Genomic DNA, 288358 nt, shown 5'->3' with positions numbered 1-288358 from the left:
CTCCATTGTGATGATATTGGGATATTTTTATTAGGATATTAGTCTACCATATTATGACAGAAAAGACATCGGGTTTTGCAATGAAATTGACCATCACTTGACCACAGGCAAAGTAACTGAGCAGGAGATTTTGACAGAGGTGTCAAGAGTACCTGAAAACCATACTTGAGTAAAAGTACTGATACCTTACAGCGAAAATGACTCCATTACAAGTTGCAAGTCACCAATTCCAAAACAACTTGAGTAAAAGTCTTCAGAGTATCTGATTTTAACAGTACTGAAGTATTTTACTCGTACTGAATGTAGGCTCAAAGATGCACTGGTCCTCAACAGAGACATGCCGGTGAAAATAAGAAAATTGATTTGTAAGATCAGAAATCATGTTTATTTTCTAAAATCAAAATAAAACTCAATATTGCAATAAATTAAGGGTCGACAGAACAGCCTCTTAAACGTCTACAAACTCTCAAGTCTCAGTTAAGCTCAAGTGCACAAAAAGGCCACAAGTAAACCAATATTCTTCAAAAAGGTCTTGTCAATATAGCGGATAAATAAAATAATGTTAAGTAAAATTAAATAGTCAAAGCCTACTTGCACTGGATGTGCTGGTTCCGGCCTCATCATGTCATCATCTCATAAATCAAACACCTGCGATTCAGCAACTACCTGCTAATGCACTCGCATTCACGTAAGGTAGCCTTGTTGGCATGTATGGGTGAGTAAAGGCAAAACGCACAAGATATAGTACCTTCAATGCCCTTAGATGGCAGTATCGCTTCTTTATAACATAAACTGCTGCAGAAAAAGTTAGGTGCCATGCAAAATGTAATGTGTAATTGCATTACTCATCACAAATGTATTGGAGTAAAAAGTACATTTACTTGTTCAAAAATGTAGTCATGGGGAGAGTAAAAGTTGCCAATATCTTTGATATTCAGTACAGCTACAAAGTAGCCAAAAAGATATTTAAGTACAGTAACTAATTACATTTACTCAAGTACTTTACACCTCTGGATTGGAACCCCATCAATACCCACAGAGCGTGTACTTTTTGTAGAAACTGGACTCTCAGACATTAAACCAGAAATTGATGAGCAGCTGGCACCAGTATCAAAGCACTCTGTTTGGTATTTGTTACTGTAACAAAGTTCGTGGATAAGGAAGGAAGAGGACAGGGTCGGCGTGACTGCTGACGGTGGTTTTTATTATGAAATTCACACTCAAACAAAACGTTGTGCTCACAGCACACAACACAAGCAACTTTCCGTAATAAACTGTATATCTCTAGACATGTATTCATTCAGGTGTCCACTAGTCAGCAGTCCATCTCTCTCTCTCCCACTTCTGTTTCTCCTGGTGTTATATAGGTCTCTCCACGCCAATCACTGTAACAAGACACAGGTGTTCGTTATTTGAGCTTAACCCACTCACTCACCACTCGTCTCCCAACTCTCTCTCCGCTTACCAGTCTCTTAATTGGAGTTGGAATTCTCCTTTTTGTCTGTCTCTCCGTTTGCGTCTTCGCTCATCATATTTTCGTTTTCTGCACTCTTGTGCCCAATGACCAGGTTTGCCACAATAATGACATTTCCCTCACCTTCATGGGCTTCTTCCCCTGTTGTCTGCAAAAATGCAGGTTCAGTTTTAACTGTCAATGCACTATTACCCAGCATCTAACTCTCTTACTCGTGCACAAAATTCCTCTACATTCGACTCAGTAATTCGTGATGTGGTTACTCTTACCAGCTGGGCCTGTTTTGGATTCATATTGTTCAAACATGTGTTAAAGAACAGTATGCTATGATCTCGTGTGGAATCCCAAGTCTGAAAAAAATAAAAAAAATAAATTATTACAAATAAATAAATAAATACATAAATAAATATACAAAGAAATGTAAAAAAGCAAAAATAAATAAATAAATATGTAAATAAATATACATGGAAAAGCAAAAAATAAATAATTATTTATACATAAATTTATTTATTTATATATAAATAAATGTGGATAAAATAAATATATACATAAGTAAGGAAATAAATGTTTTTTTTTTTTTTTTGCTTTTCTTTGTATATTTATTTATATATTTATTTATTTATTTTTGCTGTTTTACATTTCTTTGTATATTTATTTATGTATTTATTTTTCATTTTTAATTTTGGCAGACTTGGGATTCCATAGTAGGCTATACATGTACATTACATTTTCACCAGTGAAATATACCACAGGTTCTAGGAGTTGAAGGTTGACTTCCTGAGTAGTCATCATTAAGAGTGAGCATCTTAATGATTTGTTCCAGCAAGTGAGTGACTATGAAGTGAGTGACTATCTGAATAGTTGCTCACTTCACAGACACATCACAATCACAGTGTTAAGAGATCAATGATAAAGGCCAAAAAGAACTATCGTTCTTAAATGTTTAATAACTTTTGAACCGCTAATCCAATCTGTATGCTTTAAAATGTATTCGTCAAGGCAATGCATGTGGTTTGTTCCTCTAAGCCAAACAGGAACGTTTGTTGATGCCTAGCCCCGCCTCCTATGCCCAGATTGGTTCAAACCATCATCATCTCAACCAATAAACATAGGTTTTGGTCATTTGAACCAGAGATCGTATTATTATAGGGAGATGAGAGGGTCTGTATCTCTTACCATTGGAGAAAGCGTAACGGCTAACTTAATCACGTGCGGCTCCTCTCAGCCTATCATGTGATGGCAGTGACATCAGTCGCAACATTCGCTAGTCTGCCTTCTCTTGAAAAAATACATTTTTATCAAGCTAAAATCTATATATAGTTCCTAAAGAAAGTATTGTTTAGTGTAAAACATGCTGAAGATTAGCAAACAGACTGTCCATTAATTACATGATTAGCTATTTCCCCACAAAAGCTGTTTAATCAGCATGGTGAAGCCTCTCATCCATTGACATCCATTCAAAAAACGGCCTCTGGTCTCCTTCCCTGTGTACCGCCAGGGCCGGGGCGTTAGCATTAGCTGTTAAGCTTTTTTGGCTAAATGTTGCAGGCTTACCTTCCAGTGGCTTTGTTTAAACCATGATATTCGATGCATTCTAAATGGGATATATCGCCCTCCGAAGGGCACTTCGGAGTGAAAACAATCATGGCCGCCATATTGAAGGGTCGTTCCAAACCGAAGTGCTCAAAACTGGCCACTTCAAAGGGCCCTTCGGAATGAAGGATTTCGAAGGCTGATGGACACTTCGGGCCCCCATGATTCTTTGCACAGGGAAGTTGTTTGACGTCACAGAATGGGCAGAGATCGTATTATTATAGGGAGATAAGAGGGTCTGTATCTCTTACCATTGGAGAAAGGCAGTGACATCAGTTGCAACATTCCCTAGTCTGCCTTCTCTTGAAAAAATACATTTTTATCAAGCTAAAATCTACATATAGTTCCCAACAAAAGTATTGTTTAGTGTAAAACATGCTGAAGATTAGCAAAATTAGAAGATTAGATGTTATTTGTTTATTTTAAAAATATTAACTTTAGGTAAGTCATTTGCTCAGTGTCCTCATGCTGTTAGCATGTACGCCATGTGGCAATTTGCCTCAATTCCTAGTTTATATCTCACAATTCTGCATAGAATTGGTTCTTCCTTTCACCCCGCACCTTCACGAAATGCGTGGATACAGCTCTGGCTCCTCTGAGACTCCAGGGCATCCGCGTGTTGAACTATATCGACTATTGGTTGATTCTAGCTCAGTTCGAGCAACTGGCAGTCCAACATCGAGATTGTTGGGTCTGATAGCAGCTGCGTCCAATGTGATACCTTTTGGCCTGCTGCACATGAGACCCTTACAGTGGTGGCTCAGGACCAAGGGGTTTTCTCTGAGGGGAAATCTTAAGAAGGCAAGGCTTCTCTCAGCCAAAGGATGATTTTTGGTGCAGTATAAAATGTGTAAATAGTACAAAAACACAATAAACAATACACAAACAAACACAACATTCTGACATCTTACAAGTTTAAAAGCCAAATCACACCAGAAGGAAACGAGTATAGGGCCTCTGACCTTGCTGTTGCACAGGAAACTGCAATAAACAATAAACTGCAAAGGATTTCTATCAGAAAACGGCAAAGGATTTCTTTCAGAAAACTCCCAGGAAATGAGGATGCTGAATGGGTCTGTTGCAAACAGAGATCTGGTATAAGCAAAGTGCATTATAAAATCAAGAGATCTGCTTACACAGTGGATGATTTAAAAGAGTCTTCTCAATGACCGACATGGATGGGTTAGTAACAAGATTAGTACTTTTAAAAATATAATCCCTAATTTGGAGAAATCTGAAAAAATTGGATCTAGGAAGTTTGTATTTTATAACCAAGTCTTCAAAAGATAATAGGGAACCTTCATTAAACAAATCACTAAGTCTACATATCCCATGAGTATACCAAAGTTTAAAACCAAAATCTAGGCATGAACTCTGGGTTATTGTAAATGTCTACCAATAGGGCAAACAACTGGTCCAACAAAGAAGTAAAAGAGCTTCTTTTACAAAGAGCAGAGGAAGAAACAGGGGCGGATCTAGAAAATTATTTATAGGGTGGCAAAGGGGTGGCAACACCAAAGCAAGCGCCCATGCATAGTTTTTGGAGATTTATGGCCTGACATACACAATTGTGTTCACAAATATTGCATTACCACAAAGTAATCTATACTGTTTAAAATTAAAAATAAATAACAAGATTTCAATATCCATCATGGCACCAAGCAAAGACACTTTCTGAAAAACATCAACAGATTCAAAATGAGTCTGTGCTTGTATCACTAAAGGAGATGAGCAGTTTTATTAATATTACATAGGCTACTTCGATGGTATAAATCACATGTTTTAGTGCAACAAAAACATTTGAATTTCCACAGTTTTGCAAATAATTTTGGAGTTTATGTTATTAACAGGTGGGAATGTCTGTGTGTTCACCCAGAATACCCTATCAACCAGATACTCTAGCAACACCCCAGCAACAGCAACTTTAAATCTGGTTATTGTTTTTCTTGATTCATAATTCATAACACAATTCAACCTTTTTTCACAACTATAAACACAATCTCAAATACAAACTTGCACAAACCTCAAACTTCCAAAATAAAAGGTTCTAGTCAAAAACTTCTGACAAAATCAAAATTTGGCCTCAGATGACACACAAAACCTAACAAATACACAGACTACTGCACTGCCCAGTGAACACTAGTGAGATCGATTCATTTAACACTGCAACAAAAATCTGTGAAATGTACCACAGAGTATAGATTCCAGGAGTAACAAGTAACAGGAAGTTGATTCCTGTTACTCCTGGAGAAGTGTCAGCTTCTCTGACTGAGCTTCTTAATTATTTGTTCAAGCTCACACACATCACAGACACATCACGGTCAACACTGTTAAGAGATCAATGATGAGGTAAGAATTTTTACTTTTTCTATATCTCTCTGTGTGTGTGTGTGTGTGTATAGAAAGAAATTAGTACTTTTATTCAGCAAGGATGCATTAAATTGATCAAAACTTACAGTAAAGACAATTGTAATGATACAAAACATTCTATTTCAAATAAAGCTGCTGACCTTTCTCTTCATCAAAGAATCCTGAAAAAGTGTATCATGATTTCCACAAAAATAATAGATGTAGTTATGCAGTAAGATGCTCACTGAATATGTTCTAGTGTCTCCTGGTTCAATGCAGAGAAGCATGACCATCTGAATCTCTTTGCTGGAAAGTTTAGACAGACTTTGTTAAACTGCAAAATAAATAAATATCTTATGTTCCACACAAGAAAGTCATACAGGTTTGAAAATAACATGGAGGTTTGTGGGCTGAGCACATGTATAGTCCAAGTTCAGTCTGTTAGTTTTAAAAAGTTACACTTCTCTGCTTTTAAGGGATCAAATTATTGTCTACATGGGCACTTTAAATGTTAAACATAAAAACATACAGAACCAAAGCCCTGATTCATCTTTGAGAAGTCAGTCATGAGCAGCTCATCTGCATCTCATCTTTGAGAAGTCAGTCATGAGCAGCTTTGCTCTGGTAAACGAATATACCCACTTTAATGTAACTCTCAGCCTATCATGTAATGGCAGTGACATCAGTCGCAACATTCCCTAGTCTGCCTTCTCTTGAAAAAATACATTTTTATCAAGCTAAAATCTATATATAGTTCCTAAAGAAAGTATAGTTTAGTGTAAAACATGCTGAAGATTAGCAAACAGGCTGTCCATTATTTAAATGATTAGCTATTTTCCCACAAAAGCTGTTTAATCAGCATAGTGAAGCCTCTCATCCATTGACATCCATTCAAAAAACAGCCTCTGGTCTCCTTCCCTGGGGCGGGGCGTTAGCATTAGCCGTTACGCTTTCTTGGCTAAAGGTTGCAGGCTTGCCTTCCAGTGGCTTTGGAATAGATACAGGAGGCAAAGAATATACACTAACAAGAAGCGACACTCAATAGAACGTTCCATTGCAACACCGGCGCCCAACAGCAGCCCTGCGTTTCCGCCATTTTGGGGTGAAAGCGACTCGGCAGCCCACTAGTTTCTATTGCAATATCAGCTGCTTTGTTAAAAACAACGTACATTAAAGCTGAAATCCAACCTGAATGATGACAACACAGAATAAAATACTATCGCTAGTGATCATCAAACCCTTTTTACAGTTTATTTTACACACTTTGTGTTTAAGTCTTCCACTTTTTTCACAAAACCTTTGCTCTCTAGAAACCCAGTCAGTTTGGGTTAAAATTCTTATAAACACTGAATTATTACCAACATATGAAATTAAATTAAGGACATGCATCAGAAAAATTGGGAATGTTGGACAATAAATATAAGAATATAACAGCTTGATTTTGCAGTGTTGTCTAATGTCCATTGAAGTAAAAGTGTCCAAAAGTGTGAATTATGCGATAACGGACACGGCAATGCATCATGTATTATAAGATCATTATGTTTGTAGCGTGATCCATTAAAACGTACAATATAACCTATTTCAATTCAGACCTAGATACTATTACTATTACTCCACTAGGTCTAAAATATATTGTTCGCTGCAAACATGATGATCTTAAATTTATTAATTATTAATTTACTATTAATAAATGTGTAATGTTGCATAAAATGGAAATACTCAATAAAGTAGGCTAACTACGTTACCTCAGATGGTTGAATGGTTGGATTCCACAACTGGTAAAATAAAACATATATAAGACAATACAACATTTACTGTAGGAGCCATACAATTTACTGGTGACTTAATTTACTGGTGACAATTTTCATAATTGTTTTCATTACTTGCAACACTATTTGTTTTATTCATGTTCAGATTGAAAATATATTTCTCTAATAAGTCACTTTTGCTTTAGTGTTCTGTTGTATAACATTTTTTTTTGTATTAATTTTACTCCCTGGTCTTTTTGGACACACTTTATAGAATACACCTGTTTATCCCTATAGAGTAATATTGTAGTTTTATCTTAATATTGTAACAAATGGCTATAACTTGCTTAGAGATTATTAAATTTAGACAAAATGTCATATGAAAGTTTAAAACATCCAAATATAACTTTTTAAAAGAAAAAATCCAAACTTCAGGAGGTTTTGTGCGAGTTTACAGTGAAAAACACTAGATTTTTGATGCTGACTGCTAGAATGGGTTAGAAAACCAGAGAAAAGTGCAGGCGAGTCAGGTGCCCCAAAAATGCTCTAGGTCTTTAAGGGTTAAACTCTACAGGAACGCACTGCTAAATCAAAGAAATACACAGCAAAATCTCCAGAGTTAAATCACCTCTGCTCAGAGTATATATGGTCCCTCTCTAAATAGTGTTAAAATAACACTGAAGCAGAGTTAAAGTTAATGAGATAATTAAACAATTAATTAAGCGATGATTGTGCATTAGTGATGAACACCTGCTGTTAACAAGCAGAATCACTGAAGAAAAGAGAAACACAAGAACTACAACTGACTTCAGTCACAGCCTTATTAATTGCTTAATTATCTCATTAATTTTAACTCTGCTTCAGTGTTACTTTAACACTATTTAGAGAGGGACCATATGTACTCTGAGCAGAGTTGATTTTACTGTGTATGGAATAACTACTGTGAGGTCACAGTATATAGTCATTTCACAATTACTGCAAAAATGACACAGTAACCTACTGTGAGAGCAATGCAAATAGTAGCCAGTAATTTACAGTGAATGTATGGTCAAATATTTTGATTGATTCATAGTTTAGACCTTTTAGTGTGATTGTACAAACGTTCTTCAGCTCATGCTTCAGTGTCTTTCTGCTGTCAAATCAAGTAAACATTTAAATAACATTGATAACGTTAGTAATATTTCAAGATGAACTCTTACTGGACTGAAACAACTCAGATTTACTCGATTATCCAGACATCATTTTGAAGGTTTATTTATTCATCTGTCAATCATCATTGATTTGCATTATATGAACCTTAAAAGCCTGATATATCAAATATGATTCTTAACAGAAAACACATATAATTTTTTGTTAATATCACTTAACACTGATTCCCTACTTGACGAGTTGGTACTAAAGTTTGGTTTCATCTGATAATAGTATCATGGGCCAACAATTCCTGCTCATAAATGACAGCAGGTCAGTCTGAAGAGTTGTTGGACCGTCACAAACAAATGTGTTCATCTCCAGATTCTGTCCTGTTTAATACTATCATACTTGATCATTAAAACAGAATCTGTGTTTACAGCTGCAGATCAGCCATGGCGAAGACATTGATTGAGGTCTATAAATCAGACATGATTGATGAGATGCAGGACGAGGCTCTTCAGGTCGCTCTTCTGGCTGTGAATATGTACACAGATGAAAATGATATTGCTGTCTACATGGTGAAGGTTTGTTCTAGAGTTTTACTGAGAGAATAGAATATCTTAGTGAAATGCAGTTGATTCAGTATTGTGAATATTTTATTTTCATTTATTTTTTTGTCATGAGCTTGATGGTGCATTAATACCATGTCTTTCCTTACAGGAGTTTGACAGAAGGCATGAGGGCACCTGGCACTGCATTATGGGAAACTCTGGTTACTTCGTGCAACATCAAGGGAACAGTTTTATCCTCTTCTCTGTTGCTGGCAAAGGAATTACACTTTTCAGAACTGCCTGAGATTCAGCAATTAATCAGCATTAATAAAACTTCCTCCTTCAGCTCATGGCTCATGTGTCTTTCTGCTGTGAAATCTTTACTGATTTTTATAAAGTAAACATAAGAATAATTTTTATATTTTTAGTCATAATTCAAGATGACCACTTAGTTTATCTAAGGAGACGGCTAAAACAATCGGCCGTTCTATGGCAGCCCTGGTGGCCACGGAGAGGCATTTGTGGTTAAATCTGTCAGATATCAAAGAGAAAGATAAAAACATCCTTATGGATGCGCCGCTGTCTCCCCTGGGCCTCTTCGGCGACTCAATAACATCGGTCGTCGAGAGGTTCCAGGAAGCCAGAAAGCGGTCAGCGTCCTTCCAGAGATTCCTTCCCCCCCGCTTTCTACCCACAGAGGCTGCTGAGCGGGAGCAGCCTTGGCCGTCAGCCAGCCCCTCAGCGCATAGAGCGCAACAAAAACAAAGTATCACCACCCGTGCTCCCCCGCAAAGAGCTTGGGGACAGGGACGGGTGACACAATTGAAGCCTTCAAAGGGTAAGACAGATCTGAGGAGTCATTATCGCGAAGAAGGCTTCGAAGAAGCTGTCAGGGCAGCCCCCTCCGGAGAGGGTCCTGTATCACACTATATGGTATCCGTCCCTCTTCGGTGCCCTCAGGGAGCCGTTCTGCCAACCCTGCCACCTCGTGTACTTCAGGGCGCAGCGGTCTCCACCGACCCTCTGAGGAGGGCCGGTCAGCGTTTGATTCGGTTGTACCCTGCCGGTTCGCCGCTTCAGGGCGCCGGGTCGAATGCTCAAAAAACACCAGAGGCCAGTCTCGAGAGACTGGTTCCCTTAGTAGAATTTTTGGCAGAATGGAAACTTCTCCCCAATATTTTTCAATTGGTGCTGCTCACAATAGAAAAGGGTTACAGAATTCGGTTTGGGTTTCGCCCGCCCCCGTTTAGCGGGGTCCTCCCTACAGTGGTCGACCCCGAGCAGTCTCTGGTAATTGAACAAGAGGTTCTGACGCTCTTGCAAAAAGGAACTATAGAAAGGGTTTATCCTCCCAACAAGCTGTCAGGGTTTTACAGCCGATACTTCATTGTTCCAAATAAGGATGGAGGGTTGCGTCCTATTCTAGATTTACGCATGTTAAATCTACAGATCATTCCACAGATCAGATCCGAGGACTGGTTTGTGACAATAAATCTGAAAGATGCTTACTTTCATGTATCCATCCAGCCTTAGCACAGGAAGTTCCTCAGATTTGCTTTCAGGGGCGAAACTTATCAGTACAGAGTTCTTCCTTTCGGCCTAGCACTTTCACCCCGCACCTTCACGAAATGCGTGGATACAGCTCTGGCTCCTCTGAGACTTCAGGGCATCCGCGTGTTGAACTATATCGACTACTGGTTGATTCTAGCTCAATCCGAGCAACTGGCAATCCAACATCGAGATTGTTGGGTCTGATAGCAGCTGCGTCCAACGTGATACCTTTTGGTCTGCTGCACATGAGACCCTTACAGTGGTGGCTCAGGACCAAGGGGTTTTCTCTGAGGGGAAATCCTTTTTGCGTGATCAAGGTCACGCGGCGATGCCTTCGTACCTTAGTCATGTGGAAGAAGCCTTGGTTTCCTCTCCCAAGGACCTGTGTTGGGGGCTCCTTGTCGTCGCGGAATGCTAACAACGGATTTCCCTCACAGGTTGGGGGGCGATCATGAATGGTCGCTCAGCTCAGGGTCTTTGGGAGGACCATCTACTTTCCTGGCACATAAATCGGCTGGAAATGATGGCGGTATTTCGAGCTCTCAAATACTTCCTGCCAGACCTAAGGGGCCATCACGTGTTGGTCCGCACGGACAACGTGTCAGTGGTCCCTATATCAACCACCAGGGGGGTCTGAGGTCTCGCCAGTTGTGCAAGTTAGCTCATCGGATCCTCCTGTGGGCCCAGGGGAAGCTCCTCTCCCTGAGAGCAGCTTATATCCTAGGGCATCAAAATGTGGGGGCAGACATCCTGTCGAGGCAGGGGCCGAGGCCCGGGGAATAGAGACTCCACCCCGAGGTGGTGGAGCTCATTTGGAAAAATTTCGGTCGTGCAGAAGTCGACCTGTTTGCTTCGAAAGAAACATCTCATTGCCCGCTGTGGTTCTCTCTGACTCATCCAGACCCTCTGGGGCTGGATGCCATGGTGCAGACGTAGCCTCGGCTACGCATTTCCCCCAATTGCTCTGCTCCCAGGAGTTCTGGAGAGGGTTCGCCAGGACAGGGGCCATCTCATATTGATATGTTCTGGCCGACCCGGCTCCCCCATGGAGATCACTACAAACAGCCTTCAAAGAGCATTCAAATTGAACGTTTCATTTGTGCTCGGACAGACTAATTCCTTTATTTGCAGACTACCTTCATGGAGCACCTTCGTCGAACTTGAACTTGACTCCTGTGCTGTGCATGGAAAATCTAATTTCAGACCGCTTAACTGGATCTCATCTGAGCTCTTGCGAGTGAGTGGAGGCGGGGCTAATTATCATATTCATAGATCCGTGTATATTAAATGAGGCAAGGGTGTAGAGTTACAATCAAGATATTTTAAGGCATTAAGAATTTTTTTCACAGGAAAAAACGTTTAAATATGTAATTTTGGTGATCAAAGATGAGTTTTAAGGGATGAAATTATTGACTACTTATAAAGGCGATTCCTGATGGATTAATATGTCTGATGAAAGCTTCCCTTACCCACGAGTCATGCTCAAAACAACTTTCACAGTTATGTTTGGGAGGTGTTTCGCTTTTAAGTAAAGAATGTAATAATAAATTTATTCGTCAGCTTTCTCAATCTCGAAACTCAATTTCTCCAAAAGGGAAAATTTTGGGGGGTTCTAAAATAGATAACATTAAATGGAGGAAAACATATTACCATATAAATACTGTATACCCAATAAAGTGAAAGAAGTGCATTTTAAAATTTTGCTTAATATATACCCTTGTAATGCTTTTGTGTCAAAATTTTGTGATGTAGCTGATGCACCTTCTCTAAAAAAAGAAAGTGAAGATATTTATCATTTATTTTTCTCATGTAATGTTTCATCACAAATGCAGCTACTTCCAATCACAGTAATCTAGACAACGAGCTACAACAACCCAATTTTCCTCAAATGTGCTTTATAATATAAATTGGTCTCTATGAGCAGGCGGCGGAGAGACAAGTCGAAAGGGACCGTCTGAAAAGTGCAAAACCCAAAACCCTTTTGCTCATTTTATATTATGAAAAATACTTCACTGTAACACACTGTACTATCACCAAATTCAGTTCATACCTCACTACTCTCCTGCTGGTTGTACTGGAACACTTAGTTTGATAAAAAAAAAAAGCATAACTTTTATGATTATTAATTATTAAACAAAATCAATAACTTCACTGTTATTAGAAAATATTAAATAAATTGTAATACCATCAAATTCAGTAAGCAATTATCATGCAAAAGCTGTTGTAAGTATGTAAGCTGTGTACCAACATCATTTGTGTAAAGAAGGCCTTTTACAAACTGCGAATTCAGAAAGATGAAGACAACCTGGGTGAGTGTGTGTGTGTGTGTTCTTTAAGAAATGCTCATTCTCATTTGTACTGGGTCATTATTTTGTAGTTAAGTAATCAAAGACTTGAGTGAGTAATCAAATACTGGAAAATTAGTTACATTTTTATTTTAGTTTTAATGTATATGGCACCTGTATGAAGTTATATTGTGATTTATTCACCTTATTGTTTCTATAACTTCAAAAATATGTAAATATATATAGTACGGTATATATAATATTACTTTTTAAGGAAAGCATGGGTTTTGATGAAGTACTAAAATTGTTATAATTGTTAAATTGAATAACTAAAATAAAAATAAATTAAAGCTAAATAGAAATATTTAAAGAAAATAATAATAAAATTGACAAAAGCACATAACAGACATAACAGACTTAAATGAATAACAAAGTACTGGAAAATTTAAAGTTACATTTTTAATTTTTTAATGTAAATGGTGCCTGTATGAAGTTATTTCTATAATGTAATATAGAATATATTATTTGAGATTAGATTATTATATATAGAATATATTTTATTTCTATAACTTCAACTTGTATAAGTACTAAAATAAAAATAAATTAAAGCTAAATAGAAATATTTAAAATAATAATAATAATAAAATTTACAAAAGCACATAACAGACTTACAAATTTAAATGAGTAGTCAAGTACTGGAAAATTAAATTTTATATTTTTAATTTTATATAGAATATATTATATATAGAATATATATTATTTCTGTAACCCCCCCCCCCCCCCCCCCCCCCTCTCTCTCTCTATATATATATATATATATGTGCGACTTGCCAAACTAAGTGTTGTAGTACCTAACCAGCAGAAGAGCAGTGATGTATGAACTGAAATTGGTGACAGTACAGTGTGTTACAGTCAAGTTATTGAGTATTTTTCATAATATAAAATGAAAAATATTTCCTCCCTTCCCATTTTTCCCCCACCACCACCATGTCCCTTTAGGGGCTCCGTAGCATTTACAAGTGCACATAAGTGGGTTTTGCAACAGGAATATCGCGAAAGGAATAGCAAAAGTCAAAGTGTGTAGACTTGAGGTTGTACTACTAGAACTGAAGTACAGTGCAAAAGTAAATTCGTCGTACACATTTGTGTCTGTCATTTTTAATGCGAATGACATTTTACACATTTGCAACTATTTATCTGCAACTTCGAATTTAAAACACGAGTGTTTTGATTATTGTCTGCGTGCAAATCGAAAGATTCAGCTTTTCACGTGAATGTAAATTTCAAATTACAAATACGAATATCACTATCTATCACAAATTCAACAAGCTCTCGAGTTTTGCCTGATTTACCTTCATACAAATCTGACACGGGAGGGCTGCCGCTTTTCATAGTTTCTTGCTGTTTAATAATCATTTGAAACTTAGCAAACTGGCTGCTCCAGTAGGCCTAGTAGGCTAATGAAAAAAAACCTTGATTAAACAATTTAACAATTAAGTAAAAATTAATTTATACCTGTATGATATTGTGCTGTAGCCACATTGGGAAGTTGATGGATTGATGATTCAGCTGCTGGCGCCATCCTCTGGTAAGATGCGAGAATTCATTCAGCGAGCATTATGGGTATTCTCTAGCCGTTCAGTGTACATCGGTTGTACACTTGTTATTGAGGTGTGTTGTAGGATTGAAGGAGTGCACTCGGTAACGTCCACTATGGTATCGGACACCACTACACATGGCTGATCCCTGAAATAGTGCCCTATTTAAGGGTATGGGGGGTGATTTCAGACACAGAGAGTGAGAGTGACTGTACCTGATGTCACATGACCGCTCTGTTTCACACAGGTGTGGCTGGAGAGCCTCTGCTGGTGGACAGTGAGAAGGACATCTTTGACTACATCCAGTGGAAATACAGGGAACCAAAGGACCGCTGTGTGTGTGTGTGTGTGTGTGTGTGTGTGTGTGTGTGTGTTGCTCATTTAGGTCATAATAGTGTCATTTAATAGTAAAAGAGACAGTTAGGGAGAGATGTGAGTGTGTTTAAAGTTTTAAAGCTGCGAAGCCTGCTACACAATAGTAGCTGATGGTGCTTTTAAATAATAATAGTCATGCATAATATTTTGTTTTAAATTCAAGTTTGAAGTGAGAGAGAGAAATGACGTCACATGCATGTCAATACTGAGATGATTCATTCTGTTACAGTATTGTCATTCTCTCAAAAGTATAGCAGCAAACATTTGTTTCTTAGAAATGTTTGTTTGTACAAAAGTAAACTGAAGAGAAAAAAAGTTGTGAATGGTGATTTTGTGTTAAATTTTAGATAATTGCATTGGGATAATATGGTGATGAAACCATACAATAGAACAGGAAATATGAACTGAAACACTGTCATTCACAAACCAAATGTCGACTTTTGTTTTAGTTTTGGGTCAATTTGTATTTTCTCTGTCCATTAATGTCCAAAAATTATACTGTGTTGTATATTATATCAAGGAAATGCAATTACCCTGCCTCCTTATTTTAGATTTTAGATGCCTGTTGCTACACATTTGGCCAATGTATTAAATATTAGGCATTGCTTACAATATTATTGTTATTTATTTATTTATTTTTGTTTGTTTCTAAGAAATGCCTTATAATGTATGGGCAGAGATGTAGAGTTATTGTTAGTAGTGTGTGTGTGTGTGTGTGTGTGTGTGTGTGTGTGTGTGTGTGTGTGTGTGTGTCTGTCCATGAGAAGGAGGAGCAATGTGTGTGCTCAAGGATATCTGAAATTATATTGATATCAGAAATACATTTTCAGACATTTTTAGTAGTAGCAATTCAATTGTTGATATCAAGAACTGACATTTCAACTAGTGCCAAATTAATTTTTGATATCAAAAATTCACATTTTTTACTAATAACAATGTAATTATTGACATAAAAAATGATGATTTTTTTACTAGTAAGAATTGTATTTCTGATATGTGAAATTCGAAATTTCAACTAGTAAGAAATCAATTCTTGATATCAACAATTGAATTTGAATTGCAGCCTATGGAGACATTTCACTAGTGGAAATGCAATTCCTGATATCAAGAATTGAATTGTTGATATCAAGAATTCATATCCTGAGAATGAATAAAAGTCAAAACGGCTTGCCAAGGACATGAGAAGGCGGACCGCTTGCACCTGCGAGGCCTGGGAATCTGGGAAACTTTGGGAAAGTTACAACTTACATCAATCAAGCAGATAACCTAATGTCTGTGATAAACAGCAGGAGTGTAAAAGTCTGATGAGTTGATTGCCTCTTCACTAAACCCACGACGCCCCGAAGCCCAGAGCTGAGGACAAGAAACCTCAAGCTGAAGAGAAGCTGAATACACCTTTCACTCAAAGTGTGATTATTGTATTTTATACTTTAATGATGAAGTTTTATTTGCATTTACATTTGTTTATTATAAAAGAAAAGTAACAGTAACAATAAAAAAAAAATTGAATTGATTACAAATGCTGCTACTGAGGCTTGATTTATAGTGTTTTAAGACTTTGAACAAGAACACAGAGAAGTCATCTGACCAAACTGTAAGTCATTTAAAATGCTTATAATTTAGACCAGACTCGACTTACTTTACCTAACCTGAGAATGTTAAAGGTGTTAAGATCAAAATACACGCCGCAAAACAACTGTTAAATCATTAGTTTCTATTTGGCATTGAGAGATTCAACAGAATGAATCATAATAAACACAACATAAAACTTTTTGTTGTGATTCATGTGTCTGTAATGTGTGAAGCTGGTTTAAAGCACAGATGTCCTGATGAGACAGTAGTGTTTGTCAGATGTTCAGAACTGATCTGTGTCATGGGTTTGTGAGATCCTGTCATTCATCTGTTTTATTCTGAGTGTTACAAAAATCTAGCCCTACTTGTTCTTCAATTCACACAAATAGTTTTGGTTTTAGTTTCAGTTCAAAATGTGTCTTTACACAGATAATAAGTGAAAATCATAATGAGCTGATTATTTCACATAATTTAATGAATGTAAACCTGCAATAAATAGTTTGTTTCACGTTTGTCTGTAGGCTGTAATGATGTTGATCTGCTGAGGTGACAGTATTACTTCAATTTGTATCATTTAAATGCAATAAATAGTAACAAAAAAAAAAGTGTCCCACATACATTGGTTTGATTTTCTGTATGTTTAGAAATGGCCATTATTTTTGCAGTTCAGTTTTGTAATGTTGGAAATGTCAAGTGAGATCTGTTCAGGTTGTGATGCAGGAACAGGTGGAGTCAGATACACTTACATTAGATCTGGTCAAACACGTCTGAAGCGTCACAGACACTGAGAGAATCATATAATCACCACATAAATAAGGTAAGACACCATGTAAAAATTTTCCTTATATATATATATATATATATATATATGAATATATCAATATGATCAAATCTTTGCTGATAAACCCGTCACACACAATATACTTCATGCCTTCTGTCGTCTGATTGATAGTTTAGACTCTTTTATCAAATTAAATCACCTTCAGCTCGTGATTCAGTGTTTCTGCTGTCAAATCTGCACTGATTTATATCAAGTAAATGTAAGAATAACTTTGATATTTTTAGTAATATTTCAAGATTTCTTGTATGAAAACTACCAGTTGCATACTTGATCCCTTGCTATCTAGTTTATTTAAAACCTGTTTCAGCTTTTTGTGTCCTATTGTTCTTTCAATTATAAATGACTCTTTGTCAACTGGTGTTATGCCTGCAGCACTTAAAGGGAACCCCTGGTGTTAAGACTTGTATGGCTTAATATAACGTAATTGATGTCTCTTGCTGAAATATGTAGTAGAAAACCCATGAAAGATTTACGTTATTTAAAAAATCCATGACATATTTGGACCGATTTGGCGGCATCATTTTGTTTAGGTGCACAGTGCGTTCTATGTCGATGACGTCAAATGGATGCACTCACTGAGTTACTGACACTGTCCTATTGCTATTTTTAAAGCAACACAACTCTGAATATAATATACGATGCCACATTGTACAGCTTTTGGTTGTAATTTTCAGTCGACGAGCCACAAGAGAAGTGATGTAAGTCTTTACTGCTTTACTAGCAATAAGAGGAGAAAAGAATGGGAAGTTGTGAAGAATGTGGACGAATAAAACTTCCTAAAGATCTGCGTCTTTGTTCTCTTCACTTTAGCCCTGAACAACATTAACATTTCAGCTACACTTCAATGGTACATCAACAAATTTCTGACCATTTAAAAGTTTTGGGAAAACCTTTTAAACATAAATGACACCTTTCCAGCAATTGAGTCAGGTTTTTTTTATTTTTTTTTTATTTGACAGTTTAACACAATCAATGACAAAGAGATTCTTTAAAGGCCCACTGAAGAGTGTTGGAACGCGCAGCATTATTCAATGTGTTGACGTAATTTCAACTGAAACAGGAAGACAGGGCTATATATCGAACAGCCCCGCCCCTTTTTCAAAATATCCAATAGCGTTTCGTTTATGTTACAGCTCGGCCAGAGCCGTTAGACTCTGTAAAACCTCAGTTTCCTTCTAATCTCTAACTGTTTCTCCTCCTAATGTCTTCAGCCAGAGATTGTATATTATAGTGAGATGAGAGGGTCTGTATCTCTTACCATTGGAGATAAACTCTCCCTGCATACCGCCCATGCGTACCGCCAGAGCCGGAGCGTTAGCATTAGCCGTTACGCTTTTTTGGCTAAAGGTTGCAGGCTTGCCTTCCAGTGGCTTTGCCACATAAATAAATATGAAATTAAACGCATTTACAAAGCAGGAATAAACACTGATGCAGTGAAAGTTTGAGAAGGCAGCTGAAAGAAAATATCTGACTATATCAATGCATGTGAATCAAACAAATAGACCAAATAATTAATATAGTTTCACAAAGAGCCCGAAAGAATACATGTAAGCTTAATCTGTTTAAAAGCTTTATATATTATGCATGTATTATATATTTATTTTAATTTAAAAGCAAAGTTTAATATTGTTAATTAATATAATAGGCCTAATTATATGAATATGTCATGAATTATTCATAATTTTAATTTATTTAATATAAATATAATGAATAATTAACAGCAAATGCTGAGCAATTTTGTCTCTTAAATGTTTTCACTATGAACTGATTTAATTTGGAGCGAGAGATACAGGGGGAGTGGCTTTATTGCATCAGATACATGTCACTTTACTCACAGCTGATTGGTCAGTTTGGGTTTGTGATCTCTAACTCAGGTTAGCTGTGAAGCGTAAGTTACCATAGCAATGAAACCCGCTAAAAACCAATCCACCTTCATAAGCCCGAAAAAACAGAGTTTGCTCAAACTAATCTTGAACTTACCTGGGTAGCAACTGAAACCGGCTTTGTGCAACAGGCCACAGGTGGTTCAACAAACAACACACCTGTATAGGATGCACCTGTGTTTTCTCTCGAATGAGGAAGCATCAATTAGACTACTGAGAAGTGCACGTGCAAAACCAAAATGGGCGTTTACCAATCAGTGGCCAATTTCAAACTACACTGGATGTTTTTCAACCATTTTTCAACAGACTTGCTAAAATCATGAAGGCCCACCCCTAAACCAAGTCCGCAGTGGATTACAGCAAATCAGGTAAAAGCCCATTGTGGTTTGAAAACGCCCCACTGATTGGGAAACACCCACTAGTGTTCTGCAGAAACACATGCCTGCATGATCTTATGCTCATCAACTACAAATACCTGTTAGTTCAATATCACTGTCTCCACCCATGTGTGCTGTCGGTGTAGGAAACTTTTTCCTCGTCGAAGCAGAGACCAGGAGACGTTGGGATATCTTTCAAGCAAAAGTTACTCTTTATTGAGAAACGCGCTGTGCGTCGCTGTAGTCATCCAAGTCCAACTAAGGCAGTGTACTTGGTAGTTCATATACATTCAAGGGGGAGGGATACATAGAGTAGAGGTGGAGACAATCTAAACAAAGCATGCAAATGCAGTGCAGGAATCAGCCCATTCCCTACATTTCCCAGCCATGATCTAATCAACATAGCAGTGTCATTCAAATGCATAGGTGCTAATCCAATCAGTCTGACAGTATCGCCCATACCTTTACATTATCATAGAGACAAAGGCACCGCTGTATCTTGAGCTTGTCCTGCCAAATGGTTAGGAAGTGCATGAAGACAAAAGGTTAATGTTACAGACACCTGGGCTGCCTGCCTTGATCTCCTTAAATTGTCATTATCTTTACCTCAAAATGTTAAATACAATATACTTCACCTTAGTATTTCATGTGAGGTTATGTCAGGATGTAGGATCTTAAACAGATCCTTAAATTTGTAATCCCACATCGGCTTTCATCAAAATTTCAATGTTGATCCAACATACATTAAACATTGAAATGTCAATCTCAACCAAAATGATGGTTTGGATCAAAACTCACCATGCTATCTGAGTATGGATGTCTAGGAACTTCCTGTGCTTGAATAGTTCCAAAACTGAAGTCTATTGATGGTGGTTCCAAAGTAAATTAAAAAATCTTGGAGTTATTTTTGATGCCGGTTTGTCGTTTGAGCCTTTTGTGCAGAACACTGTTAAGACCTCGTTCTTTCATCTCAGAAATATTGCACGTCTACGTCCCATGCTGTCTTTTTCTATTGCTGAAAGGTTGATTAATTCATGTGTTTTCTCATGGCTAGACTATTGTAATGCCCTTCTTGTTGGAGTTTCCAAAACCTGCATTAACAATCTACAATATTTGCAAAATTCGGCAGCTAGAATTTTGTCTGCGGTTAGGACTGTTGACCATATAACCTCTGTTTTGGCATCGTTGCGTTGGCTACCGGTAAGATTCCACGATGATTTTAAAATTCTTCTGTTAACATTTAAGGCCTTACATGGTCTGGCTCTTCAGTACTTGGCAGAGCTTTTAACCCCTTACACACCTAGTCGCAATTTGCGTTCTTCTCAGAGTGGGCTATTAGTCGTTCCTAAAACACGACTTCGCTCTAGGGGTGGCAGGACTTTCTCATTTTACGCCCCCAAATTGTGGAATTCTCTACCATCTGACATCAGGGAAGCAAATTCATTAGTCGTCTTTAAATCACTTTTAAAAAAACGTTTTATTTCAGGATTGCTTTAACTGATTTTAATTTTATTGAGTGTTATTTTTTGTTTTCTTTTCTGTGTTGCTCTGTACTTTGTGTTTTACATTGTGCTTGCTTGTGTTGTAAAGTGTATAATGTATTAATATTATTAAGATGTATTAATATAATGTATTAATTAATTAGTAAAATGTATTAATATTATTAAGATAAACTCTTACTGAACTGAAGAGACTTTTGTTTACTTGATTATCCATACATGATTTTTTAGAAAAATTATGAGTCTTAAATATGATCATCAGGCTTTTGATGAAGATTTATTTGTTCATCTCTCAATCATCATTGTATTGCATTATATGAAAAGCCTGATGCATCAAATATGATACTTAACAAAAACACATATGCCTTTTTAAAAGATTTATTTTAAATATTTTGTCTAAAGATTCAATGAACTGTTTTTAAGAAAAATTCAGTTTTCTAACTATTATTTCAGGTCTGGCTTTACAGAGTTAACTTTTGTTAATACTACTCCACACTTACAGCTTGTGGTATTAAAGTTTGGTTGCATCTGATAATAGTATCATGGGTCAACAATTCCTGCTCATAAACGCAGCAGCTGGACTTCATGATGAAGAGTTGGACATTTAAATAAATGAATCTCCAGATTCTGTCCTGTTTAATACTATTATACTTGCTCATTAAAACAGAATCTGTGTTTACAGCTGCAGATCAACCATGGCGAAGACATCGTTGGAGATCCGTAGATCAAACATGAGTGAAGAGATGCAGCGTGAGGTTCTTCAGGTCGCTCTTCTGGCTGTGAATATGTACACAGGGGATAATGACATTGCTACCAACATCAGGACGGTCAGTTCTAGAGTTTTACTGAGAGACTGGAATGTCTTATTGAAATGCAATCGTTTCAGTTTTGTGAAAATGTGCTCTGATTTTTTTTTTTTTTTTGTCAGGAGTTTGATGGTGGAGATTGAGTGTTTTTGTTGATGTGAGTTTGTGTAACATTAATACTGTGTCTTTCCTTACAGGAATTTGAGAGAAGGTACAGGGGCAACTGGCACTGCATTGTGGGGAGCTCTGGTTACAGCGTGCGACCACAAGCGAACACTTATATCAACTTCTCTGTTGGCAACAAAAAATTTGCTCTCTTCAAAACCGGCTGAGGTTCAGCAACAGTTTAAATACGATTTATTTTATCCACATAATTAATAAAACATCCTCCTTCAGCTCGTGCTTCATGTGTCTTTGCTGTGAAATCTGTGCTGATTTTTATAAAGTAAATGAATAACTTTGATATTGTTAGTAATATTTCAAGATGAACATTAACTAGAATTAAGCAAATTAGTTTATTTGATTATCCAAGTTCAAGTTCAAAGTTTATTATAAGGCCAAAGGATGATTTTTGGTGTAGCATAAAATTTGTAAACATGTAGTACAAAAAACACACAACAAACACAACATTCTGACATCTTACAAGTTTAAATTATCTGCTTTACTGATAATCATTATTACAAGATCAATTTCAGCTTACATTTTGTCCATATAAATATCAGCATCTGCACCAAATTGCATAGTTTTGCTCAGTTTGAGTCTCTGAATAAAACTGAGGTGTTTTTACCTCTTCGAGTATGAGCTCAATATTCTCATATATCATACATAGTGCTCATATATGAGCCATCAAAGAATTATGTATAATATATGATACTTAACAAAAGACATATATACAAACTTTTTTATTTTATATTTCTATACTTTGTCTAAAGGTTTGATAAACTGTTATATTTAAACAGTTCTGACGATTGTTTAATATATCAGGCTTTACAGGGTTAAATGTCATCATGTCAGCATTAGTTTCACAGACTTGATGTCTACAACATATTTTTGCAGTTTCATTTGTCTGCTGCGAATAATTTGTCACCTAATTTTTTTTTTTTTTTTTTACATTTATATATTTATGAAAAAAAAAAAAACATCTAAACGATCACATTTCAACATTTCTCCTGCCCTTGTAAGGTTGAAAATATCCAAAGATATTTTAAAGTGAACAAAGACATTTGCTTTACAGTTTCAACCCCCTCTCTCTTGCTACAAGGGCCATTTGGAAGGCACAAATAGTATATCAAGCCCTATAGGCCAAGATGTGTGTACATCGGGGGTCTACGAATTGTCACACCTTTAGTACAGTGGGGGAAGTTTTAATCTTCTGATTGCTCAGTTTGAATGTCTCATATTTGGGTTTCAGTCACATGGTCAAGGAAGGCGATTAATGGTTTATGATGTTATCATCTCATACATCTATTTTGTAACTATTTTGTAACTTTGCTCCCTATTGCAATACAAAATCGTCACACTATAGCAACACTCTCCCACATATTTTGCTATCGCAACTGCGCTTATTTCCGTCGTTGGTATAAGTAGCAGTGGGTGGTAATAGACAAGAAATATACAGTTTTCTACCATCTTGCTGATAACGTTTCTTTAGTCATTCAGCGACCCTACAGCCTGAACCCCTGTAGGCGGTCCACCCTTACACACTTAAGGCCTTTAAGCACATAAAAAGGTATTATATTTTATTTAGCAAGCATGTAAACACTTGGATCATAGATGGAAAAGACCGTTTACAGCCAATAGAGGCCATTTAGTAAGAAAAAATATGTTTTTTAAAGGCGTTTTGACAGTTATAGCGCCACCTATAGCCCGATCTCCACCACTTTTTTGGGGTGTCCTCAGAGTGTGCCCATACATATGTGTGTTAATTTTGGTAAAAATATCTTGTTTCGTTTTGAAGTTATAGATACTTCTATATATGAGAGCATAAAAAAATGACCCAAGAACGTGTTTCCTACGCTGGTTTCGTCTTGATCGGACTAACGGTTTCGAAGATATTCGCAAAAGTTTTTTTAGTGCTAAATCACAACGTAGCACAAACTATAAGGCGAAACCTAGCATGTTTGGTATTGTTGGACTCGGCAAGGATTCAGGAGTCTAAAGACATGACTCCCGTGAAAATAAGTCGACCACAAACCATTAAAAACATGTTTTTTAAAGCTTTTTATCAGTTATAGTGCCACCTATGGTCCGATCTCCATAAAAGTTGGCATGCTTCTTTAGAGTCATATGCTGCATATGCTCACTCAATTCTGTGAAGTTCTGAGTTTTCGTTTAGGATTTATAGGCTTTTGAGTATATTTTACCATGTTCCTTTTCTAAATGACCCTGTTACAGCAACCCAAATGGTAAAGTTCAACTTTTTTTTGATAATTATTGATCTAGAGAGTCCAGAGAATTGTCCTGTACTGGTTTTGGTCCGATCGGGCGAGTTTTTCAGGTAGGTTTTTCAGATATTCCTGAATAATTAATGAACGACTTGATTGACAGCATTGGTTCTTGAGGCAAAGTTGTTTAGCATTAGGAGATCTATCAAATGATATGCATATTGTGTGAATCTGTGAAACACAACGTGATTACAGAAGCGTAAAAGTCGTTAGCGCCAACTAGTGGCTGATTTGTTTCAAAATTCTTACAGACCTCTAGGACCATGGGTCAAACATGCCCACTGAGTTTCGTTCCGATCAGCCTCCTTTAACCTTGTCTAATAGGTGCTCAAATTTCATTGGCCAATGGTGGTCAGGTTTTTGAGATACGCCAATGTCCTCATAGACCATCATGCCCCCTTGGACCAAGACCATGCCAAATTTCATGTCGACTAATGGTTACATGGTTACAGCTGTTTTCATGTTTTTTTTCAAGTTATAGCACCACCTAGTATCCAAAACATTGAGCCCCTACACATGTGTACCGAGTTTGCTGCAAATATCTCATTTCGTTCTCGAGTTATAGCCATTTTAGTAAAAGTGGCTCCGCCCTCGCCATTCGTTTTGGCGCCCCTTAGCGACCGTGAATCAAAATTTCAACTTTTTTTTGATAATTATTGATATTCAGACTCCAGAGAACATTTCTGCACTGGTTTGGTTCCGATCAGGTGAAAAACCCAGGACTAGTTCGCAAAAGTAGGTTTTTGAAAAAACCCAAAATACCCGAAAATTTCGCCAGGGTGATGAGCGAAACTGAGACATGCATCTTGTCCGCCTTGAGCCAAGGATTCCTAATGGTTTAGAAGTTATGAGCCATTTCGTACTTTTGACCGCTGTAGTGCAGTGAGTGATTTTCTCTTTGTCTTTTGTTCTTTGATTAACATTAATGACAGACAGCAGCAGGTTTATTAGGCTGCTGTCACTTTAAGAGCTAATATACTGTTACACAACATGTGTTTTATTTCTGTTTACGTTCCAAAACTGACTGTGTTTACCTGAATACTCATCAAGACGGGCATTTTGACATAATTTTTTGTGTATTTGACCATTTAAGCAAGCTGTTTGAGAGGCGGCTTTATGTGTGCGCTGCTTATATTAGCATTTGTGAGCTTGAAACCTGTGGAAATTAGTAAAATTATGCCCAATACAAGCATTATTGAACTGGAGCAAATGAGACGAGTGAGTGAGAGGAGAAGGTGTGTGTCTGAACTGCACAGTGACAATTAGATGAAATGAACTAATTTAATAACTGATGATCTTTACAACAGAACTGAATCAACACTGAACTGACTTCAGCTGAACAACAGTTTCTTTGAGTTTCTGTCCATTCAAAAGTCTAGTTCAGTTGCTGCTGATTTACTGTCTATCCAGTGACAGTTCTTCTTTAAAAGTGTTCATATAAACCCCGGCAGCTTGACAACACAACTTTGATTCTAGCGTCTGAGAGTTTTGAGTCATTTCCTCAGGGTGTGTGTCAGCTGCAGAGAGAAGAGGAGGATGAGGAGGAGTATCTTCACCGCCGTATTGACATCAGGTACATACTCATTTTTTAGGATGTTCCTGACACAAATGAGTTTTTCCGGTATATTCCTCATGTCTTTCTCTCTCTCCGGTTCTTCAGGCTCATTCCTAAGGATCAGTATTTCTGCGGTGTGCTGTACTTCACCGGCAGTGACATCTTCAACAAGAACATGAGGACTCACGCGCTGGAGAAGGGCTTCACTCTCAACGAGTACACCATCCGTCCACTCAAACTGTGTGTGTGTGTGATGGTCAAATATGTAATAGTAGTGTATTTTAATACTAGAAGAGACATTTAGGGAGAGATGTGTGTGTGTTTAAAGTTGTTTTAATCCAGGTCTGGCTTGCAGAAATATGTTTGAGTGAACTGAGATTGATTAATGCTGTGACAACGGCTATCAGATTGTCATCCTTTCAAAAACACGTCTTTATTTCAACATACTTCACTGGTACGAAAGAAAGCTAACTGAAAATATATGAATGATGATTGTGTGGTGGTTGTGTTATTTAAAGTCTTTATGATCCATTGTGATGTTATTGGGATATTTTTATTAGGATATTAGTCTACCATATTATGACAGAAAAGAATGTGAAAAAAGTTGGGGTTTGCATTACAATTTCTACACATCAGTTCAGGTCTGGTTTCTAATTTTTTTTTCTCCAAATGAATACATCTGAATAATCAATTGTTCTTATATTATGATATAGCTACAGACTTTTTGCTGAGAATACAGTGAACAGAATTGTCTGTCTAACATCGTGTCCTAACCAGACGTGACACAACGCGATAAAAGCTATCTAATAATAATCAGATTTTTTGTCTTCAGTAACCGCGACGTCGACAACAACACCAATATGATAATCTCAGATGTTGTTTATGTGCTTTATTTAATGTTAAAAGCGTCTAATGTGAGTTTGAATATAAAAAAAAACACAGGAAATATGAACTGAAATGCTGTCACTTAAACCCTTCACAAAACCTTTGTTCTCTAGAAACCCAGTCAGTTTGGGTTACAATTCTTTGAAGTTCAAGCATTAGCATTATAAACACTGAATTAATACCAACTTATGAAATTAAATTAAAGACATGCATCAGAAAAACTGAGAATGTTGGATAAATATATAACCGAATATAACAGCTTGACAGTAAACTGTTTTTGCAGTGTTGTCTTATATTAATGTCTGTTAAAGCAAGACTATGTAAACGAAAAAAAACACAGCCACTGTGTCCAAAAGTGGGAATTATGGGATAAGACACAACAATGTATCATGTTCTATAAGATTATGTTTGTAGCGTGATCCAGGGGATTAAAACGTATATATTTCAGACCTAGTGGAGTAATTTACAATTACTATGATAAATAATCTGTGCTGTTTTGCCTGATTGATTACAGACACAGCATACAATCAGCGAATAACCCATGCTCGTCTAGGCTAGTACAGATTATTACTATTTGATGTCTATATCTTTTATTTTTTTATTTCATTTGTGAGATTTTCGATTTGCCAAGGCAATCTGAGGTGAATGAGCCAGTTTCACATGCCATGAGCACACACACACACACACACACAGTGTTGCCACGAACCAAACAGCATATCTGCTTCTCCTTTGTTTTATATTTAAGCAATTTATTTTGAGCGTTTTGATATCCATTCTTCTCGTGTGCTCACTTATCTATTACTCACTATCACAGAGCTTTAGTTCATCCAGTTCTCTGAATTCAGATAATTTACATATAAAATGTAGTCATTCACTATATATCATAGCCTACTTGTTCTGTTGTCTGACAAAAAATATAGGAACTGAACTGAGAACAGCTTTATTGGACATTTGGCTGCATTATATTGCACGGATTAGGAGAGAAAACACATTAGGCGGATGGAACGCAACCGACGTGATGACACCACGAATATGCTAATTGACGCATGATGTCAATAGCGTCATTTGGCTTTTTGGGCAGTTAGGTACTTTCCTTTGAAAATAGTGGGCAACTGTCACGATCACCAGTGAGAGTGCCCGTCATTGCCACCAGAGGGCACTCCATCCTGAACTACACACATCATTTGGACTCCATTTCCCATCTATCCACATACCTTGGACTGATCACCCTGCACCTGCTACCCATTATACAATCACTCACTCACACATAAAGGACACTTGCACCCACACCTCCATGCGAAGTCTTGTTTAGCACCGTCTGACATTTCTTGGACTCTTTTCTGATTCTCTGCTGCCTGCCCTGACCCTTGCCTGTTCCAGGATTGTGTTTTTCTGCTGCCTGCCTAGATCACTGCCTGTCACTGTTTCTGCCACTTGCTCATCCTTGCTGTTATTTTGTCAATAAACTTTAATAAATTTTAATAAAAGCTTTACTCCGTTGACTCAATCCTTACAGCAACATTGCTCGCATCTGCATTTACAAGTGCACATAAGTGGGTTTTGCAACAGGAATATCACGAAAGGAGTAGAAAAAGTCAAAGTGTGTAGACTTGAGGTTGTAAAGTGCAAAAGTAAATGTCGTAGACACATTCACATCTATCACTTTGTTTATGCGAATGACATTTTACACATTTGCAACTACTTATCTGCAACTTCGAAATTAAAACGCAGGTATTTTGATTATTGTCTGCGTGCAAATCCAAAGATTCAGCTTTTCATAATGTAAATTTCAAATTATAAATACGATTATTACTATCACAAATTCAACAAGCTCTCGAGTTTTACTGATTTACCTTTAAAAAAAAATCTGACAAGGAAGGGCTGCCGCTTTTGTGTTTGCTGTTTAATAATCATTTGAAACTTATCAAACTGGCAGCTCCAGTAGTAATGAGAAAACTAGCGTGTATAAACCTTAAACAATTTAATAATAAAGTAAAAATGAATTTATACCTGTATGATATTGTGCTGTAGCCACATTGGGAAGTTGATGGATTGATGATTCAGCTGCTGGCGCCATCCTCTGGTCAGATGCGGGAATTCATTCAGCGAGCATTATGGGTATTCTCTAGCCGTTCAGTGTACATCGGTTGTACACTTGTTATTGAGGTGTGTTGTAGGATTGAAGGAGTGCACTCGGTAACGTCCACTATGGTATCGGACACCACTACACATGGCTGATCCCTGAAATAGTGCCCTATTTAAGGGTATGGGGGGTGATTTCAGACACAGAGAGTGAGAGTGACTGTACCTGATGTCACATGACCGCTCTGTTTCACACAGGTGTGGCTGGAGAGCCTCTGCTGGTGGACAGTGAGAAGGACATCTTTGACTACATCCAGTGGAAATACAGGGAACCAAAGGACCGCTGTGTGTGTGTGTGTGTGTGTGTGTGTGTGTGTGTGTGTTGCTCATTTAGGTCATAATAGTGTCATTTAATAGTAAAAGAGACATTTAGGGAGAGATGTGAGCGGGTTTAAAGTTTTAAAGCTGCGAAACCTGCTACACAATAGTAGCTGATGGTGCTTTTAAATAATAATAGTCATGCATAATATTTTGTTTTAAATTCAAGTTTGAAGTGAGAGAGAGAAATGACGTCACATGCATGTCAATACTGAGATGATTCATTCTGTTACAGGATTGTCATTCTCTCAAAAGTATAGCAGCAAACATTTGTTTCTTAGAAATGTTTGTTTGTACAAAAGTAAACTGAAGAGAAAAAAAGTTGTGAATGGTGATTTTGTGTTAAATTTTAGATAATTGTATTGGGATAATATCGTGATGAAACCATACAATAGAACAGGAAATATGAACTAAAACACTGTCATTCACAAACCAAATGTCGACTTTTGTTTTAGTTTTGGGTCAATTTGTATTTTCTCTGTCCATTAATGTCCAGAAATTATACTGTGTTGTATATTATATCAAGGAAATGCAATTACCCTGCCTCCTTATTTTAGATTTTAGATGCCTGTTGCTACACATTTGGCCAATGTATTAAATATTAGGCATTGCTTACAATATTATTGTTATTTATTTATTTTTGTTTGTTTCTAAGAAATGCCTTATACTGTATGGGCAGAGATGTAGAGTTATTGTTAGTTGTGTGTCATGGGTTTGTGAGATCCTGTCATTCATCTGTTTTATTTTGAGTGTTACAAAAATCTAGTCCTACTTGTTCTTCAATTCACACAAATAGTTTTGGTTTTAGTTTCAGTTCAAAACCTTCATATTTACACAGTCTTTACACAGAATATAAGTGACAATCATAATAAGGTGCTAATTTCACATAATTTAATGAATGTAAAATTGCAATAAATAGTTTCATGTTTGTCTGTAGGTTTTGATGGCTGTAATGATGTTGCTGCTTCATGTGTCTGATGAGATGACAGTATTACCTCAATTTTTATCATTAATTAATGCAATAATTAGTAAAAAAAAAAAAAAAAAAAAAAAAAAAACATGTTCTTAAGAAGTGTCCCACATACTTTGGTGTGATTTTCTGTATGTTTACAACTGGTCATTATTTTTGCAGTTCAGTTTTGTAATGTTGGAAATGTCAAGTGAGATCTGTTCAGGTTGTGATGCAGGAACAGGTGGAGTCAGATACACTTACATTAGATCTGGTCAAACACGTCTGAAGCGTCACAGACACTGAGAGAATCATATAATCACCACATAAATAAGGTAAGACACCATGTAAAAATTTTCCTTATATATATATATATATATATATACTGTATATATCAATATGATCAAATCTTTGCTGATAAACCCGTCACACACAATATACTTCATGCCTTCTGTCGTCTGATTGATAGTTTAGACTCTTTTATCAAATTAAATCTCCTTCAGCTCGTGATTCAGTGTCTTTCTGCTGTCAAATCTGCACTGATTTATATCAAGTAAACATAAGAATAACTTTGATATTGTTAGTAATATTTCAAGATGAACATTTACTGGACTGAAGAGACTTTTGTTTACTTGATTATCCATACATGATTTTTTTAGAAAGATTATGAGTCTTAAATATGATCATCAGGCTTTTGATGAAGATTTATTTGTTCATCTCTCAATCATCATTGTATTACATTATATGAAAAGCCTGATGCATCAAATATGATACTTAACAAAAACACATATGCCTTTTTAAAATATTTATTTTAAATATTTTGTCTAAAGATTCAATAAACTGTTTTTAAGAAAAATTCAGTTTTCTGACTATTATTTCAGGTCAGGCTTTACAGAGTTAACATTTGTTAATACTACTCCACACTTACAGCTTGTGGTATTAAAGTTTGGTTGCATCTGATAATAGTATCATGGGTCAACAATTCCTGCTCATAAGACTTCATGATGAAGAGTTGTTGGACCGTCACAAAAAATGTGTTAATTTTCAGATTCTGTCGTGTTTATTTCACACTTGCTCATTAAAACAGAATCTGTGTTTACAGCTGCAGATCAGCCATGGCGAAGACATCGTTGGAGATCCGTAGATCAAACATGAGTGATGAGATGCAGCGTGAGGTTCTTCAGGTCGCTCTTCTGGCTGTGAATATGTACACAGGGGATAATGACATTGCTCGCTACATCAAGACGGTCAGTTCTAGAGTTTTACTGAGAGACTGGAATGTCTTAGTGAAATGCAGTTGATTCAGTATTGTGAAAAAGTGCTCTGATTTTTTTTTTTTTTTTTTTTTGTCAGGAGCTTGATGGAGGAGATTGAGTGTTTTTGTTGATGTGAGTTTGTGGAACATTAATACTGTCTTTCCTTACAGGAGTTTGACAGAAGGCATGGGGGCTCCTGGCACTGCATTATAGGGAACTTTAGTGCCTGTGTGTCCTCTAACACAGACAGTTATATCAGCTTCTCTGTTGCAGGCAAAAGAATTGTGCTCTTCAAAACCGGCTGAGGTTCAGCAACAGTTCAAACACAATTTATTTTATCCACATAATTAATAAAACATCCTCCTTCAGCTCATGGGTCATGTGTCTTTGCTGTGAAACCTTTACTATTTTTTATGAAGTAAATGTACGAATAACTTTGATATTGTTAGTAATATTTAGAGATGAACACTTACTAGAATTAAGCAACTTAGTTTATTTGATTCAGTTGCTGCTGATTTACTGTCTATCCAGTGACAGTTCTTCTTTAAAAGTGTTCATATAAACCCCGGCAGCTTGACAACACAACTTTGATTCTGGTGTCTGAGAGTTTTGACTGCAGTACACATCAGACGGTGAGACTGACTGTACCTGATGTCACATGACCGCTCTGATGTCACACAGGTGTGGCTGGAGAGCCTCTGCTGGTGGACAGTAAGAAGGACATCTTTGACTACATCCAGTGGAAATACAGGGAACCAAAGGACCGCAGCATGTGTGTGTGTGTGTGTGTGCGCGCACATTTTTTGTGATTTATAAGGACACAAATTTGTATAATGACATGGGTATTACACTGGTATTACTACGTAAATATGAAATATGAGGACATTTCATGAGTTCTCATATTTAAAATAGCTTTAAAAACATACTGTGGCGTGGTTCAGCGGAGTCAGCAGCGGGAGAGAGAGTCAGGAGACGAACGGTGAGTGAGTGGGTTAAATGCAAATGACGAACACCTGTCTCTTGTTTCAGTAATTGGTGTGGAGAGAGTATATAACACCAGGAGAAACAGGAGTGGAGGAGAGAGAGAAGGACTACTGACTGCTGCCCCGCTGGATATGTCTTTTTGAGAGAGAATTGTGAATGATTTATGACCGCTTTGTGCCTGTCTGCACCCCTTTGTTTTTTGTATATGGTGAATTAGTTCAAATAAAGCAGTCAGTAGTCAAGCCGACCCTGTCCTCTTCCTTCCTGAATCCTGAACCTTGCTACACATACTAAACAATGTTTTATTAAAAATGTAAAAATGCTGAATGTTTTCTGTGATGGGTAGGTTTAGGAGTAGTGTAGGTGGAGAAAATATACAGTTTGTACAGTATAAAAACCATTAGGCCTATGGAGAGTCCTCACTTTGATAGAAAAACAAACCTGTGTGTGTGTGTGTGTGTATGTGTGTGTGCTGGTCATTGAGGTCATAATAGTGTATTTTAACACTAAGAGACATTTAGGGAGAGATGTATGTGTGTTTAAACCTGCACAATAGTGGTTGATGGTGCTTTTTAATAATAATAGTCATGCATAATATTTTGTTTTAAATTCAAGAGAAAACTGAAGTCACAGGCATGTCTTATCAATCCTGAGAAAATAAATATTGCATTACGAGATTCTCTCTAAAACATAGCAGCAAGCTTTTATTACAAATGTTTGTAGGGAAGTAAACTGAAGAGAAAAAAGTTATAAATGTTTATGACTGTTATTTAATGTCTTTATGGCCTGTTGTGTTATAGTCGAGATTATTGCATTGGGATAATATGGTGATGAAACCATAAAACAGATCAGGAAATATGAACTGAAACACTGTCATTCAAAAGCCATGACATTTTTGTGAAAATATTGACTTTTTCGGTTTTAGGTCAGATTGTATTTTCTGTCCATTAATGTTCACTGGAATTATGATTTTTGAAGGAATTATACTGTTAAATCATTACTTTCTATTTGGCTGTTCAATGACTGAATCATAAAACACAAAATGTACTGTGTCACGACTCGTCTGTCTGTGAAGTTTGAACTTTGAAGCTGGTTTAAAGCACAGATGTCCTGAGACAGTAGTGTTTATCAAATGTTCAGAACTGATCTTTGTCATGGGTGTGTTTGATCCTGTCATTCACCTACAGTATTTTGATTTGAGAGTTAATAATCTACTACTAATGCACACAAATAGTTTTGGTTTTACTTTCAAACTTTTTTTTAGTTTTGGTAAAACCTTTGTGTGTCTTTACACAGAAAATATGTCAAAATCATAACGAGGTGCTAATTTCACATAATTTAATGAATTATAAATAGTTAGTTTGATGTTTGTCTGTAGGTTTTGATGGCTGTTATAATGTTTCTGCTTCACGTGTCTGCTGAGGTGACAGTATTACCTCTATTTGTATCATTTATTTATGCAACTAAAAAAAAAAAAAGTTTTTATGCAGTGTCCCGCATGCTTTGATTTGATATTCTGTATGTTTACAACTGGTCATTATTTTTGCAGTTCAGTTTTGTAATGTTGGAAATGTCAAGTGAGATCTGTTCAGGTTGTGATGCAGGAACAGGTGGAGTCAGATACACTTACATTAGATCTGGTCAAACACGTCTGAAGCGTCACAGACACTGAGAGAATCATCATATAATCACCACAGTTAAGGTAAGACGCCATGTAAGAATTTTCCTTTTTAATATATACAAAATATATTTTAAAAAAAAGTGGGGTCAGTACATTTTTTGAAAGAATTTAACAGATTAATTTAGCAAGAGTGCATTAAATTGAAGTGACAGTGAAGACATTTATAATGTTACAAAAGATTATATCTCTAATAAATGTTCTTTTAAACTTTCTATTCATCATAGAATCCTGAAAATTTGCATCAGTTTCCAAAAACATATTAAACTTACAGTATCACATTTGTTATACTGTATATATCAACATGATCAAATCTTTGCTGATAAACCCGTCGCACACAATCTGCTACAGTCCTTCTGTCGTCTGATTGATAGTTTAGACTCTCTTATCAAGTTAAATCTCCTTCAGTGTCTTTCTGCTGTCAAATCTGCACTGATTTATATCAAGTAAACGTATATGCGTATAGGAAGACGTTTTAGTTTATCTGCACGTCGTGCACGAGGTAGTTTTGCAGCTCTGCTGATTATTGTTTTATTTGTAAAGTACCTTTTGAAAATTACATTAAATATAGTGATTTAAATCAGATGAAGCGACCATGCATTTTAATCGGCAAGAAACCACAGGAGCACGAGCCCATTGTACAGACTGTCATCACATCACACACAAACCGGTAAGAAAATTTTATCCAACCTGAACATTTTCCTAATCTATATCTGAGTAAAAGATTAGTGTGGAATGTTGTTGTTTTTTTCTTGTGTGGCTACAGTTTTAGCATGAGATTCAAACTGTCCACTATCTGCTGCTGTTATTTACTATTTTTCTGTAAGTTACCAAGTAGGCTACTTTAAAATATTAACATACATTATTAAGAGCAAGCGAAGTGTAAAGATGACAGATAGCATGTTTTAATCAGCATTGTTAGCTTGTTAGCATACACTCAGACTGCATTTGATTTATTTACTACCATCACATGGTTTGCAACGGACACATGTTCCAATTAGGCATGTGACGGTATCAAATTTTCATGTTGCGATTAATTGCTGAAGCTTATATCACGGTATACGGTATTATCACGATATTGAAATAAGATGCAAAAAAAGTGTTGTCGTAGTATAACAGGTTTAAGAACTCTATTTGTAATAACAAAAAGAACTCTGAATGATACACATACACAAAAAATATATAAAGTAAAATTTTCAAACAGATTAAAGTGCAAAAGAATTCGCCTATAAAGAACAACACTTTACAATAAGGTCTCATTATTTAATGCATTAACTAAGATTGAGCAATAGCAAAAATTATTATTTTTTGTTAATGTTAGTTAAGAAATACAACTGATCATTGTTAGTTTTATCTCAGGTCCATTAAATAAGTTCTTTTGATTTTAGTAATGTTAGAAATTACCATTAACTAAGAATAATTAATGCTTTATAAGTATTTTTCATTGTCAGTTTGGTAATAATGAATTAACATGTTAACTAATGAAGCTGTATGTCTCTGAACAATAACAAATAATCAGAACATTTCTAATCATTAGGGCATGTTGTAGTCCAGATTAAAATATAAAAATGTTTAAGTTTGAAAACAAATAGCCTAAGTTTTTAAGTATTAGGTGCTGTGATGAACAACATAAATGTATATATGTGTAAAATAAATGGCTGTTTGAAGCATTTTAAAAACTTCACTAGCGCAGTTGCTTTGTTTGCGGGGTTTCCGGGGTAACCGCTGCATTTCTGTAATTATTTAACTAGAAAAGCTATCCATTCTTTACATTATGTTTTCCTTGTCCTTGTAGTTCAACTACTGAACTGGCTGACTTTGTAGAGAAGCAAAGGTCTCATTCCTTAAAAAAAATGTAAGTTTGCCTATCGTTTGTTCCTGCATAGTAATCATTCACCTAAAAATGGTAACGTTAGTTATCTCATCTTTTTCTCAACTTTATGCTGTCTCAAACCCGTAGGACTTTGGAGGACAAATGAAGATATTGTAATGGAGAAATGATGTCTGTTTGCCCATACAATGGAAGACCAACGGGGACCAAACCTTCGAGCTCCAAAAGGAACATAAAGGTACGATTAAAGATCAATTTTGTCTGATGTCAAAATATCAGACCAAAGGAGACTGCAACTGCAAGATGTTACTTGTAAAAAATGCGTTTTCACCAAAAAAATCACTTCAGAAAACTGGCTAAACCATGTGATTAATTACCTCCATTTACTGTATGTCTATTGGTATTTGAAAGTTTGATCCCCATTTTCTTTTGCATTGTAGAGGCAAACAGACATTTCATCTCCATTAAATAATCATTTATTGAATCATCGCAGTTCAAATCAGCATAAGGGTGAGTAAATGATAAGAAAATTATAATTTTTGAATTTCTGTTCTGCTTATTGTCTCTGTAAATAATAGTAAATAAAAGTAGCACATTGAGTAATTTTTATTTTATTTATTTATTTATTTTGTCATTTGCAGCCATCTTAAATTGTTTTCTTTACTAATAGATGTCTGCCACTCCTTTGACTTGACTGGTAAGTTTATCATATTAGATATGTCTGCTTTTCTTTTCACTAAAACAAAGCTCATACTCCAGACTGACACTAGTTTCAATTGTCAGTAAAAGATCCACCTTAAAGGGTTAGTTCACCCAAAAATGAAAATTCTGTCATTTATTACTCACCCTCATGCCGTTCCAGACCCATAAGACCTTCGTTGATCTTCGGAAAGCAAATTGAGATATTTTTGTTGAAATCCGATGGCTCCGTGAGGCCTACATAGGGAGCAATGACATTTCCTCTCTCAAGATCCATTAATGTACTAAAAACATATTTAAATCAGTTCATGTGAGTACAGTGGTTCAATATTAATATTATAAAGCGACGAGAATATTTTTGGTGCGCCAAAAAAACAAAATAACGACTTATATAGTGATGGCCGATTTCAAAACGCTGCTTCATGAAGCTTCGGAGCGTTATGAATCAGGAGCGTTATCCATCGATGGCGCACCAAAAATATTCTTGTCACTTTATAATATTAATACTGAACCACTGTACTCACATGAACTGATTTAAATATGTTTTTAGTACCTTTATGGATCTTGAGAGAGGAAATGTCATTGCTGCCTATGGAGGCCTCATTGAGCCATCGGATTTCAACAAAAATATCTTGATTTGTGTTCCGAAGATCAACGAAGGTCTTACGGGTGTAAAACGGCACAAGGGTGAGTAATTAATGACATTATTTTCATTTTTGGGTGAACTAACCCTTTAATGTGCCTCAGACTAGAATCCACTTATCATGAATGCAGCATGTATGGCCTGTGCAGTCTATTCCAAGTCTTCAATTAATTATCCACTAGTTTTTGGTTAGACATTTTTAGATTATCAAATTTATACCTTGCAAAAAATGTTTAATTGAAACTTTTCTCCTCTTATTTTTCAGATACTTTATTGGAATAAATCCAGAAAAGAGGATAAAAGCTGCATGGAGAAAAGAGGTGTCTAAAACAACTGGAAAAACTGCAGAAGAAGACCAAGATGAAAAAGAAGTCCAAAAGTATCTCATCATTTACTCAACCTTATGCTGTCTCAAACTCCTAGGACTTTCTCTTGGAAGACAAATGAAGATATTGTAATTGAGAAATGTTTGCCCACACAATGGAAGACCAATGGGGACCAAACCTTCAAGCTCCAAAAGGAACATAAAGGTACAATTAATCAAAGTCACCAGTCAATTCGTCTGGTATTAAAATATCAGACCAAACTGAATCACTTCAGAAAATTGTCTAAACCACGTGATTAATTGCCTTTTTCCTCCATTTACTCTATGTCTATTGGTATTTGAAACTTTGATCCCCATTTTCTTTTGCATTGTATAGAGGCAAACAGACATTTCAACTCCATTAAATTATTAACAATTTATTCATCGCAGTTTAAATGCTGATTTGTATTTTATAAATCATTTGTTTAGAAAAAAATGGACTGGTGTTCACTGAAGCCTGATTTGAGAGTATATTTGTATTTTATGAACAGAGAAAGACTTCATGTATGTATGTATGCATGTATGCCTGATGTAGGGCATATTTTAAAAATGTATGTAATGTTGTATCAGAATAAAAAAAAAAGACAACTTTTAAAAAGACACGCAGCTTCTAGCAGTGTTACAATGTAAAAAAAAAAATCTATCACATTCTAGAGTACTTTAATACTAGTAATAAATAGTTTTTGGAGATTACAGCAGGAACACTAAAATAACAGTATAATGGCAGCCAAACACCTGACAGTATTATACCGTGCAGCCTATATTTTTACTGCACAGTACTGTAATATTATTCACATTAATGAAGTGTTGTTGCAGATTACAGTAGGTAGACTGTAAAATTACAGCATTATGCTGGCAAATCTAGCTGCCAGTATTACTACTGTAGTAAATTAACAAGGACATTTTTTACAATGTAAGAATAACTTTGATATTGTTAGTAATATTTCAAGATGAACTCTTACTGCACTGAAACAACTCAGGTTTACTTGATTATCCAATCATCATTTATCAAATATGATCATCAGGCTTTTGAAGGTTTATTCATTCATCTGTCAATCATCATTGTATTGTATTATATGAGCCATGAATGCCTGATGCATCAAATAAAACACATATGCCTTTTTTAAAGATTTATTTTAATATTTTGTCTAATGATATTCAATAAACTGTTTTTTGTTTTTTATCAGGTTTCTGACTATTATTTCAGTTCAGGTTTTACATCAGTGTTTTGGATGAGACAAATGCAGCCTTGTTGAGCAGAAGAGACTCTTTCAAAATCATGATAAAATCTTACCGACCCCAGACTATTGTTAATACTACTCCACACTTACGGCTTGTGGTATTAAAGTTCGGTTGCATCTGATAATAGTGTCATGGACCAACAATTCCTGCTCATAAACGCAGCAGCTGGACTATATGATGAAGAGTTGTTGGACCATCACAAAAGATGTTAATCTCCAGATTCTGTCCTGTTTATTTCACACTTGCTCATTAAAACAGAATCTGTGCTTATGAATGCAGATCAGCCATGTCAAAGACATCGATGGATATCCATAAATCAGACATGTGTGATAAGATGCAGAGCGAGGTTCTTCAGGTCGCTCTTCTGGCTGCGAATATGTATGAAGATAGCACGGACATTGCTGTCTACATCAGGACGGTCAGTTCTAGAGTTTTACTGAGAGACTGGAATGTCTTATTGAAATGCAATCGTTTCAGTTTTGTGAAAATGTGCTCTGATTTTTTTATTTTTTTTTGTCAGGAGTTTGATGGTGGAGATTGAGTGTTTTTGTTGATGTGAGTTTGTGGAACATTAATACTGTGTCTTTCCTTACAGGAATTTGAGAGAAAGCATGGAGGCACCTGGAGCTGCATTGTGGGGAACTGTGGTGTCAGTGTGACATATAAACTGAACAGTTATATCAGCTTCTCTGTTGCTGGCAAAAGAATTTTGCTCTTCAGAACTGACTGAGGTTCAGCAACAGTTTATTTTATCCACATAATTAATAAAACATCCACCTTCAGCTTGTGCTTCATGTGTCTTTTTGCTGTGAAATCTTTACTGATATTTATAAAGTAAATGTACGAATAACTTTGATATTGTTGTCGTAATATTTCAAGATGAACACTTACTAGAATTTATTGGCTTCACGTTTCATCAGTCAATACGTTTCTGCATTTTATTCAGCTGCTGCTACAGCGAATAGCTGAATTACTTCTACGAAACCGTTTTGAACATTCTGCGAGAGAGCGCCCTCTGGCTTCCAGTATGAATGAAACATATATTACATGAGAGTGAGCACTCTATAATGTTTAGAACTGCCTAATTTAGTTAAAAATAAAATGACAGGTCATGCATAGATTATATTGAATTTAAATCAAGATTTATTCACAATGGCCTCAACGTGAAGTGCAGGGGACGAATTTAGTTTTGATTAAAAGTGCGGGGAACACGTCCCCCCCATCCCCCGCGTATTCTATGCCCATGAGCTGCCCACTGATCCGGGTGTGTGTGTGTGTGCCCAAGGATGGGTGAAATGCAGAGCACAAATTCAGAGTATGGGACACCATACTTTGCCACACATCACTTTCACTTTCAGGTTCGATAAACTGTTTCATTTAAACAGTTCTGACTATTATTTGATATATCAGGCTTTGCAGAGATAAAGGTGCAATATGTAATATTTTCTGTCCGCTAGAGGCCTATTCAAAACAAAGGCGTAGCTTGATGATGGCAAGTTTGAGCATGGAACGGCTGGTGGAAAAGAATTGGGATAGGACTCGGGAAGAAATCATGTTCATGGATGCGATTATTAACGTTGCTGTAGTATGAAGCAGAGCAGGACCGAGTGTTGTGGGAGCTGAACGAGCCCGCTAGAGCGATTGCGTAACACACGCCGTGAGCAGTGGAGCTTTTATTATGTCACAGTCGCCGGCGCCGCTTCCGCTTTTCCGGTCATGAGTATGAGGTAACACAGCTCTGTTTATCATATTAGATACATTTAAGCGTTTTGAAAATGATGTTATAACATTACTCTGTGCGTTCGCTCGGCGGCTGCTGTGAGACTCTTGTTGCATTTTAGATTATCATATTAAATGCTGGATGGCTTGTGTTGATAAATGACATGCAATTAATTTTAAAATGGAGAAGATGCTGTATTTCTGTTACTAAAAATAAAGCTGCATCTGATTATGCTATGTTAGCTACTTGACAAAATAGTGGGGCGACTCCTCACACGTCCCGGAGCCTTGGTTAAAATTGCAATTTTCTCACGATTTACAAATAGTTGCAAACATTTGGGATATTGTAAGTACTCAAGTGAACAAAATATATAACACTGGCCTAGTGGTTTTTGGATATTTTACTGCAAAATTCTTACATATTGCACCTTTAAATGTCATCATGTTAGCATTAGTTTCGTACACTTAATGTCTACAACATTTTTTGCAGTTTCAGTTGCTGCGAATAACTCCAGTCTCTATATGATCTTTGATCCGCATTGTAAAAGTTGTTAAACTCATCGTGGTGTTCTGTTCTTTGAATTCTGTGCTGTAATGCGATCTCATGAGTAATACTGCGCAGTGATTGGGTTACAAGAGTTTATTCTCATGAATAAATTCAGAGAAGTGCTCAGAACCGGATGATGTAGAATTGTTCCTCTCCAGCTCCAGCAGCCAATCACACAATCACGCTTCTACATCAGATTCAGTGACGTTGCTTCGACTTTGCTTTTCAACCTGGAAGAACGAATTTGCTCAGAAAAACACAAAAATAACCAACTTGTTGATTAAATTTATGAGTGCTTTAGTGTTTTCATCTAAAAAAAAAAATGTGTTTTTTCGGGTTTCATGACCCTTTAAAGTTACAAAAGTTATTTAGTCAAGAGCAGTGAGAGATTTTCTCTTTGTCTTTTGTTCTTTGATTAACATTAATGACAGACAGCAGCAGGTTTATTAGGCTGCTGTCACTTTAAGAGCTTATGCGCAAATCCAATATACTGTTACACAACTATTTACGTTCCAAAACTGACTGTGTTTACCTGAATACATGCCAAGACGGGCATTTTGACATAATTTAGTGTGTATTTGACTGTTTAAGTGAAATACAAGACCCTGAAACCGTGATGTATGGAACATCACGGAGCTGGTGGATGTTAGAGACCTTGCGCTCCTCCACCTTCCATTTGAGAATGGCCCACAGATGCTCAATAGGGTTTAGGTCTGGAGACATTCTTTAGCAAGGCAGTGGTCGTCTTGGAGGTGTGTTTGGGGTCGTTATCATGTTGGAATACTGCCCTGTGGCCCAGTCTCTGAAGGGAGGGGATCATGCTCTACTCATTCATGGTTCTCTCAATGAACTGTAGCTCCCCAGTGCCGGCAGCACTCATGCAGCCCCAGACCATGACACTCCCACCACCATGCTTGACTGTAGGCAAGACACACTTGTCTTTGTACTCCTCACCTGGTTGCCGCCACACACGCTTGACACCATCTGAACCAAATAAGTTTATCTTGGTCTCATCAGACCACAGGACATGGTTCCAGTAATCCATGTCCTTAGTCTGCTTGTCTTCAGCAAACTGTTTGCAGGCTTTCTTGTGCATCATCTTCAGAAGAGGCTTCCTTCTGGGACGACAGCCATGCAGACCAGTTTGATGCAGTGTGCGGCGTATGGTCTGAGCACTGACAGGCTGACCCCCCACCCCTTCAACCTCTGCAGCAATGCTGGCAGCACTCATACATCTATTTCCCAAACACAATCTCTGGATATGACGTTGAGCACGTGCACTTGGTCTTCACTTCTTTGGTCGACCGAGGCCTGTTCTGAGTGGAACCTGTCCTGTTAAACCGCTGTATGGTCTTGGCCACCGTGCTGCAGCTCAGTTTCAGGGTCTTGGCAATCTTCTTATAGCCTACGCCATCTTTATGTAGAGCAACAATTCTTTTTTTCAGATCCTCAGAGTGTTCTTTGCCATGAGGTGCCATGTTGAACTTCCAGTGACCAGTATGAGAGAGTGAGAGCGATAACACCAAATTTAACACACCTGCTCCCCATTCACACCTGAGACCTTGTAACACTAACGAGTCACATGACACCGGGGAGAGAAAATGGCTAATTGGGCCCAATTTTCACTTAGGGGTGTACTCACTTTTGTGGCCAGCAGTTTAGACATTAATAGCTGTATGTTGAGTTATTTTGAGGGGACAGCAAATTTACACTGTTATACAAGCTGTACACTCACTACTTTACATTGTAGCAAAGTGTCATTTCTCCAGTGTTGTCACATGAAAAGATATAATAAAATATTTACAAAAACGTGAGGGGTGTACTCACTTCTGTGAGATACTGTATACTGAGTGATTTATAATCAAATTATAAATCAACATTTATCTTTCTAAATATTAAATTATTTGAATGACTTCTTGAACTTATGTTAAAGCATTTCTTTTCCTTTTCACTAAAGAATAATGATGTATATCGTCTTTACCTCTCACTGAGAGAAAAGTACAACTTATCAGTATGTTTTGGGAATCTTTCCTGTTATAGTTCAAGCCTGGGCCAACTTCAGCCTTGAAGAAGCCGTGAATCCTGTGTATCTTTGTAAGTGTTCTGTGCAGACCCTTTATGGGTACTGGTGAACAACTGGCACTCTGCTGGAGACCTGCAGACACCTTTTGAGCGTCAGCATCGTGATGGATGGAGATATGCTTCTGACTATCTGTCCATGTGTGGAAGATTACTAATTCTGTCTATTTTTCTTAGCCAATCAGAATCATTCAACCTGACGTAGTTAGTGGACTCTGTTAGAGTATAATTGTTGTGGAAATATGAATATACGCAGAGCGGCCTACAAACTTCTTGTGAGACTTGAGGCTGGCTTCTGCTGATGAAACTGCAAACTATTCTTCAGTAAAATTTTCTTCAATTTATTATTTCAAACTCTGACTCCGGGTCTTCATTCATCATATCTGGTCTTTTGGGTCTTTAACAGAAATATTCCCCTACAGCAGAAAATGAGTACTGGAACAGTTTCAGATATGTCAGTATCGATAAATATTGATATATTGACACTGGTTGGACTGAACATTTTATGGGCGTCCATCGTCTCTGTCATTTAAATTTCAACAATATTATTGATCTGACTTTGCTGGCGCTGCTGTATGAACAGCTGCACAGTGACAATTAGATGAAGAGATGTGTGTGTTTAAAGTTTTAAAGTTTGAGAAACCTGCTACATAATAGTGGTTGATGGTGCTTTTTAATAATAATAGTCATGCATAATATTTTCTTTTAAATTCAAGAGTGAAGAGAGTGAGAAATTACGTCACAGACATGTCAATACTGAGACGATTGATTCTACGTTATGAGAGTTTAGAAATGTTTGTTTGCAAGGAAGTAAACTGAAGAGAGTGATGTTTATGATTGTTATTTAATGTCTTTATGGCCTATTGTGTTATAATCGAGATAATTGTATTGGGATAATATGGTGATGAAACCATACAATAGAACAGGAAATATGGTGTTGAAAGATTAAACAACGACTGAATCATAATAAACAAAATGCAAAATTGTCATGATTCATTCTCTATTTTTAAAATTCATTTGGCAATTTATAGCAACTTTTGAAAAGTGACTCAAACAATAAAAAAGGCACATATTTTCATCTAAATCACACAAAAAAGGAAACCATTGAACAGCTAACCAGCCAATCAGCACAGGAAATATGAAAATGTAATTGTTCAAAAATGTGTAACTGTATTTAAAAATAAAAATATCTGATCATAAAGATGTTTATAATACTTTTTCAAATAAAATATGTTTATATTATTTTTTTATGAACAAATCTAAATTAACATTTTAAATCATATTTTTGCTGTATTCTACGCAATAACGCAGTTGATGGGAGAAACGAAGCTTTTCAAAGCTTCGAATCAATTGAACCAATTGCTTTCGCAAAATGATTCACTGTTCTGAAGCGTTCTAAACGCCACACGCTGGTGACCCCTGCTGGTCAAAACTGTGTAAATGCAACAAAAACTCATGCCAAACATGCATGAAAACAGCTTTTACAAACCCATTGCAAATGTTTTATTGAAAGTATAGGACTATCAGATGCAATTAACTAATCATCTAATTATCTAATTAAATATTAAGTGTCTAATATGTATTCTTTTATCAATTTTCAGGGCTTATCAAATCTCAGGGTATTCCTTTTAATTATACTAATACCTCATTAAAACGTCTACAAATGTATAAAACTCATCAGAGATCAGGTCATAGACAGCTCAGTGTCTTTTTGCTGTGAAATCTTTACTGATTTTTATAAAGTAAGCATAATAACTTTTATATTTGTAGTCATATTTCAAGATGATAATTTAGTTTATTTAGTTTTGATATAAAATGCAGCATAAAATTTGTAAATATGTAATGCAAAACACAATAAACAACACACAAACAGCAAACACAACATTCTGACATCTTACAAGTGTAAAAGCCTTACTGCAGTGGGAATAAAAGGATGCCTGTACCGACTGATTTCGAGTAGGGATACTATAATTCATACCAGAAGAAATCATGTTAAATTCATGGAACAGTGGATGAGATGAAGAGTAGCTCTAGCTTTCTGTAAAACAAACCATTGATGACCCGATCTGCTTAATGACAATAATCTTACATTGGTTGACAATGTTTAACATTTACCATACTGTTAATATTTTCTTATTTCTTGGGCTTCACTTTTATGTCTTTGTGCAATATTGTCTTGGGCAACTTTTTCTGTTATGTTATCTGCACATCATGGACACACCTAGACAAAAGAAGAAATAGTTCTTGGACACACAACCAGAAGTTGAAGATACACACACACATTTCTTACTTGTTATTATATTTCTTGAAATGCCATATATGGTAAGGTTTGATTCTTAAGTAGTTTGATTGGATGCTCAAGACATCCTGGAGATGTTGTTTGACCTATGCCTATAAACATGGGCGACACTGACTCTCGAGTTAGGGGGGCAAGAAACAAAATGACATGATACACATTGATGATGTTGCAGGATATTGGTCGAGTGAAGTTGTTCATGCTGAAGGTTGTGATGTAAAGAACAGGTGGAGTCAGTCACACATCTACTTCAGTTTTGGTCAAACACATCTGGAGCATCAGAGTCGTTCAGACACTGAGAGAGAATCATCACATAATCATTCTGTTCAGAGATCACCACTAAGGTAAGACAATGAAGAATTTCATATATAAGTTGCAAGAAAAAGTATATGAACCACTTGCAGAAGCTGTAAATAATTTTAACAAAAAAAGAGAGGTCATACAAAATGCATGTTATTTTTTATTAATTACTGTCCTGAGTAAGATATTTTACATAAAAGATGTTTACATATAATCCACAAGACAAAAAAAATAGATGATTTTTATTATTAAAATTATTATTTATAATTATTAAATAATAATAATTATAATTATTATTTATAATTATTAAAATAACCCAGTTCAAAAGTTTGGGAACCATTAGTTCTTATTGTGTGTGGTTACCTGGATGAACCACGACTGTTTTTATGTTTTGTGATGGTTGTTCATGTGTGTATATGGCAGTGTACATGTATGTATTTTTAAAAGAAAATTGATTCAGAAAGCATGTATTAAATTGATCAAGTGACAGCAAAGACATTTATAATGTTACAAATTATTTCTATTTCAAGTAAATGCTTTTCTTTTCAACATTCTATTAATAACATAGTCCCGAAAAATGAGCAGCAAATCAGAGACTCAATTCAAAAAAAATTTTTACCGACCCCAAAGTTTTGTTAATAACAATTAACAGTTTTCTTGTTGGTATTAAAGTATGATTGCAGTATTTTTTTTTTTCGTTACAGATCGGCAGCATGCGTTCCACAGTTGGTTGTTTGATACTGGCCATTCTACTTGGGTAAGTAACATTAACTATTGCATTGCATTACACACAGCTTTATACATTATTTTTTGTTTATATATATATATATATATATATATTTATATTTCTCAGTTGCATCATACCATCATATAAGGAGTGTTTTCACTCAGTTTGATGTTGTGTACTGATACCTGCTACTTCTATCAACAGTGAGCTGAGGCATTTGCACTAGTCGTGCTGTTAAAAAAAATATTTTTCTTGTTCTTCCGGTCATATACCGTTGTAGGATTAGTGCACCCAGAGTGTTCTCGCTCGGGCTTCAGTACTGTTGTGTCAGTGTGGAACAACTTAGCTTGACAGGGACGGTGTTCAGGGACACTTTACACGAGGATGATGGACACGACTGCTGTCCTGTCCTGCTTAGGCTTGGAACATTTGAAGCAGGGCCTCACTGAAGACGCCTGCAGAGTTTGTCCAGATTCTAACCTTATGTTTAAACAGGTAATCGTTTGTTTTACTCACGTTTTCACAATTTCCCCTGTTAAATCCATACATTCAGCAGGCTCTTTTGCCACTTAGTCCGACTGAGGGAGTGACGTCAGTGCATACCCTCTATACTGAGCCATTAAATTTGCACTTCCCTGGCCCTGAGCTAGTTAAATAGCCTGATGCTTGTCACAGATTCATCATGCAGGGCTGCCTGTGATCACAATCCATCCGCTCACGCTGCTTTTTTTCCTGCCTTCTTACCAATCAGTAGTGCTGTATCGTTCTGGCTTTGGGAGCACATGAAGGCCAATTTTTGTAATAGCACCATTCTACTCTAACAAAATTTAGTTGAATTCAAGCACTTTCAAAGACCTATGTTTGTTTTCACACATTTTCCAGGCCTTGAATCCATTCAGGTACTTTAAAGAAGCGTAGGAACCCTCACTTCTTCCAAAAAAAATCTTACCAACACCAAACTTTTTTTTAATACCATGGACTGTAAAAAAAATATGGACGCAGTGTTCGTGACATCACCCATAGGTTTCTGAAGAGATCTTTGAAGCCTAAAGTGGGCCGTCGCCATCTTGGCAGTCACCGTGCATCACTCCCGGATAACTGAAAGTGGGCAAAGAGGCGGGACGTGGCTGGAGCTGAGGTGCTGAAACCACACCCACCTAGCTCAACCTGACCAAGTTAGCTCAGGCTAAGGAGCTATCTATCTATCTTAGATACTATCTAAAATATTAATAAAGTTATATCATTAGAAATTTCTAAGGGTTTACTGTCAATCTACGGTGTCTGTTTTACGATATAGATGCTCCAGCACCAGTAATTAATTTGTGTCGGGTGTGCAAATGACAACACGCAAAATCAAGACAGGACTTCATACCTTTATAATGAAATAGCGATCACGAGATGAATCCAATCCATCGCACATTGAAAAACATCCAACACAACAGCACTTTTTGTCCACAAAAGCATTATATCCATGAAATATTGATATATTGCCTATTGTTTGAGTCATATTTCTTCTGAACGATCTGCTCTCCATCATCGTTCTTCAAGAAATTATGCAATCTGAGCAGCGTTTATGTTGTAAAACTGTACACGATTGTTGAACTCTCACAAACAAATGAGCCCGTGTCCAAAGTATATAGTGCAGCAGTTTTAGTTATAATTTCCAAGCAGTGCCGTCGGATTTTGTGGTGTCTTGAGAGGGATATTCTCCAGCCATTGCCATTGTAGTAAATATGGTGGACAAAACTTTTAGCCAATGCCAAGACGATCCAACAACGTGTGTTCTGTTTACCTTCCGCATGTGTGCACATCTACACAGACGTACATCTGTCTCGACCATTAACCACACAGCAAGCCATATTATTTGATAATTGTATGAAATAATCCCGAAAAAAGCACAAACACGGCAGAGATGCCAAGTTCAGCGGCTGGAATTAGCTGAGGTGACAGACAGCAGCGGCTATCCACCTGTCACTCAAGTGAACACGCCCTTAATTATGCAGAACTTTAAGGCTTAATATAATTTAAACGAATAAGTTATAAAAATATTCATCCCCCTCAGAGTTGTCATGAAGGGCAAAATTAGCAGTATAGACCAAAACCACAATTTGTACCAGCTGTAAACATGTTTTTTTCTGCTGTAAAGTTGGGCATTTTAACATGGGATTCTGCTCTCTTTTGGAGCCTTGTCCCTAGCAGCCCGTCGATGAATTGCAGTTTAAGTCACTTCTGTATTGTCTTCAAAAGAAACTGGAGGAGGTTGCCGCTTGGTTAATACTACTCCACACTTCCAGCTTGTGGTATTAAAGATTGGTTGCATCTGATGATAGTATCATGGGTCAACAATTCCTTCTCACAAATGGCAGCAGCTGGACTTCATGCTGAGGAGCTGTTGGACCATCACAAAAATGATCATCTTCTGTCCTGTTTAATTATAAACTTGCTCATTATAATAAATTTTTTGTTTGCGGCTACAGAGCATCCGTGTCGAAGGCATCGGTTGAGGTCAGATTTGCAAAGATGAGTGATGATATGCAGAAGGACGCTCAACACTCCCTGCTTGTGGCTCAGCTTATATACACCAACTACAACGACATTGCTAACTACATCGTGAAGGTTGATATTAGAGTTCCTTGAATTACTGAATGAATGTGATGTCTCGATAAGCTGCAGTTTATTTTAGTATTGAGAAAATGTGCTCTGGATTTTATCAGGAGTTTGATGGTGGAGATTGAGTGTTTTTGTTGATGTGAGTTTATGGAACGTTAATACTGTGTCTTTCCTTACAGGAATTTGAGAGAAAGCATGGGGGCACCTGGTACTGCTTTGTGGGGAGCTTTGGTTGCCACTGGAAAAGCAGTTCTAATGTCTGCTTCTATGATGGCAACAAATATACTCTGCTCTTCAAGCCCTAACTGAGGAACAGTAACAGATCAAATGCATTTTATGATAAAGTGCTGGAGGTTGTAATAAACTTCAGAGATGTGAATTTCTGCTGTGAAATCTGCTGTTTTTTATGAAGTAAATGTAAGAATAACCTTAATATTGTTAGTAATATTTCAAGATGAACGCTTACTAAAAATCTTTTTTTTTTATATAAAAATCATGTTCGAATATGATCATCAGGCTTTTGGGGAAGGTTTATTTGTTCATCTCTCAATCATCATTATATGTTTAAAACTACAGAGCTTTGATCATAAAACTAAGCATTTAAATATCTTACTAAGACATATTATTGGCACATTTTATGTATATTATAAAAGATCTCACTGATTTACATTACAAGCATCAGAATTTAATCTTACTTTTTGTCCATATAAAAATCAGCATCTGCACCAAATTTCATATTTTTGATGTTTGTGCCTCTGAATAAAATTGAGTTGTTTCTTTAACTCTTCGAGTATGAGCTCAATATTCTCAGTATATATAGTGCTCATATAATAATTGAGCCATAAAATTATTTGTATAGAAATATATAAAATATGACACACACACACACACACACACACAAAAAAAAACATATACAAACTTTTTTAATTTTATATTTCTATACTTTGTTTAAAGTTTCAATAAACTGTTATATTTAAACTGTTCTAACTATTATTATATATCAGGCTTTACAGGGTTAAATGTCATCATGTCAGCATTAGTTTCACAGACTTGATGTCTACAACATATTTTTGCAGTTTCATTTGTCTGCTGCGAATAACTTTTCACCTCAGTTTTTTTTTTTTTATTTTTTTTTTTTTACATTTATATATTTATAAAAATAAATAATTTCAAACTTTGGTTAAGAATAAACATCTAAACGATCACATTTCCACATTTCTCCCACCGTTCTTCCGGAGAATTCCGTCTCTGTTGCTGTGGAGATCAATGACAAATGAAATAAACAGAGCTTTAAGTTTTTCAGATGGTCTAACAGTATTCAAGAAAGAAATACTACAGAAAATAACCAGTATGATTACATAGTAATCAGATTTAAAAGTAGATATTCTTCATTGTAAATATTAAATACAGATTAATGCTTATAATTAAAGTTACAAAAGTTATTCAGTCAAGATCAGAGAGTGATTTTCTCTTTGTCTTTTGTTCTTTGATTATCATTAATGACAGACAGCAGCAGGTTTATTAGGCTGCTGTCACTTTAAGAGCTAATATACTGTTACACAACATGTGTTTTATTTCTGTTTACGTTCCAAAACTGTTTACCTGAATACTCAAGACGGGCATTTTGACATAATTTTGTGTGTATTTGACCATTTAAGTGCAAAAGCCACGAAAAAGAACTCAATTTGCACACATATATATCAGTGGCGGGCACTTTTGTGAGCACAAAAACCTGCGAGAATTACTCAAATTATGTGCAATACGAGCACTATTGAACCAGAGCAAATGAGACGAGTGAGTGAGAGGAGAAGGGGTGTGTGTGTGTGTGTGTGTGTGTGTGTGTGTGTGTCAGTTCACTGTCAGAGAAAAGAGAGCAAGAACACACAGCTGGTATTAGTGTATGGATACTGCAGAAAATGAGCACTGGAGCAATGGAACAATATTATTGATCTGACTTTACTGACGCTGCTGTATGAGATCTGAACTGAACTGCAGGTTTTTGTGCAGAACTGCTTTATAGATGAAATGAACTAATTTAATAATTCATTATATTTATAACAGAACTGAATCAACACTGAACTGACTTCAGCTGAACAATAGTTTCTTTGAGTCTGAGTTTTTATGAACAAATATAAAATAACATTTTAAATCATATTTTTGTGTATTCTACGCAATAACGCAGTTTTGCGTCATGTAGTGATGGAGAAACGAAGCTTTTCAAAGCTTCGAATCAATTGAACCAATTGTTTTGCAAAATGATTCACTGTTTTGAAGCGTTCTAAACGCCACACGCTGGTGACCCCTGCTGGTCAAAACAGTGTAAATGCAACAAAAACTCATGCCAAACATGCATGAAAACAGCTTTTACAAACCCATTGCAAATGTTTTATTGAAAGTATAGGACTATCAGATGCAATTAACTAATCATCTAATTAAATATTAAGTGTCTGTATAACATGTATTCTTGTATTAATTTGCAGGGCTTGTTTTGTTTGTTCTATGGATGGTCAGCTAAACAGAGACTATTAAAAACTAGTATTCCTTTCAATTATACTAATACCTCATTAAAACGTCTACAAATGTATAAAACTCATCAGAGATCAGGTCATAGACAGCTCAGTGTCTTTTTGCTGTGAAATCTTTACTGATTTTTATAAAGTAAACATAAAAATAACTTTTATATTGTTAGTCATTTTTCAAGATGAACACATTTTATTTTTGATATAAAATGCAGCATAAAAATTTGTAAATATGTGCAAAGACACACAATAAACAACACACAAACAGCAAACACAACATTCTGACATCTCACAAGTGTAAAAGCCTTACTGCAGTGGGAATAAAAGGATGCCTGTACCGACTGATTTCCAGTAGGGATACTATAATTCATACCAGAAGAAATCATGTTAAATTCATGGAACAGTGGATGAGATGAAGAGTAGCTCTAGCTTTCTGTAAAACAAACCATTGATTACCCGATCTGCTTAATGACAGTAATCTTACATTGGTTGACAATGTTTCAATGTTTAACATTTACTGTTACATATACTGTTATTATTTTCTTTCTTTGTGCAATATTGTCTTGGGCAACTTTTTCTGTTATGTTATCTGTACATCATGGACACACCTAGACAAAAGAAGAAATAGTCCTACAACACACAACCAGAAGTTGAAGATACACACACACATTTCTTACTTGTAATTATATTTCTTGAAATACCATATATGGTAAGTGCTGATTCTTAAGTAGTATGATTAGATGTTCAAGACATCCTAGAGATGTTGTTTGACCTATGCCTATAAACATGGGTGACTTTGACTTTCAAGTTACGGGGGGCATCAGCAAATTATTTGCAGAAATTTTAAGCAAACAAGTTTAAGTTTGCTTGTTACTTGTTTATTTACTCATTTATTTAATAATTTACTTAATTTTATCATCACGGGAAATGACACATGATGTGTGAATCATTGTCCATCATTTTGCGAGCAACTGATAAAGAAAAATGCCATGTCGCAATAATGAAAGTATTTCCATTTTAAACCATGAACCCAGCAGACACCTTAATGTTGAAAAGACTTCAAACTGACATCAAACATTGATGTCAAAAAACAGGTCAAAAATGCAAATCAATCTGATGTCAAAAACTTGGTGTTCCTTTGATATCCACACACTGATGACGAAGTTTAATTCAGCAAATCTGAAATCAATAATACAAATGTAAATAATTGATCGTTTTCAGTTTGTATTGGAAGTTTGCGTTCTACATCATCTAATTTACACAGTGGTGTGCCACAGGGTTCTATACTTGGGCCTATTTTATTTTCGTTGCACATGTGCCCTTTAGGCTCAATTTTTCGCAAATACAATATTATGTATCATCTGTACGCAGATGACAGTTATATATTCCAATAGATCCGAAAGGCTCCCAATCTTTTGATGCACTTGTACAGTGCTTAGGCGAGATTAAAGTTTGGTTGGCGAGAAATTTTCTTCATCTTAATATTAATAAGACTGAGTGTGTTGTCTTTGGACCCTCTTCTGTCTCTAAGGATATTATAAGTAGGTTGGCCTCTATGTCGATAAGTGTTTCAGATCATGTTAAGAATTTGGGTGTTTTGGTTTTAGATAAACAGGTTTAGGGCTGGTTTTTATCAACTTAGAATTATTTCTAAACTGAAATCTATTCTCTCCTTTAAGGACCTAGAGACTGTTATTCATGCATTTGTATCATCACGCATTGACTACTGTAATTCTTTATATATAGGCATTGCACAGGGTCAATTATCTCGCCTTTAATTAGTACAAAATGCTGCGGCCAGACTTTTGACTTGTACAAAGAATTCGAAAGAATTACCCCAGTTCTGGTTTCTTTACACTGGTTGCCTGTAAAATTCAGAATTGAGTTTAAGGTTGTCACAGACACGCCAGGCTCTACACTCACCCAATCACTACGCACTCCCTCTCCTGAGTATTGACAAGCCACACCTGACACTCATTCAGCACTCATCACCACAGCCACATAAAAGACACGCCAGATCACACAGTCACTGTCCGGTCTCGTTAACGCATACCAGTGTTATACTTACCTCCAGGACTCCCGAAAAACGACTACTTACCTGTCTCCAGCGTCTCCTGTGATCCCTTGTGTCTCCACGTCTCCTGTGATCTCCAGTGTGTTCGTCTGTTCCACGCCTCTCTGCATCCTCGCTTCCTAATACAACACAGACAAGTATCAGTTCCAGTACCATGTCTCGTCAACGCTATCATCTGCTACAACTCACCTGCACTCTGCTTGCACGCTCTGTTTCACCTCAAATAAACCTGATTACCCTTACCTGTGTCTCCGCTCCCTTCTGTACGTAACAGAAGACCGGACCCACACCACCCAGGTAACAACATGAGCACCCCGGATCCCATTCAAGATTTGGTTGATGCACTTCGTCGCACTTTCACCGGCACTTCCACGGCAACAACACCAGCGAGCACTTCCGCATTCACCGCTGCAGCTCCTTCACCACCTGCGGTCGCCAGTCCCATGGCCAAACCGGCGCCCTTCTCTGGTCTGGCGGAGGATTGCAACGGTTTCCTTCTGCAGTGTTCGCTGGTCCTGGAGATGCAACCGCACTTATACCCTGACGATCGATCTAAGGTGGCTTTCATAATCTCTCAGCTTCACGGAAAAGCGCTGCGATGGGCTGAACCTCTCTGGAACTTAAATAACCCAGTTGTATCATCCTTGTCAAGTTTTACAACCCACTTCAAGGAAGTTTTTGGAAAACCCGCTTGGGATTCGTCTATTGGTGAGAGATTATGCAATTTAAAACAAGGTGCACTAACTGTGTCTGATTATGCCCTCCAGTTTCATACCCTCGCTGCTGCAAGTGGCTGGAATGAGCAGGCTTTGATCACCACCTATCGTCAAGGCCTCGATCCACGTGTGCGGTTGCATCTCGCTGCATACGAGGATTCCATCGGGCTCGAAAAATTCATTCAGTTATCCATCAGATTCACCACTCGTATGCAGCTGTGCCTAGAAGAGCACCAGGGCCAGCTGCTATTCCCCTCCACTCTCCGCCAGCCAGAATCCGTCAGCTCCCCAGAACCAGCTAATGACAACATGCAGATTGAACACTCACGTCTTTCATCAGCTGAGCGACAGAGGAGGCTGGCCCAGAATCTCTGCTTGTATTGTGGTGGTGCCGGGCATTACATCTCGGAATGCCCCCTTCGTCCTGCCCGGCCATTGGTGAGTGCCATTCTGCCCACAATGAATAAAATGAAACCACTCTCAATTGTAGTAAAACTTACTGCCGCTGATTTCTGTCTTCCAGTCAGTGCGCTCCTCGATTCTGGGTCAGTTGGAAACTTCATCTCCGGAGCCCTCTGTCGCCAGCTGCATCTCAAAACCACCCCCAGGCCGAAGATCTACCAGATCCACGCGGTAACAGGAAAACCGTTGCAGAAAGTACGTTACAGCGTGGGACCCCTCCGTCTCCAAGTTGGAGTGCTCCACATTGAGGAGATCCAGTTGCTGGTTCTGGAGGAGTCAACATCTGACGTGATTCTAGGGCGCCCATGGCTAGAGCAGCACAACCCCACCATCTCCTGGAGGACAGGAGAGATCCTGAAGTGGGGTAACCAATGTTTCTGTGGCTGTTTTCCCGAATTCCCCGTATTCAGTTCTCCAAGTTCCCAAGGAATCCAAGTCTGTGCTACTACAGTGGAAAGCCCACTCGAAAGACGTTCGACTGACATCCCAGCCTGTTACTCCCACTTCAGAGATGTCTTCTGTCCCAAACAAGCCTCCAAGCTGCCTCCCCACCGGCCATGGGACTGCGCCATCGACCTCATCCCAGGTGAGCCAGTGCCCAGAGGGAAGATATATTCCCTATCCGTTCCGGAGGAGAAAGCCATGGAGGAGTACATCGACGAGGCTCTTAAGCAAGGCTACATCCGACCGTCCACTTCCCCTGCTGCTTCAAGCTTTTTCTTCGTGGCAAAAAAGGACGGAGGCTTGCGGCCCTGCATCGATTACAGAGCACTCAACCAGATCACCGTAAAGTTCCGTTACCCCCTTCCTCTCGTCCCAGCAGCCCTGGAACATATTCCAGGGCTGGAATATGTATATTCCTCCGTATTCCAAGACTTCATGCATGAGGTGCTCCGGGAGTTCCTGCACCGGTCTGTCCTGGTCTACATAGACGACATTTTAATCTACTCCCGGAGCCTGGCCGAACATCGCCAACACATTGCGGAGGTCCTCCAACGCCTGAGGGACTACCACCTTTTCCTAAAGGCCGAAAAGTGCACCTTTCATCAGCCCTCAGTGCAATTCCTGGGCTATAACATCGACCACAGTGGCGTCCGCATGGACAAGAGGAAGGTCACCGCAGTAAAAGAATGGCCCATTCCCGCATCCATCAAAGAGTTACAAAGATTCCTAGGATTTGCAAACTTCTATCGACGATTCATCCAGAACTATAGTTCCATCACCGGTCCACTCACCAACCTCCTCCGTGGTAAGCCCAAGTCTCTGTCCTGGTCCCCAGCCGCCACCCAAGCTTTTGAGGCCCTCAAGGCCGCATTCATGACCGCTCCCCTCCTGGCTCACCCTGACCCAGAGCTCCCCTTCGTCGTCGAGGTAGACGCCTCAACCACCGGAGTGGGAGCGGTATTGTCCCAGCAGCAGGGGAATCCCAGCAGACTCCATCCATGTGCTTTCTTCTCCAGGAAACTCAACCCGGCGGAAGGAAATTATGACATCGGCAACCGCGAACTCCTCGCCATCAAACTCGCCCTGGAAGAATGGAGGCATTGGCTTGAGGGAGCTAAACACCCCTTCGTGGTTTTAACTGACCACAAAAACCTGGGATATTTGCGAGATGCCAAGAGACTGAATCCCCGCCAAGCCAGATGGGCTCTGTTCTTTATGAGGTTTGACTTCACCATCTCCTATCGTCCTGGATCGAAGAATGTGAAAGCCGACGCCCTGTCTCGTATCCACAGCCTAGAAGAGAGCAACGAAGATCCAGAGCCCATCATCCCCGAGAAACTCTTCGTGAGTCCCATTTCCTGGTCTGAAGAGACGCTCCCCGAGTCCAATGCCTCCACCAGCGTTCCGCCGGGTTGCCCCCCCGGATTGAAGTATGTACCACGGACACGACGCACCCCACTCATCCACTCTGCACATGCTTCACTGGGCACTGGCCACCCCGGGGTCAACAAAACCCTCTCGCTGTTAAAACAGCGCTTCTGGTGGCCCAACATGACATCCGACGTCAGGAGGTACGTGCAAGGGTGCAGGGAATGTGCCGTCTCCAAGAGTCCACGCCATCTTCCCTCCGGAAAGCTCCAACCTCTGCCCGTTCCCACTCGCCCCTGGTCACACCTAGGAGTGGACTTCATTACCGACCTTCCCGTCTCCGATGGATGCACATGTGTGCTGGTGATCGTCGACCGATTCTCCAAGTCCTGTCGTTTAATTCCCCTGCCTGGACTCCCCACTGCCATGGAAACGGCAGAGTTACTGTTCAACCATGTGTTTTGTTATTTTGGATTACCAGAAGACATAGTATCTGACCGTGGATCTCAATTCACCTCCCGAGTCTGGAAGGCATTCTTCAAACTCCTAGGTGTGACCATAAGTCTCTCCTCCGGTTACCATCCACAGACGAACGGGCAGACGGAGAGGAAGATACAGGATATCGGCCGTTTCCTGCGTACCTTCTGCCACGGCCACCAGGACTCCTGGAACCAGTTCCTGGGCTGGGCCGAGTACGCCCAGAACTCTCTCCATCAGCCCACTACAGGTCTTACTCCTTTCCAGTGCGTACTCGGCTATCAGCCCCCACTGTTCCCCTGGGATGGGGAACCATCAGACGTCCCGGCGGTGGATTACTGGTTCCGGGAGAGCGAGAGGGTCTGGGACTCAGCACATCTGCAACTCCAACGAGCCCTACGCAGGCGCAGGTTGACAGCCGACCTTCGACGCTCCCACGCACCCAACTACCAGCCAGGACAGAAGGTATGGCTGTCAACCCGGGCATCAGGATGCGCCTTCCCTGTAGGAAGCTGAGTCCTAGATTCGTTGGCCCCTTCACCATCATCCGGCAAGTCAACCCCGTCACCTATCACCTGCAACTCCCTCCTGAGTATCGCATTCACCCAGTTTTCCATGTGTCACTCCTTAAACCTCACCATCCCTCTGTCCTTCCCTCCACAGAGCCTGGTGACACCGAGGATCCCCCTCCTCCACTCATCGCAGAAGACGGGGTAGCCTACCAGGTAAAAGACATCCTGGACTCCCGGCATCGTGGTGGGTCCCTAGAGTACCTAGTTGACTGGGAAGGATACGGTCCCGAAGAACGTTCATGGGTCCCGAGGAATGATATTCTTGATCCCAGCCTCCTTGACGATTTCCATGCCAGACATCCCAACAAACGAGCTCCCCGAGGCAGAGGTCGACCACCACGACGTTGGGGTCCGCGGTCCTCAGGAGCGGACTGTGGAGGGGGGGGTAATGTCACAGACACGCCAGGCTCTACACTCACCCAATCACTACGCACTCCCTCTCCTGAGTATTGACAAGCCACACCTGACGCTCATTCAGCACTCATCACCACAGCCACATAAAAGACACACCAGATCACACAGTCACTGTCCGGTCTCGTTAACGCATACCAGTGTTATACTTACCTCCAGGACTCCCGAAAAACGACTACTTACCTGTCTTCAGCGTCTCCTGTGATCCCTTGTGTCTCCACGTCTCCTGTGATCTCCAGTGTGTTCGTCTGTTCCACGCCTTTCTGCATCCTCGCTTCCTAATACAACACAGACAAGTATCAGTTCCAGTACCACGTCTCGTCAACGCTATCATCTGCTACAACTCACCTGCACTCTGCTTGCACGCTCTGTTTCACCTCAAATAAACCTGATTACCGTTACCTGTGTCTCCGCTCCCTTCTGTACGTAACAAAGGTTTAGTAGATGGTTTCTAAATGTTGCATTGTATTGCCCCAAAATATATTATTGACCTTTTAATACCTTATCAAAATAAGAGAATTATGAGATCTTCTAGCCAGTTAATTCTTTATGTTCCTAAAACTAGATTAAAATAAAAGGGTGATAGGGCCTTCACAGCTCCATGCTTATGGAACCCTCTTCCAATGCACATTAAATCTTCTCCATCTGTGGATGCTTTTAAGTCTAGTTTGAAGTCATAACTTTTCAGTATGGCTTTTAGAACTGATTAGAGTGAACAGGTTTTATTTTTGTTTGTGTGATTGCATGTAATTGCTAGTAGGAGCAATATGTAATATTTTCTGTCCACTAGAGGTCGCTAGAGGCCTATTCAAAACAAAGGCATAGCTTTGTGAATCTTGGGACATGTGGTCTTCACCTCAACGGCCGGTGAAAAAATAATTGGGCCAGGACTCGGAAAGAAATCATGCTCTTGGATGCAATTATTAACGTTACTGTAGTATGAAGCAGAGCAGGACCGAGTGTTGTGGGAGCTGAACGAGGCCGCTGGAGCGATTGCGTGTAACACGCCTCACGAGCAGCGGAACTTTTATTATGCTACAGTCACCAGCGCCGCTTCCGCTTTTTCGGGTCATGAGTTTGAGGTTACGCAGCTCTGTTTATCATATTCGATACATTTGAGTGTGTTGAAAATGATGTTAAAACGTTACTCTGTGCGTTCGCTCGGCGGCTGCGGTGAGACTCTTGTTTCACACTGCAGTAAGATAGATCGATATTAGAATATCATATTAAATGCTGGATGGCTTGTGTTGATAAATGGCATGCAATTAATTTTAAAACTTATTGCATGATGGAGAAAATGCTGTATTACTGTTACTAAAAATAAAGCTGCATCTGATTATGCTATGTTAGCTACTTGACAAAATAGTGTTTTTCTCTGAGGCATGGTAAAGCATGGTACTCACAATAAATCAAGAAAATTAGATTTAAACAATAAGACTAAACGTGTTGAGCTATATAACAATAAATAGTTTTCTGTCTATAAATGTATCAAAACAGTTGTTCCCTTGCCTATTAAAACATGTAAATATTAAAGCGTATTGGGTGTTTCCATGGTTTCTACAAAATAAAACCGGAAACCGAGGGTAACGCGGTTATGACGCATTTGACAGGCGACTCCTCACATGTCCCGGAGCCTTGGTTAAAATTGCAATTTTCTCACGATTTACAAATAGTTGGAAACATTTTGGATGATGTACATACTCAAGTGAACAAAATATATAACACTGGCCTAGTGGTTTTTGGATATTTTACTGCAAAATTCTTACATATTGCACCTTTAATTATGCTGGAAAGCATTTTGGTCAACGGCAGTTGTTTTATATGTGCTATAGAAATAAAATTTGTATTGTATTGTAATAAAATAAATGCTCCTATTCTCATTGTGAACAAAGATCAATAGCTGTCTGGCCCTTTTCACATACCATACCCCCATATCTGTCGGGAGCAGACTGAAGATAATTCTTCATGTGTTTCTTGATGTCGGCTTCAGACGATGCTGGATTTGTCTGCTACAGCATTGTGCGCATAATTTATGTCGTTCCCTCGATTTATAAATTGTGCATGGAAAGAGAGAAATTCATATTATGCAATAAATATCAATCAACCACACAAATCATTGCTGTCAATGTGATGTCTATATGACATCAATTTGGCGTCTAAACCATGACACTGATTTGATGTAAACTGATTGTCAAACATAATGGCCTGCATATACATTAAACCAATTTCAGTGTGGGTATAACTTCCTCTCTTCACCCAATTACCACTGGAAGAAATTGCCGTCCAAACTGACCTTAAAATTATGTTTAACAGCATCTTAATCAAGTTTTGACTAACATTTGATGTCAAATTGATATTAAATGATATCAAGGTGCCCGCTGGGAAGGCGAGCCAGTGATATCACACAAACAATGTGCAAATTTTGTGTGAGAGTTATGAAGAAGAAATATACCCTGGCCTTAACTGCTCCAAACTGTAGTGGAGCTGACAGATTATTTTTGACATAAAATGCAGCATAAAATTTTTAAATATGTAGTACAAAACACAATAAACAACACACAAACAGCAAACACAACATTCTGACATCTCACAAGTGTAAAAGCCTTACTGCAGTGGGAATAAAAGGATGCCTGTACCGATTGATTTCCAGTAGGGATACTATAATTCATACCAGAAGAAATCATGTTAAATTCATGGAACAGTGGATGAGATGAAGAGTAGCTCTAGCTTTCTGTAAAACAAACCATTGATGACCCGATCTGCTTAATGACAATAATCTTACATTGGTTGACAATGTTTAACATTTACCATACTGTTAATATTTTCTTATTTCTTGGGCTTCACTTTTATGTCTTTGTCCAATATTGTCTTGGGCAACCTTTTTCTGTTATGTTATCTGCACATCATGGACACACCTAGACAAAAGAAGAAATAGTTCTTGGACACACAACCAGAAGTTGAAGATACACACACACATTTCTTATTTGTTATTATATTTCTTGAAATGCCATATATGGTAAGGTTTGATTCTTAAGTAGTTTGATTGGACACTCAAGACATCCTGGAGATGTTGTTTGACCTATGCCTATAAACATGGGCGACACTGACTCTCGAGTTGAGGGGAGCAAGAAAAAAAAAATCTTTAGCAAACATAGCAAATAATAATTTAACATTTTGACAAATGTAAAACTGCAATAAATGGTGTGTTTTACATTTGTCTGTAATGATGTTTCTGCTTCATGTGTCTGCTGAGGTGAACGCATTACCTCAGTTTGTATCATTTATTTATGCAATAAATACTAAAAAAAAAAAAAAACATGTTCTTAATAAATGTCCCACATCCTTTTTTTTTCTTCTTTTTTTGCATTTCTGTGTGTTTAGGAATGGTCATATTGCCATGTTTTGTGTTGTTAAACTGAGAAATGATACGATACACGTTAATGATGTTGCAGGATATTGGTCAAGTGAAGTTGTTCATGCTGAAGGTTGTGATGTAAAAAACAGGTGGAGTCAGTCACACATCTACTTCAGTTTAGGTCAAACACATCTGGAGCATCAGAGTCGTTCAGACACTGAGAGAGAATCATCACATAATCATTCTGTTCAGAGATCACCACTAAGGTAAGACAATGAAGAATTTTAACATAATAAGGGAGATCATACAAAATGCATGTTATTTTTTATTTAGTACTGTCCTAAGATATTTTACATAAAAGATGTTTACATAATCCACAAGACAAAAATAGCTGAATTTATTAAAATGTCGCAAAAGTTTATGAACCATTGATTCTTAATACTGTGTGTGGTTACCTGGATGAACCACGACTGTTTTTTTGTTTTGTGATGGTTGTTCATGAGTCTCTTGTTTGTTCTGATCAGTTAAACTGAGCTCTGTTCTTCAGAAAAATCCTCCAGGTCCTGCAGATTCTTCAGTTTTCCAGCATCTTCTGCATATTTGAACCCTTTCCAGCAGTGACTGTATGATTCTGAGATCCGTCTTTTCACACTGAGGACAACTGAGGGACTCAGACAAAACTATTAAAAAAGGTTCAAACATTCTCTGATGCTCCAGAAGGAAACACGATGAGTTAAGAGTCGGGGGGTGAACACTTTTGAACAGGATGAAGATGTCCAAATTTTTCTTATTTTGTTTTAATATCTTTTTTTCTTTTCTTTTTTTCATTTAGTACTGCCCTTCGGAAGCAACAGAATATACTTGAAGACAAATCAAGTACAATTTACCTTAATCTTCAAATTCAAAAGTTTTCATCCCTTAGCTCTTAATGCATTGTGTTTCCTTCTGAAGCATCAGTGAATGTTTGAATCTTTTTTAATAGTTGTGTTTGAGTCCCTCAGTTGTCCTCAGTGTGAAAAGATGGATCTCAAAATCATTCAGTCACTGCTGGAAAGGGTTCAAATATGCAAAAGATGGTGGAAAACTGAAGGATCTGCAGGACCTGGAGGATTTTCTGAAGAACAGAGCTCAGTTTAACTGCTCAGAACAAACAAGGGCCTCTTTGCTGAGTAAAAGTTTAATTTCTTTACAAAAAAAAAAAAAAAAATTCTTACTGACCCCAAACCTCTGAATGGTAGTTTATAATGTTACAAAATCTTTCTATTTCAGAAAAATGCTGTTCTTTTGAACTTTCTATTCATCAAAGAATCCTGAAAAAACACAACTGTTTTCAACATTGATAATAATCAGAAATGTTTCTTGAGCATCAAATCATCACATTAGAATGATTTCTGAAGGATCGTGTGACACTGAAGACTGGAGTAATGATGCTGAAAATTCAGCTCTGATCACAGAAATAAATTAAAGTTTAAAGTATATTAGTCTACAACAATAAACAGTTATTTTAAATTGTAATAATATTTCACAATATTACTGTTTTTACTGGATTTCTGATCAAATAAATGCAGTGTTGGTGAGCAGAAGAGACTCAAAGTTTTGTTAATAACAATTAACACTGGTTTTCTTGTTGGTACTAAAGTATGATTTCATCTGGTTATGAGCCAACAATTTTGTAAACAGAATCAGGACAGTCAATGCTAAATAATACCTGGACCTGTGTTGAGTGTCTTCGCTCCGGGAACAACCAAATAATGTTTTTTTGTTACAGATCGGCAGCATGCGTTCCACAGTTGGTTGTTTGATTCTGATCATTCTACTTGGGTAAGAGATTGCAAAGCATTACACATAGCTTTGTACATATTTTTTTGGTTTTATTATACATATTGTTTTTTATATATATGTTTCTCAGTCACATCATATAAGGAGTGTTTTCACTCAGTTTGATGTTGTGTACTGATACCTGGTACTTCTATCAGCAGTGAGCTGAGGCATTAGCACTAGTCGTTGTAGGATTAGTGCACCCAGAGTGTTCTCGCTCGGGCTTCAGTACTGTTGTGTCAGTGTGGAACAACTTAGCCTGACAGGGACGGTGTGCAGGGACACTTTACACGAGGATGATGGACACGACTGCTGTCCATCCTGCTTAAACTTGGAACATTTGAAGCAGGGCCTCACTGAAGACGCCTGCGTGAATTGTTGCACCATGTCGTCGAGCAGAGAGTTTCCAGACTAGCAGCAGTAGAGGGACTCGACCTCAGACACACTTCCTCAGCAGGGCAAACTGATGTCTAAGCGTAAAAGGGTTGAAGCAGTGAGTGCCTCCAGCAGTAAGAGAAATAAGGAGGATTTCTTAGCTAAAAAAGTAGAGATTTTTATCTCAGAGTTTGACCAGATTAAAGGGTTAGTTCACCCAAAAATGAAAATTCTGTCATTTATTACTCACCCTCATGCCATTCCACACCCGTAAGACCTTTGTTAATCTTCGGAAAGCAAATTAAGATATTTTTGTTTAAATCCGATGGCTCCGTGAGGCCTGCATAGCCAGCAATGACATTTCCTCTCTCAAGATCCATTAATGTACTAAAAACATATTTAAATCAGTTCATGTGAGTACAGTGGTTCAATATTAATATTATAAAGCGACGAGAATATTTTTGGTGCGCCAAAAAAACCAAAATAACGAATTATTTAGTGATGGCCGATTTCAAAACACTGCTTCAGGAAGCTTCGGAGCGTTATGAATCAGCGTGTCGAATCCGCAGTTCGGAGCGCCAAAGTCACGTGATTTCAGCAGTTTGGCGGTTTGACACGCGATCCTAATCATGATTCGACACGCTGATTCATAACGCGCCGAATCTTCCTGAAGCAGTAGCTCCGCCCCTGGACCAAACGTATCTTTACAGAAGTTCACAATGCTGTTGCAGGTTAAATATAATGTGGATAACATTGAATAGATATATTTTAGTCAGGTTGGATGCTGATTATTAATCACTCAGACTTTTAGTCCAGCTGAGGGGGCGTGTTCCGGCGGGAAATTGACGTCAGTGCATACCCTCCATAGAGTACCTCAGGGATGACGTGTTTTTGTATGCAAAGTTAGCATTTTAGGACTTCCGGTTCCATCGCCCTAAAGTCTTATGGGTTTTTGCTAAATCGCCTGAAATAAGGTCTGTGGTTAACAAAGCCTCTAAATATAATTTTACGTTTTGATCTATGACATAAAACACACCAGTTATAACACGCTTGTGATTTTTTAAACCTTTATTGTGTCTTAAAAATGGCGGTTGCTAACAAATTGCTAAAAGGGACTACTTCCTTTGGCGGGGACTTTAGACGTCATCATGACAAACAGGACATTTGGACAGCATTTCTCATGAAAAAGTGGATAAGTATTCATACACAGCGCAGATCATAATCAGCGAGCATGTTTTTAAATAAAGTTTGAGGAAGCTTGGTGGTGGTGACGTTGATCCGCGACCATGGCGTGCTGTAGTCCGTTACTGTTAGCTTTTTATATCTGACGACTTTATTTAGGCTTCAAAATGTATAAATGTTGTGTTAACTTGTAAAGATTATCTTGATAGACAAAACGTGTAAGTGTCATAACCCTTTGTTAAACACAGAGCTTATTTTTTGCGATTTTCCAAAAGTCTATGGGAAAAATGCATAGGCTTTCGATCGAGGGAACCCGTGCGCCGCTAATTTCCGGGTTGGCCTACAAAAACACGTCATCTCTGAGGTACTCTATACTGAGCCATTGAATTTGCACTTCCCTGGCCCTGAGCTATTTAAATGGCTTCATGCTTCTCACAGGTTCATCAGGCAGGGCTGACTCTGATCTGAAGGCGGGAAAAAAAGCGGCATGAGCAGATGGATCGTAGTCAGTAGCACTGTTACATTCTGGCTTTGGGAGCACATAAAGGACAATTTTTGTAATAGCACCATTCTACTCTAACAAAATTTAGTTGAATTCAAGCACTTTCAAAGACCTATGTTTGTTTTCACACATTTTCCAGGCCTTGAATCCATGTGTCTGAAATTCAAGTACTTTAAAGAAGCGTGGGAAGGAACTCTCACTTATGAAAAAATCTTACCAACCCCAGACTTTTGTTAATACTACTCCACACTTCCAACTTGTGGTATTAAAGTTTGGTTGCATCTGATAATAGTGTCATGGGCCAACAATTCCCATAAATGGACTTCATGCTGAATAATTGTCGGACCATCACAAAACATGTTAATCTCCAGAGTCTGTCCTGTTTAATTACTTTCACTCTTGCTCATTTAAACAGAATCTGTGCAGAATCAGCCTTGTTTAAGCCAAAGGTTAAGGTCCATCAATCAAAGATGAGTGAGGAGTTGGAGCGGGACGCTCTTCAGGTCGCTCTCGTGGCTGTGACTATCTACACAGAGGAAAATGACATGGCTAAATACATCAGGAAGGTCAGTTCTAGAGTTTTACTGAGAGACTCGAATGTCTTGGTGAAATGCAATTGTTTCAGTATTGTGATTTTTTTTTTATTTTGATTTTTTATCAGGAGCTTGATGGTGGAGATTGAGTGTTTTTGTTGATGTGAGTTTTTGGAACATTAATACTGTCTTTCCTTACAGGAATTTGAGAGAAAGCATGGGGGCACCTGGCAATGCATTATGGGGTGCGTTGGTTACCATGTGATCCACCAGAGCAATTATATCGACTTCTCTATTGACGACCACGAGATTGCGCTCTTCAAAACTGCCTGAGGGTCGGCAACGGTTCAAACACAATTTATCCACAACTAATAAAACGTCCCCCTTCAGATTGTGGTTCATGTGTTACTGTGTTTTTGCTGTGAAATCTTTACTGATTTTTATAAAGTAAACATAAGAAAAACTTTTAAAAACATGCTTATAAACATGACCGTTCTTCTGAATGAATTTGAAAATGCTTTCTATCACACTTGCTCTGTGTCTGCTTGATGACTGAGACTACAAATAATCTGCCTGAGATTGAGATTTATTCTAACACATACCAACAGCAAATAGAAAAGCAAAGTGCAGATTCAATAGAAGAAAATGTTAGTGAATCCATAAATCTTTTTTTTTTTTTTAAGAAAAGACAAATCATGTTTAAACGTGAGTATCAAATCCATCAGGGTTTTGAGGAAGGTTTATTTGTTCATCTCTCGATCATCATTGTATTGTATCATATGTTTTAAAACTACAGAGCTTTGATCATAAAACTAAGCATTTAAATATCATCTTACGAAGACATATTATTGGCAGATATTGATATTTATATGCATTTTATGTAAGTATCTGCTATACTGTTATAAAGATCTCATTGATTTACATTACAAACATCAGAAATTCATCTTATTTTTTGTCCATATAAAAATCAGCATCTGCACCAAATTTCATATTTTTGATGTTTGTGCCTCTGAATAAAATTGAGCTCTTTCTTTAACTCTTCGAGTATGAGCTCAATATTCTCAGTATATATAGTGCTCATATAATAATTGAGCCATAAAATGATTTGTATAGAAATGTCTAAAGGTTCGATAAAGGTTATCTATATCAGGCTTTACAGGGTTAAATGTCATCATGTCAGCATTAGTTTCACAGACTTTTTTTTTGCAGTTTCATTTGTCTGCTGCAAATAACTTTTCACCTCAGTTTTTTATATTATAAAAATAAATAATTTCAAACTTTGGTTAAGAATAAACATCTAAACGATCACATTTCCACATTTCTCCCACCGTTCTTCCGGAGAATTCCCAATCTGTTGCTATGGAGATCAATGACAAATGAAATAAACAGAGCTTTAAGTTTTTCAGGTGGTCTAACAGTATTCAAGAAAGAAATACTACAGAAAATAACCAGTATGATTACATAGTAATCAGATTTAAAAGTAGATATTCTTCATTGTAAATATTAAATACAGATTAATGCTTACAATTAAAGTTACAAAAGTTATTCAGTCAAGATCAGAGAGTGATTTTCTCTTTGTCTTTTGTTCTTTGATTATCATTAATGACAGACAGCAGCAGGTTTATTAGGCTGCTGTCACTTTAAGAGCTAATATACTGTTACACAACATGTGTTTATTTCTGTTTACGTTGAATACTCGTCAAAACTGTTTATCTGAATACTCGTCAAGATGGGCATTTTGACATAATTTTGTGTGTATTTGACCGTTTAATAAATCACGAAAAAGGTTTCTCGTGAGCTGTTTGAGAAGCGGCTTTATGAGAGCGGGTACTTATAGTATCAGAAGGTCCGAAACCTGCAAAAATGAGTAAAATTATGCCCAATATGAGCACTATTGAACCGGATTGAATGAGACGAGTGAGTGAGAGGAGAAGGTGTGTGTGAGAGAAGAGAGAGTGAGAACACACAGCTGATATCAGTGTATCGATACTGCAGAAAATGAGTACTGGAACAGTTTCAGATATTTCTGTATTGATATGTATCGACACAACATTATTTTTGACAACTCTAGTTGGACTGAACACTTTATGGGCGTCCACTGTTTCTGTCATTTAAATTTCAACAATATTATTGATCTGACTTTGCGGACGCTGCACAGTGACAATTAGATGAAATGAACTAATTTAATAACTGATGATCTTTACAACAGAACTGAATCAACACTGAACTGACTTCAGCTGAACAACAGTTTCTTTGAGTTTCTGTCCATTCAAAAGTCTAGTTCAGTTGCTGCTGATTTACTGTCTATCCAGTGACAGTTCTTCTTTAAAAGTGTTCATATAAACCCCGGCAGCTTGACAACACAACTTTGATTCTGGTGTCTGAGAGTTTTGACTGCAGTACACATCAGACGGTGACTGTACCTGATGTCACATGACCGCTCTGTTTCACATGACCGCTCTGTTTCACACAGGTGTGGCTGGAGAGCCTCTGCTGGTGGACAGTGAGAAGGACATCTTTGACTACATCCAGTGGAAATACAGGGAACTGAAGGACCGCAGCGTGTGTGTGTGTGTGTGTGTGTGTGTGTGTGTGTGTGTGTGTGTGTGTGTGCTGGTCATTTAGGTCATTATAGTGTATTTTAATAGTAAGAGAGACATTTAGGGAGAGATGTGAGTGTGTTTAAAGTTTGAAAGTTGTGAAACCTGCTACATAATAGCAGCTGATGGTGCTTTTTATTAATAATAGTCATGCATAATATTTAGAGTGAAGAGAGTGAGAAAAATGACATCACAGACAATATCAATAGGCTTGATTAATTCTACGTTGTGAGATCGATTAAGAGATTTATTTTTTTTTCTTGCATGTCATGTGCGGGGCTCCGTAGTTTGTTCAAAAGTATACTGAAGAGAAAAAAGTTGCGAATGGTGATGCTTATGATTATTTAATATCCTTATGGCCTACTGTGTCATAACTGAGATAAATGTATTGGGATAATATGGTAATACACTAAAACAATCCCATAGTCACTTTACAAACATAAATAAAGAGTCTCCCATTAAAGTATAGCAAAGCACACTTACATTGTTTCAGTGACTCACGAAATAAATGTCCACTTTATAGAAATTTATCATTAATGTTCAGCCTCAGAACACGTGATGCTCCTCTCTCTTTAGCGAGCGATCACTGACTAACGTCACACGGTAACAAGCGCGCTTATTGGCTGTGACTCCTTATCAGGTTAATTTAGAAGAAATCTACAGATGCAAACAGATGGAGGGTAGTAGGCTTAAAACAAACACCATCTAAATGTGTATTTTGGAAGTTTTCTTTCCATAGAGTAAATGAAGACATATGGAATCAAAAATGGACCACAATCTTAAAATTGTCCACAACATGAAAGAAGTATTCCATTAACACCAAAAGAATTAAAACAATGTATTGATTTGTGCAAAATAAACATATTATTAGTGAAACTATGTCCCTCTTCTTGGTGCAGTCATTTGTTGTAAATATATAGCTACTAGCTAAAATAGTAGAAAACATGCACACTGTGGCATAGTTTGCTTTGCTGTTGTGATAAACCTAGTGAATACTAACTGATTATTTTGTAGAAATCTGTGGAGTATGAAACAATTAAGTGAGTTGTGTTAATATATTTAACCTGTTAACTGTCACCCCCACTTTTTTTTATAGACATGAAAATGCACTATCCAAACTTAAATGGTTGTAATTCAAGAACACTTTGGAATATAGACATAAGGCTGGTCTTGTTTCAAAGACGAAATTTGGCAGATTGTAGAAGTGAAAAAACTTATGTAAGTGAAACAGGAAAAAAGTTATAGAAGTTTAAGTTTATGAAAATATAAAATGTAAAAATATAATATTTTATATAAAATACAAAACAAGTTTTACTCTAAAACTGCAAGGAAATCAAAGCCAAAAATCTGAACAAGTTGTGTTCCAAATTTCAGGTTGATATCTCAAAAAATTAGCTTTCAATAAGATTTTGTTTGGGCGCAGTACCACACTTTTTCACTAGATGACAACCAAGCTCCATTACTGACCATATAAGGGCGCCTCCATTTCCATATATGGTTTGAGTGATCTGAACCATATATTTCCATTATTTTCATACAATTTATGAAGTAGACATCCTATATAGAAGTAGTATGGGAAGTTCGGCAGAATTTGATATGAATTCAGCTTCTAATAAACATAAAAACAACATGTATGTGGGTTATAGATTGCTGCCACAATCATAAATGTATTTTTTTTTTTTTTTTTTTTCTATTAAAAACATTTTCAGACCTTTTTTTCCTCAAAAAATTGAATGGATGTTATCTTTTGAACTCTTGGCATGAAAACAAACATGTTTCAACCAATCTTTAATGATTTTTCATGTTCATCGCTATTTCAAAATAAAGGTCTGAACATGCCTTATGAGTATGAAAATATGCTTGTTGCAAATTGATAAATTACTGCTCCTCTGTAATGTTGAAAATCAGTCACCATATATGAAAACTAGAGATTCTAAGCTTTCAAATGATATATAGTTTGTCAAGATTAGTTTAGGTTTAGTATAGGATATTACTGTTTTAAATATGTAATGGCTGTGGGCCAGTTAACAGGTTAATGTTTTGTTTATTATTTTTTAAAATAAATAATTATGAGAGGTGCCCTTTTTTCCACTTGGGCCCCTGCTCTCCAAAATGCCTGTGCACGTGATGGTGAGAGAACTGATCTGTGTCATGTGTGTGTTTGATCCCGTCATTCATCCTTTTAATTTGAGCGTTAAAAATCTAGTCCTACTTGTTCTACAATTTACACAAATACTTTTGTTTTTAGTTTCAGTTCAAACCCTTCATATGTGTCTTTATATAAAATATAAGTGACAATCATAATGAGGTGCTAATTTCACATAATTTAATGAATGTAAAACTGCAATAAATAGTTTGATGTTTGTCTGTAGGTTTTGATGGCTGTAATGATGTTACTGCTTCATGTGTCTGATGAGATGACAGTATTACCTCAATTTGTATCATTTATTTATGCAATAATTAATAATGATAATTAAATAAAAAACATTCTTAAGAAGTGCTTTGGTTTGATTTTCTATATGTTTAGAAACAGTCATTATTTTTGCAGTTCAGTTTTGTAATGTTGGGAATGTTGTCAAGTGAGATCTGGTCAGGTTGTGATGCAGGAACAGGTGGAGTCAGACTACACTTTCACATTAGTTCTGGTCAAACACGTCTGAAGCGTCACAGTGACTTGAAACAGACACTTCAATGAGAGTGAATCATTACTAAATAAAACTACATAAAAGGTAAAAAGGTAAGAATTTTCCTTTTATATTAGGGCTGTCAATATTTTTTTTTAATCGCGATTAATCGCACACCTTAATCGCGATTATCGTGAAATTAAGCATACACAATTTATCTTGTTTAACACATCCATTTTGCCGTCTATATCCAGCAAAGTAAACCATCAGATTGAAGTGTTATTTTTCACAAAACTGTATTTTTCAGCTTTTTTCAAGAAAAATTTAGATGTCTTTCCAAAAAGGACACCAAGAAATAACCAAATGATATGATTTCATATAATTCATACATTTAGTTTATACAAATATGTATATACATATTTAGTTTTATTATTAGAAAAAAAAAACTACAAAAATAAAACATAAATATAAGAAGATAAATAATAAAACTGCATTTAACAATAATTTTTTAACATTATTGAATTTAATATTTTAGTTTTCAGAAGCTGTTTTTACTGTATACAGATATTACAACTGTTATAACTTAATTTTTTAACTATTATTTTGCATTTTAGTCTCGTTTTAAGCAAAAAAGTACGTGTAGTTAAGACGTGTGTGTGGAAATTGCTGCGAGTGCGGAACTTTTGTGGACGTTTAAAATTGTGCAATACAATCTCGCACCCTGTTGAGGCTCTGTTATAAAACATACAAACAGTATTACTTTAATTTAACATGAATAGTATGTTACTACCTTGAAACCGATAACGATGTTTATTTTGATATTAATGGCGCTTTGCTCTGGTCCAGATCCAGATTACGTTCCTCATGAAGTAGCAACCAAGTGTAGCTGCACAGCTCCCTCTGTTGGTGAACATGATCACTACACAATTTCTCCAGCAGGCTGCTGTATGCTCGTCGGGCTTTTGCAATTTACAGGTGCTGGTCATATAATTAGAATATCATCAAAAAGTTGATTTATTTCACTAATTCCATTCAAACAGTGAAACTTGTATATTATATTCATTCATTACACACAGACTGATATATTTCAAATGTTTATTTCTTTTAATTTTGATGATTATAACTGACAACTAAGGAAAATCCCAAATTCAGTATCTCAGAAAATTAGAATATTACTTAAGACCAATACAAAGAAAGGATTTTTAGAAATCTTGGCCAACTGAAAAGTATGAGCATGAAAAGTATGAACATGTACAGCACTCAATACTTAGTTGGGGCTCCTTTTGCCTGAATTACTACAGCAATGCGGCGTGGCATGGAGTCGATCAGTCTGTGGCACTGCTCAGGTGATATAAGAGCCCAGGTTGCTCTGATAGTGGCCTTCAGCTCTTCTGCATTGTTGGGTCTGGCATATCGCATCTTCCTCTTCACAATACCCCATAGATTTTCTATGGGGTTAAGGTCAGGCGAGTTTGCTGGCCAATTAAGAACAGGGATACCATGGTCCTTAAACCAGGTACTGGTAGCTTTGGCACTGTGTGCAGGTGCCAAGTCCTGTTGGAAAATGAAATCTGCATCTCCATAAAGTTGGTCAGCAGCAGGAAGCATGAAATGCTCTAAAACTTCCTGGTATACGGCTGCGTTGACCTTGGACCTCGGAAAACACAGTGGACCAACACCAGCAGATGACATGGCACCCCAAACCATCACTGACTGTGGAAACTTTACACTGGACCTCAAGCAACGTGGATTGTGTGCCTCTCCTCTCTTCCTCCAGACTCTGGGACCCTGATTTCCAAAGGAAATGCAAAATTTACTTTCATCAGAGAACATAACTTTGGACCACTCAGCAGCAGTCCAGCCCTTTTTGTCTTTAGCCCAGGCGAGACGCTTCTGACGCTGTCTGTTGTTCAAGAGTGGCTTGACACAAGGAATGTGACAGCTGAAACCCATGTCTTGCGTACGTCTGTGCGTAGTGGTTCTTGAAGCACTGACTCCAGCTGCAGTCCACTCTTTGTGAATCTCCCCCACATTTTTGAATGGGTTTTGTTTCACAATCCTCTCCAGGGTGCAGGTTATCCCTATTGCTTGTACACTTTTTTTCTACCACATCTTTTCCTTCCCTTTGCCTCTCTATTAATGTGCTTGGACACAGAGCTCTGTGAACAGCCAGCCTCTTTTGCAATGACCTTTTGTGTCTTGCCCTCCTTGTGCAAGGTGTCAATGGTCGTCTTTTGGACAACTGTCAAGTCAGTAGTCTTCCCCATGATTGTGTAGCCTACAGAACTAGACTACTGATATTCTAATTATATGACCAGCACCTGTATATGCGGGTTGTTTTGAACGAGCTATAAAATGGGGACAGTTCCAGGGACAACTCCAGTCGGGGACAGAACACCAAAAACCGGGACTATTCCCGGAAAATGGGGACGTCTGGTCACCCTATGTGCAAAATCAAAGAGCTTGTTTACATTTTAGACAAGTCAAGTTGCGATACTGAACAGGACCACATGGAGATGCCAAAAAAACCTAAACCAACCGCCTTGACCTGCATATACTAAAGTACACAGCAACATACACAGGACAAATCCAAACATTATCCTGAATGTGTGTGAAAACAACGTGAGTGTACTGAAATGCGTCTGTGCAGAAATACAATGTGCGATCAGTGCATCGAGAGAGAGAGCGCTCATGATTTATTTGTGCATCTATAACAGACTCACGCGTTCTTCTGCACGTCACCGCAATCGTCTTTACTTTGATTGCAATCCTCATCCATCAAAACTTTACTAGCAAGAAGCTCGTTTGCTTTATCCAGCCGAGAAACATAGTTTTCATATCATCTGGCCATACAGCGGTGGGACGTTTCGATGTTTCATTCAGACAGGAACAGCGCGATGCGAGAGGGCTCGCGCTCTTCAGATATACAATGACACGATAAAACTAATTAAACACGCCTGAACCAGCTAATCAGTGTCTTCAGGATTGCTAGAAACTTCCAGGCAGGTGTTTTAGAGCAGGACTTTGCAGGACAGTGGCCCCCCAGGAGCGGAGTTTGACACACATGCTGTGGACTGACCGTCATCTGTTTTCTTGAAGCGCTATTCTCAGCTTTTGATCCCTTGGGGTTTATCTTGAAAAGGCATCACCAAGATGCTAGTAAAATCTTTATATTGAATAATATGTGTCAAATACTGTTCTTAGTCTAATATTCTGTTGCTCCGACCCAACTCACCTTCCTTCAGGTAGCTTTAGTAATCCTGAAGACAATAAAGTGTGTTTGATCAGGGTTGTAGGAGCTGCTGCTGCACTCCAGGACCAGTGTTACTCATAGTCACTTGCGAAAACAAAGTGGCGGTGCCGTGGGTGGAAACATACAGATTAAAGGCTTAGTTCACCCAAAACTGAAAATTCTGTCATTTATTACTCACCCTCATGCCGTTCCACACTCGTAAGACCTTCGTTCATCTTCGGAACACAAATTAAGATATTTTTGTTGAAATCCGATGGCTCCGTGAGGCCTGCATAGCCAGCAATGACATTTCCTCTCTCAAGATCCATAAAGATACTAAAAACATATTTAAATCAGTTCATGTGAGTACAGTGGTTCAATATTAATATTATAAAGCGACGAGAATATTTTTGGTGCACCAAAAAAACAAAATAATGACTTATATAGTGATGGCCGATTTCAAAACACTGCTTCATGAAGCTTCGGAGCGTTATGAATCAGTGTGTCGAATCAGCGGTTCAGCGCGCCAAAGTCACGTGATTTCAGCAGTTTGGCGGTTTGACACGCAATCCGAATCATAATTCATGATTCGCTGATTCATAACGCTCCAAATCTTCCTGAAGCAGTGTTTTGAAATCGGCCATCACTAAATAATTCGTTATTTTACTTTTTTTGGCGCACCAAAAATATTCTGGTCGCTTTATGATATTAATATTGAACCACTGTACTCATATGAACTGATTTAAATATGTTTTTAGTACATTAATGGATCTTGACAGAGGAAATGTCATTGCTCCCTATGTAGGCCTCACTGAGCCATCGGATTTAAACAAAAATATCTTAATTTGTGTTCTGAAGATCAACGAAGGTCTTACGGGTGTAAAACGGCATGAGGGTGAGTAATTAATGACATTATTTTCATTTTTGGGTGAACTAACCCTTTAAGGTGCAGTAATATTATAATAAGATCCTTTTCCAACATCACAAGGGGAGCAAAAATCTGAACGGCTCATTTTTTCACATGCTTGAGAAAGACTTACCAAAACAAAGTTACTGTTGTCCTTTTTCATGTTTTCTGGGACTCGATTATAGCACCTAAACACAGGAAAAGTCAGATTGTCATGATGTTTTCTTTAACAAAAACACATATGCTTTTTTAAAATAATTATTTTGTCTAAAGATTCAATAATCTGTTTAAAAAACAATTTTCTGACTATTATTTGAGGTCAGGCTTTACAGGGATAACTCTGGACTTCATTATGAAGAGTTGTTGGACCATCACTAAAAATGTGTTCATTTTCAGATTCTGTTGTGTTTAATTACTTTCACACTTACTCATTAAACAGAATCTGTGTTTACAGCTGCAGATCAACCATGTCGAAGACATCGATTGAGATTTATGAAACAGAGATGAGTGATGAGATGCAGCGTGAGGTTCTTCAGGTCGCTCTTCTGGCTGTGAATATGTACACAAGCGGATATGACATTGCTCGCTACATCGTGAAGGTCAGTTCTAGAGTTTTACTGACAGACTGGAATGTCTGAGAGAAATGCAGTTTTAGTATTGTGAAAATGTGTATTGTGCTGTTTTTTTGTTTGTTTTGTTTTGTTTTGGGGTTTTTTTTGTCAGGAGCTTTGGTGGAGATTGAGTGTTTTTGTTGATGTGAGTTTGTGGAACATTAATACTGTGTCTTTCCTTACAGGAATTTGACAAAAAGCATGGGAACTACTGGCACTGTGTTGTCGGGAACGTTAGTTACTACGGTACATTTCAAGGGAACAATTATATCTGCTTCTCTGTTGGTGGCAAAGGAATTACACTCTTCAAATCTGCACAATAAACAACACACAAACAGCAAACACAACATTCTGACATCTCACAAGTGTAAAAGCCTTACTGCAGTGGGAATAAAAGAATGCCTGTACCGACTGATTTCAGGTAGGGATACTATAATTCATACCAGAAGAAAAAAAACCAATAATCTTACTTTGACAATGTCATTCAATGAGTTTCAGTGTTTAGCAAAGTACAGATTCAAATTTTTTTTGAGGAAAAAATCATATTCAAATGTATCAAATATGATCAGGCTTTTGAGGAAGGTTTATTTGTTCATCTGTCAGTCATAGTTCTATTGCATTATGTTTTAAACCTACAGAGATTAATAATAAAACTAAGCATTTAAATATCATCTTACTAAGACATTATTGGCAGATTTTGACATTTATATGCATTTTGTGTAAGTATCTGATTTTCTTATATAAAGATCTCATTGATTTACATTACAAGGATCGACTCCAACTCTCTAACATAATGGTTAGAGAGTCGGACTTGTAAAGTTTGCAGGTTTGAGTCTCAGTACTGCCAGGAAATGTAGGTTTGGGCAGTGAATGAACAGCGCTTTCTGAAGTATATTAAATCAAGATCTCCAAAACCCGTTTCGTGACCGAATCTTTTGAACAGATTCCATTTAAATCAACTGGTTGGTTTACAAATAACATTGATTGAATGATTCATTTGTAAATTCGACTGATAGAAGATTAAACTTGCTGTAGCTAACAACTCAATGTGATTCAGTGATAAGGACATAGCAAGTGAAGTTAACAAAGAACACCTGAATTTGTCTCTGATTCTCAGATTAAGCTCTAGACTGAGTTCAACCTATATTTAAGCTTATTTGTGTGGCATTCCTCTCTTTTACAGTTTTATAAGTGGATTGATGACATTCGCAGATGAATCCATGCACTACTTTGTATGCTTTTTAAACATGAATGAGCCAGTGTGGGGCAGGACAACACGTGCAGCCCCGCCCCGACCTGCAGGCGGCAGCCAGGTGTACTTGCCCATAGAACCGGGCCTGAAACGATAACATTTCCCGCCCTTCTTCTGGAGAATTACCTATCTGTTGCTATAGAGACCAATGACAATGACAAATGAAATAAACAGAGCTTTAAGAAATACTACAGAAATTAACCAGTATGATTACATAGTAATCAGATGTTAAATAACACTAGATATTCTTCATTGCAAATAGATAAACCAATAACTCAACTCAACCAATGAGCTCGGAGCCCTCTCCCCGGACAGCACGCCAAATACGCCTAACTTTACTCTATTTAATTATATAGATATGTGATCTCGTGAAATGCAGAGAAGCGCTGAGAACTGGATGACATAGAATCGTGCCACTCCAGCCGCAGCAGCCAATCACACACTCTGGAGGAACGCTTCTACGTCAGTTTTACGTCCTTGTGTTGTTAATATTTTTCTCTCTTTTCCCGAGTCTCTCTTTTTTACCTTCACTTTCATAGTCGCGTCCCATTGTTTCACGCCGCTCACCTGGTCCCCGTGTTCCTGTGACGTCACTGACCAGCTCTGCAATGCGGTCTGTCCTGTGGCATAAAAGGGGAGAGTAGACCATAGATATTATAATAAACACTAGACGCCCTATTAGCCGCTGGACCGTACGTCAACGGCGCCGCCATATTGTGCGGGGCAACGTTCCCATAACGCTAACTGGAATTGAGAAAAATGCCTGCTTCGTGTGCTGCTTGGGGCTGTGCAAATCGCTGCACAATTGAAAACAGGTCTTGGGGAATGACCTTTCACCTGTAAGACTGAACATTTGTTTCTGGTTGTATTTGGTTATTATATAATTATATTGATAGTAGTTGGCCACCGGAGTCAGTCAGACTAAAATAGCTAGCGATGTCGCTAGTTAGCTGTGAAAGTTGAGACATGAGTTTACATGATTTCTAATATAGTTTTAGCTTATATCTTATTTTATAAACTAAATTTCCTGAAGTTTAAATATGCATCTTTATTTTCTTAGTGCTACAAAAATACAGAAAGCAGCCTGTGTGATTTGTATTTGATGATTTTTTTTTTTTTTTTTTTTTTCATTTTATCAATGGTGGTCAATTCTAAGCTCAAGAAAAGCTAAAATTGGGTTTAAGACAGAAAATGCCTTTTCCACAATAAGAAAACTTTATTTCATTTAATGTGAAAATTAAATTGTATCTCAGTATGGGCGTTTTCATAATTCTTATGCAAGAATAAAGCAGCCAAATACATGACAAGCCTGAGCTTTGACTATTTCTTATTAAAATAAATATTTTATATGTCTAACTATAGAGATTTTAAGTAACTAGAACTTTTTGTACACCACGTACATTATGAACAACTGAAATCAATTGATAAATGTAAATGTTATTTTTGTTTTTATCCAGAAAAAACGCAGTTCGCCCGTTTACTTGCATTTGTTGACAGCGCAGTCTTGCCCCGCACAATATGGCGGACTCGTTGACATATCGCAGCAACAGTCCAAAGAGGCCAATAGGGCGTCTAGTGTTTATTATAATGTCTATGGAGTAGACACCACTCACGAGGCCCGAGATGCTGCGAAATATTGGTTTTTGTGTGATAGCCCAATTCTGTGTATAGTAGTGATGGGAGAAACAAAGCTTTTCAAAATAACGAAAGCCTCGTTTACTGAAATCACGTGACTTTGGCAGTTTGAAACACGCTCAGAACCACTGATTCGAAACAAAAGATTCGTAAAGGTTTCGAAGCTTCATGACGCAGTGTTTCGAAAGCGGCCATCACTAATGTATAGTGAATTTGTGTATCCCGTGTGTTTGGTAATTGATTTTGCTGATCCCGCCTTCACTGCAAGTTATGAATTGTGATCGGATTGTAGCTAATTTTGTGCTACGACGAGCTTGGCTACCTTTCATTTCACTGTAGGCTGAAATTATATTCAACCCGCCAAAGTGGCTAGTGGGAGTGGCTGTCTTACCCGCCACAGCTGAAATCTACCCGCATTTGGTGGGTTGGCTGGTGTTAATGTCAAGCCCTGGTTATGGTCTATAGGTGCGTTCATGCGGCCTCGTAATTCCTGTAGTTACGAGATTCTAGCTTGTAAAAAGTGTTCACGTCCTCGTAGAGCTTGTATTTATAGCTTGTAAGCTTTTCTGAAAGCTCCCAGATATACCACCTGACTGCTGTAGATTCATTAGGTGTTGATAGTGGTGCCATGGAAACGCATAATTCCCAGTCCAAGGACTTGAACAGCTCCGATTATAACGTCACGTGTTGTTATCTCAAGATCCCGGTAAATACGAGGTGGCGTGAACGCAGCATATAACTGAGATAAATGTATTGGGATAATATGGTGAGAGAACTGATTTGTGTCGTGTTAAACCTAGTGAATACTAAAGAACATAATGAACTGATTATTTTGTAGAAATCTGTGGAGTATGAAACAATTAATTGAGTTGTGTTAATATATTTAATGTTTTGTTTATTTTTTTTTTTTAAATAAATAATTATGAGAAGTGCCCTTTTATCCACTTGGGCCCCTGCTCTCCAAAATGGCTGTGCACGTGATGGTGAGAGAACTGATCTGTGTCATGTGTGTGTTTGATCCCGTCATTCATCCTTTTAATTTGAGCGTTAAAAATCTAGTTGTTCTACAATTTACACAAATACTTTTGTTTTTAGTTTCAGTTCAAACCTTTCATATATGTCTTTATATAAAATATAAGCGACAATCATGAGGTGCTAATTTCACATAATTTAATGAATGTAAAACTGCAATAAATAGTTTCATGTTTGTCTGTAGGTTTTGCCACTCAGTCCGACTAAGGGGGTGTGTTCTGGCGGGAAAGTGACATCAGTGCATACCCTCTATACTGAGCCATTAAACTTGCACTTCCCTGGCCCTGAGCTACAAACCCGATTCCAAAAAAGTTGGGACACTGTACAAATTGTGAATAAAAAAGGAATGCAATGATGTGGAAGTTTCAAATTTCAATATTTTATTCAGAATACAATATAGATGACATATCAAATGTTTAAACTGAGAAAATGTATCATTTTAAGGGAAAAATAAGTTGATTTTAAATTTCATGGCATCAACACATCTCAAAAAAGTTGGGAAAAGGCCATGTTTACCACTGTGTGGCATCCCCTCTTCTTTTTATAACAGTCTGCAAACGTCTGGGGACTGAGGAGACAAGTTGCTCAAGTTTAGGAATAGGAATGTTGTCCCATTCTTGTCTAATACAGGCTTCTAGTTGCTCAACTGTCTTAGGTCTTCTTTGTCGCATCTTCCTCTTTATGATGCGCCAAATGTTTTCTATGGGTGAAAGATCTGGACTGCAGGCTGGCCATTTCAGTACCCGGATCCTTCTTCTACGCAGCCATGATGTTGTAATTGATGCAGTATGTGGTCTGGCATTGTCATGTTGGAAAATGCAAGGTCTTCCCTGAAAGAGACGACGTCTGGATGGGAGCATATGTTGTTCTAGAACTTGGATATACCTTTCAGCATTGATGGTGCCTTTCCAGATGTGTAAGCTGCCCATGCCACACGCACTCATGCAACCCCATACCATCAGAGATGCAGGCTTCTGAACTGAGCGCTGATAACAACTTGGGCTGTCCTTGTCCTCTTTAGTCCGGATGACATGGCGTCCCAGTTTTCCAAAAAGAACTTCAAATTTTGATTCGTCTGACCACAGAACAGTTTTCCACTTTGCCACAGTCCATTTTAAATGAGCCTTGGCCCAGAGAAAACGCCTGCGCTTCTGGATCATGTTTAGATATGGCTTCTTTTTTGACCTATAGAGTTTTAGCCGGCAACGGCGAATGGCACGGTGGATTGTGTTCACCGACAATGTTTTCTGGAAGTATTCCTGAGCCCATGTTGTGATTTCCATTACAGTAGCATTCCTGTATGTGATGCAGTGGCGTCTAAGGGCCCGAAGATCACGGGCATCCAGTATGGTTTTCCGGCCTTGACCCTTACGCCCCAGATTGTTCCAGATTCTCTGAATCTTTGGATGATATTTTGCACTGTAGATGATGATAACTTCAAACTCTTTGCAATTTGTCTCTGAGAAACTCCTTTCTGATATTGCTCCACTATTTTTCGCCGCAGCATTGGGGGAATTGGTGATCCTCTGCCCATCTTGACTTCTGAGAGACACTGCCACTCTGAGAGGCTCTTTTTATACCCAATCATGTTGCCAATTGACCTAATAAGTTGCAAATTGGTCCTCCAGCTGTTCCTTATATGTACATTTAACTTTTCCGGCCTCTTATTGCTACCTATCCCAACTTTTTTGGAATGTGTAGCTCTCATGAAATCCAAAATGAGCCAGTATTTGGCATGACATTTCAAAATGTCTCACTTACAACATTTGATATGTTATCTATATTCTATTGTGAATAAAATATAAGTTTATGAGATTTGTAAATTATTGCATTCCTTTTTTATTCACAATTTGTACAGTGTCCCAACTTTTTTGGAATCGGGTTTGTAGTTAAATAGCTCCATGCTTCTCACAGGTTCATCATGCAGGGCTGCCTGTGATCACGATCCATCCACTCACACTGCTTTATTTCAGTAGTGCTGTATCGTTCTGGCTTTGGGAGCACATAAAGGCCAATTTTTGTAATAGCACCATTCTACTCTAACACAATTTAGTTTAATTCAAGCACTTTCAAAGACCTATGTTTGTTTTCACACATTTTCCAGGCCTTGAATCCATGTGTCTGAAATTCAGGTACTTTAAAGAAGCATGGGAACCCTCACTTCTTCCAAAAAAATGAAAAAATCTTACCAACCCCAAACTTTTGTTAATACTACTCCACACTTCCAACTTGTGGTATCAAAGTTTGGTTGCATCTGATAATAGTATCATGGACCAACAATTCCTGCTCATAAAAGCTGTTTTCAATCACGCGTTAATAAGCAGCATATTTATTGTGTGTGTGCGAGCTGTCGCGGAAGCGTCAGCGGAAGCGTTCAGCCGTCGTGTTCAGCCTCCTCGTGTGAAGACCGACTCGGGTAAAGACCTGCGACTCTACCTACACGACTCCACCGAACAAGGACACCGGTAAGGCACTTAAGTACCTTCCTTTCCCTTTCTTTCACACTTCGTCTTTTCCTTCATCCTCAGCATGTGCTTTCAATACATTCCTGTTGTCTCTCGGCAATGCTCCACTATCACACGTAAAAGGCAGCGCAATGCTGCTAACCTGCGTTCTATCTACTCCTCTTCTAATACTAATACTCCTCTCTCTGTCTCTGTGGGTCTATGGAATTGTCAGTCAGCAGTTAACAAAGCTGACTTCATTCCAGCCTTTGCTACTAAATCTACTCTCAATATCTGGGGCTTGACTGAGATCTGGATTCATCCAGAGGACTCAGCAACCCCTGCTGCTCTCTCTAACAACTTCACTTTCTCTCATACCCCTCGCCAGTCTGGGAGGGGTGGAGGCACAGGTCTTCTCATTTCTGACAATTGGAAATACTCAACTCACTGTTTTCTATGCAACAACAATTCATTTGAGTTTCATGTTATTACAATCTCAATTCCTGTCAAAATTCATATTGTAGTAATTTATCGCCCCCCAGGCCAACTGGGTACCTTTGTAGAGGAACTGGACATGCTGCTGTCCTCATTCCCAGAGGATGGCAGCCCACTTGTAGTTTTTGGCAATTTCAACATTCATCTAGAGAAGCCTTATGCTTCAGACTTTCTATCTCTTCTAGCCTCATTTGATTTCAATCGTCTCATCACCACAAGTACCCACAAATCTGGCAACCAACTTGACCTTATTTACATGCGCAACATTTTAGTAAAACCTCTGAACATTTCCGATCATTTCTTCATTACTTTTAATCTACAACTCCCTATTTGTTCACCACCAACCCCTCTACCAGTTACCTTCAGACGAAACCTGCAATCTCTTTCTTCTTCTCATCTTTCCTCTGCTGTATCATCCTCCCTTCCCTCACCTACTCAGTTCTCATCTCTGGATGTGAGTACAGCAACAGACACTTCCACCTTAACTTCATCTCTAGACAGTATCTGTCCTCTGTCATCTAAGCCTGCACGTGCTACTCCTCTAACCCCTGGTTATCTGATGTCCTTCGTGAACATCGGACCAAACTCAGGGCTGCAAAGAGAAAATGGCGCAAATCAAAAGACCAATCTGACCTAGGTAGCTATCAGTCTCTGCTCTCATCCTTTTCTGGTGAAGTTTATGCTGCTAAATCTTCATATTTCCACAACAAAATCAACAGCGCTTCAAACACATGCACACTTTTCAAAACATTCAACTCTCTCCTCTGTCCCCCTCCACCACCACCCACCTCCTCCCTAACAGCTGATAATTTTGCAAATTTTTTCACTAACAAAACAACTACCATCAGCAGTCAGTTCTCCGCTCCACACACACAGGAACTCAGACCAACCACACCCACAGCCGCACACCTCCTCTCTTCGTTCTCTCCCCTCGCTGAGACAAGAGTATCCAAACTTCTCCTCTCCAGTCATCCCACCACCTGCCCTCTAGATCCCATTCCCTCACACCTTCTACAAGCCATCGCTCCTACACTTTTACCAGCACTTGCACACATCATCAACACATCTCTCCACACTGGCACTTTCCCCGACACATTCAAGCAGGCTCAGGTAACCCCACTGCTTAAAAAACCCACATTAAACACCTCACTTGTAGACAGCTACAGACCTGTTTCTCTCCTACCATTCATAGCAAAAACACTTGAACAAGTTGTTTTCAACCAGGTGTCATCTTTCCTCTCACAGAGCAATTAACTGGACATCAATCAATCTGGTTTCATGAGTGTCCATTCAACTGAGACTACATTACTGTCGGTCACTGAATCCTTGCAGATTGCAAAGGCTGATTCCCAATCATCAGTTCTCATTCTGCTGGATCTATCTGCCTTTGACACGGTGAATCATCAGATCCTTCTGTCCACCCTGTCATCACTGGGCATCACAGGTACTCCACTTCTCTGGTTTGAATCCTATCTCACAGGAAGGTCTTTCAGGGTTGCCTGGAGAGGGGAGGTATCGAAAGCTCATCAACTAACCATGGGGGTTCCTCAGGGTTCAGTTCTTGGATCTCTTCTCTTCTCCATATACACTACATCACTTGGTCCCATCATTCAGGCACATGGTTTCTCCTACCATTGCTATGCTGATGACACACAACTCTTCCTTTCATTCCAACCAGATGATCCCACAGTAGCTGCACGAATCTCAGGCTGTCTGGCGGACATCTCAGCATGGATGAAAGAACATCATCTGCAGCTCAACCTGGCAAAGACTGATCTTCTCGTCTTCCCTGCCAATCCAACTCTAAAGCATCATTTCACCATCCAGCTAGGTACATCTTCAATTACCCCATCAAATTCGGCCAGAAATCTTGGAGTAATCCTTGATGACCAACTGACCTTTAAAGACCACATTGCAAAGACCCCAAAAGAGCCTTTAAAGAGCCCAAAAGAGCCCATGTCACGCCTCTCTTCATCTCTCTGCACTGGCTACCACTTGCTGCTCACATCAAATTCAAAGCATTGACGCTTGCTTACAGATCTACCACAGGCTCTGCACCCTCCTACTTCCACTCACTCTTACGAGTCTACACTCCTACCAGAAGCCTACACTCATTAAAGGAGCGAAGGCTCGTGGTACCATCACAGAGAGGTGCAAAATCACTCTCCAGAACATTCTCGTTCACTGCTCCTTGCTTGTGGAACGACCTTCCTGCCTTCATCCGGAATGCAGAATCCCTGGCAATATTCAAAAGACAGCTGAAAACTCATCTCTTTCGTGAGCACTTAACCTCATATTAAAAAAAAAAAAAAAAACTATCCTTTCATTACCTATCCTTTCACTTCCTTTAATCCCTTTCTATTATAGCATATGATACTCTGTGCAATGTCTGAAACTTGTATTGTGAGCACTTTTTGTGTCTATTTGCCTCGTCATGACGACTCGCTTGTTGTATTCCTCACTTGTAAGTCGCTTTGGATAGAAGCATCTGCCAAATGAATAAATGTAAATGTAAATGTAAAATGGACTTCATGCTGAATAGTTGTTGGACCATCACAAAAAATGTTAATCTCCAGAATCTGTCCTGTTTAATTACTTTCACTCTTGCTCATTTAAACAGAATCTGTGCAGAATCAGCCTGGTTTAAGCCAATGGTTAAGGTCCATAAATCAGTGATGAGTGAGGAGTTGGAGCGGGACGCTCTTCAGGTCGCTGTTCTGGCTGTGAATATGTACACAAAGGAAAATGACATGGCTAAATACATCAGGAAGGTCAGTTCTAGAGTTTTACTGAGAGACTGGAATGTCTTGGTGAAATGCAGTTGATTCAGTATTGTGAAAAGGTTTTTTTTTTTTTTTGTCAGGAGCTTGATGGAGGAGATTATATTATGGTTCCAAAACTCACATCAACAAAAACACTCAGTGTCTTTCCTTACAGGAATTTAAGAGAAAGCATGGGGGCACCTGGCAATGCATTATGGGGTGTGCTGGTTACCATGTGATCCACCAGAGCAATATTATCTCGACTTCTCTATTGGCGACCACGAGATTGCGCTCTTCAAAGCTGCCTAAGGGTCGGCAACGGTTCAAACACAATTTATCCACAACTAATAAAACGTCCCCCTTCAGATTGTGGTTCATGTGTTACTGTCTTTTTGCTGTGAAATCTTTACTGATTTTTATAAAGTAAACATAAGAAAAACTTTTATATTGTTAGTCATATTTTCTTATTTTCACCAAATTTCATATTTTTGCTGTTTGACTTTACTTGACTTGTTTTACAATGTTTCCTGGGGTGCATTTATAATGTTAGTATGCTTTTTACATCAAAAATGGTCATAATTTAGAAAGGCATTTTTCCTACCCTGATTTTAGACACTGGTTTGAACGCTCTGTTTAAGGGGCGTGTCTCTGTGAGACTTCAGTGTAAACGCCCACTGCTGTGATTGGCTGACATCTTTGACTATGAAATAGCTAAGTATTACTCTCTCAAAAACTTTTAGCAAGTTTTTACTATTACAGTTCTCAAGGTTAACTAAACGTGAAAAGCATTAAACTTAAATCTATGGCATTTATTTAGATCGTGGCATGAAAGGTTGCAGTGATGAACATTGTAGTCGATCACAGACACGTTGTTCAGCACATGAAAGCAGTGATCTCGTCATTGCAAGTCAATTTCTGCACACTAACGAATACTTTCATCATAACTAACAGTGCAAAAGCATTACAGAGATTTGTTGAATAAAACGGGAGTTTTGGGGCGAGTCTAGAACTCAGTCACTGATAAACTCGCTCTGTTTGATTGACAGCTCCAGCGATTGCAAAGGGAGTGTTCCTTGATTGCTTTCTATACCTAATTTAATCACCGTTTAAATAACAGATTATTTTCATCCTACTAACAAAAACAAAATGAAGTTGAGCGATAAGTCGTTCGCTGGGTCTGGTGTCAATAAAAGCTTTTATTGGACTAACAAGGAAGTTTTTAGTTCTGAAACTTACAGGATATTCTTATAGTACAATGACCTCTTATATATAAAAAGCTCAAGGAAAAGTTGATTTCTCAATTCACGACCCCTTAAATTCAAGAGGGAGGTGAGAGAGAGAACTGATGTCACAGGCATGCCAATACAGAGAAAATATAGCAGCAAACATTTGTTCAGTAGAAATGTCTGAAAAGAAGTTAATTGGAAAAAATGTTATGACTGGTAATGTTTATCATTGTTATTTAATGTTTTTATGGCCTGTTGCGTTATAACTGTATTGTGAGAACCATAAAATGGAAATATGAACAGAAATGCTGTCATTTAAAAGCCATGACATTTTTGTGAACGCTGACTTTTCTTTTTTTAGTTTTGGGTCAATTTGTATTTTCTCTGTCCATTAATGTATATTGGAATAGTGAGTTTGAAAGAATTATATTGTTAAATCATTAAACACAAAATGTACTTTGTCATGACTCGTCTGTCTGTGAAGTTTGAACTTTGAAGCTGGTTTAAAGCACAGATGTCCTGAGACAGTAGTGTTTATCAAATGTTCAGAACTGATCTTTGTCATGGGTGTGTTTGATCCTGTCATTCACCTGTTTTGATATGAGTTAAAAATTTACTACTTGTTCTTCAATTCACACAAATAGTTTTGGTTTTACTTTCAGTTCAAACCCTTCATATTTACACAGTCTTTACACAGAATATAAGTGACAATCATAATGAGGTGCTAATTTCACATAATTTAATGAATGTAAACCTGCAATAAATAGTTTGATGTTTGTCTGTAGGTTTTGATGGCTGTAATGATGTTGCTGCTTCATGTGTCTGATGAGGTGATAGTATTACATCAATTTGTATCATTTATGTATGCAATAAAAAAAACAAAACAAAACAAAAAAAAACATGTTCTTAAGGTGTCCCACATGCTTTGGTTAGATTTTCTGATGTTTAGAAACGGTCATTATTTTTGCAGTTCAGTTTTGTAATGTTGGAAATGTCAAGTGAGATCTGTTCAGGTTGTGATGCAGGAACAGGTGGAGTCAGATACACTTACATTAGATCTGGTCAAACACGTCTGAAGCGTCACACACACTGAGAGTCATCATATAATCACCACATAAATAAGGTAAGACACCATGTAAAAATTTTCCCCTCTCTCTCTCTCTCTCTCTCTATATATATATATATATATATATATACAGTGTGTGTGTGTGTATATATATATATATGTTTTAAGAAATGTGGCTTAGTACATTTTTTAAAGAATAGTTTAATTTAGCAAGAGTGCATTAAATTGATCAAAAGTCACAGTAAATACATTTATAATGTTACAAAAGATTATATTTCTAATAAATTCTGTTCTTTTGAACTTTCTATTCATCAAAGAATCATGAAAATTTGTATCACAGTTTCCAAAAACATATTAAACTTATAAACCCTACAATATCACATTTGTTATACTGTATAAATAAATATATATATATATATATATATATATATATATATATATATATGTCGTCTGAATGATAGTTTAGACTTAATCAAGTAAAAGTCTTTTAGTATAATTGTACAAATAATTGTTCAGAGTTAAATTTTGTTAATACTACTCCACACTTACAACTTGTGGCATTAAAGTTTGGTTAAATCTGTTAATAGTGTCATGGACCAACAATTCCTACTCATAAATGGCATTGTAACGCAGAGTCAGCGGAGTGAGAATCCATCTGCAGCTTTATTTTGGTCAGAGTCAAACAGTACAGGGTGGTGTGTGCGTGGTGTGCTTAAATAGTGTGTGTGTGATGACCAGCAGGTGTGTGCAATCAGTCCCAGCCTCCAGGTATGAGGGCCTATGGGAAATGGAGTCAGATATTCTACAGTCAATATGCTGGTGAGAGCTCCCTCTGATGATCCGGAGGAAGCAGAGAGGGAGCCTCACCTGTAACAGGCAGCAGCTGGACTTCAGTCTGAAGAGTTGTTGGACCGTCACAAACAAATGTGTTCATCTCCAGATTCTGTCCTGTTTAATACTATTATACTTGCTCATTAAAACAGAATCTGTGTTTACAGCTGCAGATCAACCATGCCGAAAACATCGATAAAGATCTTTAAATCAGAGATGAGTGAAGAGATGCAGCGTGAGGTTCTTCAGGTCGCTCTTCTGGCTGTGAATATGTACACAGAGGATAATGACATTGCTAACTACATCGTGAAGGTCAGTTCTAGAGTTTTACTGAGAGACTGGAATGTCTTAGTGAAATACAGTTTATTCAGTATTGTGAAAATGTGCTCTGATTTTTATCAGGAGCTTGATGGTGGAGATTGAGTGTTTTTGTTGATGTGAGCTTGTATAACATTAATACTGTGTCTTTCCTTACAGGAGTTTCAGAGAAAGCATGGACGCTCCTGGCACTGCATTATGGGGTGCTCTGGTTACTGCGTGAACAGTAAACAGAACAGTTATATCAACTTCTCTGTTGGCAAAAAAGACATTTTGCTCTTCAGAACTGACTGAGGGTCAGCAAGGGTTTATTAATGGTTTATTAACAGTTTATTTAACACAATTTATTTTAGCCACATAATTAATAAAACATCTCCTTCAGTTCATGGTTCATGTGTCTTTCTGCTGTGAAATCTTTACTGATTTTATAAAGTAAATGTAAGAATGATTTTGATATTGTTAGTCATAACTCAAGATGAACACTAAATCTATTTGATTATTAAGTTCAAAGTTCAAAGTTGATTATAAGCCAAAAGGATGATTTTTGTAAAATTTGTAAACATGTGGTACAAAACACAATAAACAATACACAAACAAACACAACATTCTGACATCTTACAAGTTTAAAAGCCAAATCACACCAGAAGGAATCATGGATGAGATGAATCTGCAAGAATATCTCTAGCTTTATGTTTAAAAGCTCTAGCCATGATGTTGTAATTGATGCAGTATGTGGTCTGGCATCATGTTGGAAAATGCAAGGTCTTCCCTGAAAGAGACAACGTCTGGATGGGATCATATGTTGTTCTAGAACTTGGATATACCTTTCAGCATTGATGGTGCCTTTCCAGATGTGTAAGCTGCCCATGCCACACGCACTCATGCAACCCCATACCATCAGAGATGCAGGCTTCTGAACTGAGCGCTGATAACAACTTGGGCTGTCCTTGTCCTCTTTAGTCCGGATGACATGGCGTCCCAGTTTTCCAAAAAGAACTTCAAATTTTGATTCGTCTGACCACAGAACAGTTTTCCACTTTGCCACAGTCCATTTTAAATGAGCCTTGGCCCAGAGAAAACGCCTGTGCTTCTGGATCATGTTTAGATATGGCTTCTTTTATGACCTATAGAGTTTTAGCCGGCAACGGCGAATGGCACGGTGGATTGTGTTCACCGACAATGTTTTCTGGAAGTATTCTTGAGCCCATGTTGTGATTTCCATTACAGTAGCATTCCTGTATGTGATGCAGTGCCGTCTAAGGGCCCGAAGATCACAGGCATCCAGTATGGTTTTCCGGCCTTGACCCTTACGCACAGAGATTGTTCCAGATTCTCTGAATCTTTGGATGATATTTTGCACTGTAGATGATGATAACTTCAAACTCTTTGCAATTTTTCTCTGAGAAACTCCTTTCTGATATTGCTCCACTATTTTTCGCCGCAGCATTGGGGGAATTGGTGATCCTCTGCCCATCTTGACTTCTGAGAGACACTGCCACTCTGAGAGGCTCTTTTTATACCCAATCATGTTGCCAATTGACCTAATAAGTTGCAAATTGGTCCTCCAGCTGTTCCTTATATGTACATTTAACTTTTCCGGCCTCTTATTGCTACCTGTCCCAACTTTTTTGGAATGTGTAGCTCTCATGAAATCCAAAATGAGCCAATATTTGGCATGACATTTCAAAATGTCTCACTTTCAACATTTGATATGTTATCTATATTCTATTGTGAATAAAATATAAGGTTATGAGATTTGTAAATTATTGCATTCCTTTTTTATTCACAATTTGTACAGTGTCCCAACTTTTTTGGAATCGGGTTTGTAATTTAATGAATGTAAAACTGCAATAAATAGTTTCACGTTTGTCTGTAGGTTTTGATGACTAATGTTGCTGCAACCGTATTACTTCAATTTGTATCTTTTATTTATGCAACAAATAGATTTCTGTATGTTTACAACTGGTCATTATTTTTGCAGTTCAGTTTTGTAATGTTGGAAATGTTGTCACGTGAGATCTGGTCAGGTTTTGATGTAGCAGGAACAGGTGGAGTCAGATACACTTTCACATTAGTTCTGGTCAAACACATCTGAAGCGTCACACACACTGAGAGAATCATCAATCACCACATAAAAAAGGTAAGAATTTTCCTTTATATATAATATATATATATATATAAATTGATCAAAAGTAACAGTAAAGATATTTAAAATGTTACAAAAGTCAAAGAATCCTGAAAATTTGTATCAGTTTCCAAAAACATATTAAATCTAAACCCTACAGTATCACGTTATACTGTATATATCAACATGATCAAAACTTTGCTGTAAAACATGTCACACACAATACACTTCAAGCCTTCTGTAGTCTGATTGATATTTCAGTTCAGGTTTTACATCAGTGTTTTCCTGTATTTTGGATGAGATAAACGCAGCCTTGTTGAGCAGAAGAGACTCTTTCAAAAACATGAAACATACCGACCCCAAACTATTGTTAATACTACTCCACAGTTACGGCTTGTGGTATTAAAGTTTGGTTGCATCTGATAATAGTGTCATGGGTCAACAATTCCTGCTCATAAGACTTCATGATGAAGAGTTGTTTACAAAAAATCTGTTTAATATTATTATACTTGCTCATTAAAACAGAATCTGTGTTTACAGCTGCAGATCAACCATGTCGAAGACATCGATGGAGATCAATAAATCAGAGATGAGTGAAGAGATGCAGCGTGAGGTTCTTCAGGTCGCTCTTCTGGCTGTGAATATGTACACAGTGGATAATGACATTGCTCGCTACATCAAGACGGTCAGTTCTAGAGTTTTACTGAGAGACTTAGTGAAATGCAGTTGTTTCAGTATTGTGAAAATGTGCTGTTTTTTTGTTTTTTGATTGAGTGTTTTTGTTGATGTGAGTTTGTGGAACATTAATACTGTGTCTTTCCTTACAGGAGTTTAACAGAAAGCATGGGAACACCTGGCACTGTATTATAGGGAGCTCTGGTTACAGCGTGACACACAGACCATACAGTTATATCAACTTCTCTGTTGGCGACAAAGACATTTTGCTCTTCAGAACTGACTGAGGTTCAGCAACAGTTCTAACACAATATATTTGATCCACATAATTAATAAAACATCCACCTTCATGTGTTTTTCTGCTGTGAAATCTTTACAGATAGTTTATAAAGTAAATGTACGAATAACTTTGATATTGTTAGTAATATTTCAAGATGAACACTATAGTTTTTTTGATTAAATTAATTATTTAATAATTACATTGGGCTTATAATACATTTTTGCAGTTTCATTTCTCTGCTGCGAATAACTTTTCACCTCAAATTTGTTTTTTTTTAATATTTATATATTTATGAAAATAAATAATTTCAAACTTTGGTTAAGAATAAACATCTCCACGATCACATTTCTACATTTCTCCCGCCCTTCTTCCGGAGAATTCCCTCTCTGTTGCTGTGGAGACCAGCGAAGCGTCTTGAACGCAAGGCATGACGGTCTGAAATAAAATGCAGGGACACATTGCAGCGAGACACTTGCAGAGCTGACCAATCACAGAGCCGGGCCTGGCAGCGACAGTCAATGGAAAAGCAGAGTGGGAGGAGCCAACGGCAGTTACACACCTACATTACTTTGGTCAAGCACACAGCGGGAGCATCACAGGCGCTGCGAGTGAGTCGATTTTCCTTCTGTGTCCGGAAATCTGCACATAAATAAGGTAAAAACTTTTACATTTATCCGTTTCTACTGCATATTAGTCTGTACAACTAAATATCTGGTGTTTTTTTTCGTTCAGAGTAAGCGATATTGTACCTAGTTGACTGCACACCTATATTTAATTCAGCTACGGACTTAAACATAAATTAAATTATAATAATAAAAAGATTTATCAGAATATAAATAAAAGGATGCAAAAGTCTTTCACCTAACATAAAAAGGTGTGAAGTCTTTATCATTTCTAAAAATAACCATGGCGCCATTCATTTATATTCTACTAATAAAAATACGCATCTCAAAAGGCATGTAATTTGATAAGTTACTATTTAAAAAAAAAAAAATAATCAATTATAATTCATCTAAAATTACATGAAAATTTTTTTCAAAATAAGTGTCATAAGTTGGGTGAAATCTGTGTTGCTGAGTACAGGCTTTAGTTCAGGTGTCCATGGCAACAGTAACCTGGCAAAATATGCCACGTGATGTTATGCAATAAAGATGGAATAATGGCTGTGGAGCATCTCATGTGCTGATATTATATAACGCCCATCATCTGCCCGGCTGGTGCGCCCCTGACTCTGATGGCTGGCCATCTTTCACCAGTTTCACCAGCAGATGCTTGAGAACTGTGGGATTGGGGCAGGGCAGAAATCATTATGGGCACTTAAGAGGGTGCGTCAGAGGGTGTTGTTCTCAGATTTAATTAATTCATTCCTTATGAAATGGCTCTCTCTCTGTTTATGGCTACAGAACAACCATGTCTGACAGAAAGGCCGTGATCAAAAATGCGGACATGTCCGAGGAGATGCAGCAGGACGCTGTGGAGTGCGCCACTCAGGCGCTGGAGAAGTACAACATCGAGAAGGACATCGCTGCCTATATCAAGAAGGTAAACGCCGGTTTGTTGGACTTGAGTGTTGTTGCGATACTGGAATTTCCAAATTCGATACGATACCTTGATAAATATCGATATTCGATACCATTTTCGATAACTGCCATACAGATATTTTTATTTATTTTTTTGATAATTTTGTTGAAATAGCTTTCATACAGCACATGTACCAATGTGAAAATTTTGGCCGATAACCGATAATTCTTTATATTTGAAAGCCGATAACCGATATATATTGGCTGATAAATCTAAATCCAGATTTTTATATCATTTTTGAGAGCCTGATTACAAAAACAAAAGTCTCAGCATTAAAAGCCATGTCCCAAGCACACAATTATAATATTATGTAGCTATATTACAGACTTAACTGTATTTTCCTTTCTGAAGTGATTTCAATAATATTTTAAGCAATTCAAAACCATAATTACGAACAGTGTGCATCTGAACAAGTGTCTCAGCTGAAGGAAATCCATCCATTATTTATCGGCTTTAATATATCAGCCAAATTTTCTTACCTGGCTGATAACGATAACATTAAAAATGAACATATGATACCGATATTGTGGCCGATATATTGTGCATCCCTAACAGGGAGGCTTTAGTCGAATCTTTGAACTAAATTTACACAAAAAAGGAAAGTAAACAAAGAACAAATAAACAAATTGCAAATGATAGCACAAATAAATACAACAGAATAAAAAGAGATAAGTGTCAAGTGTCTCTAACAGTAGTATTTAGGTAGGAAATACTAGAGTAATCGGGTGTAAAATAACTAGACATTCTTAATTGTAAATATTAAATACACTTACAATTAAGGGGCAGTTTACACAACTAAATATGTCAAACTTTTTATGTGTTTTGGCCGTTCATTTACACAAAAATGGCATTTTGGGGACTTGAAAAAGCAAACTTTTGAAAACAGGTTTCACAGTGCAAGTTTTTGAGAAGGATATGTTATCGTCTCCGTGTAAACTACAAAGTACTATTACGTCTTCAGTCTATAGGCGTGTAGCATTTCTTTACAAAGTGACATCGCCATCTACTAGCCTGGCAGCAGAATACAGCGTTTTTAGTCGTTTTAGCGGATCCGTTTTAATGATGGTGTCATCTGTACACGAAAAAAAAGGGAAAAATTTTCTATTTTTAGTACATCGTTGTGGAAATGTACCTTAAGGTAGCAGGTTTATTAGGCTGCTGTCACTTTAAGAGCTTATGCGCCGATCCAATATACTGTTACACAACGTGTTTTTTTTCTTAACTATTTATGTTCCAAAACTAATTACCTGAATACACGACAAGATGGGCATTTTGACATCATTTTGTGTCTATTTGACCGTTTAAGCGCAATAAACCATGAAAAAGAACTCAATTTGGCACTCGCGAGCTGTTTGAGAGGCAGCTTTATTTGCGCGACACATATAAATCAGTGGTGTGCGTGCGAAACCTGCGGGAAGTAAAATTATGCACAATACAAGCCTTATTTAACCAGAGCGAATGAGACGAGTGAGTGAGAGGAGAAGAGGTGCGTCACTTCACCAGTCTAAAAGAAGAGAGAGTGAGATCACACAGCTGGTATTTGTGTATTGACACTGCAGAAAATGAGTACTGGAACAGTTTCAGATATTTCAGTATCATTGCTTAACCAAATATAGATGTTTTTGACTCTAAGGCTTATTATTAGCAGTGAAGATGTGCTCATATTATCAGGTTATTGGTGATGTCAACCCAAAATCAATGTTTACTGAATATTTTTGGTCTTATTGTGCATGATTCGTTGGTTATAAATCCCAAATATTGCAATGCATCTTTGCTTTTTTTCTTTTTCAACCCCTCCCTTCCAAAGAAATTGTATAAAGTTGTGTCTTTGAGTGAATGGGTTGTGAACAGCATTTCATATTGACTTTAAATGTATTCTTTCCACGCAGGAGTTTGACAAAAAGTACAACCCCACCTGGCATTGCATCGTGGGAAGGAACTTCGGCAGTTACGTGACCCACGAGACCAAACATTTCATCTACTTCTACCTGGGTCAGGTGGCCATCCTGCTCTTCAAATCGGGCTGAGCGACGGGAACACACTTTAACAGACCATTAACGAACTGACTGTACTGACGAGGCTAACCATTCCTGTACTGGGACCTGCCTTCTCTTGGCTGCTTCTCCTTTCATTCTGATTATTGTTTAGAAAACGGCCATGTGAGAGGGAGATGCCATAAAGAAACAATTGTATTTATTTTTGTTTTCTATACACGGTTTGAGCGTTTTATGTCACCTCCGTTTTTTTAATTAAAGCAAAATGGTTTGGCTGTTCGCCTGGAGTTTCATGTCTGAAGGTTTATGGTGCAGAATCTTAAGATGGTGTCAGATGGGACTGGTGTCGAATCATTGGTTCTCAACCTTTTCGAGTCCATTGCCCAACACGAATTTAAGTTCTCAAAACAGAAATAGGAACAATTGTTACTGAGAGGGGTAAAGAGAAATATAAATTCTTGGATTTTGTTTTTAGCATGTTAATATTGATTTTTTTGCATTTATATTATATTCACTTGAATAATTTAAACATGCTAAGCTACTGTGATCACTGCACGATTGTTCTTCTAAATACAGACCTCCACTGCGGTCTAAAAATCACAAACATCTTTGTAATCTGCTGTGGATGGATTTGCTCATCAAGTCCAACACTTACATTCAACAAACTTAAGCTTAAAAGTTACATTTGATTCAAGTTGTGCATCTTATGGGACATGAACAATAAGAATTACACAAGCTAGGCATAACTCATTAGGAAAAATAGGTTGATGGAAACATTGACTTGTCAACATGCATTAATAAACAAGATTTTACCTAACAATACTGGTGTACACACCATTAAACCTAAAAATAGACACTAAAGATGAATGCTGATTTAAAAACTCAAAAGTGCCACTGCTCATAACAATTTACTAATTTTAAGCTGACTGCAATGGAACATTTGCGAAGCTATTTTTAGAATACTACATTATACAGATTTTATTTAACATATTCAAAAGCAACTTCAAACATGGCGTTCCAGCAAAGCTGCTTTCACACAAACTGACTAAAATGCAGAATGACTTGGTACAAAACAAAACACAAGGAACAAAGAGGCACAGAAAGTGATCTGGGATGAGGTTTTATTTGCATTTTAGAAAACCAGTTTGTGTGGATAGACTCCATTAGTTAGGGAGAATGTGGAGTGCAGGTATTCCCTGAGGTGAGGAACCTGCTTGATCAGAGGAAGCAGCTGAGAATCCACTGCCTTCTGGTCTGTCTTGCGCTGCTCCGTCAACTGGTACTTCTGCAAAAACCACAAAACAAATACATCAGAAAACTCAATTCTCAACCTCGGCCAAAATTCTCCATCTAGAGCCCTGCAAAAGAAGCCGGAGAGAGTGTTTTACCTCCTTCTCTGTGTCAAAGATTTCACCCTCCTGGTGCTTGGGTTTCCTCAGCTTCTTCTTCTTAAAGTAAGCATCGGTCAGCGTTCTGGGGATCTTGACGCCAGAGATGTCCACCTTGGTGTTTGTGGCAATGCAGAACTTCTGGTGAGCTCTACGCAGAGGCACTCGGTTCACAGCCAGAGGACCTGAGAGAGACAAGAGCCGGCGATCAATTATTCACGCCCTCAAACTGAAACTCGACAGAGCTGCACAACACTGGGGGGGAGGGGGGAGTGACATTGCGAGGTTTTGTTTTCTGTGATATGGAGGAAGTTACAACTTAATAACTATTAGTCATTTTAGAATGATTGGGGTGATTTTGTTAGGGAGTTCATCTGCATACAAAATGTATAAAAAAAGGGGTGTGTTCACACTTGTAGTTCGGTTCCCTTTGGTTTGCTTGATTCAGATAAAAAACAAAAAAACACTTAGTCCTGGTCCACTTGGTGTTCACATTTTAACAGTAAAGGCATAGAGACGCATTCACAACCTGATTAGTCGGATTTTATGACGTTTGTGATGGAGCTTACTTAACATCCAAACAATGCTGTGTGCTGGGATAAATGTGCTTGTTGTATGTGCGTAGCCAACATATGGTATTTTGACCAGCTGAAAACTTGTGAAGAGCTTGTGTTAAGTGACAATGACAAAAAAAAAAACCTATTTTATTACTTTTTAGGGTCGCATATTGTGACGACGTCCTGTTTTTGGTTTGTTTACATGTCTTTGGTCTGTGTTGCGTTCATATTTTAGTCGAACCGCACCAAAGCGGAATGAGACTGCTGAAAAGATGCGTCTCAGTCCGGTTTTAAACAAATTCTGGTGCGGTTCAAATGCATACCAGGGTTTGGAAGGCAGCGTTCACACTTATTCAAATGAACCACACTAACAGAGCAATCGCACCAGGGTTCATTTTAATCAAACCAAACAAGAGCGAAGAAACTTTGGATGTTAATACTAGGCCACATTCACACTTTTTGACCAATTCAAAAAAACAAAACAAAATTTTATATATATATATATATATATATATATATATATATATATATATATATATATATATATATATATATATATATATATATATATCTCTCTCTGATAAGAAATGCATTGTTATACTAATCGTACTGTAAAGTTTTACTGTAGAATACTTAAATACTAGTATTTTTACTAATTACAATACTAATAATGATATACTAGTATTTCTTCCATACTAGTGTTTTCAAACCATATAGCATCAAGATTTTATTTTGATATAAATATAAAAGTGCTGCTCAGGGTTGCCAGGTTTTCACAACAAAACCCGCCCAATTGCTACTCAAAACTAAAACGCATTCCAGGCTAAATGTTATTTGGAGTTACTTCAACTCGCGGACATGAAAAACAACCTGCAGCGACAGTGTAAAAGTAGCCCAATTCCGTGTGAAAACCGCAGACTTGGCAACACTGGTGCTGTTGTATGATCATTTACATGCGTGCAGCTCACGGCATCAATCACAGTAAATGAACAGAGATTCTGAAACACTTTTACAAACTACACGTGCATAAATGACACACTTCACTCTAAAACCTCAAAATTGCAGCCTGCATGATTTAATCACACCAAGCCATATTGATTTTATTTCACTATACGGTGCAGCTCAACCCCACATCTAGAGAAAATCAACTCCATCCATCCAGCAAACAGACGCTGCTCACTCACCGGTGACGAGGAGGAGGCCGCTGTCCAGCTGCTTGAGGAAGACCACACGCTGCAGAAGAAGAAACATTCACAGTTAAACAGCTGCTGACGTCCTCATCTGAACCTCTTTTGCAATTCAAATATCAAGTGCAACTTGTCACCCCAATTCAGCAGAGTAAAGCGAACAGGAGTGTTTGTGTGGGAGCAGAGCATCCGCGCAGGTCGCGGTGTTTTGCATGTAGGCGTTTCACCCATTGATTTGCTATACATGTATGTACGAAGAACAGCTATGTTTTGGGTATTCAATTCCGAGATTTGAAACTAAAGTGAGCTGAGATTCAAGAAAGATTTCCCTGCTTGGAGTGGGAAACAAGTGACTAGTTAAATGACGCACTTGAGCACAATATTCCCGTTTGTAGATTGAGAACCTGTACCTTTCCACGGTGGCGTCCGGTCAGCAGGATCAGGACCGTTCCAGGGGTGATGGATTTGCGCAGTTTCCTCCGGTGCTGACAGAAGGGCTTGATGCCATGACTCCGCAGCTTACGGCGCACATCTTCTGTGGGGTAGTAACGGGGCTGGACACAGAACACGGGAAAGAGATGTGAACATGAATGTGGTAAAAGCAATAGACCTTAGGCAGATTAGACGCCATATTGAATTTAATGCATTGGGGATTACGATGGCACACACTGTATAAATGTCCTAAATCACAATTTTCACAACTTTTATAGAGATTTCTACTTTTCATCAGCTGAACAATGTATATTGTCAAACAACAGTACAAGCTATTGAACACTGTATTCTCTCCCTCACAGCCTCATTTTCATTTCTGTCAAATTAAATATGGTGCTATTTCAGCTGCCATGACTGAATTGGCCAAACACTCCAAATCTGCATATTTTTGCATTAAGAAAAGGGTTTCTATAAGTAAAATGTTGTATCTGATCAATAACTTCAAGGAATGAATGCACAAGTTTCCCCACTTTGTGTTTATTAAATAAACACTTAAAATTCAAGATAAATTTTAATTGAATATCTCATATGAAATTAGAGCATATAATCTGCAAATTACTAACATCAACTCTTTAAAAATCAATGGACAGAATTAAATTTCTTTGAACTCATTACCAAACTTTGAACTTAAAACAAAATTTATGAAACATATTTCAATTTCAGCAAATATTACTCAAGTTCATACTGGCACAACTTTCATGCTGCAATAGTACATCAATGGGTGTGCATTTTCAATGCACACCCATTGAATGTGAGATTCAATGGGTGAATCTCCTAAAAGAATGTGAGATTTGTTTGTTTTTTTAACACCATGCCAGCTTCTGTGGCCATCTTTATGACGAGAAAAATTTATGATAAAACTAAAATCAAGTGTTAATTTTTTCCTAAAAACTCAAACTATATTTGGTTTAACTTTTAAAAACTTCAAAAGCATTAACTGAAAACAAGTTTCTCACAGACTTAATAAAACATGTTTCAATGATAAAGAGTTTTGACAGTAAGAACATTTTGGTGGATCTTCTAGTATTAAAAACTTGTGCCTCATTCTGGAATGGCCTATTCTGCAACAGGTATAAACAATTTGGTGTGTGAAATACAGGAAAGACTATATGGAAGCTTGTTTCCACCACAGAATGAAAATTTAAAAGGTAATTGCGACTATTGCGCAATTCTGATTTTTCTCAGAATTAAGAAACTCACAATTGCGAGTTAAAATGTCCAATTCTGAGAGGGAAGAAACACTTTTTACCCCCCTCAGAATAGTGTCATCATGGTACCAAAATTCCATTTAAACTTTACGGTTCTTGGTACCAATTTCGATACCACAGGACAATCTGTCGGAACCATTTTACTATTTTAAGTAGCCTATTTTTAAAAACATTAAATATGACGGTAGTCATACATATAAATATTTGAAGCGTGTGTGTGTGTATGTTTGTGTACATATATACCTCAATGAAATAAATCATGAAATAAACAAATGCTCAAACATCCATTTTGAAACAGACGTGCGTGTTTGAGCTATTCCGTCAGTGAAACGACACACTACAGCCTCTAAAACTATGAAATAAATATCAGTAAATAATAGTACCCTAAGATGCGTCATATAGCTGCTCTGCGTTTGAGGGATGAGGGACACGAGCAGGAAAGTGACCATCTCTTTAATAATATCTTCATGTTATCTCCTGACCTGAAAGGTCTGAAGAGCGAGTTTCATCTTCAGACATTCAGGCTATATTTGATTTAGCGCTGCCAGGGAAAGCAAAACTAAAAATCACCGGTGTGTGTGAAACGCGCTATACAAATAAACTTGACGTGCCTTATAAAGTCTAATAACAAGCACAAACTGAGTTAAATAGAAATTGACGTGCAAGCAAAAAGGTTTCTGTCCTACGGTGTTTTTCTACTTTACCACAGTAAAGAATGCAAATATAATAAGCCTAATTAAAAGCGAACGAAAGGAAGAAATGTTTATAATCCCCTGAGTGAAGATTTGGGAAAAGAAACAGAGATTCTATGTTCAGTGGAATAACTAATGGAATATTGTTAAATTCTCTGCTAATCGGGTGACCAGATCGCGATTCGCAGAACAGAATACAAAGCTTAAATTTATGGACTCACGTACCTCTCTCATTCGGCATGAACAAATGTTTCCATGGCTGCGATGTCACATTTAATTGCTAACCTATTTGCCTATTTCTTCTGTAAACAAAGCTTTGTGCTCCACTCGTGTCATATTCATGTAAAATACTGGCACAGCCCTATCAGTGGGTACCGAATATACCCGGACACTCGTTACTCCCAGTACTACAGAAATGCTAGTATCGTCACATTTTCAAAATTTCAGTACCGACTTGGTACCGAAGTACCAGTACTTTTGACAACACTACCTCAGAATTGTTTATATCTCACAATTCTGACTTTTTTCCTCAGAATTGTGTTATAAAGTCAGAATTGTGAGAAAAAGTAGCAATTACCTTTTTTATTGCAAGGAGGAAACAATCTTCCATAAGACTAAATGTAAGACAATTATAACTCTAATATAATATATATATATATAATATATATATATATAATATATATATATATATATATATATATATATATATATATATATATATATATATATATATATCCTGAACATCAGGCGTAAAGCCCTGAGGATCAAAATGGACGAATACAAAACCATTTTAAAATGGTTATGCTCATATTAAAAACAAAAAACAACCAATTCTGGCCCCAATTCTCACCATTTTGCGCAGTTTGACAACACGGTTGCCTCCATTTTTATCTCCACCGACAGTCTTGATGACGGTGCTGGGTGCCTTTTCCTTTATTTTCTTTTCAACCTGAAACATCAAGACAGATTTAGAAAACAGCTAATGATGGGGTGAGACTGATCCTGGAGCAGAGAGCAGCAAACTCTCACCTTCGTCACAGGAGCTTTAGTCTTCTTCTTGTACATGGCTCGCCGAGCGTACATGGCAGAGCGGGAATAGCGGCCGATGCCCCTGACCAGCACAGGGTTACGGCTGCAATGTTTACGGGCAACCTTCTTCTTATCGCCCTCAGCCATCTGAGAAAATAAGAGTTGTTAAAATATGCATGCATACAAAGATTTTAAAGATTAATAACATACATCAGACAATAGTTATGCTCTGAAATGATTGTCAATTTAGTTATATATATATATATATATATATATATATATATATATTATATATATATATATATATATATATATGAGGGTTCTTTATTATTGTGGTGTCCATTGATTTAACAAGTTGCATGATCAACAGTCTAACTTATATGCAGCAATTCAGATATACTTCATGTTAATTACGGTCTAATTTAGGGGCCCTACTATATTTGTGAAAAGAATTAGTAAAATAGCTGTGCTTATGTTGATGTCATGTGAAAAATTATTTATATATATATATATATATATATATATATATATATATATATAAATAATTTTTCACATGACATCAACATAAGCACAGCTATTTTACTAATTCTTTTCACAAATATAGTAGGGCCCCTAAATTAGACCGTAATTAACATGAAGTATATCTGAATTGCTGCATATAAGTTAGACTGTTGATCATGCAACTTGTTAAATCAATGGACACCACAATAATAAAGAACCCTCATATATATATATATATATATATATATATAATATATATATATATATATATATATATATATCTTGAGCTCTTCAGCATGGTGTTCCTGCAGTAACTCAACGTGACCTGTTGTAGCATTGCTAACAGGCTAAAGTACATACATAAACACATTTATAAACTAACAAGCGTCATTATAGAGTCTATTTAACGCTCTGTTCACATGACAACCCGTCACATATGACTTTACGGTCTTTAATATTAATATAAACACATAAATCCCGTTTCTGTTCACATGCACCCGGTTTCAGGCCTTAGCGCGCGCCGATCATTCATAACGTACGTTAAAACATACATCACATCCACTAATATTCGCAGCTACTAGCGCTATATGTATATTAAAACATTCATATATGGTCCAGAGTGAAATATTACGCACTGATTAATCAGATTAACGCAGATTGTGCTTGGACAAAACAGACACGAAAGCCACAATTACCTTCAGCTAGAAAAAAAGACCGACATCCGGGCATTTGACGTATTTATAGTCGTGACGTGTTACGCTCGGCGTTCTTCTTCCGTCATGCTTTGGCCTTAAAGGCACACGCGCTTCTGTGGACACGTGACGGTCGCGCGAGTGCCGCTCATCGGGCGAGGAATGTAAATACGTGAAAACCTTTGTAATATTCTTGTGTCTTTTGTGAAATAGGAGCAAATTGTACATTTGTATGTTGTAGAAGTGAATCAGAAAGTCAAGTTATATAAGTTATATATATAGGGTTGATGTTTGAGGTGTACCATAAAGCCTAAAGGATTGGAAATGTGTATGTAACTGTCCGTAATTTATTTATTTGCCAAACGACGGTAATTTTCCTTAAATCTGCAGTTATAGAGACTTCCGGGTCTACAGCAGCTTTTGCGCCTTCGCGCTTTTGTTATGGAACGTCATCATTGTCCCGCGTTCTCATTGGTTTGCTGGCCTATGGCGGATTTAATAAGCAGGATAAGCTGTGAGCGAATCGGTCGCCCAAGAGGATCACCGAAAATCACGTTGTATTTGATACAAAACTAACTAGACTTAGCCAAACGGGGGAAAAAATAATAACTAAAACTATTTTCATTTTCTCCATAGAGAATTATTTTATGAAAACTTGTTTAAGACAGTCCTGCTGTAACTAGGCCTGTCAGAGGATGTTAATCGATAGTCTGTGCGTTTGTTAAAGTCAACAGTTTGCACAATTTCAACTTCTTTTTTTAAAGAATACTGATATTTTTATTTATTATAGCCTATATTTATTACAATTACATTTTATTTTTTATTTATAATAGTCTGCTAATACTTATTATGTTATACATATTTTTAATTATTAGTTTAGTTGGCATACATTTAAATTGACACAATGGTGACACGCAAAATATATATATAATATATTACATTTTAAATCCTATGTACAATATATCACATGTAATTTTGAAAACGCGTTAGATTGTATATTTCTACATATAAGCAGTCTAAAACAAGATAAACGCTGGATTTATTAACTCAAACTGAATCAGAAAACTGATTTAGAATAAGAATATCCTTTAATCTCCTCAAAGTCAGTTATTTAAAGACTGGTTGTGCATCCAAAGGTCATCCATCCATGATCCACCTTTGTTATTGTAGTATGTATAACTCCACCTATATATTAATAAATCTGCATGCCAAGAGGGAAAAGTAAAGCTCATTCTTTATTGATAAGAACAGTCAGGGCTCAGGTGGGTGAATTTGAAAAGATTTCATCCATAACATGTTTAGTCAACATTCTATACAAAACCATCTAGTGAAGACTATAATCAAGAGTTTATTTGAAGTTGAGTGAATATATTACATTTCTGCAAAACAGCAGAAGTGCATGGAGATGGTTAATCCAGCAGGATGTTGAATTAGGCACAAAGACAAAACTCCAGCAAGGCACATTGCTTCCGGCATCACTGAACCATAACGCAACACTTAAACATTCAGAATCAGCTCCATCACTGCTTCATGTGGGCATGCCAATCATATGATCCTGGAGACATTTTACAAGAACAATAATCATATGCAAAATAAACTTTTTATTCCACATTTGTGGGCGGATTATTTTCGTTTACAGACTTTGGGACGGTGTGAATTAGGTTTTGAATTTGACTTGATTTGTTCGCAGTGAGTATCCTCAACATGTGTGTGTGATGTTCTCAGTTTGTGTTTTCCAGGACAATTGCGATTCCCTGACCGCCACCAATGCAGGCAGAGCCGATCGCATACTTTCCACCGCGTCTCCTGTGATAGAGAATAGAACACATCACGTGACTTCATGCAGTATAAATACAGCAATGCATGATCAGGATTTACATATCCCAAAAATAATATACTGAAAACCCATTTTACTGCCATGATGTGACTATTTCTGAGCTATTTCTAAACTTAAAGGGTTAGTTCACCCAAAAATGAAAATTCTGTCATTAATTACTCACCCTCATGTCGTTAAACACCCGTAAGAACACAAATTAAGATATTTTTGATGTAATCTGAGAGGTATATGTCCATAGACAGCATTATAATCAACACTTTCAAGGTCCAGAAAGATATTAAAGACATCGTTAAAACAGTCATGTGACTGCAGTGGTTCAACCTTAATGTTATGAAGAGACGAGAATACTTTTTGTGCGCAAAAACAAACAAAAATAAGGAGTTTATTCCACAATCTCTTCTGTGTCATTCTCATACGTTGTTTACGTCCAGTGCTTCCATGTTCAACGTCAGAACGACTCATTATTGGCCATCTCCTGCGTCAGCATCACACGCATGCGTCGTGCTGATCACGTGATCAGTGTCGGCCAATACTGAGCCGGCATTCGGACGTAAACACGGAAGCCTTCACTGTGCTTAGAAGAAGAGAAGAGATTGTGGAATAAAGTCGTTATTTTTGTTTTGTTTTTGCGCACAAAAAGTATTCTTATAACTTCATAACATTAAGGTTGAACCACTGCAGTCACATGACTGTTTTAATGATGTCTTTAGTACCTTTCTGGACCTTGAATGTGGTCATATACCTCTCGGATTTCATCAAAAATATCTTAATTTGTGTTCTGAAGATGAGCGAAGGTCTTACGGGTGTGGAACAACATGAGGGTGAGTAATTTCATTTTTGGGTGAACTAACCCTTTAAAACCTACGCATTTGATTTTGCTTATAAATTATAAACACTATTATTGTATTATTATTCTTTTCTTTTCTTTTGTTTGTATTATTCTGTTCATTGCATAAACATTGGCTAAAATATCTTTTTGACTCCTAGAGATGGCAGCAAAAAATGTCATTTCAGAGGCAAGTTGCATTACATTTTAAAAAGATTTCTTCATAATAACATGCATCAGTGAATGATGCACATTTAGACCGGGAATGAAAGTTCATGTTGACATTGAAAAGTGTCCATGTAAATATGTGTCACACTTGCTATGTTTCCATCCACCTATTTTTAAGTCAATTTTGAGATATTGCATAAAAAAAGGCTAAATGGAAACGGCAAGATGAAAAACCTCCTGTGACTTTGCCTTTAACAGTGGCTGTGATTGGATAACTGGACTAACCAGCGGACCAATCGCATCACAGAATCTCAAATATTAATTTGGTCATTCTGAAATGCCTGAGCCGAACGCAAGAGAACATGACAGCGTTTATTGTGTTTCATCTGCTGCTCTGAGACGCAACTCATTTATGATGGAGGAAAAAAAAGACACAGTGGCTTGCAGCATCTCCCATTTTTATTACAGATATCTTGCGCCAATTTCCCATCAAGCGACAATTTTGTTGTCTTGAACACATGGGATGGAAACATAGCTTTATTCGCAAATGTTTTATGCCATATTCCAAGTTAAATTCACCACTTTAAATTGAAACACAGCTATTGTGAGCGTCTTTACCTGAGCTCATGAACTAGATGCGCAGTGATTCTTGTCCCAGAGGCTCCGAGCGGGTGTCCAATGGCGATGGCTCCTCCGTTAACATTGGTCTTCTCAGGGTCCAATCCCAAAGCTTTAGCCACTGCCAGATACTGAGGAGCAAACGCTTCATTGACCTGACAGATACATAAAACAGATATAAGAAACCCTGGATTAAATCTGCGTGACCATCGCCAACTAAATCTACTCTTCATCATCACTCTAGATAACATTTAAGTGGCCATTATCTGGAGTTTAAAAAGACGTCAACTCATGCATAGTGTGATCAGTCCAATTAGAGCATGTTATTCTACTGTACCTCCACCAGGTCCATGTCTTTGAGTGAAAGACCAGCCTTCTTCAGGGCTTCTGTGATGGCAGGTACAGGCCCTGTTGTATTTACAAAACATACAGTTATTTATTTTTCTCCTCACTAAGTATAGTAGAATATACTGGTGGATATTGCACTCACCAATTCCCATGATGCTGGGATCACAGCCTGAGATGTGATAGGCCACAATTCTAGCCAATGGGGTGAGTTTGTGAGCTTTCAGAGCGTCCTCACTGGCTATGACCACAGCAGCTGCTCCATCAGACACGCCCTGTGGGTGGAGCCAACGACATCATAAAAGACATGCAAATACACACTGCAAAACACAAAATGACTACAGTGGCACTGCTTAGTAACCACTGTAGTCATTTGTATCACGGTTTCCACAAAAATATGAATCAGCACAACTGTATTCAGTGTTGATAATAATCCTAAATGTTTCTTGAGCAGCAGATCATCATATCAGAATGATTTCTGAAGGATCATGTGACACTGAAGACTGGAGTAATGATGCTGAAAATTCAGCTTTGATCACAGAAATAAATTACATTTTAACATATATTATAGTAACTTAAAAAAAATCTTTAGAAGCTTGTTTCCGCCACAAAATTAAAAAAATAAAAAAGCGAATAATTGCACATTTTTATCTCACAATTCTGTTTTTTTCTCGCAATTGCACGTTTTTAAATCACACAATTCTGACTATATCTCACAGTTCCAACTTCTGACTTTTTATATCTGACAATTCTGAGGAATAAAGTCAGAATTGCGAGATATAAACTTTTTTTTTCTCAGAATTGTGAGTTTATATCGCAATTCTGACTTCATAACTCACAATTGTGAGTTTACATCTCGCAATTGCAAAAAAAAAAAAAGTCAGAATTGTGAGACAAAGTCACAATTACCTTTTGTTATTTTTATTTCATGGTGGAACAAGCATATATATATATATATATATATATATAAAAAGGTTAAGATTTTTAAAAGGTTTTTTTTTTTAGTTTTGCTCATCAAGGCTGCATTTATTTGATCATAAATACAGTAAAAACATTAATATTGTGAAATATTATTACAATTTAATATAACTGTTTTCGATGGAAGCTTGTTTCCACCATGAAATAAAAATAAAAAAAGGTAATTGCAACTTTTTCTCTCATAATTCTGACTTTTTTTTGCAATTGCGAGATGTAAACTTACAATTGCGAGTTATGAAGTCAGAATTTCGTGATATAAAGTCAGAATTGCGATATAAACTCACAATTCTGAGAAAAAAAAGAGTTTAAATCTCACAATTCTGACTTTATTCCTCAGAATTGTGAGATATAAAAAGTCAGAAGTAGGAACTGTGAGATATAGTCAGAATTGTGAGATAAAAATTTGCAATTATTCGCTTTTTTTATTTTTTTTATTTAGTGGCGGAAACAAGCTTCTAAAGTTTTTTATGTTACTACAATATATGTTAAAATGTAATTTATTCCTGTGATCAAAGCTGAATTTTCAGCATCATTACTCCAGTCTTCAGTGTCACATGATCCTTCAGAAATCATTCTAATATGATGATTTGCTGCTCAAGAAACATTTATGATTATTAGCAATGTTGAAAACAGTTGTGCAGCTTCATATTTTTGTGGAAACTGTCATACACAATCATTCAAAGTTTGAGGGTAAGATTTTGAGAAAAAAAGAAAAGATAAAAAAAAATAAATAAATACTTATATTCAGCAAGGACCAAATTGATCATTAAATTGATCAAAAAGGGACATTAAACACATTTTTAATACTACAAAAATAAAATAAATGCTTTTTCTTTTAACTTTCTATTCATCAAAAAATCATGAAAAAAAAAAATCAGTTTCCACAAAAATATGAAGCAGCACAACTGTTTTCAACATTGATAATAATTACAAATGTTTCTTGAGCATTAAATCAGCATGATTCAAATTCAATTCAAATGCAGTTTAGAAGCACACTGGTGTTTTGTTCTGTTCCACCTACCGAAGCATTGGCCGCAGTGACGGTTCCTCCTTTCTTAAAGACGGTCGGCAGCTTCGCCATCTGCTCCAGTGTGGTCTGTGGACGGGGGTGTTCGTCAGTTGTCATGGCCACTTTCCCTTTCTTGGCTTTCACATCGATGGGTGCGATCTCAGCGTTGTAATAGCCAGCCTCATGAGCTGCAGCAGAGAGAGAGATGTGTGTGAGTGTGTGTGAACCGACGCAGGGCCGCTGTGAGGTCGATACACTCACCTGCTTTCCATCTCTGCTGCGTCCGATAGGCATACTGGTCACAGTCCTCGCGTGTGATCTGGTATTTCTCTGCCAGGTTTTCTGCTGTGATGCCCATGGGGAGCTTGATGTTCAGATCTGTCAGTCCTGCCCACAGCGTGTCTTCCAGCTGATTCACACACATACAGCACATGTTATTCAGAGTTTACCACTTTAAAATCTGACACTAAATATACCCTGTAAATTTGACTGTGTAAATATGCAGATGTTCTTAGTCGTGAACCATTAATACATTTATGTTTTAATTGTGAAATTATTTAGAGGTTTTGATCTAATTTATACTCTTATTTAGCTGTTGTTGCCCAGTCCTTTAATTTAAAAGATTTTTTTTGCTATTACACTAACACTACCAACGATATCTATGGAATATATCCTCAATTTCTTTATTTTGTTTCGTAATTTTTTTTTTTTTTCACTTCCTACTATCTCTTATTGAGGCAGATTTAATTCTTAAATCTCTTTAACTAGTAATAAAAATGTGACAGATTACTGAAGCAATATGGGAGATTTTTTAGTCTGCTTTCCTCTGCTTGTTAACGTCGTCTATTTGTTTCCAATTGATATATTTTTTAAAACCATTTCTATTTATAATTTTATTTTTTATTTTATTCTTTTATTTATTTATTTTTCCTGGTTGTGTATGTTTTCTTATTATTTTTACAGTTTTCTGTAGATGCTTTTTAATGTTTGTTTAAAGGTGTTTGCACAGTAAAAATAAAATTTATGATATTCAGGTTTTCAACACATTTTGACCAATGAATTTCCATGACTCCTCCTCATTTGCCAATACTAGATAATCATTTTTAAAAATCATTTTATTGCACTCACTAAGAGCCAATTTAAATTCAATATTGGAGCCTCAATATTAATGGGGTCATGACATCAAATACGTCAATCAGACTTCGACCAATAGTTATACATCATCTCACCATAGACCCGCCCACTGGCATTCAGTCACTTAATGGCTGACATTTTAAACAGCTTGTTTGCATATTTGACTTCAGAAGGATCCCAGCATCGGAAAGAAGTGGTCAGAAATTTTAATGGGCTCCCGGATCACGTCAGAGGATTATATGTTTGCTCGGAGCATTTTGTGCAATAGCAAGTGGGCTTTGATTCTGTTTCCTATGCAATGATGTTACCCAACAGTGGCTAAAGCTTTGGGCTTGGACCCTGAGAAGAACAAGCCCATCGCCATTGGACACTCGCTTGGAGCCTCTGGGACAAGAATCACTGCCCACCTCGTTCATGAGCTCAGGTGAAGGTGCTCACAATATCTGTGTTTCCATTCAAATTGGTGAATTTAAAATGGAATATCACATAAAACATTAGGGAATAAAGCACCAAATCCATCCCATGTTTTCAAAAGACAGTGGGCGTTTACTGACAAGCCTTAAAGGAGCCGTGCCTTAAAAACCAATAGTTTCAGACAGAGGGTCAGAATGAGAGTTGAAAATCATAATTTTTTTTCCCCATACATATATATATATATATATCCATGTCATGACCTCTAAATTCAGAATCTGTGAACTTCAAGTAATGATCTTTACCTTCAAATCAACTCCAAACTTGGTCCCGAAGCGGATGTTCCTGACAGCGTAAGGAGCTTGGCTCATGCTCTCTGAGCCTCCACACAGGACGACCTCTGACTCTTTAAGGCAGATCTCCTACAGCACAACACACACTGATCAGCATCTCCTGTGAGGAAATTATTGCACCGTTTCGGTTTCATTTGGGCTCGTACCTGTGCGCCATTGATTATGGACTGGAATCCAGACCCGCAGAGGCGGTTGACAGTCAGCGCCGGCACTGGGATGGGAACACCAGCCCGCAGACCCACATGACGCGCGATGTAGGCGGCGTCAGCAGAGCTCTAAATGACAGAGAGAGAGAAAATGAACTTGAGAAGACCAGACCTTCTCCACTGTGTTATCAGTCTGATATGTGCAAACGTTATCATGGATCAGTGGTGTCATAATACTGTGATTAATAATAAATCTTGATTGGCATGTTACAAAAGTATCGGTCATTCATCCCGTCACAATGTTTGATGCTCAACTTTACTTGTATGATTTGTCTATTTATATATGTATGCATGCACACACACACACACACATATATATATATATATATATTTTAATTAGATGAATGACTTTGATACTTTTGTAATAATTTTTAATATTATATATAAAATAATGTAAAAGATATGTGCAAATGAGGCATTAAATATGCACAAATTTGCATACATTTCATTTTCAGAACAGAAATCTGAACACTGGATAAAGCCAGGCTCAAAATTCATGTTTTATTTTATTGACATATTAGAGTTAAAGGTTTTTTACAGATTTTGGATCAATCTTTTTATGTCAACAGCCAGAAAAAAATAATAATTTTGACCATATTTATAGAAATAAAGTGTCGTATAAATCAGGCGAATGACATATGAACAAACACCTCTTTAAAAGCCTAAAGAATATAAATAAGAATAAAACTGTAAAGTTTGGTGTATGTAAAGCTGCTGAAAAACATTTAAAGGCACAATATGTAAGATTTTTGGATTAAAATATCCAAAAACCACTAGAACAGTGTTATATATTTTGCTGACTTGTGTACTTAGATTATCCCAAATGTTTCCAAGAATGTTTAAATCTAGAGAAATAAGCAATTTTAACCAGGACACGGACCATGTCCGTGCGTCGCCTATCAATGACATCATACCTGCGTTACCCTCGATTTCGGGTTTTATTTTGTAGAAACCATGGAAACACCAAAGACGCTTTAATATATTATGTGTTTTATTAGACAGGTGAGCAACTGTTTGGATACGTTGATCGACAGAAAACTAATCATGTTATATAGCTCAACACAGTAAGTCTTAATTGTCCTTAAGTGTCCGAATCCACTTTTGCTAGTTTAAGGACAGGAAAAATGGTCGGTGCGCACGGCGCATTGTCTGAAAGGGTTGTCCCTATCCTCTTAATGAGTCATGGGTGTGTTTTGGGTGTAACGCGCAATAAACCAACCAGAGTCTCGTCTCCCATCCCCTTTAAAAGCCAGTTGTGCTCGCGCCATGCCGTATTCGCTATTTACAAGGCGGAATTTGAAAGCGGAATAACTGAACGCGTCTATAGTGAGAAATCGGATCTGCTCATGCACAAGGTTAAAGTGCGTGAGCAGACCATCTACGGGAAAAGCCGGATTCCACCAAAGCATTTTTATCTTTATGCACACAATAATAATCTTTTACATTGTAATCATTTTATTTTTAATATTTGGCATGTTTGTGTGCTGCTGCGCGTCCCTGTGTGTGTGATAAGCAGAACGTACGTAAGTTGCGCACCCGCATATAGGCGCATATTACTAACACACTCTTTAAATAACAAAACAAATATTGCGGCATTGACTTTAGAGCAGGTTTCAGTTGGTCAATGGCGCAATCTATTTCAGTTGCCTCAAAATAGCAATACGCCAACAATGCACCTGAACACACATCGTTTTCAGACCAGCACGCCCATGGGCGAACAGATGGGCACAAATGCATTTGCTATTTGAACAACGTGGTGCAGGACGTGAAAATGATAACTGCGCCGGCCCTGAAACTAGCAAAAAAAACACTTGCGTCACGCAGGGTGTATGATATGGGCCTTATTGTTTAAATCTCGTTTTCTTGTTTTACCATGCCTAATATCGATCTAGCTTACTGCAGTGTGCAACAAGTGTCTCATAATAGCCGCCGAGTGAACGCAGAGTAGCACTATAACAACTTTCAACAAACAAATGTATCTCATATGATAAACAGAGCTCCGTTACCCCATATACGCTTTACCGAAAGAAGCGGAAGCGGCGATTGTGGCATAATAAAAGCTCCGCTGCTCTCGAGACGCATGTCGCGATCGTTTCTCATTAGCAATCGCTCCAGCGGCCTCGTTCAGCTCCCACAGCACTCGCCCCTGCTCTGCTTCACACTACAGTAACGTTAATAAAATCATCCATGAACATGATTTCTGCCCGAGTCCTGTCCCGATTCTTTTCCACCGGCTGTGAGGTGAAGATGACAGCAAAAATTTACATATTGTGCCTTTAAATGTGTATTTTGGATGTTTTCTTTCCACTAGTCTAAAAGAAGACAAGTTATTGAAGCAAAATATCCAAAATCTCAAAACTGACCAGTGCATGTAGTGTCTTAAAATTGAAACATATCATATCTCACCTGCATGACATTTCCTACGATGACACTGTTGACCAGCTCCGGAGCCACATTCCCAGCAGCCAGAGCAGCTTTTGCGGCATGTTCCGCCAGATCCGTAGCGCTGTGATCCTTCAGAACTCCTCCATACGTGCCGAACGGTGTCCTCTTGGCCGAGACTATGAACACACCTAGACAAAAACACAGAAGAGAGACATGCTTAGATCTGGTCAGTTTCCTGCAGTTAATATAAAAAAAATAAACACAAAAATGTGTTATTACCGAGATACACAGTTTATACATTAAAATACGCCATGACAAAGAGTAAACAAGACTTTTAATGTGTGTCACTGACCTCACCTTTAACCTAATTCTGTTAGTTATGACTCTTATACACAGTTTGATCTGATGTTTGACTTTCATACAGAACAGGTCACTCTTTTTACTCATACTGTTTATATTAAGTTTTGATTTATAATGATGATTCAAAACTTAAGCTTTAAATCTCTCAGTAATTAGCTGAAGAGAAAATTCATTTAAATAAACAGAAACTTAACTGCACATCTATTAATATTTCAGAGCTGGTAGGAAAAATAAAACGAGAAAATAAATTCAAACAGGAAACAGAAGTAAAGTATAACAACGAAAGTGACATTGAAGTTCAAGCGTATAAGTGCAAAAGCTGATAAAACAAACAAATCATTCGAGTAGTTTCATTACAACGCGTTAATTCAAAGTAAATGATATAAAGTTTATTTACCTCTCAGGAGAGACATATTAATGATTGCAGTCGTGACGGTGCTTTTGATCGTTATAGCGAAACACACCGCGCCGACCTTTCACCCACTAACCCTCAACATTCACTTCACAACATTCGACAAACCTGTCAAATATTACATTACGCTAAATAATGTATCGTTTTACATATAAACTTAATTAAATTGTCTATGTAATAAGTATGATATTTAATATTCCAAATATCGTCCAAGGATTTTTTTAAATGAAAAAGTAATAACGCGGAAAGTGCGTATGTAAAACGAACGTGTTTTTACCATGACCTACAGATCCACATTGGCCACCGGAAGGTGTAAAACAGTTTTAATTTCTCATCATTGTTGTTTGTAAAGTCGATATTCCTGTAAATTATGGCGGGGATTGTGTGTCGTACTGTAAGCCGGATTATATCGAGTCAAGCATCATGGTACGTATTTAACTGTAGAAATCCATGTGCACGTGATAATAATCAGTATTTCTCTCATAGAGGTCATGGTGATGATGATTATGATGATGATAAACCACTCTTTTACAGTAGCAGTTCTGTGGTTGCTGTCAGACACAGTCACTGGTTCACATCAATGCTTTCCCTGAAAACATCTGTGCCATTAAGGTCAGTGCAGGATACAAATATTAAACACTATTCCCTTATAAATCACCATATTTCTTCTAAAATATACTTACTGCAGTTCCCTTGCATATACCATGTGACTGACATATTTCATGTGTTTACTGTAGAAAATATAGCACTTTGGCCTGGAAACTATGGACTTACCATGGTAAAGCTTTGTTAGGGTGTTTAACTATGTGAAATGTTGACCTTTGTGTCTTATCCAACAGAGCAGAGCCCAAGAAGAAGAAGAAGGTGGACCCGCGCCGAGAGATAATGATGAAAGAACGTCTGAAGAAGAAGCTTAAAAGGTTGGAGAAAGTTCCACCAGAACTGATTCCCATTGAAGACTTTATTACATCAGCCAAGAGCTTCGACGAGACCAGGTAAAATACTGTAATACACATGACTACACCACCAGACAAAAGTCTGGACACACCTACTTTATTCTTTATTTTCCTGTTTTCTACATGTTTAGAGTTCTAGTGAAGTCTATGAAATGACACAAATGGAGTTCACCTTATGTTCACTGTTATTTGATCAAAAATACAGTAAAATATTGTGAAAAATTTAATGTCATCCCCCTTTTTGCGCATAGATGTGAAAATACGCTATCCAAACTTAAATAGATGAATGCTTTGGAATACAGACGAAGGTTGGTCTCTTTTTAAAGAAGACACTCTGTAGATTATTGAAGTGAAAGCACTTAAAAAAATGAAAGTGTAAAAAAAGTTATAAATTACTGTAAAGCAATACAGTTTATTTTATACAAAATGTATATTTTACAAAATAATTTGGACTCTAAAAATGCTATACAATCAAAGCTAAAACCATGACCAAGTTGCCCTCCAAATTTGAAGTTGATATCACAAAAATTGAAGTTCCTATTAGATTTTGTTTAGGCGCTGTACCAAAAATAGCCACCGGGTGACACCCATATTCCATTAATACATTTGTCACAATATCACTTCTATCACAGTCGGCAAATATGGATCTTTGAGTCTCAGATCTTTTTTCCCGCGATATCCGTTTTGTCAAGATTAGAAGAAGTTTTGATTAAAAAATTGCGCAGTAAATTGACACCGCCCACTAGGGGGAGGAGCCCGCTGAAAGGAATTAAAGCACTTTTTACATGGTAAATGGTGTCCAATTTTAAAATGGTTTCCACAAGATGAATACTGAGGGTGTAAGCTTTGAATGATACCTAATTTATGATAATAAAATATGTGATAGGAAAAAGGCTATAAAACACTGACAGTTAAAGGGTTAAAGTAACTGATTTCTATTTTAATATATTTAAAAAAGTATTTTATTCCTAATTTATGATGATAAAATGTGATAGGAAAAAAGACAATAAAACACTGACAGTTAAGGGGTTAAGTAACTGATTTCTATTTTAATATATTTAAAAATATATATTTTATTTCTAATTTATAAATTTATGAGAATAAAATTGTGATAGGAAGAAGGCAATAAATATGATAATTAAATATGTGATAAGAAAAGGCAATAAAATAACTGACAGTTAAGGGGTTAAAATAACTGATTTTCTATTTTAATATATTTGAAAATCTATTTTATTCCTAATTTATGATAATAAAATATGTGATAGGAAAAAAGGCAATAAAACACTGACAGTTAAGGGGTTAAAATAACTGATTTATATTTTAATATATATATATAATATAAAATATTTATTATTATTCCTAATTTATGATAATAAAATATGTGATAGGAAAAAAGGCAATGAAACACTGACAGTTAAGGGGTTAAAATAACTGATTTATATTTTAATATATTTGAAAATTTATGTGATAGGAAGAAGGCAATAAATATGATAATTATGTGATAAGAAAAGGCAATAAAATAACTGACAGTTAAGGGGTTAAAATAAATAATTTCTATTTTAATATATATTTCTAATTTATGATAATAAAATATGTGATAGGAAAAAAGGCAATAAAATAACTGACAGTTAAGGGGTTAAAATAAGTGATTTCTATTTTAATATATTTGAAAATGTATTTTATTCCTGTCCTAACAAAGCTGAAATTTTTCTGATTCAAAAAAATCCTGGAAAAAAGTATCACGATTTCCTCAAAATTATTAAGCAGCAAAAACTGTTTTCAACATTGATAATAATCATAAATGTTTCTTGATCATCAAATCATCATATCAGAATGATTTCTGAAGGATCATGTGACACTGAAGACTGCAGTAATGATGCTGAAAATTCAGCTTTGATCACAGAAATAAATTAGCTATTTTAAATAGTAATAATATTTCACAATATTACTGTTTTTACTGTGTTTTTAATCAAATAAATGCAGCCTCGATGAGCAAAAGAGACTTCAAAAACATTAAAAAAAATCATTATCTAAACTTTTGAACAGTAGTGTAGACACCAAAATGTTAAACAAACTTCTTATGTTACTCACTTTTTAATTTCAGATTTTTCAAGAAATAATGGGTATAAATAAAAAATAGACAGTAGAATAAAGGTTAAATACATTCTGAATCTTGTGATTTGAATGAAGCTCAAACTAATCCGATTCCCTTCACACTCCAGGATCCGTGAGGCTCCCAAACTCTCTTTTGAGGAGAGCGAGCGCAGAGCCCATCTGCTGAAGGAGTGGTCCCGATACAAGCGCACTCAGCACCAGACGGAGATGGACGTCATCCAGGAGGCTCTGGAGGCTCAGAGGCAAGCGCTGGACGAGCTGAAGCTGGAATCAGAAGAGCTTTATAAAGCAGCAGTCAGCCCAGATACGGACATGTTCCCTTTCCAGCACGAGGGTCCCTGTTACACACCTCCAATTACAAACTACGAGGCTCCAGAGGGCAAATACAACGACATTACACGAGTGTACACGCAGTGAGGCTCTGTGTCACCTGAGAAGGGGATAAAAGTTGTTTTCTGCTCTTGTGAAGAGCAGCTCTATGTCAAAAACATCAGAGAAACAGACTGTGAGAATGAAGAGCCGAACTGACTTTACTATAATGTGTTGTTCTTCATCTGCTCCATTAAATCATGTTGCAAATGAATATTTGTCAACACACCTGGAACACAAGGACAAAAAAATAAAGTTTTTGCAAGACTTGATGTGGTCTTTAAATCATTATTTATACCTTTATTGGGATATTTAGCTTTAGGCCAGTGATTTTGATGTGGTCAGTGTCACAGAACACAGATACATAATTATCTATTTACAAATTCATTTCAGGTCTACAGTGAAACAAACTCTTGTAAAAACATTTCATGTCTTCATTCATAAACACAAGTATAGAATTAAAATACTTTAAACTGCAAAATTATGGCTTTTGGACTGAAAGAGTTCATAATAAATTGGGATATAAAGCCCGTTTTTTTTTAATTACAGATAAGAGTTCAAATAATCAAAACATGTAGGACATTATCTAATATTTTTGTGCTACATTGATTCTTTCATTTTATTAATTCCATATTTAAGTGTTGCACTAACTTGATCAAGACTTTTTACGCTGCTTTGCATTTCCCAGTGAGCACTGGGAAAATCAGATCTACAACAGAACAGACACGCGTCGGTCCAGGAGAGGTAGTGTGAGGAGATTCCCAGCCGGAAGTCCATACTTGGTTCTTGCATCATAAACAGTCCCGTATGATCTGCATCAGTGCGCGGCGTGTGTGAATGTGTTTAAGAGTCCTGTGGTTTGTCCTGGTTGAGAGGGAGATGCCAGTCAGCCGGAGGGGTTTTCCGAAGCTCCCAGACCGGAGTAAACTTCCTCTGCTCGGCGACCCGTTTCCTCTCGCTCTCCTGGAGGGACTCCTAATGGTGCGTATGAGATGATGAACACAAAGAGAGAAGTGGAAGAATAAACAGCAATGTGACCCAAATGCTGGTCACTACCAGTCAAAAGTTTGGATTTCACCAAGGCTGTGTTTATTTGATCAAATCAAAAATACAGTAAAACTGTGAAATATTTTTACAATTTCAACTACAGTTGTGCTTAGAATTATTGGCACCCTTAGTAAATATGATCAAAGATGACTGTAAAAATAAATCTGCATTGTTTATCCTTTTGATCTTTAATTCATAAAATTAGCAAAAATCTAACCTTGGAAAAGAATTGAATATGGGGGAAAAATCACATTATGAAATAAATGTTTTTCTCCAAAACACATTGGCCACAATTATTGGCACCCCTAGAATTTTTTATGAGTAAAATATCTCTGAAGTATATTCCTATTTACATTTTTTTAGCACATCAGGGAACATGAAATTGTCGAGCCATGACTTCCTGTTCCACAGGAGTATAAACATGAGGAAACACAAAGGCCAAATTCCCTTAATCATTCATCACAATGAGTAAAACCAAAGAATATAGTTCTGATGTGCAGCAAAAGATTGTCGAGCTTCACAAAATAGAAAGTGGCTGTAAGAAAATAGTTAAAGCAATAAAAAATCCCCATTTCCACCATCAGGGTAATAATTAAGAATCAACTAAAGATGTTACAAATCTGCCTGGAAGAGGACGTGTGTCTAAATCGTCCTAATGCGCGGTGAGGAGGAAAGTTTGAGTGGCCAAAGACTCTCCAAGGATCACAGCTGGAGAATTGCAGAGATTAGTTGAGTCTTGAGTCTCAGAAAGCCTAAAAAAATGATCAAACAGCACCTACATCACCACAAGTTGTTCGGGAGGGTTTCAAGAAAAATCATCTGCTCTCATCCAGAAACAATCTCCAGCATATTCAGTTGTCAGACAAGACTGGAACTTCAAACTGGACCAGCTTCTATGGTCAGATGAAACTAAAAAAAAGAGCTTTTTGGCAGCAAACCCACCAGATGGGTTTGGTGCACACATGGATAAAAAGTACCCCATGCCCACGGTTAAATATGCTGCTGGATCTTTAATCTTGTGGGCCGATTTTTCTGCTGGAGGTCCTGGACATCTTGTTCATGTACATGGTATCATGGATTCTATCAAATACTAACAGATAAAAATCAAAACCTGACCGCTTCTGCTAGAAATCTTATAATGGGCAGTGATTGGATCTTCTATCAGGACAATGATCCAAAACAAACATCAAAACCAACACAAAAATGTGTCACTGAGCACAAAATGAAGCTTCTGCCATGGCCGTCCCAGACCCCTGACCTGAACCCTAAAGAAAATGAGTGGAGTGAACTGAAGAGAAGAAGCACCAACATGGAGCTGGAATCTGAAGGATCTGGAGAGATTCTGTATGAAGGAATGGTCTCTGATCTCTTGTCAGGTGTTCTCCAAACTCATCAGGCATTATAGAAGAAGACTCAGCTGTTATCTTGGCAAAAGAAGGTTGCAAAAAGTATTGAATAAAAGGGTGCCAATAATTGTGGCCAACATGTTTTGGAGAAAAACATTTATTTCATAATGTGATTTCCCCCCACTTTCAATTCTTTTCCTTCAATGAAAGGTTAGATTTCTGCTAATTTTATGAATTAAAAATCAAAAGGATGAACAATGCAGATTTATTTTTACAGTCATCTTTGATCATATTTATCAAGGGTGCCAATAATTCTGAATCAAATATGTGAATATATTGTAAAATGTAATTTATATCTTGAATTTTTAGCATCATTACTCCAGTCTTCAGTGTCACATGATCCTTCAGAAATCATTCTAATATGCTGATTTGCTGCTCAGTTATTATTGATGATCAATTTTTTGCTTCTTAATATTTTTGTGGAAACCTTGAGACATTTTTATAGTATTCTTTGATGAATGGAAAGTTCAAAAGAACAGCATTTATTTGAAATAAAAATCTTTTGTAACATTATTAATGTATTTACTGTCACTTTTGATCAATTTAATGCAGCATAAAAGCATTAATTTTTTTTTTTTTAAATCTTACCCAAACTTTTGAATGGTAGTGTATCACAGTTTCCACAACAATATGAAACATTTTCAACATTGATAATAATCATAAATGTTTCTTGAGCAGCAAATCAGCATATTAGAATGATTTCTGAAGGATCATGTGACTGAAGACTGGAGTAATGATGCTGAAAATTCAGCTTTGATCACTGGATATAAATTACAGTTTACAATATAGTCACATAGAAAACAGCTATTTTAAATTGTAATAATATTTCACAATATTACTGATTTTACTGCATTTTTCATCAAATATATTCAGCCTTGGTGAGCAGAAAAGTCTTCTTTCAAGAACATTTAAAAAATCGTAATCACTCCATAAGTGCAAGTCAAAACCATCATCTGGCTAGACTCACCTTGGCTTGTGTGCTGTGGTTTTTTTCCCACTCTTTGCAGGTGTAATAGTCTTGTTTCCACTGCTGGCAGTCTGGTGATTTGCCGTAGGTGTAGTATTCATGAAATCTGTTGAATAAACTCTTGCAGTGCTTGAATTCACTCCAGTAGACGTCACAGGAACGTGGTGGCTGTGGCCAAGAATTAAAAATACACATACAAATACAAATAGGTACATACAAATATTTTAGGTCCAAAACAAAAGTCATGGCAGAAAAACAAAAAAGTACTGTGGTTGTACCATGGTAAAATGATGGCATTAAATATTAGTATGGTAATAATAATAAAGGTACTGAGTGATTACACATACAAAATGAACTATTTAGTGGTACTGCCACAGTAAAGGTACAATATTTATGGTAATTCACACCAAAAGCATAGTAGTACCACTGTATTTTTTGTTGTTAATGACACAAACCTGCACCAATGACTTTACTAGGGTTAAGTAGTACACTTTATTATGCAAATACACTTGTGATATTATAGAATATATACTATATTTATAAAGCAAACGCAAAACGAGTTACTCAACATATAGAGGTAAATTATAGAGATAAATTGATGTTAGACTGACCCTCCACAGTGAGTGTGACCCTGCCATACTGCGCGCTCTTCTTCTTTGGTGACTTTTGTCAGCGATTTAGTTCTCCACTGCCATCTGTTGACGATGTGACATAAACTGATATTAGCCTTAAAATTAAATATTTTATTAAATAAACATTTTATCCTGGTTATGCGTCTGTATTATGTGTTTGTGCTTAAGGTGTATTGTACGTTAATTATTGATATGTTTATTTAATTTGTCATCCAGACTTTTATTTTGTAGTCATCAGGCGGAAGCTGAAATGACACCGGCGGTTTGTTTAGGCTACATCGGTGAATTAGTGAATTAGTGAGGGGTAAAAACGCTTTAATGTCCCCAAAATGCCTTCTGAAAATCTACGCTGGGAAACTTTGGAGGCCCTGAAAAACTCTCCGAAGGGAAGGCTCAAATACAGCCCAGACTGGGTGGAAAAAGGAGAGGTAAAACATGCTGACGAATTCATAATGTGTTATTTAGCTCATATTTTAGCATTCTGATGGTTTAATCACATTTAATACTAACAAAAACCAACCATGATGCTTACATTTTTTTTGTATGCTACTCTGTGAAGTACCTTTGTAATACCATAGTATAAATATGGTAATCATATGTATCAGAATACCATGGTATTATTACATGATACTATCACTTTACCATGGTACAGCCACAGTACCTTGTTGTAAAGGATCTAAATTATAGGTCTTACTCTGTTAGAGCTGAAAATACATGTCGGATTACATAATAATAATATACATAATTTATCCAGCTCCTTTCATATTGGCAGTAGATTTTATAGCACCTTACTAGAATTAAAAACCTTTACTAGAATTAAATTCACTGCTATAACATTTATGTTGAAAAGACATTTTAGCTTTTACTTATTTCCCCCACGGAATAACAAATAAAAAAGGTAATTGTGACTTTTTATCTCACAATTCTGATTTTTTTATTTTTCTAGCAAAAAAAGAAGAGATAAATTTCTATTCTGAGAAGAAAATATCTTTTTATCTTTAGCTTCCATATTGACTCAACTAAAGAGAAAAGTTTATAATAAAACCTTAAGTTGTTGTTCAAAATGTTCTTTAACAAACGTATACAATCAATCAGTAAAGTCTTGTCTTTACTTTTTTGTCCTGTAATCTCATTTCTTTTCTCATCTTGTTGTTTTTCAGGATGTTCTGGCAGGCTGTATTGAGGTGTCCAGTCTGTCTCCTCTGTCAGGACAGATCCTGAAGAGACTGAGTCCTCGGCCGCTGCTCAGGACCTGCTCTCTGACCTCATGCGTTCGTGATACGAGTCCTGGGCTTTCTGAAGATGCTGCTGCCTGCGGTTCGCTTTCCATCAGCCCTAGCTCTCCACCTCCGGTCTCCATCCACGCGGAGGAGGATGAGGAGAAGGTGACGTCCTCGCTTTCTTCTTCTAATGCATTTACATTCATCTATCAGGCTTACAGAAGTGATTTATCTTAAAGAGACAGTAACATGAGTTTGCAATACAAAGTTCCAGAATGGCTTAGGAAAGTGCAAAAGTGTTAGAACCGGGGTCCAAATTTCATTGAGAACTAAATGCAACTAATACTAGCAGTTTTTTTAGGAACTGCAACATAAATTGTATTAATTAGTGACAGATTTGGTCATCGGCCACACTTTTATCTGCCGGTGTGAAACCACATGATGGTCTGACCCTTTCTAATCTAAGATATGATTAGATTGTTTCTATTTTTTAACCATTAGAAGTTTATCTAGGATTCCTAAAGGTTTTGCTTTTTTCTCCAGAACTCCACGTGCCAATATTTCTCAAATAAACTCACCAATATGAAAATATATGGAATAAAATCATATTTTATTGTGTGACTGCTTCAAACTCATTTTTTGATCTCTTCGTCACTGCTTTACAAGGAAGAACAGCTAAATTAATTTGTTGTAGGGCTGTTTAATCCAGTTGATCCACTGCGTCCAGAATAAAAGTTTGTGTTTACATAATATATGTGTGTGTACTATGTATATTTATATGTATTTATTTTGTATTTATAAACACATACATATACATGTATATATGTAAAATCAATTATATTAATATATAATTTAAATTATACATAAATATAAATATATACACGTAAATATTTCTTAAATGTGTGTATAAATACAAAATAAATATGCAAAGTACACACACATACAGCATTATGTAAACCTTTATTTTGGATGTGAATAATTGTTAAAAAGCCCTAATTTGTTGTCACAGGGACAAAATGCATTTTGTTGCAAATAGTAACTAAATAATTAAATACACATGCAAAATGCAGATTGTAAGACCAGTAATATTTCTTTCATTGGGGAAAAAAGTTGTCCTATTATACTCATTTACAGGTTCATAATTTAGTTTATGGGGTCTACTAGAACATCATTTAATGTTCAAAAAACTCATTTTAGAATAGTTCATAAATGTTAGATCTTATTGTGAACGATTCATATGTTCAATTATTTTTTTAATCAAAATGTCATAACGGGATCTTCTGAGGAAAACAAACACACTTCTCTCTGCTGATATATGCAGAATTTCTCCAATCGTTTAGTCTGTTTAAACCCCGCCCACTCAAGCTCACACTCATCTTCCTCTGTTTTTGAGTGCCACGCCCACATCTGAACGTCCAATCAATAACCGATGCATAGAACCAAGACCCCGCCCTCTATTTTTTCTTTTTTGATAGTCCATTACATGGTAAGGCATAACACAATCCTCATACATAACTTTTGTTCTGTTTCATGCTCGAGTTAGAGAGTATTTTGTACAGTTGCTGGTCATTTTTGAGATTGTAGGACTGATTGTTCCTGCCTCTGTTTATTTTTCATGTCAGAAAGTGGAGGAAATAAAGGAGGCTCCTGTTGTGGGTCTCAGTCCAGAAGCGAGCATCAGCTCAACTCTAGCGATCTCCGTCCTGTCACCCAGAGCTACACAGATGGCCGGCTGCATCCGCATGTGTGAGCAGAAACACAAGGCCAAAGCAAAGGTACAACACACACTTGGGCTGCGTCCAAAATCGCATATTCTCTTGAGTAGGTACTTATTTTAAATAAGTAGTTACTTCACGACCGCTAAAAAGTATGTTCTATATAGTATGAATGTAATCTACTACATCTAAGTCCCTTTAAGACAAGTCATTGCACTCGGCGGCCATCTTTGAAACACCTCTCAGGCATGCAAGTGCAGCTCCTATCTCTTTGAATGGGGAAACATCAAATTCTCCAAAGTTCGCCAAACTTTCGATTAAATTTAAAGGGGTGGTTGATTATGATTTCACTTTTTTAACTTTAGTTGCTGCTTGAGCATAAACAACATCTGCAAAGTTACAGCGCTGAAAGTTCAATGCAAACAGAGATATTGTCTTTTAAAGAATTCTCTGTTTAAGGACTACAACAAATGGCTCGTAGGGACTACAACAAGCTTCTTCCCAGGTTGGTGACATCACTAACCCTAAAATTTACATAAACCCCGCCCCCGAGAACACACAACAAAGGGGGTGAGGCTATGTTACTGCATTACAGTGCGTAACACAAATGCAATAGCCAGTCATAAAAGTAAGATGACAAAATGACAAGTTATAACCGTAATTAAACTAAACTATACCTGTTCTATCTTCATACAGCATATATTCTCTGACTCTGTAGGATCTTACAACAGTTCCCACAGGAGTGATTTATAGATTATCACGACAGAATATGCTAATCAATGACTTTAAGATAGTTAACTCCACTTTAGCTACATAAATTCATCAACCGTTCAGAAGCATCCTGTTGCATTCAAAATGTTGTCACTTCTTCTTGAGTCTCTCCATCGTTGTCCGACACCGTTTCGAACATAAAAGGCATTTTCAGTGAGTCTGCGTGAGGTAATCGGTGCTGCTAACATGAGCTCCTGAAACCCCACCCCCTTTTGAGAGAGCAGCAGCTCATTTGCATTTAAAGGGACACACACAAAAACAGAGCGTTTTTGCTCACCCTCAAAAAGTGACAAATTTAACATGCTATAAAATGATCTGTAGGGTATTTTGAGCTAAAACTTCACATACACACTCTGGACACCAGAGACTTATATTACATATTGTAAAAGTAGCATTATACCACCCCTTTAATATTTGAAATCACCAATGAGATCTGACAACAACTGTCTCCTAAATTTTGTTTCTAAACGTTCAAATCATGACAAAAAAACAAACATTTTTCAGGCTGGATCAAGCTCATGCGCAGTCCTAGATGCGCGTCCCTATAGGAAGCGCGCGTCTGATTGTTTCTATAGGAACAAGAGCTTCTAACGGCTGATGCAGTGACGCGATGACTTTACCAGTTGCTGATTGGCTCTTATTTAGAAGGCGGGACTTATTCCCCCATATTGCGTGTTGCACTTTCTCCCATTTATAGTAATACGAGTGCACCTTCTTTCTATATGTAAAGTCTTTGACTACATTCATCATGTTTTCATTATCATGTGACCTACCATCATCAGTTGCGCTGCTTCACTGCCATTCACAAATCCTCTCCCGTGGCCTCATGGGATAGTAAAGTGTCCATCGTATGCACCCTTCAGAATCTCACCAAAAGTAGTAGGTCATCCGGGTACTTCGTGCCTACTCTTATATTAGTACTGTAAATTCAGACAGTATGCGATTTCGGACGAAGCCATTCTCAGCACTTGAAGATGGAAATGTTTTTAGTACGAGTAAGCTACCATATAAAAGTTCGTTTTTTTTTTTTTGTTTTTTGTTTTTAAGAAATTAATTAATTTATTCATCAAGTGCGTGAATCAAAAAGTGACAACAAAGACATTTATAATGTTCTATTTCTAATTTTTTAACTTTCTGTTCATCAAAGAATCCTGAAAAATAAAATGTATCACGGTTTCCACAAAAATATGAACTGTTTTCAACACTGATAATAATCAGAAATGTTTCTTGAGCATCAAATCCTTCAATTTCTGAAGGATCATGTGACACTGAAGACTGGAGTAATGATGCTGGAAATTCAGCTTTGATCACAGAAATAAATTAGTTTACAATATATTCACATGGAAAATGGCTATAATAATATTTCACTGTGTTTTGATCAAATAAATATAGTCTTGCTGAACAGAAGAGACTTCTTTCAAAAACACTTACTAAATTTTTGAACAGTAGTATATATGTAGGAATAACTATAACCATTAAACATAATCTTGCAGTAACTTAAGGAGCCACTGATGGAGGTGTGTGTGTGTGTGTGTTTTCTCTCACAGACGGAGCTGAGCCTCAGACAGGAGCAGCAGGAGCGGCTGGTGGCCACAGTTACCAACCAGGAGTCTGAGCAGCTCAAACGCTTCGAGGAGTTAATGGAGCTCAAACAGAGAAAGGAATACCAGAGTATGAGGGACATGATGGAGAAAGAGTATGTGACCCCTGATCTGATGTGTTCAGTGTTTGTTAGAGTGAATGTGTTTGAATCATGTACAGAATTAGTTAAAATAGTTTTAATTGTGTTTTGTGTTTGAAGGACGCAGGAGAGTCTCGGCCGGCAAGAGAAGCTGCGAGAGGAACACAGACACAGAACGAAAGTGAGATTATTAGGATTTGATTAGGGCTGTCGATTTAACGCTTTAATTTGATTAATTAGTTATTGGGAAAAATAACGCATTAACATTTTAATGCACCCGCACCGTGCCAGACCTATGCAGTTCATCTGACATTTCATTCAGTTGATTGATGAAGCCTATAGAATTCAGTTCAAATGTCCTTAAAATTCAAGATATCAGGGCAAAAATGCCCCTGCATTTTTTGTCTCATATTTATATCATGATATAGTTAAGCAATATCACACTAGTGCTGTTTTTGTCCTGAATAGCATGAGTGCAAATGTGACACTGATTTTATACAACAGTTCAATAAATAAGAAGTTAATATTGTGTTATATTTAACACAATATTGTCTGCTTTTGCTCAATTTTGCCAGAAAGCCAGAGCAACTGTTGTGCGTCTCTAAACAACATTTATTGTCACTGCAAAATTAGTTTCTGAATTGATCCATGTTTTGAGCGAATCAATCGGGTGAATCAATGATTCAATGACCCATTCATGAAGAGAGCTGTTTAAGGCTGATTTATACTTCTGCGTCGAGTGTACGGCGTAGGCTGTTTGTACCACGCGTAGCCTACGACATAGCATGACGTGCACCTCTTCAAAAATGTAACAACGCGTCAATTCTACGCGGACCTGCAAGCGCTGTGATTGGTCTGCTAGAGCCCCTCCCTCGGGTCAAAAAACTGGCGCGGATCAATAGGAGAAGAGCGGTCGTTTTCAACTTCCATAGGAATGAAAAACGCTGTTTCAGGGGACACATGCAGTCAAACTGCAACAAAAATCATTACCTATTTGTAAGCCTTTCTGACAACGTACATGACAAGCTGCTGCTTCTTCGGCTTTTGCCTTGATACTCAACATGACTGCGGACACTGCCTACTAGTGGTCTGCATGCACGTCGACGCGGACAACGACGCAGAAGTATAAATGAAAACAGACGCATAGCCTACGGCGCCGAGGCTCCGCCGTAGGTCAGACGCAGAAGTATAAATCAGCCTTTACTTCATTCCTGAATGAATCAGCCGTTTGAGCGAATCAAATGAATAAATGACTCAATGACTCACTCATTTAGACATTTACCGCCACCTACTGGCAGTTTTAATTTCTCATTTAGAGTATCATTTCATTAAAAAAAAAGAATTCATATCTCCATATTAATAAAAAACCCATTACAGGTGTAGTTTACCCAAAACTGAAAACACACATAAACTTTTATGCCGTTGAAGCCTAAAAGTTTGTCTAATAAATTCTATGTTGAATCAAATAAAAAAATTTTTCCTAAAGCTACTTTTTATAATGTCTATGTGATGCTTTTGTCATTTAACGCAATAATGACTTTAAATCATCTTTTGGGGGTAATTTCTGAGCTAAATTTGATATGCGATTAATTAATCGCCACATCATGTAATTAATTTGATTAAAATTTTTAATCACTTGACAGCCCTAGATTTGATAATTCAGAAATCAAATTCAGTTCAAGTTCAGCTCCGTCGTCAGCATCTGTGACAAAAAGTCAATTACCACAGAAAATAATTTAGACTTCATTTTTCAAATAAACAAAAAGTGTGATTAAAAGTTCAAACCTGTCTAAAATCAGAAATATGCAAATAGTACTTTTGCCAAAGCAAAAATGATTTTAATCAACATTGTAAAACACTGATACAATCAGTAAGTCATAGCAACATATATTTTTCCATTACTTTAACTTAATTTTTTTAATACATTTCAACTTTATAAGATATTCAACTACAAAATGTTTTTAAAAAATGAGTTGAAATGACTTATACAACCAGTTTGATTATAGTCAAACATTTTAATGCAGCATCTCAAGTTGAACTGAGTTGAGATTATTCTGAATTTAGAAACAGCAGCTATAATATATAGTGTATAATCTACATATCACAGCTTTCCCAGCAGCATCAACCCCTTATGTTTTACTGTACGTCCATTTGATTTATTCTGTGATCTCTGTAAAATTTTACAACAAGTAGGTTTGGCTGCAGGTTTCACAGTAAAAAAAATCTTGGTTTATATGGTGAATAAAGACATGTAAATAGCAACACCTGGAATATGACACCTATGTCGGGCTAAAAACCTTGTTTTTTGTGTTACAGATCCTGAATCTGCGGCTGCGCGAGATGGAGCAGCAGCGTCTGCGGGAGGCGGAGCTTGAGCGTCAGCGGCAGGTGGAGGGCAGAGAGCGGCATAGAGCTATTAATGCAATACAGGAGGAAGTGCTACAGCTCAACCAGCTCTTACAGCCACGCCCATCCACACATACAGACCTTGACCACGCCCCCTACATCACCCGCGGCAACCAGCTTTGCTCGCAGGTGTCAGAGGTGGTGCCGGCCTCCGCAGACGTGAGTCGACATATACTTCTTATATATATATTTCAAGTCGCTTTGGATAAAAGTGTCTGCCAAATGCATAAATGTAACATGTAAATTGTTCTCAGGGTCAGTTTCCCAGCGTGGAGGATTTGACTGTGGCAGAGCGAGCGCTACAGGAAATGAGGTCATTGGTCAGAGGCCTGCAGGACGAGGTGGCACAGGCTGCTGAGAGGAAGAAGAGGGAACAGGAGGAAGAGGAGGAGGAGAAGAAGAGGCAGGCTGAGCTGAAAGCCCAGCAAGAGGAGCAAAAGAAAAATGTAGCGCTGTCCACTAAAGAGAAAACCAAAAAAGAAGGTGAGGGAGCAAGTGAACATGCATGAAAAAGCTCAACCAAAAATGAAAGTTCATGCTCATGTCATTCCAAACCTGTATGAATTTCTTTCTTCTGTGGAGCACATTAGATGTTTTGGTAAAACTTTACAATAAGGTCTCATTGTAAATGATTTAAGTTAACTAACATGAACTAAAAGATGTTGTAAAGAATGTCCTTTTGAATGCAGTGGCCGCAGGTTTGACGTCATGATGTTTGGATATGTAACACTGTAGAAGAAATTATGCTTTTGACGTACAATAAGCATGTGATTGGAGAGCTGCAGTGGATTATTTTGATTTGGTGACTTCAGAAGACTTGAAATATAGTGCACAAAGTGTAACGTTATCACGACATGAATTTGCTTTTCATCTCCTCTGCAGGTTTGCAGACAGGAGCAGATGACAGCACTTTAAAATGGTACAACGCGCTGCAGGATTCGGCCAATCAGTGCGCTCAGGCTTTTGAAGACCTCGGCAAAGCCAAAGACACGCAGGTCAGATGCCCCGTCAGCTCTGAGGAGCATTTTACTGGATATTGTATGCTGTTGTACTGAACAATTATCTTCCCCTTCTGTTTATATATTATGAATGTGTGCAGACGAAGAAATTAAAAATGGAGCTCCAAAAGGCTGCAAGCACACCTGTAAGCCAGATCGCAAACAGCTCAGGTGAGAAACACACACAAACACCAAAACCGAAATTCAAGTTTTTTTCAAGTTAGCTGATAATAATGTTTGTTTATTAATCAACACTCAAATAAAAATCTGACTTGTATACAAACATTTAAATTGCAGATAAGGCCGTTTTTTATATTTTGAATGATATGTTATGTTTCTATTGGATGGCAGGTGCAATACAAATAATGTTTAGTGAAGTTTTGTTCATACATCAACTGAAAACATTACATAATAAGATCGATACTGAGATTTAACTCTTTCCCTGCCAGCGTTTTTTAAAAAAGTTTCCAGCCACCGCCAGCATTTTTGATCATTTTCACAATTTCATGTCCCCATAATATTTTGTTGTATGAATATCTGAACATGCAATTTATCGAAAGAAAGAACAGTTTTATTCTAGCTTCATGTATTATTTCTTTTAATCAGCACTTGAATGTAGGTAAGTTTCATTTAAAAAAAAGCAACATTTTAAACAAAAAGCTTTTTTTTTTTAATCACTTGTTTCTGCTCCTGTTTTGATCCAGAGCTTTGGTACTCTTTTAGAAGATGTGTAATAGCGCCACCTACTGTATAACAGTGAAAACACGGAAAGCAAAAAATGGCAGGGAAAGAATTAAAGGATTTGTCCACTTCAGAATTAAAGGACAATGTTGACACCAGAATAAAAATATTCATGAATCTGAAACTGAAAATACAGAATTATTTTAGATAAATATATATTTGCACTCTGTTACTGACTAGATATATTTAAAATATCGTAGGCCACTTTTTACTGGTAACATAAGACATCTGTCATTATCAGGAACCACAAATATTCCCCCATTGCATTATTATACATTATATTCAACATTATATATAGTATTTTAATGTAATACTGACACTAAAACTCTGTAAACTTGACATTTTTCTTCAGTCAAGAAAGAGATGTTAATCACAGCATTGTTTCAGAATTCAAATTTCCTGATAATTTACTCACCCCCATGTCATCCAAGATGTTTATGTCTTTCTTTCTTCAGTCGAAAAGAAATTAAGGTTTTTGAGGAAAACCTTCCAGGATTTTTCTCCATATAGTGGACTTCACTGGGGTTCAACGGGTTGAAGGTCCAAATGTCAGTTTCAGTGCAGCTTCAAAGAGCTCTACATGATCCCAGATGAGGAATAAGAGTCTTATCTAGAGAAACAATCAGCCATTTTCTAAAAAAAATAAAAATTATATACTTTTTAACCACAAATGCTCGGCTTGCACTGATCTGTAATGCGCCACGCATTACGTAATCACGTTGGAAAGGTCACACATGACGTAGGTGGAAGTGTCTACAAAGTGAACGTGCAAAGACTAAATTAAACGGCCTTTACAACAAAAGCTAAAACAACGATGTCGGACGATTTTGAAGTTGGAGGAGAAAATGAGATGGAGTTTTTCGCCCTACCGCAGTACTTCCGCCTACGTCACGCGTGACCTTTCCAACATGATTACGTAATGCGTGGTGCATCACAGAGCAGTGCAAGACGAGCATTTGTGGTTAAAAAGTTTATAAATTTTTATTTTTTTTAGAAAATGACTGATGGTTTATCTAGATAAGACTCTTATTCCTCGTCTGGGTTCATGTAGAGCTCTTTGAAGCTGCACTGAAACTGACATTTGGACCTTCAATCCGTTGAACCCCAGTGAAGTCCACAATATGGAGAAAAATCCTGGAATGTTTTCCTTCATTTCTTTTCGACTGAAGAAAGAAAGACATGAACATCTTGGATGACATGGGGGTGAGTAAATTATCAGGAAATTTGCATTCTGAAGTGAACTAATCCTTCAAGAATCGATAATAGTTCATCTAAAAAAAATCAATTAAAACGAGAGATTCCAGCTCTAGCATCCACACATCTGACATGTTTACCTGTTGTAGCTCATCCACGTTGAAAAATGCAGTCAAAATCAGAGAATGTTTAAGCACTAATTAAACATCACTGTCTCGCTCAATGATTTTTGGCCCTCCAAAACCATTTTTTGCTGAATATTTTACATGTTACTTTTCTTTAAACGTGGTTTGCATGTAGGTTCCCCGCTGAAGGAGGCCTTTGAGAAGATCGATAAGCTGTTGTCAGGACGTCCAGTGACGTCCGCTGGAAAGACCGTGTCGACGTCGCAGCATCCGCAGGGTCTGGAGTTTGTCAGTTATAGACTGGCAGAAAAGTTTGTGGTAAGGCAGATTTTCATGTGAACAAACAAGGAGATTTTTGAATGAAAATAAAGTTTATTGTAATAATGCATTCACAGAAACAAGGAGAAGAGGAGGTGGCATCTAATCATGCGGCAGCGTTCCCCATCGCCGCTGTGGCATCAGGCATATGGGAACTGCATCCTAAAATTGGAGACCTTATACTCGCCCACCTACACAAGAAGTGCCCGTATGCTGTGCCACACTACCCACAAAAGAAAAGTGGCACGTCTATGGAGGATTACCAGAAGTAAGAATAATGCTTGATCACTTGGATCTACTGAACGAGAGAAACTTGTGGCCAAAAACGTTTTACAACACAATTAAAGGGTTAGTTCACCCAAAAATGAAATATCTGTCATTAATTACTCAACCTCATGTCGTTCCACACCCATAAGACCTTCGTTCATCTTCAGAACACAAATTAAGATATTTTTGATGAAATCTGAGAGAAGAATAAGAAATCATATCCAATAGAAATCAACGAAATTACCAGAGAGGTCCAGAGAAGTAGTAAAAACATCGTTAAAACAGTTGACGTGACTGCAGTGGTTCAAACTTAACGTTTTGAAGAGATGAGAATACTTTTTGTGCGCCAAAACAAAACAAAAATAACTACTTTATTCAACAATTTTTCCCTTTTCAGTAAGCACAGTCCAGCACTTCCAGGTTCTACGTCAGAACGCTGACTCATTATTGGCCGGCTCCTGTGTCAGTATCACACGCATGCGTCGTGCTGCTCACGTGAACAGCGTTGGCCGATAATGAGCCAGCGTTCTGAAGTAAATAAGGAAGCTCTGCAATGTGTTCACTGCGTCAACTTTGTAGCAGACTGACAGGGAAGAGGAAAAATGGTTGAATAAAGCGGTTATTTTTGTTGTTTTTGTGCACAAAAAGTATTCTCGTCGCTTCATAACATTAAAGGTGCAATATGTAAGATTTTTGCAGTAAAATATCCAAAAACCACTAGGCCAGTGTTATACATTTTGTTCACTTACAATATCCCAAATGTTTCCAACTATTTGTAAATCGTGAAAAACCTGCAATTTTAACCAAGGCTCCGGGACGTGTGAGGAGTCAATTGCGTCATACCCGCGTTATCCTCTGTTTCCGGTTTTATTTTGTAGAAACCATGGAAACACCAAAGATGCTTTAATATATTACGTTTTAATAGACAAGGGAACAACTGTTTGGTTACGTTTATACCATGCTTTACCATGTACTACAGTAACGTTAATAATCACATCCATGAACATGATTTCTTCCTGAGTCCTATCCCGATTCTTTTGCACCGTCCGTTGAGGTGAAAACCACATGTCCCAAGATTCCGCGCTCAAACTTGGCATCATCAAGCTACGCCTTAGTTTTGAATAGGCCTCTAGCGGACAGAAATCTTACATATTGCACCTTTAAGGTTGAACCACTGCAGTCACGTCGACTGTTTTAACAAAATTACCACATTTGTCAAATGTAGTAATTTCGTAGCTTTCTATGGGAGATAAAAAAAAAAACTCTCAGATTTGATCAAAAATATCTTAATTTGTGTTCTGAAGATGAACGAAGGTCTTACGGGTGTGGAACGACATGAGGGTGAGTAATTAATGACAGAAATTTCATTTTTGGGTGAACCCTTTAATGTGTTTTTGAATTCTGTCTGCACTGGTGTTTAGTTGTTTGTCCATGCATCATGTACCCACTTTTTTTAACCCACCTATATTACATAATCGCCAATTGGACCAATAATTGGACAAATGGTTGTTCAAAATTGTTTTCCAGTCTTTTCTGGAAAGTTCTCTTTCAAACTCCTGAAACGGACTTCGTTTTGGCAGAGCAACAGTTAGGCCCTGTGTCCACCTGGTATTAAGATGCGTTTTGGTCGATTGGATCACAAGTGGACGACTCTAAATACAGGTGTAAATGGGGTCTAAAACATTTTGAGCTTGTCCACTTTTGACCACTTCCAAAGGTAGTCGAAAACGCATTGCTTTCGTAGTGTAGACACTCATGTGGTCGAATGTGTTCAAACAGCCACAAAAGACCGCCTACTGACCTAATGCGTAAACATTATGGGAAGAGCGCTAGCCAGACAGGAATTAAACTTTGTCTGCTGAAGACCCAAGTTTGGTTTGAATACGAAAAACATATCAAGCACAATGTTCTCCCACCATTCCTGATTTCTAACACACAGTCACAGCATTTAGCCGGCCTTACGGCTGTCAGAGCAGAAGCGAAAGCTGACGCTCTCCATATGTTTTTCCGCCGTCTCCGGGCGTGTTCATTTGTAAATTGTGTGAGCTTACTTCGTCCATCAGATCGTAAGATCTGAAAAAGGCCATACATTTGCCCTCCCCTTGAAGAAATCAGGACAGAAGTGGACAAAAGAGACAGATTAAAACACCAGCTGTAAACGGGTATGTCTCCCTCGTCCACTTGTGATCCAATCGACCAAAAAGCATCTTAATACCAGGTGTAAATGGGGCCTTACAATCTTCTTTTATCCCTTTCTTGACCATTTGACTAAAAACCAAATGTGAGACATTCAAACAAGCAGATTACAGCTTCCGCCACCGTTCTAAAGGTGTGACAATTAGCAGCCCCTGATGTACACACATCTTGATCACCATCAGCACCTCTGTGCTCTTAGGAATCACAAATGGCCCTTTTGGTAAGAAAGAGGGGGTTGGAAGAGGAAAACAGATGTCTTTGTTGATTTTCAACCCTGCAATATAAAGTTTCCATTGATTTGGATTACACAATTTTAACATAAACAAACAAATAAACTTAATATGATGTATATTTTTCAGTAATACTACACAAATGAAACGATCAAGATTTCTGCACTCAGAAAAAATCATGCATTTGATTTTATTTAAATCATCATATTTTCAAAATACATTTATTCGAATAGCTCAGAATCAGCATAAATCAGTTCATTGTGGAAAACCATTAAAAAGTATTAACATGGTTAAAATATGGCTAGCTGTTGAACAAGAAATATTCAATAGTTAAACTGTGTAAGATTGAAACCATTTGGAATTATTAATGATAAATATAAACTTGGTTATTGTGTATTTAAAACATTATTTATTAGTACTATTACAGAAATCTAACCTGTAAGACATGAATTACATTAAGTTTAACAGTGTGTTTATGTTAAAAATGTGTGGAGGGAAATTTTATATTTAATATCTAAATCTTAAATTTAGGCCTGAATATTTTTTGATGTGTAAAGCATTATGAATGTACCTTGCCCATCAGGATTCTGGGATACCGTGTGGAAGACTCCAAAGTGGAAGGGCAGGACAGCTTTCTGAAGAGAATGTCAGGAATGATTCGTCTCTATGCGGCAATAATCCAGATGAGATGGCCTTATACCGGCAAACAAGGGGTTTGTGATGTTCCTTTACATGCTTTAACCCTTTAAAGCCAATCAGCTTTTTTTTTTTTTAAATGGAACAGTTTATTGGACCTTTAGACAATATTTTTAAATATGTGTTTTTTTTGTTGAGTATCATATTTGATACATCAGTTGGGCATAGTGAAGCAAGAGCTAAAGGTGAACGTTTGTAAAATTACACTAAAAAAGTTAATCAGACAACAGAAGGCATGTCGTAGATTGTGTGGAACAGGTTTATTAGCAAAGTTTTGATCATGTTTAGAGGCCTTAGAAATTTGCATACGCTTCATAGGGTTAACATAGAGATTCGTGAATCTGAATATCTAAGCATATCTCTTCATCATCTCTGGTCTGACAGCCTCATCCTCATGGGTTGAATCACGGCTGGCGCTGGCTGGCCCAAATTCTCAACATGGAGCCGATCGCTGACACCACAGCAACTATTCTCTTCGACTTCCTGGAGGTAAATTCATCTTCCTTTTGCAAATTAAGGTAACACTTTGTTTTAAGGTGACAAAGTTACACGTTACTACATGTGTTTACTACAGTAAATTACAAGTAACTAACCCTAACCATAACTCTATAGTAAGTACATGTAGTTAATTAATATTACTCAGTACTTATTTGAGTAAGTACAGTGTACCTGCGTCACCTTAAAATAAAGTGTAGCCCAAATGAATTGTTTTTTATGATTGTTCACACTCAATATGTTTGACATGTGTATCTCTTTAGGTCTGTGGAAATGCCCTAATGAAACAATATCGCGGCCAGTTCTGGAAACTGCTATTGCTTATTAACGAAGAATACTTCCCAAGGTATTTATACCTGTCTTGGTGAAGACATTTCCATATTATACTTTAAATGTGTTGTTTTATTGCCTTCTAAATGCATAAAACACCCTTATCCTTTATATATCAATCATCCAGAAATGAACCTAAAGAAACATGCCTCCAAATCTTCCTTTAGTTGAACTGTAGCCAGCGGTTCTTGAAATGTATAACACTGCGAGCACATCTCATGTGAAGTGTAAATGCTAGGGGTGTGACGAGATAGTGCCACGAGATTTAAAATGTGACATCTGTCGAGGTGAAAAGCTGTCTCGTGATATTGCAGTGTCGGGGTGTGAGAGTGAAATTAGGACAGAATATGCCACTGCTACGTTTACATTACGCCTCCACTGTCGTTTTTATCTTTTTAGAAATAAAAAACATTTAGCTAATTAAGTTGGATAACAGTCGCTTCAATTCCATCCAGCTCATCCAACACGAGCAGCAGAGTCGTACGCAGTGCAGAAGGAATCAGAGTTCACTGATCACGTGACGAGATGACTTGAGATGAAGATTCGTTGCACAACAGAGCCTAAAAGTGCCTGACAAATGTCCGATCTTACAGAATGCGTGTTCAGCACCAGCACTCCCTATTCAGAGTATGCACGATCGCGAAATTGAAAGCAAAAGTAAAACGCGAGCGCGCATTCAAACGCGATTTCTTCAAACTGTGTTATTTCACTGTTCACTAATGTAGTTAACTAATTAACTTAGTGATGGATGTATTGTTTGTTTTTATGATGTATATAACGTACAAGGATGTATATTCTGTTGAATAATACGAGAAATTGCTAGTGATGTTCCTTATTTGTAATTTACTTTGGATAAAAGTATGAAAGCTTGTTTCCACTAGGGAATAAAAAATAAAAGGTAAATGCGACTTGCAATTGTGAAAAATTCAGGGGCGAAAAAGTAGGAATTGTGGGTTAATAGTCTCCTGTGACTATTTGTGATTATATTTCATTGACGAGAGTGTCTGATTCATTACTGCATACATTTACATATATTCATTAATCAGACGCTTTTATATGGAAGTTTGTTTCTGCTGCAAAATAAAAAAGGGAATTGCGATACTTTATCTCACAATTATTTTTTAAATTATTAATAATTGTTATATCATTTTAATTATAATTATTTTTCCCCCTGAATTCGTGAGTTTATATCATGTTTAAAGAAAATTGTTTTATCAGAATTGTGAGATATAAACTCTCAATGGATATAAACTCGAAATTGCAAGTTATAAAGTCCGAATTGCAAGAGATAAACTCTGAGCACACAATGGGCTGTATGCACGGTTACTTCCTGGTTGTCGTTAAGCCAGCTCGGGCATTTCCAGTGAACTGTTAGCTGTTCATTCTGTAGTCGCTGTACATCGACAGAAAACCATCAATGGTTGACTTTTTAATGTTGTATTCATATTTTAATGCAGTTATCACATTTACCTAATTTGCTAATAAACCAGTTTTATTGATTGCAATAAAGACGAAGCTATTGGGACCGTTTAAAAACACTGTGTCTGTAATTAGACATGCACACGCATTTTTTTTCCCCCAGCACTTCAAATGTTATTTTTAATGTGATGACCACAAACATTACTTGTTCATCCTTCTGAGATTGTCCCCATTGTAAAACCAAACGTTTCAAAATGTAGGAAATTCAACATTTGATAGAAAACACTTATTTAAAAATAAAAAAAGGCAATAATTACCACTATAACCAGCAGGTGGCGGCAGAGTAGCATTTATTTGCGCATATATCAGCCATTTCCTCTAATCGTTTTTCACCGTAGTTTCGTTTTTGACTAAATATTAAACATTATAAAATAACTAGGTTTAAAAATACATTTTGTCAAGTATGAAGTACTCACAAAATCTCATGAAAAACAATAACTTTTCTTGTGAATGAATTACACAGAAAGCGAGCACCTGCGCTCTCCCTTGGTAATCACAGCAGCTGAGATCAATGATTTCAGCACATTTGTAAAAACACAATTTATTCAATGAATCAAACTAAAGTGCACAATAAATATTTAATTTTTGACACTTTTTTTCACACAAAAATGTGAAAACTGATGGTCGAATTGAATTTAGCTGAGGAGGAACACTGAGGTACGTCATTATTTATTTTTTTTATGCTGTCTTAAGTTTGAATAACTAAATTAATACTATGCCTGACTATTTAAGTGACTATATTCTGATTATAAAATAAGTATTACACTACCGATGCTCAACACACCAGCAAATGACATCTCACCGGACGCTTTCGAGCTGGCTTATGTTAATGCGGAAGTTAAAGAACGCTCTGTGAATATAGTCAATTCTGACTTTATAACTCAGAATTTCAAGTTTATAACCTGCAATTCTGACTTTTTTCCTCAGAAATGCGATACAAACTTGGAATTTTGAGGGGGAAAAGTCAGAATTGCGAGATTTAAAAAAAGTAGCAATTAACTTTATTTTTTTTTTATTCCGAAGTTTTCATATAAAAGCGTCTGATAAATGTAAATGTATGCAGTGATGAGTCAGACTGTCTCGTCAATAAATTATGATCACAAATAGACTTAATATCAGAATGGTAAACAGAAATGTCTCTGTGATTAAATCACCAAAAACAAAGATTAATACCAGGTGTAAACTGCTCTCTTATTGATTAAACTAAACATTTTTACTCCCTCAGAATTGAAGCGGTCACCAGCACTGGTCAGATGGGCTCCGTCACCAGACTCAAACAGTTTCTAGAGGTGAGCGTCGGCTGAATTTGATGCTTTCTAATAACTGATGCACACTGAATACTCACTGCTTCTGTTCTTTCTCTTTCCTAGACGTCTTTAAGAACCAAGCAGATTTCCGCTCCTAAGAACGAGCTGGGCTCTGCCTTCTTCAGGTCCTGAGTCATGGAAATGTGTCGAAATATTCTAACCCAAAGTATTCTAACTCTAAGCCTGAAATGAAGTTATAAGCAGTGGACGAATGTGTTTATGTGAGAGTTGAGGATTCGTTTAATAGAGAATCATGCCATCTTAAGTTCAAGTTTGTTTCTTTTATCTGAGCATGTAATATGATCTCATATTTCTGAATTTGTTTTAATACATGTGGGTGTCTTCCATCCATTCAGTCTCATGAAAATAATCCCCCAACCCAAGTTTATTTTTTAGTGTTTTAGACAAATGATTGTTAACTGTAATCAACTTCCCCAAAAGCATAAGCCTTATTTTTGGACTATGATGATTGAGTGTAATCTAGGATGAAATGTACTGTATATTGATGCAGATATTTATGGTTTTATATGGCATAAGGATTAAACAAGTACACCAAGTGTATTATGATTCTTTTCATTTGTTTTCAAATCTAATGGATCAGAAAGTGGCTTTCTTTTGTTTTTACTGTAGTACAGAAAGTGCTGCTGTACTCATTTCTGTTCTGCAGAAACTTTTGTGCTCTATGACCATAAAAAGCTAATATGCCCATATTGTTGTTTAAGAAAGCATTTCTATAGCATGCTTTCTGAAATGTGCTCCGGTCAAGATCATGAACTTTATTCATTATTATAACAAATATTATTTACAGAATGGCAGGATAGTCACACAAAACAATTAATACCACAAAACATCACAGAATTCATCAGATTAATTTATAATATTTATATTATGGAAGCCAGGGAATAAAAAAGGAAAAAAAAAATTTTTTTTTGTACGATTAAAATTTTTTTTAATCGTACAATTCTGGCGTACAATTCTGGCGTACGATTACCCCCCCACTCAAATTATGAGTTTATATATCACAATTTTTTATTTATTTATTTTGATTTTGGTAAGATACAAAACTCGCACTTGCAAGTTTTAAAGTCAGAATTGCGAATTTTCTGAGGAAAAAGTCAGATTTGTCACAATTACCTTTTTTATTCCCTGGCAGAAATAAGCTTTCATAGCTCAATTAATTAATATGACAATAAAAAAGGAAGAAAAAAAATGTTACACACACACACATATATATATATATATATATATGTGTGTGTGTGTGTGTGTGTGTGTGTGTGTGTGTGTGTGTGTAATGATTTTTTTCTTCCTTTTTTACCATATATTTACACACACATTAAATTAAAACTTAAAGAATATAAGTACAACCAAAACAAAGCAACCAAAACCGCATTCAAACCAAAACAAAGAAATAATTTGAATTTAACCATGCTCACTTCATTTACGACTACCTTTAAAAATAAAGTTTAATATTTTATCCGTTGTATTTTATCAAGACACACGATCGGGCCATTAAAACGTGCCGAATAACAGAAATGACCCAAATAATTCGCATATGTATGTAATTAACTAATTCATCCCGCCTTTAGGGGGCGCTGTCATTTCACGCAGTGATTTCACAGTGAAGCTCAGCTAGTTTGCGTGTCTATTTCAGCTGTAGGCACTTGGAAATGTTTGCTTAATCGCTTTTAAAAACATTTTTTTACTCCACGTTATAAAATAACGCGTTTTTAAGCTTTTAAAGTATAAATACTTGTTATTTTCGTTATACGTCAGTGGCGGGAAAGTGTTCTGTTCTCTCTGAGGATGGTTCTAATAAAGTTTCCCGCCGTGCTGTGTGTTGTGGCGCTGTTGTGTGAATGGGTTCGGTTCGGTCTGGGGTGTTCGGGGCTGCTGCTGTGCCGCTCCTGCGGGCACGAGGTGGCGGAAGACACGGACCTGAGGTTCGTGCCCAGTCGCCTGGCACTATCGCACCGGAACGACACGGTGATCGGAGGGAAGCGCGTCGCCGTTCAGCTCTTCGAGAATCCTCAAGGCTTCCAGTTTGAAGTCGTGACTTTTAAGAGAGCAGATGTGCTGAAGCACTGGCCGGCGGACAGTCACTTCACATGGTATCCGGGTCACGCGTGGACCGTCGCCACCTGCCCGCGGTGCAAAACACACCTAGGTGGGTGTTTAGACAGTGTTGTGTAGTTATGGAATGCAATAAAACATTGTAAGCATTGTATATACATCTCTTTATAAATAAGTAATTCAATATAAATGAAACCTAAGCACTGTACATAAGTATAATATATGTGTAAGTACATATTGGTTACATTTATATTTAGACAGACGCTTTAATCCAAAGCGACTTACAAAAGAGGAACAAAATCAATTCGTAGTTGTTTAGTTCTGTGAGATTGTTGTTTGTTGATATGTATGTGTATATACACCGATCAGGCATGACATTATGACCTCTGACAGGTGAAGTGAATAACACTGATTATCTCTTCATCACAGTTAGTGGGTGGATATATTAGGCAGCAAATGAACATTTCATCCTCAAAGTTGATGTGTTAGAAGGAGGAAAAATGGGCAAGTGTAAGGATTTGAGAGAGTTTGACAAGGGCCAAATTGTGATGGCTAGACGACTGGGTCAGAGCATCTCCAAAACTGCAGCTCTTGTGGGGTGTTCCCGGTCTGCAGTGGTCAGTATCTATCAAAAGTGCTCCAAGGAAGGAACAGCGGTGAACCGGCGACAGGGTCATTGATGGCTGGCCCGTGTGGTCCAATCCAACAGACGGATTGCTCAAGAAGTTAATGCTGGTTCTGATGGAAAGGTGTCAGAATACACGGTGCATCGCAGTTTGTTGCGTATGGGGCTGCATAGACACAGACCAGTCAGGGTGCCCATGCTGACCCCTGTCCACCGCCGAAAGAGCCAACAGTGGACACGTGAGCATCAGAACTGGACCACGGAGCAATGGAAGAAGGTGGCCTGGTCTGATGAATCACGTTTTCTTTTACATCACATGGTGTGCGTCGCTTACTTGGGGAACACATGGCACCAGGATGCACTATGGGAAGAAGGCAAGCCGGCGGAGGCAGTGTGGTGCTTTGGTCAATGTTCTGCTGGGAAACCTTGGGTCCTGCCATCCATGTGGATGTTACTTTGACACGTACCACCTACCTAAGCATTGTTGCAGACCATGTACACCCTTTCATGGAAACGGTATTCCCTGGCGGCTGTGGCCTCTTTCAGCAGGATAATGTGCCCTGACACAAAGCAAAAATGGTTTGAGGAGCACAACAACGAGTTTGAGGTGTTGACTTGGACTCCAAATTCTCCAGATCTCAATCCAATCGAGCATCTGTGGGATGTGCTGAACAAACAAGTCTGATCCATGGAGGCTCCACCTCACAACGTCAAAGGATCTGCTGCTAACGTCTTGGTGTCAGATACCACAGCACACCTTCAGGGGTCTAGTGGAGTCCATGCCTCGACGGGTCAGGGCTGTTTTGGCAGTAAAAGCGGGGACCAACACAATATTAGGAAGGTGGTCATAATGTTATGCCTCATTGGTGTATAATTTTAGCTCTGGGAAGATTAATTACAAATTGTAGTCAGTTACTGATTCTAAATCACATGAGAAAACTTGCAGCAAGTAACGTAATCCATTACATTACACTTTTAAGGTAAAATTATCTTCTTTTTGACCTAACTTGTTTGTCACATTGATATAAAAATACTAAGATAAAGAAAATGTATTCTGTTCTTTATCAACAACATGAAGTGCATTAAATGTTACATTACATCAGGGTTTCCCAGACTGGGACTGTTTAATTAAAAGCTATAAAGTAGTTAAATCATTCAAAATAATTTGTTTTATGATCTTATATTGAGACTACATGCATTATATTCTACTTGGGGGGAAAAAAAAGGTCACTACTTTAAAACAAGAATTAAACGGTGCAAGTGGTATAACGCGATTTCTTCTCTTCGATCAAGGTTGGGCGTTCCAGCCCAGTGACTGGCCCAGGACGGTGAACCGAGAAGAGTTCGAAGGTTCGGACCAGACGTTTGTGGCGCTCATAGTTGACAGACTTCTGCAGGAACACTTTGCATCCACACTGCTGATGACACCAAAATCTTTTAGAAGTTGACGATTAACCAGACCACATTTTATGCGTTTCAATAAAGATATTTTTATGGGAATTATTTTATATGACTAGAACGCCTGGCTTTGTTTTCGACTTGCCCCACGTGAAATTAAAACAGAAAACAACCTTTATTGCATTTTCTTTGCAACTGGATGAATCCCAAAACAGTGTTTTATTGAACAAAACCAACTGAACAGTTTAAAGTGTGTCTTACGGTAATACAACCACTACACAAAGTTTGTTGAGGCAGTAGGGGAAAAGTTACAAGCATGATTTCATTAGGTGTTTTTTTTGTTTTTTTTAATATTTTATTTTCTTTATCAAAAATGTAATCCATTTCAAATCTGGTGAATGTCTGTAAAACAAGACAAGATAAAAATCAAAGACTCAATGATGGGGTCCACATACCCTCTCTTTCCTCAGCCCTCCTGAACAGACATGGTTACAAGAGAGACTACTGATGTCTAACCATGAAGGGTTTAAACACCAAGAAATAAAGTAACAAAACTGTGGAGAACGCTAGAGCTAGCAGATCACTGCGCACCATGGCTTCTGTTCAATTAACCACACAAAACTTTAACAGGAAGAAAATTATACATATTTGTACATATATATATTTATAAAAAACAAACAGAAAACACTATTCGCAAGTCTACTCCAGACGGCGTGCAGCCAATAACTACAGTGTTTTGCTTTTTACCTCGAAATGCATTTGGAAATTGAGATGGTAGATGCCATGTCGGCAAGATTTTGCAGTCAGTTTATTGTGAGTCTGTTCGGGGGGACTTCAACATGGCAAGTTCAGGATAGAGGAAAGATGGAGCTCAAAACCAAAAAACAATCTGAAGAGGAAAAAGAAGCATCTCGCTCCCCAAAAATAACAAAAAAGCCAAAGAAGCAATTTGGAAACAGGACTGGGAAATGTGGATATTTTTCCTCCAATTCATCTTCAGTCATCCTCACCATCGTCATCCTGAAACACAAGACAATTAATTCATTAGAGGCACTTTTGATTTTCATATATGTGAGAGAGAGAGATTGTAGTTTGTTGAAGACTGTTTTAGACATTATTTAAAATCGAAAACTTTTAAACATTAGAAAACGTCCAAACTGATGTCACAAATACATAAACAACAACATATTTCTGGCACTCTTAGAAATGAGCGAAAATATCTATTCTTTAAAAGTAGAAAAATTTCTATATTCATAAATATAAGAACTAAAACAACTGGTTACATACCTCTCCATCATCATCCTCCTCTTCCTCTCCGTCATCTTCTCCCTCTTCATCAATATCATCCAGACCTTCCTCATCTTCCTCCTCATCCTCACCCTCTCCTTCCTCATCCTCCATGTCTGGGACCTGCATAGAGTTGATCAGTTGAGTTGAGATTTGAAATGCAAATGAATAAGTCATAATTTCCATTCAGCTGCATAAAAAGGAAGAATTGTCCAGCCACATCATTTAACCGACTGGAATGGAAACTTTAAAAGACAAAATAATGCAAAGCTACCGCTAAGATTAAGTCTACATGATTTTAATCTCAACTTTTATTTGTATGTGGCTGTATGAGTGCAAATCTCACCAAATAGTACTGAAGGGGATTTGGCCAGATGTCGTCTTTAATGACTTCGCCCAGCTCGTCCGCCCCTGAATCGGCGTGATCGGTAAACCAGGTGAAGAAACTCTCAGGTTCTTCATGTTGCCTCTTTTTGCCCGCTTTACTCTGTGTCTGACTGGCCCGACTTGTGAGGTCCTGCAAAAGAAGAACAGGTTTCAGAATTAAAACAGATCAAGCACAGAGTAAAGAACTCTTTAATAACAAACATCATCCATACTTTTCCGGGTTTCCATTTGATCTCTGTTGACTTTGAGGTTGGGTCTCCACTTTCGTTCAGGTGAATTTCTTTGGAGAGGACTTTGTTCTCAAAATACATGTTTTCATCGAAATACTAAAACACAACAGAAAAGAGATGGTCAGTTATGAAAACAAAAGCTCTTAAGCCACAAAAAAAACAAATTTTTCTACCACTTACAAAATCTATTCTGTAGCCGGATTTGATGTCTTCAAACTCTGTGACCTCTACTCTGGTCAGATAGTGAAGCGCCTCCTCGTCCTCCTCACCAAGAAGAGCTGAGACTACAAAACCAAACAATATTACTCATTGAACTGTCTGGACACGGTGTAAACCAAGTACAAGAGTTTGCACAGGATCTTACCTTGTGGGTGGTTGACAAATGTTGTGACCCAAAAGTTGGGGATTTTGGCGATGAGTTCCGACCTCTTCTGGAAGAATGGCTGGCGGAGTTTGTTGTATTTCTGTTCAACTTTGAGAATTTCCTCACTCGCCTGCTCATTCAGTCTGAACAAGATCAGAACAAAAAAAAATAAAAATTATATCCATTCACAAGCGTTACCGCGATAATGAATTTATACCGCGGTAATTGCTAAAGCGTGGTCAATGAAGTTCAACATACCTGTCAATTTCATTCTGTACTTCATCAATGTGCTCGATGGCTTCTTGTTGTTCTTTTTCTAAACAATGTAAAAGAAAAAAAAAAATATTAAATGAAAAGCAGCATATTATATGTTTTGCTAGTGTAATAAACTAGTGCAAGACGAGCGAAGATGCTTTTATTCCCAATTCAAGCGCGTTTACAGGAGAATTACGTTACGTAAAGATTAATAAAACACATCCGTGCATAATTTCTTAAAAACAAAACCGTATTGTTAACGGTACGTTTTCTGTGACGCGAATACAATCCGATGCATTGAACTCAGAGGAGCCGCGCAGATGCCGCGTGGTTTAAATGTGCACAGAATCGCTCGCGCTGCACCTGCTTCCGTCGCGAGTCCAAAATCACCTGAGCGTCGAAAGTCGCTTCAGCGTTCATTTCCATTATCATTCACCCTTTAAAGTGCATAAACAACCATTAGTTCGTGCTACATCATGGCGGAGACGTGGCTCGGCTAAGCTAAAGCTAAAGCACAACAACAATAAAGCAGCGCGCGGACGCTTCCGTTCCGCATGTTTCACGCTCTTTCACTGCACGCGTTTCTTCGAAAAATACATTTGGGAGCAGCATAAAACAAACTCCCGCGCTTTTAATTTTTTTTGTAAAAAAAAAATAAAATATATATAACGTTTTTGTTTGTGTTCAAATGAGGCTTTGTGGCGCGCTTAGTTCGCACACGGCCAGAAATCAAACATGGCCTCCGCCGCCGGCTGCTGCCGTCCCTCCGAGAACATCCAACCAGACCCACGGCCAATCACAAGCACTGCACACCGCCACTGTCTACATCAACTAGTCATACGCGAGCTGCTGCTAATTAACTAGCAAAAATAGCGAATAAAAGCACTCTGGCGAGAGAAGAGAAAGTGAAAATGGCCGCCGATCGTTCTCGCTTACCCGAGGTCTCGTCCCCTCCGTCGTGGTTGGAGTTCAGTTCCTTTTTACTGACTTTAGCCGCTGAAGCAGACATGATTTCACTGATCACGAAGAGAGGAGTTTTCAGTGAGAATCAAGCGAATTTTAAACTCGTTGAGGTAGAAGATCGTCCTCCTTGAAGTCGGTTTCTGGAGACTATGATAGGACAAGAACAGAAATGAGTGAGCCCGCGCTGCTCCACACACAAACTTACAGCGAGGGAACGAACGCAGATTCTCACGCGCTCTCTTTCGGATAGAACGCGCCCCACACGAGCTCGAAAAATGAACTCCGCCCCTTCCAGAACAACCCGCCGAGCTCGACGTTGGTCCCCGGAGCTGCCCTCTGATTGGGCGGTGACATGGGAGGCGGGGCGGTGCGTGGAACCGCCACAAAAAGGGCGGGATTGTAACGAAGCTCTCATAACAGGTCATTTGAATGTAGTTAAAATGGTGCTAGACAACACTAGAAATAAACACACAAGAGTAATGTTGCTTAATTTTAGACATCTTAGGGATCCTTGGTAGTGCACTCTTTATTGAACTTTTTACATTAGTGTAGAAAGAAATAGATTACAAGCCACAAACTGGTTCTTAACCTTTGACCCCAAGGCTGCCCCATTGTCCACAATATTCAAAGTCCTCTACCCCAATGAATTAAAAAATATTTTTACTCACAATTCCTATCTATTAATGAGGGGAAATAAAATAAATATCTAGCTCATTTTAATATTTGTTTTAAAATGTACTCTTTAATACTTTATTTTAAATCATCTTGAGTCCCTCTGGTTGAGAACCACTGCTTCAAGTCTCGCAAATCCAAGTTTGTAGTTCATTTCGAGACAGACACGACTGAAAATGTGTCAGTAACCAATCAGGATGAAGCGAGTTCATTCGGTGAAGCATTTGTTCTGGCTTACAAAAAATCATTAATTTGTGAGTCAATTAACATTGTGTGCAAAAGTTTATTTAGTCACATATAAAATTAACCTCACAAAGTAATTAAAAACTCTTGAGAACTATACAAACCGTCCCTTGTTACATGAACAGAATCATGTCACAGATGTACATCACGCAACAAATGAGTAAAAAAAAGGTTTTGAAAACTCACTTTAACTTAATAAATACAAAAAAACTAGAAAGTAAAGTTTGTCGGGACAAACTTTTATGTTTGCTTGACAAAGCCTTGTCTAAAAGTTTGAAAGTTTTATAAGCTTCCTAACATGTTTTATCATGTTGTTAGCATCTCTTAGCATGTGTCTAACATTATTTAGCATTTTGCTAACATGTTTTAGTACATTGCTTGTGTGAACTAGCATGTTACAAACATTTTGACATGTTGCTAGCATGAATTAACATGTCTTACCAAATTGCTAACATGAATTAACATGTTGTTAACATGCTTTAACACTTTGCTAGCATGTTTGAACACATTGCTAATATGTTTTAACATGTTGCAAGCATGAACGAGTGTTGTTAACATGTTTTAACACACTGCTAACATGACTTAACATGTTAACATGTTGTTAGGATGATTTAACATGCTGCTAACGTGTTTTAACACATTGCTAACATGAATTAGCATGTTGCTAACATGATTTCCCATGTTGCTAGCACATGTTGTTAACATAAATTAACATGTTAACATGTTTTAACATGTTGCCAGCATGTTTTAACACATCGCTAACATGATTTAGCATGTCGTTAACAAGTTTTAACACGCTGCTAACATGAATTAGCATGCTGCTAGCATGATTTAACACATTGTTAACATGAATTAACATATTAACATGTTTTAACACATTGCTAATGTTTTAACATGTTGCTAAAATGTTGCAAGCATGAAAGAGAACGTTGCTAACGTTTTTAACACATTGCTAACATGATTTAACATGTTGTTAATGTTTTAACACAATGCTAACATGAATTAGCTTGTTGCTAACATGATTTAACATCCTGCTAACATGTTTTAACACATTGCTAACATGATTTAGCATGTTGCTAGCATGAATTAACATGTTGCTAGCACTTTGCTAGTGTTTTAGCATGTTTTAGCACGTTGCTAATGTGAAAGAACAACCAGTAACTGAGGCACATAATGATTAAAAGGCTAGTTAATTGATCAAGTAGATACTGTACATGTTCCCTGCAGGTTTACTACATCAAGTATATCACAATACCCACATCACATTAGTATTAGTAAAACACAATCAATGTTGAGACCCTCTGAAGAGCTCAATAAAACACGTTTCCCTCATAAACATCAGTCATACAGTCACGTGAGTGTGTCTGATGTAGATCCTCTCCCATGCTACCGTCCCACAGACGCAGAAGAAGTCCCACAGGTTGCAGATCACTCCTCTGTCGAACGGGTTCTCCTCCGAGTCACAGTGTTTGAGGTACAGGATCCGGTGGCGGGACATGAACTCCCATGTGGTGGTGTTAACGGAGGCCAGGTACAGGTGAATGCAGAGTAGGATGAACACCACCACTGAAAACACCCCCGTGATGCCGATCGCCCCGAGCAGGAATCCATTCTGAGTGAACCACTGCTGCCAGGTGGGTGCAAAGACCACGCCAGACCTGAGACACACGCTTGAGGTTAATTCACAGTTGCATTGATGCTTTATAACTCTTCATTCTGGACTGTGAATTATTAGTATTTCACAGCATCTTGGTGTTGACTGATCAAACTTCCTAATCTGATCAATGGAGTACAGTGTGTAATGAGGGGAAAGAATTGTTCCTCTGGGATCAGTAAACTAGTGCACTGGTACTGTACAGTATATAATGCATAATTTAATATTTTAAATGCCACAGACCGCCAAATATGATCATCCTCATGTGAAGGACCCCCATCCTAAAATTTAAATGTATGTACATGAAATATATTTTCATGTATAAAGAATACATTGATACTGCGAAATATTAATATTATAAATATGTACAAAAAATTATTTGGAAAATATTTAGTTTTTTCAATTATGTTGCATCATTACGTCTTTTTTCTACTGTACTATTATATGTATTATATTTATTTAGATCAAATTTATTCATTATTTATTTTAATAAAATTCTTTTTTAATGTATTTTAATCACATTTATTTATTTAAATCAATTTGTTTATTTTAATAAAATGTATTTAGTTAGTTTAATCCTAGTTTTTTTATTTTTTTATTTTTGCATATTTTATTTATTTAAATCAATTTGGACTTATTTCAATATTTTTAAGTTATTTAATCACATGTATTTATTTATTTATTGACATAAAATTTGATTTATTTACTTGAATCATTTTTTATTTTAATCACATGTATTTAGTTAGTTTAATCTTAGTTTTATTATTTATTTTTACTTTATTATTTAGTATTTTTACACATTTTATTTATTTTAATCAATCAACCTATTTTAAGTTATTTTAATCATTTATTTATTTACAAAAAATGATTTATTTACTTGAATAATTTTTTATTTTAATCAAATGTATTTAGTTAGTTAATCGAAATTTTATTATTTATTTATCTATATTTTAACTGTTTTTCTGTACATTTTTAAATGTATTTTAATCACATTTATTTATTTAGTTTTTATTTATTTAAGTCAAATTTGATTTATTTGAATCAATTTGTTAATTATAATCAAATGTGTTTAGTTGGTTTAATCTTATTTTTATTAAATAATAAAATAAGAAAATTTTATTAAATTTTATATAATATTTGTTTACACTGTTTTCTAATGATGCATACATCTTTAAAAATTGCATTATTTATTTCAATCATTTTTTATTTAAAACAAATTCTATTTATTTCAATAATTTTAAGTTATTTCAATCACATTTTTTTGTTATTATTTACTTGCATAAAATGTTATTTATTTATTTGAATAGTTTTTTTTATTTTAAAATGTATTTTAATTATTTAACATTTTTTTTTTTATGTACATTTTTCAAATAATGCATAATGCAGCCTGTTCTTTAAACATGTGAAACTGTGCATGATCATTGCTTAATTCAAAATGTGGGTCCACTTTGGAAATAAATGTTTACAATATGCAATGGTAACTTTGACATCTTTACACTTACTATATTTAAAGATATACTCAATGAATAAATGCTCTGGCAGTCCGATCGAGTTAAAAATACAGCAAATGTGTGTTCTGCTCACACTCACCATGCAGTCTGTAGACCCCAAGATACAGCAGCAAACTGCACACACAGATACAGCAGGAACCACCTGTGATTTCGCTCACCAACGCAGTTGTCGATCCAGGGGCAGTGATGGTCAAAACGCCTCACACAGCGCTTACACGTTCTACAGTGCCTGGCCCTCATTGGTTGCTGGTTCATGTAAAAAGAGAAACAAGAAAGCCTGGATGCAAACTCAATGTTACAGTGATTTCATAGTGTACATCAACGTTATGGGAGTACCAGTAAAAAGCAGTATCCGCAGCGCCGCTGCTTTAAGGAACTTTGCTCTTGAGGAATCATCTCCTCCAGTTCTTCATCGCTATCCACTGATGTTCCCTGAAAGAGTCCAAATATCTGCATAGTTATTATTTGAGCAAGATATTATCTTAAACAGACTTTATATTCTTGATTACCTTTGTGTCAGTGTCAGACAGAACAAACCCAGGATCCATCAGAGACACAGTGAAGTACAGCAGTACTGAGAGCAGAACTAAAGCGCTGAACATCACAGGATGTAGTAGGTCTCCTCGCTCCTGACATTTCCGAAGATCTGCATGAGAACATGATTCTCATTTAGATATTTAATAGAACATATAGCCTAGATATAGACTCAAATACACACAAAGTAGTGGCTCGGGTTTGTATTTAAAAAGTAAATGGCAATACCATGGTATTCTTTCATTATGTTTCTCTCTCACACACACACACACACTAGTATTTAAATAGTAAATGGCAGTACTATGGTATTCTTTTACTATCTTTAACACACACACACACACACACAATGAAATCACACTTATTAAAATGTAAATGTACCGGTGTTATGCAGAAAAAGCACTAACGTTGTGAGCCAGGTCAGAATGACATGCGCAGTTCGCACTAAACAGCCTGATTTAAACATGTTTTTAAACATCCTGCCTCACGAGAAGTATATTAAAAACACCCAAAACATGGCTACATTAAATATACAAGTACTATTCTGTGTGTACTCTTGTAATAAAAGACATCAACACAAAGTAAACCATTTCAGACAGATTCTAAAGTAATTTCTGAAATCTAACCGCTGGCCATCATGTATGTTTTTATGTCTCTGATTTTGTTGTCTTAACATTTCCGCGTTTGAGCGGTTGGTTAGATTCCAAAATAAAAGTCGTTTTCCGATGTCCAGATTTCAAAATAAGATTCTCCGCTAATTCTGTTTAATATGTATTATTCTACAACTCTGTGGTTTAAAATTAAAGTGATAAATAAACGAGTTTTTAGTTTATTAAAATCACTTAAAATGCCAATGTTGTGAAGAAGGAAATCGACTACACGATCTTATGGAGAAAATTATACCAGTCTAGCATGTTTCCTGAGGTACTAAAGATTTGAACTGCAGATGGCAGTGTTCAAACACTTATCAGGACAAAGAAGAGGCCTATATGAAATGGACATTAGTTTAATTTAGTAGTTTCATGATAAAGCAGAGATATGATCTCTTTAACAGTTCAGAGAGCAGGTCGGATCTAACTAGGACTGAACCTGTAATCTTGTGTAAATAGGTCAGATGTTGAACTATGATTTTGGCTATACACGTTATGTAAGAAGGGAAATGACAGATCAACCATGATTTAGCTAATCCTAAAGATTTTTGTCTTGTTTAATTTTATCGCCTAGCTTAAACATGTAATAAAATTTATATAAAACGATTAACTGTTGTAGTTTAAATTGTTTGAATAGTGAAATATTGGAACATTTATTTTTATTTTAGTAAATTATCAGAACAGTACTGTTTTAAATAGACTTTTTAAATTCTTTTAGTATATAAACTTGAATTAACTATTTTTTAAAATAATTAATAAACATTAGTAACACATTAGTACCATATTAGCGAGTGATATACAATTTTCTGCAGTCTATAACTTTTTTTGTGTACAAAATTTACAAAAATTATATAATGAGCGAGTACATCATGACTCCATTTTCCAAACCATGTTTTTGTCTTATCCTGAATCACTATGGTACACATATAATAAATGTTTATATTCGGACTATTTTAGACTGGTTCGGGTCGTACCGCTGCGGAATACCACAGCACCCGCGTGACTCATCATAGACATAAACCGACGAAAGTAGAGCGCCAGAAGTTACGGTCTGCAGCTCTAACATTGGTAACACTACAATGTATTAACTAACATTAACAATACATTGTTACAGTATTTATTAATCTTTGATAACATTAGTTATATGTTCATTGTTAGTACATGTTAACACTGGTCCATTAAATAATAACTTTTGATTTTAATAATGCGTTTTTACAGCGCCTCATACTGGTCTGGCATGTATACTACATCATTTTGAGTCTGTTTCAGTGGTTTTGTGTGTATGCAGATATTTCCTGAGACGACGAGGGAAAACGAGGGATAGGATAGGGAAAGCTCTGGCTTCGTGTGGATGTGGCCTAAAAACTAGAATGAATAAACACATTGTTAGTTCATGTTAACTCATGCAGGTGAAAAAATACTATAGTAAATACTACAGTGTTTTTGAACCATACTATAATATATACAGTATACTACAATTTACTATAGTATTTACAACACTTTGTTAATGAATGCTACAGCATACTGTAGTATAATATACTGTATAGTTGTAGAAAACTTAGTACAGTATTGGGTAATTTGTTTATATTACTATAGTTATGTTATCACAACAAATTAATTCAAGTACTTTACTATAGTATGGTTCAAAAACACTATAGTATTTATTATAAATTACTATAGTATTTTTTTTTTTCACCTGAAGTAAACCTTATTGAAAATGTTAAAGACATTACTGAACAACAAAATAAATACCACAAACATCTTAATATGAATATTACGTTTTTATTGAAAAAATAAATTACATTTAAGGGACAAAAAATTAAAATGATCTAAAACAAACTAAAATAAGAGCCACTTTGACTGAAACAAATACTGTTACAATAAAACTCTGATGAATTCCCAAGAACATCCATCTTAAAGCAGTTTCCGGATAGAAGTTTCCACAAACACATCAAACCGTCTCAAACCTGTGCATTTATATGTTGAGATTAGTGAACTCAAAACCTTCAATACCCAACCAATACTGCAAGTAAGTGTATCATGTGCATTTATTACTTGAACATATGGTCCCCATTAACAAACATTCACACCCTTCGACAACGTTGCAAGATTACAGTCATTACACATTACATTCACAATTGACTAAAGCAATTAAAGTGCATTTGCTTACAAATCAACCAGACATTCTCTTAAATTAAGGCAAAGTGAAGAACACAATTGTGCCGATTTAAAATAACCAGCTTAAATTAGACAGCAGTAGAACTAAAATAACCAGAATTAAGATTAAATTACACAACAGTTTAACTACTGAAAAACACTGGCTTTAACGGAGACACTGTGCAGCGAACACATTCATTAAACTCTCAGATGCCACAACATAAATAAATATCTGGTTAAAGATGTATAAATATATTACTTTAGTCAATATAAAGCAGCATTAGTAAGACAGTGGGCAGTGCAACTTCAGTCAGCATCAAATAATGCATTTCACAGACAAACTGTTCTGTGCTTGTAGTGTTGATTCAATTGCATTGCCCAACTGGATCATAAACAGCACTTGATTCATTCTCAGTGGCACTTATATATCAAACACACACACACACACACACACACACACACACACAGTGGTCACATGAATACATTTGGTCCCTGATTTCAGCTTTCGAACATCTTTTCTACCGATTTAGTACTCTAAATAAATAACGAGATTAACAGCGTCATCCTCCACCCTCACATTCACAGAATGAGATCGTCCACACCTCAAGGTTCAAATCCCTGAGATTTAGTCCTTTTCCATCAAGCCTCATCTCGACTGCACCCCTAACGTCGACTTGATGTGTTCGTACACCACATAGCTGATGCGGACCGCGGGGATGACCTTCAGGAAGTTTGGGGTCAGACCCCGATAGAGACCCGTGGGGCCCTCGGTCTTCATGATCTGCTTGAAGAGTCCCGACATTGAGAGCTGGGAAGCGCCCTCAACTGTAGCTGCAGAAATAAACACACAGTGTGAGAACAATATTCATTCAGTAAACGCAGGCATAAAAATGCATTATAAAGCCTTGAGCTTACCTTGCGCCTGCATGCGCGTTCGTACGAGAGCCAGCGGGTAGCTGGCAAGCTGACCGCATGTGCTGGAGACCGTACCACATGCCAGAAGCACAAAGACGCCCGGATCCGCATTTTCCGTGCCATAGCGTTGAAGCCAACTGTTCTTTAACGTCTATAAAGAGCAAATTAGGGAATAAAAATGAGCATTTTCTGTTCATGAGTGACAGCATTAATACTTAAATGTTCATTATTTTCCTCATATTCTCCATTGTTGCAGCTCCTCTCTTCCCAGTCTGTCAGTAACGCTCTGTTTAGTTCTTGTCTCTATGAAGCCCTCTACTAACTAACTCAACTAGGCCCGCCCCTTTATTCTGCACATTAATTATTTAAATGAGGAATATTGTGACGTGTTCGTTCTTCTGCTCACCTCATAGACTGCCAGGTCGATGCCAGCGTACGGGATGATGCCCAGCATGTTGGGTACGTAGCCTTTGTAAAACGCAGACATTCCCTCCATCTTCAGGATCTGTTTGGCGCAGTCTGAGATGCCCTTGTACTGGCCTGTCTTTCTTAACGCCAGACGAGTTTTGAGAACCTGAAGAGAAGAGCATTGCAGATGTAAGAACATTTGTTTGTCTGGAATTTACCCTTTTAATTGTATCCAGATGTAATTACAGACTGCATATGAAGCACAACCTTGACATTTAAGTAGAGCACAAAACATCTTAATGCTACTGAAACAGACTATAAGCAAAATATATGCAATTTCTTTTGATTCTGTGCTGAAATATGACGGGTTTTGTGAGGGCACATGACGACTTACCTCCATGGGGTAAATGGAGCTCTGAGCAATGACTCCTGCCAGGGAACCTGCTACAAAACGTTCCGTGATCCCCAGAGTTTCCCGACTGCTTCCCATCAGCCGTTTGATCTGTCAAGGAAGAAAAGCGATTAATTTAATGCAACAGCTTTTGAGTGGCATGATACAAACAAATTAGGCATGTGGTCAGCTAAGGACAAAAAAAAAAAAAGGAGAAAATAATTATTATTATTATAATAAATTAAATTACTATTGCTATAATACTGTAAAAATAAAACAAGTATATAATAAAAAATATATAATGATTTTATTTTACAGAACAGTAAATTACAATACTAATATTTATGGCAAATGCATTGCCGTGTTATTTTAGTATTACTGATATTTTTCAGTTTTATATATTTATATATATATATATATATACACAAATTTTTTACTTCATTTAAAGCTTAAGTAATGAAAATGTATTTTTAAAGGTTTTGATTTTAATTTTAAGTTGGTTTTCAAACATGCAGCAATTTTTTCACACTTCTCAGGTCGGATATTTACATCCCTGACAGAGGAAGTGCATCAGCTCTCGTCTATTACCTGCTCATAAGCCATGAATTTGAGGGCCGACTCGGGTGCGATTTTGATGACGTTGATGCCATTGCCCCTCCATAACGCACGCATCCCTCCTTCCTTGATCATCTGTGCGAGACCACTCATGATACACATGTTGTTCCCATGAGTACCATGTACCTGAGACAGAAGGGGAAAGGTTTATTAGAACAGAGTGCCAATAATAACAGATGATATTACACTTTATATGTTTTCAGTGATCAGATCCCTCAGACATCCCTCACATGTGGGGCAGCAAAGTTGAATATTTCAAAAATGTCGGTGAAAGGTTTTGGACCGAATCACTGAACAATCAAAGTCCGATTGAGTAACAGCTGATGTAAACATGACACAGATCTTCACTATCGCACAGCCATGATAAAGTCAAACCACAGGCGATATCGCAAAACACTCTCATATCTGACCAATCAGAGCGCAACACAGAGGGTGTGCTTGACCACTCGGATTCTGATTAGTCGCTTGAATAATCTGTATAACTATTCGGTTACCCGGAACATACATTTATGATACTGATAAACTACACTTATGACTCTTGGGTAACAAACTCAATTGTTCTGACTTAAACAGAATGGCCATATGGTTATGAAACCAGTTTTTCTGGGTCAGTCTTACGAAAGTTTGCCCTGATAAAAACTATATTATTGGCATTTTGGTGGTTCTTCAGTCTAGTGTGACCTATCTTGTCTAGATTTAAAAGTGTTAATGGATTACACAAGATATAACGCTAATCTAGTTCTCTTGAACTCAGAAAGATTTTGCTTTTTGCAGGTAATGTAAAGGTGTGTGCATCATCACACCTGCATGAGGACTTTGAGTCGGTCGAGCGGCGCGGTGAAGGTTCGTGACACGGCTCCAGCTCCTCCACCGGCAACCAGATGTCTCCACCACATCCCAGTCATGTGCTCCTCAGACGTGAACTCATCTGGTACCATCAGGTTCTCTCCCACATCAAAGATCTACAAAGAAACGGATCACTGATACTGTTAGCAATGACTAACATTGAACATAAAACATAATTAACCACTAGTATTATAACCACTGAATGATGACTAGTATTTGCACTAAAGTGCAATGCCCGTGGCAGCAACAATGTGTGCGTCAGAGTGTTCTGACCCGACCAGTGACGCAGTCAAATCTTTTTTGGGGCACCAAGGTGTCATTTGATCCAAAAAAATCCATTTTGGACTTTACAAACCCTCGTAAACTTGCGCACATTGCATCAGTTTTCTGAGTCCGTCTCAAAGTGCACTGAACTTGTGAGGACAAAGGCTGCAGGTCAGTTTAAACCGGTGTTAAATAAGAGTTTAAAGTAGGCCACTGATATTGACATTTAAAGAATTAGTTCACTTCAGAAAGTCGAAATTCGAATTCTGAAGTGAACTGATCCTTTAACAATCAAACAACTAGACCAAGTCTCAAACTTGTGCATGTCAACAAGACTGGAGGGGACAGTTAGTCCTGTTTTAATTTGGGTACTCTGACATCTGATTTGCACATTTTAATGGATGGATTTATGCACAAACTCTATGGGTCAGCACACAGACTAGTTAAGATTTAGTAGCTGCAACATTACACCTATTAAACTGGAGCCCGTCCTAGATCACCGTGTTCCCGTCGATATTTTAGGCACGGTCACGTTAAGACTGTCATCAACTATATATCATAAGGCCTACGCCCTAAAGCGATCACAAAACAAAAAACCAGCCTAATCTATACACCTTTTAAGGAATCTGAATAATTCCTTGCAGACATGTTAATCGCTTTGCAGTCATCATAAATAAAGCGGCTTTTTAGGTTGTTTTGAAGCATTTGAGGATATGGAGAAAACTTACAGTTGAGTGTTTCCAGTACAGGATGATTTCGGGAATGTTCTCTGCAGGCTGCAGTGTGGGATACTTTTTCCACTCATTCCAGTCAATAGTCATTGTGCCGTTTTTGTCCATGCTACATGTGGAAAAAGACAGAAAGAAGATCGTTTAGGGCCTGGAAACAAACTCTGCGCTTTACAATGAATTTAAAAGGTGATAAAACTTCCAACAAAGCTCTGATTCAAATTATTAAGAGATAAAATGAGCAAGAGCTCAATGCATTTATATAGTCATAAACAAAGGGTTTGGTTCCTCTGTAATGTAATAAAATACTATAATAAATGCGTATAAAATTAGAAGCTCTATCAGAAGCACGTCACTGCAATATTTCCCCATTTGTTATCCAAACAATATTTCACCTATTAAGGACTCTCTCCGCTTGCTGCAGGGAAATATGGACTCCAAGGTCTCTCAAGGAGTTCACAATGTCATTGGCGTTCACTTGACCTGGAACACAATGATTAAATGTCAGTTAATTTAAAATCACCATGTTGAGAGTTTGTAAATCAAGTATTGCATCGAGGTATAATACCTGCATTCTTTCTATCCAGGCTTTTGAAGACAAGCTTCAGGTCTTTCTCGTGGTCTTGGAGGTAGTGAACAAACTCTTCAAAGTCCAGCTGCCCATCAGGCTCTTTCACGTCAGTTTTCAATATTTTCTATGGGGGGAAAGATGACAATTTTTAATGCAACCAAATCTAATCAGTGTGTGTGAACATCCAATGCATTCCAGCTGCAAAGTATTGCACAATCAGTAAAGGTTAGTGTGTGAATACCAACAGCTGGCAAACTAGAACAGAGAGAATTTGAGTGTCGTATTAGATGGGAAACTGAGCAGATGACATCTGACACAATACAATCCTTGTCTCAGATCTGTGAAACCCAGGAAAAAAGTGTCTAGGTTTAAATAACATGAACTACTAACCAATCAGATCAGATTCTCCTGTCATTGTATTTAATGTTTTCTCTAGAAAATCTGTTTGTGAGATTATAATCATGTTTGTAAACTCATCCAGCTGACTGCAGCAGCTCTCAGACAATCATAATCGATAAACTTATGGACCTGTCAATTCTGATTGTCTCGTTGAAACTGCACCAGCAGGGGCGCTATACATCCTGCCCTTCAATTCAATGACGACGACCGTAAGGTATAAATCTACAAGTTTACTATTACTTTTACAAGATTAAGTTACAGTACCATGGTATTGATGGGTCTATAACACAGAACACATTATTGATGCACTTTATTTAGTCGATAGTATTAAGCGCTCTGGGGAAACTCCAAATATGGTCAATTTAACGGAAGCGCGCGCGCAGGAAAGAGGAACGAGCAGCGGAAACGTCATGCGTCAAAAATGTGTAGTTTCTTAAAAAAAAAAAAAAAAAAGTAAACTATTTTTATTATTTTTAACGTTACATTAAAGTGAGTAACATATATAGAACGATTAGAAAGAATGTACATTTTTATCATTTTTACCTTCTTCCATTTTCGGTATGTAGAGAATTCCTGCGACGGCAGAAGGACGCTGAGAGACTTGAGTGACTTCAGCTCGGACGGTAATCCATTCGATTCAAAATACTCCACCTCGACATGATCTGAATTATGGACAGGCACATAAAGGCACAGGCACAACATCTTGAAAATAATAAAAGTCTTCAACAATAAATAAATAAATAACACAAGAACACTCTCGCCTGTCGGCGGTGAAACGCTGAAATGCCGGTAAAGCGCCTGATCATGTCGAGAAAAGTCCTTAGACACGCCCACTGAGTGAAGGACGGCGGGCTCTGATTGGTCACCGGCTCCTACGCATTTGAACATTTGAACGCCATTATTGATGTCACAGTCTCAAAGACCAATCACGGGTGAGGGCCATTGGGGTCGTATGTAAATAAGGCCCCTCCTCTTTCACTACTTCAGGGCTGTATGAATACCAGCATGAGCTGCCAGAAGAGCCATGTGACATGCTGTAAAATTTCAGTGGAAGTGACTCATAGAATTTCACATTTTTCTCAAGTGAGACTCCACAGGGCACAGCGAAACCGACAAAGACCTGTAATATGTTGGACAAAAACAGAGTTAATAATAAAAATAAACTTTATTGACCTATATATATATATATATATATAATCATTTGGTTTACTGTAAAAATGAGAGAAATAAAAATGAATAAAAGCTATATAGATATATATATTTATATATTCTTAAAAAAACAAGAACTAATAAAAATGACAAAATACTAATTTAACTCATATATATATAAATTTTAAAAAAACATGGCCTGAAAATAAGTCTGAAATAAGGCTTTATGTTTGGCTGTTTTCATTCAGCTAATTTCTTTATTAATTTACATAAACGTGAACATAAAGTTTATGTGGTTGCATATTTGAACTGTTTGTATTTGTATTGACCCGTTTCATATTAAATAACTAAAAATATTACTGCACTCACTTTCATGAGAGGTCTCCTTCCCTTCTACCTAATTGTATGTGCATTTGCATGTTAATTAACCCTGTGCATATAGAAAACTTTAAAAAAAAAAAAAAAAAGTCTTACTAAAAATAACTGAAGCCAAATGTAATTAGAGTTAGCAGGTCAGTACAGGATATTTTCCTGGTTAGCAGCAATTAACGTTAATAGGCACAAATATAAATGGCGACTCTGTTGGCGACACTGCACTTTGTGAGGCATAATCCTGCAGCAAAGCTGTCTGCTCCGGTTGCAGAATTACGTCAGAGTCTGGTGGAGGATAAGTGTCCGTGCCAAAAACTTACTCCAGAGAGATTTATAAGGTATCTGTGCAGAGGGGGACACCAACCTATTAACCATCTGTAACCTGCATAGAGGGGATGTTTGCACACTGCAGGGGAAAGGCCTGGCATATAAAAAGACTGGTTGTTAGACCTCTTCAAATGCCAAAATTATTAACTATAAATAATTATCTTGATAGTTATCATTTCATCCACTACACATGCATGTTGTATAAGAACATCCAGTTCCCTTTAAAACAAATTTAAGGAATTCAGTTCAACTTTTAATTCTTCTCTCATTTGGCAATAATGAGAGTTATGTAAGTCTGTATTTGTTTGTAAAAAAAAAAAAAAAATACACAAGGTAAGTGTGACTTTTGTCTCACAGTTCTGACTTTTTTCTCGCAGTTGCGAGTTTACTTCGCAGAATTGTGAATTTCACAATCTTGAGAAAAAAGTCAGAATTGCAAGATAAAAATAAAATAATAATAAAAAAATAAAACAGTTCTGTTTTTGGCAAATGTAAAGGTCATTTCACACCAAAAGTGAAATGAATAAGCCTCAGGCTGAAGGAAATGCAAATTCATGCCTGTACAGTAGAGGGCGCAGCTCAAACAAACCTTTTAGCTGTTCTGCCATTCTGGATTGCTGAAGAATAGGACACAGGAGAAGAAAATTCAACAACAAAAAAAGAAACACAAATGTACAGAGCCCCGCACATGACATGCAAGAAAAAAAGTAAATCGTGTGCACGTTTTACTATTTAGTTCCCTCAATTTACTAAATCGTTCACACGTTTTACTATTTTGTTTCCTTCATTTGCTAAATCATGCAGAAGTTTCACTATTTAGTTCCTTTGATTTAATAAATCGTGCGCACGTTTTACTATATTGTTTCCTTCATTTGCTAAAGCCTGCAGAACTTTTACTATTTTGTTCCCTCGATTTACTAAATCGTGCGCACGTTTTACTATTTTGTTTCCTTCATTTGCTAAAGCCTGCGGAAGTTTTACTATTTTGTTCCCTCGATTTACTAAATCGTGTGCACGTTTTACTATTTCGTTCCCTCGATTTGCTAAATCGTGCAGAAGTTTCACTATTTTGTTCCCTCGATTTACTAAATCGTGCACACGTTTTACTATTTCACTCCCTCGATTAGCTAAATTGTGCGCACGTTTTACTATTTCGTTCCCTCGATTTATTAAAACATGCACACGTTTTACTATTTCGTTCTCTTGATTTACTAAAATGTGCACACATTTTACTATTTCGTTCCCTCGATTTTCTAAATCGTGCAGAAGTTTCACTATTTTGTTCCCTCGATTTACTAAATTGTGCACACGTTTTACTATTTCGTTCCCTTGATTAGCTACATTGTGCGCACGTTTTACTATTTCGTTCCCTCGATTTATTAAAACATACGCACGTTTTACTATTTCGTTCTCTCGATTTACTAAAATGTGCGCACATTTTACTATTTCGTTCCCTCGATTTATTAAAACATGCGCACGTTTTACTATTTCGGTCCCTCGATTTGCTAAATCGTGTGCACGTTTTACTATTTCGTTCCCTCAATTTACTAAATCGTGTGCACGTTTTACTATTTCGTTCCCTCAATTTACTAAATCGTGTGCACGTTTTACTATTTCGTTCCCTCGATTTGCTAAATCGTGCAGAAGTTTCACTATTTTGTTCCCTCGATTTACTAAATCGTGCACACGTTTTACTATTTTGCTCCCTCGATTAGCTAAATTGTGCGCACGTTTTACTATTTCGTTCCCTCGATTTATTAAAACATGCACACGTTTTACTATTTCGTTCTCTTGATTTACTAAAATGTGCACACATTTTACTATTTCGTTCCCTCGATTTATTAAAACATGCGCACGTTTTACTATTTCGTTCCCTCGATTTGCTAAATCGTGCAGAAGTTTCACTATTTAGTTTCCTCGATTTACTAAATCGTTCACACGTTTTACTATTTAGTTTCCTTCATTTGCTAAAGCCTGTGGAAGTTTTACTATTTTGTTCCCTCGATTTACTAAATCGTGCAGAAGTTTCACTATTTAGTTCCTTTGATTTAATAAATCGTGCGCACGTTTTACTATTTTGTTTCCTTCATTTGCTAAAGCCTGCGGAAGTTTTACTATTTTGTTCCCTCGATTTACTAAAACGTGCACACGTTTTACTATTTTGTTCTCTTGATTTACTAAATCGTCTGCACGTTTTACTATTTCGTTCCCTCGATTTGCTAAATTGTGCGCACAATTTACTATTTAGTTTCCTCGAATTATAAATCGTGTGGACGATTTAGCCTACTATTTTTTTCCTGCAAGTCATGTGCGTGGCTCCGTTCAAATGTGATGTTTATCTAAAGTCATTTTTGCTTATTATGGTTGAATTGGATCATCGAAGGTCAGCAACAAAGACATTGGTTAATTAAGTGAGACTGAATACATAAAGTATATTTATATTTAACATATCTAATTGCATAATATTTAGATTCCATTTCAATGTTTTTATTAATTTTGAGGAATACTAAATCTGTTTTTGTGCAAGTGAGATGAGTAAATGCTCACATAACTTGCAGTACTTATTTGAAAAAGTAACAGATATTTTGTTGTAAATGTAAAAGTAATGCAATACTTTACTAGTTACTTGAAAAAGTAATCTGATTATGTAACTCACGTAACACATTACCCCCAACACTGCATATGAAGTAATTAGTGAGCTTGCATTGTTTTGCGCATGTTTTTCCAGTATGGGTGTTGTATTTACTTTACTAAAATAGGTAATTTCTTAACATGCATCAGAAGAGCTCAGTATCTTTGTAACACAATCCAGCTTGAGGAAAGTAGTGCTCTCATGTACTGTATGCAGCGTCGCATCAGGCTGGCCTTGTGATAGAATTTGACTCCTGTGCGCTCTAAAAACTAATTTTAGCCAAGTCACACAGCGGGGATCACTAAACACATGCAGGGGGATAGACGCAGGCTTTGGGAGTCAGTACAGAGCTCTTATTTCGTCAAACAGGTTTGATTATATAATAAAACGCTTGTGATGTTTGATTCATTCAAGACCTTTAGTTCCAGAGAGTTCACTGCAAACCCTAATAAGTTGGCAGAACTCAAAAAAATTGAGTTAATAAGTTGACTCAATTTTTTTTAAGTTAAACACTTAATGTCAACATTTATTCTCCTTATGCAGTCTGACGCAATACATGCTGGGAACTAGAGATTTGCTGCACTTATAAAGTTTATGATCAGCTTAATATAATCATTTACTGAGTTCACTTAACTTTTTTCCTATTAGGTACAATACACTTTCAGTAATATTTGAGTGAAAATAACTCATTTAATTCAGGTTTACAGTGTTTCTCTGGAGTTTTTCTTAACTGAACTGAAATAAATGTGGTGCAGGATTTACTTTGAAACAGTTTTCACTCAAAAATTGCTACTAATTCACACAAATAATTACAAAGAAAAGGCAAGTAGCACAATTAAACATTAAATTATGAAGACAGACTGAAGCGACATTTTAATATGGACGCAGTGTCTAACTGACTTGAGTGAAAGTATAAAGTGTCCATATTTATTTGTACTGCAAGTATTTAAAAGTAAGCAATGAATGGTTTTCACAAGCATAAATTACCATATAGTGATTACATTTACATTACTTATTTGCAGTGTTAAATAAGCTTCAATGGAGTGTAAAGTAGTTTGTTTTTCAGGTAACACTGAGAAATCAGCTTTCTGATCAATGGACCGGCCAATCGTGATAAGGCCCCCTCCTCAGAAAAACAAGTTCTGACCGTTTATCTGTTTATGTCACGTACAAATGCATCCTTTACATGAAGATAAACGGCTCATTCATAAAGAGCTCCATACATTCAAACTTATAGAGCTATTAAAGGTGTATATTAACCACAGTACAGAGCCAAGGTCAAGTTCCAAATCTGTGTGCATCACACTGCGCGTCCTGTGTTTGTTTTGATCTGGAACTGGATTACGTCTGAAAGCGTCTGATCCCTTGAAGTGCATCCGATAAACTTTGCCTGGAGGTCAGATTGACAGCTGAAAAACAGGATGTGCTATCTCTCATTTTACGTGCAATTACCAGCCTCGCTGTCACTGTTTGTCTCTCAATAACGGGACACTGGATCAACATCCATTCTGCTGAGATTTTCAAACGCTCTTATCAACAGAAACAGGAGAAAAGTGCAGTTTGAAGAAATGCTGGATAGAGGCTGTTGTTGCTGATATCACAGATCTGATTTACTGAACAGAACAAAGGATTTTCAATTTAAAAAAAAAAACAATACAGCAGCAAATTTTCACAATTTTATAGATAATACACTAGCGTTCAAAGGTTTGGGTTCATTAAGATTATTTAATGTTCTTAAAGAAGTCTCTTCAGCTCACAAATGCTGCATTTATTTGATCAAAAATAGTGAAAAATAGTGAAATATTATTATAATTTAAAATAGCTGTTTTCTATGTGAATATATTTTAAAATGTAATTTATTTCTGTGATCAAAGCTGAATTTTCAGCATCATTACTCCAGTCTTCAGTGTCACATGATCCTTCAGAAATCATTCTAATATGCTGATTTGCTGCTCAAGAAACATTTCTGATGTTAAAAACAGTTCATATGTTTGTGGAAACCATTTAATTTTTCATGATTCTTTGATGAATAGAATGGCACTTATTTGAAATAGAAACATTTTTAACATTATAAATGTCACTTTTGATCAATTGAACGTGTCCTTGTTGTATAAAAACATACATTTCTTTTAGAAGTTGCTGGAAGCAACATTTATGCACACTTGAGAGCAAAACCTCAGCATTGTTTTATTTTGAAGGTAAAGTTCATGTTGACATTGTCATGTTGATGTATTGCAATCAAAAACACAAATTCATATTCATATGACATTCAGATTGTACACCAGAAACAACGATAAGCATGAAGGCTGTATGTCATCACTGGATTCACCCATTGGCCGTATGCCTTGGACTTTCTTGTTCTCTGAGTTTTGCATTCAGAGTTTTGCTTGTGTCTGGAAGTGTTTAAGTGTGTCATGACCGTAAGTCCGAAACACGAAGTCCTGCCAGGTCCGTGAATACCAGTGAAAGCCTTTGAAAAAGATGAGGCAAGAGCCAGTGATGGCGAGCATCACGATCACACAGCGAAGGGCGGCCCTCGTCTCTCATGTGACTCTGTGTTCAAACATTTGTATAGCATGTGCTGTTGTGTTGGCCAATACTAGAGCTCAAGAACACTAGTTCCCAACCGCTTAATAAGATGTTCATGAACGACATGTGCTGCTTTTCTACAAGATGACGGCACATGCAAGTCGATGAGTTGAATCAACTCACAGCAACTACATAAATTTATCCACTAACCATTCAGAAATGTCTAAAAGTTGTAACTTCTTCCTGAGTCTCTCCATCAGTGTCGACTCCGGTTTGAACAATGTAAGGCTGAACACCGTCGTCATTTTGGCTGCGTGAGATTCTCCAGCTTTGTTGTTGTTGAGCGACCGAAGCGTGAGCTGTTAAAGCTCCGCCCTCTTCTGGAAAGGGGGCGGGAGCAGCAGCTCGTTTGCATTTAAAGGGACACACACAAAAACGGTGTGTTTTTGCTCACACCCAAATAGGGGCAAATTTGACAAGCTATAATAAATGATCTGTGGGGTATTTTGAGCTGAAACTTCACAGACACATTCTGGGGACACCAGAGACTTATCTTACATCTTGTAATAGGGGCATTATAGGACCCCTTTAAAAAGTTAAATAAGCTTAATTGGAGTGTAATTTGACTTGATGTCAGCTCACTAAGAAAAGTCATGACCATGAGTGAAATATGTACTTTGTGCTTTTAAGGTCTATAATTTATAAATGTGCAAATACTCTCACTCTAAAAAATGCTGGGCTGTTTCAACTTGTTTCAACTCAAACATTGGGTTAAAAAATTAATTAATAAATGGTTGGGTTTGTCCATTTTTGGCCCAAATTTAAGTTGAAACAACCCAGCATTTTTTAGAGTGCTGTTTCTCCAATAAAAAAACGAATTATCAAAAGAGTATAATAATGAAGTACAATTATTACACTGAATTTTTTTTTTTTTTTTTGCTAATTTTCACAAATAATTACAAAAAAAACACATTGAATTAAAGGTCAAATTTTGAAATAGTATTTTCTTGTCAAACGTACTCCAATAATCCTGTGTTTTATTCACAGCTTTCACTTTTTTTTTTTTTTTAGTATATTGTGGCTCATTCAGAAACAGTAAAAAATAATCCAATAATTTTGTTTTATTTATTTTTTAACTTTTTTTGACCTTTCACAAATAATTCAACCAATAAAGTAAAAAAAAAAAAAAAATTAAAAAAGGATCAATGCATTTCCACTGCTGTCTTTAAGAGATTATGATAGATTTCCTCTATTCTAGGAGCTTCATTTGCATGCCTGACCTCAATTTTGCTCCCAAATGTCTGCGAACAAGAGCCAACTTCTTAGAAATCGCCAAATGAAAACAATAAAGCATTAAATTACTGTAGGTTTAACTTCCAGTCAGAAGCGAGGGCAATTACTGCTTGAGGATACGATACAATGTAAACAGTTTTGTGGCTTTTTCATTTTGAATCCCAAACAGACGCTAGTTTTGATAGTAAACAATACAGAAAGATTTACAATAGCTGAATTCAAATGAGTGGATCAGAAAGCATCCTTACAATGTACATCTTTTACAGTAACTGTAAATATCACAGCGATCCATCATGTTAGTGTGTTCACTATTGTGTGTTTGCTCTTATAAGGCTGTACCTCTCACTTCATTTCAATAGGTGACTTTATTCGAAGAATTCAGTTTTATCAAGCTATAATATCAATCTGAATTCTCAGAACGGTCATGCCTGATCTATTTCAGCCCACTGCCATTATTTCTATGAAGCTAATGTCAAAGACATAGCCCGTTTTTATGAGATTCATTAACTTCAAAGCTCTGGTTTGGACTTGTTCTGTAAAAATTGCTTTATAAGTTTGCACACTTGCTTAGAAATGCCACAGGTCAAATCTTTACAGACAAGTGGACATATTCACACAGGTATGACAATACTGGAAACATCCTGTCAGGTGTTCTTAAAACTATTTTTAGACCGTTTTGTTTTGCCAACAGTCTGAGAGAAACTTGTTTCAGCGTGATATAAGGGCTGTTAATTATGTGACACTTTTGGTTTCCTGGCCTCCCATCCTATACAAATACAATCCAGAAACTTCTGTTCATTGGTGCGATGAAAGCACATGAAAACAAAGCCTCATAATTCACCTCTCTAAAATATGGATGTAATTGATGGATTGTAGTAAGTAGTAAGAAAGCATCTGTTTATGTGAAACTGCTTGTTTGTTTATTCAGTATTAAAGAAGGAAGCAGGATAAATTAGCATAATAATAAGTTAGCCATTGCCCTACACCCTGTTTTACAATGTTTATATTGATAAAAATCACAACACATAACACTTCTAAACTGATTCGCACATTTTACGTTTTATTCTTCAATTCTGTAAAGAGAAATGTTTATTAGAAATCTGCATATATTTGTTATTAAAGAGCTCCCTCCTCTGGCTGACGATAAGTCTAGCCGCGCAAACAAATGGTGTGATTGATCACAGTTTCCACAAATGAAAAGAAAGATCGTCACCGCCACTGGCGAATCTAAACCAATGGGAATCGCAAGAATCGATGAAGGGGCGGGACATCAGCCATTTGCGGCCGCCAACGTTGTTGTTGGAGGAGAAGTCGATTCAAGAAGCCATTACGCTGCGCAATTGTGTCAAGACAAAAAACTTACTATTTTTGCGTATTCTACGCAATTTTATAAACTCCCTGCGTCCAATTAAAAACGTAATGGCATCTCAGGCCAAAAAGAGAAAAACAAATTTCTCCGAAAGGGAGGTGGAGATCATCGTGGAGGAGATGGAAAAACAAAAACACATTTTGGTCAATCACTTTAACGCGGGCGTCACGCACATCGCTAAGAACTGCGCGTGGATGGAGATTCTGAAGCGCGTGAACGCCGTCAGCACCTGTCTGCGCGAGCTCGCCGAAGTCAAGAAGAAATGGTCCGATCTAAAGACGGAGGTGCGGCGCAAAGTGGCCCAGGCGCGCGCGGCCATGGAGGGAACGGGCGACTGCACCACCGTGCCCGTGATCCTGACCTCCATGCAGCAGCGCATCTGCAATCTGCTGGGAGAAGCGACCATCATCAGCCTGCCTGCGGCGGAAGCGGGCGCGGAGATTGCGGTGCCCATCAGCTCCGCAGCCACCGTCACGTTAACGCAAAGTAAGACACTAGCGTTACTGCTGCGTAACTTTAAATGCGTAGAATCTAAAGGAGCCCGACAACTGTTACACCTACTTTACTTCCGTTATTTTCACCTGGTAAAAACACTTTAAGCCATGAACTACAGGTAAAAATAGATTTTAGCTATAGATTTCATAATACTCCCCACTTGATCAATCACAGTACGTTAAAATTCATATTTTTTTTCTGAAATGTTGTTTTAATATGAGAAAAGATATTATCTAATTAAATATGCACTTATTTGCAGTGTTGGGTGTAATTAATTACTGTCATTTTAATTACTTTTCCCTTGAAAAATTAAGTAAGGGATTAGTTCTAATTTTTCTTTAATTGAATTAGTTACTTCTGATGTAATTGCATTAAATACTGTATAGTCTATAGAACAATTCTATATAAATTTAAAATCTAATGTTAAAAATTTATGTTTTTAATGTAACCTTTTCCCTTTAAATGCTTTGGTCAATAATTTATGAAGAATAATCTATGCAAATTTAACCAACACTGCTAGTTTGCATAATTTTCAAGAAGAGAATCTGAACATTCCTGTTTCATTTTGTTGACATATTTGAATGAAAGGTTTCTCTTTTTACCACTTCATAAATCAGAAAATTTTGTCAACAGCCAGAAAAAGAAAAAAAAACTCTATACCCCCGCTGTAAAAAACTTCAGAATTTAGATAGAATAAAGTTGGGAATTTGAAGTTTACACTTGGAAATTTTGAGTTTACACTTTTACAAATGCATTTCGATGCCGTATAAATGTGATTGTCTCTTCACAGGCATTCAACCAGCGGCCGCAGCAGCGTGTGAGATCAAAACTCTTGAAGGTATGGTTTTAGTTTTACACATCTAAGACAATTTTCTGTTTTTAAAACATTAAAGTCGAAATGAAATGGAAGTTGTGATAGACATATATAAGTGAAACGGTTACTGGAACAAGAACAAATGTAAGGTGGGGCTTGAGTTTGTCTGTGGGGATTTGATTGGATGGTTGTGGTTTGCTATAGAGTGCAACATTCAGGTTCCGGAAGTAAAAACTCCATGCATTTTCTCCATATTTTTAACGATAACTTATAATCCTTTAAATACAACCTTACTGTGAGCAACAAGATTGTTAATTGATGGTATTTGCTTCTGTTGAAGCCGTCAGCCTGCATTATTTCAGTTTAGCAGTGGATTTCCTGGTGAAAAATTACGATACCCATGATGCTGTACAGAAAATTACTCCAGTCAGTGAGTCAAAAAAAAGCAACATGCTCCAAAATAGCTCTTTAGCTCCGTCCTCTCCCATGAAGCACTGCGAATGACATAATCGAGTGCTGCGTAACACGAGAATGAACCTCATTGGTTCTTGAGGAAGCTCAAATGTGATGCGTAACACGAGAATGAACCTCATTGGTTCTTAGAGAAGCTCAAATGTGATGCGTAACACGAGAATGAACGTCATTGGTTCTTAGAGAAGCTCAAACGTGATGCGTAACACGAGAATGAACCTCATTGGTTCTTGCGGAAGCTCAAATGTGATGCGTAACACGAGAATGAACCTCATTGGTTCTTGCGGAAGCTCAAATGTGATGCGTAACACGAGAATGAACCTCATTGGTTCTTAGAGAAGCTCAAATGTGATGCGTAACACGAGAATGAACCTCATTGGTTCTTGCGGAAGCTCAAACGTGATGCGTAACACGAGAATGAACCTCATTGGTTCTTGCGGAAGCTCAAATGTGATGTGTAACACGAGAATGAACCTCATTGGTTCTTGCGGAAGCTCAAATGTGATGCGTAACACGAGAATGAACCTCATTGGTTCTTGAGGAAGCTCAAATGTGAGGCGTAACACGAGAATGAACCTCATTGGTTCTTAGAGAAGCTCAAATGTGATGTGTAACACGAGAATGAACCTCATTGGTTCTTGCGGAAGCTCAAATGTGATGCGTAACACGAGAATGAACCTCATTGGTTCTTGCGGAAGCTCAAATGTGATGCGTAACACGAGAATGAACCTCATTGGTTCTTGCGGAAGCTCAAATGTGATGCGTAACACGAGAATGAACCTCATTGGTTCTTAGAGAAGCTCAAATGTGATGCGTAACACGAGAATGAACCTCATTGGTTCTTAGAGAAGCTCAAATGTGAGGCGTAACACGAGAATGAACCTCATTGGTTCTTAGAGAAGCTCAAATGTGAGGCGTAACATGAGAATGAACCTCATTGGTTCTTGCGGAAGCTCAAATGTGATGCGTAACACGAGAATGAACCTCATTGGTTCTTAGAGAAGCTCAAATGTGATGCGTAACACGAGAATGAACCTCATTGGTTCTTAGAGAAGCTCAAATGTGAGGCGTAACATGAGAATGAACCTCATTGGTTCTTGCGGAAGCTCAAATGTGATGCGTAACACGAGAATGAACCTCATTGGTTCTTGCGGAAGCTCAAATGTGATGCGTAACACGAGAATGAACCTCATTGGTTCTTGCGGAAGCTCAAATGTGATGCGTAACACGAGAATGAACCTCATTGGTTCTTGCGGAAGCTCAAACTTGATGCGTAACACGAGAATGAACCTCATTGGTTCTTGCGGAAGCTCAAACTTGATGCGTAACACGAGAATGAACCTCATTGGTTCTTGAGGAAGCTCAAACGTGATGCGTAACACGAGAATGAACCTCATTGGTTCTTGAGGAAGCTCAAACGTGATGCGTAACACGAGAATGAACCTCATTGGTTCTTGCGGAAGCTCAAACGTGATGCGTAACACGAGAATGAACCTCATTGGTTCTTGCGGAAGCTCAAACGTGATGCGTAACACGAGAATGAACCTCATTGGTTCTTAGAGAAGCTCAAATGTGATGCGTAACACGAGAATGAACCTCATTGGTTCTTGAGGAAGCTCAAACGTGATGCGTAACACGAGAATGAACCTCATTGGTTCTTAGAGAAGCTCAAATGTGATGCGTAACACGAGAATGAACCTCATTGGTTCTTGAGGAAGCTCAAACGTGATGCGTAACACGAGAATGAACCTCATTGGTTCTTGCGGAAGCTCAAACGTGATGCGTAACACGAGAATGAACCTCATTGGTTCTTGCGGAAGCTCAAACGTGATGCGTAACACGAGAATGAACCTCATTGGATCTTAAAGAAGCTCAAACGTGATGCGTAACACGAGAATGAACCTCATTGGTTCTTGAGGAAGCTCAAATGTGATGCGTAACACGAGAATGAACCTCATTGGTTCTTAGAGAAGCTCAAATGTGATGCGTAACACGAGAATGAACCTCATTGGTTCTTGCGGAAGCTCAAATGTGATGTGTAACACGAGAATGAACCTCATTGGTTCTTGAGGAAGCTCAAATGTGATGCGTAACACGAGAATGAACCTCATTGGCTCTTAAAGAAGCTCAAACGTGATGCGTAACACGAGAATGAACCTCATTGGTTCTTAGAGAAGCTCAAATGTGATGCGTAACACGAGAATGAACCTCATTGGTTCTTAGAGAAGCTCAAATGTGATGCGTAACACGAGAATGAACCTCATTGGCTCTTAAAGAAGCTCAAACGTGATGCGTAACACAAGAACGAACCTCATTGGTTCTTGCAGAAGCTCAAACGTGATGCGTAACACGAGAATGAACCTCATTGGTTCTTGCAGAAGCTCAAACGTGATGCGTAACTCAAGAACGAACCTCATTGGTTCTTAAAGAAGCTCAAACGTGAGGTGTAACATGAGAATGAACCTCATTGGTTCTTGCGGAAGCTCAAATGTGAGGCGTAACACGAGAATGAACCTCATTGGTTCTTGCGGAAGCTCAAATGTGATGCGTAACACGAGAATGAACCTCATTGGCTCTTAAAGAAGCTCAAACGTGATGCGTAACACAACAATGAACCTCATTGGTTCTTGAGGAAGCTCAAATGTGATGTGTAACACGAGAATGAACCTCATTGGTTCTTAGAGAAGCTCAAATGTGATGCGTAACACGAGAATGAACCTCATTGGCTCTTAAAGAAGCTCAAACGTGATGCGTAACACAAGAACGAACCTCATTGGTTCTTAAAGAAGCTCAAACGTGATGCGTAACACAAGAATGAACCTCATTGGTTCTTAAAGAAGCTCAAACGTGATGCGTAACACAACAATGAACCTCATTGGTTCTTGCGGAAGCTCAAATGTGATGTGTAACACGAGAATGAACCTCATTGGTTCTTAGAGAAGCTCAAATGTGATGCGTAACACGAGAATGAACCTCATTGGCTCTTAAAGAAGCTCAAACGTGATGCGTAACACAAGAACGAACCTCATTGGTTCTTAAAGAAGCTCAAACGTGATGCGTAACACAAGAATGAACCTCATTGGTTCTTAAAGAAGCTCAAACGTGATGCGTAACACAAGAATGAACCTCATTGGTTCTTAAAGAAGCTCAAATGTGATGCGTAACACGAGAATGAACCTCATTGGTTCTTGAGGAAGCTCAAATGTGATGCGTAACACGAGAATGAACCTCATTGGTTCTTGAGGAAGCTCAAATGTGATGCGTAACACAAGAATGAACCTCATTGGTTCTTGAGGAAGCTCAAATGTGATGCGTAACACGAGAATGAACCTCATTGGTTCTTGAGGAAGCTCAAATGTGATGCGTAACACAAGAACGAACCTCATTGGTTCTTAAAGAAGCTCAAACGTGATGCGTAACACAAGAATGAACCTCATTGGTTCTTAAGGAAGCTCAAATGTGATGCGTAACACGAGAATGAACCTCATTGGTTCTTAAAGAAGCTCAAATGTGATGCGTAACACGAGAATGAACCTCATTGGTTCTTAAGGAAGCTCAATCATGATGCGTAACACGAGAATGAACCTCATTGGCTCTTAAAGAAGCTCAAACGTGATGCGTAACACAAGAACGAACCTCATTGGTTCTTAAAGAAGCTCAAACGTGATGCGTAACACAAGAACGAACCTCATTGGTTCTTAAAGAAGCTCAAACGTGATGCGTAACACAAGAATGAACCTCATTGGTTCTTGAGGAAGCTCAAACGTGATGCGTAACACAAGAACGAACCTCATTGGTTCTTAAAGAAGCTCAAACGTGATGCGTAACACGAGAATGAACCTCATTGGTTCTTAAAGAAGCTCAAACGTGATGCGTAACATTTTCATTTTTGGGTGAACTATCCCTTTAAGATGTGTGTGATTATGCCCCTGCAGCTGAGACCACGTACCACACGCTGGAGGAAGGCATGGTGGAGTACTGCACCACCGAGACGCCCGTGACCGTCACCGCAGAGGCGCCGGTGGAGATGCTGGCAGCGCAGGCCGAATGCTCCGCCAAACCTCAGGAACTGAAGAGCCGCATCGCACTCAACTCGGCCAGACTCCTCCAGGAGCACCGCGTCACCAACCTGCACGTGCGCGAGATCGCCCAGCACCTGGAGAACCAGAACGACCTGCTCCAGATGATCCGGCGCTCGCAGGAGGCCCAGGCCTGCGCTCAAGAGAGACAAGCCCAGGCTCTGGAGGGCACGCAGGCCGCTCTGCTGGCCCTCATTCAGATGTTCAGACCGGCTCTGAAGGACCTGAGAAAGTTTCTGCAGAACGCTAACAGCTCGAACACGGCGACCGCCGCAGAAACTGGAGAAGGAGTGGAAAACGTGCCGCCGCAGCCTGAAGACGGACAGTAGAGCAGAACATGTGACAGGTCTGGTCTAGAATAGACTGTAAATTATTATTGTACAGCACGGTGCCTCAAAGAGTTAGTGCTTGTATGTGTGAATGTTTCAGGGATAAAGTGAAATGAGGACTTTTACTAGCGTTTTAAAGAAGTGGCCAAAATCTAAAATATCCAACATATACGTTTTACCTTTTTTTTTTTTTTTGCTTGAAGTGAAACATCTTTTCAGTTTAACTTCAACTGTGGGTTTTATTTTTACATTTGGTTGCTTAAAAAGCAAATAGATGGCAATGAATTTGATTTGATTTTCTACATTTTATTTAATTGATCCTAAAATGAACAAAAGCATTGCATGCATTGAATCCAAAATCCAAAACCCAAATCTGGGGCAGAGATGTACAGAAAGCACAGTTTCTCCTATTTATGTACAAAAACTAATGGCTCCTTTTACAGGTGAGGCCTTGGAAGACTTTGTGGAGGATTTTGTTTCTTTAGTTTTTGACAATAACATTTTTATTTATGTATGTTAAATAAAGAAACTCTCCACACGTGTATGAGTCTTCATTTGTGTTTTATTGATGCTAAAGCCTCCTTATTTCCCTGTGATCCAAAGTCCAGATGTCTGACAGGCTTTACTATCAATATATGCATGTACAGTCCGAGGCGTCACGTTATTGCTTGACAAAACACATCAAGTATTTGTATTTTTCTCAGGTATTAATGAAACTGAGTAACTATTTTTACTCAGTTATGCTGTTGTATATTTTTAATCTCAGTCTCTTGGTCCATTTACTTTTTTTTTTTTTTTTTTCCCCCTTTGCTGTAGGACTACGTATCTACAATTATGTTTTTATTTTGATTATATGTTGTTAATTTTACTTTTAATCGATCCCTACTTCATTCAATATAATATAATTTCCTTTTATTTGGTTGTTTTGCTACTATTTTTGATTTGCAGCTTTCATCTAGTTTACTTTACCGCCACTAGAGGGAGACAAAGTGCGCTATATTTCATGGAGAAATTAGCTTTTTTCTTCAGTTCTTCTAGTAGAAGGGGGAAAAAATTTCTTATATGCGTGTGTGTGTGTGTATGTATATATATATATATATATATATATATATACACTGTGTGTGTGTGAATATATACTGTATGTGTGTGTGTATATATGTGTATATATATATATATATATATATATACACACTATGTTTATGTATATATATGTGTTTATATATGTATGTATATAAATTGTGAATGAAAATATGCTATCTATTTATAATAATCGATAAATAAAAATCAGTGCTGTCAAATCGATTTAATTGCGATTAATCGCATCGAAAAGTTTCTTTATATATATATATATATATATACATACACTCACATATATGTGTGTACATATATAATTATAATAATACACACACACACACACACACACACACACATAAACACAATATCTAATCGCGATATATTGGCGATTATATTACGATTAAACTGATATCTGCCTATATTTAAATATTTAAAAAAAAATGCCTGAGAGAGATCAGTGTGTGTGTGTGTGTGTGTGTGTGTGTGTGTGTGTGAGAGAGAGAGAGAGAGAGAGATGAAGGGCGGCGCTTCATAATCTCTGTAGAAAAACTAACACGCAGTGATCCGGGGGACAGAATCACATCCAAACACAGAAGACACGGAGGACGGACATAAACACTAAAGACGTGAGTTCACGCGATTAGCGCTAACGTTTGTAACGTTTGAAAGGTTGACCGTTTATTCGCGCGCCGCTGCTGCACGAGAGAAAATCTGAGGCGTTTGTTTATTCGCGGGTGTGAGCTAAACAAACCTGACAAGAACAACGTTTTTTTTCCCTAAATGATAATGAATCATGTTCTTTAAATACAAGTTTATAGATCTGTTAATTTGTTAGTGTTAATCTGTTCTCATGTTAGTTGTGATTTGTGTTTTTCCCACAGATGATCAATGAAAGCATGATCTCACAGGGAGAGTTTCCACTGCCAGATTAAACCACAGCGTTCAGCTCTAACGTTGAATTTCTGTAGAGAGTTAAATCATTTAGAGCTCGAGTTCATGGCGTTTCTAGTCAAGAAGAAGAAGTTTAAGTTTCAGACTCATGTCACTCTGGAGGAGCTGACAGCCGTGCCGTTTGTTAATGGGGTTTTGTTCTGTAAGATCAGACTGCTGGATGGAGGAGACTTCACTGCTGCATCATCCAGGTAAAACACTTCAGGAGCTTCATTTGTTTATTTATGTAGTTCTGGATGGTCTACAAACAATTAGCCGACTGATGGTATAGTACAGTGATGGTGTCAGATGATAATACTATATTCATGGCGCATTTAAAAGAATACAAAGGTACTACAACTACAGAAAGTCCTGAAAAGTACCAGGGAAGGAACTACTATAGGGGAAATTAATTAGTGCATTAATTTCAGTTCCATGGTATATATATCAATGTACTGTGGTATTGCCATCTGATTATATTGCTACTTGTTGCTCTACTACAGTCTTAAAACGAAAAGTTCTTCTTGGATATTATTTATAGTTTTTATTCATATTTTGAATTAGGTTTTATTTTTTATATTTTCTTTTCATTTTAATTATAATTAAAGTTTGCCATTTTGTTGTGTTTTTGTCATTTTTATTAGTTTTTTAAAGAAATATATCTCTTTTTTTTATTAAATATTGTTTCAATTTTAGTTATTTTAGTACATCAAGTTAAAATAAGTGAAAATTAGAAAATGTACCATATTAACTAGCTTAAATAAAATTTAAAGTTTACCTTTTTATATATTTTATTTTTATTTCAAGTAATTAATTTTTTATGGTATAAAAAAATACTTATTTTTATTGTCAAGAAGCATTTTTTGGCTGTAGGATTCTTGATATGCTTTATGATTCTAGGAGATTAAAACATTCTTTGTTACATTTTAGAGTCTTCTAAACACAGATTCTAAAGTAACAAGTGTTGTGGGTGGTTGCCAGGTCGTTGCTAAGATGTTTTTTTGCTGATGGGTTCTAAAGTAACAATTCTAAAGTGTTGTGGATGGTTTCCAGGGCGTTGCTAAGATGCTTTTTTGCTGATGGGTTCTAAAGTAACAATTCTAAAGTGTTGTGGGCGATTGCCAGGGCGTTGCTAAGATGTTTTTTTGCTGATGGGTTCTAAAGTAACAATTCTAAAGCGTTGTGGGTGGTTTCCAGGGCGTTGCTAAGATGTTTTTTTTGCTGATGGGTTCTAAAGTAACAATTCTAAAGTGTTGTGGGTGGTTGCCAGGACGTTACTAAGATGCATTTTTTTTTTTTTTTTTTTTTGCTGACAGGTTCTAAAGTAACAGTTCTAAAGTGTTGTGGGTGGTTGCCAGGGTGTTGCTAAGATGCTTTTTTTGCTGATGGGTTCTAAAATAACAATTCTAAAGCATTGTGGGTGATTGCCAGGGTGTTGCTAAGATGCTTTTTTGCTGATAGGATCTAAAGTAACAATTCTAAAGCATTGTGGGTGGTTGCCAGGGCGTTGCTAAGATGCTTTTTTGCGGATGGGTTCTAAAGTAACAATTCTAAAGCGTTGTGGGCGATTGCCAGGGCGTTGCTAAGATGCTTTTTTGCTGATGGTTCTAAAGTAACAATTCTAAAGCGTTTTGGGCGATTGCCAGGGCATTGCTAAGATGTTTGCTCCGTGGTTGCTAGGGCATTCAGGAAGGTTGCTACTTGGATGCTTTCTGCATGATTTGAGGAATCATTTATGTCTGTAGAGGATTGATATTAATTAAAGGGGATTGTTCAGATCTAACCCTTGACATAAACATAATAGTGATGCTTACCTTTTTAACCAGCACAACTGATCTGTTTCTCAGTTCAAGTCTATCAGCTCAGTTCTGATCTGCTTGTCTGAGACGGTTGCATGAGGATGTCGATCATGGCATGTGATCAGAGGGAAGTGAAGACAGACGCACACGTACAAGATCACTTCCAGATGCAGCGTCTGTTGAATTCTTGTACCTTTTTTTTTGTGTAGTCTGATACTACTGTCTATATTTTCCACTTCATCTTTTTTAGTGTCATTATGAGATCAGTAATGGTAATCTTGATCTTGCATTTTATTGTTGTCTTTTGTTTACTCGTGACTCAAACACTGTATACGCTCACATTACAGAAACACTGAGTTTTAGGTGTCCAATAAATGGACTAGTAAAGAACGGTTGTAAAGTCAGTCTTAATCTCTGCATAATAAAAATCTTTATTTGAGCGTGATGATTTACAGGTGGTCAGAAAGCTCAGCTGTTGTTTTTCAGGCTGTCCGGTGTCTTTTCTCCTCTTTGCTCATCGCACTCAGAATAACAGGAAAGACTCACTATCAGTATCACTATCCTTTGCTATGTTTCACCCGTTTCACTTAAAGTTAATAAAAATGCTTCCAGAAACCAAGATATGGTGCAAAAAAAAAAAAGTCTCTGTATGAGTTCTTGTTTTTAATATTTATAATCAATATCACATGAGCAAAAGTGCTGTTTTCCCGAATATCAGCACGTTTGAAAATGTGATACTGATTTTATACAACAATTCATTAAACAATAAGGGTGTACTCACACTAGGCACGGTTGCCTTGAACCAAGCCCGAGCGTGATTGTCCCCCCTCCCCACACATTGCACTTAACGTTATGGGCCGGAGCACGCTTACGTCATATACTTTTTGAATGGAAGAAAACAGGAAGAAATGCACTTTCGCTATGATACTGCCTATACTTTATGCCACGCAGCGATTTTCACTTGCATGTATCAGAGGATTATTACAAAGGCAGCTGACGTTAATGGAGGATTTGCAGCTTTACTCGCAAACTACAATTCCTGTTCATCAATAAGGTGAGAATCAGACCCGTTATAAACCCAAATACACTCGAATTAATTACATGAATTGAAAAGTGTACTATAAGAGTAGTAATAAAGATGTTTGCCGTCGTAATGATGACAGTTGTGCACACAAAAGTAGCAGCTGTTCTGTGCTCCGGCGCGGTTAGCGCTCACACTGCATGCGAACCGTGCTCGAGCCCAGCCGAACCGTGCTCTGGCCCACCTCTTCCAAGCGGGCCAGGGACGGACTAAACGAACCGCGCCCGGGCACGGAACGGAGTGATCACGCTTGTCAAACGAATCAGGCTTTGGGGATCAAACGTGCTCAGGCATGGTTCAGAGCGCCTAGTGTGAGTACACCCTAAGTTAATAGGCTATTAGGTGACTTATATTTTAGACACGATATTGTCTCTTTTGCTAGTAAAAATAGTAGTTCTAAAACAGTAGAGCCATTGCCCGTCTCAGAGCAACACAGTTTCAGTTTCGTTACTGAATTAATCCATGTTTTTAAATAAATCGTTCTAATGAATGACTCGACTCAGTCACTTCTGAATCAGCCATTTTGAATGAATCGTTTGACTGAATGATTCAATGACTAACTCATTAAAGAGGTGGTTGATTGTCACTTTTTTAACTTTAGTTAGTGTGTAATGTTGCTGTTTGAGCATAAACAACATCTGCAAAGTTACGGCGCTCAAAGTTCAATGCAAATAGGGATTTTACGCCGGACTGCTTTACTAATGAGGGTCAATTCAATGCTGGATTTGCACAATAGATTAACATGACGGCACATGCTAGTTGATGAGTTGAATCAACTCCACAGCAACTACATAAATTTATCCACTAACCATTCAGAAACGTCTAAAAGTTGTAACTTCTTCCTGAGTCTCTCCATCAGTGTCGACTCCGGTTTGAACAATGTAAGGCTGAACACCGTTACTGACAATCCTCATTTTGGCTGCGTGAGATTCTCCAGCTTTGTTGTTGTTGAGCAACCGAAGCGTGAGCTGTTAAAGCTCCGCCCTCTTCTGGAAAGGTGGCCGGGAGCAGCAGCTCATTTGCATTTAAAGGGACACACACAAAAATGCCGTGTTTTTGCTCACACCCAAATAGAGGCAAATTTGACAAGCTATAATAAATGATCTGTGGGGTATTTTGAGCTGAAACTTCACAGACACATTCTGGGGACACCAGAGACTTGAGGTATGAATGAGCATCTTCTGAGCAATACAGTATTAGTTTGCATGGGATATTCAGCAAGAAAAAGCACTGGTGTTATTTCAAAAGTTACATTTTGGTGAAAGGTTAAGAAGACAAACATTTTGCACGTAGCAATAAATCATTTGCATTAAGACCAGGAACATGCTTTAAAGTAGTTTTGATTTCATGTTGACTCGACTGAATTTGGCTGAATTGTGGTTGTGGTCTGGCACTGTTTCTTTCATAAACTGACCTAAGCTCTTGTTTATTTCTTGTCCTTTTAACATTCTCATTCAAGTCACTCACATTCTCCTGTCTCTCTCTCTCACACACACTCACACACACACACACACACACACACACACACACACACACACACACACACACACACACACACACAGCACATAAACTGCTTTTGTTTCGGTGGAGTCCTGGGTTGGATGGCAGGAGGAAGTCAAATGGCAGTGCGTGGAGACAGTAGACGGACAGAGACGTCAGTGAACATGAGTGAGAGGAAGTGCAGATGACTGTATTTTGTCTTGCTCACTTTCAGCCGGTTCAGTTTAGCATCCATCTGTTCGCATGTCTAGAGTTTGTTGATATTCGAGCAGAAGCATCAGACAGGGAAAGTTGCTTGATGTTTTGCAGGAAGTTTGTTGCTAAATGGGGTGTTTGGATTCACACGGTTTCAGACAGACGGCAGGAAAATTAGACAGGAAGCAGGAAGAATGAGGCCATCAGCTGTTTTCTGCATCAGGACAATAAATTAGATGCATTTCCAAATTTTATTGCTGGGTGATATATCAAAATAATTTGTATTGTAATTAATATTTTAGTATTTTTCATTTCTCTCTCTATATATATATATATACTATATATATAACTTTGACTGTTTGACTACGTTGACTAGAAGTAAAGTAATAGTAAAAAATAGTACTAAAATAGCTTAAAAATAATCAAGACATGCTTTTCTACACTTCTTCTCACAAAGTGAGCACAAGGAAGAATTTTAGTTAGTCATTTTCATTTATTTGCACCAATATAACAATTCATAGCCATAAACAGCATTCTTTACCTCCATATATTGCTACTAAAACATTTTAATACATGAAAAAAATGCCTTGCAGGCACTTCTGTAAGCATTTTTGGAGAAAATCATTGCGTTCTGAATCAATTTATTGAAACTGACAGTTTGAACTGATTCATGAAAATGAATTGAACTCTTAAGACTGTTTTGTTGCCATAAAAATAGCCATAAATGCTGGTATGGCAATAAAAACAAACAAATAAACAAACTTGAGACCATTTCAAGAGCCTCTAATAAAACATCTTTGTCTTTATGCTCTATGGGTTATATTTTATTGTATATTTCTGTTGCATTACTTTTCAGATGAGCTTTAAATGATTTAAGTGTGTCATTCTACAGAATTTGTTTCCACAACAGTATCAAATGAGTTCCAAAAGAACAAGGAAAATGCTGTTTTCCATGATGTGACCCTATTAAGTGTCTGACCTATTTTTAAATGGCTGTAACTTTTGTCAAAATACGTACCAGACACATAAATGCAGATTGTTATACATAGAAATGTAGTATTTTCTATGAATAGTATAGGCTCTCATAGGAATGTTGGGTGGGCCGAGTCATCGCCTGTCTCAGCCGTTCTCCAGCCTCATAATTAGGAGGGTTAGGCCTGCAGTTAAGTTAAAAGCCTCATACGCCTGCATGAGCGCTGGGACAGTATGGCTTTAGAAGGTTTACTAATTTCATACATCGACCAACAGATGATATTTATAGCAGATATGTAGTTATGTAACCACCTGCCAAAAGCCTCTCCGTTTGTGTTTACTGTAATTCATAATCATCAGGATCTGCGCTGTAAGTGTCCTGTCACACGCCTCATGCTTGATTCATGATTCACAAGGAGAATTCACTCAAAATCATATTCGAGAATGTGGCTGAGCATGTTGCTTGGATGCTTTTTAAATGTTTCCGTTTCTTTTCAGAGTTTCAGAGTATGGATTTTTTTTTCCCTAAAATGCCGCATAACAATCTGGGCTGCGTTTCTCAAAAGCATTGTGAGCTAATTTGATCATTGAGATCATTGGTGGAAATGATTCTACGATCCACTCAGGCTTATGATGCTTTTGGGAAACGCAGCCCTTTCGTTTTAAGGCAGGTCTGCTGTGCCGCCCTTTATGAAAGGTTAACCATAAAAAGCACAAACTACTGGGTGTATGATACCGGCCCCACAGCCACAAATGCAGTATTCCTCGTAATTTGTGAAACCTGCGTGTTTTACCCAGCATGCTCTGAGTTTGTAGGTCCTGACAGGCTGTAGTTCTGTTTAATCAGGCAGCCGCTGCTGTTACAGGTTCTCATGATTACAGCGCTTCAAAGATGAACGATTCTGCCACATGCATTGATGAATAATGCAAATATTCCTATTAAAATTAGATTGTTTTAGCTCTAATGCAAAAAAATTATTCTTTAGAAGTCAAAGATTGTAAGATCTCTTAACAAACAATAACTGTTGTCAGCAATTTAAATGTGTTCAAATGCAAAAATCTTGTTCAATGCATTTTTGTCAAGGCAACTACAGACATCTCGTTCAGAAATGTTCATTGTTTAATTTTATGTATGATTTTAAATGACTCTTCAACCCAAAATGTTAATTCTGTGCTTTTTTTTTTTCTTACAGGTCAAGTCACCTTTATTTCTATAGCGCTTTATACAATACAGATTGTTTCAAAGCAGCTTTGCAGTGATAAACAGGAAAAAAATTATTCAGTGATGCAAAAAGTGTTCAATTCTGCTGTAAAACCGCTCTAAAAAGACATTAGTAAGCAGTCATTGTTCAGCTGAAATCAGTTCAGTGTTGATTCAGATTGGTTCAATAACTGCGTAAAGTTGATCAGTTATGAACTGTTCTGGAGCAGTTCTGGAAAAAACAGTAATGTCATCGTCCATCTTAGATCAGTTCTCATCCAATAGTGTAAGTGCATTCAAGTCAATAATATTGTTAAATATTAAGCTTCTCCAACTAAGCAAGCCAAAAGCAACATTGGCAAAGAGCCCAAACTCCATCTGACAGAAATGGAGAAAGAAAAACCTTGGGAGAAACCAGGATCAGTTCTCCTCTGGCCAGACGAACCAACATGATGCAATGAACAGATGATGCAGTGCATTACAAAAAAAAAAAAAAAACCTTACTTCAATATTAAATTGGTTGTTCAAACTCTGTTCATCTAGTTTAAACAACAATATTGTGAATCTAACATGTAGGTTCAAAGTAATAGTTCCAGGTCTCCAGTATTGAAAGTAATAAATTTAAACTATTGGCAAATATATATATTTACTATTATTTGCATGCCTAATATGTCAAAAACGCAAAACGTTTCTTTTCTCATCACATTCAGTTATGAATTACATTAATCATATCACATTCATAAAATAATAGCATGTTTTCAATAACTCAATAACTGTGAAATTTCATAAAAATGTTGAGTATTTTGCATCACTGGATATTACTTTCGGTCACTGAATATTTCAATCATAAAACAGTTGTCAAATATTAAACGATTAGCAGCTATGTTCTCGTCACGTACTTTTTCAGGAAAAAAACGAAAGTGTCGCGTTGGAATTCACACTCGTCTTCTGTGAACAGTAAGCCCCGCCTTCTTTGATTTGATTGGCCAGCTCACTCATTCTGACAGTGATGAGCGCTGTTAGGACACTGAGGCAGACCAGCCTAAAAATGTAACTTAAAAAACTAATTTTTTTGTCATCCTAACAACAAACAGAGCAGTGCAGCATCAATAATATCAAATATTGGGGGGACAATTTGGCCATTTCTAATTATTGGGGGGGACTTGATTTGTGGATCTGTGTAAGCAGTGTAAGTTGACCGTTAACAGATGTATCTTTCTGGATCGTATGTCTTACATGACATGTTTGCATGTTTTCTATCTTTCCATTCACTTATTTTTATGCAAATTTTCAGTTTTTGCATTAAAAAAACCCTGGATGGAAACGACAAGATGTGTATAATTTCTAAAAATCCACATAAACTTGTGCGCTCAATTTAGACGGTTTTTTATCTGATAAGAAGAAACTACACATTTACCGGATAAATGAATCAATGCGCAACAAATAACTCATGTGACTTTGCCTTTAACAGAGGCTGTGATTGGATAACTGGACTAACCAGCATCTCAAATGTTGGTTTGGTCGTTTTATGTCATATTCCAATAATGCACATAAGTCTGGATGAAAACATAGCTATAGATGTAAAGTATGCATCATTTCTCTCTTCTTGCCTGTCCTCATTACAGTATCTACACAGAGAGGACATTGTCAGGACTTCAGTCCGTCTCATCTGATTATCTCTGCTGTTTACCAGCAACATCAGAGAAGTGGCCAACATCACAAAACAACAGGGATAAGACGCTTCAGATAGGGTTTGGTCCCTTCGGAGCGAGAGAAATCGCTTGTTGCAATTAAATTTGAACGTTGAACCTCACAAACATGATCTGTTTTGCGTCCTGCACATACGCATGATGTTTGAAGGCCGTAAACCAACCAAACAAGCACGATATGGACTTATCATGATTGAAAGTGGATATTTTGCTTGCTCTCGTAATGAGAGACGTGCTGTAAGCAGCTGGCCGGTTCAGAGGGTCAGTCGTTGCCCTTTACGACTTGCTCTTGTGGCTCTGAACTGTAAGCGTCTTTGTGCGGCTCGCGTTATGTAATCACCCGTTTGGATTTATCGTTCGTGTTTCCGAAGGCTCACTCCCCGATGTTCAATAGATATAAATACAGAACAAGGGCTCTTTGGAAACAGCCTTGGAGTTTTTCTCCATCCAATTTTGTGGTTATGCAACTGAGTTTGTAAATCATGCGAAGTCAGCCGCCTGATCAGAGTTGTGCTGCGACCTTTTGACCTCAGCTTTTTAAAAGTGGCATGTGATCTTCATTGATTGACACAGATAGAGTTCAGAAAGGTCAGTTAGACACGTGTGAGGGTGATTGATTTAAATCAGTATATTGATTTAATAACACATAGTTTTAACCTCAGTGACTGTGCATGGATAGTTTTATGCATATTGGACACAAATGGCATTTTTTTTATTTATTTTTTTATATCCAGTTTCAATCTGATTGATTGACTTTTCGCAGTTTCTTGGGGCCGTTTTGTGCAGGTTCATATCAGTCCGCTGGGAAACTTGCCGTTGTACTTTTTTTTTTAAGATGGTGTCTTTCTTTTTAAGTGGGCAGTTTATGAGCAGAACAAACTGGATTAATATATTACATTTCTAACAATCTGTATTTATGCATCTAGTAGGTATTTTGATCAAATTTATAGCCTAACCAGGACTAAATGTGGACTAAATTTTATGCTAATAGTCAAAAGTCTCTGGACTACATAATTATGTGACTTGAAAACGAAAAAAAAATGTTTTTCCTGGACTTGTGGCTCAAATTCCACATTGCAGAAATGGTGGCAGTTAAATTACATGAAAAAAAAAAATTAGAAAATATTTTGAAATTCATATTTTTTATTATATAATGATTTTTATTTGCAAGATGGAATGTAATTGTTTGTACAGACAATACTTTTTACAATTTTAATCTCTCCACAACCAACCACCCAGAACAAGTTGCCTTAAAAGTATTTTAAAGATATAATAATTAAAAATAAAGAAAGAAATAGTTAAATAAAAGAATAATATAAAATAATAATTATTGTTATAAATAAATAACATGCATATAATAAAATAAATTATGAATATTATTATAAATAAAGAAATAGATAAATAAAATAATAATCTAAAATTATAATAATATTTATTATAAATAAATAACTTATATACATATAAAAAGATATATTAATATTATTATGAATAAAGAAAGATGAATACAAATAAGAATATAAAATAACAATATTTATTATTATAATGAATAAATAGATTATATACTTAGAATAAAATATATTAATATTATTATAAATAAAGAAATAGATCAATAAAAACAAGAATATAAAATAATAATTATAAAAAATTTAAATACATAACAAATTATGCAATATAATAAAAATATAGGAGTATTGCTATGAACAATACTAAAGAAATAGATCAATAAAAACAAGAATATAAAAAATAATTCAAAAAAATTAAATAAATAAATGTTATACATATAAAAAACATGGATATTATGAATAATAATAATAAAGAAAAAGATAAAAAATCTAAAATAATAGTGATAAAAAATTTAAATAAATTGTATACATATAATTAATATATATGCATATTATGAATAAAAAAATTAATAATTATTGGAAAAAAAAAAATTAAAGGTGCAATATGTAAGAATTTTGCAGTAAAATATCCAAAAACCACTAGGCCAGTGTTATATATATTTTGTTCACTCGAGTGCTTACAATATCCCAAATGTTTGCAACTATTTGTAAATCCTGAGAAATCCTAACAAATTTTAACCAAGGCTCCGGGACGTGTGAGGAGTCGCCTGTCAATTGCGTCATACCCGCGTAACCATCGGTTTCCGGTTTTATTTTGTAGAAACCATGGAAACACCAAAGACGCTTTAATATTTACATGTTTTAATAGGCAAGGGAACAACTGTTTTGATACATTTATAGACAGAAAACTAATTATTGTTATATAGCTCAACATGTTTAGTCTTATTGCTTAAATCTAATTTTCTTGTTTGTTTTTTTTTTTTTTTTTTTTTGCGAGTACCATGCTTTACCATGCCTCAGAGAAAAACACTATTTTGTGAAGTAGCTAACATAGCATAATCAGATGCAGCAGAATTTTCTCCATCATACAATACATTTTAAAATTAATTGCATGCCATTTATTAACACAAGCCATCCAGCATTTAATATGATATTCTAAAATCGATCTATCTTACTGCAGTGTGCAACAAGAGTCTCAAAGCAGCCGCCGAGCGAACGCACAGAGTAACATTATAACATTTTCAACACACTCAAATGTATCTAATATGATAAACAGAGCTGTGTTACCTCATACTCATGACCGGAAAAAACGGAAGCGGTGCCGGCGACTGTAGCATAATAAAAGTTCTGCTGCTCGTGAGGCGTGTGTTACGCAATCGCTCCAGCGGCCTCGTTCAGCTCCCACAACACTCGGTCCTGCTCTGCTTCATACTACAGTAACGTTAATAATCGCATCCATGAACATGATTTCTTCCTGAGTCCTATCCCAATTCTTTTCCACCGGCTGTGAGGTGAAGACCACATGTCCCAAGATTCTGCGCTCAAACTTGGCGTCATCAAGCTACGCCTTTGTTTTGAATAGGCCTCTAGCAGACAGAAAATCTTACATATTGCACCTTTAATAGATAAATCTACAGTTACATTCAGTAATCAGCAGGGTCACTCCACTGCTGGACAGTGGACATCATGAGCCTTACACATTTATAAGAAAAAAGTAAATAAGTGAGGATATGTATAGAAAAGAATGCATCTTATTTTTGAGTGATAGTTTTTGTCTGAGCATCACTGCTGGTTGAATCTAACATCTCCATCTGTAGTGCAGAGGAGACACTAAAGCTCCAGCATGTGTTAGTGTTTGAGCGCTGCTCTCTGTTTGGATCCTGATGGGTTTGATGTGAACCTTATTAAACCAACTTCCTCTCCAGAATATGATTTGGCCCCTGTGCTGTTGCGGGGCCTGAGGCCGGTCAGCTGAACACAGCTGGTCCTCCTCATCCGATCCGGAGGCGAGCGGGTTCAAGTTGGCAGAGAGGGAGAAGGAACATACTTATTTATTGGACACACTGGCTATCACTTCCTGTTTTTTTCGGCTATCGCTGGTTGAAAAAAAACAAAAATGGAATTAGATACATTTTGTAATTAGAAATATATCTAATGCCATTTTCACAGCTGGGGATGATTTTGTGCTCAAATCAGCGCTAGACATGATGATATTTTATACTTGCGTTATGCATATGTAATGCATATAAAGGCTCATGATGTCTATTGTCCAGCAGTGGAGTGACCTTGTTGATTGATGCATATAGATTTATCTATTCAATTATTTTTTTATAATTATTCATAATAATATTACTATATTTTATTATAAGTATATAACTTTGTATTTTTTAATATTATTTTATGTTATTTATATTTATTTTTCAAAGCAGCTTTACAGAAAATGCTTATTTCAGTGTTACAATTTAGGAAGAATTCCGTTATCAGATGCAAGACTTTTTTCCTCGCAATAGCGAGTTTATATCTCGCAATTCTGACTTTTTCCCTTGCAATTCTGACCTTTTTTCGCAATTCTGGCTTTTTTTTCTCACAATTCTGATGTTTCTTGCAATTGCGAGTTTATATCTCACAATTGTGACTTTTTTCTCGCAATAGCGAGTTTATATTTTGTAATTCTGACATTTTTCCTTGCAATTCTGACTTTTTTCTCACAATTCTGGCTTTTCTTGCAATTGCGAGTTTATATCGCAATTCAGACTTTTTTTTCTTGCAATTCTTACTTTTCTTGCAATTGTGAGTTTATATCTCGCAATTCTGACTTTTTCCCTTGCAATTCTGACCTTTTTTTTCGCAATTCTGGCTTTTTTTCTCACAATTCTGATGTTTCTTGCAATTGCGAGTTTATATCTCACAATTCTGACTTTTTTCCTCGCAATTCTGAATTTTCTTTCGCAATTCTGACTTTTCTCGCAATTGCGAGTTTATATCACAATTCAGACTTTTTTTTCTTGCAATTTTGACTTTTTTACTTGCAATTCTGACTTTTTTTCTTGTGTAGCAGATCCGATTCTGAAACACATAGGACACTTGATAAGAGAAACATCCGTTGCGCTAACTTCTTCCGTTAAACACAACTATGGCTGGAAGAAGAGAGAGAAAATGTGCGTCCTGCCTCATCAGCGTCCACTCGCGGTCTGAGGCTAATGTTACAACAATTTATGTTTAACATTGTGTAATACATTTAAACCCATAAAATAAGGAAATTAAAATAAAGTGACTGATTATACATCACTGTGTCAATTGTTGTCTCATTTGTATTATTAACAATGAATGATGCATAAAATTAATGTAAACATTCTCCCAAAGCATCATACACATTCACAATGACACTATAGAAAAGTGAAATCAGTGCATTATACAAATGCAAAGCAATTAAATGCATTATAGAAAAGGGGGATAGAAAAATAGTACTGATAATATATTCAAATTTAGTCCATAACATTATAAACCAAATTCTATAATTTTATACAATGAGTTAAAGAACTGAACATACCTGAAACACATAGGACACTTGATAAGAGAAACATCCGTTGCGCTAACTTCTTCCGTTAAACACTGTGTACAAGCCATGAGTTAATTAGCTCCACGTGCGTCAGACAAGAATTGCATAAAACTCGCATAATTTGACCAATACACAAAAATATATTTGTATACTTGACTCAGAACACATTTCGTTTTATATTTCATGAACTTTGACCAAATAATTAACTTTAAACATACCAACTATGGCTGGAAGAAGAGAGAGAAAATGTGCGTCCTGCCTCATCAGCGTCCACTCGCGGTCTGAGGCTGACGCAACTCACGCACTCCCAAAAAGAATAGTGCGCAACACAGACAAGCATCCCATTCGAACAAACGCTACAATCAATGGTTCCCACTCACAACATAACATGACCTGTGCAGGAATCTAACACTCAGTGAAATTAATTGACTTAAAATAACTAGAAAAATAGTTTTGGGAAGTTCACTGCACAAAAATAAAATATGATAAAATAAAATAAAATAATCTCTTTCCAACAGGCTACACTTGCAATTCTCACTTTTCTTGTAATTGTGAGTTTATATCTCGCAATTCTGACTTTTTTCCTTGCAATTCTGACTTCTCTTGCAATTGCGAGTTTATATCTCACAATTTTGACTTTTTTCCTTGCAATTCTGACCTTTTTTTTTCGCAATTCTGGCTTGTTTTCTCACAATTCTGACTTTTCTCGCAATTGCGAGTTTATATCACACAATTCTGACTTTTTTCTCGCAATTTTGATTTTTTTTCCTTGCAATTCTGACTTTTTTTTTCTCACAGTTGTGAGTTAATATCTCACAATTCTGACTTTTTTCTCGCAATTCTGTCTGTTTTCTCACAATTCTGACTTTTCTTGCAATTGTAAGTTTATATCTCACAATTCTGACTTTATATCTCGAAATTGCGAGTTTACATTTCGCAATTCTGACTTCTTTTCTCAAAATTGTATGATATAAAGTCTCAATTGCGTTTTATAAATTCAATTGCGAGTTTATGGCCCAGTTTCACAGACAGGGCTTAGACTAAGCCAGGATTAGGCCTTAGTTCAATTAGGACATTTAAGTAGCTTTTATAAACGTACCCTAGAGAAAAACATTACTGGTGTGCATCTTGAGACGAAACAATGGCAGTGACATATTTTAAGATATGTCAGTACAAGTTGCTTTCAGTTAAAACAGCTCAAACATGCATTTTAGTCTAGGACTAGCTTAAGCCTTCTCTGTGAAACCGGGGGTAGATTTCGCAGTTCTGACTTTATAACTCGAGTTTATATCGCACAATTCTCTGAAAAAAAAGATGTAAACTCGCAATTACAAGAAAAAAGTCAGAATTGTGAGTTAAAAATTTGCTATTACCTTTTTTATTTTTTATTCAGTGGTGGAAACAAACTTCCATACAAACTAATGTCAATAATATACAGCTGTTATATAAAAAGTTATATGCTTAGTTAATATCCTGAATTCAGTTAAGCAGACACAAAGAACATGATAGGCAGCAATTACAACTTGTGCTCATAATGATTACAATATAAGGATAACATTGATTTCAATCTTTCTTTTTTCCTTGCAGTTACTGCTGGATGCTTTATTGTTGCTCATCTAATTGATTTTGATTTTGAATATGTTTTTGATCAAACCCCTTATGCTAAGTATTAAACAACAGCTTCCTTGCTGAAATGAGCCTAACCCTCTGTACGTTTCACCTTCCCTTATCCTGTCGTCCAGCACGCACGGGAAGCCAGCGGCTCTGTGTCCACTAGAAGATAGTATAGGAAAGTCTGCGATGACGTCAGGCCGACTGATTGGAGCGCGTCGCTCTGGGATGTTTGTCCAAGCGCTGTCAGGGTCTGACACAGGGCCGAGCTACAGGATGGGAGATAAGAATCCGGTTTCAGCGCAGCACATTTCTGCTCGAATGACTCATCTGCAAAAACAGGGGTACACAGGCAGCGAAGAGGTTCACACGACTACAGGCCTCGCGAAACCTGAGTACATTCAGTCTGGAATCTGACATCAGCAGTCTGTCACATGGGCTGCGTTCAGAATACAAGTGTACTGCGACGTATATACTATCTGAAATGTTTATTGCATGCTGTCAGAAAAGTTTGGGGTCAGTATGATTTTTTTGTTTTTTTTTTTTGAAGGAAGGAAATCAATATTTTATTCATCAAGGATGCATTAAATTGATAAAAGTATGTTAGTATGCTATTCAACATACTTAAGCAGAGGTTTTTATATGAATATCAGTATTAAACCATTCAGCGTTGTGATGGTTTAAGTTTAAAACGCATGTTAAGATGTGGTCTGGATGAGCTGGACTTCAGTCATCCTGTGGTTAGTATAAAGCAGGTTTGGGTTAGTCGACTCGTGTTGCTATTGAGCTCGAGTAGGTCATTGTGAGCATTGTGTTGGTGCCGCTGAGAGGCCATGTGCTATGGGTCAGGGGGAGGATCTGTCCTCTTTCAGGGTTTCCTCTCTTTAATGAAGCCTCTTTGTTTTCTATTCTGATTTTCCCCCCCAGAGTTTGCAGCATGCTTCATCTCAAGAGAATCCACGCACAGTCAGGGTTACTGTGTGTTGTGTAGATGAATATTCAGTGCATTCGCTGTGGTACCTGCCCTGACTGCAGCGATCTAACTTTTGTTTTATGATCCGTGCATTAATTAAAAAAAATGCATTTCATACTTGAATGCACCTTGATGAGCACATTTTTATATACACTGCAGTTCAAAAGTTTTTTTTTTTTAAAGAAAATAATGCTTTTATTCAGCACAGACACATTAAATTGATTAAAAGTGACAGTAAAGACATTTATAATGTTGCAAAATATTCTATTTCAAATAAATGCTGAAAAATAAAACGTATCATGGTTTCCACAAAAATATTAACAGTTTTTAACATTAATAATAATCAGAAATGTTTTTTGAGCAGCAGATCATCATATTAGAATGATTTCTGAAGGATCATGTGACACTGAAGACTGGAGTAATGATGCTGAAAATTCAGCTTTGATCACTGGAATAAATTACATTTTACTTTATATTCACATAGAAAACAGCTGTTTTAAATTGTAATAATATTTCACATTTTTTACTGTATTTTTGATCAAATAAATGCAGCCTTGGTGAGCAAAATAATAATAATAATAAAAAAAAATTACAAAATCCTACTGCAAACTTTTGATGGGTAGTTAATATATATATATATATATATATATATATATATATTATTTTGTATGGGTTTAATAATTATCCACCGTTCTGAGAAAAAGATAATTTTTACGAATTTCTTATATAGGAAGGTTAGTTAGAAACCCCAAGAAAATGTTATGATATATATGATTTCATGCAAAAATAATTTATGAGGAAAAAAATATATATATTACTTAAAAAAAAAAAAAAGAAAAAAAAAAGGTGATTAACCTTGTGTGTATTCAATAATATAGAAAACAATTATTTTAAATTGTAATAATATTTCAAATTTTTGATCAAATAAATGCAGCCTTGGTGAGCAAAGAAACTTTTTTTTTTTAATTATTAAACCCCTTTTTTTTTGTATGGGTTAAATAATTATCCACCGTTCTGAGAAAAAGATAATTTTACGAATTTCTTTTACAGGAAGGTTAGTTAGAAACCCCAAGAAAATGTCATGCTATTTATGACTTCATGCATTCATGATATTTGTTAAAAAAAAAAAAAAAAAAACATTTTTAAATATATATTAAAACAAGGTGATTTAGTTTGTGTGTATTCAATAATATATTTTTTTGAAAGTTTTTAAAAAATATATATGAGATCAATACAAATATAAAAAAAAATTACATTGCAAAAATTACGATTTTAACTATTTAAGCTTTAGGTTAAAAATATTTTTTCTTTTTTATCATCTTGTCTTTATTTGTCCTTGATCATTTACTGATAATGTGCTTTGTGAATCTTACCCACCTGCCTGTAATTTTTATCTCTCCTTCCAAACCTTTGCTCCCTGCCAGGCGAGCATCTAATGCATATTTATTCCACATGAATCTCGCTCATGGATCTTTTGTACGCTCTAAATTGTCCCGAGTCTCATAACAATTGGTCCATTCAGGAGCGCTTGATTGGGTTTGCTTTTGGCCGGCGTGGGAGAGAGTCGAGCCGAGAGCATGAAAGGAGAAAATGCAAGGACGCACAAAGCCTGTTGTGTTGTTGTTTGAGGGACTATTTTTTTTTTATAAGATGTGATGTGTATGGATGATTGGAATTTAGAGCAGTAACTCATTAAAATACTAGATTATGAAGAAAAAGTGGTATTTGTGCATGCAAAACTTGCTGCTCAAGGTGTTGTGGGAGGTTGCTAGGGTGTTGCGTACTGGCTCAAGCGTCTCTTTCTCTTTCCTCCTCTGTTCCGTCAGTGTTACTGTGGACGCGAGGTGATTGTGGTTACTACGGTGATAGAACAAAGTACCACGGCCCCTGGAATGTTGTGAAAGAATGTGGCGGGTGGGGGAAGAATAAACCACTCCGGCTCTGATAACAGAAGAACCGGACAATACCAAACCCTCTGATGACCCTGAACGGATGTATCGGCCGTTTCAATGGTGCTTCAGAAATAACAATCAGATGTTGTTGCGGACAGTGAGGGTTCTTGGAATCAATGTGTGTGTTTTTGTTTATATCGTCAACAATAAAAATTATTTGTAAATCATTTTACAGTCCGTAAGATTTTTTTTTATGCCTCTTCTGCTCACCAAGGCTGCATTAATTTGATCAAAAATACAGTAAAAAAAAAAGATAAATATTATTACAATTTAAAATTACGGTTTTCTCTGTGAATATATGTTAAAATGTAATTTATTTCTGTGATCAAAAGCTGAATTTTCAGCATCATTACTCCAGTCTTCAGTGTCACATGATCCTTCAGAAATCATTCTAATATGATGATTTGCATATTATTATCAATGTTGAAAACAGTTCATATTTCTGTGGAAACCATGTTGCATTTTATTTTTCAGGATTCTTTGATGAATAAGAAAGTTCAAAAGAACAGCATTTATTTGAAATAGAAATCTTTTGTAAAATTATAAATGCCTTTACTGTCACTTCTGATCAATTTTATGCATCTTTGATGAATAAAAGTATTCATTTCTTTAAAAAAAACTTTTGAACAGCAGTATATATATAAAATAATACTACAAAAATGTAGAAATATGAGTGTTTTACACACGCACACACACATATAAATGTGTATATATATTACACAATTAACCTCTAATTTCCCTTTGAATTCTTGTTGATCTGACCTTATGAGACCCATTTGACAGATATTACTGAGATTTTAATCCATCTGTGGTATCAGACATGTTCACAAATGTGACTAGTTATGTTAGTCTATTCTAAATGTTTATAAGTACGTTTGAGCTATTAAATGCCACAGGCTCTCTGAGACCCAAACAGGTTACTATAGCACACGGTTATGGTTTGGGGTAGTCTAGTTCATTTGCTTTATATAGAAAAGAGTTTGTGGTGTGGCCTGTTTTAGACAAACGCGTGTGATCGCAAGTAAACATGTATGCAGTTTGTTTTAGTCCAAGAACATGAAACATGAACATTAGTCACACACTATTGCCACTCCTTATTGCGGTATGAAGTGTGTCTGTGTGAGAGAGAGAGAGAGAGAGAGAGAGAGAGAGAGTGTGTGTGTGTGTGTGTGTGTTTGAGTGTGAAGAAGGATTAGGAACAGATGCTGGCGTTGGCGATAAGCCACATTACAGCTCTCTGAGCGTTTTGTAGATGACGATGTCTGCTCTGGTTCTGTCCTGAAACTCCAATGTGTTTATATTCACCAGATCCATGATGACATTCTGTTTTAATATCATTCAACAGGTTTATTTTGTCCATCCACTCAAACTTGGATTTTCACGGCTTTGTTTCTAAGATGTTTTTAGTGGTTTTAACATGTTACTATGTGGTTGCTGGGCAAGCAATTGTGTAAATAATAATGTAACATTCGCCGTTCTAATTCAAATCTGATAGGCTTCCTCTGCTGTTAGCAGAACTGAGTTGTATTATTAGACATATATTTGCATAGCAGATGGTCAGAAGCTCATGAATATTCAGTACTGTTTGTTCATGGTTCTCTTTACATTCTCAAGACAGTCATGAGTTTGTGTGCTTGTGTTTGTGTGTATATTTGTAGTGTTTGGTTCGAGTCCACCTTATTCTTGTCCGGGTCGAGTCTGAGTCTTTAACCATTCGAGTCTGAGTCTTTAACCAATCGAGCCTGAGTCTAGCCTGAGTCTTTAACCAATCGAGTCTGAGTCGAGCCTGAGTCTTTAACCAATTGAGTCAGAGTCGAGTCTGAATCTTTATCCAATCCAGTCTGAGTCGAGTCTTTAACCAATCCATTCCGAGTTGAGTCTTTAACCAATTGAGTCCAAGTCGAGCCTGAGTCTCTAACCAATCGAGTCTGAGTCAAGTCTGTCTTTAACCAGTCGAGTCTGAGTCTTTAACCAATCAAGCCCGAGACAAGCCTGTCTTTAACCAATCGAATCAGAGTCGAGTCTTTAACCAATCAAGTATGAGTCGAGTCTTGAGTCTATAACCAATCAAGTCCGAATCAAATCTGAGTCTTTAACCAATCGAATCAGAGACAAGTCTGAGTCTTTAACCAATCCACTCCGCGTCGAGTCTTTAACCAATTGAGTCCGAGTCGAGTCTGAGTCTTTAACCAATTGAGTCCGAGTCGAGTCTGAGTCTTTAACCAATTGAGTCCGAGTCGAGTCTGAGTCTTTAACCAATCGAGTCCGAGTCGAGTCTGAGTCTTTAACCAATCAAGTCTGAGTCTTGAGTCTGAGTCTTTAACCAATCGAGTCCAAGTCGAGTCTGTCTTTAACCAGTCGAGTCCGAGTCTTTAACCAATCAAGTCCGAGTCAAGTCTGTCTTTAACCAGTCAAATCCGAGTCAAGTCTGAGTCTTTAACCAATCAAGGCCGAATCAAATCTGAGTCTATAACCAATCGAGTCCGAGTCGAGCCTGAGTCTTTAACCAATCAAGTCTGAGTCGAGTGCGAGTCTTTAACAGATCGAGTCCGAGTCGAGCCTGGGTGTTTAACCAATCTAGTCCGAGTCGAGCCTGAATCTTTAACTAATCAAGTCAGAGTCAAGTCTTTAATCAATCGATTCTGAGTCTTTAACCAGTCGAGTCCGAGTCGAGCCTGGTCGTGCCTGAATCTTTATAAATCTTAAATAAACGCGCCGTCAAAATAAGTCACAACAACAAGCACAGTTTACATCACTTCGGAGTTCAGAGTGTGAGTGCAACCAGGAAAATGGCCCTAGGGAAACCTTAGTTCTCGAGGAACCACCCTGGTGGCTAGTTCCTATAACTAAGTTCCTGGAACAACATGGTACGAAAGCCCCTATTATTATTACATGCATATGTTTACTTTTTATTATTATTTAAAGAAGAAACCAAACCAATGTATAGTTGACATTTGAGGCTTAAAAGATATGGCATGCAGTTGCATCAAACCGTGGTATAAAGCTATTCAAAACAACATTCAATGTAATTGTGATAATCGTAATCAATAATCGCAATTACAATTTCAAGGGAATAATCGACAATTATGATTTTTGTCATAATCGTGCAGCCCTAATGCACTATATTACATATTCATATATTCATATGTTATTGATGCCTTCATTATTTAATGTATAGTGAAAAACATTTTTATATTACAGGCACCATTTAAATGTTTATATTTCACCAACGAATTGGAGTAGAAACACAATTGACCCTTCGCCAGGAGTTTGATTGACAGGCGATCTAACCAATCATAACGCCGAATCCGCCATTTTGTCCGACAAAGCAGTCAGAGGAGTTAGTAGATTAACGTAGGTGGACTTGAACTTGAAAAATGGTGTGTACTGATGTCTTTCCGCGATTGAAACAACATTCCTTCTGATGTTCATTCATGTTTGTTTGACGCTAGAAAAGAACTAGTAGGAAGAGATGATCGGTTCATGAGCCGTCTGAACTGAGGCGCTACAGCGATCTGTCACGACCACGACACATTAAAGAGCCACAAAACGTTATTTATTGTTTAAATTTCTTTGAAAATGACAACATTTGAAATTTGAGACTTTATTTCATATCAAAAGTAACCTGCTCTGTCTTGTCTGTTGACACGTTGTCAGTGTCCTCTTTGCTCCGCAATGTATTTTTCACTGCGTGAGAACATGATGTGTGGTGTGAGATCGGCATGGCTTGTCGGACATAGCAACAGTAACTAAAGGGGGCAGGTCTTTGCGAACGGTCAATTGTATACTTAAAAAGTTGATACAAAAACTGCATTATGTGCAATTTAAATGTCTGTATGCAACTCAGCTTTTATTTAAGTATCAATTTGATTAATTTATTACTAAGTAATTTGTTTTGTTTTTTGGCTAAATGAAAACTTTGTTGTTTCAGTAAAAAATCATTTCAATGCATGACTAGTAGGAACGGAAGCTGGCGGTGTGTCAATCATTGACCACATGTAATATAATATCATGTGAATATCCTTCACATTTTTACTAAATGCTTCAGAATGGCTATTATATTGAAATAAGTTCCCTTCGGTTTAGTTGAGGAACGTGAGGTTTGATTCTTGCCTTTGAAGGTCTGGATCATTTCCAGTCGCAAACGGCCTCGAACCCTTTACTACACGACCAGCCATTACAAACAGACCCACAGCTTGAAACATTAGCAGAGAGTCGATATCACAACCAACATCAACATATCATCACCGCTCAGTCTGGAACCGACTCGAGCATGTGTCTGAAATAACAGTCCCGAATCTTTGTTCTCTCGCCCACAGAGAAGAAGTCCACGAGAACGCCGTTCGCTGGAGGAAGAGGTTCTCCTTTGTATGCAAAATGAGTGCCAACCCCAACACGGGTGTTCTGGACCCCTGTGTGTGTCGCGTCTCTGTGAGGAAGGTAGGATGAATTCGTCAAGGATTGGTCTCGTTAAAGTGAGGTTAAATTTGAGGTCTTAACTCCCGTAGGACTTGTGGGCGGAAAGCATGCTGAGTTTGAGTAGACCTTGGAACTAAAATTAAAGGCAAAGGTTTTCACACATGTTGTCAGCTTGAAGTGTTGCTTATGAAGAGTGTGTTTGGGTGAGGTTGTGTTTAGGTATGTTGGGATAAACATTGATGCCGTTCAGTGCGTCTGACTGTCCCGTCACTGAACTTCACACTCTTCCTGTTTTCATTACAGGAACTCAAAGGAGGAAAAGCTTATTCAAAGGTGAGTGAAAGCATCCACATCTTTCCTTTCTGTACATTTATATATAGAACTATGATTGTGCAATTTAACATTCAAAGGTTCACAAAAACAATTTATGTTGGAAGAATGAATAGTACTTTTGGGAAATCTCTTTAAAATTATGTTCACTCACATGAGATGAAGAGACTACTCTAGATACACTACTGTTCAAAAGAGTTTTTTGAAAGAAATTAATGCTTTTATTCAGCAAGGATGCAGTAATTTTATTACTGTTTTTACTGTAGTTTTGATCAAATAAATGCAGCCTTGGTGAGCAGAAGAGACTTCTTTAAAAAAAAGTATGATTAATATGATATTCTTTTTTTTTTTCATATTCTTTTTATACCCAATATATATTTTTAAATATTATATTTATATTATTAAAATAAAATGATAATTATTTATTTAAATTACTATTTTCAAAAATAATATTTCAATTATATTTTACAATTACAAATGCAATGTAAAAATTCAGGTATCTATGGAAGCTTGTTTCCGTCATGAAATAAAAAATAAAAAAGGTAATTGCGATTTTTCTTTTTCTTTTTTTAATCTCAAAATTCAGACTTTTTTTCTCAGAATTGCGAGTTATAAATTCAAAATTGCGAGATATAAACTTGCAGTTGCGTGTTATAATGTATAATTATAACAAAAAGAAGTGAGTTTATATCTCACAACAAATTACGAAATATATTCATATATTCTTACGAAATACTGGAAATGCCTCTTTTCAGTTTTCATCGGTCAATGACCCTTGAGTTGAAATCCTCTCAGCTTTGTCCTTGAGATGTACAATCCTCATTAAAATCCTCATAATGAAATCTATTTCATCAGTGCTTTCATGCTGTCCAATGCATGTCATGTGAAAGGACCTTTACAAGGTGTATTTGGAGTCATACATCACATTAACACAGTCAACATCACATTAAACTTTACAACATTATCGTGCACAGGAGCCACTAACTCACCTCACCATGTTGTAAACACATTTGTCTGGCTTGTCACAAGATTTACACGCTCATTATAATGCCATGGTCATTTGACCGCAGTCTTCAGGCATGTGACGCTTATCTTACATAAGCAATGCTTATTACCTCTCACATAAAAGACCATTCAAAGTCGCGGCCTGATCCGGCGTTACTCATAAAAGTGCCCTAGATAGCACACAGAGGTGGGGAATGTTTCATTCTTCAGCAGTTAATCGACTTTCCTTGTATTTTCCCTGCAGCAGGGCTAAGTTTGGATTTCCCTGATCTAAAAATACTTGTGAAGGGTTCTTTAAATACATGCATCTGGCAACAGTAGGTGTTCAGGGAAATGAACCCTGAGGGGATCCGGGAGCAGCTCTGAGACTTGACAATAAGTCAACAGGATGTTTAACTAGCAGCCGTCTACTAAACATTCACCTAACGCTCAGACGTGCAACAGGAATGCCGCTTCGTTGGTGTCAGAGTATCAACTTAATGAATGTACTGTTAGTCGCTCTAGTTGAGAAAATGTCTGTTAATTGAACCAGGCATTTATAAGTTTAGACTTGGATGATACTTAAAGGGGATCTATAATGTCCTTTTCACAAGATGTAATATAAGTCTCTGGCGTCCCCAGAATGTGTCTGTGAAGTTTCAGCTCAAAATACCCCACAGATCATTTATTATAGCTTGTCAAATTTGGCCCTATTTGGGTGTGAGCAAAAACACGCCGTTTTTGTGTGTGTCCCTTTAAATGCAAATGAGCTGCTGCTCCCGGCCCCCTTTCCAGAAGAGGGCGGAGCTTTAACAGCTCGCGCTTCGGTCGCTCAACAACAACAAAGCTGGAGAATCTCACGCAGCCAAAATGAGGATTGTCAGTAACTGTGTTCAGCCTTACATTGTTCAAACCGGAGTCGACACTGATGGAGAGACTCAGAAAGAAGTTACAACTTTTAGGACGTTTCTGAATGGTTAGTGGATAAATGTATGTAGTTGCTGTGGAGTTGATTCAACTCATCGACTAGCATGTGCCGTCATGTTAATCTTTTGTGCAAATCCAACGTTGAATTGACCCTCGTTTGAGAAGCAGTCCAGCATAAAATGACGGCATGACAACAACACTCGACTACAACAACACTTCCTCTTCTCTAAAGCAGCCCAACATGGCCTCACCCCCTTTGTTGCGTGTTCTCAGGGGCGGAGTTTATGTAAATTTTAGGGTTAGTGATGTCACCTACCCGGGAACAAAGCTTTTAAGATTTTCAACTGTTGCACAATAAAACAGAAATTGAAAACAATCCTACAGATTTTTCATTCTTTCATTCAGCATGGATGCATTAAATTGAACAAAATAACAAAATGCATCACAGTAAAGACATTTATAATGTCACAAAAGATTTCTATTTCAAATAAATGCTGTTCTTTTGAACTTTCTATTCATCAAAGAATACTGAAAAATGTCACGGTTTCCACAAAAATATGAAGCAGCACAACTGTTTTCAACATTAATAATAATCATAAATGTTTCTTGAGCAGCAAATCATCATATCAGAATGATTTCTGAAGGATCATGTGACACTGAAGACTGGAGTAATGATGCTGAAAATTCAGCTTTGATCACAGGAATAAATTACAGTTTAAAATATATTCACATAGAAAAGAGCTATTTTAAATTGTAATAATATTTCACAATATTTCTATTTTTACTGTATTTTTTTATCAAATAAATCCAGCCTTGGTGAGCAGAAAAGACTTCTTTCAAAAGTAAAACAAAAAAGTCTTACTGAGGAAGTAGATTGTTTTGTGTTTTCTGTCATGTTATCTGGGAAACATATGATTAATTTTGTAATCACTGGGATATTCCAGTATGGACAGATCGGGAATTTCCCTCTAGCACAGTTCAAACTTATAATCATATTAGTTATGAAAAGGCAAACTGCTTGGCTGAGAAAGAGCAGAGGACAAGCCTGACGTGCACCATATGCTCTATACCGCTGCCAAACTATAATCAGCACACATTTCACATTTGCCGTGGCATGATGGGAATTCTGCGCTTATAAACAAAAGCAAATGTTAACCGTGTCTGTATGTGTCTGATCTTTCCAGCTGGGCTTTGCTGATCTGAACATGGCGGAGTTTGCTGGTTCAGGCTCCACCGCGCGCTGCTGTCTGCTGGAGGGATACGACACCAAGAACACCCGCCAGGACAATTCCATCCTGAAGGTCAGAGGTCAAACTGGAGCTGACATACTGCATCATTCTTTTTTTTTATTATTAGAAACAGTATTTTCTAGCAGGTATAGACCTTATGCGCCAGAGAAACAAGCGCGCCGCCATCTTTATAAAATTGTCTTTGAACTTCCGTTTTTGCGGTAGCTCTGTACATTTCTATGGCATCGCTGTCAAAGAATAATTAGCTGGTGAAGTGGATTTACTTGTTGTAGAGTTAATGAAAGTTATCATGAGCATTGTTATGTTTAAATCAGATGTCTTAACAAATGTCAGTAGACCCAGAAGATTTTAAAACGAGCAATTCATTCATAAATACGTAAGATCGCTGTGGAAATACAAGCCGGAAGTATTAAAAGGGGCGGAGCTACATAAGGTCTATACAGAAAAGAGATCAAATTAAAAGTGCAAACAAGGACAACAAACAAACAAATAAATAAAACAGAAATGTAAAAACGAGCCAACGGGTGCAAATATAAGGGACAGCAGACAAATTCAAGAAATTTATTTAAACTAAAGTAAATTAATTCATATATATATATATATATAATACATACACACGCACTATATGTAAATATACATTTATATATAATTAAATATATTTTTTAAAAACAAGCCAACAGGTGTGCACATATAAGGGACAGTAGATAGAAATTCAAGAAATTTAAAATAAATATATAAGCAAACTAACATAAATAAATAAATAAAGAAAAATCAAGAAAAAAATTGATATAAATAAATTTATATTAGGTGTGTGTGTGTGTGTATAAAGAAAAAATATTTATATAAATTAATCTATATTAAATGTTTATGTGTGTATATATATATATATATATATATATAATAAAATTCAAGAAATTAATTAATTTAAACTAAAGTAAATTAATTCATATATATATATATATATATATATATATATATATATATATATATATATATAAATGTAAAGAAATATTTTTTTTTAAATCAGGCCAACGGGTGCAAATTTAAAGGACAGTACACAGAAATTAAAGAAATTTATTTAAAATAAATATATACATAAACAATTAAATAACTAATAAAGAAACTTTTTTTTGTTTTGTTTTGTTTTTACTTTTTGTGCTTGTTTTTAAAAGTGTTAAGTTTGTTTACTTACTTTCTTTGTTCATTCATTTATTTATTTATTTTAATTTCTGTTGACGTCCTTTGTATTTTCACCCGTTATTTATTTATTTAAATAAAATAATTAATTACCAAATTAAATAGATTATTACGATTATGCATTGTAATAACAAACTGAAATGTAATATATTTTTAAAATCAAGCCAGCCGGGGTCAAACTACAAGGGACAGTAGACAGAAATTCAAGAAATTACTGTACAATAAATAAATAAGAAAGAAATGAAACAAACTTAACACGTTTAAAAGGAGAATTCGATAACACACCAGGCTTGTGAACATGTATGTGATCACATGCACATTTCTGCTCTCTCCTATATGATTTGTTAGTTTTGGTTATGCAGTATTCTTGAAACTGGCCTCCATTTAGCCTAAAAAATATTCATCTGAAGTTTAAGGTTGCAAGTTAAGCAAGCATAAATAAGGTTGTAAGTTAAGCGAGCATAATAAAAGTTAAAATTGATCTGTGAAAATCAAACATGTTCTTTCCCGTCCATTTGAAGGTGACCATTGGAATGACCCTCTTATCTGGAGATCCGTGTTTTAAAACGTGAGTGTCGCTTTTCATTGTCTGCTGCTGTAATGTGTGCTCTGGCGCCCCCTTTAGGATCATAAATGACAATACAACAAGTGTGTGACTGATTTAATGAGTGTCTGAAATGTGTTTTTGTATAATCAGTCCACCAAGCACAGCCAAATGTATATCTGTGGCGGGTCAGGACCCTTCCCTGCAGCTGGACTGTAAAGGAGAAGGAACAGCTGAAGTTTTGCCTCGACTGACTAAACAGAGGCCTTCTATACTCGGCTCTGGTAAAAGTCACATCATTAAAGGTGTATTTCATAACAGACATGATATGAGAGTAATTTATTTGTCAGTAGTAATATGATTAATAAATAAGCAGTTCAATCAAGTTTGAGCATGAAACAGCTCTGCGAAGTCCTTCCAGCGGGAGTTATTTCATTTTGAATCATTATTTTGTCTGTTTTGTTTTCATTTAGCTCTTTCCGAGGAGGTGGATCAGAGTCAGAGTCCCGATGAGTCGTTTCACACGGGTCATTCGCGCAACTCAAGTTATGCCAGTCAGCAAAGCAAACTCTCAGGTGTGTGTCTGCACTGACCGTCTCTTCACAATAAAGGAATCCTCAGTGAATTCTGTGCGTTTTCTTGCGTGTCAGGAAGATTCAGGAAGTGCGCCTACAGCTTCCTGTCTTTTTCCATGCTTTAGGTCCCTGCGCTTCCAACACCCTGCTATTGTGTGGGAATGTTTGTTTAACATACTCCTACTGACACTACAGGAGTGCACAAACAGTCATCAGCTACAGCGTGTTTGTGTACTTTTGAAGCCAGTTATTGCTGCATGACAATCCACTCGACATATGCAGTGTCTGTCTTTGATACGACAGGGTTTGTCTTTGCATTTAAGTTTATTCTGACTTTCACACATGATTTTGACTGATGATGACCATGTCTTTCCAAAGGAAAATTGTCAAAGAGATAATCTCTTTTCATGCATATTGTTTTTTTTTTTAGTACTTTCTCAGCAGTACTTTACAAAAAGGTCCCATTTGTTAACATTAGTTAATCCATCAACTAACATGAACTAATAATGAGCAATACATTTGTTACAGTATTTAATAATGTTAGTTAATGTTAGTTAATAAAAATACAACTGTTTATTGTTAGTTCATGTCAGCTCAGGTCCATTAAACAATATTAACTTAGTTCATGTTAACTACTTATTGTGAAGTGTTAACACCTTCTCATTGTTTTTTTGCTGTCATCTGATGTTTGATTGATATTCTTTCTCTGTAACTTGTAATTGTCAACATTTATCACCGATTTTTTTTCTCAGGAGAAGTTAAAACTGGTTGAAATTCAGTCTGAAAAGACATTTAGAGATTCTACTAAAGCATCATGAAACAAACTTATGGAAGCTTGTTTTCTCCACTGAATAAAAAAAAAGGTTCTGACTTTTCATTTTACAATTCTGACTTTTTTTTTCTCACAATTGCGATACATAATGTCAGAATTGCGAGATGTAACCTCAAAATTGTGCGTTATAAAAACAGTGGCGATATAAACTTGCAATTCTGACTTTTCTTGCAATTGCAAGATGTCAGAATTGCGAGTTTACTATAAACTCTAAAGCTATATAAACTCTATAAACTATAAAGCTATAAAATCACAATCCTGACTTTCTCACAGTTACGAGATATAATCTCACAATTCAAAAATTTTTCTCGCAATTCTGACTTTTTTTCTCGCAATTGCGAGATATAAACTCGCAATTCTGACTTTTTTTCTCGCAATTCTGACTTTCTGACAATTGGGAGATATAAACTCAATTCTGACTTTTTTTTTCTCACAATTTTGACTTTTTCTCACAATTGCATTATAAACTCACAATTCAGACTTTTTTCTCACAATTCAGACTTTTTTCTTGCAATTCTGACTTTTTTTCCTCACAACTGCAAGATATAAACTCGTAATTCTGATTGTTTTCTCACATTTACGAGATATAATCTTGCAATTCTGGCTTTTTTCTTGCAATTCTGACTTTTTCTCAGTTACGAGATATAATCTCACAATTGTGACTTTTTTTTCTCACAATTCCGACTTTTTGTCTTACAATTGCGATATAGTCTTACAATTTTGACTTTTTCTCACAATTGCATTATAAACTCACATTTCAGACTTTTTTTTCGCAATTCTGACTTTTTTCTCTCGCAATTCTGACTTTATAGCTCGTGATTGCGAGTTTATATCACGCAGTCCTGAGAAAAAAAGTCAGAATTGTGAGATAAAAAGTCACAATTACCCTTTATTTTTTATTCTGTGGCGGAAACAAGCTTCTATACAAACTTGCACTCAACTACTACTATGAATCCACAAAAAAAAAAAAAAAACATTGGCAGGTCAAATGCATGTTTTCAAGGTTTACTATGCACATGTTCTGCTTTCTTGATACCTAGTAACGCTAGTAATGCTGCAGCGCTTGTCATGTGGAGGTTGAAGTGGTGCATGATGAAACCCTTGTTTATTGAGCGTGCATGTGTGTAGTCCACTGACTGTGTGTGTGTGTGTGTGTGTGTGTGTGTGTGTGTGTGTGTGTACAGGCTACAGCACCGAACACTCCTGCTCCTCCAGTCTGTCAGATCTGACCCATCGCAGAAACACATCTACAGGCAGCAGCGTGAGCACAGACGTCCCTTCTGAGAGCGACACCCGCCCTGACCGGCCTCCACGACCTCCGCGGCCCATCTTACCCTCCAACAGACCTCCACGGTACGTCCATGTCAGCCTGGCCTGAAAGGGCAGATACATAAATGACCCGCATTATTATGCGACGCACTGATGTATGTAGTCATGAAATATTGTCCCTCCACTTGAATGTCCGACAGTAAATATAACTGGCATTTCCTTCTGTTTATTCCAGGAGGAAACAAGATTCGGTGGAAGATCAGCCGACCTGGGTCAACGACACGCGCATAGACGCAGACGACATCGTGGAGAAGATCGTCCAGAGCCAGAACTTCTCTGACATCAGTAACATGGAAGGTGAGAGTTTCAGATCCCTCTGTCTCAGCTGATCAGGATGTGTTTTACATTTGTAGGAGTAAAAATACTCATGACTGCTTGCATAATCAATAATTTCCAATCAACACGTTCCATTTTTCTGTGCATTTTTATTGCATTTATGTACGTTATTTAATTTTTGATGTAATAAGATGTCGACAAAATCCATTTACAAGTGCTGACAGCTGATAATTGCAGGTGTAAACAGCAGTGTGTCGTCATCATGCACTCACTTCTCCTCTGTGTGTCTGTGTTCAGATAGTAACCTGAGGCTGTTTGTGAGCAGAGACGGAACGACAGCGCTGAGCGGGATCCAGCTGGGAAACAGGTGATTCAATACAAACACACTGGATTGTGCTTGTTCCGCTGCTGCAAAAACACTAAACGTACTGATCAAACTCTGTATTGTGTTCTCAGGGTCTCTGCTGGGGTGTATGAGCCAGTCGTCATTGAAAGCCATTAGATTTATTCCCAGTGTGTGTCCTGTTTTGTCACTGGAACAATCACACAAACTCTGATCTATTCACATCTCCTCCTGCATTTTCAGTAGTCTAAACAAGTCCAAGCAAATGTTTAAGTGCCAAACCACTGCTAACCACCGCACAACAGAAGAACATTTTGGACACATTAGAAGTTTTTCCACCACCTGTTGCTACACAAGTATGTTGTCTGCTTACAGCCGCATATATGTGTGATTTGTCTGGTCTGTTTCTTTGTCTACCGAATGAGGTTTCTATGGAAGCTTGTTTCCGCCATGAAATAAGAAATAAAAAAGGTAATTGCTACTTTATATCTAACAATCATTACTTTTTTTCTTGCAATTGTGAGTTTTAAATCACGCAATTCTGACTTTATAACTCAAAATTCTGACTTTTTTTCTCAGAATTGAGATATAAATTGACTTTATTGCGAGTTATAAAGCCAGAAATGCGAGATATAAACTAAATTCTGACTTCTTTCCTCAGAATTGCGAGATATAAACTCACAATTGCGTGATATAAACTTGGAATTGCGAGGAAAAAAGTCGCAATTTTGACTTTTTTTTTCTTGCAATTCTGACTTTTTTTCTCAGAATTGTGATATAAACTTGAAATTGCGTGTTATAAAGTCCAATTATAGGGGGAAAAGACTGTTTTTTTTCTCAGAATTGCCAATTTATATCTCAATTCTGACTTTAAAACTCGCAATTGCAAAGTCAGAATTGTGAGATATAAACTTACAATTCTGAGAAAAAAAGTTTGTATTTCGCAATTCTGACTTTATAACTCGCAATTGTGTTTATATCTCACAATTCTGAGAAAAGAAGTCAGAATTTCGTTTATATCTTGCAATTCTGGCTTTATAAGACGCAATTGCGAGTTTATATCATGCAATTTTGACTTTATAACTCGCAATAAATTCAATTTTATATTTTGAGAAAAAAGTCAGAATTGCCAGTTATAAAGTCAGTATTGTGTGATTAAAAACCTCACAATTGTGTGAAAAAAGTCATAATTGCAATTCTGACATTATAACTCATAATTGCAAGTTTAAATTTCTCAATTCTGAGGAAAAAAAAGTCCGAATTGTGAGATAAGTCGCAATTACAATTTTATTTAGTGGCAGAAACAAGTTTCCATATGTTTCACATCTGTACATGTATTTTTGTGAGTCTGAAGACACGTTTATAATTTTTGCCGAACACTAAGTTTTGACTTTGACGGGCTCTTTAAGGGCTGTGAAGTGTGACGTGGGTTTTTCCTGGAGCATCAGCCGGTCTGAATGCTGTGAAAGTACCAGAGATGCTCTCTGACCCACTGGACTGTGTTGTTTTTCTGTGTTGCTGTGCAACACTAAACTCCCTCCCTACAGATTCTAGTGTTATACAAACCAGTTTAATGCACTTTACAGGACAATCTCACAAAAACACGCCAGCTCATACAGTGCCTCAAAATCAGAAGAACAAGAAAGTGTATTTTCCACAAAGAAATGACACCTATTTTAGGACCATTAAGATTTTTTTGGGTTGTAACATCAATGATAATTGAGAATTTTTATTACCTTCTCAATACTTTACTGTAGTATCTTTAACTGTTTTTCATTGTATTGCAATATATTTTTAATTAGCTTAAATTATCATAAAGAATAAAGTCACAAATCTTAATGGTACTAATAATACACTCTATAAATGCTGGGTTGAAAATGGACAAACCCAGCGGCTGGGTTAAATGTTGGGTTAAACATGCTGGGCAGTTTTATTTAACTCAACTATTGTTTAAAAATGACTATATGTCTGGCTTAAAATGAACCCAAAATAGGTTGGAAATTAAAAATCAGACACATAATTACTAGAGGCAACAATAATAATCAAAGGTGAACATTTATTAATAAGCAATTTAATAAATGATTGTTTAATTATTATTCATTTAACTTGTTAATAAATGTTCATGTATTAAAAATATTAATAAATGTTAATTTCCAACATATTTTGGGTTCATTTTAAGCAAGAAATACAGTAATTTTTAAACAATAGTTGAGTTAAATAAAACTAACTAGCAGTCTTGGTCAAACATTTAACCCAACCAGCTGGGTTAAAACAACCCAATCGCTGGGTTTGTCCATTTTCAACCAAACTTGGGTTATTTTTAACCCAGCATTTCTGATTTTGGGATGAAATATGACTGATGTTTCTTGAGAGATTTCATGCAATTCACTCTTACGCATAAGTACTTTTGTGGGGCCAAACCGCACACAACTAAATACAAAATACATAATATTTCTAAATACACTGCAAGAAATGACTTTCATACTCAGTATTTTTATCTTGTTTTCCAGCACAAATATCTAAACATTCTTAAATCAAGATACATTTACTGGAGAAGCAAAGTGACTTAAGTCTTGTTTAATGAAAAATGTCTTAAAATGAAATTAGTTTATGCTAATATCAACCAAAAATAAGCTTATTTTCCTGACTCCATTGGCAGATATTTGTTCTTCTTGTAAGCACAAACTCACTTTATTCTGATACATTTTTCATTAAACAAGATATTTTAAGTCACTTTGCTTCTCCAGTAAATGTATCTTGATTTAAGAATCTTTAGATGTTTGTGCTGGAAAACAAGACAAAAATACTATGTAAGAAAGTCATACACAACATCATAATCATGATTCCAGTCACTGCTGGTTCACGTGCAGTAAAGTTTGTCTTTACTGTCATTGTCAAAGTGAGTTTCACCGCCCTCAGCTGCACTTGAAATCATTAAACTGACTCATTTTTCCAGTACAGAGGAACTCCACACCATCCCCAGATTTTCCAGAACCAGCTGGCTGGTTATTTTCCTTCACAAAAAAATCCCTAGAGACATAATGTGCTGGAGTTTCACAGTAAGACAGATGCTTTTATTGAAGACGAAGTGTATTTTTGCGTTTCTCAAGTGCACTTGATAAGCTGTGATGGACTCGTTCGGTGCTGCTCATATGAACTGAGTGCTTGTAGAAATCTTTATTCAGAGCACATAGGGTTTTTTTTAAGCTTTCAAACCCTTCTGATTTATTCTAATGAGAAAATACTTACTTGGTAACAAACATTAATTTTAGCGCTTCAGCATCTTGGCCTGCTAAATCACGATCATAAACACTAAACAATATGCAGATTCGACTGTGGATCAAACGAGCAGAATGACGTTCATCCGTTCAGCACCGAACTCTGAGATCTTTACATGTTCTTTAACCGTTGAGCGGGTTAGAGAACACAAAATGCACCAGGCCTTCATATCTCTCGCAAATAAGCTAACATTTTAATGCTTTATTAATAAAATAGACCTATAACTTAATAAATGTCTATAATTTCAATGAAATTCACTTGTATTTCTATATGTAGTGCACTATTTTTGTGAACATTGAATGTGCTTTTAATCAATAAATTTTAAGAAACTCTTTTACCCTTTCTGTTTTGTTGTCATGTCATTATAGATGTGATAGATTAATCTTCCATATTTTTGTTTGTCAATTAGCATCGTCCTGCTTTTAACTCTCTAAGAGGTTAAAAAAAATCACATTTTTAGACCTTTTTTGTGTAATGAGTTCATTTTCACTACCAATTAAAAGTTTTTTTTTTTTTTTTTTTTTTTTTAAGAAGTCTTTTCTGCTCCAAGGCTGCATTTATTTAATCAAAAATACATTAAAAAAAATAGTAAAATATTATTACAATTTAAAATAACTGTTTTCTATGTGAATATATAGTAAAATGTAATTTATATCCAGTGATCAAAGCTGAATTTTCAGCATCATTACTCCAGTCTTCAGTGTCACATGATCCTTCAGAAATCATTCTAATATGATGATTTGATACTCAAGAAACATTTATGATTATTATCAATGTTGAAAACTGCCTCATATTTTTGTTTTCGGGATTCTTTGAAAGTATTTATTTGAAATACTTTTTTGTGGCATTATAAATATCTGTATTGTCATTTTTGATCAATTTAATGCATCCTTACATAACAAAAGTAGGCCTACTAATTTGTAAAAAAAAAAAAAAACAAAAAAAAATTGTAGGCTACTCACACCTCAGCAAACAAATTCAATTTCCATATATATGCATTTGAAATGTATGAAATAGTGAGAGTTATGTAGCACATGATGTCCCATCTGAGGGTATTTTGCAGTGCTGTTTCACAGTGTGTCTCTCAGTGAGCAGCGGCGCTTTCTCCTGACGGTCAGCTGACAGCAGATCATACACCAAACACTGTCTTCTGGAGCCATCTGAACACCATTACTAGTCCTGAACGCACGAAGTGCACATGATCCTGCAGGTACAAGAGAGGACTTTAAAGGGATAGTTCACCCAAAAATGCAAATTCTGTCATCATTTACTCACCCTCAAGTTGTTCCAAACCTGTAAGAGTTTCTTTCTTCAGCTGAACACAGAAGAAGATATTTTAAAGAATATGGGTAACCAAACAGTTCATGGTCCCCATTGACTTACAGAGTATGGAAGTCAATGGGGTCCATCAACTGTTTGGTTTTCAACATTTTTCAAAACTCATACAGGTTTGGAACAACTTGAGGGTGAGTAAATGATGACAGGATTTTCATTTTTGGGTATCCCTTTAAGACATTTCATCATTACCCAAATTCAATTCTATGCAGGATATAGGCCTAGTATAATGCCTTTACATGCTGAAAAAACAGTTAAAAATATGGGATTAAACATTTATGGATGCTAGTTTCCAACACGGAATAAATAATAAATAAATAAATAAAAAGGGTAATTGTGAGTTTTTACAAATCTGACGTTTTTTTCCTTCGCAATTCTGAGAAGAAAAGTCCGAAACTCGCATTTACGAGAAAAAAAAAAAAGAGGTAAGAATTGTGAGATAAGTAGCTTTTATGGAAGCTTGTTTCCACCACTGAATAAAAAATTAAAAAGTTAATTGTGACTTTTATTTCACAATTCAGACATTTCTCTGAATTGTGAGATATAAACTCGTTGTAGCGAATTATAAAGTCAGAACTGTGAGATATAAACATGCAATTCTGCCTTTTTTTCTCCCAATTGTGAGTTTATATCTCGCAATTCTGACTTTTTTCTCTCAAAATTGCAAGATATAGCTAAACTCACAATTGCGAGTTGCAAAGTCAGAATTGTGAGATATAAACTTGCAATTGTGAGAAAATGTCAGAATTATGAGATTATTTTCTCAGAATTGGACTTTATAGAATTGGAATTTTTTTTCGCAATTGACCCTTCGCTGGGAGTTTGATTGACAGGCGATCTAACCAATCATAACGCCGAATCCGCCATTTTGTCCGACAAAGCCAGTCAGGGGAGTTAGTAGATTAACGTCGGTGGACTTGAACTTGAAAAATGGTGTGTACTGACATCTTTCCGCGGTTGAAACAACATTCCTTCTGATGTTCATTCATGTTTATTTGATGCTATAAATTAACTAGTAGGAAGAGATGATCGGTTCACGAGCCGCTTGAACTGAGGCACTACAGCGATCTGTCACGACACATTAAAGAGCCACAAAACGGTATTTATTGTTTAAATTTCCTTAAAAATGACAAAATTTGAAATTTGAGACCACTGAGGCAGAGTATGTTTCATATCAAAAGTAACCTGCTCTGTCTCTCGACGCGGGAGATACAAATTCACAATTGCAAGAAGAAAAAACATCCAAATTGTGAGAATTGTTTTTATTTTTTAATCCCGTGGCTTCCATAACCACGGAAGCTTGTTTCCGCCACTAAATAAAAAAATAAAAAAGGTAATTGTGAGTTTTTATCATGCAATTCTGGATTTTTATCACGCAATTCTGGATTTTTCTCAGAGATATAAACTCACAATTGCATCTTATAAAGTCAGAAATGAGATAAGAAATCTTAATTCTGAGAAAAAACGTCTTTTCTCCCCTCACAATTGACATTATAACATGCAATTGTGAGTTTATATCTCACAATTCTGACTTTAGAATTGCAAGAAAAAAGTCGCAATTTTTTTTTTTTTTTAATTTCATGACGGAAACAAGCTTCCATAAATAACCGTTCGTTATAATCAGTTTGGACGTGTTGATTCGGTTGTAATGCCCTCTACTGGACTTCAACACTACTACAAGCTCATCAGTGAGAGATGTAGAATGACCTATAATGAAGTAAGCCGTCACACTGAGGCAGAGGATGATGAGGAGGATGGTGCCGGGACCCACGTCCACCGGCGCGCAGGCGTTTGGACACACGCATGGACTCTCCACCCACATCTGCAGGGGCGCGTGACCGCTGAAGCTCTGGCTGGATGTGATGGAGTGATTCGGGCTGCATCGGTAATGAACTACAGTCTGAGGCTCGCTGTCAGAAAACACTGAGTGAGACACAATCAACAGCTGAATATATGACAGATATATTGCTTTTAGAGAGCATGAAACTTTTTTCTCTAAATTGCTCTGAATTATGAAGGAGGATGAGTGCAACTTAAAGATCTTGTGAAATCGTTTAAGGAGTGCAGTTTTCTTTACTGTGCAAACAGGATATATTGAAGGTCTCATTAGTTCATTAAATAGCCTTTTGTTTTTACAGCCATTATACATGATTCTCATTATAAGAGAGAATTTTATTGGACAAAAAATTTGGCACAACCATAAGTGCAAGATATTTTTGCTCTAGCTAGAGAAACGCTGTAATTTTTAAATGCATATACAATATCTGCAAAAAAAAATGTTTTGTTGACTTTCAGTAGTGAAGCGTTCAAAACTGACAGACATTAACTAAAAGACACAATATTTTAATTTTAAACAAAATGAAGGAATCGGTTAACTTGAAAATAAAAATGTAAACAAATAGGCCTAAATGATTTTTTTTTTGCAAATTGCAAATAAATGATCATTTACACTCAAAAAAAAAAAAGAAAAAGAAAAAATACTTTTTTTAAGATTTATGCAATTTAATTAATAGTAAAATTCCATCAAATTGAATTGAATAATCCTTAAGCAATTTAACTGAACAATCCGTAATCAATTATTCAATTAAATTGCGTAAAATCTTTAAATTTTTTGAGTGTAAGATAATAAATTAATAAATGACTTTTAAATGTATTTACTTTCTTTATCAGTTTACCAAATCTGTTTCTAATGTCATTGGACAGTTGACAGGGCATGGTTGCCATCTTGTGGTAAAAATAATTACTGCAAAAAAAATTAAATGCGCATGTGCGACCTGCGCATACAGAGTATGCGTGGTTACAAAAATCCGGTGTGTGTACCAAAAACACATGAATTTTAACACGTTAACAACACATAAAATATGTGTATTTCATGCGTGTTTAACACGTATTTCTCTTTTTTATTGAAAAATCAGCGCGTGAAATACACATCTTTTACGTGTTGTTGACGTGTTAAAATTGAACCTTTTGGCCTTCCATACTTATGATGAAATTCGCATCGCGCAAACAACGTGCATGAAATACGTGTTAAATACACGTGAAATACACGTCTTTTACGTGTTGTTGACGTGTTAAAATGTCACGTGTTTTTTAACCTTTTGGCCTTCCATACTTCTGATGATGAAATTCGCGTCACGCACACTACACTGACCCTCATGTACCCGTAAAAAGTGAAGTATATTTTAGGCTTAATAGCACCAGCTGCCTTAAATGTAAGTGAATAATGAATTAAAGACATTCTTGATGCAGTAACTTACTGTAATAAGACACAGAGAGTGTCTTCTTTGAGTCGTCATAGCTGAATTTATTGCCCTCATGTCTGCCGTAGTTCAAGTATTGAGTGATGTACATGTTGTCCTGATGAATCCTAAAATCAGCTTCCATGAGTTTCACTTTACATATAAATAACAATACTGCCAGACTGCCAATAAGTTGACAATGAAATATTCTGAGCTTGTAAATGATCATAACTTTTTTTTTGTGTTTACTACTAAGCAAAAGCCATTTTAAATGTGATGAACTCACCTTCTAATGACACAAGCAGCCACATTGGTGCAGTCGGAGACTGAGTGCTCGGGTTGTGAGAAGGCCAGACACGGGCTGAAGGACAGCAGCACATCCGTGTTTTGTGGCGCTGATGGCAGGGGTTTGAGCCGCTGTATGAACCCGTCCTCATCCGCCACTGAGCCCAGATCGATGAGCCCGGATCCGTCCCGCATCAGACATTTACACTGATTCACTTTAATACAGCCGCTGTGTTTCAGCTCGAATGGAGGATCCGCTGCAATGAGGCCTAAAGAGAAATAAACCACAGTCAGAACGGAGAGAACCATAGCGAACATTCACCATTTCTGAGTCTGACCACTAACTAGAGCCGCAGCACTAGTCAGTTAACACACTAGTGATAATAGTGCACATGAATGTGTCAGATTCCAGCACAGCAACAACAGAAGAGCTCATATCTATCTATCTATCTATAAGATATTCTAACATATTTCATGTGTTTACACTCATTTTAGGGGGGCATCAAATTATTATACCACATAAAACAAAGATGAATATGTTTTTTTAGTAGAAAGCACATATTATGACTTGAACCACCATGTCACATCTGCTCTTGTTGTCTGCACTACTATGTAGGTGTTGATGTGCGTGGGGAAAAACACTAATCCTCATCAGTGGCTGTGCGTGTGCACTTTAAAGGGTTAGTTCACTTAAAAATGAAATATTCTGTCATTAATTACTCACCCTCATGTCGTTCCACACTTGTAAGACCTTTGTTCACCTTCAGAACGCAAATTGAGATATTTTTGATGAAATCTGAAAGGTATATGACTTGTCCATAGACAGCAATATAATGAACACTGTCAAGGTCCAGAAAGGTACTAAAGACATCGTTAAAACAGTCATGTGACTGCAGTGGTTCAACCTTAATGTTATGAAGAGACGAGAATACTTTTTGTGCGCAAAAACTCCCCAAAAATAATGACTTTATTCCACAATCTTCTCTCTTCCCTGTCATTATCGTTACGCAGGTGACGCAATAAGCACAGTGAAGGCTTCCATGTTTAAGTCCGAATGCCGACTCAGTATTGGCCGACACTGATCACGTGATTAGCAGGACGCATGCGTGTGATACTGAGCCGGCCAATAATGAGTCGCCGTTCTGACGTTGAACCTGGAAGCACTGGATGTAAACAACGTATGAGAATGACACAGAAGAGAAGAGATTGTTGAATAAAGTCCTTATTTTTGTTTTGTTTTTGCGCACAAAAAGTATTTTCGTCACTTCATAACATTAAGGTTGAACCACTGCAGTCACGCCGACTGTTTTAACAATGTCTTTAGTACCTTTCTAGACTTTGAAAGTGTTGATTATATTGATGGACGAGTCATATACCTCTCGGATTTCATCAAAAATATCTTAATTTGTGTTTTCCGAAGATGAACGAAGGTCTTACAGGTGTGGAACGACATGAGGGTGAGAAATTAATGACAGAATTTTCATGTTTGGGTGAAACAAAGTGAAAAGTGTGATTCATTATATTTAAATGAATGCTCAACCTTTCTGTCTTCTGTGCAGCTCATTTTCACCCACTTGTCGTAGCGTCTGAAATGGTCTTTTCCATGCTGGTGTCTGATAATAATTCAGAACCTCAAACATCAGAACAACCAGAACATGAAACTTTTATGGGCATCATGAATATTTAATATTTATTGAAATGTTCCATTGCTAATATATATACAGTGCACACTGTTGAGTAAAAATGGAATTTGAAAAAACATTATGTAATACAAAACATTTTCTAAAGAACTACATTGTTGTCACATGACTTCTCTATATTACAATTCAGCAAATGCCAAATAAAAATGACAACTATTTCACATTTTACTCCACATTTGTGTGTAAATGTGTTCATTTGTGACAATATGAGGCAGAATTCAGAATAACATGCTACCATACTACTTCTTTCATATCTATATGATTTTGTGGTTCACAGTAACCAGCAGAGTGTGCAAAAAGCATTTTTTTTCTCCCTTAAAGTAATGCATAGGTCACCTACTGTAGGTATTCAGGCATACACAAAATGCATAGTAGCCTATACTGTATACGGCAAAAATAAGACTATAATAATGATGGCGGTTGTTTGACGATGCCTCACACACTTGCCCATAGAAATAAGTAGAATGATAATTTGCATGAAAAGAGTTTTACAAATAGGCAGGGAGAAGTCTGTAATTGGTCCGTAATAATTATTTTAAATAATATTTATCTTATTCACTTCTTAGTGTCTATTAATGACTAAATAAATTGTCGGGAAAGGCGCTAAAACGGCGTCGTCACCTCACGTGATACGTGTTACTTTTCTCAGCGCTGCTAGAATGGACCAATCACAGTGTGAGTGTGGTCAGCGAAGTTGTCATTTTATAGAGATTTATTTGATGGATTTTTATCAGCTATTAATCCTTAAAGGTAACGATTCAAACGATTATACTCATCCTATGCACAAATGTTTACAATAGTAAAACCTAACTGAGTTTTGAATGTTACTCAGCGCCCCCTAGAGGAATAAACCGCTTATAGAAACGGTTGGAAAGACATAAACACACACTCACACTGGCCTCTGCGGAGCGCCTGATGCTGCGGGGATTCCGCCTCTTTCTCCGCTTACAACATGGATTTCAACGTGAGGAAACTCGCTACAGATGCTGGAATATTCTTCTCTCGGGCTGTTCAGGTAAGAACGGCCGTTTATGGATAAATATATGAGTTTAAACGCAACAGTCAGAGTGTCGGTGACAGTTGATGTGTAGCGCGTGACTCTGCGTTTACACCAAAAACACGAAACCGTTTCTCAGATATAATCACAAATTCACTTAAATCCAGCGTACAAAACAATCATCAGTTTTTAACAACAGTTAAATGGTGGTATTGATTGAACATGAGGCTTATTGAAACATTTTAAGGTGTGTGTTATTATTTTGATGTGTTAATTTCCTCTCAGGAATATTACAGATTGTCGTTACTTTTGCTCCAGTTTACAGAGGAGAAACTGGGACAGGCTGAGAAGACCGAGCTGGACACTCACTTTGAGAATCTGCTGTCCAGAGCTGACTGCACCAAAAACTGGACCGAGAAAATCTACAGACAGACTGAAGTTCTGCTGCAGCCAAACCCTGGTAAGCAGGTGTCCAAGCCTCAAACACTCCTACTATAAATCACGTGGTCTGGAATAAATATCTGATTAAGGCTTTGATCAAACATACACTAATGTGTGTGATGGTAATGACATTATTCGGTTTTTGGAGAAAATGCTGGATAAATCTTGGAGCTAGCAGTGAGTTAACATCTAAAAATGATAAGAAATTAGTTTATGAAATAAAATGATCAATTATGGACTGGTGTAGTAGTAAATTAATAAAGAAATGCTCAGATTGTCATGTAAAGATCTTAAAATCAATGGCATTTATGAGGTCGAATCTTCCCTTCCAGTCATTTCCATCACAAAACATATAAAATGTTTGTGTGATGATGATAATGACGGCAGTGTTGGGAAGGCAATTCTTTACGAGTTAAAATATGAATAAGTATTTTATATTTAATATCTTAAATAAATATACATAATACCCAAATTAATCGAAAGTATCTTAATAAAATCTGGGAATGGAACAAGCCGAAAATACTTACAAATCCATTACTGATTACAAATTACGTGACGAAAATTGTAGTTAGTAATGTAATCTGTTAGATTACACATTTTAATTGTTATACAGTCGGATTACTTTTAACCAAACTTGTTTATCACATAGATTTGAATATGATTATTTTGTACCATATTCATATCTAGAAAAAATAAAAAACTATATATTAAAAAGCGATATAAAATATATCAACAACATGAAGGACCTCAAGAAGGACCTATGAAAAGCTGATAATATATCATTAAAAAAAATCACTTGAACACTAAAAAAAGAAATATTTTATTTGTTTACCTGCGTGTCATGTGACTATTAACCAACATCAGAGAAACAATAAATTATAATTTACTGCCGTTGTGCAAATAATATGTAATTACTTAATCAATAAAAGTGCTGTAAAACGATTAATCGCATCCAAAATAAACGTTTCTTTACATAATGTGTGTACTGTGTATTTATTATGTATATATAAATACACACACATGCATTATATATACATACATGTAAATATTTATTTAAATATGTGTGTGTGTGTGTTTATATATACATAATAAGTACACACATATTATGTGATCAAACTTTTATTTTGGATGCGATTTATTGCGATTAATCGTTTGAAAGCACTTCAATAAAATAGTAACTATAGTCTGATTATGGGTATTTTAAAATGTAATATAATCTAATTACAAGTACGCGATTTTTGTAATCTGATTACGTAATCCAGATTACATGTAATCCGTTACTACCCAGCACTTATTATTTGTCTGTTTGTGCGGCAGGTTCTCGAATCGAAGAGTTCCTGTATGAAAAGCTTGACCGGAAGGTTCCACCGCGGGCCACTAATGGAGAGATATTAGGACAGTTCATGCTGGAGGCAGCGAAGGAGTTTGGACCAGGAACCCCGTATGGTAAATAATGTTCATTTGTTTTTGTGGCTTCACAATGTGCATTCATACATCCATTTTTTTTATTTTATTTTTATCAATACTTATTAATTAGCAAATGTTGCATCTTTGCAAACCTCAGCGTTGGATTGTTCATGTGCAGTTTTGGCAGAAAAAGCCTGGCAGGAGTAAATGCTTGATTTATTTTGTCTGTAAAAGTAAAATAAACTGAGGACAAATCCATTGATGTGGTTCTCAAATGTTGCTCTTAATTTAATTCAGTCCCCTCCAGTTCAGTAACATTAATAATTCTAAAGCTGCTTTTGTAGATGTAATATGAAAACAAAATAGGTTAGTGAGCGGTGCGCTCTTTAAGTGGTGGAATAATTAAACGGCACAGACTGTGATGTTGAAGTTTTTCACTGTGATTGAATTGATCTTGCAGTCTCTGATGGTTTTTCCCTGCAGGCTTTGTGGAAACAGCCAAACCAATAAATCTCGATGCATTTTCCTTTCTGTTCCCCGTCGCAGTGATCAATAGTGTCAGAGGTCACAGCAGTCTCTGATGTCATATCCTGTCCAGCATTCTTCCAGAGATATTTTCCCTTTATATCTTTCAGTAGATATGAAGAAGCACCAAAGGTGCGATCAAAATACCATAATAATAATAATAATAATTTGGTGCAAAATTCATCTGTCACTGTGAACAAAACCACGGTAAAAGAATTTAAAAGAAAAAATATATATCCAACTTTATATAAAGGGTCATAAGTATGTCCAACTTTATTCGCATACATGCAATATACTTGCGTAAAACAACATGTACGGTATATTATACTTTTGTATTTATCTCAGCTGTTTGCTTGTATCATTGTAAAAAGTAACTATATTATCGCACAGCTCTGATCTGATAAATGCGACTATAAGGCATGATAAGATATTATAAACACTAACATAACGATTTTCTTTAAAGCTTCTTGAAAACAATTTGTATTGTCAAAATCGCTATACAAATAAATTTGACGACTACATTAAATATGGATTGGTTTAGATAATATTAGTAAATAGCATTAATAAGTGAATAAATATATTTTAAAGGGGACCTATTATTCCTCTTTTTACAAGGTGTAAAATAAGTCTCTGTTGTCCTCAGAGTGTGTATGTGAACTTTCAGCTCAAAATACTCCACAGGTGATTTTTTTTTTTTTATAGCATGTTAAAATTCCCACTTTTTGGGGGTGAACAAAAACACGCCGTTTTTGTGTGTTTCCCTTTAAATGCAAATGAGCTGCTGCTCCTGGCCCCCTTTCCAGAAGAGGGCGGCGCTTCAAGAGCTCGTGCAACAACAAAACAGGACAATCTCACGCACTGAAAATGTCAAACTGTCGGTAGCGGTGTTGAGCCTTATATGTTCGAACTGGAGTCGGACACTGATCCCTACAGAAATGTAAAAGTGAATTTTGCATAATAGTTCCCTTTTAAGGTTTTGTTTTGTTTACTTCCATATTATAAATCCTTCTTCTTCTAATATCTAATAGATCCATTCAGTGGAGAGGGAACTGGGCAGTTCTTGTTAGTCTGTTCTCAAACTAAAGTGCACTTAGTGGTTTTAAATGGCTCATTAATGTCCCGTGACTGACCACATGCTTTTAGGATGGGCTGTAGTGTGAGTGGAAATACACAGCTTATCTCTGTAAGTACAGGACTAATGCAGCCGATCTAAAGTATAGAAATCCTTGAAGTGTCTATTTGTAAAATTAATAGATGAGTTTTTCTGAGTTTTCAGCCTCTTGACTGTGTTTGCAGTAGGCCATTAATTAGGTTGCTAATGTCAAGATTTTAAAAGATGCATTTTAGGTTGCATTTTAATTACAAATTATATTATCAGCATTACAGTTTGAGAATGTTTCAGTATTTGGTGAGTGTCTCTTTCACTTTAATGACGGCAGCACTGGAGCTACATGAACAAAACCTGATGATCATGTTCTCTAGCAGGATTTTGAGTGATGATTCACAGAGCATCAGGAACATCTGACCGTCTGTACAAAGAGTCACATGATCAATGATACTCGTTGACTTTTTGATTTGATTAGTTTCACGGAAAGCTTTATTTTTAGGTTAAAACGAGATTAGGTGAGTCGATTCAATTTCGCAGTTAAAACCACAGACTGCTGTAGATGTAAAAAGGCGTTCGGTATTAATTATTGATTCAGTGGGCTGAACAGCTGCTCTGACTAATGTGTGGTTGTGAACGTCACTCTCTCAACCAGCTGTGACATAATTCGTTTGCGTCCAAATTTTGCATCCACATCAAATCTCTTCATTGATTGCGATCAGCAGACCTCAGAAACTGCACAATAATACCTCCTAAGTGTCTAAAACATTGTAAATTTCTATATTAAAGGGGTCATGAACTGCATTATTTTATTATTTTATAATGTTTCCTGGGGTGCACTTATAAAGTTTGTATGATTTTCAAAATATGTCATAATTTAGAAATAAAAGCCATTTTTCCTACCCTGATTTTAGACTCTGTTTAAGGGGCGTGTCTGCTGTGAGCCTTCAGTGTAAACGCCCACTGCTGTGATTGGCTGACATCTTTGCATATGAAATGGCTAAGTATTACATGTGGAAAATTTTAGCAAGTTTTTACTATTACAGCTCTTAAGGTTTACCAATCGTGAAAAGTGTTGATTATAGCATTATATTTAGATCGTGGCATGAAAGGTTGCAGTGATGAACATTGTAGTCGATCACAGACACGTTGTTGAGTGCATGAAAGCAGCGATCTCATCATTGCAACACAATTTCTGCAACCTAACGAATGCTTTCATCATAACTAACAGTGCAAACGCAATGTAAATAAGAGATTCGTTGAATAAAATGGGAGTTTTGGCGCGAGTAATATAAATAAACGCGCACTGTTTGATTGACAGCTCCAGCGATTGTAAAGGGAGCGTTCTTTGATTGCTTTCTATCTATAATTTAATCACAGTTTAAATAAGATTATTTTCATCCTACTAACAGAAACAATGTGAAGTTGAGCGTTTAGTCACTGGTTTGATTTATGAGCAATAAACGATTTTGAGACAAAAACATCTGACTGTAGTCCTACATTGAATCATTACATATCAGAAATCACTGGTGATTTTGCTTAGGCATGTACACAATCCGTACATATCAAATGATCAAAGCAATAGAGATACAGTAAAAACTTTTTTACTCACATAAGTGTGTTGCGCCGTTCATGTTGGATCCAATATAGAAGGCACAGCATTGTATTTTATTTTAATGTGCGAATCAGTGGGCGGGGCTACAGTGGTAATGATGTAGAAGTAGGCGTTGATTTCTTCTGCAGAGGCGGTCTTTCACCTCTCTATGACGTAATAAATAGGCACATTACACAACGAGTCGCAATCTGGGCTTGGTTTCAATAAAAGCTGTTTTTGGACTAACAAGGAAGTTTTCAATTCTGAAACTTACAGGATATTCTTGTAGTATGATGATCTGTTATATGTCAAAAGCTCAAGGAAAATTTGATTTCTCAATTCATGACCCCTTTAATAACAAATGGCAAACAGAGTGGGATCTATACACCATGAGCAAACGCAATGAAATCAGTCCCAATGTTGGGATAAATCATATGTATCTTATATAATCTGCTATAGTTTTATTATACATTTTTTCACAGCATGAAAATAGCCACAAAAGCTGGCATGACATTAAAAAACAAACAACTCTTCATTGATTGCAAAACAGTAAATGGACTGCACAAACATGACAATTATTTATGTATTTGTGTGGGAAATTTTTTGGGGAAATGGAGTAAATAGGGCTGCACGATTAATCACAATTAACCCGAAATTGTGCCATTATGAAATCGCAAAGACTGCGATTATTTATTTATTTTTTTTTATGCACAGCTTGTCAATGAAGCACGGCTCTGTAATCAGTAGTAAATGCTGCTCCATCTGAAAGCACTGCAAGTTTGAGTCGCTTAAACATGCATTTGAAAAAGCAACACGCGTCAAACATCTTTCTGAACATGAACCTCTTGTCCAACAAAAGACATTAATAACATGTTTTTACTTCAAACTCACTTCATAATACCAGTCGAGTGTTTGAAAACATCCTTCTGTAAGATGTTGTGGCTTCTTACACAGAACAAGGCATAAAAGAATATTATTTCATAGTATTCTATACAGCGATAAAGGCTATGTTGATTAGCATTGCATTATAAATATACTTTATTATCATGAAAATACCCGAGAAGGCTTGAAGAACTAAGATAAACCCGGGTGTGCCTCATGCATACTGAAAAGTGAAGCTGCGGGCTCTTTGATCGCCCCCTGGTGGCTGGACATAAACCTCGCCCTCTCCATTCAAACGAACGGGAATGAGTCAAAACAAAAAAATAAATTACGCTTCAAATAAAATTTTCTGAAAAATGGTTTTGGTCATTTAAGGTAGTTGTTATCACGCTGATATATATTCACTTGTTCGTTTTTGTGATTAAATTTGATTTTTAGCTAGCAATCTGATGCTATAGAAACGGGGCGTGTCGTTATGATTGACAGTTGTGACTGACAGCTTCTCTGAGGACTGTCGGAGCTTCAAGGGGAGATTGAAGATATATAACTAACTATTAATTTTCGATTTCTGTGTTATTTCACACCGACAAAATGAGTTGTTCAGCAGTAAACTGTACTAACCAACCTACAGGATCTGACGGATCACTGAACTTTTTTCGGTAACGTTAAATGTGGGCTTTATAAGTTAGTTAATAAATGTTATTAGCTAAGATAACACGCCTAACGTTAGCCATGATGGGAAAAAGCAGTTGATCGTTATCTGGCAGTTACTAATTATTTTTATGGGTATAAAATAATTAGCAGGACAAAACTAATGATAGCCTACTCTTATTAATTATAGAGCACTGTCTACAGCAATCGATCTCCTGTAACGGAGATTTAAACTTGATTTAGGACCGTTTCTGACATTTTAGAGTTGTTTCTAGTGGCATATTATATTGAGTTTATCTACTAAATTTGCTGTTTCAAAAATGTTATTGCTCTAGAAACAGAATAGCCTATTATTTTATAGGTAGAATTTTAAATTGTGTATAATTTATATAGCCTATTTAAAATACATCAATGATGACGCAGTCGTCGGGCGGAAGTTTGATACCACGACTCTGCCTCCGGGCTCCACTGACGATTCCTTCTGCGCATGCCCAGGCTCCAAACTGACGTTTTTGCGTAACGTCAACGCCCATCGTCGTACGTTTTACATTCAGTTCATTACAATGGAAGGAAGCGGTGTTGCGTCGTCCATCTTTTTTTACAGTCTATGGATAAACCATATATATTCGTAGTCGTGTGTTTATTAGTCATGTTTAATCAAAGCGTTTCAGTCTTCTGTTTATTGAGCTACAGCAATAGTATGCCCATAGGCATTTCCTGGAACTACAGGTGTTATATTTCTCTCCAGGGCATATTTGGAGTTTCTGCGCGAGAGCGCCCTCTGGCTTTCAGATGGAGCAGCATTTCACTTCGTACTTTACTGACAACCTTGCTCATAAAAAAAAAAAAAAACACAGCCAATTGCCAAATCACGTGCGGCTTATTTTCAATTAATCATGCAGCCCTAGAAGTAATTCTTCTCAGTCCAGCTCAGAATCTGCCCACGCTGTGACTCATCTGTGCTTTGGCTGTGTAGGAAGCACCCTGATCAAAGTGGGCGACTGCCAGAGGAGACTGGGTGGCGCTGAGAGAGAGTTTCTGCAGACTTCTTCCATCAGCTTCCTCACACCCCTGCGCAACTTTCTGGAGGGAGACTGGAGGACCATTTCTGTGAGTTTGACTAATGGATTTGAGATAGTATCTCAGTTAGTTAGCACAATTCTGATGCATTGACAAATGTTCTTCTCCTCACAGAAAGAGCGGCGACTCCTGGAGAATCGGCGCTTGGATCTCGACGCCTGTAAAGCTCGACTCAAGAAGGCCAAAGCAGCAGAGGCCAAAGCGGCGGTGAGACTCCTCTAACGCATTATTTACTCTGTCCTCTCTTCATTTTTCCTCTTTTCTCTAGGGATGGGAATCATAGGGGATTTAGCATTTCCGATTCTGTATCACAGTCCAATTTTTTTTTAAATTGTATTATTGAACTGCAATTAACTGAATTGAGCTGATGAATAATGGGCATCCTGAGGCAGAAACAGAAAAGCAAATGGAAAATCATTAGCGTAGCTGCTGTTCATAACAATTCAAGCAAAAGATAATCATGTGCGTTTCATCTGATATATCTGCAATACAAGGTTATGAGAATTACTATTATGTAAATGCTTTGCTAAAGAGATGCGTCTTTAATCTAGGTTTAAACTGGGTGAGTGAGGCTGAGCCCTGAACATTATCAGGAAGGCTATTCCAGAGTTTAGGAGCCAAATGTGAAAACACTCTCCCTCCTTTAGTGGACTTAGATATCCTAGGTACAACCAGAAGCCCAGAGTTTTTTGATCTTAAAGAGTGTGATGGATTGTAGGGCAATAGAAGATCGGTTAAATACACAGGAGCTAAACCATTTAGAGTCTTATAGGTCAGTAGCAATACTTTATAATTGAGATCGAACTTAATAGATAACCAATGTAGAAATGATAAAATTGTGATCATATTTCTTGATTTTCGAAAGACAACTTGCTGTCTAATATAACACCCAGGTCTTTAACTGTAGACGATGAAGTAACATCCTTCTAAATGCAGATTGTAGTCTAAGAGATTCTGTGTACAAGTTTTTGGTCCAATGAGTAATACTTCAGTCTTATCTGAATTTAATAGAAGGTCATACAATATTTTATATCTTTAACACACTCTGTTAACTGGAATAATTTAGAGATTTCATGAGTATCATCCGCACAGCATTGGAAACTAATTCCGTGTCTTCTAATAATATTAATGACACTATTATCTTGCTACAGCTGCTTTACAGTGAAATTTGAATTTGAAGTTTGCATCATTAATTCTGTTTTTTTCCTGTTTATTACTGAAGCTGCTTTGAAACAATTTTTATTGGATAAAGTGCTATAAAAATAAAGGTGACTTGACTTAAAGGGTTAGTTCACCCAAAAATGAAAATTCTGTCATTAATTACTCACCCTCATGTCGTTCCACACCCGTAAGACCTTCGTTCATCTTCGGAACACAAATTAAGATATTTTTTTCACTTTCAATGCTCAGAAAGCTACTAAAGACATATTTAAAACAGTTCATGTAACTACAGTGGTTCAACCTTAATGTTATAAAGCGATGTGAATACTTTTTGTGCCTCAAAAAAACAAAATAACAACTTTATTCAACAATATCTAGTGATGGGCGATTTCAAAACACTGCTTCATGAAGCTTCCGAGCTTTATGAATCTTTTGTTTCGAATCAGTGGTTTGGAGCACGTATCAAACTGCCAAAGTCACATGATTTCAGTAAACGAGGCTTCGTTACTTCATAAGTGTTTAGAAATTTCAGTAGTTCGTGTGACTTTGGCAGTTTGATACACGCTCCGAACCACTGATTCGAAACAAAAGATTCGTAAAGCTTCGAAGCTTCATGAAGCAGTGTTTTGAAATCGCCCATCACTAGATATTGTTGAATAAAGTCATTATTTAGTTTTTTTTGGCGCACAAAAAGTATTTTCGTCGCTTCATAACATTAAGGTTGAACCACTGTAGTCACATGAACTGTTTTAAATATGTTTTCAGTAGCTTTCTGGACATTGAATATGTTAATTAGCTTGCTGTCAATGGAGGCCTCACTGAGCCATCGGATTTTATCAAAAATATCTTAATTTGTGTTCTGAAGATGAACGAAGGTCTTACAGGTGTGGAACGGCATGAGGATGAGTAATTAATGACAGAATTTTCATTTTTGGGTGAACTAACCCTTTAATGATTCTGGTTTCTTAACGGTTCCTTAAGGAAGAAATAATGGACAATGATTTGAAAACAAGTTTTATTGGATTTACTGACCTTAATTTTTGTCAAATGATGAAATCAACAGAACAATTATGCCAAATCAGAAATAAACAGTAGGAGAAATTCTTGGTTGTCTGGAAAACTCACCTCTCTCATGTAACTAGTCTTAATAAGAACCAGTTCTTGATTCCCAAACCTCTCATTCACCTTCCTTGTCATGCTTTGATGGCATCACTTGATATGCGTCTCTTCCTTGTGTTTGTTGTGAAATGTGAATATTGAGTGATTTCTCCCGTTTACGCTACGAGCACTAACCATGTGTCTCTGCTTTAACCTTCACAGTGTGAGGGAGAAGTGAGTATCGCAGTGAATTTCCTCATTGTGCTTTTTTCTGCCCTTTTAACATGTTTTTGAATGGCAGTGACATAAAGACAAAGCAGGAACTGCATAAGATCTTCTTTTGAATGATATGATGGAATTACATGTATCTGAGTAAACATTAAAAATCCAAATTTCCAAAATGCATTGCAGTAAGTTTAATTTTTGCAATAATTACAGTGATCATTTGTTCCATCATATCATCATATACCCACTCTAATTGTTTTGGGATTTATTAATGCAACAAAATATATAGATAATGCACATTATTTCAGTTCACTTATTTCTTTATTTCACCATTCAGCAAGATCAAAGATCAGATGCTTTTATTCTCATATTTTTTTTAAAGATCTATCTGTTGTTCTGATGCATGGCATTTAGAAGCTTCTCACAATGACCAGCAGCTCTCATCCCATAGTTCAATGGTGCCAGTCAGTCTCTTACCTAAAATATCTGTTTGTTGATTTTGTTTTGGCATGAGGTGTGTATCAAAGTGTGTTCCTGTCTGTTTCAGGCTGCTCCAGACTTTCAAGAGACCAGGCCGCGTAATTATGTGCTGTCTGCCAGTGCATCTGCGGTAAGAACATCTTGCGGTCTTCACTGTCTGAGACGTCCACCTCCACACATATATATATGCACATACTTTATTACATTTCCAGTATTAATATTCATGAGAGACACAATCTGTCATTCATTATCCTGACATGCTGTTGTCAAAGGCGTTAATTCTGTACATCCAGAGTTTGTGATTATTTCACCCAATCTACATTAGTCTTTCTTGTGTACAGTACAGTAAATGAGCAACCACTATAACCAAACTAATCACATATTCTAATGGACTCATGGTTTTATTACACATTTATAGTTTGGTCAGCATTCTGAATTATATTATCTGCATTTTTCTCTCTCCTCTGATCAGCTCTGGAATGAGGAGTTTGATAAAGTAAGTGTGACATCGCCACATATAAATATTGATGTTTATATATATTGTCATAATGTTTTCTGGTTTGGTTGTCATTAATTCGTCAGGTCATCACAAATCACTTTGTACACTTTTCTTATGTTGTTAACTGAATTATGTTACTTTGAATTTAAATTTGAGTGAATGTCATGATGAAATGTCGGGTCATATTTCAAAATAATAAATTAAATATTACGCATAAAATATTTGATATAAAATAAATATTTTGCACAAAGTTTTAATAGTGAAGAATTGTGAGATTTATTTTCATAACTATCATAACTACTGAATTACAAAGAAATTTGTAAATCAGTAATGAAAATCATTTTGAAATTGAGAAAATAAGAGTTTAATAATAAAAATAATGTCACAAATGCACAAATCTTGCACAATACTGCAAAATATATTATTGGGGGTTCTGCCTTTAATATCTTCTTTTAAATTAATGATAATTTCATTATAATTAATCATTATATTTTTAATTATTATATTTTGATCAACTTGTTTCAGAGTAACTGGTATCAGTTATAAACAAACACATTACTTAAATTAATATTAACACAAATTAACTAAATTCTGAAGATTAAATTATATTTCTTAGCTTTCTGAATGTTAATTCATATAATTACTATTAATATTGAACATAAAACTGGTTTCTTAGCATTTTCTTTACACAAAACTCAAATGCAGTTCATTTTCCTGCCCTCTTTTGATTGACAGGATATATCGGCCCTGACAATCGGCTGTTTTTAAACTAACGGTCGATAGTGTGAAAATTTGCTTTTATTGGCCGATACCGATTATTGGCAGATATATCGGTGCATCTCTAATATGTATATATTATTTCCTTCTTATTTTTTTCCATTTGACTGTGGATTGAAATATGACCTTGAGATTCATTTTTATGTTTTCATCAGATCAGAGTTTAAATGCAAATGTTGCTTATGCAATGTCTCTCTCTCGCGCAGGCGGAGCATGAATTGCGAGTTGCTCAGACAGAGTTTGACAGACAGGCTGAGGTCACCAGATTGCTCCTGGAGGGCATCAGCAGCACACACGTGAGTCGTGTTTACGCACTGCATGCTGCATTAACACGCGGTAAACACACACAGATTCCACACAATTCTGGAATCAGATACTTAAACTCAGGAAATTTATATAAAATCAGAAACTTGTTATAAAATTAAAAGTTTGATTCGACTTATCGATTCCTGTCTGTGGATTTTATTGTAATTTTAAACCATTCAAACACAAGAAGACACAAAAGAGAGCTCAATTCGGCACTTGTGCGCTGTATTCTCTATGCACACGACGCACGCACAGAAAGTGCCTCTCAAATAGTGCGCGAATACTGAATTTAGTTCTCTTTCGCATCTTATTGCGCTTAAACAGACAAATACACACAAAATGATGTCAAATTATCATTGTAAACACAGTCTTGTCTTAAGTGAACATAAACAGTTGAGAACGAAAACGCATGTGTAACAGTATATTGGATCTGTGCAGCTATTAAAGTGACAGCAGCCTAATAAACCTTCTGCCGTCTTTGTCACTAATGTTAATCAAAGAACAAAGAAAAAGAGAAAATCACTCTCTGATCTTGACTGAATAACTTTTATAACTTTAATAAGTCTATATATTGTTTATAAAGTGAAGATTTTGCAGGGTTATTTTACATTTGATTTCAATTTCTGTACCTGAATACTAGATCTACCTGAAAAACTTGCATTTTTGTTCAGTTGTATTTATTTTGGTCTATTGCTACTTTGTTTAATTGTTCTTGTTTTATTCCTGACTGCTTACTTGTCTTTAACCATTTTTACATGTATATTAGTTGTTTTTGCTGTGGTATTTTTGTTAAAACCATAGACAAAGTTCATTGTATAAGTGTTCTTATTCAGCTGCAACAAATATTTTGCAAAAAGAATAAGTAAAAAATACTTACTTTTTTTAAAAATCTTTTTGGAATTGAAACTGGGAATGAAAAAGCATCAGAATCGCTAAAATTACCAATACCCAACCCTACACACATCCGATCAGAAGTGTTTGTTTGAATAGTTTAATGTTAAGTAAACAAGCCACTTTTAATGAATAACCCTCACTGCCAGGATTGGCAAGATAGGCTTTATTAATAACCCCTCAAAATATGCACACATTGAAACTCAAAGAATATCAAAACATCACTCAGTAAAGGTTAAATCATAGTTCAAAAGACTCTGAAAACAAGCTTAAATATCTATTATCCTTATGCAAACAAATGAAGTACAGTCTGTGTTTGCACAGCGTGCCGAGGGTTTTAAAGAGGTTTAATGACGTCTTTTGTGTCTGCGCAGGTGAATCATCTGCGCTGCCTGTGTGAGTTTGTGGAAGCGCAGACGGTGTATTACAACCAGTGCCACAAATACATGCAGGAGCTGCAGAAAGAGCTGGGCAGGTGGGCATACGTCATATTTAATGTTTTTAGCATGCACAAAATCCAATTTGAGTTATTGAATAATTTTCCAAAATTAAACAAAAAAAAAAAAATAACAGTAAATGGTAACACTTTACAATAAGGTCTCGTTTGTTAACACTAGTTAATTCATTAGCAATACATAACATGAGCAATTCAACGTTGGATTTGCACAAAAGATTAACATGACGGCACATGCTAGTGGATGAGTTGAATCAACTCCACAGCAACTACATAAATTAGTTGAACATCCAGAAACATCCAGTTTCATCCTAAAAGTTGTCAAGACAATCGTCTTTGGCTGCGTAAGATTCTCCAGCTTTGTTGTTGTTGAGCAACAGAAGCGCGAGCTGTTAAAGCGCCGCCCTCTTCTGGAAAGGGGGCCGGGAGCAGCAGCTCATTTGCATTTAAAGGGACACACACAAAAACCGTGTGTTTTTGCTCACACCCAAATAGGGGCAAATTTGACAAGCTATAATAAATGATCTGTGATCAATTTCTTAAAGAGGAAAACTTTACAGTGGAAATTATGACTTGGTGTACCTTCATTATTTGATTTGTAGATCATGACATTATTCTAAACAACTATTTTACTTTTCCCACCTATCTGCTCGCAGTTCCAGTGGAGACATGTGAGTTTGAGTTTGTCGTCTTGTTAGTGGACACACAAGTCAGCAGAGCCCTCATAGCGTCTCCTCCATCAATCTTCTCTCTTTCAGAAGATGCCCCGACTCATTGGAGGTGAATTCCCACGCCGTCGGCAGCCCCACAGACCCGTCCGCCTTCCTGCCACTAAATTCTCCATCTCCAGGCACAGACGCTCTTCAGATTGAAGAAGTGCAGCCGCCCGCCAGCGGCACGCGCAAGGCCAAAGTCCTGTATGCCTATGACGCAGGAGATTCCAGTGAGCTCTCACTGCTGGCTGATGAGGTGAGCAGATGTTTGCTGGGAAGATAAAAAAAATATCACCACATAATATTGTAGCCTCAAGCCCCGCCCTAAATTATTTCACACTGAATATTCAGTTTCTCTTAGAAATATGTCACAATACAGAAATTATTTGAATTGTGAATGTTGTAATGATTTAAGGCATTATAGTTTATATTGAAATAGTCAAGTGCATTGAATGCATTAATATAATTTTCACAATACACATTGTTTCAAAGCAATTTTACAGACGAGATTTGCTATATAGTGTATATTGCTTCATGTGAATGTACTGTATGTACGGAGGTAAAGTAGGATCTACTATATATCCTATTTTTAATACATTACTCAGTGATAATATAGTTTACAGTTGGTGTTATTGAATATTCAAATATATTCACAATAATTTTGCTGGTGACAAAACTAAACATTGTGAATTCTCCATCCTCTGATTGGACGATCAGCTCATCACAGTGTACACAGTGCCTGGAATGGACTCTGATTGGCTGATCGGAGAGAGAGGAAACCAGAAGGGGAAGGTGCCTGTTACATATCTGGAGCTGTTGAGCTAAAGAGGCGAGAAACAAACACACACTCTTCCACGTACTGACACACAGTTTCCAGCTTTAACACCCAAACAGAATCATGGACGCTTATGAGAACGACCCATTTACCGAAAAGCAAACTGTTGTGTGTTTACATGCATGTCAGGGGGCTTTGTTTCTGTTTGATTATAATATTTAAGATGTTCACACTGTCTCTGACAGTTTTAATGATTGATGTTGGAGAAGCTCATGAATATTGACAGACATTTGAGTGGGAATCAGGTCATCACAGTAATATTATAATCCGTCCTTCTTTTTTAATACCGAACATCTCAAACCCTTATGAATTATTAAATGATGTTAATACCCACTAATTCATAAAACATATAATTCTTTTTAAATTTCAGACTAACATTAAATCACACACATTCACCACTACAAATCTAATAATTCATTCACAAATGCCTGATTATGAGCACATGCATGTATGTGCCTGTTTTCTGCACTAGTAACTGTTCTGTGGTCAGTCAGAATGTCTTTTCTGCCTTCACTATATAATTGATGATCTTTATTCAGGTTCTCCTGAAGCTGACCGCTGATCTAAGCTCAATATTAGATGTTCATCTACACCGTCTAAGCATATTTGCACTGTTTGGCGAGTTAGTTTCGTATAAAGCCTAAATTAAAGGGATAGTTCACCCAAAAGTGAAAATTATCCCATGATTTACTCACCGTCAAGCCTGTGTACATGACTACCTTCTTTCAGACTAACACAATGGGAGATATATTTAAAAATATTCCAAGCTTTATAATGGTAGTGAATGGGGGGCGAGATTTTGAAGCCCAAAAAAATGCATCTATCCATCATAAATATAATCCATACGGCTCCAGTGGGTTAATAAAGGCCTTCTGAAGCGAAGCGATGGGTTTTTGTAAGAAAAATATCCATATTTATAACTTTATTAACTATTATAACTAGCTTCCGGCAGACGGCCGTACGCATCGATTTGTGGCGGAAGAGTAACCTTTGACCTGACGCATGACGCAATGACGAACGCGGAAGTGCAAAGGATAGCGCAAAACAAAACACCGGTCACGAATTAGAAGTCTAAAACGAGAAATTTTAAAGAGAAATGTCGGAGGATTTCGCCTTTATTAACCCCCTGGAGCCGGATGGATTATTTTTACGATGGATGGATGCATTTTTTGGGGGCTTCAAAATCTCGCCCCCCATTCACTACCATTATAAAGATATTTTTTAAATATATCTCCGATTGTGTTCATCTGAAAGAAGATAGTCATATACACCTTGGATGGCTTGAGGGTGAATAAATCATGGGGTAATTTTCATTTTTGGGTGAACCATCCCTTTAAACAGCCTTAAGCGTTGATCACTGCAAATAATGTCTACAACAGCATCGCTGTTAAAAATATTCCATGCAGTGTCTAGAATATGAACAGCCTTAAATTCTTCTTCGGCAAAACTTGTTTTTCATGCATGAGGAAGCTGATAGCGCACTAATAGCTGCTCAGATTTACTGCTGTAAGTGCCACTTAAGTATTTTTTTTTAATCTCTTTTAATTAGACAAAATGTAAACAAAATTAGTATCTCCATTTTTAAGGCCCAATTTGACATGATTTATTGTAACTATTATTGTTTTGAAATTTGCTGTTGCCACATTCCATTGTTCTTTTAAGTCTCGTCTTTATCACCTCTCAAACTATTCTGACTGATGTAATTATAATAATAATATTTTTATTTATTTATGTAGTTTCTAAAACCCAAGGTTGCTTTGTGTGTTGATTGATTCTTGAATGATTTATGCCATCATGAACTCACTGCACTGCACAACACTGTTTTATATGACGCCTATTAATGTTTTTATTTTAAATTAATTTTAGACCTTTCTTGGTTTAGAGTTTGACTTTATAGCTTACTTCCTGTTTATTTATTTATTTTTTAGTGCCAAAGTGCAGCTAAACATTATTTAGATATTGTGACGTTATTTAGATATTGTGTTCAATGTGCAGTATTTATTGTATTATTTTACATCTGATGTTTTTATTCTTTTACTTTTATTGTAAATCGTTGTGGTTTATGTATAATGGTCAACCCATATAAGCCAAAAACCATATAAGCTGCAGTGACGCCCTCTGTTGGTCACTTCTTGTTTTTCCAGCTCTGTTTTGCTCTTCATTGTATTTAATGCGAGCTCTCCAAACCATGCTGAGAGAATCAGGCTTAATAATGTAATAAAAGTCATTTTATTGATATATCTCTTTCAAGGTCTTCACTGATAATTTAAACACAATGAATAGCTTTTTCTTTATTGAGCGCTGCAGGGTGCTACTTACTTTCACACAATAGTGCATATTACAAATATTTAGAGACTGTACACATAATTCTGTTTGTTAGTAATTGTACATTATGGTAGTCTTTACTTAGTAAAGTCAACAAAGGCACAAGGTTTATTACCAGTGACAGGAAGGTCTTTCATTTTTGATTCTAGGAACAAATGCCATAATCCGAGGTGGTAGTTATTACTTATAAGACCTTTGAATGTAAATACAAACTCTATCAATGATTTCCTTCTGAATCATGAAATGCTATAATATGTTATTTTTTGATACAGTGAAGTCAGGGGTGAATCTGTTTACAATGTAAGACTTTAGTGTTTAAATTGCTCACAACTTTTACAGGCTTTTAATATGAGAATCACTTGTATATACAGGAGTTTCAGTTTTCTGTATTTGCTACATATTGTACACAAACAGTCAAATGTTTGACCAGCATTTTCAGATGTTTTGATTGGTATGCAATTCCCATACTTCCATTTGTGTTATTTCAGAATTGTAATGACTTGATTTATTACTATTTTCCACATTTTAGAATAATAGTAAAGAGTGAGAAATGACACCTTCAAACAACAATCTCCATGCTGTAAAACTAGTTTCTTCGCAGCAATTACACTATCGTTCGAAAGCTTGGGGGCAGTAAGGTTATTTTTTTTAAAGAAAATACTTTTTATTCAGCCTTTCAACATTATTAATAATCATAAATGTTTAATAATCACAAATCAGCGTATTAGAATAATTTCTTAAGGATCTTGTGACACTGAAGACTGGAGAAATGATGCTGAAAATTCAGATCACAGAAATAAATTACATTTTACAATATATTCACATAGAAAACGGTTACAGTTTTTATTTTATTTTTAATCAAATAAACACAGCTTTGGTGAGCAGAAGAGACGTCTTTCAAAGACTTAAAAATTATACATTTTTGCCAACTCCAAACTTTTGAACAGTAGTGTACATAACTACTGACAGATAAAACAGTTTCTATGCACAGAGCACTATCACTACATAAATAATCCAGCCCACAAAAACAAATATGCCAAACATCAAACTGAACATGACAAGCAGACGAGCCTTCTGGGACGTTTTCTCAGCTTCACGGATATCACCCCTGGTCAGCGCAGCACGCGTCTGCAGAGAGGTCAGAGGTCAGGATTAATGAATATCATTTGTATTTGTATTTGTACTCATGCGTTGTCTTTCAGGTGCTCACTTCATACGAGTACATGACTGCGACGAGGCCGCTCATGAGACAGCAGAAGATGGTCACCAGCAGAGACTCCACCAGGTAGTCTTTCGGTAAGGCCGGCTGCTCCTCTCCCAACGGCGGCCCGTTCATGTACTGAAATCAAGTTTTAGATGTTTAGATCCAAAAAGCAAGAATAACCAATAACTAGACATGAAGCTCCAGACCTACAATGCAATAATTAGTTATTTGGTTGATGCTTTTTATCCAAAGTGACTCATGGTTTACTTATAATTAAGAATAATCTAAATTTAAAGTGATGTGATGTGTAGCCAAGTATGGTGTCCCATACTCTGAATTTGTGCTCCTCACTTCACCCACATTATGTTAGTTAATACATTAATGTTTAACTAATGAACCTTACTGTAAAGTGTTACCAAGATTTTGTTAAAAGAGACAACGGTAACACTTTACAATAAGATCCATTAGTTAATGTTAGTCAGTGCATTAACAAACAATACATTTGTTACAGTAATTTATTAATCTCTAATAAAAATACAACTGCTCATTATAAATTAACATTAACAGTTAAATGTTTGATTTTAATAATGTATTAGTAAATGTTGAAATTAACATTAAGATTAATAAATGCTTTAAATGTATTTTTATTGTTAGTTCATGTTAACTAATGTTAACAAATGGAAACTTACTGTAAAATGTTAGCTAGACAATGATAAAAGATGAACTCTTGTGGTTTTATTCATTTAGTATTACGTGGTAAACACAGTTCACATAGAGATTCACCTATACTAAATTTCTCAGCCAATACGATAACCGATTATTCAGAATGATATCTGCGATAACCGATTATTCAGAATGATATCTGCCGATACGATAACAGATAATTCAGAATGATATCTGCCGATACCGATAACCCATTTTTCACAATATCTGCCGATAACAGATTATTCAGAATGATATCTGCCGATACGATAACAGATTATTCAGAATGATATCTGCCGATACGATAACAGATTATTCAGAATGATATCTGCCGATACGATAACAGATTATTCAGAATGATATCTGCCGATACAATAACAGATTATTCAGAATGATATCTGCCGATACGATAACTGATTATTCAGAATGATATCTGCCGATACGATAACCAGTTATTCAGAATGATATCTGCCGATACCGATAACTGATTATTCAGAATGATATCTGCCGATACGATAACTGATTATTCAGAATGATATCTGCCGATACGATAACCAGTTATTCAGAATGATATCTGCCGATACCGATAACTGATTATTCAGAATGATATCTGCCGATACGATAACCAGTTATTCAGAATGATATCTGCCGATACCGATAACTGATTATTCAGAATGATATCTGCCGATACGATAACCAGTTATTCAGAATGATATCTGCCGATAACCGATTATTCAGAATGATATCTGCCGATACTGATAGCCAATTATTCAGAATATCTGCCGGTATGATAATCGATTATTCAGAATATCTGCCGATAACCGATTATTCAGAATGATAATCTGCCGATAGCGATTATTCAGAATGATAATCTGCCGATAGCGATTATTCAGAATGATATCTGCCGATAGCGATTATTCAGAATGATAATCTGCCGATAGCGATTATTCAGAATGATATCTGCCGATACTGATAGCCAATTATTCAGAATATCTGCCGGTATGATAATCGATTATTCAGAATATCTGCCGATAGTGATTATTCAGAATGATAATCTGCCGATAACCGATTCTGAATGATATCTGCAGATAACCGATTATTCAGAATGATATCTGATGATACGATAACCGATTCTGAATGATATCTGCAGATAACCGATTATTCAGAATGATATCTGATGATACGATAACCGATTATTCAGAATATATGCCGATAACCAGTTATTCAGAATGATATCTGCCGATACTGATTCTAATTGAACGATTCTTGTACGCTGTTGACGTTTAGTGCTTCCAGGTTCTAAGTAAGAATGTCGACTCGTTATTGGCCGGTTCCTGCCTCAGCATCACACCCATGCGTCCTGCTGCTCACGTGAACAGCTTCAGCCAATAATGAGTCTGTGTTCTGACGTAGAACCTGGAAGCACTGAACGTCAATAGCATACAAAAATGACACAGAAGAGAAGATGTTGTTGAATAAAGTCGTTATTTTTGTTTTGTTTTTGCACACAAAAAGTATTCTCGTCACTTCATAACATTAAGATTGAACCACTGTAGTCACATGGACTATTTTAACTATTTTTACTAAAATATTTTAACTATTTCATTAAAAATATCTTAATTTGTGTTCCGAAGATGAACAAAGTCTTACGGGTTTGGAACGACAAAAGGGTGAATGACAGAAATTTCATTTTTGGGTGAACTAACCCTTTATTGTGATGCATATTTGTCAGTCATACATAAATGAAACAAGTCAGATTTCTGTAATAGTACTAATAAACTGAATGCATTTTAAATGCACAGTAACCAAGTTTATATATTTTTCATCAATAAATCAATTTGTTTCAATCTCATACATTTTAACTAATTGAATGTTGGTTTGTTCATACTTTTTAACTGAATAAATTGAGTAGTTTTATTTTTAACAGATTTATGCAATGCAATTCAAATACCTAAACCTTAAATTTAGGCCTAAATATTTTTTTGTGTTTTGGGTCACATGACTAGACTTGTTTCTGCAGGAGACTTTGAGTTAATCAGCCTCAAATTTATGAGTTCATGAGTTTAGAGATAAAACGGTGATCTTACTATAGTGTAGGACGGGTAGGTGGACGGCGGGAGGAAGGAGGGCTGGTAGAAAGCTGGCGGATTGGCTCCAGGTTGACAGGTGATGACGGGGTGGTTGGGGTAATGCATCATCGGTGAGGGGAACATGAGGCCGGCTGTTTTAGGATCTGGTGGGCTGTATGGAGGTGGATTCATTGAGATGCTGGAGGCTGGACCATCACCTCCAGGAGGCCCTGGGACTCCCTCCATGGTCACCCTGTCCAGCGTGTACGCGGGGTGGAGGGTGTGTGTGCTGTCCGTGTCGAACGATGGGTTCAGGGTTCGGTTGCTGTCCGTCTCGTACGCCAGATGGGCCGTTTGGTTGCTGTCTGTGTCGTACGCGGGATGGGCCGTTTGGATGCTGTCGCCGTCGGTCACCGGGTGGCCTGTCTGGATGCTGTCCGTGTCGTTTGTTGGGCCAGTGGTGAGGATGCTGACCGAGTCGTATGCTGGAACGCTGGGTAAGATCGAGGGCTCTCTCTGTGCAGATGAATCAGGAGGCCTTTGATGAAACCGTCTTGGATCATCGGGGAAGTTCGGAGGAGTGGCTGATGATTGGAAGAGACAGATGGAAGGTTAAATGTGATGTTATTTTCAGATTTATTTTAAATACACTACTGTCCAAAACTTTGGGGTCAGTAAGATTTTTTTTAAAGTCTCTCACACTCTAAAAAATGCTGGGTTAAAATCAATCCCAAGTTGGGTTGAAAATGGACAAACCTGGTCATTTTAAGCAAGCAGTAGAGTCATTTTTAAACAATAGTTGAGTTAAATAAAACTACCCAGTAGGTTGGGCAAACATTTAACCCATTCGCTGGGTTAAAACAACCCAACCGCTGGGTTAAAACAACCCAATTGCTGGGTTAAAAAAAAAAACCCAACCACCGGCTAAAACAACCCATTCGCTGGGTTTGTCCATTTTCAACCTAACTTGGGTTGTTTTTAACCCTCCAAATTTCTTAGAGTGCATGTTCACCAAGGCTGCATTTATTTTATCAAAATACAGTAAAAACAGTGAAATATTATTTTAACTGTTTTCTATGTGAATATATTGTAAACTGTAATTTATTCCTGTGATCAAAGCTGAATTTTCAGCATCATTACTCCAGTCTGCAGTGTCACATGATCCTTCAGAAATCATTCTAATATGATGATTTGCTGCTTAAGAAACATTTCAGTAATGATTTCAGTTGTTAACAGTAGTTAACAAAATTAGTTAACATGAACTAACAATGCACAACACTTCGACGGCATTTATTCATCTTTAATCAATGGCAATTTTTACATTTTTGACTCACTAATGTTAACAAATATTAATAAATGCTAAAATACATTGCTTATTGCTTGTTCATGTTTGTTAATGCATTAACTAATGTTAACAAATGAGATCTTATTGTAAAGTGTTTACAACATCTCTGATTATCATTGTTGAAAACAGTTGCGCTGCTTCATATTTTTGTGGAAACCGTGATACACTTTATTTTTCAGGAATATTTGATGAATAGAAAGTTCAAAAGAACAGCAATTGTTTGAAATAGAAATCTTTGTCTTTATGGTCACTTTTGATTAATTTAATGCATCTTTGATGAATAAGAGTATTAATTGCTTCCAAAACAAACCCCTCCAGACTTTAGTTTCAGCTGCCCAACATGTCAAATTCTGACTCAGATGTTTGAGGAATGCACAACAATGCTCTGGCATAGGCAGTTTTCTTTAGAAAATACATAAATCTAGTTATTCTTGTCCTTTTGTTTAGGTGCTGCTGCACTCATCACCTGTAATATTCCACCTGAGAGAGAGTTATCTGAAACCTCAGTCTCAGCCTGCGGGAAACTCAGCTCCGGGAGAAACCTTCACCTCCAAAACTGCCCATGAATTATTCAGTCCTGATACACAAACCCCTTCAGGTGAGACACTCTCTGGTGACCCATTTTTATTCTTCAAATGAAGAACTATTTCATTTAGGTTGTTAGCGTGGTCTCTAGGTCAAGGCTCATTGAGGCTCTTATTCTCAGGAAGTTAATTAGTTAATGCACTGTGAACTAAGATTAAGAACAATTGTATTTTTATAAACTAACATTGACAAAGGTTAATAAATGCTGTAATGATATAGTGCTTATAGTTAATGTTAAACAAATTATTGTGAAGTTTTACCCAACATATCGTTTGTAGGTTATCTTGAAATTTTTTGTTTCATAAAATGTACTTCATAATTGTTTGACATGCTCAAACAAAAGCAGATCTCTTATCAAAACTCTTGTTTTCCTTCTCATCACGTCCGTGTGTTTTATAAACAGACGGATTTACGCAACTACCAACGCTCTTGGACTCTTTCCAACCTCCTCAGAGTTCTGATGTGACGACGAACAGAAGTTTTCATGAATTTGATCAGGACTGAAAGAGTAAATAATAAAGGCTGGTCATTTTACCTGTGTCCATCAGTGACGGTCAGAGTTCATCAGGAAGCAGAATAATCCTGTGGGAAATATCCAGCGGGAGTGTGTTGATGTTCAAGGTGAGACGTGCATGTGTGAAATGGCTGTGGCCTCTCTCTCTCTCTCTCTCTCTGAACAGGATCATGTTTGTTTAATAATTGACAACTGATGCCGTGTGCTCGTGTGTTTATGAGTGTCCTTGTGAGCATACCTGCACGTGTTGATCTGTTATTGTAAACAAATGTGTCATGCATAAAATAATGTAATAATATGTGTATACATGTGTATGTTATGTGTGTGTGTGTGTGTATATATATATAATATACACATGCAGTTCCGGTCAAAAGTCACATTACTATTTTTAATGTTTTTGAAAGAAGTCTCTTATAATAAAGGCTGCATTTATTTGATCAAAAATACAGAAAAAAAAAACAGCAATATTGTGAAATATTATTACAATTTAAAATAAGGGTTTTCTATGTGAATATATGTTAAAATGTAATTTATTCCAGTAATCAAAGCTGAATTTTCAGCATCATTACTCCAGTCTTCAGTGTCACATGATCCTTCAGAAATCATTCTAATATTATCAATGTTGGAAACAGCTGTACGGTTATATATATATATATATATATAAAGTGTGTGTATATATATATATATATATATATATATATATATATATATATATCTTTAATTTGGTCACCATTTGCTTTACAACCAAACACCCACAAGCGCTGTAGTGCAGTGACTAACAGTTACCAACAGAGGGCGCTAATTAGCCTGAATGATTAATGCTTCCTTTAATGCACCGTTGCCTAGGCTGGTTAAAATGATGACTTTGGAATGCTGTGGTGGTGATTTGTTATTAAAGCATCACTTCTAATTCAAGACTTAGTTCGTCCCTGCAGGATGTCTATTATATGCACACAACTGTGGAATATATTGATATGCACACACACATAAAGTCTTTGTGTAATACTGATGAATGCATGCTTACTCCATTTAGTCTGTCTTTTATAATATTGTGAGCTTGAGTTGTGATCGTCTCCTACATTGTTGCAGATCTGTTGGGGATGTTGTCTACTGAATCACACCAGCGTGAAGAGACTCGTGCAACAGGTAAACACAAACTATTCACATGGTTTCAAAGAGTTAGAGTGCATGATATGAAGGTCACGGTCTGTTTCACACTGTGAAAAAACGGCAGCATGAAGGTTTTGCTAAAAATTTGTTTCCCCACAGTGGAAAGCTTTCAGAAGCAACACGAGGGTGAGTAAATGACTCTCCAGTTAATTGTTCCATTGCAGTTTGTTATTCTGTTTTTTCTTAAAGTCAAGTCAAATAATTAGGTTTCAAAGTGTTAAAATATGAATATGTTGATAAAATTGTATTCTTCACTGCAACTTCAGTGAAAGTAGGTGCAACAATGTCAAACAATTTTTAGTGAATAAACCATAAAGTAACTCCAGTATAATAGTTTAAAAGCAGCTTCACAGTAATAAACAGGAAAATAACATTGTTAATTTTGTAAAATGAATCAATTATGAAACAAATTTAGCTGTAAAGTAGATCATCAGAAAATAAGTGTCATTATTCAGCTCAATTTAGTTCAGTATTTTCAATTCAGTTGTTTTCAATAACAGTGTCAATGTTGCAAAGTTAGTCATCCAATTTCATTCTTGTCCAATATAGTCACTGCAGTCAATTTGATAATATTACTGAATATTAATTATATTTCAAACCCTTCAAACACTCACAGTTCTGTTAACTTTTAGTTCTAGAAACTTTTTCAGTGCCTTATTTGAGGCTAATCTTCATAAATTGGGTATCATTTGAAAGTTTAAGCACTCAAAATGTATCCTTTGAAACAGTTTTGAAATTGTACATTGTGTGAACATGGAGATGGAACTTTGAAACCGTTTGACAGGTTCCGTTTTTTGTGATATCGCTCTTAGAAAAAAGGTTCAGTGGGGTTCTATATAGAACCTTATTTCTTTAAACTTGATTATTGACTCCATTTTAAAGAACACTTTATGCCAAAAAGGATCTATAGCTCTTCTGTAGCTGCACTCGTTGTGCTCTGTCTTCTGGTTTGTGTTTCCACAGCATGAAGGTAAGATCTTACAGATTTATGAATTAACTGCTCATTGTAAAATCTTCCTGGTCAAACTGACATTTGTTATGACATCGGCTTCAAACAATTACAATGCTCAATAACTTTCTCTACAGTAAGTAAATCCACTTAATCAGCTAATTACACTTCGACAGCAATGCCATAGAAATATACAGAGCTACAGCAAAAACAGAAGCTCAAACACAAAATGCTAAAGCGATGGAACTCCTAAAAGGTCTATATATGAAGCGCCTGACAGAACCATTTAAAGGGATAGTTCACCTAAAAATGAAAAATCTGTCTTCATTTACTCACCCTCAAGTTGTTCCAAACCTAAATAAATTCATCTGCTGAACACAAAAGAAGATATTTTGAAGAATGTGGGTAATTAAACATTTGATGGTCCCTATTGACTTCCATAATATATATACTATTGAAGACAATGGGGACCATCAACTTTGGTTATCAGCATTCGTCAAAGTATCTTCTTTTATGTTCCACACAAGAAAGAAACTCATACAGGTTTGTAACAACTTGAGGGTGAATAAATGATGACAGAATTTTCATTTTTAGGTGAACTATCCCTTTAAAGGGTTCCATATAGAACCGTTTCTTCTGAGTGGATCAGAACACTGAGCTCTTTTGAGAAGATGATTTACTCTGATCTCCAGGTTTCTGTATGTCTCCCTCAATCAGGTGCCCATATTTCTGCTCTGACTCAGAGCCGAGTGTCCGTATGAAACACCATCAGACTCTGACTCAGAGATTATTAAACCTGGAGCTGAATAAACTCCAGCATATGATCTCAAAACACTCATCATGACACATCATGAGTCAGTTCATCTCCTCATTTTAGCTTGGAATTGGTAAAGAAAAGTCCCACACAATCCCCAAACCACCATGCTGTCCACCTCTATGGACCTGCTGTTCATTGTGAATGGATGATTCGGCTCCTTTTGGTGCTTTTTGAGGTAATCAGATTATGCCGGTTAAACCTCTTTGTGTTGACTTCTTCAACCAAAGAAGATTCATTAATTGCCCCTGTTATTAAAGGGATAGTTCACCCAAAAATGAAAATTTGATGTTTATCTGCTTACCCCCAGGGCATCCAAGATGTAGGTGACTTTGTTTCTTCAGTAGAACACAAATGATGATTTTTAACTCCAAACCGTTGCGGTCTGTCAGTCGTATAATGCATGTCAATGGGAACTCCATCTATAAGAGTCAAAAAAACATGCACAGACAAATCCAAATTAAACCCTGCGGCTCGTGACGACACATTGATGTCCTAAGACACGAAACGATCAGTTTGTGTGAGAAACCGAACAGTATTTATATCATTTTTCACCTCTAAAACACCACTATGTCCAACTGCCTTGAGCATCCGGTGCGTGAGGTGTGTACCGGCTCTGGCGTAGTTTAAAGGATTATTCCACTTTCAAATAAAATTTTCCTGATAATTTACTCACCCCCATGTCATCCAAGATGTTCATGTCTTTCTTTCTTCGGTCGAAAAGAAATTAAGGTTTTTAAAGAAAACATTCCAGGATTATTCTCCTTATAGTGGACTTCAATGGTCTCCAAACAGTTGAAGGTCAAAATTATAGTTTCAGTGCAGCTTCAAAGGGCTTTAAACGATACCAGACGAGGAATAAGGGTCTTATCTAGCGCAACGATTGGTCATTTTCTAAAAAAATACAAATACAAACACAAATGATCGCCTTGCACGTGCTTAAGCGTAAGCTTTTTGAAGAATACAGAAAGCGGAAGCACGTGCAAGGCGATCATTTGTGTTTGTATTTGTATTTTTTTAGAAAACGACCGTTCGTTTCGCTAGATAAGACCATTATTCCTCGCCTGGTATCGTTTAAAGCCCTTTGAAGTTGGACATAGTGGTGTATTAGAGGTAAAAAATTATATAAATACTGTTCGGTTTCACGCACAAACCGATCGTTTCGTGTCTTAGGACATCAATGTGTCGTCACGAGCCGCAGGGTTTAATTTGGATTTGTCTGTGCATGTTTTTTTGACTCTTATAGATGGAGTTCCCATTGACAAGCATTATACGACTGACAGACCGCAACGGTTGGAGTTAAAAATCATAATTTGCGTTCTACTGAAGAAACAAAGTCACCTACATCTTGGATGCCCTGGGGGTAAGCAGATAAACATCAAATCTTCATTTTTGGGTGAACTATCCCTTTAAAGCAGAACTTTACCATAAAAAATACAGTAGCAACATTTTAGATTTTATGAACTGAACTGTATATCAACTGATTCATTATTAATACCTACCAAAGTATTAAAATCTGTTTTTCACCTTTATGATATACTGACAAGCACCATAATAACACATGTGGTAAAGAGAAAGTCACGTGATGAATCAAAGTTCATCACAAGTGGCTTATTTCACAAGCTGAGATAAATATTAATATACAGAAGGTACACAGTGTCATAAACACAAAACACATGGTAATAAACACACTGTAAAAGTATTTTTGTCTTGTTTTCCAACACAAATATCTAAATATTCTTAAATCAAGACACATTTACTGGAGAAGTAAAATGACTGAAGATATTAAAGTCTTGTTTAATGAAACATGTATCAGAATTAAGTGAGTTTGTGCTTAAAACTAGGAAAAATATCTGCCAGTGGGGTCAGAAAAATAAACAACTGTTAAAACAACTGTTAACTGCACTGGCTGTTTTATCTCATATTTTGATGCATCAGCGATTGAATGGATATAAACATTGAGTTTGTCTCAGTGATTCTGCTTTGGTCCACAAATGATTATGCTGTGTAATAAAAGGAGTCAAAAACTTCAAGGATGATGAATGAGGTGAAACGTCCACGCTGTGGAATTCCTTCAGACTGACGTTCATGTGGGATGAGATTGTGTCGTTACATCTGGGGGGGTTTAAGAAACAACATAAATCTGCTGAGCAGAAGAGATAAGAGACAGTTTAAACTCTAATGAACTGAACCTTACTGTAAAGTGTTACAGAGGAAATCTATTGAAAACGGCCTGAAATAGTTACTTATAAATAGAAATTTTTAGCTAGATAATATCATTATATTCCAAAGCCTCTATAGTCTTCATTGTGAGTCTCTGCTATACTTTAAAACAATTCTCACTCAGAAATTGCTAGTAAATTTCACAAATAATTACAAAGAAATGGCAAGTAAAAAGTTTAAGATTTTAAAGGCAACTTTTCTTTCAGTGTATTTTAAGTGCAGATCTTTCCAGAGGGACCTGCGATGATCTCTGAGACACTGTATGCTTTTGTAAATGTCTCAAACCTTCATAAAATCATGTTTAACCTTATAAAGCTACTGTATATTTGATACACATATTTCTAAGGCCAAATGATCAACATGATCAAATCTACTTCATGCCTTCTTGATAGTTTAGACTTTTTTTTTATCAAGTAAAAGTCTTTTAGTGTAATTATACTTCAGCTCGTGTCTTTCTGCTGTCAAATCTTCACCGATTTTTGTGAATTGAATGTTAGAATAACTTTGACATTGTTAGTAATATTTCAAGGTGAACACTTACTGGACTGAAGCGACTTTATAGGTTGCTTGATTATCCAGACATTTTTCTTTTAGAAAAATCATGTTAAAAAAATGTGAGTATCCAATATGATCATCATCTTTTGAGGAAGGTTTATTTGTTCATCTCTCAATCATCATTGCAATGTTTTTAAAACTACAGAGCTTTGATCATAATACTAAGCATTTAAATATCATCTTACTAAGACATTATTGGCAGGTATTGATATTTATATGGATTTTATGTAAGTGCTATACTGAGATAATCTTGTTGATTTACATTACAAACATCAGAATTTCATCTTGCGTTTTGGTCATATAAATATCAGCATCTGCATCAAATTGCATGTTGGCTCAGTTTGGGTCTCTGAATAAAATTGAGCTGTTTTTACCCCCTCTATATCATGCTATATGAGCAGTTAAATCCAGCTGTGGTAGATATGATAACAAACAAAAAACAAGTGAAAACTTTTTTTTTTTTTTTTTTTATAAATGTTAGATTATGTCTAAACTCTAACGGTTCAAACTATTCCATTGGAGGAAAACAAACAAACAAAAACCCCCCGATTTTTCTGACTATTACTTCATATGTCAGGCTTTACAGTGTTAATTGGCAATTTGTGGTCACTCCTAAACGTGGTGTGTGTGTGTGTGTGTGTGTGTGTGTTTTCACTCATCATCAGGGCTTCATTATCTGCTGACTGCTGCTTTATCCTTTAATTAAATTTCATGCTGTAATAATAATGATATTAGTCAGATAACGCTGAGTGAGATGGGGATTATTACAACACTCTTCACACTGTCAGTTACACAGGATTGCTTTCTTTAAGGACAGCTTCCTTATTATGCTTATACATATTCTATTCAATGATTTAATAATTTAATTTCTCCCATACGTAATGTTAAATTACTATCCAATCACCAAAAGAATTTTTGCAGCTTCAATGAAAGTGGACTGGCAGTTTTCATGAACTCTTCAGGCTTCGTTCAGACCGCAGGCAAAAGTGGCCTGAATCCGATTTGGATCTGTTTTTGTTCATAACAGTGTGAACAGCACAAACCACATGGAATTTAATCCATATGTGGTGCAAAATCAGATACAGGTCGGATGTTTTTCATTGTGACTTCATACCGGAATTCATATGTGGTTTTTATGCTGTATAGGAACAAACATTAGGCCGATGTAAAACTCCATTATACAACATTTCAACACGGTTCATTTCAGGTTGAACACCTTACACAAGAATGTGTTGTAAAGCTCTTAATCTCCCTCATTTGAATAAAATGTCTGGAAGTTTTTCAGAAGGATCCTGAAGAGAGGAAAACCCCGCTGGAGTTTAATGAGGGTCCCGTGAGGAATGCAGATTGGAGTCGGGCATGTGGTGTTGAATGAATATACCTGTCTTTACACCATCAGCTGAAGTAGTTTAATTAGCCAGCGTCTGCTCTTGTGCCAGCGTGGGTGTTTATGAGATCAGATGAGAGGGATCAGACCTGTATTAATGTCAACGCTAATAGATCTGAGTAAACGGGCAGGTGACATGACAGCAGCTGTGTTCAGAATATATATTTGATCATATCTTATATTTGTTTTACTCTATATTTTAAAAAATCTATGTGAAAATAAAGTTGTAAGTAAGTGGCAGTCAAGTTATCTAGAAGATAAAGATAAATACATTATTTTAAATGTTCAAATGTGTCTTTAGTGTGTAATGTTGCTGTTTGATCATAAACAACATCTGCAAAGTTACGACGCTCAAAGTTCAATGCAAAGGGAGATATTTTCTTTTACAGAAATCGCTTTTTAAGGACTACAACAGGGCTGGTAGGGACTACAACGAGCTTCTTCCCAGGTTGGTGACATCACAAACCCCAAAATTTACATAAACCCCGCCCCCGAGAACACACAACAAAGGGGGCGAGGCCATGTTGGGCTGCTTTAGAGAAGAGGAAGAGTTGTTGTCATGCCGTCATTTTACGCCGGACTGCTTCACAAATGAGGGTCAATTCAACGCTGGATTTGCACAAAAGATTAACATGACGGCACATGCTAGTGGATGAGTTGAATCAACTCCACAGCAACTACATAAATTTATCCACTACGTCCAGTTTCATTCTAAAAGTTGTAACTTCTTCCTGAGTCTCTCCATCAGTGTCGACTCCGGTTTGAACAATGTAAGGCTGAACACTGTTACTGACAATCCTCATTTTGTCTGCGTGAGATTCTCCAGCTTTGTTGTTGTTGAGCGACCGAAGCGCGAGCTGTTAAAGCTCCGCCCTCTTCTGGAAAGGGGGCCGGGAGCAGCAGCTCATTTGCATTTAAAGGGACACACACAAAAACGTCGTGTTTTTACTCACACCCAAATAGGGCAAATTTGACAAGTTATAATAAATGATCTGTGGGGTATTTTGAGCTGAAACTTCACAGACACATTCTGGAGACACCAGAGACTTATATTACATCTTGTGAAAAGGGCAATATAGGTCCCTTTTAACTAAAACTAAAGCCATAGAAAACAGTTTTCTTACTTGAAATAAAAAAAAAAAAAAAAAGAAGAAATTATATATTTACATGTATATATAAATATATACATTTTCACAAAATTTCTCATTTTTATTACATTTAACTTGACTAATAACTAAAATTAAAAATAAAACATGTACATATTTAAAAAAAGTAATAAAACAATTACTGAACAAATTAAACTAAAATGAAAATGAAAACTGAAAATATTAAAAATAAAATCGTATTCAAAATATTATTAGCATCTTAATGATACTAACATCGCTCTTAATATTTGAGATTTTGGTTCAACTTCATCTAAAACTACTTTAAACAACTTTTTCTATTTATTGTTATTGTTTTATTATTATTCATCACTATTATTCTTGCATCTTTCATGCATTTCATATTGAGAGATTATATGAAATAATGATTTAAATGAAATTGTGAACAAATGCAACATTCTCTCTCTCTCTCTCTCTCTCTCTCTCTCTCTCTCTCTCTCTCTCTCTCTACTAAACTACCTCAATTTTGTCAGGTTTAACAGCTGAATTAGCTTAAACTAACACTCATTTGTGCTGAAGGTCATGTAAAAGTGGTCAGAGGTAATGACCATCTGCTCCTGAAGAGAGAGAGAGAGAGAGAGAGAGAGACAGAGATGGAGATTTAACAGATTGTGCGTCAGCAGACGGGAGTTTGTTAGGAGCAGGATAAAGGATTCCACTGGGAAACATCCACACCGTGTTTTCCATCAGACCGCAGGAGAGTAAATCACCAGCAGCGAAGTGAACCAGAGAGACACGGATAACAGACAGAACTTCACTCATGCCGGATGAAATCACGATGATGATGTGGGAATATTTACACAAGTGTCCGCAGGTTTAGAGCATCACTTCAGGACATGGAGTTTGGACGGATTTATTTACGATATAAAAGAGCAGCCCTGCTGTCATTGATGTTCAAACTGGGTAAGACACATCTTTTTTTTTTTTTTTTATGATTTCAAATCTAAAGCTCATTTGAGTAATGAAAACCCGTGTGTGGTTCAGTGATATTTAAGTTTTGGGTCTTTTTTTAAAGAAATTAAAACTTTTATTCAGCAAGGATGCATCAAAAATGACATGCTTAAGACATTTATAATGTTTCAGAAGATTTATATTTCAAATAAATGCTGTTCTTTTGAACTTTCTATTCAAAAAATGAAAAGAAAAAAAATGTATGATGGTTTCCACAAAAATATGAACTGTTTTCAACATTGATAATAATCAGAAATGTTTCTTGAGCAGCAAATCAGCATATCAGAATGATTTCTGAAGGATCATGTGACACTGAAGACTGGAGTAATGATGCTGAAAATTCAGCTCTGATCACTGGATATAAATTACAGTTTACTATATATTCACATAGAAAACAGTGATTTTACATTATAAAAATATTTCACTATTTTTACTGTATTTTTGATCAAAAAGCCTTGGTGAGCAGAAGAGACTTTAAAAACATTTTTTTGACATTTTAAAAACATTTTATTGAGCTTATCGTAGAAAACAAGTAGATCATGTATAACATGTTCATAAATTTTGCATCATTATAACTCAAAAAATTATAGCTTTGAATAAAGTATTGCATGTCACACTACTTGACCTACAGCAGCATTATTATTAGACTTTATGTATGTTTTGTTTTGGTTCTCTATAGCCTGTAATTAAACGCTTCAGTGCAACAAGTGGCTCTGTGAAGAGTTCTGCATGATGAGGTCCGGCATCTGCAGATGGCAGGTTGTTTTGTCCTGTAGAGAGAGAGAGAGAGAGAGAGTTGGAGTGGGGGTGTCGTAAGAGAAGAGGTGCAGTAATTGTGAATTAGCGCATGTAGAGGACAAGAGCAGCCAGCTGGCCGTCAGATCGTTCAGAATGAGTGATAATCAGAGAAGCCCCTCACTGAGACACACGATCAGCATTCACACAAACACTCATTCAGCTGCTGCTGAGCTCCTGTCACACGGGCTGAGGGGCATGAAAACATGCTTTTGGATGTAAACTCTAGAAATGCGTCATTTAATTGGTGTCTTATACAGTGTTATTGTTTGAGAATGAATTACAAAGAAAACTTTCTGTAGATCACCACCACAATGCTAGGATGATAGGAAAAGAAGTACGCTTTAGCCGGATGTACTGACAATCATGGTAAACTAAAATATACTTTATATTTATATAATGTCATTCCTAATGAAACTTGAACGTCATGTATTTTAATATGACATTATTACAAAGTGCACTTCTTAAATGAGTGAAGAAACGGTCATGAAAGTCTCCTCTCTTTAAGCGCACTTACGTGGCCTTCTGTTGTATTAATATTATCTTATCTGTATATTATATATACTTTTAAGATTTGAAGTATAGTACAGATTTAATACAATTAAGTGCCCTTTTTTCACAGGTGTTGCCAGGGTTTTGCTTTTTAGTTACTAGAGTGTTGTGGGTTGGTTGCTAGGGCATTGCTAGGTGATTTATAGGGTGTTGTAGTTGGTTGCTAAGGCATTGCTAGGCTGTTTCTAGGATGTTGTGGGTGATTGCTAGGGCGTTGCTTGGTGGTTTATAGGATGTTGTTGGTGGTTGCTAGTGCGTTGCTAGGCTGTTTCTAGGGCATTGTGGGTGGTTGCTAGGGCGTTGCTTGGCTGTTTCTAGGGTGTAGTGGGTGGTTGCTAGGGCATTGCTAGGTTGTTTCTAAGATGTTGTGGATGATTGCCAGGGCGTTGCTTGGTTGTTTCTAGGGTGTTGTGGATGGTTGCTAGGGCATTGCTAGGTAGTTTTTAGGATGTTGTGGGTGATTGCCAAGGTGTTGCTTGGTGGTTTCTAGCATGTTGTGGGTGGTTGCTAGGGCATTGCTAGGCTGTTTGTAGGATATTGTGGATGATTGCTAGGGCGTTGCTTGGTGGTTTATAGGATGTTGTTGGTGGTTGCTAGAGCATTGCTAGGCTGTTTCTAGGGTGTTGTGGGTGGTTGCTAGGGCATTGCTAGGTTGTTTCTAGGATGTTGTGGATGATTGCCAGGGCATTGCTAGGTGGTTTCTAGGCTGTTGTGGGTGGATATGGCTCAGGTTCCTCCTTTAATGTCCATCTGTGGAATTTTTCCCGCCTGTTTTCTAGTCCAGAAGGTGAAAATTGTGCATCTGATCACTTACTAAAATAACACACATGACTGCAGGAATCATTCATGTCTGGATGATTCACACTCCGTTATCTTGAGCAATAGTAAACATGATGTTTGCCACTAATGAGCTGTTTGTCACAGTTCCTCATTATTAGCTTATGAATGAAACATTAGCGTGTCGTCATGCCGTTCGGATGAGTGTGTCTCATTGTTCTGCTGGGAGTTTCAGTGTAAGTGATTTCGGGAGCTCCACCCTAATGAAGCTGTGACCCATTTCTGCACTTGCGGGAAGCCTGAATCCTGGGTACTTTTGGGCAGATTGAAAGCGCAGGGCAAGACGTGCGGCATAGTTGACCATCGCCATGGAAACCCCGCCGGAGAGCGCTGCCACTTCACTCTTTGTGTGGAATAGCAGCTCACATTTGTTTTGACTGAATGTGCTGCATTGAATCTTTAAGCTCTGATGAAGCCGTGACCATGAAGGGATGGACTCAGTTTGTGTTTGAAAACAACATGTAAAATTCTTTCTCCATGGAGTTATTGTTGTTTTCCAAGTATTTAGTTACATTAAACCCATCTCCAGAAATTTGTTTGTGTTTTCCAGGATAGAGGGATGTTTCCTGGATTTGCATCGGAACTCGCTTATCTCAGATAAAATAGATGAAGTGAGACTCAAAACACATCCTTTAGACTCCAACTGGAGGAGTTTATGTATATATATATATATATATATATATATAATATTATTTTATTTTATTTTATTTTATAAGGTTTTATAAGGTTTTACCAAAAATGATCAATTTAATGCATCCTTGCTGAATAATTAATTTTAATCAGTTTAGAAAAACAAGGCATAATGACCCCTTTTGAATGGTAGTGTGTGTGTGTGTGTGTGTGTGTGTGTGTGCTTCCTCCCTGGTCTCTCTCTCCTGTTCGTGAGAGTCTGTACCAGTCTCTGGATCATCCGTCTCTCTGCAGCGGCTCAGAGGAGGTTCATCTCTGAGAGCTGTCGGACACAGAGCGGTCACAGGGCGTCAGGGTCAGATAACTCACTCGGGTTAAAGATCACAGCAGTCCTCCTTTACACCAACAAGAGCACTGCGAGGATTAAAGCACACAATAATGGGTGCTGTTTTGTGTTTCTCAAGTCAGAATGAGTTTTTGATAAAGTCCAGGAGCAGCACATACTTTAACGTAATTCCTTTATCATTAAAAAACGAGATCAGATATGTCCTTTGGTTTTCTTCTAGACACATATGTAAAAAAACATTTAAAATAATATTAAAAGTTGGATAGTACATCCTGCTTCACCTGCGTACAATCCGCATTCTCACTTAAAGCAATAGCAATTTGTTCGAGAGTTGGTAATAACAGCAGTTGGTTGAAATATGCAATATATTTTTGGCCAAGTATGGCAAAGAAAACAACATGACAGAAACAGAAATGCCTTCAAGCAAGAGACTCTCTGTACCTGTGTTCATTACACACCGCTTTAGAGTTTAATCAAAACAGGATTTGGGATTTCAGCTCAAGGTTGTTTGTAATATATGTTTGTGTGCAGTTATCTGTGTGGATTGTAGTATTAGGGTCACTTACTCTTTTCTAATGGCTGTTTATGGGTCTGCCGTAGAGTTTAAATACTGGAAAATACTGTAGATGGAGAACTGAATGTTGATCCTAAATTAGCTACTGTAACCATTATTTAATTACATTTAAATGAGCCTTGGCCCACAGGACACGACGGCGCTTCTGGACCATGTTCATGGCTTCCTTTTTGCACGATAGAGCTTTAGTTGGCATCTGCAGATGGCACGGCGGATTGTGTTTACCGACAGTGGTTTCTGGAAGTATTCCTGGGCCCATTTAGTAATGTCATTGGCACAATCATGCCGATGCATGATGCAGTGTCGTCTGAGGGCCCGAAGACTACGGGCATCCAATAAAGATCTTCAACCTTGTCCCTTACGCACAGAGATTTCTCCAGTTTCTCTGAATCGTTTGATGATGTTATGCACTGTAGATGATGAGATTTGCAAAGCCTTTGCAATTTGATGTTGAGGAACATTGTTTTTAAAGTATCCCACAATCTTTTTACGCACTCTTTCACAGCTCTGCCCATCTTTACTTCTGAGAGACTCTGCCTCTCTAAGACATCCCTTTTATAGCTAATCATGTTACAGACCTGATATCAATTAACTTAATTAGTTGCTAGATGTTCTCCCAGCTGAATCTTTTCAAAAGTTCTTGCTTTTTCAGCCATTTGTTGCCTCTGTGCCAACTTTTTTGAGACTTGTAGCAGGCATCAAATTTGAAATGAGCTCATTTAGTGGATAAAAGTGTAAAATGTCAGTTTAAACATTTGTTATGTTATCTATGTTCTATTGTGAATAAAATATTGGCTCAAGTGATTTGAAAGTCTTTTAGTTTTCATTTTATTCAAATTTAAAAAACGTCCCAACGTTTCCGGAATTCGGGTTGTAAACGCGTATATTACATATGTACAAACTTTTATGTTAAATGCGATTAATTGCGATAATCGATTTGACAGCACTAAAACACCCAGTATCCATGTTAAAAGGTTGAGTTTGCTGATTAGATGCTTTTGGGTTGTAGAGAAGCAAATAATACTGAATGGCATGTGTTTATTAAAGGATCTATAGTGGCCCCCGTCTTGTTTTTCTCTGGACGGGGGTCTGATACAGTCTTCTGTCCTGAGGGTTCATACCATACATCTCTTTGAGGGGGTTTGAGCACTCTTCTCCTGCTCTGAGATGTTTTTCAATTGACTTTATTTTAAAGTGAAGCTTCTGAAGCCCATCCGTAAGCTCTGCCTGCCCCGTCTAGACTTCAGATCTCCCCTTTTATTTGAACAACAACAACATCTATTCTTTTTATTGACAGCTGTGGCTGACAATGTACGGAAGAACTGTGTTGGTTCAGGTCAGTGTTCAAGTCTCTTTGTAAAGCTCACCTCTCTCTCTCTCTCCTCTCAGACCAGATGATCCTGGATTAGAGGAGACTGTAGGTCATTCACAGTCACTACTAGACCTCTTGACACAGTTTCTCTCCCTGCTTTCGTCTACTGAAAGTGACTGATGTCCTTCACTTCACTTAATTAGTATTTTTGGCTTGTTTTCCTGCAAAAAAAAAAAAAAAAAAAGTCCAAACATCCTTTAAACAAAATCAATTTCCTTAAGAAGCAAAATGTAAAATATTAAGACTTGTTTTTAGAGTTTAGTAGGACATTTGTAGTGATTTCTCAAATTATTTCATCAACCTGAATCACCAGTAATCAGCACTAAACTTCATCTCAGGCTGTTATTGAGGCTTTGTGAATGATTGACAGGTATATTTAGGTGTCACGTGCGTGAGGACGGATTAGTCTCAGTGAGTGGTGGTCGGTCGAGCTGACACAATCCATTGATGGAGCATCTGGCGGAGGTTAAGTCAGAGTTGGTAAGACGGTTATGCCGCACGCCCATCTGCCGGTGGAGGTGATAGTGAGGACGAAAGCCCCTTTATCCCACTGGAATCGCAGTCTAAATCTCCAGTTACCAGCCCGATGTGTATGTTTAGTAGTGCTGTCATACACTGCACCCGTCCTGAATGTCGCTTCAGGCCCGTGCAGCTCTCATCTGAGATTCTGGTAACATTCGAGTCAGAGTTCAGGTTCATCAGGTCTCGTGTGCTTCATACGCAGCTCGTCTACACTCGTGTGAAGTTTCTTTAAGAGGCTTTAGGTGTGCTAGAGCTCTGTTAGGGTGAATCTTCTATACTGTCCTCACTTACTCTTACTTCGTGACGCAGTGGATGGTGTGGTATAGAGGATAAATCTCCAGCTGGTTAGACAAGCAGGGATTCCCTAAACAATGTTCAAATTCATGAGAGAATTTGAGTTGAATTGGCCACAACACACAAGTTGAACCGGAATTTGAATTGGAAATTCAACACGGAATTCTGGGAAATATTCTTCCACCCTGATGATGAAATATAAAATTATGTAGTTGATATTTCAAACATCTATCTATCTATCTATCTATCTATCTATCTATCTATCTATCGTTCTATTGTTCGTTCTATCATTCTATCATTCATTCTATCGTTCTATCTATTGTTCTGTTGTTCTATCGATCTATCGTTTGTTCTATCGTTCTATCTATCATTCGTTCTATCTATCTATCTATCTATCGATCGATCGTTCTATCATTCGTTCTATTATTCTATCATTCATTCTATCGTTCAATCGTTCGTTCTGTCGATCTATGGTTTGTTCTATCGTTCTATCTATCATTCGTTCTATCTATCTATCTATCTATCTATCTATCGATCGATCGTTCTATCATTCGTTCTATTATTCTATCATTCATTCTATCATTCTATCTATCGTTCTATTGTTCTATCGTTCAATCGTTCTATCTATCGTTCTATTGTTCTATCGATCTATCGTTTGTTCTATCGTTCTATCTATCATTCGTTCTATCTATCATTCGTTCTATCTATCTATCTATCTATTTATCGTTCTATCGTTCTATCTATCTATGTATCGTTCTATCATTCGTTCTGTCAATCTATGGTTCGTTCTATCGTTCTATCATTCTATCATTCGATCTATCGTTCTATTGTTCTATCGTTCTATTGTTCTATCGTTCTATTGTTCTATCGTTCTATCTATCATTCATTCTATCGTTCTATCGTTCTATTGTTCTATTGATCTGTCGTTCTTTCTATCTATCATTCGTTCTATCGTTCATTCTATCTATATCTATCGTTCGTTCTATCATTCATTCTATCTATTGTTCATTCTATCTATCGTTCTATCATTCATTCTATCTATCGTTCGTTCTATCTATTGTTCTGTCGTTTGTTCTATCATTCATTCTATCATTCTATCTATCTATCATTCGTTCTATCATTCATTCTGTTGTTCTATCGTTCATTCTATCTATCTCTATCTATCATTCGTTCTATCATTCATTCTATCTATCGTTCGTTCTATCGTTCATTCTGTCGTTCATTCTATCTATCTATCTATATATCTATCCATTGTTCATTCTATCTGTCTATCAATCTATCGTTCATTCTTTCTCTTTATCTATCGTTCTATTGTTCTATCTATCTATCTATCTATCTATCTATCTGTCGTTCTAATGTTCTATCTATATATCGTTCTATCTATCTATCGTTCTATCTATCGTTCTATCTTTTCTTTTTTTACTCATATGTTTTATTTAAATTAATTTATTTTATTTCTTCTTACATTCAGATTGCATTTCTGCATTCTGTTTGCTACCTAAATTAATATTTGGATTATTAAATTGGGACTTTCTCAGTTCAGATTTGATTTAGTGCACAATCCTGCTTTGCACAACTGGGATGTGAGAAAGTACATAAAAACCTCCCACACAGTTGACCTTTAACCTCGGGTTGCTCTAGGCTGACTGTCCCCACAGTGTGTGTATGCAAGTCAACTTTGTATAGAAACATCTCTTAATGATGACAGCTTTTTCTAATTCTAATCAGAGTTTGTACCCGCAGGTTTGTTCTGCACCGTCACGTCTGATGTGTGTCTGTCATCTCCATGCCGAAACAACGGCACCTGCGTACCTAGCTTGGGCGGATACCTGTGTGTCTGCCACCTCACGCCGCCTATATATGCAGGAGTAAACTGTGAGCTTTTATACAACCCGTGTGATAATGCAGGCTGTCCCTCCACATGCATCAGCACTCCAGGAACGGAGAACTACACCTGTCTGTGTCCCGACGGGTTTGACGGACCCAACTGCACCCAGAACATCAATGAATGTGAGAGCAGCCCCTGCACAGGGGTCAAGAGCTACTGTGTGGATGAAGTTAACGGATATTCCTGCCACTGTCCCAGCGGATACAGCGGGGACGACTGCAGGACGAAGGTGCGAGACTGTGCGGATGACCCGTGCTACAATAACGCCACCTGTGTGTGGGCACCAGACGGGTACGAGTGCCGGTGTGCGCCGGGCTTTCAGGGTCAAAACTGTGAAGAAGACATCGACGAGTGTGTGTCGCAGCCCTGCAGGAACGGCGCCATCTGTCAGGACGGTGTTGATGTGTATCACTGCTACTGTGTACCTGGTTTCCAAGGTTACCACTGTGACATTGACATCAATGAGTGCGCATCCCAACCCTGTGAGAACAACGGGACGTGCATCAACGGGAAGGACCGGTACATCTGCGAATGTCTCATTGGGTTTACAGGTAAGGACTGTCACACATACTGTGGCTGTAATCTAGGTACTTTAATATACTCTACCAGTCAAAAGTTTTTTATTATTATGATTTTTTTTTATTTTTGCAACAAAGAACACAACATTTACAATCATGAAGACAATAAACAAAATATTCGGTTACAAAATAAGATGGTTATAATACATGAGACTCTGGAAAGAACTAAAGCATATTATTTTATCTTATAAGTATTAGAAGAGTCTGCTCAGCTTTGACTATTTTCCATATTTTAAAATTATAATAAAGTCATCAATATATATGAGAATTATATAGTGACCAAAAAAATCTTGAACAAATAAAAATACTTTACTGCAAATATTTATTTATTTATAATAATAATTTTGAAATATTTTTATATTTGGGTTTCTTTGAACATTCTCTCAGCCAACTTTACTGCATTTATTTATTTATTTATTTATTTATTATTTTTGAAATATTTGAAATATCTTGAGTTTCTTTGATATTCTCTCAGCCAACTTCAAAGCAAATATTTATAATAATTATTTTGAAATATTTTTATATTTGAGTTTCTTTGATATTTTCTCAGCCGACTTCAATGCAAATATTTATTTATAATAATTATTTTGAAATTTTTTTATATTTCAGTTTCTTTGAACATTCTCACAGTCGACTTTCCTGCATTTATTTATTTATTTATTTATTTATTTATTTATTTAGAATCATTCTTTTATAATATTGCTATATTTGTGTACTGGAAATATGAATTAATTAATTAAATAAAATGTAAATGCAAATAAAATCTATTTATTTATTTATTTATAACAATTCTTTAAAAAATTTTAATGTTCTCTCAGTCATTTTATTTAAAATTAATTATTTAATAATTATAAAGAATATATTCATAGACAATTTATATTGCTCTACAAAAACAATTTCAGACATTTAAGCAGAAAAATGTTTTGAACAGCATCTAAAAAGATATTAAAAAAGATCATGCAAAAAGTTCAGTCAAGCTTGTCCAAATTTGACTGGTACTAGTGTATACTGAATGATTATCATATTCATACGGCACCATCATAAGATATGCGATGTCCTAAAAAATAGTGTTAATGTTATATTGTAAATACAACATCATAGTCAGCACAAGCCAGTACACTGCCCAGTCTGAATGTCTGTGTGTTGAATCGTCCTGCAGGACTGAACTGTGAAGTTGACATTGATGAATGTGAGGCGGACCCCTGTCAGAACGGCGCCACCTGCCACGATCACGTGGGTCTGTACACCTGTGAGTGTGTGCCGGGATACGAGGGCATTAACTGTGAGCTGGACATCAACGAATGTGAAAGTTCACCCTGCCAACATGGAGGGACGTGTCTGGATATGATCAACAGGTGAGCGTATTTGATCAATCTGAGGTTTGTCATCTGATTGGTTGAATTCTACAGGAACCATGAATATGCAAATTAGTCCCCGCCTCCACTCAATCACAGCAGCTCGGATTACCTGATCTACTCGTTCAGCTGTAGTAAACGCTACACTATGGCAAGTGGAAATATTGCTTTAATTCAGCCATATATGTTTGAACCAGAAACTGATTTAAAACGGGCGGTTTCAAACCAAGTTTTTTAGACTGTCTGCAGTTTTAAGGAGAAAATACTCATCAGTGATGTTGAATTTGCACATGGTTTGTCTTAAAGCATATTAAAAACACCACATAGACATACACTATATTGCCAAAAGTTTTGGGACGCCTGCCTTTACGTGCACATGAACTTATCCCATTCTTAATCCGTAGGATTTAATATGGAGTTGGCCCACCCTTTGTAGCTATAACAGCTTCAACTCTTCTGGGAAGGCTTTCCACATGGTTTAGGAGTGTGTTTATGGGAGTTTTTGACCATTCTTCTAGAAGTGCATTTGTGAGGTCAGGCGGTGATGTTGGCGAGAAGGCCTGGCTCCCAGTCTCCGCTCTAATTCATCCCAAAGGTGTTCTGTCGGGTTGAGGTCAGGACAGTCACGTTCCTCCACACCAAACTCGCTCATCCATGTGTTTATGGACCTTGCTTTGTGCACTGGTGCGCAGTCATGTTGGAACAGGAAGGGGCCATCCCCAAACTGTTCCCACAAAGTTGGGAGCATGAAATTGTCCAAAATGTCTTGGTATGCTGCAGCATTAAGAGTTCCTTTCACTGGAACTAAGGGTCCAAGCCCAACCCCTGAAAAACAACCCCACACTATAATCCCCCCTCCACCAAACTTTACACTTGGCACAATGCAGTCAGGCAAGTACCGTTCTCCTGGCAAGCGCCAAACCCAGACTCGTCCGTCGGATTGCCAGACGGAGAAGCGTGATTCGTTACTCCAGAGAACACGTCTCCACTACTCTAGAGTCCAGTGGCGGCGTGCTTTACACCACTGCATCCGACGCCTTGCATTACACTTGGATGCAGCTGCTCGGCCATGGAAACCCATTCCATGAAGCTCTCTACACACTGTTCTTGAGCTAATCTGAAGGCCACACGAAGTTTGGAGGTCTGTAGCTAGTGATTCTGCAGAAAGTTGGCGACTTCTGCGCACTGTGCGCCTCAGCATGCGATGACCCCGCTCTGTGGTTTTACGTGGCCTACCACTTCGTGGCTGAGTTGCTGTTGTTTCCCAGTTGCTTCCACTTTGTTATGATACCACTAACAGTTGAGCGTGGAATATTTAGTAGTGAGGAAATTTCACGAATGGACTTATTGCACAGGTAGCAACCTATCACGGTACCACGCTTGAATTCACTGAGCTCCTGAGAGCGACCCATTCTTTCACAAATGTTTGTAGAAGCAGTCTGCATGCCTAGGTGCTTGATTTTATACACCTGTGGCCATGGAAGTGATTGAAACACCTGAATTCAATGATTTGGAGGGGTGTCCCAATACTTTTGGCAATATAGTATATAAACAACTTTAAAAACTTGATTTTCACCACTGGGGTCTTTAACAGTATTCAAATAAAAAGTGAATAAATGTGGTTCAATCTGAAGCATTTAAGATAGAAATATTAAAGGAGTTTTTAGCTAAATGGAATGAGTTTAAATGCTTTTTGTACATCATTGAATTGTAAACACTAAAACACGTAAATGTTTACAGATGTTTGTCCTTTAAAACGGTTTAAACCACAGCTAGTGTGTAAAATGATGTGTTTGATAGTCTGATGAGTGACACTGTGTTTTGAATCACAGCTATGAGTGTGACTGCAGCGGCACTGGATTTACGGGCTCTTTCTGTGAAGAAGACATACCCGAGTGTGTGTCGGACCCCTGTCAGCATGGTGCCACCTGTCAGGAAGGAGTTAACCAGTATACCTGCCTCTGCTGGCCAGGTAACGGTCATTAATTTAACCTAGTCATCTTAACTTTATTGCGTTTATTTATGCATCCATTTTATTTCAAATGAATTACAGAAATAATGTCTCAGCATTATAGTGTGATAAAAGCAATGCTCTTCTTCAGTGATGATCTTTTACACCACACTGCCACCTAGAGACACATAGAGGCCATTGCAAAGAGGACATTACGGCTTTGAGTAAAATATATGTGGTCTTCTGCTTCAAGGTTGGACATGTTGTGTGTTCAGAGATGCTCTTCTGCAGACCTCTGTATTTGAGTTACTGTTGCCTTTCTGTCAGCTGAACCAGTCTGGCCATTCTCCTCTGACCTCTGACCTCAACAAGGCATTTTCGCTCACTAGATATTTTCTCTTTTTCGGACCATTCTTTGTAAACGCTACAGATGGTTGTGTGAGAAAATCCCAGTAGATCAGCAGTTTCTGAAATACTCAAAAGACGTTCAAAGTCACTTAAATAACTTTCTTCCCCATTCTGATGCTCAGTTTGATTAAAAACTGTGACTTACATTTCTGAAAAAATGGTAAAGTCCTTTATCAGTGTATGTAATTGCCATTGGCACAGGTGAAATCCGCCTGTTAAAGTCGTAATCTTCTCCACAGAGCTTTTAACCTCACCCAACTTTTTAATCTTATTTTAAACTTATAAACAATTCCATTTCCTCTCACCAGTGAAGTACACACATGCTTTTCTAAACGCTGCTTAATGGGGTTTAGAGGTTATAGATCTGGGCTGGTAACTGAAACTCTGTGAAGGGTTGATCCATGAACTGTCACTATTGCTCTTAACCTCTGGCTGATCCAAGGATAATATGTTCACTTTGGATAAAAGCATCTGCTAAATCACGACTTTCTTTACTGTAAACAAAATGTTATTTTAGTATTATTGAGATACTATTATAGTTTATATATATATATATATATATATATATATATATATAATCAGTTTTTATTTTAAAGTTTTGTAATTTTGATGTTTTTGTCATTTTTAATGTGTTTTTTTTTTTTTTTTTTTTTTTTTTTTTTTTATATGTGTATATATAGCTTTTATTAATTTTTATTTTAGTTTGTTATTTTAGGGCATCAAGTTAAACTAAATTAAAATAAGAAATGTTGCCTTGGCAGCTAGCTGAAAAAATATATATATATTTTTTTCAGTTAACGTTTATTTTGTACATTTTGTTTATTTTGTATATGTAAAGAAAATGTTTTTTTTAATGGTTTTAGTTTCAGTTTTAGTTCAGGATAATAACCCTGTGCTGCAAAAACTGAATGTACCTATAAAGTATTTTAGATAACTTTTTTTTTTTAATATCATTTCACTTCACTAACTTCCCTTTACTTTATAATTTTTGCTAGTAATTGTCTTTTAATCAGCTGGTGATTTTTAGTGGAAGTATAAAGCAGGGTTATTATCGTTAACTAAAACTATTAAAAACATTTCTGTTAATTTAAAAATATAAATATTAATTGGGAAAACTTAAACTAAACAAAAATTAGAAATGTTGCCTTGGCAATAAACTGAAATAAGTTTAAGTTGAAGCACTAAAATTATCAACTGGAAATACATAAAAACTAAAACATAAATAAAAATAAATTAAATCTAAATGGCAATATTAAAAAAAAAAAAAAACTAATAAAATGACAAAAGCACATAACTAAAGTACTAAACATTAAACTAAATTTAGCATGAAAACTAAAAATGAATGCTGTCAAATCGGTTAATCGCGATTAATTGCATCTAACACAAAAGCGTGTAAATATATAATATATGTGTGTGTGGGTGTGTATATACATTAGTGTTGTCAAAAGTACAGACTTGACGCTTTGAGCGCTGTTGAGCAGATTTCGTAAACACCTCTGATTGGCCGTTGTGTTCACGCGCTCATCAGATATGTCTGTGATTGGCTTCAATGATCAACACTTCAAAAACATGTTGTAAATAGACATTAATGACGCTCTTCACTGAGCGCTTACACAGATACACAATGATTAATCGATTTTTATATTTTTCGCACTACTAAAAATATAAAAATAAAAGCTAATTAAAAATATTAATAAAACAGTGATATGAAGTCATCTCTCCTTGAGTTTACACAGAGTTTATGTTATTTATTTCAGGCTACGAAGGCGAGAACTGTGAGCTTGACGTGGACGAGTGTGACACGCGGCCGTGTGAAAATGGCGGCGAATGTTTCCAGAGATCCGACTCCAGACACTACAGAGTTTTGCCGGAACTGGACCGTGAGTTCAGCTATGAGAGCGCAGCTGGATTCCTGTGCCACTGCCGCACTGGATTCACAGGTGAGAAACACTGCTGACGCCTGCTCAGATATCATTGAGTCTCAAAGAGCTGCTAGTAACGGGAGCGCCTCTGTTTTTCAGGTGAAAACTGTTCAGTTAACGTGAATGAATGTGAGTCTGCGCCGTGTGAAAACGGAGGCACCTGTGAAGATCTCGTCAATGCATTTCAGTGCTCGTGTCCTCCGGGGTTCACAGGTGTGTAATGTGCTCCCTTATCCTTTTCTTTACAAAATCTACATGATGCAAATATATCCAACTATATTTCTGAACTTCTGCTACATGTACAAGAATCAACATAATAAACCGCAGTCACGTTCATCTGTTTTTGGATAAAACACAGGCACATTTTTCCAATGAGCCTGGGTTGTAAATGCAAGACTTCACAATTTTTTTATTGTATTTGTAAGTAAATCAATAAAATGAATGGAAAACAAGCTCAGTCAGTAGAGCATAGCACTAGAAAAACCAAAGGCATTGGCTTAATTCACAAAGAAAATAGAAAAACCCCACAAAATGGTGTGGAGTTTTAGTCCTAATTCAACAACTTACATATGCTAAAAAGCAAACTCAGCAGCTTTAAAATACATGCTTGAGATTTGACTGTGTGTAATTTATATTTAGATATTCAAACAAGATTATTTTACACTAATAAATAAAAAATGTAGGACTCCCACCTTGATTTTAATCACAGAGATCCTGTTTGAAATCATAGACATGCTGTTACTCAGAGACTTAAAGAAAACAAATCCTGTTGTAATGGTGTTTCAGCTTCAGTTTGAGTGTCTGCTTGTTTAGTGTGAGACGCTTACAGGAGAGCTGCTTAAGAAAAGAAAAACAAACACCCACAGGTTGGACTAATAACTTCAGGATGCCGGATTTCAGTAGTCTAGTGATCATTTCAGTGATTTCCAGTGATCATTTTCCAGAGAAAATTAAATTCTGATAGCTTGTACTAAAGGGGGCCTATTATGCCCATATTTACAAGATGTAATTTAAAGGGTTAGTTCACCCAAAAATGAAAATAATGTCATTTATTACGCACCCTTATGCCGTTCCACACTCGTAAGACCTTTGTTAATCTTTGGAACGCAAATTAAGATATTTTTGTTTAAATCCGATGGCTCAGTGAGGCCTGCATAGCCAGCAATGACATTTCCTCTCTCAAGATCCATAAATGTACTAAAAACATATTTAAATCAGTTCATGTGAGTACAGTGGTTCAATATTAATATTATAAAGTGACGAGAATATTTTTGGTGCGCCAAAAAAACAAAATAACGACTTATATAGTGATGGCTGATTTCAAAACACTGCTTCATGAAGATTCGGAGCGTTATGAATCAACGTATCGAATCATGATTCAGATCGCGTGTCAAACCGCCAAACTGCTGAAATCACGTGACTTTGGCGCTCCGAACCGCGTATTCGACACGCTGATTCATAACGCTCCGAAGCTTCATGAAGCAATGTTTTGAAATCGGCCATCACTATATAAGTCGCTATTTAGGTTTTTTTTTTGGTGCACAAAAAATATTCTTGTCGCTTTATAATATTAATATTGAACCACTGTACTCACATGAACTGATTTAAATATGTTTTTAGTACATTAATGGATCTTGAGAGAGGAAATGTCATGGCTGGCTATGTAGGCCTCACTGAGCCATCGGATTTCAACAAAAATATCTTAATTTGCGTTCCGAAGATTAACGAAGGTCAAAACATGAGGGTGAGTAATAAATGACATTATTTTCATTTTTGGGTGAACTAACCCTTTAAGTCTCAGGTGTCCCCAGAATGTGTCTGTGAAGTTTCAGCTCAAAACACCTCACAGATCATTTATAAATCCATGTTGTAAATGCCCATTTCTGACTACAATCAAGAACCGTTTTCGTACATGTGCCTTTAAATGCAAATGAGCTGCTGTGCCCCGCCCCCTTTCCACGATCACAGTTCCTTCCTCACTCGGATTCTCTGCCAAATATTAACAAGACATCTGCTTGGTTTTGATTAATATCTATATCGCGATCACTCTCACGGATAGCACAGTTCTTCTTTCAGCAATAAAGTTTATTATTTCCACACGTTTTAAAGCTATATCAGTTTAAACTTCTAATGGATCGTTTTCTGAGGGCACTTAATCTGAAGCACTCGCAAACAGACAGCTGGCTGTCAGACGTCAAGTCTCGTGAGTAACTTCTCTTTCACATTTTTTGTTGTGTTTAAACTGTCAAATACACACAGGGTTCTTGTTCACCGTTGACGCTTGTGAAAACAAAATGGCGGCGCCGTGAGTGGAAACGTGCCGGTTAAGGGGCGGTAATATTATAACAAGATCACTAGGGGAGCGAAATCTGAGCAACTCGCTTTTTTCACATGCTTGCAGAGAAAGGCTTGCCAAAATAAAGTTACTGGGTTGTCCTTTTTAATGTTTTCTGGGTTGGTAGATGCACCGGGGACCCGATTATAGCACTTAAACATGAAAAAAGTCAGATTTTCATGATATGTCCCCTTTAAAGTAATTCAGTGAGAACAGTTTAGCAGACTACTAACATAAAATGCATATGCAAATATCAGCGGTCACTCTATCTCCCAATAATATGTCTTAGTAAGATGACATTAAATGGTAAGTTTTATGATCAAAGCTCAAAAATCAAACATTGACTACTACATAATCAGTTATTAATATTTTTCGTTGGTCCTCTCTTGTTTTTGTATGTGTTCATAATTTCTGGCCAAAAATTATGTCCCACAGTATGTCATGTTTCATTGTGTTATTATCACAAATAAAACAATCGACTCCAAGCACAACTACGCAATTTACAAAATCTTAATATTTGAATAAAGGATGAAGATGTCAATTTTCCTAGGCCGGTCATCACTTTTGGCTACCTCGGTATATAATGTGTAGTGTTTAAAAATCTTTTCAGATTTGAAAAGTCGTGTAGTGCATTGCGGGCTTTCCAGGCCTGAATCCATCCCACACGGACACGGACTCAAATCACATATCCAGTAATGAGTTGGCATGGAAAGTGATCGCTCACGCCGGCCGGGCAGGCAGACATTCCTGATGTCAGCATTGACAGAAGCCAGCTGGGAAGGGAGGGGAAGCTCTGTGGATTATTATCCCGGCAGGGCAGCTCATCCCTCGCAATCACTCCTGGACGCTTGGTACCGAGAGGTCGGTCGGCTGTGGGTGTGCGCTTATGAAGCTAGAAAGAAAGGAGCACTGGGAGAAGTAGGAAAAAATTGTAGGACGTCTGCATTGGAAACTGTCACTTCTGTGTCAGTGTCTGCTGCGGCTCGTCTTGTTGAGGAGAGAGACTCCGGCCCGGACGTTTGGCAGGATGAGAGGACTAATAGTGAGAGTCATTTGCAGTGGGCTGCTTCTCCTGACAGGTAAAGTGTCGGAGCTTTCTGGAAGTCTGCAGGATCTCTGCATTAATGTCGAATTAACCTGAGGAGGGCTCGTAATTCTCCTGGCCACGAAGATCGACTGGTTCCTTCCTTTGAAATAAAGTTTGCGGTTGTTCTGTAATTTATGATGAATATCAAACATAAACTGTAGAATGTGTTCTGGGATTTCAGGCACATAGTTACCAACTGAAAACCACAAATAAAGGCACTGCAACAAGTGATTTTCTCACTCAGTATTTTTGTTTTGTATTCCAGTACAAAAATGTACAATGACATATGAGGAAAAAGTCTTGTTTTTGAAAAAAATGTATCAAAATTAAGTGAGTTTATGCTTTAAAAAAAAAAACATATCTGTCATGACGTCAGAAAAATAAACTGTTTTTTTCTCCCCTTTGAATTAAGTGCATTTTTCTTGTTAAATTTTTATTTTTGATAAGAGTTTTGTTTTCTGTAGAAATTTATTTTGTGTCATTTTGCATATCTTTATTTAAGAATTTTGATATTTATGCGACTGGGGTCAGAGAAATAAACTTTTCCCTTTGCATTAAATTTTTCAGAAAACAAGACTCTTATTTTATTGTATTGCATCTCAAGAAAATGTATCTTGATTTAAGAATTTAGATATTTGTACTGAAAACTACTGTAAAAAATACTGTACATGTCTGTTCTAGTTTACTCTTGAAATTCAGTGTTGTGGTATTGCTAACATCGTTGGTTTCAGTATATTAACCTGTTTTTTTTTTCCTCGTATGAATGATAAAATTAATGGTAGTGCAACTTTTTGCATTCTGCATAACGTGTGCTAGAATTGAGTTATCAAGTCAGTATTATTAGTTAACAGCTTATTAGTTAACTTATTTTCACTTTTAATATTTCCAGGAAAATCCAAAATGTATTACAAGCAACTACTAGAACCCTTTAACAGTTTGCACTGGCAGACATTATGATAACTCGCAGGAATGGTTGCATAATAACAGACCTCTCTAGTTGTGTGCTGGTGAACTTTCAGTGCATACATGTTTTGTATAGTTTGGTCATATTTACTGGTGCAATATTATCATTCACAGCAGTAGTTAACAGTACGCTAAACAGACTAAATAAACTTGAGTTAAGTTGAAGTAACCGTTCTAAACATATGCTGGCATGCCAATCCCTTTACCAGGATTACATTACTAAATGGCTTAAAGTAAATGCAATTAAAAGTCAATTTATTTGCTTTTATCTTATCTTGTTCTGTAAGTAATTGATTAAGGTTGCAGACAGTATATGACTTTCTGATTAAAGTCACTCATAGGAAGTCTTATGTTTTCTTCATTTGTTTGATATAATTAGTTATAGTATGACTCTTAAACACAGGATCTCTAAAATCCTCACATAAAAAAGTTGCATAGGGCTGTACAATTAATCCAAATAAAACTGGAATCATGATATGGCTTATTGAGATTTTAATTAAATATATGCGTTGCATGTTTTAAAACAAAGCGTGGCACTGTGTTCTTACACGTCACCTGCTCATAATCCACCGTCAATGATTTAACGTCTGAAAATGAAGAAATTAATACAGTACATTACTAATATTAGTAAAGTGTAAGATAAAAAATATTATATTTTTATATTATTTATATATTATATTACTTAAGTTTACTTAAAATATTTTTTTATTTTACAGTGAAATATTGCAATAGTAATATTTCTTATTTTTATTTAGTATTATTGTATATTTTTATGTATTATTATTATTATTATTATTATTATTATCACTAACAACAACAATAATTATTATTATATTTTTATATTGTTATTTTAATATTATATTACTCAAATACTAATTTTTTAATTTTACAATGAATTACTACAATAGTAATATTTCTTATTTTTTATTAAGTATTATTGTATATTTTTGTGTTGTTGTTGTTATTAATAACAATAATAATAATAATAATATCTTATTATTATGTTTTTATATTATATTTATATTTTTTATCATATTACTTAAATACTCAATTTTTTTATTTTACAGAGAAATATTACAATAGTAATATTTCTTATTTTTTACTTAGTATTGTATATTTTATGGATAGACAATGAAGCTTTTTAAATTGAATTGAATGTATTATTATTATTATTATTATTATAATTATTATTATTATATTAACAAGAATAATAATAATAACTTTATTTTTTGTTATATTTATATACTGTATTATTATGTTATATCTATATTATTATATATTATTTAAATACTCAATTTTATTTTACAGTGAAATATTATAATAGGAATAGTACTTATTATAGTATTAGTATTATTATATTATCAACTACAACAACAATAATAATAAAATTATATTTTTGTATTTATATTAGTATTTTTATATTATATTACTTAAATACTTTTTATTTTACAGTGAAATATTAAAATAGTAATATTTCTTATTTTTTAGTATTATTGTAAATTTTATGTATTATTATTATTATTATTATTATTTTATAGTCATATTGATATATAATCACAAAAAGTTTTGCCAAATTGTGCAGCGCAAACCAGGATGTAAAATTTTAAATCACAATTTTGATCAGAAAAATTGTAATTCGATTTTTAGATTTTCCCCAAATCATACAGCCCTAGTGTTGCATATAAAAAGCTTTTGAAAAAGACTAAAGACAGTTTATTCAGTTTGAATGTCTGTGCCTAAAGCGTCACATGACCTCTGTCTCTGTAATCCCCCTGCAGGTGTTGTGTGTGAGATTAACGTGGACGAGTGTGAGAGCGACCCGTGTCAGAACGGAGCCCTGTGTGAGGACGCCATTAATGACTACATATGTTACTGTCCATCTCCTGCGCCGGACCAGCTGCCCTGGGGCGGCCATGACTGTGACGTCGTATTGACCGGCTGTGCGGACGACCCCTGCCAGAACGGCGCCACCTGTGTGCCATCACTGCATGGAGATGAGCATGGACACACCTGCAGATGCCCTTCTGGTTTTCATGGTGACACATGCGAAATCACCACCACCTTCTCCATCACAGCGGGAGGTTATCTGGTCGTGGAGGTTCCGCACCGCAACAGGACCCGCAGGCAGGCGGGATCGCAAGGGTCGAGCGTCCAGCTGAGGTTCAGGACGACCTTGCCGGATGTAATTCTCTTCTACCGGGGAAGCCAAGAGCACTTTTTTATACTGGAGCTAATTGGTGGAAATCTTCTCTCCAGAGCCGAATCGGGAGACTTAAAGCTCGCTGTGCAGTTAAGTGGGGATTTCAATGACGGACTCTGGCGTAAAGTGTCTGTTAGTGTGGATGAGAGACTGACTCTGACCCTGCTGTCAGAGAACAGGACCGCTGAGGATGGAGGTCACAACCAGCTTCTGTCCTTCCAGCCGCAGGGTTTGGAGAAAACGTACATTGGCGGGGTTCCTTCGGAGTACATCAACAACACGGAGACCAGGATGGGATTCGTCGGCTGTTTCGAGGATCTGCTTGTGGATTCTCAGCTGGTTCTTCCTCAGAACTTCAGCTCAGAGCCGGACATGCAGATGGGCTGCGAGAGGAGCGAACGGTGCCGTCCGGACCCCTGCTCTGAGCGTGGCCGCTGCGTAGATCTGTGGACCGACTACATGTGCCACTGCCACAGGCCGTTTTATGGACACAACTGTTCAGAAGGTGAGCTTTCTTTTTGAACGATTAAATTATGTGGAAATGATATGACTTTTATATATGTATATACACCGATCAGGCATAACATTATGAGCAAGGTGAAGTGAATAACACTGATTATCTCTTCATCACAGTTAGTGGGTGGATATATTAGGCAGCAAATGAACATTTTGTCCTCAAAGTTCATGTGTTAGAAGCAGGAAAAATGGGCAAGCGTAAGGATTTGAGCGAGTTTGACAAGGGCCAAATTGTGATGGCTAGACGACTGGGTCAGAGCATCTCCAAAACTGCAGCTCTTGTGGGGTGTTCCCGGTCTGCAGTGGTCAGTATCTATCAAAAGTGCTCCAAGGAAGGAACAGTGGTGATCCGGGTCATGGGCGGCCAAGGCTCATTGATGCACGTGGGGAGCGAAGGCTGGCCCGTGTGGTCCGATCTAACAGACGAGCTACTGTAGCTCAAATTGCTCAAGAAGTTAATGCTGGTTCTGATAGAAAGGTGTCAGAATACACAGTGCATCAGTTTGTTGCGTATGGGGCTGCATAGCCGCAGACCAGTCAGGGTGCCCATGCTGACCCCTGTCCACCGCCGAAAGCACCAACAGTGGACACGTGAACATCAGAACTGGACCACGGAGCAATGGAAGAAGGTGTCCTGGTCTGATGAATCACGTTTTCTTTTACATCACGTGGATGGTGGCTGTGGCCTCTTTCAGCAGGATAATGCGTCCTGCCACAAAGCAAAAATGGTTCAGGAATGGTTTGAGGAGAACAACGTGTTTGAGGTGTTGACTTGGCCTCCGAATTCCCCAGATCTCAATCTAATCGAGCATCTGTGGGATGTGCTGAACAAACAAGTCCGATCCATGGAGGCTCCACCTCGCAACTTACAGGACTTAAAGGATCTTCTGCTAACATCTTGGTGTCAGATACCACAGCACACCTTCAGGGGTCTAGTGGAGTCCATGCCTCGACGGGTCAGGGCTGTTTTGGCAGCAAAAGCGGGACAAACACAATATTAGGAAGGTGGTCATAATGTTATGCCTGATAGGTGTATATATGTATATATATTTTAGACTGATTATTGTCACAATCTTAGTTGTCCTAAAGTAAGCTTTATCAACTATAAATTCTTATTTTTGAGGTGTACATGTTTTCTTGAGATTGGCTTGTATGTTCTGGATGCTTCCATACTCACAATGGTGTTTACTAAAACCTTTGCCCGTCTCTCCCAACAGAGCACTCTTCATGGACGTTCAGTCACGAGCGCAACAGAAGCTTCGCTGCGTTTCCCATCACCCAGAAGCATGGCGCTAACCTGACTGTGTCCTTGTGGCTGAAATCACGTCAGTTAAATGGTCTGGTCTTTCAGCTCCAGCATGAGAATCAAGCATATCTCACTCTTTTTCTAAAAAATGGCTCAATGTATATTGCGATATACAACTCCATCAGAAGGGCCTCCGACTTCCTGACCGATGGGGAGAAGGTCTTTGTGGCTATTAAAAAAGAACAAGGCGTTATAGTATTTAATCAAACGCAGCAGATATCTGTCAGTTACAGTGATTTTGAGGTAGAGGCAGGAGATGTGGCGTATCTTGGTGGACTTCCTGAAGGCGAGAACAATGTACCGTGGGGCGGATATTTCAAGGGCTGTATGCAGGACGTCCGCATAGACGACACACAGCTGTACATGTACTCGGGGAGCATCAGCCAGAAACCACAACATCCAAGCTACTTACCAAGAAACTCGTCTAATGTGCTGGAGGGTTGTGTGGGCGACCAGACGTGTAAGGTGAGATGATACACTACTGTTTGGGGTCAGTTTGAAAGAAATTAATACTTTTATTCAACAAGGATGCATTAAATTGATCAAAAGTGACAGTAACACATTGCTTACATGAATTAGCATATTGCTAACATGTTTTATCACATTGCTATCATAATTTTAACATGTTTTAGACATTGCTAGCATGAATTAGCATGTTGGTAGCATGAAATAACATGTTGCTAACATTAATTATCATGTTAACATGTTGCATACATTGTTAACATGAATTAACATGTTTTAGCAAGTTGTTAGCATATATTAGCATGTTTTAATAGGTTGCTAGCATGAATTAGCATGTTGCTAGCATGTTTTAACACATGAATTAACATGTTTTAACACATTGGCATGAATTAACATTTTGCTAATATTGTTGTTACCATTTTTTAACACTGCTAACATGAATTAGCATTTTGTAAATATATTTGAACACATTGTTAGCATGAATTAGCATGTTTTGTTAACGTTTAACAGGTTGCAAGCATGAATTAGCATGTTGCTACCATGTTTTAGCATGTTGGTAGTATTAATTAGCATGTTTTGACATGTTTGAGCACATTGTTAGCATGAATTAGCATGTTGCTAACAAAACTTAACATGTTGCTAGCATGTTTTATGACATTGCTAACACAATTTAGCACATTGATAGCATGAACTAGCATGTTTTGACATTGCTAACATGAATTGACGTTAGCCTGGTTTAACACGTTGTTAGAATGAGTTAGCATGTTGTTAGCATGTTTTATCACATTGCTAGCATGAGTTAGCATGTTAGTAGCATAAGTTAGCATGTTTTACAGTTGCTAACATGAATTAGCATGTTTGCTAGAATGTTTTATCACGTTGCTAACGTTAATGTCGAGCGAATAATAATGCTACCATTTGTCAAGCCAACATAAATGCTGTTCTTATGAACTTTCTAATCATCAAAGAATACGGGAAAACACAGTGTATCATGGTTTCCACAAAAATATGTTTTCAACACTGTTTCTTGAGCAGCAAATCAGCATATTAGAATGATTTCTGAGGGATCATGTGACACTGAAGACTGGAGTAATGATGCTGAAAATTCACAGGAATAAATTACATTTTACAATATATTCACATAGAAAACAACAATTTTAAATGGTAAAAATATTTTACTATTTTTACTGTATTTTTAATCACATAAATGCAGCCTTGGTGAGCAGAAGAGACTTCTTTCAAAAACAAATCTTTCCAATGGTAGTGTACTTCTTCTGCTGGAAGTATATCTTTACTTTCTTAAACTTAACATTATTCACTTATCTGGACTTCTCAGACTTTGTTCAATTACAAATGGTCTTTTCAGATGAAGCCCTGTCAGAATGGAGGGAAATGCCGGGTCATCTGGAATGACTTTGTGTGCTCATGTCCGCTGAACTACTCCGGGAAGACGTGTGACACACGTGTGTGGTGTGTTAGTGACCCGTGTGACTCTGGGACTCGATGTGTGGACTTGCCTGATGGTTATGAGTGTGAGTATCACTTGTTGAGGGTTCAACGTCAGCTGTTTTGTTTTGACTTTGTTCTTGTTTCTCAGTATTTAAGAAAACAGATAATCAAGCTCGTACACGAAACCAAGTCAATTTACACTTACTAAAGAACATGCAAATTTGTTGTTAAATTATTGACATTTCAGGGGTACGTCAAGCAAATAATTTACATCTGAGGGGTTCGGCTGACATAAAAAGTTTGTGAATCCCTGCATTAATATATTCCTCCTCACTCCAGGTTTAGCCAACGCCACATTTGAGAGTAATGCTTTGAAGTTCAGTGCCAACGGCTCCTTGTTCGCCCCCGTGACACATATCTCAATGGAGCTGCGAACGCGCGAGGAGAACGGGACGCTGTTACGCGCCTCCAACCGTCTGGAGTTCTTCTGCGTGGGGCTCCTGAACTCCTCGCTGATCGTGAAGTTTCGCGAGGGTAACAGTCTGGATGTGCACGCTTTCACCAGCGACGTCCCCGTTTCGGATGGAGAATGGCATCAAGTGGAGCTCTACACGTCCAGCTCGCGGATCGCAGCGTCCCGTTGGCTCCTCTCTGTGGACGGACAGCCGGCCGGATCCAGCCTGGCGGCAGCTGGCAGCACAGACTTCTTCAACTTCTCCACCGTGTGGCTGGCGCAGAACTACACCGGCTGTTTGGGCGAGGTCCGGATCGGTGGGGTTTATTTACCGTTTTCCGGACGCCTGGAGGAAGAGGCGCCGCAAACGTCACAGTTCATCCGAGTTGGCGGGATGGCGGAGCCTCAGCTGGGATGCACCAGCACCCGCTTGTGTCTTTCCGAGCCGTGCCAGAACAACGGCACGTGCATGGACCTCTTCAATCTCTTTGACTGCAAATGTGCCCCGGGATGGACGGGCGAACGCTGCCAGGAGAACGTAGACGAGTGCAGCCAACGGCCCTGCGTCCGGGGACAATGCCGGGATCTGCCGGGGGACTATGTGTGCGAGTGCCCTGCCGGATACAGTGGGAAGAACTGCCAGGAGGAGGTGGACAAATGCCAGGAGCATCGCTGTGAGAACGGAGGCTCCTGTGTGGCTGCAGTCACGGGATACACCTGCGTCTGTCCACCTGATCACACGGGCCCGCTCTGCCAGTGAGTGAAATTGGGTCCTGATATTATTTAATTTAAAATTTTAGCAGTTATGTTGTGTTTTTGTCAAGATATATATATATATTAGTTTTTAGTACATCAACTTAAACTTTTATTAAGTTAACATTTATTCTAACTTAAAGAATTAGTTCACATCAGAATCCAGATTTCCTGATAATTTACTCAACCCCATGTCATCTAAGATGTTTATGTCTTTCTTTATTGAGTCGAAAAGAAATTAAGGTTTTTGAGGAAAACATTCCAGGATTTTTCTCCATATATTGGACTTCACTGGGGTTCAACGGGTTGAAGGTCCAAATGTCAGTTTCAGTGCAGCTTCTACATGATCCCAGACGAGGAATAAGAGTCTTATCTAGAGAAACCATCAGCCATTTTCTAAAAAAAATAAAAAATTATATACTTTTTAACCACAAATGCTCATCTTGCACTGATCTGTGATGCGCCACGCATTACATAATCATGTTGGAAAGGTCACATGTGACGTAGGCAGAAGTACCGATCCAGTATCTACAAAGTGTACGTGCAAAGACTAAATCAAATGCCCTTTTAAAAAAAAAAAAGGGTAAAACAATGATGTCTGACGATTTTGAAGTTGGAGGAGAAAAGTTTTTTGCCCTACCGCGGTACTTCCGCCTACGTCACGCGTGACCTTTCCAGTGGAAGACGAGCATTTGTGTTTAAAAAGTATAAAAATGTTTTTTTTTGGCCGATGGTTTCTCTAGATAAGACTCTTATTTCTCGTCTGGGATCATGTAGAGCTCTTTGAAGCTGCACTGAAACTGACATTTGGACCTTCAACCCGTTGAACCCCAGTGAAGTCCACTATATGGAGAAAAATCCTGGAATGTTTTCCTTAATTTCTTTTCGACCGAAGAAAGAAAGACATAAACATCTTGGATGACATGGGGATGAGTAAATTATCAGGAAATTTGAATTCTGAAGTGAACGAATCCTTTAAGTGTCATTTTTAATGGTTTTATTAAACTAACCCTGTTAGTGAGGTCTGCATTGCTCTAATAACACTGCTGAAGAAACTTCAAGTTTGCTTTAGAGAATGTGAAATCTGAGAATTGTGCTGAACTTATCTGGCAAATTGATCCTTATTTAAAGAAAAGAACCCTGGTTTGATTGAATTTAATATCTATAAAGTCTTGTTCAATTTTCACATTATGGACTATGTCAGTTCTTTTATTGATCATTGAGAATTCGTAACTCAGTGCGTCTCATCCATCAGATGGCGTTTCCCTCGTCGTCAGTGTGAAGTGGATTCAGAGTGTGAGAATGGCGGCACTTGCACTGAGGGATTCTGGGGAACGAACTGTACCTGCAAACGAGGGTTCAGTGGAGAGAGGTGAGACGAGACATCAGACACGCTCATCACATCTTCATCACATGTTGATTATTATGCCTAATGGCTTAATATGGCTTACCAAAACAAGACATGTTCCTGGATCAACATTTCTTTCAAAATATTCAACGGACTAGGGAAGAAGATGACTAGGGTTTGAAAGGAATACAATTCCTGGCACATAAAAGTGTAAATGTGGAAACTGTAGTTAGACTGATGACTTCTGTTTTCCAGATGTGAAGTGGATATAGATGAATGTGAGTCGGACCCTTGTCTTAACGGAGGCACGTGTGTAAACAGAGCCAGTCACTACTTCTGTGAGTGTGTGTCGGACTTCAGCGGAGAAAACTGTGAGAATACGGTGAGCTCTTAGTTCTTCTTTCATCAATCTTCTAGGGCCCTATGAAATCCATTTGGAATTTTTCCCAAATTATGTTTTTTTTTTTTTTTTTTTTTTTTTTTTTTTAACAAATTATGTTTTTTCTGGATTCGTTTTGTATTCCATTTTAATGGATAAATTACATTTTAGTAATCAAAAACCATGTAATTAATTGAAATCATGGAACTACAACTACAATTTAACAATTTACTAAATGCTTAACAAAAATTAAATTTTTAGGGCTCTATGAAATCTCCTTTATTTTTTTCCCAAAATCAATTTGTTTCCAAAATTCAGTTTTTCTGTTTAAATTTATTTGGATTGTTTTCTGTATTTCTGTATTTTTCTGTATTACATTTTAATGGTTAAATTAAATTTTAGTAATAAAAAAGCATGTCTAATTAAAGGTTTATCAGAAATTACATCTTTAGAGCAATATGAAATCGGTTTTAATTTTTCCCCAAAAAATTTTCCTGTTTAAATTGATCTGGATTCTGTTTTTTTTTTTCTGTTTTAATTTTTCTGTATTCCATTTTAATGGTTAACTTATACTATTTAAGAACAATTCATTAAAAGTTTAACAGAAATTACATTTTCTGTTTTAAAATTACATTTTTATTTTTTCCCAATTTTTTTTTTTTTTTTTTTTCTGATTAAATTTTTCTGTATTCTGTTTGGTAAGTTCAATTTTAGTAATCAAAAAGCATGTATAATTAAATGAAATGATGAAACTTGTACAATTTTACAGCAGTTTATTACAAGTTTTACAGAAATTACATTTTTAGGGCCCTATGAAATCCGTTAAATTCCTTTTTTTTTCTTCTGGATTCCATTTTTTCTGTTTTCATTTTTCTGGATTCCATTTGAATGGTTAAATTAAATATTAGTAATTAAAAAACATGTCTAATGAATTGAAGTCATGAAACAAATAAAATTTAACAGCAATTTATTAAAAATTTAACAAAAATTACATTTTAGGGCTCTATTGTTTTCCCCCAAGTTCTGATTTATTTTTTCCAAATTCTGTGCTTTCTTTTCTGCGTTTTCTTTTTTTAGTTTTTCTGCATTCCATTTTATTGATGTAATTACATTTTAAATTGAAAAAATTTAAATGATCAAAAAGCATGTCTACAATCAATCGAATTCATAAACATGTTAAAAATGTTTACAATAATAGAGCTCTAGGAAATGTTTTATTTTTTTCAGAGATTAGTTTTTACGTTAAATCGCATTTTTATGTCTGTATTCCGTCCACATTTTCCGCATTGTGTAAATCACAGGGCCCTAACGGTCCTCCGTCTCGTCCTGTAGAAGCAGCTGCAGATGGAGCGCGTCCCGTGGCTGGTGGTGGCCGTCCCGCTGGCGTGTCTCGCCGTCCTGCTGGCAGCGGTGGGGTTGGTTTGCATGGTTCTCACCACCCGGAAGAAGCGGCAGTCGGAGGGCACCTACAGCCCCAGTCAACAGGAAGTCGCAGGAGCCCGGATGGAGATGGGCAGCGTGCTTAAAGTGCCTCCAGAAGAAAGACTGATCTGACATTGGTTGCCACACTTGTAACCATGTCATTTTAACATTTGAAAGAGGCAAAGCCAACAGGTGTGGCTTTTATGTGTCAAGGCACGTTGAGCAGAGCTTCGTGTGCCTTCGGTGGAAGGACAGTGGAGAAAAACCCGGCGGTTCTCCATGGGTTCACTACAAATATGAATGTGCACTGCAAAAAATGAGTGTTTGTCTTGTTTTCCACTACAAATATCTAACTTGAGGGTTACATTTACTAAAGAAGCAAAATGACTTAAGATATTAAGTCTTTTTACTGAAAAATTGAGGTGAGGTAAAAAAAAAAAAAATCTTGTTTCAGGGTTCGTACAGTCATGAAGTTTTGGAAAAACAAACAAACAAACCCAGAAAGTCATGGAAATTTATTTCACAAATGTCTGTATACAAGAATAAATGTTTAATTGATAATATTGGACACATGATAATACTTATCGTTACAATATACTATGATAAATTTGAACATGGATGTTTATTCTTATTTTACTTGAATACATAGACTTTCATGGAACAATAGGTCATGAATATTCATGGAAAAGTAATTGAAATTTACTGGTAAAAATGTGTTTGAATGCTGTTGTTTTCCCTATTCTCCTATTCTTAATTTTGATGACTTTTCTCAGAAAGCAAGACTTAAAATTTAAGTCATTTTGCATCTCAAGTAAACATATTTTGATTTGAAAAAGACTAAGCAAGAAAAACATTTTTGCAGTGCGAGAAATATAAACTGTGATCACTTTCCGTATATACAATCATTTCATTCATAGTTTTCAGTCATGTGACTGAAAACAGGCCTGTCAATTATCAATTTGTCAAGCCACTAATATTTAGATCATCTTGCTAAAGAAGAAAAATAAAGACGTGAACAAACTGCAAGTTTTGGGCACTTGCGAATCATATACAGCATCTTCCTCACAAAAAACAGCTGACATTTTAAAACACTTAACTTGATCGGTGACAATAGCCTCGTGGGCAGCACCTACATGTAGCGCGCAGTTGCGTTCAGGCATCCCGAGTTCGAGTCCCCAAATTTCTTTGTTCTGCTGTACAAAAAAGGAAGATATTTGGAAGAATGTTTGTAATGTTTGCCCCCCATTGACTGCCATAGTAGGAAAGAAAGATACTATGGTAGTCAACGGGGGTGAGATCTGTTTGGTTACAAGCATTCTTCCAAATATCTTCCTTTGTGTACAACAGAACATATAAATTTGGAGACTCGAACTTGGGACGCCTGAAGCGCAACTGCGCTACATGTCAGTGCTGCCCACAAGGCTATTGTCATGTGGTATCATGCTTTGCAGCATCAGGGTTTAATTAATGGTACTTGTGTATAATGTAGCTTGTGGACAAAGGTGTAAATACACTGTTATTGTACCTAAATGTGGCCATCATTTAATATTTTTCTTCCTCATGTATAATGAAAAGCATCTACTTATGCTAACAAGTACAAGAGTATGATATCATTGAACATGAGACACAAATACTAAAACTAAAATGTGATATTTTATTAATGATTGCAAAGAATAGAAAGATATTTTAAACACAGTATTTTGTATGTCAAAAGGCCTTTAAATAGAGGCATGTTTTGGGATGTGTTTTATATATATATATATATATATACAAAAAATTGAAGCATACACTGTGTGCCTTGCTGATATACTCAAAAAATCAAGAATTTTGTTTTCAGAATCCACTTTTTTTCTTTTTCTCCATTTCCTTTAGCAAGGTTTTTATAAAATGCGTTTTGTGACAAATGTTATTCTACACTGGATTGATTTTAGATAAGTTGATCAAATGATGTAACAGATATAATGAACAGAACAGAAGGTTTCTCTGTGTAAACGGTCAGTATTTTGGTTAAATCCACTTGTGTTTCCACTGGATTGACAGATACAGTATTCTGTGTTTCTCTGCTGTTACAGTATTACTGTGAGATGATGACTTTGTATATTTTTATATTATGTTGTGTCATTTATACTGTTTCTTTCTACTTGATGTACATTTTTAAATCTTATTAGAAGACAAAACCGTCATTTTATATTGCTGTATGTGACATTACTGAATGTGGCGTTTGAGTGGGTGAAAAATTAAAATTTATTTAATTTTATTACATGAACCATCCATCTGCAAATGCAACTGAGCTCATTTCTCTTTATTTTTTTTTTTTTCATTTTTCACTCAAACTGTAAAATGTAAGTAAAATGTAACTGCAATAAGGTTCCATTAGTTAACAATGGTTAATACATTAACTAACAAAGAGCAATACATGCATTTATTAATCTTTGTTAACGTCAACTTTTCACTGTTAATTCAAGTCAGCTCAGGTCCATTAAATAATACAATCAGATACAACTTTTGATTTTAATTATGTATTAGTAAATGTTGAAATTAACATCAACTAAGATTAATAAATGCTTTAGGCATATTATTTATTGTTCGTTAATGTTAACTAATATGGTCAACTAATGTTAACAAATAGAGCCTTATTGTAAAGTGTTACCAAAATGCAAGTAACTTTGGATAAAAGTTTCTTTAAAATACATAAACATAATGTGTGAAAATCCAACATGGCTCATATTTCTTTTTGTTTCAACATAAAAATAAGGCAGCAACTGAACTTAAGTTTTTAAGTATAATCAAATTAGCCCAACCAACCACCACCATAAAAACCATTTCAGTTGATCAAAATGCTCACAGTGAATAAATAAAGAAAGAAAAAAAAATCTCTGAGGAAGTCATACAAACCTTGTTTGCTATAATTCAGGCAAATGTATCAGTTTATTCCAGCTAATTAGACTGAGGTGCCTGATACAATTTGAAACTCTCACTGAATTACTTGTATGGCAAAACCGTTTCCATGATCTCCACACATCTGAAGGGAGTCACACAGAACATTCCACTGAGTTCAGAGATAAACTCCCTTAGACAAAGAAAACAACTGACACCACCTCAACTCATTATTTAGCTACTGACTTCATTTCACAAAAGATGTGCTTTCATTTTAGAGCATAAACCATGAAGATAAGATATGCTGAATGATGCTTGAAGTCATAAAAAAAAAATGTGATTCTTAAAGTCCCTGTAAAGTCAATTCTGAGAATTGTTTCTAAACACATTATAAATGTTACAAATGTATTGCTGAAACACATTACAAAGACTGTGAACTATGTAGTACTGAATTGTGGAGTTAGACCGTTAAACAGTTTTTCACAAATTCTGTGTTCAGGATTTTTTGGGAAGGGCTAAAACGGTGGCTCGAATAACTGAAGAATAACCCTAACTATAATAACTGTCGATGACATACTGGAGCCACCGGGCGTGGCCCCGCCCCTAATACTATAATAACTGTCGATGACGCACTGGAGCCACCGAGCGTGGCCCCGCCCCTAACTATAATAACTGTCGATGACGTACTGGAGCCACCGGGCGTGGCCCCGCCCCTAACTCTATAATAACTGTCGATGACGCACTGGAGCCACCGAGCGTGGCCCCGCCCCTAACTATAATAACTGTCGATGACGTACTGGAGCCACCGGGCGTGGCCCCGCCCCTAACACTATAATAACTGTCGATGACGCACTGGAGCTACCGAGCGTGGCCCCGCCCCTAATACTATAATAACTGTCGATGACGCACTGGAGCCACCGAGCATGGCCCCGCCCCTAACTATAATAACTGTCGATGACGCACTGGAGTTACCAAGCATGGCCCCGCCCCTAACTATAATAACTGTCGATGACGCACTGGAGCTACCAAGCATGGCCCCACCCCTAACTATAATAACTGTCGATGACGTACTGGAGCCACCGGGCGTGGCCCCGCCCCTAACACTATAATAACTGTCGATGACGCACTGGAGCCACCGAGCGTGGCCCCACCCCTAACACTATAATAACTGTCGATGACGCACTGGAGCTACCGAGCATGGCCCCGCCCCTAACACTATAATAACTGTCGATGACGTACTGGAGCCACCGGGCGTGGCCCCGCCCCTAACACTATAATAACTGTCGATGACGCACTGGAGCCACCGAGCGTGGCCCCACCCCTAACACTATAATAACTGTCGATGACGCACTGAAGCCACCGAGCATGGCCCCGCCCCTAACTATAATAACTGTCGATGACGCACTGGAGCTACCAAGCATGGCCACGCCCCTAACTATAATAACTCTCAATGACGCACTGGAGCCACCGAGCATGGCCCCGCCCCTAACTATAATAACTGTCAATGACGCACTGGAGCCACCGAGCATGGTCCTGCCCCTAACTATAATAACTGTCAATGACGCACTGGAACCACCGAGCATGGCCCCGCCCCTAACTATTGTAACTGTCGATGACGCACTGGAGCCACCAAGCTTGGCCCCGCCCCTAACACTATAATAACTGTCGATGACGCACTGGAGCCACCGAGCGTGGCCCCGCCCCTAACACTATAATAAGTGTCGATGACGCACTGGAGCCACCGAGCGTGGCCCCGCCCCTAACACTATAATAACTCTCAATGACGCACTGGAGCCACCGAGCATGGCCCCGCCCCTAACTATAATAACTCTCAATGACGCACTGGAGCCACCGAGCATGGCCCCGCCCCTAACTATAATAACTGTCGATGACGCACTGGAGCCACAGAGCGTGGCCCCGCCCCTAACACTATAATAACTACAACGTATTAGCATCAGTGGCTCGCCCGCTCGCGATTTACTGTCATTACCATTACTACAGCCTTCATTTTGCTAACGTCATGCTTTCGTCACGCAAATGCATATTACCTGGTTGCGATAATATACAAAACAGCTCTGTCTCCTTATTTAAAGTTCCTAAAAACAATGATGGTGGATTAATTTTGTGAAGAGCCATCTTGATGGAAAGCTGACAGTCACCACCAGCATCCGCCTCTGGAGTGATAATTTAACACCGGATAGTTTTACAAAGTTTCATCAGAGGCAACTGGGATTCACTGATAATCTGCTGTTATTGGTGAATGGGGCTGAACCGCCTATCTCCCGCCTCGGCCTTCATCCTCCTGTCTCACAGTGCCAACATCTGGTGCCACAGTTGGCAGTACCTGCCCACCAATGAGTGTAAGTTGCCCTAGTGTGCTTATATTATAATTAGTAGGTAGTCCACAGTAACTACTAAATTTTGCAACCCTCTGATTTTGAAGTTGGAGGAGAAAATGAGATGGAGTCTTTCGCCCTACCGCGGTACTTCCGCCTACGTCACGCATGACCTTTCCAACGTGATTACGTAATGTGTGGCGCATCGCAGAGCAAGGCATTTGTGGTTAATGCACACCTTACAACCAATCAGAATCGAGTATTTAGACAGACCGTGGTATAATGTTAACAAATAAGACCTTATTGTAAAGTTTCAACTAATGGTACTAAAAGGCTTAATTTTTGACATTTTTCTTTTCATTTTGAGGTGAAATACGAAAAGGTTGACAGGTTTCGTGAGATTCAACTATATGAGATCTTTGCATCGCATGTCCACCACTCCTGCACCAAATCTTTCACTTTGTGTGAGTAAATGTGTGCCCCTATAAAATGCCTGTTCTCTCACTCTTTGCGGATGCGCCGCGCGCTTTTCCCTGAGAGAGAAAGAGAGAGCTGGAGGGAGGGGGGCTTGATGTGACAGGCTTGACAGACTCATGGATGAGGGTGGAGGGGTTTCAGCTGGTAAGTATCATGTCAGATATGATGGCTCTCGCTCTGTCTCTAATGAGGGAGATCACCGTCTCCCACACCGTGTCAGGAAGCACCGACAAATCATCCGCGCGTCACGCCGGGGCCCGGAGATGATATGTTGACAAATGCAGAGAGTTCACTCTTTTAATTGACACTAAGAGAGGGAAACGCTCCCGCTGCCGGGAGACAAGCGTGGAAAACAATGCACGGGAGCAAAGAGGAGGGATCTGGAGGGAGAGAGAAGTGTCGGATGTGCATTGTTGGCACGGGATGTCATTCTCGGTGTTTGCGTTCAGACACCCTGCCATGATTAGAGGTGCGTTTCTCTGGGGCTGTCAGAGGTAAAACAGCGCTCGGCATTGATACTGAGGGGAATATGTGGAAGATTGAGGGATTTTATAAACATACAGGCATTGGCCGTTCATTTGCGAATGTGTTTGAGGTAAACAGAGGGTTGTCGTTGGGATGACACACGTGGAGCTTGGAAATTCCTTCAGAAGAACCGTATATTTTCTCAGACGGGCTTGTGGAAGATAAAAGCGACCCTATAGATGTACATTTTTTCCTCAGGCACAGCACTTATACAGTTGCATATGTTGGAAGTAGGGTGACGATGTGGTTATTGTGATTTTGTGGGACGAAGAAGAGAGACAAATTTAGGCCTACTATTGACCCACCAATTCAGTCTACTAAATATATAGCCTAATGGAACTGAATATAAAAGAGTAGGTAAAATGCCATTTTATTTTATACTAAAATAAATGTCCTTAAGTAGCGGATACTGTGCATCTTGAACTTATTTTTTTCTGGCAGCTTTGAGCAGGACGTTCTTATGTCTAGAAGTCCTGCTGTATCTAACCTTCACTTTTCAGGTCCAAACTGATTCCCTTCAGGTGGTCATCCTAGTTGAAAGGCCCATTTACTGTAGCACTGCACCTTTTCACCAGCAGAGGACAGAATAAACACATGTGCTCACTGGCCTATGTGTCTAGTGCCTTTAAAGGATTAGTTCACTTTCAAATGAAAATTACCCCAAGCTTTAATCACCCTCAAGCCATCATAGGTGTATATGACTTTCTTCTTTCTGATGAACACAATCTGAGATATTTTAATAAATATCCTGACATATCCGAGCTTTATAATGGCAGTGAGCGGG

At 37.0% G+C, this 288358-nt stretch overlaps 15 protein-coding genes and 10 long non-coding RNA genes across 38 annotated transcripts in view; 15 read left to right on the top strand and 10 right to left on the bottom strand.

Moving 5' to 3' along the window:
- The window catches only part of polb (polymerase (DNA directed), beta), a 36038-nt gene extending 21338 nt beyond the window's left edge, over positions 1-14700 (top strand). Inside the window, exon 14 of the mRNA XM_051903670.1 lies at positions 14528-14700. Coding sequence (XP_051759630.1) covers positions 14528-14685 — 158 coding nt within the window. The 3' untranslated portion in view covers positions 14686-14700. The remainder of the gene's footprint in view (positions 1-14527) is intronic.
- A 2321-nt stretch (positions 14701-17021) lies between these two features.
- Positions 17022-31550, top strand: LOC127517697 (uncharacterized). Of its 2 annotated transcripts, none has more exons than XR_007931354.1 (3): positions 17022-17044; positions 31029-31173; positions 31353-31550. It is a non-coding gene; the product is annotated as an uncharacterized LOC127517697 (long non-coding RNA). The 2 variants fall into 2 exon arrangements; XR_007931353.1 differs by lacking the exon at positions 17022-17044 and adding an exon at positions 30239-30261.
- A 1854-nt stretch (positions 31551-33404) lies between these two features.
- On the top strand, positions 33405-39405 carry LOC127517695 (uncharacterized). Of its 3 annotated transcripts, none has more exons than XR_007931351.1 (9): positions 33405-33868; positions 34429-34514; positions 35640-35699; positions 35805-35913; positions 36116-36185; positions 36317-36372; positions 37283-37547; positions 38903-39041; positions 39219-39405. It is a non-coding gene; the product is annotated as an uncharacterized LOC127517695 (long non-coding RNA). The 3 variants fall into 3 exon arrangements; XR_007931350.1 differs by having other exon boundaries at positions 33414-33868; positions 36346-36372; XR_007931349.1 differs by lacking the exons at positions 34429-34514; positions 35640-35699; positions 35805-35913; ... (1 more) ...; positions 36317-36372; positions 37283-37547 and having other exon boundaries at positions 33524-33868.
- A 5968-nt stretch (positions 39406-45373) lies between these two features.
- On the top strand, positions 45374-49683 carry LOC127517694 (uncharacterized). Its single transcript, XR_007931348.1, has 4 exons — positions 45374-45608; positions 46269-46321; positions 48769-48907; positions 49081-49683. It is a non-coding gene; the product is annotated as an uncharacterized LOC127517694 (long non-coding RNA).
- Positions 49684-61376: 11693 nt separating this feature from the next.
- Positions 61377-66105, top strand: LOC127517693 (uncharacterized). Its single transcript, XR_007931347.1, has 4 exons — positions 61377-61565; positions 63068-63120; positions 65592-65742; positions 65911-66105. It is a non-coding gene; the product is annotated as an uncharacterized LOC127517693 (long non-coding RNA).
- LOC127517696 (uncharacterized) lies at positions 61572-63061 on the top strand. The gene is made up of 3 exons (XR_007931352.1): positions 61572-61991; positions 62132-62468; positions 62569-63061. It is a non-coding gene; the product is annotated as an uncharacterized LOC127517696 (long non-coding RNA).
- On the bottom strand, positions 63194-102099 carry rpl6 (ribosomal protein L6). Of its 2 annotated transcripts, none has more exons than XM_051903674.1 (6): positions 101953-102099; positions 101774-101872; positions 98942-99085; positions 98529-98577; positions 96788-96972; positions 63194-63268 (listed from the first exon to the last, which is right to left on the bottom strand). In XM_051903674.1, the coding sequence occupies exons 1-6, from the start codon at positions 102097-102099 to the stop codon at positions 63209-63211; spliced, it is 684 nt and encodes a 227-aa protein (XP_051759634.1). In that variant the 3' UTR covers positions 63194-63208. The 2 variants fall into 2 exon arrangements, with proteins under 2 accessions (XP_051759634.1, XP_051759633.1); XM_051903673.1 differs by lacking the exon at positions 63194-63268 and adding an exon at positions 96504-96684.
- LOC127517698 (uncharacterized) lies at positions 70957-78764 on the top strand. 2 transcript variants are annotated; one of them, XR_007931356.1, is made up of 4 exons: positions 70957-71046; positions 75527-75671; positions 75869-76104; positions 76867-78764. It is a non-coding gene; the product is annotated as an uncharacterized LOC127517698 (long non-coding RNA). The 2 variants fall into 2 exon arrangements; XR_007931355.1 differs by having other exon boundaries at positions 75869-78764.
- On the top strand, positions 92286-95686 carry dynll1 (dynein, light chain, LC8-type 1). Its single transcript, XM_051903683.1, has 3 exons — positions 92286-92478; positions 93228-93366; positions 95295-95686. Exons 2-3 carry the CDS (start codon positions 93235-93237, stop codon positions 95430-95432), a joined length of 270 nt encoding a protein of 89 aa, XP_051759643.1. The 5' UTR covers positions 92286-92478; positions 93228-93234; the 3' UTR covers positions 95433-95686.
- A 2262-nt stretch (positions 102100-104361) lies between the features above and the next one.
- acaa2 (acetyl-CoA acyltransferase 2) lies at positions 104362-114340 on the bottom strand. Its single transcript, XM_051903669.1, has 10 exons — positions 114173-114340; positions 113437-113603; positions 110971-111099; positions 110777-110893; positions 109188-109335; positions 108939-109114; positions 107085-107214; positions 106932-107002; positions 106595-106749; positions 104362-104951 (listed from the first exon to the last, which is right to left on the bottom strand). The coding sequence occupies exons 1-10, from the start codon at positions 114186-114188 to the stop codon at positions 104867-104869; spliced, it is 1194 nt and encodes a 397-aa protein (XP_051759629.1). The 5' UTR covers positions 114189-114340; the 3' UTR covers positions 104362-104866.
- Positions 114341-114444: 104 nt separating this feature from the next.
- On the top strand, positions 114445-117899 carry mrpl40 (mitochondrial ribosomal protein L40). Of its 2 annotated transcripts, none has more exons than XM_051903675.1 (4): positions 114445-114613; positions 114722-114799; positions 115027-115182; positions 117366-117899. In XM_051903675.1, the coding sequence occupies exons 1-4, from the start codon at positions 114558-114560 to the stop codon at positions 117673-117675; spliced, it is 600 nt and encodes a 199-aa protein (XP_051759635.1). In that variant the 5' UTR covers positions 114445-114557; the 3' UTR covers positions 117676-117899. The 2 variants fall into 2 exon arrangements, with proteins under 2 accessions (XP_051759635.1, XP_051759636.1); XM_051903676.1 differs by having other exon boundaries at positions 114446-114613; positions 114725-114799.
- Positions 117900-117901: 2 nt separating this feature from the next.
- Positions 117902-121811, bottom strand: c8h22orf39 (chromosome 8 C22orf39 homolog). The gene is made up of 3 exons (XM_051903677.1): positions 121659-121811; positions 121048-121215; positions 117902-118602 (listed from the first exon to the last, which is right to left on the bottom strand). Exons 1-3 carry the CDS (start codon positions 121683-121685, stop codon positions 118471-118473), a joined length of 327 nt encoding a protein of 108 aa, XP_051759637.1. The 5' UTR covers positions 121686-121811; the 3' UTR covers positions 117902-118470.
- Positions 121812-121904: 93 nt separating this feature from the next.
- gle1 (GLE1 RNA export mediator) lies at positions 121905-140409 on the top strand. The gene is made up of 16 exons (XM_051903668.1): positions 121905-122107; positions 122840-123064; positions 124522-124674; positions 126933-127081; positions 127187-127247; positions 129383-129631; positions 129727-129955; positions 130355-130467; positions 130572-130641; positions 132706-132848; positions 132926-133116; positions 136125-136254; positions 136622-136726; positions 136996-137078; positions 139767-139830; positions 139912-140409. Exons 1-16 carry the CDS (start codon positions 122009-122011, stop codon positions 139978-139980), a joined length of 2133 nt encoding a protein of 710 aa, XP_051759628.1. The 5' UTR covers positions 121905-122008; the 3' UTR covers positions 139981-140409.
- A 1034-nt stretch (positions 140410-141443) lies between these two features.
- si:ch211-51h9.7 (uncharacterized protein LOC558400 homolog) lies at positions 141444-144051 on the top strand. The gene is made up of 2 exons (XM_051902278.1): positions 141444-142012; positions 143837-144051. Exons 1-2 carry the CDS (start codon positions 141652-141654, stop codon positions 143989-143991), a joined length of 516 nt encoding a protein of 171 aa, XP_051758238.1. The 5' UTR covers positions 141444-141651; the 3' UTR covers positions 143992-144051.
- Positions 144052-144115: 64 nt separating this feature from the next.
- On the bottom strand, positions 144116-147712 carry seta (SET nuclear proto-oncogene a). Its single transcript, XM_051902277.1, has 8 exons — positions 147401-147712; positions 146468-146525; positions 146210-146352; positions 146026-146129; positions 145828-145941; positions 145575-145745; positions 145229-145351; positions 144116-144961 (listed from the first exon to the last, which is right to left on the bottom strand). Exons 1-8 carry the CDS (start codon positions 147471-147473, stop codon positions 144938-144940), a joined length of 810 nt encoding a protein of 269 aa, XP_051758237.1. The 5' UTR covers positions 147474-147712; the 3' UTR covers positions 144116-144937.
- Positions 147713-148362: 650 nt separating this feature from the next.
- On the bottom strand, positions 148363-152737 carry zdhhc12a (zinc finger DHHC-type palmitoyltransferase 12a). The gene is made up of 5 exons (XM_051902276.1): positions 152420-152737; positions 152017-152153; positions 151844-151939; positions 151587-151753; positions 148363-150000 (listed from the first exon to the last, which is right to left on the bottom strand). The coding sequence occupies exons 1-5, from the start codon at positions 152514-152516 to the stop codon at positions 149685-149687; spliced, it is 813 nt and encodes a 270-aa protein (XP_051758236.1). The 5' UTR covers positions 152517-152737; the 3' UTR covers positions 148363-149684.
- A 1713-nt stretch (positions 152738-154450) lies between these two features.
- Positions 154451-160782, bottom strand: slc25a25a (solute carrier family 25 member 25a). Its single transcript, XM_051902274.1, has 10 exons — positions 160526-160782; positions 159581-159707; positions 159408-159495; positions 159013-159124; positions 157978-158136; positions 157148-157300; positions 156563-156670; positions 156167-156334; positions 155761-155911; positions 154451-155676 (listed from the first exon to the last, which is right to left on the bottom strand). The coding sequence occupies exons 1-10, from the start codon at positions 160682-160684 to the stop codon at positions 155492-155494; spliced, it is 1410 nt and encodes a 469-aa protein (XP_051758234.1). The 5' UTR covers positions 160685-160782; the 3' UTR covers positions 154451-155491.
- An 8554-nt stretch (positions 160783-169336) lies between these two features.
- Positions 169337-176383, top strand: naif1 (nuclear apoptosis inducing factor 1). The gene is made up of 3 exons (XM_051904287.1): positions 169337-170139; positions 170939-170986; positions 175369-176383. The coding sequence occupies exons 1-3, from the start codon at positions 169539-169541 to the stop codon at positions 175839-175841; spliced, it is 1122 nt and encodes a 373-aa protein (XP_051760247.1). The 5' UTR covers positions 169337-169538; the 3' UTR covers positions 175842-176383.
- On the bottom strand, positions 171038-173285 carry LOC127518016 (uncharacterized). Of its 3 annotated transcripts, XR_007931430.1 has the most exons (4): positions 173132-173285; positions 172979-173080; positions 171908-172009; positions 171038-171805 (listed from the first exon to the last, which is right to left on the bottom strand). It is a non-coding gene; the product is annotated as an uncharacterized LOC127518016 (long non-coding RNA). The 3 variants fall into 3 exon arrangements; XR_007931428.1 differs by having other exon boundaries at positions 172979-173285; XR_007931429.1 differs by lacking the exon at positions 172979-173080 and having other exon boundaries at positions 173081-173285.
- Positions 176384-177395: 1012 nt separating the features above from the next.
- Positions 177396-212362, top strand: eeig1a (estrogen-induced osteoclastogenesis regulator 1a). Of its 3 annotated transcripts, none has more exons than XM_051901830.1 (12): positions 177396-177541; positions 177797-178057; positions 200060-200180; positions 200463-200492; positions 203585-203701; positions 205369-205415; positions 205545-205675; positions 205865-205966; positions 207983-208151; positions 208303-208424; positions 208701-208770; positions 208860-212362. In XM_051901830.1, the coding sequence occupies exons 2-12, from the start codon at positions 177912-177914 to the stop codon at positions 208903-208905; spliced, it is 1101 nt and encodes a 366-aa protein (XP_051757790.1). In that variant the 5' UTR covers positions 177396-177541; positions 177797-177911; the 3' UTR covers positions 208906-212362. The 3 variants fall into 3 exon arrangements, with proteins under 3 accessions (XP_051757790.1, XP_051757787.1, XP_051757788.1); XM_051901827.1 differs by having other exon boundaries at positions 205545-205696; XM_051901828.1 differs by lacking the exon at positions 177396-177541 and adding an exon at positions 177563-177651 and having other exon boundaries at positions 205545-205696.
- On the bottom strand, positions 187957-191741 carry LOC127516920 (uncharacterized). The gene is made up of 3 exons (XR_007931131.1): positions 191423-191741; positions 191196-191257; positions 187957-190842 (listed from the first exon to the last, which is right to left on the bottom strand). It is a non-coding gene; the product is annotated as an uncharacterized LOC127516920 (long non-coding RNA).
- On the bottom strand, positions 210100-217504 carry LOC127516922 (uncharacterized). Its single transcript, XR_007931134.1, has 4 exons — positions 216886-217504; positions 216618-216727; positions 215068-215283; positions 210100-213229 (listed from the first exon to the last, which is right to left on the bottom strand). It is a non-coding gene; the product is annotated as an uncharacterized LOC127516922 (long non-coding RNA).
- Positions 217505-219431: 1927 nt separating this feature from the next.
- sh3glb2a (SH3-domain GRB2-like endophilin B2a) lies at positions 219432-236943 on the top strand. 2 transcript variants are annotated; one of them, XM_051901825.1, is made up of 12 exons: positions 219432-219599; positions 219900-220041; positions 221340-221468; positions 227163-227296; positions 227381-227473; positions 230298-230360; positions 230703-230726; positions 231713-231802; positions 233078-233178; positions 233814-233828; positions 233916-234126; positions 234588-236943. In XM_051901825.1, the coding sequence occupies exons 1-12, from the start codon at positions 219537-219539 to the stop codon at positions 234693-234695; spliced, it is 1173 nt and encodes a 390-aa protein (XP_051757785.1). In that variant the 5' UTR covers positions 219432-219536; the 3' UTR covers positions 234696-236943. The 2 variants fall into 2 exon arrangements, with proteins under 2 accessions (XP_051757785.1, XP_051757786.1); XM_051901826.1 differs by lacking the exon at positions 233814-233828.
- On the bottom strand, positions 235493-244549 carry LOC127516919 (uncharacterized). 3 transcript variants are annotated; one of them, XR_007931130.1, is made up of 5 exons: positions 244474-244549; positions 243471-243701; positions 241024-241589; positions 238241-238369; positions 235493-238158 (listed from the first exon to the last, which is right to left on the bottom strand). It is a non-coding gene; the product is annotated as an uncharacterized LOC127516919 (long non-coding RNA). The 3 variants fall into 3 exon arrangements; XR_007931129.1 differs by having other exon boundaries at positions 243471-243607; XR_007931128.1 differs by lacking the exon at positions 244474-244549 and having other exon boundaries at positions 243471-244028.
- Positions 244550-252221: 7672 nt separating this feature from the next.
- crb2b (crumbs cell polarity complex component 2b) lies at positions 252222-284075 on the top strand. Its single transcript, XM_051901821.1, has 13 exons — positions 252222-252613; positions 260327-261022; positions 262209-262404; positions 264237-264376; positions 266521-266703; positions 266785-266898; positions 272849-273775; positions 275004-275557; positions 276921-277086; positions 277343-278213; positions 279466-279582; positions 279814-279940; positions 281270-284075. Exons 1-13 carry the CDS (start codon positions 252547-252549, stop codon positions 281489-281491), a joined length of 4380 nt encoding a protein of 1459 aa, XP_051757781.1. The 5' UTR covers positions 252222-252546; the 3' UTR covers positions 281492-284075.
- The last annotated feature ends 4283 nt before the right edge of the window (positions 284076-288358 follow it).

Source organism: Ctenopharyngodon idella, chromosome 8 (genome assembly GCF_019924925.1).
Source record: "Ctenopharyngodon idella isolate HZGC_01 chromosome 8, HZGC01, whole genome shotgun sequence".
In the NCBI taxonomy this organism is placed as follows: Eukaryota; Metazoa; Chordata; class Actinopteri; order Cypriniformes; family Xenocyprididae; genus Ctenopharyngodon; species Ctenopharyngodon idella.
The sequence above is the reverse complement of the archived record's forward strand: the minus strand, read 5'-3'. Positions and strand labels throughout refer to the sequence as shown.

What these genes read in the sequence shown, in the direction of transcription:
- c8h22orf39 (XM_051903677.1), bottom strand. Translation starts at nt 121,685, where the DNA reads ATGGCAGGGTCACACTCACTGTGGAGG. An exon ending in GGTCACACTCACTGTGGAGG is followed by an intron (nt 121,216 to 121,658) that starts GTCAGTCTAACA and finishes TCTTGGCCACAG; the next exon opens with CCACCACGTTCCTGTGACGT. An exon ending in ACCACAGCACACAAGCCAAG is followed by an intron (nt 118,603 to 121,047) that starts GTGAGTCTAGCC and finishes ACGCACCATTAG; the next exon opens with GAGTCCCTCCAGGAGAGCGA.
- si:ch211-51h9.7 (XM_051902278.1), top strand. Translation starts at nt 141,652, where the DNA reads ATGGTTCTAATAAAGTTTCCCGCCGTGCTGTGTGTTGTGGCGCTGTTG. An exon ending in GCGGTGCAAAACACACCTAG is followed by an intron (nt 142,013 to 143,836) that starts GTGGGTGTTTAG and finishes TCTTCGATCAAG; the next exon opens with GTTGGGCGTTCCAGCCCAGT.
- naif1 (XM_051904287.1), top strand. Translation starts at nt 169,539, where the DNA reads ATGAAGGGGCGGGACATCAGCCATTTGCGGCCGCCAACGTTGTTGTTG. An exon ending in CACCGTCACGTTAACGCAAA is followed by an intron (nt 170,140 to 170,938) that starts GTAAGACACTAG and finishes GTCTCTTCACAG; the next exon opens with GCATTCAACCAGCGGCCGCA. An exon ending in TGAGATCAAAACTCTTGAAG is followed by an intron (nt 170,987 to 175,368) that starts GTATGGTTTTAG and finishes ATGCCCCTGCAG; the next exon opens with CTGAGACCACGTACCACACG.
- dynll1 (XM_051903683.1), top strand. Translation starts at nt 93,235, where the DNA reads ATGTCTGACAGAAAGGCCGTGATCAAAAATGCGGACATGTCCGAGGAG. An exon ending in TCGCTGCCTATATCAAGAAG is followed by an intron (nt 93,367 to 95,294) that starts GTAAACGCCGGT and finishes CTTTCCACGCAG; the next exon opens with GAGTTTGACAAAAAGTACAA.
- eeig1a (XM_051901827.1), top strand. Translation starts at nt 177,912, where the DNA reads ATGGCGTTTCTAGTCAAGAAGAAGAAGTTTAAGTTTCAGACTCATGTC. An exon ending in TCAGCAAAGCAAACTCTCAG is followed by an intron (nt 205,967 to 207,982) that starts GTGTGTGTCTGC and finishes GTGTGTGTACAG; the next exon opens with GCTACAGCACCGAACACTCC. An exon ending in CCCTCCAACAGACCTCCACG is followed by an intron (nt 208,152 to 208,302) that starts GTACGTCCATGT and finishes TGTTTATTCCAG; the next exon opens with GAGGAAACAAGATTCGGTGG.
- mrpl40 (XM_051903675.1), top strand. Translation starts at nt 114,558, where the DNA reads ATGGCGGGGATTGTGTGTCGTACTGTAAGCCGGATTATATCGAGTCAA. An exon ending in AAAACATCTGTGCCATTAAG is followed by an intron (nt 114,800 to 115,026) that starts GTCAGTGCAGGA and finishes CTTATCCAACAG; the next exon opens with AGCAGAGCCCAAGAAGAAGA. An exon ending in AAGAGCTTCGACGAGACCAG is followed by an intron (nt 115,183 to 117,365) that starts GTAAAATACTGT and finishes TTCACACTCCAG; the next exon opens with GATCCGTGAGGCTCCCAAAC.
- sh3glb2a (XM_051901825.1), top strand. Translation starts at nt 219,537, where the DNA reads ATGGATTTCAACGTGAGGAAACTCGCTACAGATGCTGGAATATTCTTC. An exon ending in CAGCAGAGGCCAAAGCGGCG is followed by an intron (nt 227,474 to 230,297) that starts GTGAGACTCCTC and finishes TGTCTGTTTCAG; the next exon opens with GCTGCTCCAGACTTTCAAGA. An exon ending in TGTCTGCCAGTGCATCTGCG is followed by an intron (nt 230,361 to 230,702) that starts GTAAGAACATCT and finishes TCCTCTGATCAG; the next exon opens with CTCTGGAATGAGGAGTTTGA.
- acaa2 (XM_051903669.1), bottom strand. An exon ending in AGTTTGGAGTTGATTTGAAG is followed by an intron (nt 109,336 to 110,776) that starts GTAAAGATCATT and finishes TGTGTGAATCAG; the next exon opens with CTGGAAGACACGCTGTGGGC. An exon ending in TCACTGCGGCCAATGCTTCG is followed by an intron (nt 107,215 to 108,938) that starts GTAGGTGGAACA and finishes CTCCACCCACAG; the next exon opens with GGCGTGTCTGATGGAGCAGC.
- seta (XM_051902277.1), bottom strand. Translation starts at nt 147,473, where the DNA reads ATGTCTGCTTCAGCGGCTAAAGTCAGTAAAAAGGAACTGAACTCCAAC. An exon ending in CCGGCTACAGAATAGATTTT is followed by an intron (nt 145,942 to 146,025) that starts GTAAGTGGTAGA and finishes GTTGTGTTTTAG; the next exon opens with TATTTCGATGAAAACATGTA. An exon ending in AGGAGGATGATGATGGAGAG is followed by an intron (nt 144,962 to 145,228) that starts GTATGTAACCAG and finishes CTTGTGTTTCAG; the next exon opens with GATGACGATGGTGAGGATGA.
- slc25a25a (XM_051902274.1), bottom strand. Translation starts at nt 160,684, where the DNA reads ATGTTGTGCCTGTGCCTTTATGTGCCTGTCCATAATTCAGATCATGTC. An exon ending in CATACCGAAAATGGAAGAAG is followed by an intron (nt 159,708 to 160,525) that starts GTAAAAATGATA and finishes TTCCCCCCATAG; the next exon opens with AAAATATTGAAAACTGACGT. An exon ending in GCGGAGAGAGTCCTTAATAG is followed by an intron (nt 159,125 to 159,407) that starts GTGAAATATTGT and finishes TTCCACATGTAG; the next exon opens with CATGGACAAAAACGGCACAA.
- zdhhc12a (XM_051902276.1), bottom strand. Translation starts at nt 152,516, where the DNA reads ATGTTTAAAAACATGTTTAAATCAGGCTGTTTAGTGCGAACTGCGCAT. An exon ending in GCTTTTTCTGCATAACACCG is followed by an intron (nt 152,154 to 152,419) that starts GTACATTTACAT and finishes GTTCTCATGCAG; the next exon opens with ATCTTCGGAAATGTCAGGAG. An exon ending in GCGGATACTGCTTTTTACTG is followed by an intron (nt 151,754 to 151,843) that starts GTACTCCCATAA and finishes TACATGAACCAG; the next exon opens with CAACCAATGAGGGCCAGGCA.
- gle1 (XM_051903668.1), top strand. Translation starts at nt 122,009, where the DNA reads ATGCCTTCTGAAAATCTACGCTGGGAAACTTTGGAGGCCCTGAAAAAC. An exon ending in AACACAAGGCCAAAGCAAAG is followed by an intron (nt 124,675 to 126,932) that starts GTACAACACACA and finishes TTTCTCTCACAG; the next exon opens with ACGGAGCTGAGCCTCAGACA. An exon ending in AGGGACATGATGGAGAAAGA is followed by an intron (nt 127,082 to 127,186) that starts GTATGTGACCCC and finishes TTGTGTTTGAAG; the next exon opens with GACGCAGGAGAGTCTCGGCC.
- crb2b (XM_051901821.1), top strand. Translation starts at nt 252,547, where the DNA reads ATGGAGTTTGGACGGATTTATTTACGATATAAAAGAGCAGCCCTGCTG. An exon ending in TACCTGCCTCTGCTGGCCAG is followed by an intron (nt 264,377 to 266,520) that starts GTAACGGTCATT and finishes TATTTATTTCAG; the next exon opens with GCTACGAAGGCGAGAACTGT. An exon ending in CGAGGGTTCAGTGGAGAGAG is followed by an intron (nt 279,583 to 279,813) that starts GTGAGACGAGAC and finishes TCTGTTTTCCAG; the next exon opens with ATGTGAAGTGGATATAGATG.
- rpl6 (XM_051903673.1), bottom strand. Translation starts at nt 102,099, where the DNA reads ATGGCTGAGGGCGATAAGAAGAAGGTTGCCCGTAAACATTGCAGCCGT. An exon ending in CTAAAGCTCCTGTGACGAAG is followed by an intron (nt 101,873 to 101,952) that starts GTGAGAGTTTGC and finishes TTGATGTTTCAG; the next exon opens with GTTGAAAAGAAAATAAAGGA. An exon ending in CGGCCTCCTCCTCGTCACCG is followed by an intron (nt 96,973 to 98,528) that starts GTGAGTGAGCAG and finishes TGTCTCTCTCAG; the next exon opens with GTCCTCTGGCTGTGAACCGA.